The 245,421-nt window shown below is 51.8% G+C and overlaps 9 protein-coding genes and 1 pseudogene across 24 annotated transcripts; 4 read left to right on the top strand and 6 right to left on the bottom strand.

Moving 5' to 3' along the window:
- Positions 1-20,878: 20,878 nt before the first annotated feature.
- Positions 20,879-28,049, bottom strand: STX4 (syntaxin 4). Of its 2 annotated transcripts, none has more exons than XM_009250666.4 (11): positions 27,209-28,049; positions 26,930-27,031; positions 26,718-26,817; positions 26,507-26,581; positions 26,001-26,071; positions 23,015-23,123; positions 22,859-22,935; positions 22,402-22,539; positions 21,396-21,506; positions 21,229-21,324; positions 20,879-21,135 (listed from the first exon to the last, which is right to left on the bottom strand). In XM_009250666.4, the coding sequence occupies exons 1-10, from the start codon at positions 27,236-27,238 to the stop codon at positions 21,244-21,246; spliced, it is 894 nt and encodes a 297-aa protein (XP_009248941.2). In that variant the 5' UTR covers positions 27,239-28,049; the 3' UTR covers positions 20,879-21,135; positions 21,229-21,243. The 2 variants fall into 2 exon arrangements, with proteins under 2 accessions (XP_009248941.2, XP_054390874.1); XM_054534899.2 differs by having other exon boundaries at positions 26,718-26,839; positions 27,209-27,502.
- An 88-nt stretch (positions 28,050-28,137) lies between these two features.
- Positions 28,138-68,255, top strand: STX1B (syntaxin 1B). 2 transcript variants are annotated; one of them, XM_002826360.5, is made up of 10 exons: positions 49,735-50,062; positions 58,855-58,929; positions 59,352-59,451; positions 59,543-59,617; positions 62,945-63,018; positions 63,448-63,556; positions 63,751-63,824; positions 67,038-67,175; positions 67,282-67,392; positions 67,621-68,255. In XM_002826360.5, the coding sequence occupies exons 1-10, from the start codon at positions 50,033-50,035 to the stop codon at positions 67,699-67,701; spliced, it is 867 nt and encodes a 288-aa protein (XP_002826406.1). In that variant the 5' UTR covers positions 49,735-50,032; the 3' UTR covers positions 67,702-68,255. The 2 variants fall into 2 exon arrangements, with proteins under 2 accessions (XP_063573327.1, XP_002826406.1); XM_063717257.1 differs by lacking the exons at positions 59,543-59,617; positions 62,945-63,018; positions 63,448-63,556; ... (2 more) ...; positions 67,282-67,392; positions 67,621-68,255 and adding an exon at positions 28,138-28,352 and having other exon boundaries at positions 49,138-50,062; positions 59,335-59,413.
- Positions 68,256-71,357: 3,102 nt separating this feature from the next.
- On the bottom strand, positions 71,358-75,349 carry HSD3B7 (hydroxy-delta-5-steroid dehydrogenase, 3 beta- and steroid delta-isomerase 7). 5 transcript variants are annotated; one of them, XM_009250660.3, is made up of 7 exons: positions 75,209-75,345; positions 74,682-74,849; positions 74,302-74,457; positions 73,975-74,083; positions 73,802-73,901; positions 73,504-73,666; positions 71,358-72,738 (listed from the first exon to the last, which is right to left on the bottom strand). In XM_009250660.3, the coding sequence occupies exons 2-7, from the start codon at positions 74,845-74,847 to the stop codon at positions 72,323-72,325; spliced, it is 1,110 nt and encodes a 369-aa protein (XP_009248935.1). In that variant the 5' UTR covers positions 74,848-74,849; positions 75,209-75,345; the 3' UTR covers positions 71,358-72,322. The 5 variants fall into 5 exon arrangements, with proteins under 5 accessions (XP_009248935.1, XP_002826403.1, XP_054390873.1 ...); XM_002826357.5 differs by having other exon boundaries at positions 74,682-74,853; positions 75,209-75,344; XM_054534898.2 differs by lacking the exon at positions 73,504-73,666 and having other exon boundaries at positions 74,682-74,853; positions 75,209-75,349.
- Positions 75,350-75,840: 491 nt separating this feature from the next.
- Positions 75,841-103,250, bottom strand: SETD1A (SET domain containing 1A, histone lysine methyltransferase). 4 transcript variants are annotated; one of them, XM_024233348.3, is made up of 19 exons: positions 103,115-103,250; positions 102,202-102,366; positions 101,888-101,983; positions 99,571-99,841; positions 97,549-97,670; positions 96,775-97,004; positions 95,640-96,489; positions 94,715-95,500; positions 94,040-94,216; positions 93,503-93,590; positions 91,571-91,728; positions 91,344-91,431; positions 89,315-89,656; positions 80,324-81,373; positions 79,861-80,033; positions 79,646-79,756; positions 79,315-79,434; positions 76,734-76,871; positions 75,841-76,656 (listed from the first exon to the last, which is right to left on the bottom strand). In XM_024233348.3, the coding sequence occupies exons 2-19, from the start codon at positions 102,349-102,351 to the stop codon at positions 76,483-76,485; spliced, it is 5,124 nt and encodes a 1,707-aa protein (XP_024089116.2). In that variant the 5' UTR covers positions 102,352-102,366; positions 103,115-103,250; the 3' UTR covers positions 75,841-76,482. The 4 variants fall into 4 exon arrangements, with proteins under 4 accessions (XP_024089116.2, XP_054390867.1, XP_054390868.1 ...); XM_054534892.2 differs by having other exon boundaries at positions 103,154-103,241; XM_054534893.2 differs by lacking the exon at positions 103,115-103,250 and adding an exon at positions 102,955-103,068.
- Positions 103,251-104,568: 1,318 nt separating this feature from the next.
- Positions 104,569-139,969, bottom strand: FBXL19 (F-box and leucine rich repeat protein 19). Of its 4 annotated transcripts, none has more exons than XM_054534894.2 (12): positions 139,652-139,969; positions 136,869-137,069; positions 135,349-135,492; positions 135,141-135,227; positions 134,837-135,055; positions 134,172-134,333; positions 132,214-132,725; positions 120,520-120,683; positions 120,261-120,422; positions 114,191-114,409; positions 112,569-114,087; positions 104,569-104,877 (listed from the first exon to the last, which is right to left on the bottom strand). In XM_054534894.2, the coding sequence occupies exons 1-11, from the start codon at positions 139,691-139,693 to the stop codon at positions 113,909-113,911; spliced, it is 2,091 nt and encodes a 696-aa protein (XP_054390869.1). In that variant the 5' UTR covers positions 139,694-139,969; the 3' UTR covers positions 104,569-104,877; positions 112,569-113,908. The 4 variants fall into 4 exon arrangements, with proteins under 4 accessions (XP_054390869.1, XP_054390872.1, XP_054390871.1 ...); XM_054534897.2 differs by having other exon boundaries at positions 134,301-134,333; XM_054534896.2 differs by lacking the exon at positions 139,652-139,969 and adding an exon at positions 138,342-138,921.
- Positions 106,142-112,540, bottom strand: ORAI3 (ORAI calcium release-activated calcium modulator 3). Its single transcript, XM_002826358.4, has 2 exons — positions 111,622-112,540; positions 106,142-107,902 (listed from the first exon to the last, which is right to left on the bottom strand). Exons 1-2 carry the CDS (start codon positions 111,847-111,849, stop codon positions 107,243-107,245), a joined length of 888 nt encoding a protein of 295 aa, XP_002826404.1. The 5' UTR covers positions 111,850-112,540; the 3' UTR covers positions 106,142-107,242.
- Positions 139,970-155,160: 15,191 nt separating the features above from the next.
- LOC100431324 (cardiotrophin-2) lies at positions 155,161-159,055 on the top strand. Its single transcript, XM_002826363.2, has 2 exons — positions 155,161-155,503; positions 158,597-159,055. The coding sequence occupies exons 1-2, from the start codon at positions 155,312-155,314 to the stop codon at positions 159,053-159,055; spliced, it is 651 nt and encodes a 216-aa protein (XP_002826409.2). The 5' UTR covers positions 155,161-155,311.
- Positions 159,056-159,842: 787 nt separating this feature from the next.
- Positions 159,843-188,509, bottom strand: CTF1 (cardiotrophin 1). 2 transcript variants are annotated; one of them, XM_024233964.2, is made up of 4 exons: positions 187,115-188,509; positions 166,886-169,046; positions 163,889-164,007; positions 159,843-161,325 (listed from the first exon to the last, which is right to left on the bottom strand). In XM_024233964.2, the coding sequence occupies exons 2-4, from the start codon at positions 166,908-166,910 to the stop codon at positions 160,864-160,866; spliced, it is 606 nt and encodes a 201-aa protein (XP_024089732.1). In that variant the 5' UTR covers positions 166,911-169,046; positions 187,115-188,509; the 3' UTR covers positions 159,843-160,863. The 2 variants fall into 2 exon arrangements, 1 of the variants encoding a protein (XP_024089732.1); XR_002911837.2 differs by lacking the exons at positions 159,843-161,325; positions 163,889-164,007; positions 166,886-169,046 and adding an exon at positions 174,689-174,835.
- BCL7C (BAF chromatin remodeling complex subunit BCL7C) lies at positions 169,358-238,550 on the top strand. 3 transcript variants are annotated; one of them, XM_024233961.3, is made up of 6 exons: positions 169,358-169,679; positions 170,242-170,320; positions 170,584-170,692; positions 170,785-170,946; positions 174,604-174,689; positions 210,867-212,215. In XM_024233961.3, exons 1-6 carry the CDS (start codon positions 169,588-169,590, stop codon positions 211,095-211,097), a joined length of 759 nt encoding a protein of 252 aa, XP_024089729.1. In that variant the 5' UTR covers positions 169,358-169,587; the 3' UTR covers positions 211,098-212,215. The 3 variants fall into 3 exon arrangements, with proteins under 3 accessions (XP_024089729.1, XP_024089731.1, XP_024089730.1); XM_024233963.3 differs by lacking the exon at positions 210,867-212,215 and adding an exon at positions 227,922-238,550 and having other exon boundaries at positions 169,359-169,679; XM_024233962.3 differs by lacking the exon at positions 210,867-212,215 and adding an exon at positions 175,550-175,745 and having other exon boundaries at positions 169,387-169,679.
- Positions 238,551-240,974: 2,424 nt separating this feature from the next.
- On the top strand, positions 240,975-241,944 carry LOC100459831 (adipose-secreted signaling protein-like; annotated as a pseudogene).
- Positions 241,945-245,421: the final 3,477 nt, after the last annotated feature.

Genomic DNA, 245,421 nt, shown 5'->3' with positions numbered 1-245,421 from the left:
CCCTTGTTGTGAGGGCCTGGGACTTAGGAATCTGCCCGCAAAAGGGGTATTGTTCATTAAAATCTACCCATTTTCTCATAGAAAATACGTCTTCAATTGCCTGGTGGTGGCTCACACCTGTAATCCCAGCCCTTCGGGAGGCTGAGGCAGGCAGATCACCTGAGGTCAGCAGTTCTGAGACCAGCCTAGTCAACATGGCAAAACCCTGTCTCTATTAAAATTACAAAAACTAGCCAGATGTGGTGGCGCATGCCATAGTCCCAGCTACTCGGGAGGCTGAGGCAGGAGAATCACTTGAACCCGGGAGGTAGAGGTTGCGGTGAGCCAAGATCCCACCACTGCGCTCCAGCCTGGGCTACAGAGCAAAACTCTGCCTCAAAAAAAAAAAAATTATCACAAGCATTGATAAGTCCAGCAGTGAACACATCTGTTTAGCTTTGTTTAGCCCATATTTATTTGATTATGGAAACCTTTTACTGACTAGTTCTACTTTTATCCTTTCATAGATAATAAACTGCGGATAAAAATTAGTTATCTTTCCTGTATACTAAAGTAACAAATTAGAAAATATACTTGGTGGAAAAAGGATTCCCAATTCACAACAAAATCCATGGACCATGAACGAATAAACCTCACAAGAAATGTGCAAAACTGTATGAAAAGAAATGATATCTCCAACCTGAAGGATATGAAATAAGACCTAAGTAAATGGAGACATATACCATATATCTGAATGGAAAGACTGATTATTAAAAGATGTCCACCAGGCCCGATGGCTTACGGCTTTAATTCCAGCATTTTGGGAGGCTGAGGTGGGAGGATCAACCGACGTCAGGAGTTCGAGACCAACCTGGCCAACATGGTGAAGCCCTATCTCTACTGAAAAATACAAAAATTAGCCGGGTATAGTGGTGGTCACCTCTAATCTCAGCTACTCGGGAGGCTGAGGCAGGAGAATTGCTCGAACCCGGGAGGCAGAGGTTGCAGTGAGCTGAGAACGAGCTGTTGCACTCCAGCCTGGGTGATAACAGCGAAACTCCGTCTCAAAAAAATAAATAAATGGGCCAGGTGTGGCGGCTCATGCCTGTAATCCCAGCACTTTGGGAGGCCAAGGAGGGTGGATCATCTGAGGTCAGGAGTTTGAGACCAGCCTGGCCAACATGGTGAAATCCCATCTCTACTAAAAATACAAAATTAGCCGGGTGTGGTGGCACATGCCTGTAATCCCAGCTTCTTACGAGGCTGAGGTAGGAGAATCACTTGAACCTGGGAGGCGGAGGTTGCAGTGAGCCGAGATTGTGCCATTGCACTCCAGCCCAGGCAACAAGAGTGAAACTCTGTCTCAATAAATAAATAAATAGGCCGAGCGTGGTGGCTCACGCCTGTAAGCCCAGCACTTTGGGAGGCCAAGGTGGGCAGATCATCTGAGGTCAGGAGATCGAGACCATCCTGGCCAACACGGTGAAACCCCATCTCTACTAAAAATACAAAAAAATTAACCGGGCATGGTGGCGGGCGTCTGTGGAGTCCCAGCTACTTGGGAGGCTGAGGCGGGAGAATCGGTTTGAACCTGGGAGGCGGAGGTTGCAGTGAGCCGAGATTGTGCCACTGCACTCCAGCCTGGGTGACAGAGTGAGACTCCATCTCAAAAAATAAATAAATAAATAATGTCGAATGGGCTGGGTACAGTGGCTCATGCCTGTAATCCTAGCACTTTGGGAAGCCGAGGCAGGCAGATCACCTCAGGTCAGGAGTTCGAGACCAGCCTGGCCAACCATAGCCAACATGGTGAAACCCCATCTCTACTAAAAATACAAAAATTAGCCAGGCATGGTGGCAGGTGCCTGTAATCCCAGCTACTTGGGAGGCTGAGGGACAAGAATCTCTTGAACCTGGAAGGTGGAGGTTGCAGTGAGCTGAGATGGTGCCCACTGCACCCTAGCCTGGGCGACAGACCAAGACTCCGTTTAAAAAAAAAAGACGTCGATTCTCCCTAGTTTAGTCCTTAAATTCATTGCCATCCTAAAGGATTATTTATTTATTTATTTATTTATTTATTTATTTATTTAGAGACAGAGTCTTGCTCTATCGCCCAGGCTGGAATGAAGTGGTGCAATCTCAGCTCACTGCAAACTCTGCCTCCTGGGTTCAAGCTATTTATTTTTGAGACTGAGTTTCACTGTTGTTGCCCAGGCTAGAGTGCAATGGCACGATCTCAGCTTACTGCAACCTCCACCTCCCAAGTTCAAGCAATTCTCTTGCATCAGCCTCCCGAGTAGCTGGGAGGGACTACAAGTGCCTGCCACCACGTCTGGCTAATATCTTGTATTATTTTTTGTTTTTCTTTTTTTTTTTTTAGATGGAGTTTCACTCTTGTTGCCCAGACTGGAGTACAATGCCACGATCTCAGCTCACTGCAACCTCTGCCTCCCGGGTTCAAGCGATTCTCCTGCCTCAGCCTCCTGAGTAGCTGGGACTACAGGTGCATGTCACTATGCCCAGCTAAGTTTCGTATTTTTAGTAGAGACGGGGTTTCACCATGTTGGCCAGGCTTGTCTCGAACTCCTGACCTCAGGTGATCCACTCGCCTTGGCCTCCGAAAGTGCTGGGATTACAGGCGTGAGCCACCGCGCCCAGCCAGGATTTTTAAACATAACGTGAAAATTCAAACTTCAGATACAACACAATATAATTCAAAGTTCACATATAATACAATATCATTTATTTTTTCTTTTGGGATAAGGTCTCATTCTGTCACTCAGGCTAGAGTGTGGTGGTGTGATCATGGCTTACTGCAGCCCTGACTTCCCAGGCTCTACAAGCAATCCTTCGCCCTCAGCCTTGAGAGTAGCTAGGACTACAGGCACACACCAGCATAGGTGGCAAATTTTTCTATTTTTGTGTAGAGACAGGGTTTCACCATGTTGCCCAGAATGGTCTCAAACTCCTAAGCTCAATCAATCCTCCCGCTTTGGCTTCCCAAAGTGCTGGGATTACAGGCATGAGCCACCGAGTTGGGCCAATATGGTTTTTTAAAACGGGCCGGGCACGATGGCTCCACGCCTGTAATCGCAGCACTTTGGGAGGCCGAGGTGGGTGGATCATCTGAGGTCAGGAGTTTCAGAACAGCCTGGCCAAAATGGCGAAACCCTGTCCCTACTGAAAAAAAAAAATAACAAAAATTAGCCAGGCATGGTGGCATGTACCTGTAGTCCCAGCTACTCGGGAGGCTGAGGCGGGAGAATCGCTTGAACCCGGGAGGCAGAGGTTGCAGTGAGCTAAGACCGCACCACTACACTCCAGCCAGGGTGACAGAGCGAGACGTCTCAAAAAAAGAAAACAAAAACCAGATAATCTGTTTGACATTCTTCATTTTTTATTTATTTTGAGACAGGGTCTTGCTCCATTGCCTGGGCTGGAGTGCAGTGGCACGATCACAGCTCACTGCAGCCTTGAACTCCTGGGCTAAGTGATCCTCCCTCCTCAGGGATCCTCCCTCCTCCTGAGGAGCTGGACTACTGGTGCACCCAGCTAATTTTTTTAACTTTTTGTAGAGGCAGGGAGTTGCTACATTGCTACGCTGGTCTTCAGCTCCTGGGCTCAAGTGATCCTCCCACCTCAGTCTCCCAAAGTGCTGGGATTACAGGCGTGAGCCACTGAACCCAGCCTGTTTGACATAATAGATAATCAAACACCAGGCTGGGTGCAGTGGCTGACGCCTGTAATCCCAGCACTTTGGGAGGCTGAGGCGGGCAGATCACGAGGTCAGGAGATTGAGACCATCCTGGCTAACATGGTGAAACCCCGTCTCTACTAAAAATACAAAAAATTAGCCAGGCGTGGCGGCGGGCGCCTGTAGTCCCAGCTACTCGGGAGGCTGAGGCAGGAGAATGGCATGAACCCAGGAGGCAGAGCTTGCAGTGAGCCGAGATTGCACCACTGCACTCCAGCCTGGGCGACAGAGCGAGACTCCATCTCAAAAAAAAAAAAAAGAAAAAGATAATCAAACACCAAAGTACTAGGGGAAAAAACAAACATTGTTTGAGCCCAGGAGCCGGAGGTTGCAGTGAGCCGAGATTGTGCCACTGCACTCCAGCCTGGGTGACAGAGCAAGACTCTGTCTAAAAAAAAAAAATTAGCCTGGCATGGCGGCACACACTTGAGAGGCCGAGGCAGGAGAATTGGTTGAACCAGGGAGGCGGAGGTTGCAGTGCGCCGAGATCGTGAAACTGCACTCCAGCCTGGGTGAGAGAGGGAGACTCTCTCTAAAAAAAAAAAAAAAAGTTTATAGTTACCTTTACCTTTAACTGCTCTATGGATCACAACCTGGACATTACACAACATTAAGTGTTCCCTTTGAGATATTCCTTCGGACTCTGGGAGGCCAAAGCAGGTGGATCACTTGAGGTCAGAAGTTCAAGACAGCCTGACCAACATGGTGAAACCCCGTCTCTACTAAAAAAATACAAAATCAGCTGGGCGTGGTGGCGCATGCCTGTAATCCCAGCTACTTGGGAGGCTGAGGCAGGAGAATCATTTAAATCCAGGAGGTGGATGTTGCAGTGAGCCGAGATTGCACCATTGCACTCCAGCCTGACCAACATGGTAAAACCCCATCTCCACTGAAAATACAAAAATTAAGGCCGGGCACCGTGGCTCACTCTTGTGATCCCAGCACTTTGGGAGGCCGAGGGGGGGCCAATCACGAGGTCAAGTGATCGAGACCACCCTGGCCAACATGGTGAAACCCTGTCTCTACTAAAAATACAAAAATTAGCTGGGTGTGGTGGCACACACACCTGTAGTCCCAGCTACTTAGGAGGCTGAGGCAGGAGAATCGCTTGAACCTGGGAGGTGGAGGTTGCAGTGAGCCAAGATCACGCCACTGCACCTCTAGCCTGCGACCCACTGCACCTCTAGCCTGGCGACAGAGAGAGACTCCATCTCAAAAAAAAAAAAAAAAAAGAAAAAAGAGATATTCCTTCAGGTCCTCATGGAACTACTGACTCAACTGACCTGAAGGACCCCACAAGGAGATAATTCCCCCAAAAACGCAGCTTCTACATCCTTCCCTCAATCAATCAATGACCCAGTTGCCCAAAACCTTACCCTCCACAATCCCCTTAGAAACCCTCTCCCAGAATTGCTCGGGGAGATAGATTTGAGGGCCTCTTCCCATCTCTGCACTAGGTGCCCTGCACCAGTAACTCTCTCTGCTGCATCCCTATTGTCTTGGTGTAATGGAGCTGTAGCTGCACAGCAGGCAAAGGAACCTGCAGGTCCCCTAACAATGAAAAGTAAAAAAGAGTCACCAATCCAAAGCAACTGCAGATCCAGCTGGGAAATTCCTTTAGGCTTCCAGGCCCAGAAATGGTTTTCTATGGCTCTTTTTTGCCCTCTTGACTCTCAGCTCTGCCCTCTGTGTCAGCCATCTTTTCTTTTCTTTTCTTTTTTTTTGAGATGGAGTCTTGCTCTGTCGTCCAGGCTGGAGTGCAGTGGCGTGATCTCGGCTCACTGCAAGCTCTGCTTCCCGGGTTCACGCCATTCTCCTGCCTCAGCCTCCCAAGTAGCTGGGACTACAGCCGCCCGCCACCACATCTGGCTAATTTTTTCTATTTTTTAGTAGAGATGGGGTTTCACTGTGTTAGCCAGGATGGTCCTGATCTCTGACCTCGTGATCCGCCGCGTCAGCCTCCCATGTGTCAGTCATCTTTTCTAAGAAGCCATTCCTAACCATCCAACAGAAAAGCTGTCTCCAACCCCCTATCACTTTTTGTCACATCACACTGTTTAATTTCTTTTCTTTCTTTTCTTTTTTTTTTGAGACAGAGTCTTGCTCTGTTGCCCAGGCTGGAGTGCAGTGGCACAATCTCGGCTCATTGCAAGCTCCGCCTCCCAGGTTCATGCCATTCTCCTGCCTCAGCCTCCCAAGTAGCTGGGACTACAGGCACCCGCCACCACGCCTGGCTAATTTTTTGTATTTTCAGTAGAGACGGGGTTTCACCATGTTAGCCAGGATGGTCTTGATCTCCTGACCTGGTGATCCACCCGCCTCGGCCTCCCAAAGTGCTGGGATTATAGGCGTGAGCCACCGCGCCCTGCCCTTTTTTTTTTTTTTTTTTTTGAGACGGAGTTTTGCTCTTGTTGCCTAGGCTGGAGCGCAGTGGCACAATCTCGGCTCATGGCAACCTCCACCCCCTGGGTCCAAGCGATTCTCCAGCCAATTTCTTTCTTTTTTTTTTTTTTTTTCTCAGATGGATTCTCGCTCTGTCGTCAGGCTGGAGTGCAGTGGCGTGATCTCGGCTCACTGCAACCTCCATCTCCTGGGTTCAAGGAATTCTCCTGCCTTAGCTTCCCAAGTAGCTGGGATTACAGGCACGTGCCACCACACCCAGCTAATTTTCGTATTTTTAGGAGAGACAGGGTTTCACCATGTTGGCCAGGCTGGTCTCGATTTCTTGACCTCGTGATCTGCCCTCCTTGGCCTCCCAAAGTGCTGGGATTACAGGCATGAACCACCACACTCGGCCTAATTGCTTTTTTTTTTTTTAAGACAGGGTCTCACTCTGTCGCCCAGCCTGGAGTGCAGTGGCATGATCTCGGCTCACTGCAACCTCCACTTCCCCACTCAAGCGATTCTTATTCTTGTGCCTCAGCCTCCCGAGTAGCTGGGACTGCAGGCATGCACCACCACACCCGGATAATTTTTTTGTATTTTTAGTAGAGACAGGGTTTTACCATGTTGGCCAGGCTGGTCTCGAACTCCTGACCTCAAATGATCCACCCGCCTCATCCTCCCAAAGTGTTGTTATTACAGGTGTGAGCGACTGTGTCTGGCCTTAATTTTTTTGATAATACACGTTATAGCTTAGAACAGCTTAGCTATTTACTTGTCCTCTTCACTAGAATATAAACTCCATGAAAACAGAGGCCTTGTCTGTATTTTCACCTCTATTTCTCTAGCACCTAACACAATGCCTGGCACACAGGTCTTGCTCAATACATATTTTATGAATAAATGAGTGAAGGAGTTAAGCATGGAATGGCATGGTACAGTAGGCTGAATAGAGACCCCCCCTAAATATGTCCACGTCCTATTCCTGGAATCTGGGAATGTCACGTTATATGGTGAAAGGGATTTTGAAAATGTGAAGGATCCTGAGATGGAGAGATTATTCAGGATTATCCAAGTGGGCGATATGTAATCATGAACATCCTCCTAAGAGGCACACAGGAGGAATAAGGCTCAGAAGAGAAAGTGGAGTGATGATGAAGGCAGAGATGGATTCATGTGCTTTCCAATGGAGGATGGACCCACCAGCCAAGGAATACAGGTAGCCTTTCTAAACTGAAAGAGGGTGGGGTGCAATGGCTCACACCTGTAATCCCAGACCTTTGGGAGGCTGAGGCAGGAGGATCTCCTGAATCCAGGACTTTGAGACCAGTCTGGGCAACGGAGTGAGACCTCATCTCTACAAAAAAATAAACAAAATTAGCAGGGCATGGTGGCGTGAGCCTGTGGTCCCAGCTACTGAGAAGGCTAACATGGGAGGATCTCTTGAGCCTGGGAGATGGAGGCTGCAGTGAGCTATGATTGCACCACTGCACCCCAGCCTGGGTAACAGAGCGAGACCCTGTCTCAAAAAAAAAAAAAAAAAAAAATGCTGAAGAAGGCGAGGAAACATTGTCCACCAGAGCCACCAACAAAAACCAGCCCTGCTGACACCAGACATTGGTTCAATGAAACTGATTTTGAACTTCTGACTTCCAGAACTGTAAGAAAGTAAATGTGTGTGGTTTTAAACCACTGAGTGTATAATAATTGGTTAAATCCGTAATAGAAAATTGATACCGTTCGAGGCCGGGGCAGTGGCTCACGCCTATAATTCCAGCACTTTTGGAGGCTGAGGTGGGTGGATCACCTGAGGCCAGGAGTTCAAGACCAGCCTGGCCAACATGGAGAAATCCTGTCTCTACTAAAAATACAAAAATTAGCTGGGCATGGTGGAGCACGCCTGTAATCCCAGCTACTCAGGAGGCTGAGGCAGAATTGCTTGAACCTGGGAGGCAGAGGTTGCAGTGAGCCGAGATGGCAACAGTGCACTCCAGCCTAGGGGATAGAGGGAGACTCTGTCGAAAGAAAGGAAGAAAGGAAGGAAGGAAGGAGGGAGGGAGGGAGGGAGGGAGGGAGGGAAGGAAGGAAGGAAGGAAGGAAGGAAGGAAGGAAGGAAGGAAGGAAGGAAGGAAGGAAGGAAGGAAGGAAGGAAGGAAGGAAGGAAGGAAGGAAGGAAGGAAGGAAGGAGGGAAGGAAGGAAGGAAGGAAGGAAGGAAGGAAGGAAGGAAGGAAGGAAAAATTGATACAGTTGGGATGGGTTAACATTCAATGTGTGTGGTGGCAACTGCTTATGGTCCCCCCGTATCCATTCTACTCTTCTCCCAGAGTAACTGAACTTTTATCTGGGCAAAAAGCTGCTCAAGGTAGAGATTCTATTTCTGAGCGACACTTTCATCGGGATGTAGCCATATGACTACATCCTGGCTACGGGGATTAGAGCAAAAATGATCTGTACTTCTGAATCATGCTCTTTAGGGCAAAGGGCAAATCATCACCCCTCAGAAGGGCCAGACTGTGGAAGTGGTGGTGAATCATATTGGATCATGTGGGTGAGGGCAACGCCCTAGGGATGGAACAGCAACAAGATAAAAAAGACCTGGAGGGGCAGAGTGGCTCATGCCTGTCATCCCAGAGCTTTGGGAGGGTGAAGCAAGAGGATCACTTGAGGCCAGGAGTTTGAGACCAGCCTGGGCAACATAGTAACACCCCACCTCTACAAAAAAGAAAAATAAAAATTAGCCGGGCATGGTGGCATGTGCTTGTAGTCCCTGCTACTTTGTTGGGGCTAAGGCAGGAGAATCGCTGGAGCCCAGGATTTTGAGTTTACAGTGAATTATGATCGCACCACTGCACTCCAGCCTGAATGGCGCAGAAAATTGTCTCTACTACTGGTAGTAATGAATCAATGAATGAATGAATGATACAAAGAATCTGGCTCCTAATGATTTCATGGAAAGATCCATCATACTAACTTGGACTTTAATAGAAGAGAGAAATAAACTTCTATCTTATTTAAGCCACAGTTAATTTGGGTCTCTATTATATGCAGCAATACACATACACAAACTAATTCAGAATTTTCACTTACTAACCATTATGATTCTTTTTTGTTTTGTTTTTTTTTTGAGACGGAGTTTCACTCTTGTCGCCCAGACTGGAGTGCAGTGACACGATCTCAGTTCACTGCAACCTCTGCCTCCAGGGTTCAAGCAATTCTTCTGCCTCAGCCTCCCGAGTAGCTGGGATTTCAGACATGCACCACCACGCCTGGCTAATTTTTTTTTTTTTTTTTTTTTTAGTAGAAATGGGTTTCACCATGTTGATTAGGCTGGTCTTGAACTAACCTCAGGTGATCTGCCCCCTCGGCTTCCAAAGTGCTGGGATTACAGGCGTAAGCCACTATGCCTGGCCAATCATTATGTTCTTTTCTCTTTTTTTTTTTTTTCAGAGTCTCACTCTGTAGCCCAGGCTGGAGTGCAGTGGCGTGATCTGGGCTCACTGCGACCTCCGCCTCCCAGGTTCAAGCGATTCTCCTGCTCAGCCTCCCGATTAGGTGGGACTACAGGTGTGCACCACGAGGTGCAGCTAATTTTTGTATTTTTAGTAGAGATGGGGTTTCATGGTGTTGACCAGGCTGGTCTCTCAAGTGATCCACCTGCCTCAGCCACCCAAAGTGTTGGGATTACAGGCGTGAACCACCATGCCCAGCTTTTTTATTTCTTTTCTCCCTCCCCCTTTTTTTAAATAGAGCTAGGATTTTGCCATGTTTCCTAGACTGGCCTCAAACTCCTGGGCTCAAGCAATCCACCCGCCTCTGCCTCCCAAAGTGCTGGGATTACAGGCGTGAGCCACCACGCCCGGCCTGGACAGCTTCTTTTTAATGCATCTCAGGATGCATGTGAGATTGATATTTACTAGGCACCATGTTGATGCTAGGTCTGGGCCCCACCAGATGTTTTTACAATTCCTGTGAGCAGCTGCTACTAGTTGCCAAATGCCAGCAAGAATCAAGAAGACTCGGCTTGGCTGGGCACGGTGGTTCATGCCTGTAATCCCAGCACTTTAGAAGTCCAAAGCGGGCGGATGGCCTGAGGTCAGGAGTTCCAGACCTACTCAGGAGGCTGAAGCATGATATTTGCTTAAACCCAGAAGGCAGAGGTTGCATTGATCCAAGATTGCACCACTGCACTCCAGCCTGGTGACAGAGCAAGACTCCATCTCAAAAAAAAAAAAAGAAAAGGAAAAAAAGAAATAGGCTCACTGGTTAGGACCTGAGGGTGAACAGCTCTGAAGAGGAGCAAAGGCGGAGACCTCCTAATATCAGCATAGCTCATTATGGTGTGTCAGTTGTCATGGTGAAGGGAAAGGATACCTGAACAGGGGAGCATCCGCAACCCACAGGGAGGCTGCATCTATCAGCTGGGATCCAGTTACGCTGCAGTAATAGCAGCCCCCAACTCTTAGGGGCTCACACCATCATGTTGATTTCTCACTCATATCCATGTCCTCCATGGGACCGCTCTGTTCTATGCTATCTTCATTCCAGAGCCCTGTCTGAAGGAAAAGCCTCAAGCTGGAACTTAACCGTCTCCAGACACAGAAGAGAGGAAAGGTGGCAGACCCCATGACGGCTCTTAAAGCTTCCTCGTGGAAATGGCACATGTCATTTCCACTCAAAGTCCATGGTCTAAAGCAAGCCACATAGCCAAACCTGATGTCAGTGAAGTGGGGACAAAAAACCATTCTATATAGCAGGTCCCCAAAGAGAGGGCCAGTGAATACATGTGATTTTTTTTGTTGGTTGGTTTTTTAGAGTCAGTGTTTTGTTGTGTTGCCCAGGCTGGAGTGCATAGGTGCATGGTGCAATCATAACTCACTGCAGCCTCTACCTCCTGAGCTTAAGTGATCCTCCCACCTCAGCCTCCTAAGCAGCTAGGACTACAGGCAAGCACCACCACACCCAGCTAATTTTTTTTTATTGTTTTATTTTTTGTAGAGATAGGGTCTCACTATGTTCCCCATGCTGGTCTCAAACTCCTGGCCTCAAGTGATCCTCCTGCTTCACCCTCCCAAAGAACTGGGATTATAGGCGTGAGCCACCGCACCCAGCCTAGTGAATGTTTTTGAACAATTATAAAATCTTCCCCCGTCTGCCCTCTTCCTTACAAATACTGCCTTTGCATTTTCTTCCATATGCAAAATAAATGCATCCCCTTCCCAAGGGAGACCACCTAAGTGACCCATCTGACATGGAATCAGCCTCAAGCCCAGGATCTCTAATTGTCTCTTCTATATCAGGTCCAGATGTGGCTTCTCTTGATTCAGAGACCTATGAGCTACAAAATAAGAGACAGAGACAAGTTACCTGTGCCCCATTTCTACACACACACACACACACACACACACACACACACATGCACATATCCAACATATAAAGCAGAACAAGGACAGGAGAACAGCAGAGCACACTCCCGTTCGGAAGAAAGGACAGGGCCCGGCGTGGTGGCTCATGCCTGTAATCCCAGCACTTTGGGAGGCCGAGGCCGGCGGATCACCTGAGGTCAGGAGTTTGAGACCACCCTGGCCAACACGGTGAAAACCTGTCTCTACTAAAAATACAAAAATTAGCCAGGCGCAGTGGCTCACGTCTGTAATTCCAGCACTTTGGGAGGCCGAGGGGGGCAGATCACAAGGTCAGGAGTCCAAGACCAGCCAGGCCAACATAGTGAAACCCGGTCTCTACTAAAAATACAAAAAATTAGCCGGGCGTGGTGGCGGACCCCTGTAGTCCCAGCTACTCAGGAGGCTGAGACAGGAGAATCTCTTGAACCCAGGAGGCAGAGGTTGCAGTGAGCCAAGATCATGCCATTCCACTCCAGCCTGGGCGACAGTGCAAGACTCTGTCTCAAAAACAAAAACAAAAAACCCCCAAACCAAAAATTAGCCAGGCGTGGTGGCATGCACCTGTAGTCCCAGCTACTTGGGAGGCTAAGGCAAGAGAATAGCTTGAACCCAGGAGGCAGAGGTTGCAGTGAGCCGAGATAGTGCCATTGCACTCCAACGTGGGTGACAAGAGCAAAACTCTGTCTCAAAAAAAAAAAAAAAAAGGAAGGAAGGACGGGAGACACACAGCAGGCTCTGGTCCCCAGTAAGTCTAAAGTGCTGCTGGGCAGATGTTGAGAAGAACCCCCACCTTTCCCTGGTAGTGGGAAGAGTTCCCTAGTTCATTCTTCACCACATTCTTGGCTCTGCCCTTAGAGTAAACCATCCTTTTCCACTTATTCTCCTTGACCACAGTTGAGAGGACATTGGAGGTTATGTCTTTCTGAAGTAGAGTAGCTTTCTCAGTCTCCTCCATAGAAATTTGGAGACCCATGGCTGGGCACGGTGGCTCACGCCTGTAATCCCAGCACTTTGGGAGGCCAAGGCGGGCAGATCACGAGGTCAGGAGATCGAGACCATCCTGGCGAACACAGTGAAACACCGTCTCTACTAAAAATACAAAAAAAATTAGCCGGGCATGGTGGCAGGCGCCTGTAGTCCCAGCTACTCGGGAGGTTGAGGCAGCAGAACGGTGTGAACCCGGGAGGCGGAGCTTGCAGTGAGCCGAGATCATGCCACTGTACTCCAGCCTGGGCGACCGAACGAGACTCCGTCTCAAAAAAAAAAAAAAAAAAAAAAAAGAAATTTGGAGACCCAGGCCAGGCATGGTGGTTCACACCTGCAATCACAGCACTTTGAGAGGCTGAGGCAGGAGGATCACTTGAGGCAAGGATTGCTTGAGGCCAGCCTGGGCAACATACAGAGACCCCCATCTCTACTAAAAACAAAACAAAACAAAACAAAACCCGAAATACAAAAATTAGGCTGGGCATGGTGGCTCACACCTGTAATCCCATCACTTTGGGAAGCCAAGGAGGGAGAACTCCTTAAGACCAGAAGTTCAAGACCAGCTTGGGCAACAGGCTGAAACCCTGTCCAGAAAAAAACAGAAAAATTAGCCAGGTGTGGTGGTGCACGCCTGTAGTCCCAGCTACTCAGAAGGCTGAGGTGGGAGGATCACTGGAGCCCCAGAGGTAGAGGCTGCAGTGAGGCTTGATTGTGCCACTGCACTCCAGCTGGAGTGACAGAAAAATACTTCATCTCAAAACAAAACAAAGCAAAACGAAACAAAAATAGGCTGGGCATGGTGGTACACCACACACCTATAATGCCAGCACTTTGGGAGGCCAAGACAGGTGACTCGCTTGAGCTCAGGAGTTCGAGACCAGCCTGGGCAATACAGCAAGACCTGTCTCTACCAAAAAAATACAAAAATTAGCCAGGCATGGTAGCGCACACCTGTAGTCCCAGCTACTTGGGAGGCTGAGGTAAGTGGATTACTCAAGCCCAGGAAGCGGAGGTTGCAGTGAGCCAAGATCGTGCCACTGCACTTCAGCCTGGGTGACAGAGTGAGATTTTGTTTCAAAAAAATCTGAAAAACAAAAATTAGCCTGCTGGGGTGGCACGGGCCTGTAGTCCCAGCTACTTGGGAGGCTGAGGCAGGAGGATCGTGTGAGCCCAGAAGTTCGAGGTTATAGCAAGCTGTGGTTGCATCACTGCACTCCAGGCTGGGTGACAGAGTGACACCCAGTCTCCGAAAGAAAAAAAAAAGAAAGAAACTTGGGGACCTAAAAATCATACTAAGTATTGAACACTCAGGGTCAAGATTTAACCTGGTGGCTTTTTGTCAGGGTGAGGGGGTGTTAGGCAGGGGAAGCAGGGCAATTCCCTCCAAAACCAAACTTACGTTATTTTACTCCATTCAGATCCACGGGTCAACAGCATACCCATAATTCTTTTCAGACATAACCATGATGTTAGACTTAACTGTAGTTGAGCCTACTGACTCCCTTAGGCTACATTTTTTTTTTTTTTTTGAGACGGAGTTTCACTCTTGTTGCCCAGGCTGGAGTGCCATGGTGCGATCTCGGCTCACTGCAACCTCCGCCTCCCAGGTTCAAGCAATTCTCCTGCCTCAGCCTCCCAAGTAGTTGGGATTACAGGCATGCACCACCATGCCCAGCTAATTTTGTATTTTTAGTAGAGACGGGGTTTCTCCATGTTGGTTAGGCTAGTCTCAAACTCCTGACCTCAGGTGATCCACCCACCTCAGCCTCCCAAAGTGCTGGAATTACAGGCGTGAGCCACCACGCCCAGCCAAGGTGAGTTACACTCTTAACCTCTTTCCTCTGAATCATCTTGACTAGCTGAGAGGATTTATTAGGAACCACTTTGATCAGTTTGGAGATTTTTACAAAGGGCATAATAGCCACATACTTGATATGGCCCTTGCCACAAAGATGACTTTTAATCAAACCTTGTAGCTCAGCCGGTCGCAGTGGCTCACGCCTGTAATCCCAGCACTTTGGGAGGCCAAGGTGGGAGGATCACTTGAGGTCAGAAGTTCGAGACCAGCCTGGCCAACATGGTGAAACCTGTCTCTACTGAAAATACAAAAATTAGCTGAGCATGGTGGTGCATGCCTGTAATCCCAGCTACTCAGGAGGCTGAGTCAGGAGAAAGGCTTGAACCCAGAAGGTGGCCTTGGAAACAAGAGCAAGACTCTGTCTCAAAAACAAAAACAAAAACCTTGTGGCTCAAGGACTTTCTCAGTTGTATCTTTTACTGAAAATGTGGATCACTTGCCTCAAATTTCTATATTCTCTTCCATTTCTGCTTAAGAACTGACCACTTAATTTCTGAGTCATCTCTTTCTTCTAGTAACTCCTCAAATGCATGCAATAGCAGTGACAGCATGCTACCAATATTCCCTTTCCCCAGTTCTTTACCTAAAGCCTAAAGCTCATTTGGTCATAAGCTTACAGTTTAACCAAATGCTTCACCATTGCATAACACATGTCACCATCTTTCCAACTTCCAATGACAGTTCCCTTACCAGCCACTGTCCAGCTCAACGTCAATGTCATATAGTTTACATAGTTTAGGCTTTTTTTTTTTTTTTGAGACAGAGTCTTGCTCTGTCGCCCAGGCTGGAGTGCAGTGGCTCGATCTTGGCTCACTGCAACCTCCGCATCCGAGGTTCAAGCGATTCTCCAGCCTCAGCCTCCTGAGTAGCTGGGATTACAGGTGCCCACCATCATGCCTGGCTAATTTTTGTATTTTTAGTGGAGACAGGGTTTCACCATGTTTGCCAGGCTAGTATCAAACTCCTGACCTCAGCACCCGCCTCAGCCTCCCAAAGTGCTGGGATTACAGGCATGAGCCACCGTGCCTGGCTGGGGATTTTTTTTTTTTTTTTTTTTTTTTTGACCCAGGCTGAAGTGCAGTGGTGAAATCTTGGCTCACTGCAACCTCTGCTTCCTGGGCTCAAGCGATCCTCCCATCTCAGCCTCCCAAGTAGCTGGGACTACAGGCACATGCCACCACACCTGGCTAATTTTTAATAATATTTTGTTTTATTTTTATTTTTTAATTTTTTGAGATGGAGTCTCACTCCATCGCCCAGGCTGGAGTGCAGTGGCGCAATCTTGGCTCACTGCAACCTCTGCCTCCTGGGTCCAAGCGATTCTCCTGCCTCAGCCTCTAGCTGGGATTATAGACACCTACCACCATGCCTGGCTAATTTTTTTTGTATTTTTAGTAGAGACAGGGTTTTGTCATGTTGGCCAGGCTGGTTTCAAATTCCTAACCTTAGATGACCCACCTACCTTGGCCTCCCAAAATGCTGGGATTACAGGTGTGAGCCACCGTGCCCAACCTAGGCTTATTTTTTATTGTTGCAGCACACCACTTTTGGGTATTAATTCTGTAACAGTTTGTTTAAACATTTGGATGTGCTAACAAACAATCTCCATATATCAATGGCTCACAGCAAGAGAGATTTATTTCTTAAATTCTGCATCATTTTACAGGTAGGCTGTAGCCCAGCTTCACGTCATTGTTATTCTGGGTTGCAGGCTGAAAGAGAAGTCTAGATCTGGAAACTGCCAGGTTTATGAGCCTGAGCAGAGGGAGAAGAGACGGGAAGCTGCTAGAGTACTCAATGGTGCCCTAAAGCTTCTATGCGAAAGTGATACTTTACCTTTTTTTTTTTTTTTTTTGAGACAGAGTTTCACTTTTTGTCCAGGCTAGAGTGCAATGGCATGATCTGGGCTCATTGCAACCTCCTCCTTCCCAGGTTCAAGTGATTCTCCTGCCTCAGCCTTCCTAGCAGCTGGGATTACAGGCCCGTGCCACCATGCCTGGCTAATTTTGTACTTTTAGTAGAGACAGGGTTTCACCACGTTGGCCAGACTGGTCTCAAACTCTTGACCTCAGCTGATCCACCCACCTCATCCTCCCAAAGTGCTGGGATTATAGGTGTGAGCCATTGCGCCTGGCCGATATTTCGCCTTCCTACCCATATTCCACTGACCAAAGCAAGTACTATAGCCAAACCTATTGTAAGCAGGGAATGAGCATATAATGCTCCTATAGGGAGGGGCCCAGCAGGGAAGGTTAGCAAATCTCTGGAACAGAGATGTCAATCACTGCCCTAGTCCACTCCTCTTCCAGCACATACACACGCTCTGCTGCAGCATTTTGTACCATGTCACTTCCTGCATCCATCTTAGCCAAGGGTAAAGTCTTGACTCTAGGGCAAAGTCTTTTTCTTTTCTTTTCTTTTTTTTTTTTTTTGAGACAGGGTATTACTCTGTTGTCCAGGCTGGAGTACAGTGGTGCAATGTTGGCTCACTGTGGTCTCAACCCCAGGCCCAAGCAATCCTCCCACCTCAGCCTCCCAAGTAGCTGGGAGGCACGCACCACTGGCATGCACCTGGCTAATTTTTTTTTTTTTTTTTTGAGAGAGAGTTTTGCTCTTGTTGCCCAGGTTGGACTGCAATGGGACAATCTCGGCTCACTGCAACCTCTGCCTCCCGGGTTCAAGTGATTCTCCTGCCTCAGCCTCCCAAGTAGGATTACAGGCTTGTGCCACCATATCCAGCTAACTTTTTGTATTTAGTAGAGACGGGGTTTCACCATGTTGGTCAGGCTGGTCTCGAACGCCTGACATCAGGTGATCCACCTGCCAGGGCCTCCCAAAGTGCTGGGATTACAGGCATGAGCCACAGTGCCCAACCTAATTTTAATTTTTGTAGAGATACAGTCTTGTTATATTTCCCTGGCTGGTCTTGAACTCCTGGGCTCAAGCAATACTCCTGCTTTGGGAACTCCTGGGCTCAAGCAATACTCCTGCTTTGGCCTCCCAAAGCGCTGGGATTACCAATGTGAACCACAGTGCAAAGTCTTGAGTTAAGGGCAGACAATTCCTAGGCAAGTAAATGTAATCTGATCTGGAGAGCAGACCAGACCGATTCCTTTTCTTGGGAACTTGAACCACAATAGACTGAATAAGTGAGCTGCAGCTGACAAGCTGTGATACAAGATGGACTTGGAAATGTCACATCTAACCAAGACCCTGTTGCCTAAAAGTTGGGCTGACAGCAGCAAAGCTAGGATTTCAATGCAAACCCTGCCCTTAGCCCCTCACTCAGGGCAGTTTCCCAAAGGGAAGAGATGTACACAGGGGAGCCCACGGAATCTCCAGTGCACGCATCCACCTGTTCGCTTGCCTACCAGGTCTGCTCCAAACTCACCTGCTCAAAGACCTTCTATGGGTCCTGACAGCCCACAGGAAAAGGATTGAGCCTGGCATCCGAGGCCACTTGGCCATCAGGCCACCTTTTCCAGGAGGTTCTGGATGGCTTTCTGGGTGAAACAGGGGAGCTGCTTTTCAGGGGTGGCGCTGTCCAGCATGGCTAAGAAGAGGCACAGGCTGCACGTGGCCCCCGCTGCACGTGGACCCCCGCTGCATAGACAGTGGATGCGGAGAGACTCTATCAGATCCCAGTAAGCACCACAGATCTTGCAATTTTACTCTGAAGGCAGAGAGGTGAGAGAGTGGATGAAGGCAGCCAACGGGACAGGATTTTGCTGGAGATGCAAGCAGAGAATCAGGGAAGTCCAGAGACCCCAGGTCCAAATCAGCTTTGTACTGGGGCAGCATCAGCCTGGCCCGCAGCTCCCATCGGGTGGACACACCTAGATCGCATCTGCACACTCCAGAGAAGGTGGAGCTCTTTCCTATAAAGCCCACAACACACTGGATCTGCCGGGCCCTCCTCAGCCACACAGCCTTCCAGTGTCTTTGGGGGATTCGATCCAGCCCCTTGCGGTATACAATCCAACCACTTCGGGGTGTGTCTGCGCCTCGCCCTAAGGCCCCGCCCACACCCGCTTCCTAGACCTAAGCGCCATTTGATGGTGGGACGGGGATCACTCTCCCAGGACCCTCCAAACTAACGTCCATGCTCTTCAGAGACAACACTTAAGTCCCGCTGGCCAATCGTAACCAAACCACGGCCTCAGCCACGCCCCATGCACAGCTCGCCCAGTTGCGGGCGATCTCGGACGGTACAACCTGCACTCCAGGGCCACCGGGAGGCGCTGCGGGGCACCGGGAGGCGCAGTTGGGGGTCGGCCAGGCCTGGCCCTCGGGCCCAATTCCGCCCTCCTGCCCTTCCCCTAGCCCAGTCCAGAGCCCGGTCCAATGTGCATCAGCGAAGCCACATCCAGCGCTTAGGCGACGCGGTCTCCCACGCATGGCAACGCGGGACTGAGCCCACCAGACTGGGCAGCTGGGAGCGGCGGCAGCGGCAGCAACAGCAAGGGCCTGTAAGATTGAAAGTGGGATGGACTGGGCGGCTGCGACGCAGTCCCCAGACCTTGGAAGTCAGAGCTAGGCGCCGCCCTACTGCAAGCAAGCAGGAGCCAGGAGCCGGCTTACCCTTTAAAACTAGGTGTCGGGGGGCCGGGCGCGGTGGCTCACGCCTGTAATCCCAGCACTGTGGGAAGCTGAGGCGGGCGGATCACGAGGTCAGGAGATCGAGACCATCCTGGCTAACACGGTGAAACCCCGTCTCTACTAAAAATACAAAAAATTAGCCGGGCGCAGTGGCGGGTGTCTGTAGTCCCAGCTACTCAGGAGGCTGAGGCAGGAGAATGGCGTGAAACCGGGAGGCGGAGTTTGCAGTGAGCGGAGATCGCACCACTGCACTCCAGTCTGGGCGATAGAGCGAGACCCGGTCTCAAAAAAAAAAAAAAAAAAAAAAAAAAAAAAAAAAAATTAGCTGGGCGTGGTAGCGGGCGCCTGTAGTCCCAGCTACTCGGGAGGCTGAGGCAGGAGAATGGTGTGAACCCGGGAGGCGGAGCTTGCAGTGAGCCGAGATTGCGCCACTGCACCCCAGGCTGGGCGACAGAGCGAGACTCCGTCTCAAAACAAACAAACAAACAAACAAAAACTCTAGGTGTCGGGGAACAGGAGCCACGTCCACTCCAGAAATTAGGCATCAGGACTAGGAGCCCTTAGAAATTTAGTCAGGGCTGGCTGGGAGAGGTGGCTCACCCCTGTAATCCCAGCACTCTGGGAGGCCAAGGCGGGCAAATCACGAGGTCAGTAGATCGAGACCATCCTAACACGGTGAAACCCCGTCTCTACTAAAAATACAAAAAATTAGCCGGGTGTGGTGGCGGGTGCCTGCAGTCCCAGCTACTCCGGAGGCGGAGGCAGGAGAATGGCGTGAACCCGGGAGGCGGAGCTTGCAGTGAGCTGAGATAGTGCCACTGCACTCCAGCCTGGGCAAAAGAACAAGACTCTGTCTCAAAAAAAAAAAAAAAAAAAAAGAAAAGAAATTTAGTCAGGGCTTGGATCTCAGGTACCTTAGAAGAAATCAGAGGTCAGGCTTTTCTGCTGCCACCACCTGCTTCAGCCAGGCATCCCTCAGCAACCAGGTGCACTGATCCAGGATCACTGACTCTCTATGCTGCTGCTGCTGCTGCTGCTGATGATGATGATTGTTATTATTTTTGAGACAGGGTCTCACTCTGTCACCCAGGATGGAGTGCAGTGGGATGACCATGGCTCACTACAGCCTTCATCTCCCGGGATCAAGCAATCCTCCCACCTCAGCCTCTGGAGTAGCTGGGGCGACAGACACTTGCCATCACGCCTGGCTAATTTTTAAAATTATTATTCTCTAAAGAGAAGAGGTTGCCTCATCCTGCCTAGGCTGGTCTCAAGCTCCTGGGCTCAAGAGATCCTCCTGCCTGGGCCTCCCAAAGTGCTGGCATTACTGGTGCGAGCCACCGCACCCTGCCTGAACTCTTATGTAAAAGATGATGCTTTTGTTGGTCACAGGGCCCGGTCTCCTGTGCTTTCTGCCTGGCAACCTCTTCCCCAGCTTCTCGCCATAACTGGCTTCTCCCCACTTAACATTCCACTCCAATGTCATCTCTGCTGAAACCAGACCATCCCTATCCACTGCATCCAAAGTGACAGCCTCAATTAGGCATTTTTTCACGGTGCCTCTTCCTCTGGGCCACAAGAAGGCCCACTGATGCCACCCACACACCCCCATCTCACCTGCATCCCAGCCTGGCCTGGTCAGGTCAGCCTCATCGTTTCCAAGACAGATACTCACAGTGGTCCTTTCCCGGGGACAGTACTGAGCCAGGAGCCAGATGCGGGTGTTACCCCTCCCTGCCCACCCATTCCTATGGGGGTGCAGAAAGGCAGAGCCAGCCTGCTGTGGGCACAGCACCCATGGCGGTTTGACCTGAGCAGCCAGGGCTGGACCTGGCCCTGGGGACATCCAGGAGGTAGGGAGGTTGGATGCCCGGAAGCCTTGGGCCAGCCCTTCCAGGAACACACGTGCAAAGGGCTTTCTATGCTCTTTTTTTGTTTTTTAATTTTTTACAAAATCGTGTGTCCTGGCCAATCAGGACAGTGCAGGCCTCCCTCAGGCATTGAGGCCTGAAGGAGGAGGCCACCATGAATGAGCAGCTGCCAACCCCAGAAGAACTGTCTGCCCTTCTGCATAGGGGCCAGTGTGAGGAAGGGGTCCGACTGGAGGCTCTGCCCTGCCCCCCAGGCTGCTGGGACAGAAGGCCAGGCCCTGGGTCCCTGGTGCTCCTAGTGCCTGTAAGGAAAGGAGGGAGAACAGGGTCTGAGGGAGGAGGGAGGGCTGGGGCCAGGGCTGGGGCAGGCCAGGGGACAGCCCACAACATCTCACCAACAATGTGCGACATTATCCAACCACTGTGATGCCAATGATGACTGCTAGGAGGACGACGGTGATGGACACACAGATGGCAATCAAGACTTTCTTCTGTGGGAGAGGAGGGGGTCAGGGAAGACACACAGGGTGCCTGGGACAGTGGCCGGGCCTGGGAGGCTCACCTTCCTCGCCTTCTTCTGGTTCTCCAGGGCCGTCTTGACGTGCTCTTGCCCGCGTTCCACGTAGTCCGCTGAGCTCAGGATGTTCTTCTCAATCCGATTGATCATCTCCCCCTGCTCAGAGGATGGGGTGGTTCAGGGAGGTAAGGATGCCTTTGCCCACCCCACCCCAGATGACTGAAGAACATTCCTGGCAGGAAAAAAAAATTGCACTAACAAAGACAAGGGCAAGACTCGATCTGACAAAAGTTCAGACTCCTCAAGGATGGCTTCCAGATCCCTTCTATCATGTAGTCCCTTGTCCCCTGCTCGCTTATCCCATACAACCTCTATGTGTAGTGGTAGCTTGGAGCTAAGGGCCTCAAATGGCTCATACCTTTCACAGATGGTGAACTGTGCCTTCACAAATCTGTCTGAATTTACCCATTCTTCCAGGCCTATCTACAGCTGCTGCAAAGCCCTCCCTATCCCTGCCTCCTCCTGGCACCACCAGCCTCAGGTCTCAGTACTCCTACTGAATGAGATCTCTTTCCTGTAAGTCTCAGCTGCAAAAGGGCATTGGCTGTAGCATGACTAAGGCCAGCTCCTCCAGGACAGGGCTGGAAGCTCAACTCAACTCACACAACCAGGGCCAGGGGAACACCGCCCCCACCCCAGCCTTGTACAGATGTTAGGAGGCAGCCCCTCTAGGGCAACTCTGACTGGACCTCTCAGAGGTATAAGGCTGGATGCTGTTAGTGGAGGGGGAGCCAGGGCTGGGGCCAGACCTGGGCAGGCTCAAGTTCTGGAGAGGGCGCAGGGTGCTATGCAGAAGGGAGTGGGTATCTGCGTAGCAGCAGAGGGAGGCACCATTCTCGGGGTACAGCTAAGGATAGGAATAAGCACCAATCTGGGGGCATGGCCAAACCTGGAAGACACAAAAGCCTCAGGGAGAGAATCTAAGGGTGGTGGGAGGCTGGCAGTTTGGACTGAGCCTGGTCTCACATCTGGGGCTGTGTGGGGCACCCACCTGCATCTCCACTTCAGTAGCCAGAAAAGTGAAGATGTCGTGCAGCTCACGAATACTGCGTTCAAGCTGCTGGATCTCACTGTGCCGGGCCGAGATCTCATTTAAGGCCTGTCGAGTCACCTGCGTGTCCTTCAGGATCTGGGGGGTGGACAGGAGTGGAGTAACTGTTCACAGGGAGACCGACAGCAGGTCAGAAACTCCTGTTGAGCTTCTGGGGAGCCCTCAGCCTGGAATCTGATGGGTGACTCCAGGCAGGCTAATTAATTCCCTTAGGGGCCTCAGGGTGCCCTTAATCAGAAAGGGCCACAGCAAGCGGGGTGCAGTGGCTTGCACCTATAGTCCCAGCTACTCGGGAGGCTGAGGCAGGAGGATCACCTGAGCCCAGGAGGTCAAGAAAGGGACAGGACTCAGAGGGGATGGGAGGCACAGCAGAGAGGGGCTGGCTGTGGCCACTCACATTGGACACAAACACCTCGCTTTGCCCACTGTCCAGCATCTGCTCCAGCTCCTCGTCAGACACCATCCCAGCATTGGCTGTGAAGGAAAAGGCCAGGCTCAGGGCTGGGTTGGGATTACCTGCCCCTGTGGGCCAGGCTGGGCACGCACAACTCACTGATCTTCAGCTGCCTCCGGATCCGCTCCACGTTCTTCTCCCGGTATTCGGACTGCATTGAATTGCACTTGTTGATGAGCTCCACGAATTGCTGGGACAGGACCCCATGCTAAAGATGAAGAATATAGGCTGGGTGCCCCTGGGAGGATCTCTGTCCGGTCTGCGCCTCGGCAACCCCATAGTACAGTGAGAAAATAGCATGAGCTCTTATGCGGGATCTGCCACCTTAACCGCCTTGTGATGACCTTGACAGGCTCCCCCATTTCTCTTAGACTAAAAGCCAAAGCCCTTATCAGGCCTACGTGGTCCTCCATGATCTTATTTATTTATTTATTTATTATTTATTTTTTGAGACAGAGTTTCGCTCTTGTTGCCCAGGCTGGAGTGCAGTGGCGCGATCTCAGCTCACTGCAACCTTGGCCTCCCGGGTTCAAGCAATTCTCTTGCCTCAGCCTCCTGAGCAGCTGGGACTACAGGCGCATGCCACCACACACGGCTAATTTTTGTATTTTTAGTAGAGATGGGGTTTCACCATGTTGGCCAGGATGATCTTGATCTCTTGACCTTGTGATCCACCCGCCTCGGCCTCCCAAAGTGCTGGGATTACAGGCGTGAGCCACTACACCTGGCCTATTTTTATTTTTAATAGAGACAGGGTTGGCCGGGCACGGTGGCTCATGCCTGTGATCCCAGCACTTTGGGAGGCTGAGGCGGGTGGATCACCTGAGGTCAGGAGTTCGAGACCAGCCTGGCCAACATGGTGAAATCCCATCTCTACTAAAAGTACAGAAATTAGCTTGGTGCAGTGGTGGGTGCCTGTAGGCCCAGCTACTTGGGAGGCTGAAGCAAGAGAATGGCTTGAACCCAGGAGGCGAAGGGTGCAGTGAGCAGAGATGGCACCACTGCACTCCAGCCTGGGCGACAGAGTGAGACCCTGTCTCAAAGAAAAAAAAAAAAAGAGAGAGAGAGAGGGGGTCTCACTATATTGCCCAGGCTGGTCTCAAACTCCTGGGCTCAACCAGTCCTCCCACCTCAGCCTCCAAAGTGCTGGGATTACAGGCGTGAGCCACGGTGCCTGGCTAGCCCTCATGATCTCTCCTTCTCCCACGACCTCTCCGATCTTACTTCCTCTTGCTGTTCCCTTCCTCCGCCCAGCCACACTGGTCTCCTTACCCCTCCCTAGACAAAGCACACTCTCAGCTGAAGCCTTTGCATTCACTTCTCCTTCTACCTAGAATGCTCATTCCCCACACACACCTTTAAGTCTTTTGTTCAGATGTTACCTTCTGAATGAAGCTTCCTCCACCTGCTTTCAACTGCAACTCTACCTCCTCCAGCATGCTTAGTCCCTCTTCCCCTGCTCTTTTTTCCTTAATGCTTATTATGTTCTAAATAATTCACGTATTTATTATGGTGATTGTCTACACCAGAAGGGAAGTTCCATGAGGACAGGGATCATTGGTTCACTGCTGTATCCTAAACAGTTCCAAAAAGGTCTGGCACACAGTAGGCACCCAATATGTAACTGCTGAATGCTTGCTGAATGCCAACCTCGCTGCCTACACCGCAGCTCCTACGCCTAGAGATGAACATGTTGCCTGGGCGAAACAGGTGCAACAGGCCCACATGGACCCTCGTCCACTCATGCCAATCACCACCACAGACTTCCCCAGAAACACTGGCTCTGGGGCATCTGCTCTGCCTTGCCCCTTCTTCTGAGGCCTTAAATATGCTCATTCCTTGGAGTTCCTTTTCCAGAGATACATCTGCTTTCCTGGTTCCAGCTGCACCCTTCCAAGATGCCCAAGCTGCTCCATCTTCAATCTGGGGTCCTTGCTGAGCCCTGGGCCCAACTACTCCAATCCTGACCTCCTGGTATCCTCCTCACTGGGGACCCAGAGAGGACCAGTCAGATCACTGCAAATTTCCTTACTAAGATATCACCCCAGGGGCTGGGCGCGGTGGCTCATGCCTGTAATCATAGCACTTTGGGAGGCCAAAGTAGGTGGATCAGTTGAGGTCAGGAGTTCGAGACCAGCCTGGCCAACAAGGTGAAACGTCATTTCTACCAAAAATATAAAAAATTAGCCAGGTGTGGTGCACACCTGTAAACCCAGCTACTCGTGAGGCTGAGGCAGGAGAATCGCTTGAAGGAGGTGGAGGTTGCAGTGAGCCAAGATTGTGCCACTGTACTCCAGCCTGGGGGACAGAGCAAGACTCCATCTCAAAAAAATAATAATAATTTAAAAAATAAGATATCACACCAGGGGAGTTCCTCTTCAGTGTCGCCCCAAGGAAGTTCCTCTTCCTGACTTCTTGAATTCCACCTGTGGGACTAAGGCTGTCCCTGTCACATAGATAGGAAACCTGCCAGTCATTTATGACTTCTCACTTTCCTTCCCTGGGCAGCGCCATTAGCCACCAGGTCCCACGTGAGTAATGTCTTTATCCCCTACTGAACCCTAACTCCTCATCTTGAGTCCTAGAAAACATGTGTCCCAGCCGGGCACGGTGGCTCACGCCTGTAATTCCAGCACTTTGGGAGGCCGAGGCAGGAGGGTCACCTGAGGTCAGGAGTTCGAGACCAGCCTGGCCAACATGGTAAAACTCGGTCTCTACTAAAAATACAAAAATTAGTTGGGCATAGTGGTGTCCGCCTGTAATCCCAGCTATTCAGGAGGCTGAGGCAAAAAAAGAAAAGAAAACATGTGTCCCACAGCCAAGCCTAGGTCTTGTCTGGGGTCACAGTAACTTCTTATTGAATGGAAGAAAATAAAGCAGGGTGTTATAACCGGACTGAGCATCAGGAGACCCGGTTTCCTGACCTTGAGCAAGTTCTTTCTCTCTCTGAGCTCAGTTTCCCCATTTGGAAAAATCATCCAATTGGACTCCATGACCTCTGCAGGCCCTTCCTTCATACACCTGTCATCTAATACTTCATGAAACATTTGCTGAAATGTCCTCATTTCTGAGAAAAAAAACCCACCTGGGTTTTTCTCATTCTTGTGTTGATGGAGTTATAGTTCTCATCAGCTTCCTCCTTCTGGGGCTCTATGGCTGTGGGAAGACACAGGGGTATTGGGGGTACTTGTCTCCATAGGATTTTTAGGGAAATATAATTTATCATCAAATGACTAAGGCTGAGCCTCTAAGAGGAGAAAGTAAGTTTATTTTTCTTTGCATTACATCACTGAGTTCCCATAGGTATGCAGAGGCCACCTAACAAAACCCCATCTCCCTGCCCAAAGAATGCCCAGTGGGCAGCGATAACTGTGTAAGTAAATGGTTTCATTATAAATAAAAGAACCTGAGAGGCAGGCTTGTGCTGTGGAGAGTACAATGGCCTGGAGGCCAGGAGACAGAGATGCTAGACCCAGGCCTGCTGTGTGACCTGGATATATCACTGGCTTCTCTGGGCCACACACTCCCCAGATATACCAACAACAGGGCAGGATCAGAGGGAAGGATCTGTCTGAGGTCCCAGGAGCTCACCCTTCAGCTGCAGGCGGATCTCCCTCCCCAGCTGTTTGATCTCATCGCGCAGGTTCTGCAGCTCCTGCTTCATGCCTGAATAAGAGAAGGCCACGACTCCCAAACAGCAGCCCCCACCTCAACAAACCACCCTGACCACCACCTGCGTGGAACTACAACCCCCACAATCCCTGGGGCGGAGCATGCGCCCTGCAGCCGGGGTGTCACTCACCCTCCTCGGGAAGGGGCGTGGCCAGGATGGTGACCTGCTGTTTCTCCAACTCCTGGACTTTATTCCCCAGCTTGACAATAGTCTGCCGAATTGTCCGGACCTGGGGAGGGTGACCGAGAGGGCTGAAAGAGATATGGGGTACTCCAGACCACGCTGCTCCTCGGGTCCTCCTACCCCCCTCGCGAATCCAGGCGGAGACCCCAGCCCCTTACCTTCTGGAAGAACTCCTCGTCCGGGCTCCCCAGCCGTGCCGTGCCCGGGTGCAACACCAGCGCGACCCGCTCCTTGTCCTCTTCGTCCGAGCTGTCATCCCCCTGCCAGGCCCGGAATCATTGGCACCACCGTTTCGCTGCGGCTCTTACCCCGCAGGACCCACAGGCTTCCGGGACTTTCCTTCCTGGCCATCAGCCACCCCTCCCTACCCCGAAAACCAGAAGTCCTGCGTTCCAGTTCGTCCGCCCGTCCCCATCCCCGCTGCCCTGGCGTCTCACCTGCCTCAGCTCGTGGGTCCTGTCCCGCATGGCGGCCTGAGCTCTCCCTCCCCGGCGCCAGAGCCGGGAGGCCCTCAAATTTGGAATTCCCGTACCCCACTCACACTCTGACACTCCCCTCCCTCCCCCTGCGGACCCCAACACCCCCACGAGCCGCCAGAGGCTCCGTCCCTTGCACCGCCCACAGTCAATGGGAAGGCGCCGACCCCGGGGACCCCCCAAGGTTCCACAGGTTGGAATTCCCTTTTCTTCCCTCCTCCAGCTCCCGCAGCCTCAGCCCCGCCCCTCCGTGATAAATTCGGGGCATGCGCATATGGTCGCGTCTCTTCCTTGCCCAAGGCTGGGAAGGCGGAGTCGGAAGTTGTTGCGCCCCGAGCGGAAGCGGAGCTGCCTGGGCGCGAGAACTCGCTACCGTCACCGGAACCGTTGCGTCTTCCAACGGAAATCTGGTTGCCAAAAGGGGTAGGAATACGTCATTTGTACGTAATCCGAGACACCCGCATCTCACATCACCCCATGGTGCCCCCACAGCGTCACGTGACCAGCCCGGTCCCAAATTCGTGGACCGCAGAATGTGACGCTGTGACTGTCACGTGTCCCGGCTCTGTCACCGCCGTCTCTGGGACGCCGTTCTCATCACGACGTCCCGGCACCCCGACGACCGAGCGACGCCCACACGGCCCCCGCGAGGTGGGGAGGGGCGCGCCGACCACCCCCAGAGGCCTTTCGAGGCAGTGGGACCCTTGCTGACTTCGCCTTTATTGCTTTCGGGTCCAGGGGCGTGGGCGGACTGACGACTTAGCATTTGGGGCTGTCAGCATCATGGGACCTTGAAAATCGGGAAATAATAGGATCCGAGTAGTCAGCGTCAGAAAATTGCAGGGTTGTGTGGGCAGGGAATCTGGGGGTGGGAAGTGACCTCAGCCAAGGCAGAAATCTCTTCTTCCGCATCCTTCTGGCGCAGCCTCTGACAGGTGGGCGGCCAGCCGGCGCCCTCCTTGAACACTGCAGCCCGGCTGCACTCACCACCTTGTGAGCCGTCAGACCATGTCAGGGCAGCTCAGGCTAAGAAAAGTGTTTGTATTGATCACGCTGCCTCCCTGCCACTCACACCCCACAGCCCCTGCCTTGCATCTGAGGTCAGGTAATGACTTTGTTCTTAACTGAATCTGGGGAGTACCTAGCTCAGTACCAAGCACATTACGGGCCCTCTATAAATACTTGTGGACAGAATTTCAGCCTTTCATGTATCTGAGGATAAAGCCCCTGGTTCCTTGGTCTTCTTTAGGCTTCAGGCTTTCTGACTGTGACATTTCTCTAATCCTGGCTATCTAGATATTCACTCATTTTTTATTTTTAAAAGTTTTTACGAGATGGGGGTCTCACTATGTTGTCCAAGCTGGTCTCTAACTCCTGGGCTTAAGCAATCCTTCTGCCTCAGCTTCCCAAAGTGCTGGGATTACAGGCATGCACCACGGTGCACAGCAACATTCATTCATTTAATGGATATTTTTTGGGCACATAGTATGGGCCAAACACTGTTCTAGGGCTGGAGATACATCAAGGACTAATAGACAAAAATTCCTGCACTCGTGGAACTTATATTCTCTAGAAGGAGTCCCGAAGGTCACTCAGCAAGTCTCAGCATAGCCGGGAATGAATAACGGGTCTCCTGGACCCCAGGGCTCTGTCCAGGAAGCTTCTGTGAAGGTACAAGCAAGGAAAGGAATGGACCCTTTCTGCTATGCCCTGGTCAGGAAACCTAGATTCCTGGGACTGAGTTACTATGGACTTCTGGAAATCGCTTCCTGTCTCTAAGTGTGGATCTCCCTCTGCACAGTGGGTAACTGTAGGGGGATGGGGACATCATCTTTATGGATATCGGCTGCTCTAAACTTCAGTGATGATGAGGTTGGAAACTGTCAAGTGCTGTGTGGTTCTATGTGAGGAGTTTTGGCTCTTCTCCTCTTCTTGTTAAAACCCAGCTCAGGCAGGGTGTGGTGGCTCATGCCTGTAATCCCAGCACTTTGGGAGGCCGAGGCAGGCAGATCACCTGAGGCCAGGCGTTGGAGACCAGCCTGGCCAACATGGCGAAACCTTGTCTCTACAAACATACAAAAATTAGCCAGGCATGATGGCAGGTGCCTGTAATCCCAGCTACTTGGGAGGCTGAGACAGGAGGATTGCTTGAACCTGGGAGGTGGAGGTTGCAGTGAGCTGAGATCACGCCATTGCACTCCAGCCTAGGTGACGGAGTAAGACTCCGTCTCAAAAAAACAAAACAAAAAAAAACCCAGCTAGTAGGAGAGTGGTGCCCTGATCAACCCACAGAGGGAATGCAGGGTTTTTCAGGAGGCAAAGCCCTGCCCCGTGTTAAGATGATAAGAAAAGATTCTCTGCTCCTGGGTCTTTCATGTCAGCCTCTGCCTCTTCAGTCACTGCTGCTTGCCTCCTGCATCTTTTGTCCCCTGCCACCCGACCCCCTTCCCCCTCCTACTCTGTGTCTCTGAGTGGCACACGGTGGAAGGGCTCTTGGACCCCTGACTCATAGTCCTGCATGGGATCTTAAATAATGCATTACTTCTCTCTGGGACTCAATTTCCCCATTTGGCGGCTTGGTCCTATAATTTCTGCCTTGCCTAAGGTAGGACTTGGACAGTATCAAGTGAGGTTAGGAAGGATGTGGAAGGGGCTGGAAAACTGTTGAGGGTGCCCTCCCCTCTGGGCTTTTTCTTTCTTTTTTTTTTTTTTTTTTTTGAGGTCAGGTCTGGTTCTGTCACCCAGGCTGGAGTGCAGTGGTGTGCTCTCAGGTTCAGTCAGTCCTCCTGCCTCAGCCTCCCAAGTAGCTGGTACTAAGGCACGCACCACCGTGCCTGGCTAATTTTTGTATATTTTTTTGGTAGAGACTGGGTTTTGCCATGTTGCCCAGGCTGGTCTCAAACCCCTGGGCTCAAGCGATCCACCCGCCTTGGCTTCCCAAAGTGCTGGGATTACAGGTGTGAGCCACTGTGCCCAGCCTCTCTGAGCTTTTAGTACTGTGGGTTCCAGCATCTTCTGGGCCCCCTGGTCCTATCTTCCTCTTTATTTCTCAGCGTCTTGATGGCATGCCATCTTGGTCACTAAACTTCTCAGGATTATAATATTCATTATTTCACTTGTGGTCTCTGGGTGAGATTGCAGGGCTTTGGAATGGTGACTTAAGGTCACAGGAAGCTGGACTCCAAGCCTTGTGGTGGAATGTGGAGAGGAAAGAGGCCATTTAGAGAGATTGGCGCTGGGGGTGGAGCTCTCCAGAGCTGAGCCCTTTGTTCCTCTCAGGCCCTCTGAGCAGCCTGGAAGGGGATATTAACTATATTAGGCTAGGTGCAGTGGCTCATGCCTGTGATTCTAGCACTTCAGGAGGCCAAGGTGGGTGGATCACTTGAGGCCAGGAGTTCGAGACCAGCCTGGGCAACATAGCATCTGTCTCTACAAAAAAAATCTTCTTTTAATTACCCAGGTACGCTGGCGCTCTCCTGTAGTCCCAGCTACTCAGGAGGCTGAGGCAGGAGGATCACTTGAGTCCATGAGGTCAAGGGTACAGTCAGCAGTGATCTTGCCACTGCACTCCGGCCTGGGTGACAGAGTGAGATCTTGTATCAAAAAAAACAAAAAAACAAAAAAGTAGGGTGGGTGCAGTGGCTCACGCCTGTAATCCTAGCACTTTGGGAGGCTGAGGCAGGAGAATCCTTTGAGCCCAGGACTTGAGACCAGCCTGGGCAACATGCCAAGACCTCATCTCTGTTTTTTTGTTGTTGTTTTTTGTTTGTTTGTTTGTTTGTTTTGAGACCTAGTCTCGCTCTGTCTCCCAGACTGGAGTGCAGTGGCACGATCTCAGCTCACTGCAACCTCCGCCTCCTGAGTTCAAACAATTCTGCCTCAGTCTCCCAAGTAGCTGGGATTACAGGTGCACACCACCGCGCCCGGCTCATTTTTGTATTTTTAGCAGAGATAGGGTTTCACCATATTGGCCAGGCTGGTCTCGAACTCCTGACCTCGTGATCCTCCCGCCTCTTGATCTGCCTGCCTCGGCCTCCCGAAGTGTTGGGGTTACAGGCATGAGCCACTGTGCCCGGCCTAAGACCTCATCTCTAATTAGACTTTAAAAAAATAATTAAAAATAAATAAATAGAAGTAAAAATAAAGTTTAAAAAAGTGTATTGGGTCTTGGGTGTGTGGGTGGTGGGTGTGTATATTCGCTCCAGACTGTGCAGCTGTTGGGGGGTGGGGGGTGTTTCTTAACTTCTACACTATGATCCAAGGAAAATACCAGCTGGGGTGGCTTCCCGTGTTCCACCCACCCTTGGGGGCTTGCTGTCACCTATTGCTTTGGACTGTCTTGGGGGAGGAGTGAGTGGACAGCCTGCCCCACTAAGCCTTCTCCCACCCCTGTCACAGGGCCTCTCCCACACCTGCTAGATTGGAGCCGACTACTGGAGAGGTTGTTGATCCTGTCTGGCTCTACCCAGTCCTGAGGCTTGGCAGTTTGTCTTGTCCCCTCTACCTGTGGGTCCAGACCTATCTACATGGGAGCCAGATGACCTGGGTTGGAATCCCAGCCCATTCACCCACTGTAATAACTCTAGGAGACAAGTTATATAACCTTTCTATAACTCAGTTCTCATTTGGTTTTTTTTTTTTTTTTTGGTTGTTGTTTTTTGAGACAGAGTCTCTCCAGGTCACCAGGCTAGAATGCAGTGGTGTGATTTTGGCTCACCGCAGCCTCCACATCCTGGGTTCAGGTGATTCTCCTGCCTCAGCTTCCTGAGTAGCTGGGATTACAGGTGCCCACCACCAAGCCGGCTAATTTTGTATTTTTAGTAGAGATGGGGTTTCTCCATGTTGATCAGGCTGGTCTCAAACTCCCGACCTCAGGTGATCCACCTGCCTTGGCCTCCCAGAATGCTGGGATTATAGGCGTGAGCCACCGTGCACAGCCCTCACCAAGGCTGGCAGATCACCTGAGGTCCGGGATTCGAGACCAGCCTGACCAACATGGAGAAACCCCGTCTCTACTAAAAATACAAAATTAGCCGGGCATGGTGGCACATGCCTGTAATCCCAGCTACTTGAGAGGCTGAGTCAGGAGAATTGCCTGAACCCGGGAGGCAGAAGCTGCAGTGAGCCAAGACTGCGCCATTGCATGCTGGGGGCAACAAGAACGAAACTCCGTCTCAAAAAAAAGAAACAGAAAAATCTGAATAATAATAGCACCATATTCATAGGATTGCTGTAAAGATGAAGTGATATTTGTAAAGCAAACAGAACAGCACCTGGTGTGGAATGTCAGTATGTCAGTGCTTCCTGCTGTTGTATGACAGCGATGATTGTTACTCTGAATCTTTTAGCAGCTCTAATGTCTCTGCTAGAGGGTCCATGTTGCTGCCCATCTGGGGACTTCCTTCCGCTCTCTGTCTCCTGGGTCCCACTGTGCACCAGGGCCGGGGCTATCAGCCTTGCCAGCTCACACCCACCTCTTGTGTCTCTACTTGGAGCTGACATACCATATATTTTGCTAATTTATTTACATATTGGGCTAGGCGTGGTGGCTCACGCCTGTCATCTCAGCACTTTGGGAGGCCGAGGCAGGAGGATCGCTTGAGCTCAGGAGTTTGAGACCAGTCTGGACGACATAGTGAGACCCCATCTCTACAAAATAAAAAATAAGGCTGGGCGTGGTAGCTCACACCTGTAATCCCAGCACTTTGGGAGGCCGAGGTGGGCGGATCACCTGAGGTCAGGAGTTTGAGACCAGCCTGGCCAACATGGAGAAACCCTGTCTCTACTAAAAATACAAAAATTAGCCGGGTGTGGTGGTGCACGCCTGTAATCCCAGCTACTAGGGAGGCTGAGGCAAGAGAATTGCTCCAACCTGGAAGACAGAGGTTGCAGTGAGCCAAGATCACGCCATTGCACTCCAGCCTGGGAGATAGAGTGAGACTCTCTCTCAAAAAAAAAATAATAATTTAAATAAATAGAATATTAGCTGGGTATGGTGGTGCACACCTGTAGTCCTAGCTACTTGGGAAGCTGGGACAGGATTGCTTGAGGCCAGTAGTTAAAGGCTGCAGTGAGCTATGATTATGCTAGTGCACTCCATCCTGGGTGACAGAGTAGGACCCTGTCTCAAAAAAATTTTTTTAATAAAAAATAAAGGCCAGGCATGGTGACTTACTTCTGTAATCCAAGCATTTTGGGAGGCTGAGGCGGGCAGATCACCTGACATCAGGAGTTCGAGACCAGCCTGGCCAACATGGCGAAACCCCGTCTATACCAAAAATAAAAACAGGCCGGGCACGATGGCTCACACCTGTAATCTCAGCACTTTGGGAGGCCAAGGCAGGCAGATCACGAGGTCAGGAGATCGAGACCATCCTGGCTAACACGATGAAACCTCGTCTCTACTAAAAATACAAAAACATTAGCCGGGTGTGGTGGCGGGCGCCTGTAGTCCCAGCTACTCGGGAGGCTGAGGCGGGAGAATGGTGTGAACCCGGGAGGTGGAGCTTGCAGTGAGCCGAGATCACGCCACTGCACTCCAGCCTGGGCGGCAGAGCAAGACTCTGTCTCAAAAAAAAAAAAAAAAAAATACTGGCCGGGTGTGGTGGCTCACACCTATAATTTTAGCACTTTGGGAGGCCAAGGCAAGTGGACTGCCTGAGCTCAGGAGTTTGAGACCAGCCTGGGCAACACAGTGAAACCCCGTCTCTACTAAAATATAAAAAATTAGCCAGATGTGGTGGCGTGCACCTGTAATCCCAGCTATTCTGGAGTCTGAGGCAGGAGGATCGGTTGAACCCGGGAGGCAGAGGTTGCAGTGAGCCGAGATCGTGCCATTGCTCTCCTGCCTGGGCAACAGAACGAGACTCCATCTCAAAAAAAAAAAATTTTACGTATTGTCTGTTATCACTGCTCCCCCGTCAACTAGAATGTAAGCCCCACAGGACAAGGGTTTTCACCTGCCTTACCCCCAGTTATGCCCTCAGCACCTATAACAGTGCCTGGTACACAGTAGCCACTTGACAAATACTCATGAATGAATGAAATTATTTCTTATTCAATATTTATAAAGCACTTTATGTGCCGGACACTAACATAAGCACTTTATTAACTCATTTAATCTGATAAAAGTTTTATGAGGGAGGTACTATTACTGTCCTCATTTTATGAAGGAAGGAGTGGAGGCACAGAGAAATTGAGGAACTTGCCTGAGGTTACACAGCCAGTAAAGGATACAGCCGGGATTTTAACCCAGATGCTGGAGCTCCACAGTTTGTATTTTTTCGTTGTTATTGATATTGAGACAGGGTCTTGCTTTGTCACCCAGGCTGGAGTTCAGTGGTGCGATCATGCCTCACTGAAGCCTTGAATTCCTGGGCTCAAGGGATCCTCTCACCTTGGCTTACTGAGAGTAAGTGGGACCGTAGACTAGTGCTACTATGTCTGGCTAATTATTTTATTTTTATTTTTTGGTACAAACGGGGTCTCATTATGTTGTCCAGGCTGGTTTCAAACTCCTGGTCTCAAGCAGTCCTCCCACCCGGGCTTCCCAAAGTGCTGGGATTACAGGCATGAGCCACCGCTCCCGGCCCATACTGTTTGTAGTCCTAACCACTGCACTGTGATCCCAGGGAAATACCAGTTCGGGTGGCTCCCCCTGTTCCACCTACCCTTGGGGACTTGCTGCCACCTATTGATATCCTGCTTCGGACTGTCTGGGGGAAGAGGGGCAGATGACTTATACCCACTGAGCCTACTCCCGCCCCCGTCTCAGGTCTCTCCCACACCGCTGGGTTGGGGCTGACTGCTAGCGAGGTTATTGGTCCTCCCCTTCTCCCTACGAGCTGTGTCCCAAGCAGCCAAAGATATCCACACAGGACTCAAGTAAGGGCTGCAGTTAACCCTACAGACATCTCTGAGACTGTTTCTGTGCAAAGCCCTAAGGGCCATGGAGACGATACACCCCCATAGCTCTCTCCCCATGGGCATGTTTTGGGCTTAAACTTGACCACTCCCTAGAGTTTCATCTGAGACCCTCTCTTCCTCAAACTATTTACATACTCTTGTGGCTTTGAATAACCATATGCTGGCCTGCAAGTCCCTATCTCCAGCCCCAAATTTCTCCTAACTCTAGACCCTTGAATCCACTTGCCTCCTGGAGGTCCCACAGACATTTTAAGCTGAAAGTGTCCCAAACAGGAAGCATTGCCTCCCGCTGAGAACCTCCTGAGCCAGCCACTCTTCCTCCTGTTTCCCATCCACGTGGATGACACTGTCATAATTTTACAATTGGGCCACCCATGTCATAATTTTGGCCCTGAACTTTATTCCTTTTTTTTTTTTTTTGAGAGAGTTTTGCTCTTGTTGCCCAGGCTGGAGTGCAGTGGCTCGATCTCGGCTCACCACAACCTCCACCTCCCGGGTTCAAGCAATTCTCCTGCCTCAGCCTCCCAAGTAGCTGGGATTACAGGCATGCGCCACCACACCTGGCTAATTTTGTATTTTTTAGTAGAGACGGGGTTTCTCCACGTTGGTCAGGCTGGTCTCAAACTCCCGACCTCAGGTGATCCGCCCACCTCGGCCTCCCACACTGCTGGGATTACAGGCATGAGCGACCACACCCAGCCCTATTCCTTTTTGTTGTTGTTGAGACGGAGTTTCGCTCTTGTTGCCCAGGCTGGAGTGCAATGGTGCGATCTTGCCTCACTGCAACTTCTGCCTTCCAGGTTCAAGAAATTCTCCTGCCTCAGCCTCCCAAGTAGCTGGGAACACAGGCACAGGTGCACCCCACCACTCCCGGCTAATTTTTGTATTTTTAGTAGAGACAACGTTTCACTACGTTGCCAAGGCTGGTCTCAAACTCCTGGCCTCAGATGATCTGCCCACCTTGGCCTCCCAAAGTGCTGGGATTACAAGCGTCAGCCACTGCACCTGGCCTGCCCTGAACTTTATTCTAAAGGTGATGGATCATGCAATTTGTTTGGATAAACTCTATTAAAATGGTAGAAGAGGCTGGGCACGGCGGCTTATGCCTGTAATCCCAACACTTTGGGAGGCCGAGGTGGGTGGATCATTTGAGGTCAGAAGTTCGAGACCAGCTTGGCCAACATAGTGAAACCCCGCCTCTACTAAAAGGAGTAGTACTCCTCTACTAAGTGGAGTGCACTGACACAAAAATTAGCCGAGCGTGGTGGCACACGCCTGTAGTCCCAGCTACTCAGGAGACTGACACAGTAGAATCGCTTGAACCCAGGAGATGGAGGTTGCAGTGAGCCAAGATTGCACCACTGCACCCCAGCCTGGGTGACAGAGCAAGACTCTGTCTCAAAAAAAAAAAAAAAAATAAATAAATAAAATGCTAGAAGAAAATATGGTCAAAATCTTTTATAACTTTTGGAGTGAGGAAGGCCCTTCCAACTCCAACTCAGAATTCAGAAACTGTAAAAGAAAAGATTAATACCTTTGGCTACATACAACAATTCTGCATGGCAAAAAACATCATAAGTAAAATCAAAAGACAACTGTTTGGGCGCAGTGGCTCTTGCCTGTAGTCCCAGCACTTTGAGAGGTCGAGGTGGGAAGATCACTTGAGGCCAGGAGTTGGAGACCAGCCTAGGCAACATGTCGAAACTCCATCTGTACTAAAAATACAAAAACTAGCTGGGTGTGGTAGTGAATGCCTGTAACCCCAGCTACTTGGGAGGCTGAGGCACGAGAATCGCTTGAACTGGGGAGACAGAGGCTGCAGGTTGCTGAGATCATACCACTGCACTCCAGTCTGGGCGACAGAGCGAGACCCCCTGTCTCGGGAAAAAAAAAAAAAAAAAACTGGGAAAAATATTTGCAGTTATTATCACATACAACAGTCTAATCTCCCTACTATTTAAAGAGCTCTCATATATTGATAAGAAAGACCGGTAGTTCAATAAAAAATGGGCAAACAATATGACAGTTCACAAAAACAGTAAGGCCTTAGACACATATACAGATGTAAGTTTGGCAAAACACTCTTGGCAAGATTGTGGGGAGATGGGTCCTTTCACCCATTGTTGGTGGGAATGGAAAATGATACAAGCCAGACAATGTTTATCAAAATTACAAATGCATTTACATTTTGTTTTATTGTTGTTGTTTTGAGCAGGATCTCACTCTTTAACGCAGGTGGCAGTACAGTGGTACAATCGCAGCTCACTGCAACCTTGATCTCCTGGGCTTAGGTGATCCTCTTGCCTCAACCTCCTAAGTAGCTGGGACCACAAGCACACACCACCACACTCAGCTAATTTTAAAAATTATTTGTAGGGACAGGGTCTCGCTATGTTGTCCAGGCTGTTCTCAAACTCAAGCGACCCCCTTGCCTCAGCCTCCTAAAGTGCTGGGATGACAGGCATGGGCCACTTCACTCAGCTGCATTTATACTTTGTTTTTCGTTTTTTGGTTTTTTTTGTTTTTTTTGAGACAGAATTTCACTCTTGTTGCCCAGGTTGGAGTGCAATGGTGCAGTCTCGGCTCACAGCAACCTCTGCCTCCCGGGGTCAAGTGATTCTCCTGCCTCAGCTTCCTGAGTAGCTGGGATTACAGCCATGAGCCACCACGCCTGGCTAATTTTGGATTTTTAGTAGAGACGGGGTTTCTCCATGTTGGTCCGGCTGGTCTTGAACCCTTTACCTCAGGTGATCTGCCCACCTTGACCTCCCAAAGTGCTGGAATTACAGGCATGAGCCACCGCGCCTGGCAAGCATTTACACTTTGAACCAGTTATCTTACTTCTAAAAATCTATCTGAAAGAGATTTCCATTTTATCAGTTAGCTACTCTTGGGTAAAAAACCACTCCCAAACCTTGAGTTTTCTTACCGAGGTAAACAACAATGTATTGTTTCTCCAGATTCTGAGAGGAGCTGGGTGGCTTGTATTATGTAAGTGGCTGCAGTCAGCTGGCACCGCGGCTGGGGCTGGATGGCCCAAAATGGCCTCACTCACCTGTTGTCTGCTATCTTAGCTCTGATGACTAGGTTGGCGGGAACAGTTGAGCCACTCCCAGCATGTTACATTTCATCCTGGGTTTCTTCTTAGCATAATGGCCTCAGAGTTCCAGGAAAGTGAAAGTGGAAGCAGTAACGAAATCCTGAGGCCTTGCTCAGAATTTGCACATGACTTCTACCACATTCTGTTAGCCAAAGCAAGTCTCAAGTTGACACCAACTTCAAAGGTTGGGGAAATAGAATTTTAATTCAACATGTCTGCACATGTATGAAATGACCCATCCATCCAATGTAATTCACCCAGTATTTGCAAATAATCATAACTTGCCCATCAGCAGGTACACAGCTGTCAAAAATAATTAGAAACTTCATTTTGCATAGATATGAAATATTTGTTCATTGAATATCAAAGTGTAGAATAAGTATTGTGCTTACTGTTATGTAAGAAAAAAATTGTGTGTGTGTGTGTGTATTTGCTTGTATCTATGTCAGAGGCGTTTGAACCAGAGCAACTCCATCTTGAATAGGAACTGGGTGAAATGAGGCTGAGACCTACTGGGCTGCATCCCAGACAGTTAAGGTGTTCTAAGTCACAGGATGAGATAGGTAATCAGCACAAGATATAGGTCATAAAGACCTTGTTGATAAAGCAGTTTGCAGTAAAGAAGCCAGCTAAAACCCACCAAAACCGAGATGGCAATGAGAATGACCTCTGGGCGTCCTCACTGCAGCACTCCCACCAGGGTCATGACAGTTTACAAATGCCATGGCAATGTCAGGAAGTTACCCTATATGGTCTAAAAAGAGGAGGCATGAATAATCCACCCCTTGTTTAGCATATAATCAAAAAATAACCGGCCCAGCTCAGCGGCTCGTGCCTGTAATCCCAGCACTTTGGTAGGCCGAGGCGGGTGGATCACCTGAGGTCAGGAGTTCCAGACCAGCCTGGCCAACATGATGAAACCCCGTCTCTACAAAAAATACAAAAATTAGCTGGGCATGGTGGCAGGCGCCTGTAATCCCAGCTACTTGGGAGGCTGAGGCAGGAGAATCACGTGAACCCGGGAGGCGGAGGTTGCAGTGAGCCGAGATTGCGCCACTGCACTCCAGCCTGGGCGACAAGAGTGAAACTCCATCTCAAAAAATAAAAAAAAATAATAATAATAACCATAAAAATGGGCAACCAGCAACCCTTGGGGCTGCTCTGTCTATGGAGTAGCCATTCTTTAATCCTTTACTTTTCTAATAAACTTGCTTTCACTTTACTCTATCGACTCACCCTGAATTCTTTCTTGAGCAAGGTCCAAGAACCCCCTCTTGAGGTCTGGATCCAGACCCCTTTCTGGTAACATCTGCATAAAGAAATTCTGGAAGGTTTATAAGAAACTAATAAAAGTGGTTCCGTAGGTATGGTTCATGGGAACAAAGTGGCTAGTACAGCTGTTAGAGTAAGAATTTCATTGAACCCTTTTGGTAATATTTAAGATTTTTGTACTATGTGAAAGTACTACCTATTTGAAAAAATATATTAAATAAATAATGGTAAAGAAAGAATGTTGGTCGGGCGCGGTAGCTCACGCCTGTAATTCCAGCACTTTGGGAGGCTGAGGCGGGCAGATCACAAGGTCAGGAGTTCAAGACCAGCCTAACCAACATAGAGAAACCCCATCTCTACTAAAAAAATAGAAAAATTAGCTGGGTATGATGGCGGGCGCCTATAATCCCAGCTACTCAGGAGGCTGAGGCAGGAGAATTGCTTGAACCCAGGAGGCAGAGGTTGTGGTGAGCCGAGATCGCGCCACTGCACTCCAGCCTGGGCAACAGAGTGAGACTCCTTCTCAAAAAAAAAAAAAAAGAAAAGAAAAAAGAAAGAATGTTAAAAGGTAATATATCAAAGAATGGTACCTTTGAGTAATTTTAACCAATTTTAACTATGTCTTAGTTAGTTTGGGCTGCTTTAACAAAATACCATAGATGGGGTGGCTTAACCAACTGACATTTATTTCTCACAGTTCCAAAGGTTGGAAAGTCCAAGATCAAGGTGCCAGCAGATTCTGTTCACAGTGAGGGCTCACTTCCTAGTTTGCAGACAGCCACCTTCTTGTATTATTACATGGCAGAGAGAGAAAGCTCTGGTGTCTGGTGTCGCTTCCTTTTTGTTTTTTTTGTTTGTTTGTTTGTTTTTTGAGATGGGGGTGTCAAAAAAAGCCCAGGCTGGAGTGCAATGGCACAATCTCGGCTCACTGCAACCTCCAGGGTTCAAGCAATCCTCCCACCTCAGCCACCTGAGTAGCTGGTACTACAGGTGCATGCACCATGCCCAGCTAGTTTTTTTGTATTTTTGGTAGAGAAGGGTTTTGCCATGTTGCCCAGCCTGTTCTTGAACTTCTGAGCTCAAGTGATCCACCCGCCTTGGCCTCCCAAATTCCTGTGATTACAGGCATGAGCCACCATGCCTGGCCTTCTTTTTAAATAATGGCACGAATCCCATCATCCTCATGATCCTCCACCCTTGGGATCTCATCTAAACCTAGTTACCTTTCAAAGGCCTCACCTCCTACTCCCATCACATTGGAGATTAGAGATTCAACATATGAGGCCGGGCACAGTGGCTCATGCCTGTTATTCCAGCACTTTGGAAGGCTGAGGTGGGTGGATCACTTGAGGTCAGGAGTTCAAGACCAGCCTGGCCAACGTGATGAAACCCCATCTCTACTAAAAATACACAAAAAAATTTAGCTGGGCATGGTAGTGTATGCCTGCAATCCCAGCCACTCGGGAGGCACTCAGGTGATCTGCCTGCCTTGGCCTCCCAAAGTGCTGGGATTATAGTGTGAGCCACCGCACCTGGCCCCCATTTGACTAATCTCTGCCTCCCCGTGCCACCTGGCACAGGACCTATTACACCTGTTGTGCTCAGGAACAAAAGAATGAATACCCATTTGACCTATCCATCCATTAATCAGTAAATCTTTATTCAGGCCCCACTCTTTGTACCAGGACGATGCTCTGATGCTAGATAGAGACACAGTGGTGAGCAAAACAAGTGTTCATCTGGGCAGGGCGCAGTGGCTCACATCTGTAATTCTAGTGCCTTGGGAGGCCAAAGCAGGAGAATTGCTTGAGACCAGGAGTTTGAGACCAGCTTGGGCAGCATAATGTCTCTACAAAAAATTTTAAAATTACTCAGCATGGTGGCATGTTCCTGTAGTCTCAGCTACTCAGGGGGCTGAGGTGGGAGGATCGCTTGAGCCTGTGAGCGCAAGGCTGCAGAGCAGAGAGTCCTGATCGTGCCACTGAACTCCAGCCTGGGCGACAAAGTGAGATCCTGTCTCAAAAAAGGACTTCTCTAAAATCTTTCAATAAAATTTAATTCTTTTCTCTCATAAAGGACATTAACATATGTTTTAAAGATTTATTCTTAAACACTATAGTTTTTTTTTGTTTTGTTTTGTTTTGTTTTTTTTGAGATGGAGTCTTGCTCTGTCGCCCAGGCTGGAGTGCAGTGTAATGATCTCGGCTCACTGCAACCTCCAGCTCCTGGGTTCAAACAATTCTCCTGCTTCAGCCTCCCGAGTAGATGGGACTACAGGCACGTGCCACCACACCCGGGTCATTTTTTGTATTTTTAGTAGAGACAGAGTTTCACTGTGTTAGCCAGGATGGTCTCGATCTCCTGACCTGGTGATCCGCCCGCCTTGGCCTCCCAAAGTCCTGGGATTATAGGTGTGAGCCACCGTGCCCAGTGATTTTTTTAAATTAATTAAATTTTTTCCTTAGAGACAGGGTCTTGCTATGTTCCCCAGGCTTGTCTTGAAATTCTGGCCTCAAGTGATCCTCCTAGCTCAGCCTCCCAAAGTTCTGGGATTACAGGTGTGAGCCGCTGCACCCTGCCAGGTACTATAGATTTCTATAAATGGCATTTTTACATTTCCTAGTAGTTTGCTGGTAAGATTTATAAAGGCAGTGTATTTCAAGATCTTTCACTTTTTTTTTTTTGAGATGGAGTCTCACTTGTTGCCCAGGCTGGAGTGCAGTGGCATAATCTCGGCTCACTGCAACCTCTGCCTCTGGGTTCAAGCGATTCTCCTGCCTCAGCCTCCTGAGTAGCTAAGATTACAGGTTCACACCATCACGCCTGGCTAATTTTTGTGTTTTTTAGTAGAGACGGGGTTACACCATGTTGATCAGGCTGGTCTCGAACTCCTGACCTTGTGATCTGCCCGCCTTGGCCTCCCAAAGTGCTGGGATTACAGGCATGAGCCACCATGCCCAGCCAAGATCTTTCTCTTATTCCATCAAACTTACTCCACATACAGTAACAGCAAGAGACCCAGGAGTGATCTAGGACCCTCCTCCCTCCTTCATCACGTGTTCCAATCTGCAATTGTGTCTGACAAATTTCCCCCCATGACACACCTCTGTAATGGATGTTCCATCCCCACCTCTAGGCCTCGGTGCAGGCCTCATTATTTTTGGCCTGGGTGATTCCTAACTGATCTCCCCATCAACATTCACAGAGTCAGAGCTACTGCCAGCTTGACTGCACCTTGGTGGAAATTAGTTAAAGGCATTCTTTCCTCATGACACTGTACCTCCACCTGTCAGATAATTGTTATAATAAATATTCAAATACATGATGTCTGGGATGTGAGCAGTGCTCCTGGGGCGTGCTGCTTCATGTAGTGCACTCTGGCACAGCCATCTGTGGTGGTCCCACACACAGCCACCAACAGGATCTTTGTAAAATGAAAGTTTGATCATGGTATTCTGTTAGGGGTTGAATGTTTGTGCTCCACCCCAGCTGCATTCATATTTTGTGTGTGTGTTTTCTTGAGATAGTCTTGCTCTGTCACCCAGGCTGGAGTGCAGTGATGTGATCTCGGCTCACTGCAATCTCCGCCTCCGGGGCTCAAGTGATCCTCCCACCTCAGCCTCCCAGAGTTCGAGATCAGCCTGGCCAACATGGTAAAACCCTGTCTCTACTAAAAATACAAAAATTGGCTGAGCGTGGTGGCTTACACCTGTAATCTCAACAATTTGGGAGGCTGAGGCGAGCAGATCACCTGAGGTCGGGAGTTGGAGACCAGCCTGACCAACACGGAGAAACCTCGTCTCTACTAAAAATACAAAATTAGCCGGGCGTGGTGGCGCATGCCTATAATCCCAACTACTCCGGAGGCAAAGGCAGGAGAATCACTTGAACCCAGGAGGCGGAGGTTGCAGTGGGCCGAGATCGCACCATTGCACTCCAGCCTGGGCAACAAGAGCGAAACTCCGTCTCAAAAAATAAAATAAAATAAATAATAAAAATTAGCCAGGCATGGTGGTGCATGCCTGTAATACCAGCTACACAGGAGGCTGAGGCAGGAGAATCGCTTGAACCTGGGAACCAGAGGTTGCAGTGAGCCAAGATCACACCACTGCACTCCAGCCTGGGTGACAGAGCCAGACTCCATCTCAAAAAATAAAAAAAAATTTAGCACTTTGGGAGGCCAAGGTGGGTGGATCACGAGGTCAGGAGATCAAGACCACGGTGAAACCCGTCTCTACTAAAAATACAAAAAACATTAGCCGGGCGCAGTGGCGGGCGCCTGTAGTCCCAGATACTCAGGAGGCTGAGGCAGGAGAATCGCTTGAACCTGGGAGGCAGAGGTTGCAGTGAGCCAAGATCGCGCCAGTGCACTCCAGCCTGGGTGACAGAGCCAGACTCCATCTCAAAAAAAAGAAAAAAAAAATTAGCCAGGCGTGGTGGTGCGTGCCTGTAATCCTAGCTATTGGGGAGGCTGAGGCAAGAGAATCACTTGAACCCAGGAGGCGGAGGTTGCAGTGAACCAAGATGGTGCCACTGCACTCCAGCCTGGGTGATGGAGTGAGACACTGTCTCGAAAAAAAAAAATAGGCTTTTGAGACAGAAACTACCACCCCATCTTGAAAATCAGTTATTCTTTTTTGCTTTTATTTCTCCCTTCCTTTCCTTTTATGCTGGGTTTTTAATAACGCTTAACTAGTGCTTGGCATAAAGAACTCCAGGAAGTGGCCTTGAAAAACTAAGCAGGGAATCAAGGTTGCAGCATGTCCGGCCCTGGGAAGAATGCTGAGTGCCTCCTATATTCCTGTTGCACCCGAACCAGTGCCAGCCAGACCACCAGATGGTCCACTGCTCAAGACTGTCATTGAGACCAGACACACTGACCCACCTCGAGTCAACCTGTGCATAGCTTCCATATATCCCCTCTCATAACCACCCCCTCTCATAACCAACCCCCCACCGGCTGAGCACGGTGGTTCATGCCTGTAATCCAGCACTTTGAGAGGCCGAGGTCGGGGGCTGCTGGTTGTAGGGGCGTCACTTGAGCTCAGGAGTTTCAGGCCAGCCTAGGGAACATAGCGAGACCCCATCTCTACAAAAAAAATCAAAAAGTGAGCCAGGTTGGTGGCGTGTGCCTGTAGTTCAGCTTTTTCGGAGGCTGACGTGGGAGGATCGCTTGAGCCTGGGAGGTCAAGGCTGCAGTGAACTATAACTGTGCTACTGTACTCCAGCCTGGATAACAGAGTGAGAGCTTGTCTCAAATAATAAATAAATATATAAAACCCAGTCAGCCTGAAAATTTTGAGATGAGACTTTCAGACATTAGTCTGCCATCTCCTCAGTTTGCTGGCTCTCCGAATAAACCTGCTTTCCTCCTACCAACTCTTTTTTTTTTTTTTGAGACAGAGTCTCATTCTGTTGCCCAGGCTGGAGTGCAGTGGCATGATCTCGGCTCACTGCAACCTCCGCCTCCCAGGTTCAAGCGATTCTCCTGCCTCAGCCCCCCCGCCCCAGAGTAGCTGGGATTACAGATGTGAGCCACCACGCCCAGCTAATTTTTGTATTTTTAGTAGAGACAGGGTTTCACCATGTTGGCCAGGCTGGTCTTGAACTCCTGACCTCAGGTGATCCGCCCGTCCTGGCCTCCCAAAGTGCTGGGATTACAGGCATGAGCCACCGTGCTCGGCCCCCAACTCTCGTCTCGTGTTTGGCATTTGGGCAGTGAGCAGCTGAGCCTGGATTTGGCTATGCTTTCCCTCTAGTGTCAGGAGGGCCAAGAAAGACACCGTGGCTGAACTTTGATAGAAGAGCAGGAGGTGGGCTTGGGGATGTTAGAGGGAAGGGAGTTCCAGGGGAAGAGAATGACACGAGGAATGGCATGGAGATATGAAAATGCAGGGAATAACGGGATAGGAGTAGAGGGTGCGTGAGAATAGGTGGCATGCCCTAAAGTGGAAAGCCAGGTTAGGAAATTGGGGCTTTACCCCATAAGCAATGGGAAACCAGGGAAGTTTTCTGATCAGGGGCTGGCCTGGTTATATCGATGCTTTAAAAAGGCTGGCCAGGCACAGTGGCTCACACCTGTAACCCCAGCATTTTTGGGAGGCCAAGGCGGGTGGATTGCTTGAGGTCAGGAGTTCAAGACCAGCCTGGGCAACATGGTGAAACCCTGTCTCTACAAAAAATACAAAAAAATTAGATGGGTGAGATGGCACGTGCCTGTGGTCCCAGCTACTCAGGAGGCTGAAGTGGGAGGATCGCTTGAACCTGGGAGGTGGAGGCTGTAGTGAGTGGAGATTGTGCCACTGCACTCCAGCCTGGGTAACAGAGCAAGGCACCATCTCAAAAAAAAAGGGTGGGGGCACTGGGTAGGAGACTGCATAGGAAGTTCCTTCATGATTCAGATGACTCACTTTGGGTAGCCCATAAGTGATCATGAATGTAATGAGCTTGAAATCACTGATCAGTGAGAGGAATTGCCATATGTGTGTGCCTGTGTCCATCTTTAGAGCTGCAGCCAGATTTGAGTGGTGCGCCATTCACTCATTCATTCCTATAACACATAATTACTGAGCGCCTACCATGTGCCAGGTGCCGTGGAGCCACTGGAGAACCAGTGAACACACAACAGACAAAACTCCCTGCCTTCATAGTTTGCTTTGTTCTTTATGCCTGGGTAAAACGGGTGCAGGAATATGCCATTTATTCATTCTGATTTTTTTGTTTGTTTGTTTTTGAGACAGTCTTGCTCTGTCTCCCAGGCTGGAGTGCAGTGGCACGATCTTGGCTCACTCCAACCTCTGCCTCCCAGGTTCAACCATACTGGTTGCCTCAGCCCCCAGAGTAGCTGGGATTACAGGCACATGCTACCACACCCGGCTAATTTTTATATTTTTATTTTTTATTTTTATGTATTTATTTATGTATTTTTGAGATGGAGTTTCGCTCTTATTGCCCAGGCTGGAGTGTAATGGCGTGATCTTGGCTTACTGCAACCTCCGCCTCCCAGGTTCAAGCAATTCTCCTGCCTCAGTCTCCCTAGTGCCTGGGATTACAGGCATGTGCCACTACACCCGGCTAATTTTATATTTTTAGTAGAGACAGGGTTTCTCCACGTTGGCCAGGCTGGTCTCAAACTCCCGACCTCAGGTGATTTGCCTGCCTCAGTCTCCCAAAGTGCTAGGATTACAGGCATGAGCCACTGCGCCTGGCAGGTCACATTTGTTTTGGGGGCAATCACATTAAGGACTGGGGAGGAAGACATATGTAAAGGAAAGGGGCTTCGTTCAAGTGGGAAGACCAGAGAGAGAAGGCTGTGCTGACGGCCCAGGTGAAAGACAGTGAGGGCCTAGACTAACCTGAGGTGGTGGGGACAGGAGAGGGCCTGGAGACAGCTCTGGGTGTCACAGTTGAGAGAGGAGCTATAAGAGCATGCTTTTACAAGAATGGGCTGTGAGCCGGGTGCGGTGGTGTGCCCCTGTAGTCCCAGCCACTCAGGAGGGTGAGGTAGGAAGACTGTTTGAGCCCAGGAGTTTGAGTCCAGGCTGGGCAACAGAGTAAGACCCCATCTCTTAAAAAAGAAGAAGAAGAAGATGGAGAAGGAGAAGGAGAAGAAGAATGGGCTTTGCAATCAAAAGATACAAACAAGGTCAGACACAGTGGCTTATGCCTATAATACCAGCACTTGGGAAGCCGAGGTGAGAGCCCAGGAGGCTGAGACCAGCCTCGTCTCTGCAAAAAAAAAAAAAGAAAAAAAAAAGTTAAATTAGGGCCAGGCACAGTGGCTCACACCTGCAATCCCAGCACTTTGGGAAGCCAAGGCGGGTGGATCACCTGAGGTCAGGAGTTCCAGACCAGCCTGGCCAACATGGCGAAACCTTGTCTCTACTAAAAGTACAAAAATTAGCCAGGCATGGTGGCAGGCACCTGTAATCACAGCTACTTGGGAGGTTGAGGCAGGAGAATCACTTGAACCCGGGAGGCGGAGATTGCAGTGAGCCAAGATCGCGCCATTGCATTCCAGCCTGGGTTACAGAGTGAGACTCTCTCTCAAAAAGAAAGAAAGAAAGAAAGAAAATTAGCTGGACACAGTGGTGTATACCTGTAGTCCCAGCTACTCAGGAGGCTGAGATGGGAGAATCGCTTGAGCCCAGGAGGTCAAGGCTGCTGTGAGGTGTGATTGCACCACGGCACTCTAGCCTGGGGAACAGAGTGAGACCCTGTCTCTGGAAAAAAAAAAAAAAAAAAAGCAAACAAGACCCCAGCCCTGCCCTTTATTAACCTTGTGAACTTGGATATGTTATGTGACCATTCAAAGCCTCAGTGTCCTGGTCTATACACTTGGGATCTTAGCAGTGGCTGCTGTGAGGTTGGGACGTTTCTGGGAGCTACCAGCATAGTGAATGCAACACGTTGGATGCCCAGAACATGGTGGCATTATAATGGTGGGGAGGCAAGGACAGCCTTCTGTGCTTTGAGTGGCTGGGTGGATGGAGATGATGCCATCTCTGAGGGAGAACACAGGAAGGAGCACTTTGGGGAGGATACAGCCATCTCCTTGAGGTCCCCACGTCAGCGCTAGCCATGCCCACTGTAGTCATGGATCTACTCATGGCTCTGGTGGCATCTTCAATCTCTGTCTTCTTGGTGCCCAGCTCAGAGCTTAGGCATATAGTAGGGGCTGTCTTACGGGGGGAGGATCTGGCTTGCAGGTACAGATGTGGGCACTGCAGACACGGAGGTGCAGGAAGATGCAGGTAAAGAAGGAAGAGAATGCCAGGCATGGTGGCCCAGGCCTGTAATCTCAGCACTTTAGGAGGCTGAGGTAGGAGGATCGCTTGACCCTAGGAGTTCAAGACCAGCCTGGACAACATAGTGAGGCCCTGTCTCTACAAAAAATAAAATTAGCCAGGTGTGGTGGCGCGTGCCTGTAGTCCCAGCTACTCAGGAGGCTGAGGTGGGAGGATCACTTGAGCCTGGGAGGTTGAGGCTGCAGTGAGCCAAGATTGCACCACTGTACTCTAGCCTGGGCAACAGAGTGAGACCTTAACTCAAAAAAAAAAAAAAAAAAAAAGAGAGAGAGAGAAGAGAATGGACGGAGCCCAGGGAACCCTTAGGTTGAAGGGCTGTGGGAAAAGGGAAGGACCTGGAAGGAGGCTGGGAGACAACACTCACAGGTCAGGTTGGGGGGTAGGTGGGCGGAGCACCACGGACAGGAAGGTTTCAGGAAGAGGGGCTCATCAGGGTCACATGCTGCTGAGAGGTCAGGGATGGTAAGGCCCGACTGGCGGTGTGGGATGAGTGTTTATCAGACACAGATTTGGCACCAAGGAGGTCACTGGGTACCTGGCAAGAAAATGCCGGGCGTGGTGGCCCAGGCATGTAATCCCAGTACTTTGGGAGGCTGAGGCAGGAGGATCGATTAAGAGTCAAGACCTGTCCCATTGGGGACCGGCGCCCCATTGCAGGGGGTGGGAGCAGATGGTGTGGTGTAAGGATGGGGAGAGGAGAGGTGGGCTTAAGAACAGGAGGTCACTCAGACCCTCAGGGGCACCTGATTTCCCTTCCCACTAAGGACAAATTTCATGTTCAACAGTCAGAGCCATCTGCAGATGGGCCAGGAGGTCCTGGGAGGTAGTGATCACCCTGTCCCCGGAGGCAGACAAGCAGAGCTCCGAGACCCACCGCGGCGGGAGAGGCCCAGGCTGTGCAACACAAGCCCCGTGTCCTTCTCAGCAAGCACCTGGCTGGTTCCCTGCATCGTAAAAACCACACAGAGGGTCAGTCTTTCTATTTCTAGTGTCCGAAGAGCCTCCTGCAGGAACACACACGGGCTCGCACCCAGAGGTGGTCGCGCGCAGCCTCACGCAGACACCAGACACAAAACACAGCCGCGATCTGTGTCTCCTGGAAAGGGATCCACATCCCGGCTCCCAGGTTATTCCCTGAATTCATTCCCTCACCCCCTCTTTCCGCCGGGCCACCCCACCCCCCGGGCCACCCTAGCATCTCCGCTTGGCTCTCCGCATCGCTCCCTGCTCCTCGGGCTCTGCCCACCCCCACCCGCCTCCAGGCCTCTCCCGCCCCCTCCTCGGGTGTCCCCCAAGCCCGTGACTACAACCCCCAGGCGCCCCAGGCCCGGGCGCTGCGCATGCCCCCTGCTCCCTGCGCGCTCCCGCTCCCCCCGCCCTCGCTTCCTCCTCACCTCCCTCCGCCCCCCTCCCCCGCGCTCGGCTCCCGCATCCCTCCATCCTACCCTGTGCCGCAGCCGCATCGCCACCGCAGCCCGGCAGAGCCGAGCCCGGCCCAGGCCCCTGCCCCTGCCCGGCCCTCGGCCAGCAGCCCCCGGCCCCGCCCCCGCCCGCAGGCCCCCCGCAGCGGCCGCGGCGCCCCCCGGCGCCCCCAGACCCCGGCCTCCGGCACAGAGGCGGGAGACCCGGAGCAGCAGCAGAGGCAGGAGGACGAGGAGGAGGAGGAGGAGCCGTCGCAGGATGAAGGATCGGACTCAGGAGCTGCGGAGTGTGAGCTTGGGGGTGGGGAGAATGGGGGGGCGGGACCCCAATATTGGGGGAGCGCGTGGGGATGGAGTGGGGGAGGTGCTGGGACGTGGGGGCGAAGGATGAGATCGGAGGTTGGTAGCCGGGGCACCCCAGTATCTTCAGGCGCCTGATGTCTCTCCAGTGAACCTGCATTTTGGGGACAGTGGCTGGAAGGGGTTGGAGGCCATTAAGACACAAGGGGGCAGGAGAGGTCTCAGGGGCTTCGAACACCCCGCATTCCCAGGAGGGCCCCAGGGTCTGGTCTGGGGATGGCAGAGAGTGCATGTCAGGAGAGACCGGAGGGGACTGTCATCCCCCGGGCCGGTTTGCCAAAGAGAAGCATGGGGGCGGTGACTGGGCCAGGCTGAGAGTCTAGCAGGACCCAGATTCAGGGGATGCTACGGGGAAGGACACAGGTTGGGACTGAGATGCCAGCACCTGGCAATGAATGAAGTGTGTGTGTGTGTGTGTGTGCACACGCGCGTGTCACTCCCCATAGGGAGGGGGCATCTCTCTGAGACAGGGAGGGAAGAGGTGGCCTCCGGAGAGAGCCAGAGGGCCAGGGCCTGAGACGGGGTGACCCAGAGGTGGGAGATGGGGATGCAGAGGAGAGGGCCATGGAACACGGGCCACGCTCTGCTGGGGGGAACTGGGGCACCCGGGGCAGTCAAGGGCTGATGCAGGCCCCAGGTCTGCAGGCCTGAAGAGGCCCGGCTCCAGGAGTCTGGCCAGGAAGTCCCTGGTTTTGGGGGGACAGGGGAAGGACTGCAGTGGAGGCTGCTACCTGGAGGAACTGGAGAGTGGGGCTCGATGAGAATGGTTTCAGGGGCAGGGAGGACGCTGGGGCATTTGGAGAAATGACCTGAGGCCCGAGGAGGCAGCGCTGACAGTCCGCACTGTGCTGGGCTGGTGGTGTTATGTTAATAAGGGTACCAGCCCCAGCTGAGCTGCCCAATGCACTGAACCTTTACAGGGAACTGGTGGGTTGTTACCCCAGGGGTTATTACCCCACTTGACAGATGAGGAAACTGAGATTCAGGCGTGGGAAGGGACTGGCCCAAGGTCACCAAGCAAGTGGGTGGGGGGCAGACTGCAGTCTGGGTTTCCTGTCTGCCAGGTTGACACAGGTGTCTGCTTTTCTGGCCTTTGAAACAGAAGTTTCAGCACTGGGGGTGTAGAGCTGTCCCCTGGATTTGAGGGTGGGGACCCAGGTTACAGACAGACGAGGAGAAGGTGTTTGGAGGCAAGTGACCGCTGTCTCTGGGGACAGACAGGTTGCCAAATGGGAAGCAAGGAGGAGCTGGTGGCTGAGGGAGGGAATTTTGAAGGTTTCTTTATTACATTTTTACTGAATATACACTCAGGCATGAGGAAAATGACAGTAATAATAAACATTGTTTGAAGTGTTTTATGCATATTCACTCATTTTGATCCTCACAGCAATCCTATGAGACTAGTTATCTCATTTCATAGATATATAAATACCTTTTTAGATATATAGGTATATGTTATCTCATTTTATAGATAAGGACACTGAGCTCAGAGAGGTTAAGTAATTAGACCAAATTCACACAGCTGGTAAAGGCAGGATTCAAACCCAGGCAAGCCGGCTTCAGCATCGGTGCTGTCAATTCCACTCCTCAGTTTGCAGAGCAGGCTTTCCTCTGTGATGTCATTAGAGCCCCACTGACCTCCTGGCAAGTGGATGGAGAGGCTCTTTCATTTTAGATTTGGGGAAACTGAGGCCCGGAGTGGTTGAATAACTTGCCAAAGGTCACACAGCTAGCAGGTGAGGGATCCGGACTTGAACCCAGCTCCCCTGCTACCAGGACTATTCCATGACTCTAAAACCCAGGGAAATCGAAGTGGGTTGGGATCAGGTGGTGTGGAATTGGGGTATAATTCAAGAAAGAGGGAGGGAAAAGGCTAAGCGGGGTAAGGGGGAGGCAGGGGAGGGGGAGGCCTCATGAATGAGTCAGGGGCCCCTGCTCAGAGGTAAGGAATCCTGTTGGCTGTGGCTGCCGGAGGTGGTGTGGAAGGGTGAAGGGGCTGAGTGGATGTAGTGGCTTTGGTATTAGTCACAGCTCAGGGAAACTGGAGATTCAAGAGGGGGCGGGCGGGGTGGGAAAAGCTGACAGATTAGGGTAGTGTAAGGGTCTCCCTGCTACAGTTGAAAGCAAGGAGGCTGGGATGCGGGAGACACCCGGCAGGGTGTGGGGGACCTGGAAATGGGGTCTCTGAGACACTGGGAGGGATGAGGCAGGGGCGGTGGTGGGAGGGGACGTTAGCCCAGGGGACTGATTGTCTTTCCAACAGTACCTTGGCATTCCCAAGGGGTTCTCAAGTCCGTTTGTCACACAGTGGTTTCGGGAGCCAGACTGTCTGGGTTCAAATTCTAATTTTGCTACTTCCTGTGAGACCTTGGGCAAGTTGCTTAACCTCTCTGGTCCTCAATTTCTTCGTGTATGAATTGGGAGAAGTAAGAGTACCTGTTTCACAGGGTTATCCTGAGGACTGGAAGTAGTTAATATGCATCAAGTGCCTAGGAGGGGGCCTGGTGCCCAACAGTGCTGTGTGTCTGTTACCCAGCAGATGGCTTGTTTATTTCTCTTCAACACCACACAAGCCCCCTGCGATGGGCAGGACATGGCCCCTATTTTATTTTGGCCCCTATTTTATTTTACATTGAGGGCCAGAGGGGGTTAAAAAAACCTGACTTGTTCAAGGTCAGATAGCTTTTAATGGTCGAGGTGGGCTTGAACCAGGGTTTTCTGCATCCAGTTTACCAGGCAACCTTGGTTGGTGCTAGGCTGATTGTGGAGGCTGTGATGAGGAGTTAATCAGCTAAATAGGTGTCCCAGGGTCTAAGGAGTGAAGCCAGAGTGGGGCTCAAGAGGAAAGAGCAGAGCGAGTGAGGTGGAGAGGAAGGTGGGTTATGGGAGAAGACAGGAGGGGCACAGGGAGGGCTGAGGTCTGAGACGCAGCTGTGGAGTCGGGTGGGAGAAGTGCGGAGACAACCTGGGACGAAGGCGGGGCCTGCAGTGCAGGAGCCTGAATCTGAGGCTGGACAGGATGAAGGCTGCTGAGGGACCGCCCTGAGCCCCGAAGGCCCTCAGGTATGAGGCAGGCACAGTAGGTGCTTTAGCAACGCAGCCTTGAAATCACAGGGGGCGGAGACCAGCGAACCCTGGGCGATGGATCCATATCCTCCAGCTGCTCTGGGCTGCCTTTATTTATATTTAAAAAAATGTTTTTAGAGACATGGTCTTCCTCTGTTGCCTAGGCTGGAGTGCAGCGGTGCAATCACAGCTCACTGCAGCCTTGACCTCCTGGTCTCCAGGGATCCTCCTGCCTCAGCCTCTCGAGTAGCTGGGATTACAGATGCGCTCCACCAGGCCTGGCTAATTCTTTTTACTTTTGTAGAGATGGGGTCTATGTTGACCAGACTGGTCTTGAACTCCTGGCCTCAAATGATCCTCCCACCTCGCCCTCCCAAAGTGCTGGTATTCCAGGCATGAGCCACCGCGCTCGGCTGGTACTGGGCTTCTTTCTGCTATCCAAACACACAAGTTTACCTCTGTCCAAGGACCTTCGTGCATGCTGTTCCCTCTGTCCAGCATGCTGTTCCATCTGCCCTGAATTCTGTTTCCCCAGCATTGTGGCACAGTTGGCTCCTTCAGGACCTAGCTCAGATGTCATCTCCCCAGAAAAGCCCTGCTGACCGTCCTGTAGAACTCCTTCTACAATCCCCCCCAATCCCCGTGTCTCTTGATCCCATCTTTCTGCTTATCTCCCTCCTGCTATTCAGCACAATCTGAAATGGTCTTGTTCACCTCCCATTGTCTGCCTCCCCCACTGGAATGCCGGCTCCCTGGAGGCAGGCCCTTCTTGCCTGTCTTCTTCACCACCACATCGCCAGCAGCACCCAGAAGAGCACCTGGCACAAATCAGACACATCTGTTAGATGAATGAATGACTTCACGAGGCAGAGGGAGGATGAGAAAGGGGCAGGGGGTAAGGTAAGAAAGATGGAGGAGAGAGGTCAGGGTGAGAGGGCCAGGCTGCTCAGGGGGAGGGAGCAAGGAGAGGCCCCAGCCAGGGAGACAGATGGACTGAAGCAGAGGGTGGGGGAAGGGGCGCAGGGGGGAGGCTGCTGCCTCCGATCAAACGATGATGCTTGCACCCCTGAGGAGCATGAGGAGCCCGTGTGTGTCAGTGCTGGGGCACGCATGTGTTTACACACACACACGTACACACACGCACACTCTCTCTGACTTTTCTGTCACCCAATTCCAGTCTCTTGCCGCCTCTGTGTTTTTGTCACTGTCTCACCATCTGTCTCTCTGGTCACTGACTTGCTGGCTCTCACTGTCACTCTCCTCCTTCCGCTTCTGTATCTGTCCTTGCCGTCACTCCACATCGACATACACACAAGGCCCATGGTGGCTCCGGTGTGGAAGACCTGGACTTAGGGGGCCCCTGAAGAGGTCAGGCTGCAGCTGGAGGCTTGGATCTGATGTGCGCAGTACCCAGGTGCTTCTGGAAGGGGCTCGGGGCGCTGCACTCTCTCATTCAATCCCTCTCAAGTGCTCAAGGAGCTGTGCGCTGTAGAGCAGAGTGCCTGAGTTTGAGTCATCCCATCAGCTGTGTGATCTTGGGCAAGTTACCCAATCTCTGCACCTCCACCTCCTCATCTGTCCAATGAGAATAAGAATATGACCTCATGGAGTGGTTATGAGGATTAAACAAGAAATGCAGGCTGGGTGCAGTGGCTCACGCCTGTCATCCCAGCGCTTTGGGAGGCCAAGGAGGGAGGATCTCTTGAGCCCAGGAGTTCGAGACCAGCCTGGGCAATATAGTGAGATCTCATCTCTCAAAAAAAAAAAAAAAGAAGGAAAAAGAAAAAAAAAGAAATGCAAAGCACTTGTAATAGGACCCAACTCATGGTAATCAGCACATATATGTTATATGTATGTGAATTGTTATCCTCCTCGATTTGCACATGAGGAAACTGAGGCTTGACTCATTCACCTGCAACCTGAGGCCACCATAAAGTAGACTGGGGCACCTTTGATCATCTTTTCCTAGGTAGTATGGTTTGCCCACAGCCTGCTTTCTTTTTGGCTGGCCTAACTTCTTCCAGAAATGGATGCTGTGCTCATTACTAAATATGCATCACTCAGAGCACGGAGGGCCCCTCAGAGCAGGATGGGCACTTGCACCGGTCTGCTCATTTCAGTGATGAGGGAACTGGGGCCCAGGGAGGAGTCGAAGTTTGCCTGGGGTCACACAGCAAGACAGATGGAGGCTGGGAGGCCTGGCCTCCTGTCCAAGCTCTTCCTGCAGCCCTGGGCCCCTCCTACTGATTTTCCATCCTGGGTGCAGGAGTTCAGCAGTCCTGGGGACATGGCAGAGTGGGCTTTTTAGGACCACGAGGGACTGCCATCTGTCAGCAGGATAGAAGGGAGAGAGCCTGAGATTTAGTGCCAGACAGTCCTGGGTTCAGGTCCTGCCTCTGGCCTCATTTGCTGTGAAGCTTTAGGCAGGTCAGGCAACCTCTCTGAGCCTGTTTCCTTGTCTGTAACATGGGATCGGCCGGGGGTAGGCATTGTTACCACTCAGCAAATGCAGAGACTAGGCTCAGGGGTAGAGCCAAATGGTCTTCTAACAGCTGACCTGGGACAAGTTCTTTTTTTTTTTTTTTTTTTTTAAGAGGCGGGGTCTTGCTCTGTCACCCAGGCTGGAGTGCAGTGGCACAATCACAGCTCACAACCTCCTGAGCTCCAGGGATCCTCCTACCTCAGCCTCCCAAGTAGCTGGGACTACAGGTGCACACCACCATGCCCAGCTAATTTTTGTATTTTTTGTAGAGGCATGGTCTTGCTATGTTGCCCAGGCTGGTCTTGAACTCCTGGGTTCAAGTGATCCTCCCACCAGAGCCTCCCAAAGTGCTGGGATTATAGGTGTGAGCCACTACAGCTGGCCTGAGTTATTTAGCTCTATGCCTCAGTTTCCCCATTTATAAAAGGGGGCTATAATAATACCTCCAAGGGGACTTTTATAAGAATGAAATGGATAGATATATGTGGAGCACATAGAACAGTGCCCGGCACATTGTAAAACACCATCTAAATATTTGCATAATTATAATTATGTTGGCCAATGGTCCTTACAGAGTCCTAATGAAGATTAAATGAGATAACAAGAATGTAAGACTTACGCAAAAAATAGCATCAAGTGCTCTTATTTTGCTAGGTTGTCCGGACACAGAGCCTTCCCCAGATTGGGACTCAGCAGGCGCTCACTGAGAGGGAAAGTAACTGGGAACCGAAAGTCAGCGGGGGAGGTAGCCCAGTCTGGAGCCTAACAGGGGTCTTTGCAGGGCTGGATGTCCATGGTTTTCTGGCCCTATGTGGCCTGGGTGCCCTTGGGCAAGTCACTCTCCTTTCTCCCCTCTGGCTTCCTGTTCCCTCATCTGTGAAATGGGGACGATGATGTTTATGCAGCTTTTCTTACAGGGCTGGTGGTGCTGAGGATCAAAAAGGATTATGGATGTAAAAGTGTTTGTAAATGGTAGAGGATTATTAGCTCCCAGCTCTCTTTGTATTTATTATACCAAATAAACCACACTTGGGCCTTCTATCTTTCTTCCTCTCTTGAAGGCAAACAAATAGGTAGCCCAGGGTGCTCCAGAAATGAACCTAAGGGAGGTGGCTCCAAGAACAACAGGAGAGATTGAAATTAGATTTTAGGAAAGAGTTCCTAACGTTAGCATGGGAAAGTGAGAGACACAGAGAACGGGAAAGTCCTCAGGCACCCGGGCCAGGGAGAGGCCGCATGACCTGCGTGAGGCTGGTGGCTGAGTGAGTGGTTGAAGGGAGAGAAAGGGCAGAGGAAGGCTTTTGGCTCTAGGGGAAGGAGGCCTTGTAGCACAGCTGGGTTTTGAGGACAGAGAAAGTGAAGAGCATCCTGGTAGGCCGATGGGTCCTCAGAGGTGAGCCCAGCATCCCAGAGCCTCTCAGGGTCCCCAACTTATGCCACCTGTGCCGCCCCACTTTCTGGGGGCAACCGTGAGCTAAGACGGAGGAAACCCCCTTTCCAGGCGGATGGTTGGGATTGTCTGGAAACTCAACCCAAGTGCTGAACACATTTTCCGACACAGTGTGGGCCCAGCGTCTGTGTGAAGACTCCCTGGAGTTCCATTTGGGCTGGGCTTAGCAGGGAGGCTGGGGTGGCTTCAGGAGCGTGGAGCTGGAGGCCCCCCGGGCTGTGCGGGCTTTTCCTGGGGCTGTGGGGCACTGCTGATCCTGAGTTTTGGCTGTGTGGACTGCACCTAGGTCCCATCTGGCCCTGTCTAGGTTCAATCTGAGCTGTCTGGGATCTGTCTGGGATCTGTGTGAGCCTCGGCTAGTTCAGTCTGAGCCTGTCTGGTTTCTGTTAGGCCCTGTCTGCGTTCCGCTGGGACCCTGGCAAGCTCTTCTTTTTGGATTCCAACTGACTACACCCCCAGGTGGATGCTGTTTGGATCCTGTCTTGCTTTCACCCAGGCTCTAGGGTTTGGATTCTGTCTGAGCTCTGGCTGGGTTCTTTTTGGAAATCAGGATGACCTCTGTATACATTTCCACTGGGGCTGATCAGGGCTCCAGATGTCATTAAGCTTGATGGGCTCAGATTTTGCCGTCAGACCTCTGTCCCAAGCAGAGAAGGACTCAGGTGTGTGTAGCATGGGGCACCTCCCCTACAGCCTCTCCTGTCCAGCTCTGAGCGTGTGTGCAGACATGAGGCTCGGAAAAGCTGGAAGAACAAGCCCAGTGAGCCCTCCCAAATGTCCTCAGGGGTGCAGCTGAACGCCAGTGTGTCCACACATGTCAGTGCAGCTCAGCTGTGAGTCTGCGTGCGGGTGAACGCCAGCATCAGTGCATCTCCATGTGGGTGTCGGGGGGGCCTATTCCTGTGTGCCTTGGGTGTCAGCTCTTCTGTCTGTGTCTCGAGTCTGTCTGTCGGTGGCAGTGGTGCTGTGGGTGGGTAAATCTCTTTGTGTCTCTGAGCCCTGAGGGTGGAGGGTTGAGCAGCTGCAGGTTGCAACTGGGAAATCCAAGCCAGCAAGAGTAGGTGGGTGTGAAGTTGGAAGGGGCTGGATGAAAGCAAGTGAATCCACTGCGAGGGAGAGCCGGCTGGGAGGGGAGGGAGAGTGGGCGGGAAGAGGGGGGCACAGGGCGCAAGGGAGGTCGGGGTGCTGCCCGTGTCTCTTATCCAGCCCTCATTGCTTGCTCAACTTGGCGCCTGCCGCTGGCAGTGAAATGACCTTGCATAGGGAACATGTCTGGTCGGGTGGGGCAGGAGAGGAAGAGAAGGAGTAAAGTGAGATCCGGGCAGGAGGGCAGGGACAGTAGGGAGATCCAGGCTCCCGGGACTCCAGTCCAGGACCCTTCATGGAGCCCAGGGTCAGTTACTATAAGCCTGACGTTGAGCCGGTTGTTGAAATATTGAAATCATCCCTATTGGCTGGTCAAGGCTGGCTCTGCGCCCCCAAGGCCACATCCACCCTGAGAGGGGTCTTTTGCCAGTTCCTTCTAAGGAATCCTTTGGGCTGACAAACACTTTTGGTGCCTTTGCCATCTCCCCTGCATGGGACCCCTCCCAGGACCCCTTCTCTGAGCCTAGAGCTGGGAGCACCTGTGTGTGCATGGCAGGGAGAGGGTGGGAAAGCCGGAGAGCCAGCCTTGGGGACCCAGGTAGGGTCTGCTCACGGACTCAGCCTTCCTTGCCCCCAGGCGAAAGACAGTGATGATGAAGAGGAGGTGGTCCACGTGGATCGGGACCACTTCATGGATGAGTTCTTTGAACAGGTAATGGGCCTCCAAGGCCCCCAGCCCCAGCGCTCAGCTCCAGCACCCAGCCCCAGCCCCAGCCCCTAGTCCCACTGCCCAGCCCCAGCCCCAGCCCCAGCCCCAGCACCCAGCCCCAGCCCCAGCCCCCAACCCCAGCCCCAGCCCCAGCCCCCAACCCCAGCCCCAGCCCCAGCCCCTAGTCCCACCGCCCAGCCCCAGCCCCGGCACCCAGCCCTAGCCCCAGCCCCAGCCCCAGCACCCAGCCCCTAGCCACCAACAACTTCCTCTTCCCTGTCCCCCACTCCCCTGCTCCTGCACCCTCCCTGGCCTTTTATCAGCCGTTCTGGGGCTGGTCCATCCCCCTGAACCCTGGCTGGTTCCCCTGGAACCCGTTGTTTGGCCTGACAGCTTGGCTGGGTATAGCCGATTTTCTGCTCCAGGTGGAAGAGATCCGGGGCTGCATTGAGAAACTGTCGGAGGATGTGGAGCAGGTGAAAAAACAGCATAGCGCCATCCTGGCCGCCCCCAACCCAGATGAGAGTGAGTGTGGCTGCTGGGGACTGGGGGGTGGGAGGAGAAGGGGTCTGGGTTTCCCACCCAGACATCTCACTTGCCCTCGCCCTCCCTTCAGAGACCAAACAGGAGCTGGAGGACCTCACTGCAGACATCAAGAAGACGGCCAACAAGGTTCGGTCCAAATTGAAAGGTGAGGAATACAACCCCTCAACCAGGGAGGAAAAGAACTGTGGGTGGAGCGTGGTGGCTCAGGCCTTTGGGAGGCCAAGGCGGGGCCAATTGCTCGATCCCAGGAGTTCAACACCAGCCTGGGCAACATGGCAAAACTCTGTCTCTGCAAAAAATACAAAAATTAGCTGGGCCAGTTTGGGAGGCCGAGGCGGGTGAATCACGAGGTCCAGAGTTCAAGACCAGCCTGGCCAAGATGGTGAAATCCTGTCTCTACTAAAAGCACAAAAATTAGCTGGGTGTGGTGGCGGGCGCCTGTAATCCCAGCTACTCAGGAGGCTGAGGCAGAGAATTGCTTGAACCCGGGAGGTGGAGGTTACAGTGAGCTGAGATCGTGCCACTGCACTACAGTCTGGGTGACAGAGAGAGACTCCGTTTCAAAAAAAAAAAAAAATTAGCTGGGCATGGTAGTACGTGCCTCTGTTCCAACTGCTTGGGAGGCTGAGGCACAAGAATCGCTTGAGCCCAGGGGGTTGAGGCTGCAGTGAGCCGAGATCATGCCGCTGCACTCCAGCCTGGGTTACAGATAGTGACCCTGTCTCAAAAAAAAAAAAAAAAAAAAGGAACTGGGCGTGGTAGCTCACACCTATAATCCCAGCACTTTGGGAGGCCAAGGTGGGTGGATCACCTGAGGTTAGGAGTTCAAAATTCTAACCAAATCCTGGTCAAAACTGTGAAACCCCATCTACTAAAAATACAAAAATTATCCGGGCGTGGTGGCAGGCGCCTGTAATCCCAGCCACTTGGGAGGCTGAGGCAGGGGAATCACTTGAACCCAGGAGGCAGAGATTGCAGTGAGCCGAGATCGCGCCACTGCACTCCAGCCTGGGTGACAGAGCAAGACTCCTTCTCAAAAAAAAAAAAAAAAAAAAAAAAGAACTTTGCCATCCATTGAGCAAAACAGGCCTTTCTCTAAGGAATTTCTACAAAGTTCCAGGAGCCAGATTATTAAACAGTGAGAAAGCACAAAACCCCAGCTTTCCCCCTTGCTCCAATTCTTTGGAGAAAGATATATGATAGGAAATGAGGGAAAGGAGAGTGTTTGTCTAAATTGCATCTGAGCCCTGCTGGTTCCACCAGCATGAAGGTTCACCAGAAAAAGGTGATCTTCTGAGTGGCTTCGATTTCATTAAGTCCTCATCTCTCCTGAGCAGGCTCCCGGCATGGCACAGAGCACCCAGTGGGTGGGCCCAGCAAATGCCTCTGAATCGGTATCCTTGGCTCAGGACAGATTGGACTTGTGTGGCTGACATCAGGGGCTGGCAAACTTTCAAGAGGGACTTGCCAAATGTTCATTTATTCACTCTAATTTAAGGACTTGGGTGCTGGTAATAACCATCTTCCCCCAAAGCACCGTGGGTTGGGAACCTCCTTGTCTGCTATACCAGGGAAATAGCAGTGTTATCGGCATGCTGTTTTGCATGCTCCTGGTAAGTCAGTATCAGAAAACGTATGCTGAGCACCTCCAATGTCCAAGGCACATTGCTAGGCTTTGGGGAAGAGGAGCTATATCAGCTACCTGGCCCAGAGAACACTGACCTTGGCCCAGAGAGAGAAGGGTAGTAACTCCATGCCCTCTGGACTGGAGGGGAGGCCATATGTGAGCCTCTGATGTGGATTTGCAAAAACAAGCCCTTTGTACTCAGGAGAGTCTGCTGGATGGAAACTGTCTGAATCTGGGAGCACGTTAAGTGCAAATCCAGGCAGACAGAGTCCAACCTCCACCATCAGCTCACCCTGGACAAGTCCCCTACTCTCAGCTTCCTTATCAGTACAGTAAGACAAATGAAAGCAATTTCAAAATTAGTTTGTTTTGGGGGTGGGGGGTGGAGAGCATCAAAATATTTTTTTTTTCCAAAGTCATACAAAGAATCCCAATATATAAAACATGAAAGTCAGGTTGTTCTAGCTGAGCTAGAGCTGGGAGCACCTACCTGCCTGACCTCTCTTCATTCTCTGCAACAGCCCCTGAAATTCCTTCTCAGAAACAAGGTTCCTGCCGGCAGTTTAAAATCCCCTGGGCTCAATGGTTTCTCTAGGTCCATCCAGCCTTGACCTTGAACACTCTCTGTAAGACCCTGGGGAGGGCTCTGTGGGTGAGGGGTTCAGGAATAGACCGAGAAAGAAGCTGGAAAAGTGGCAGTGGTTTAGAGAAGCTGACCTTTCAGACCTCCAGGAAAGGAGAGAGGATTCTCTTCGTCCTCTTCCAGCTGGTGGCATGAGCTCAGGCTTTGGGTGTGACCTTGAGTGAGTGGTTTTGCCCATTGGAAACTGAGTTTCTAGTCTAAAACATGAGCTGATATCACTGAACTCCCAGGAATGTTGTAAAAAGTCAAAGAGACCCCTCCCTCCGGACTTGGCCCCAGCCCCAAGGCTGACAGTCAAGCCCCAATCTGGGCCAGCCGATTCCAATATCCCTGGGCCGCGTGTTGCTGAGCCAGAGCTGTCACTCAATCGGGGGAGCCTTGGGGTGCCATCCGGCCCCGTACCTCCCCCACTGCCAACAGAACGGAGCAGTGAGTCTCTCAGGAATGGCCTGGAGGCCGGAGAGGTCTGAGAGGGCCGGTGATTCATCCCTGCTGCATTTTCTGATCTCACCAAGGTAGATTTTACCACAATCTCTTTTTTAGAAAATCGGAATGATAATGTCAGGAGTGCTTGATCCAGAAGTAGGAATCTCAGTTAATCTGCACTTTTCCAGAACATCCTTCAGAAGTGGGAATTCCCGGATCGGGGATCACCTTGCAGGGCAGGGAGAGGGCTGCTTTCTCCCTTGGAATATCCACGTGTTTGCCCTTGAATTCCCCAGGGAAAGAGGGGCCACTAGAACCTGATCCACCTGGAGGTGACTGCCTTCCATCAGAAAAACGCAGGCTGCGTTCTTGCCCCCTATCCAGAGGCTGTAGGAAGTAGGGAGCACCCCACATACATGGCCCCTTCACGCGGGCTGGGCCGGCACCCCCTCATGGAGTTGGACAGGAGTTACCACTGATGCGACTTTCCAAGACCCAGTTCTGCCACTAGAACAAATAGCCCCCTTCTGTCTGGTGACCCTCTGACCCTCAGTATCCCTTCCTGCCGGCCTTCGGAACCCCTTCAAACGTCTGTTCGTCCGTTTATCTGCTGGCTCCTAACACCACCCTAGGGCACCGCTGCCCGCACTCGCCCTGGGGATGACGTTTCTCCCCGGGCCTGGCGCTGCCGCGGGGTGTTGACCATTCGTACGCCCCGGACCCCCGCCCCATGTGCCCTGGGTCTCCCGCCCATCGCTGCGTCCTCTCTCCCGCAGCGATCGAGCAAAGCATTGAACAGGAGGAGGGGCTGAACCGTTCCTCCGCGGACCTGCGCATCCGCAAGACCCAGGTAGGAGGCGGCAGCCCAGTGGGGGTCGGGCCGGGACCCGGCTCGGGAGGAGCCCAGGCTGGAGGCTGGCGGGCCTGGGCCAAGCACCGGCGGGGGCGTGGTCAGGGAGGGCTGGGGCGGGGCTCTGGGGGCGAGGCTAGAGGCGGGCGGGGCTCTCGGGGAGGGCGGGGTCGAGCCGCATCTCAGCGCAGTAGCAGTGTCTAGCTGGTGTTGGCCTAAGATGGGGGTACTGGGCGGGTAGGGAACCATGAACTTGTCAGGGTTTGGGATCACGGCCCGAGCTGAAGAAGGGACCGTAAACTAATTCAGCGCGTCCTCCTTATTCCGCCCATGCACTGCCTCCTCACCTGCCTCGGTCTCTGCTCCCTGACTCCCTCCCTGATCCCTGACTACCTCCCTGATCCGTCTGTCCTCCCACCCCCACCGTAGCACTCCACACTGTCCCGGAAGTTCGTGGAGGTAATGACCGAATATAACGCGACCCAGTCCAAGTACCGGGACCGCTGCAAGGACCGGATCCAGCGGCAACTGGAGATCAGTGCGTGTGCCCCCCACCCCAGGACCCCAAACTCCTTGAGGCTGCCCAAGCCCCCTTCCAGGCATTTCCTCTCTGGAGGGAGCCCCTGCCTTAAGGCGGCGTGGGAGGGTGGGCCCCGGGTCCCCGTCCCATCACCCCACCTCAGGTCCCCAGGCTGTCCCAGCCCCTGAGCAGGGAGTCCTTTCTTCCCGCAGCTGGAAGGACCACCACCAACGAAGAACTGGAAGACATGCTGGAGAGCGGGAAGCTGGCCATCTTCACAGATGACGTGAGCCGCGGGTGGGGCGGGCTCTGTTTTTGGAAAATTTTTGCCTCCCCTCCCTAAGTTCAGGTTGAACTAAGGTCCTAAGTCCACCCTGGAAAAATGAGCAGCGGGAAGCCTGAGCCGGGAACTGGGGAATTCCATGGGAGTGGAGCAGGAAGGCACCCCCATCAGATGACGGAGTCGTTCGTGTGCCAGGCACTGTTCTAAGCACTTTCCATCTTCACATTCACCCACCAACTCATTTAATACTCACACATCCCCTTCGAGGAAACCCCATTTCACAGATGAGGAGAACTGGCCCAGAGAGATGAAATCACTTGGCAAGATCTCAGAGCGAGGGGGAGGGCCAGGACTTGAATCCTGTCTAGTTTCAGAGTCAGAACTCTCGAGCCCTAGGATACACAACATACTCTGCTACTGAAGCAAGTCGTTTCACCAGAGAACTGATTTGCCTACATTAAAAGAAATTTTTTTAAATTAAAAAAAACTTTTTTTCTTTTTTTTTTTCTTCAAGACGGAGTTTTGCTCTTGTCACCCATGCTGGAGTACAGTGGCGAGATTTCAGCTCACTGCAACCTCCGCCTCCTGTGTTCAAGCGATTCTCCTGCCCCAGCCTTCCGAGTAGCTGGGATTACAGGGGCCCACCAACTCAGCCTAAAAAAACTTTTTTTGTAGAGATGGGGGGTCTTCCTCTGTTGCCCAGGCTGGTCTCAAACTGCTGGGCTCAAGCAATCTGCCTGCCTCAGCCTCCCAAAGTGCTGGGATTACAGACGTGAACCACCGAACCCAGCCTAATTTGCCTACATTTTGAAGATTTTTTTTTTAAACAAGTTTTAGTTTTGCTTAGGTTTTGCCGCCTGTGCTGCCCTTGTCCTTTTACATATGAAAGGATGGGCTGGCCGGGCCCAGTGGCTCATGCCTGTGATCCCAGCACTTTGGAAGGCCAAGGCAGGTAGATCACCTGAGGTCAGGAGTTCGAGACCAGCCTGGCTAACATGGCAAAACTCTGTCTCTATTAAAAGTACAAAAATTAGCCGGGCATGGTGGCATGTGCCTGTAATCCCAGCTACTAGGGGGCTGAGGCAGGAGGATCACTTGAACCTGGGAGGCGGAGGTTGCAGTGAGCCAAGATCTTGCCACTGCACTCTGGCCTGGGCAACAAGAGAAAACTCTGTCTCTTAAAAAAAAAAAAAGAAAGAAAGAAAGAAAGAAAGGATGGGCTTTCCCCGAACCTAGTTCTTGTTTCTCTCAGTGGACTTTTGCCCCAGCCTTCCCACTCCTTTCTCCATTTCTGTTTCTGGTGGCAAAATGACTCTGGTTAAGGGTTCTAGACCAGGTTTAAAGGGTGCGCTATGACTGTCTTAAAAGTTTTCAGCTCATTGTTATTTGGAGAACTGATCTTTGTTGAAAATGCATTGAGCAGCCCGGTGTGGTGGCTCACATCTGTAATCCCAGCATTTTGGGAGGCCAAGGTGGATGGATGGCTTGAGCCCAGGAGTTCATAGACCAGCCTGGGCAACAAAGTGAGACCCCCATCTCTACAAAAAAAATGTTTTTTTGATTTAAAAAACAATTTCTTTTAATGTAGGTAAATCAGTTCTATGGTGAAACCTGCTTTAATTAGCCAGGCATGGTGGCGTGTGCCTGTGGTCCCAGCTACTGGGGTGGCTGAGGTGGAAGGATTGCCTGAGTACAGGAGGTCAAGGCTGCAGTGAGCTATGATAGCACCACTGCACTCCAGCCTAGGCGACAGAGCAAGAACTTGTCTCAACAAAGAACAAAAACCAAAAAAAAAAAAAAAAAAAAGACAGGGAGACTGAACACTGTCCAAACAGCTATTGGATGATTTTGGCTTATAGAATGGTCATAGGATGAGCAGGAGATGAGGGGAGAGGGAGTCTGGGCCTTGACTGCTGAAGGGAAGGTGTGGAGCCTTGGGTAGTGGGGAGCCATGGCAGGCTGTAGAGCAGAGGAATGGCGCAATGTGGTAAGAACAGTGAGTAATTTGGGAAGTGAGTCACCTGGCTGAGGCTGAGTGTTTGTGGAGAGGAGGCATATCTGACTGTGGGTCGCAGTTTCTTCCCCACTGGCTGTTTTTTTTTTTTTTTTTTTTTTTTGGCATGGTCTCACTCTGTGGCCCATGTTGGAGTGAAGTGAAGCAATCATAGCTCACTGCAGCCTCGACCTCCTGGGGTCAGGCAATCCTCCTGCCTCAGTTTCCTGAGTAGCTGGGACTACAGGCGCCACCATGCCCAGCTAATTTCCTTTTTTTTTTTTTTTTTGATAGAAACAAAGTCTCACTATGTTGCCCAGGCGGCCTCAAACTCCCGGGCTCAAGTGATCCTCCTGCCTTGGCCTCCCAGAGTGCTGGGGTTACAGGCCTCTCCCTACTGACTCTTTTTTTTTTTTTGAGAAGGAGTCTCGCTCTGTGGCTCAGGCTGGAGTGCAGTGGCGCAATCTTGGCTCACTGCAAGCTCCGCCTCCCGGGTTCATGCCATTCTCCTGCCTCAGCCTCCCAAGTTGCTGGGACTACAGGCGCCCGCCACCATGCCCGGCTAATTTTTTGTATTGTTAGTAGAGACAGGGTTTCACCGCATTAGCCGGGATAGTCTTGGTCTGCTGACCTCATGATCCACCCTCCTCGGCCTCCCAAAGTTCTGGGATTACAGGCGTGAGCTACCTACCGTGCCCAGCCCTGACTCTTTTTTTTTTTTGAGATGGAATTTCACTCTTGTTGCCCAGGCTGGAGTGCAGTGGCGTGATCTCGGCTCACTGCAACCTCTGCCCCCCCGGGTTCAAGCAATTCTCCTGCCTCAGCCTCCCGAGTAGCAGTGATTACAGGTGCCCACCACCACACCAGGCTAATTTTTATATTTTTAGTAGAGACGAGGTTTCACCGTGTTGGCCAGGCTGGTCTCAAACTCCTGACCTCAGGTGATCTACCCACCTCCCAAAGTGCTGGGATTACAGGCGTGAGCCATCGTGCCTGACCGATGTGCACATATTAACTCACTCAGTCTTCACAACCACCCTGTGAGGTGGGCAGTGTTATGATCCACATTTTCTAGGTGGGGAAACTGAGGCCAAGAGCAGGTAAATAATGTGCCTAAGGTTTCAGCTAGTAAATGACACCGAATTTGACCCTGGCCACTCCACTGTGGTGGAGGCGCTCATGGCGGGGAAGGGTGATCGTAGCTCTCTCCCTCGTCGCCCTAGATCAAAATGGACTCACAGATGACGAAGCAGGCACTGAATGAGATTGAGACGAGGCACAATGAGATCATCAAGCTGGAGACCAGCATCCGCGAGCTGCACGATATGTTTGTGGACATGGCCATGCTTGTAGAGAGCCAGGTACTGGCTCTGCCACCCATGCCACTCTGGGAGCCTCCCTGGGCCTGAGGTCCCCTCTTACAGCCCAGCCCCCATCCCTCCCTGTGCGTGTCTCCTCTGTCTGCAGGGAGAGATGATTGACCGCATCGAGTACAACGTGGAACATTCTGTGGACTACGTGGAGCGAGCTGTGTCTGACACCAAGAAAGCAGTGAAATATCAGAGCAAGGCCCGGAGGGTGAGCGGGGCAGGCGGCCTGGGGGTAGGCGGGGGAGCCCAAGGCTGAGCCCGGGCTGAGGTGAGTGATGGCAGCGGGCGGGAGGCCTTATCTCTGGCTCTGACCTCTTCCTGTTTCTGTTTTCTCTCCCCTCTTCTCCCTGCCACCCTCTGCCCCGTCTGTCCCTGCATCTGTCCATGTGTCGGTCTCTCTCACTGTCTCCCTGTCTCACTCCTCTTTCTGCTGCAGAAGAAAATCATGATCATCATTTGCTGTGTGGTGCTGGGGGTGGTCTTGGCGTCATCCATTGGGGGGACACTGGGCTTGTAGGCCCCCCCACCCTTCTCTCTCCCAGACCCTTCCGCCACCACATCGGGAGCAATACCCCCACCACCCCTTTCACTCCATCCCCTGCTCCAGGCTCACCCCCGAAACAGACCCAGGCAGCCCCACCCCTCCTCCACCCCCATGGCAGACCCTGGTGTCCCTGGACCTCACCGGGCCATGGACCCCCCCCGCCCCCGCACGTAGATCGCAGCAGGCGTGATTACACATGCAAACCAACATGCATGCCGCCGGCACATGCTCGAGACGTGTGGACACCCCAGCGTGCGTGTGCGTGTGATGTGTGTGATGCACCAGAGCACCCCCCCACCCCCACCTTGGGTGTGTGTGCGTGGTCTGAGCTTCCCCCTTCACCGGGGCTGTTGTGTAGACTGCAGCCAAGTGTAACACAGCAGCCCATCACGCCCTCTCTGTCCTCTGTGAACAGTGTGTGTGTGTGCATGAGACCACAGATCTGTGGACACACCGTTTGTGTACATGGAATTTTGTGTTTGAGTGTTTGAACCTAATGCAACAGCAACAAAGCCACTGATACCTGAGCCCTTTGTGTCTGCTACAAACCAGGCAGGTGGTGTGTGTGGACTCACACTCACATTCTCAGAGGATCCAGGGAGGCCCAGGTACACACAGGCCATGGCAGACACCCCATGTCTTTGTTACCCCAGGGGCTGCGGCGTGTCCCAGGAGGGTGTGCATGTGTGTGTGTGTGTGTGTGTGTCCAGGATGTGCCTGAAGTGTTGATAGGTCTTCTCAGATAGAGCCCTCCACACTGTGGACTGGACACCTGTTTTGGGAGGGCACAGAAATGTGTATTTCTTGCTACCTAGAATGCAGCTGTGTGTGTGTGGCATGCGTGTGTGTGCATGTGTGTGTGTGTCAGGGGCTCTCTACATGGTGTGCTTTTTACTTTTTTTTTTTGTTTTTGAGACGGAGTCTTGCTCTGTCACCCAGGCTGGAGTGCAGTGGTGCGATCTCAGCTCACCTGCAACCTGTGCCTCCCTGACTCAAGCGATTCTCATGCCTCAGCCTCCCAAGTAGCTGGGATTACAGGCACCAGCCACCACGCCCGGCTAATTTTTGAATTTTAGTAGAGATGAGGTTTTGACACGTTGGCCAGGCTGGTCTCGAACTCCTGACCTCAGGTGATCCGCCCACCTTGGCCTCCCTAAGTGCTGGTATTACAGGCCTGGGCCACCACGCCTGGCCTACATAATGTGTTTCTGCCCTGCCTGACCTACGTGGTGTGTTTCTGCCCTGCGTATTACACACACACACACACACGTGCATGCACACACACTTCTAAGGATGTGGCCCCATCCGGGTTTGTCTCTCCAGTTGTCCTTGCCCTGCCCCTCTCCCCAGAGGTGCTGCCCAGTGCCAGTGTGGCCACTCACATGGCTACATCATTGTGCAGCCAGAGCTTCCTGCCTGCCCAGCCTCAGGGCTCTGCACACTCACACCTAGATTCTCATCTTCCTCCATGTCTCTGCCCAGCATAGCCCCGAGCCCCTGGAAGCTGGTACCCCTCAGTGTGCTCACACGTGGCAAGGCTGAGGTGGCCCCGGGCAGGGGCCATACCGGACACAAATCATGCATGCTGGCATGGGTGCGGGTATCACACGAATGCCTCCTGGAAGGAAAGGGCTACTTGTAGGAATGTTACTGATGAGGCAAGATGCCAAGGACTTCCCTGCACAGATCAAAGATCAGGACACGACCCCTTCCTCACACACCCGCCTCGGACCTGGGAGAGGACTGTGTGTCCCCCACTGCCCCATCGGATGCTCTGGGCTCTGCCTCAGGGAACTCGGGTTTGGGGAACTGTTTATTTCAGACGTACTGGAGTGGCCAGTGTGGCAGTGGCCACTCAGGGTGGGCTGGGTCCTGAGACCCACCCCCGACACCTCTCCTGCTGAACCCTCAGGCTGCTCCCCACACCAGGGTGTGACTGAGGGGTACACAGGCCTGGATTTCCAGTGTGAGGAAGGGGCTAGCGCCTCCCCTGTTGTGTAGCCAGCACAGGCACAATTTGTGGGTTTGGTGGCAGGTAGGTGGTGCGTGGGAGAAAGGACAGTGTTAGAGGTCCCCGCTCCGTGGCCCAGGATCATGAAAGGTGAACACACAAGTACACAAATGTGCCATGCCCTGGCATGGGGCTTATGTGTGCACAGGCGAGGGACTCGGTGTGTGTGTGCGGACCCCAGGGTCCCAGGTCATGTGAAGCGTACGTGTGTGTGCACTGTATGTGTGTGTGTACATTGTGTGTGTGTGTGCATTGTGTGTGCATGTGGCCAAACAGATGTGACCTCCCAGAACACAGTACCCCTCCACCTCTACCCGAGCTCAGACAGCCGAGCTCTCCCTTGTCCTGTGTGTGTGTCAGTGTGGCCACGTGCGTAACCCCAGGTGGGCTGTCCTGAGCTGGGGGCCTGCCTGTCCCTTCCCAGAACGCCCCTCTGCAGGACAGGAAGTCTGCCCCAAGTCTGGTCGCGGCCCTCCTGCTCCCATCTCGGGCTGCTTGGGAGACGTCAGAGCAGGCCCCAGCCCCCAGTCCCCTCTTCCGGCCACCTGGACAGGACCCCCATTCAGCCCAGGTGTTTCCGGAAGTCCCATGGCCTTGGGGCCACAGGAGAAGGATTGCAGCGTGGCTGGGGCACCACTCCCCCCACCTGGAGTGGCATTGGGCCCACAGCTGCCCATCTCTGGGCCTCAGGTGGACCAGGGGGTCTCTAAGGATCTGCTGTGCCCTGACTTTCTATGCGTCCCCCGCATCCTATGATGTGCCTGCTTGTTGGCTGCTGTCTGTGTGCGTCCTGGCATGTTGTCTGGGGGCTGGTGTCTTTTGCATGTTCTCGGACAAATGTGTGCCACCTGCCCAGGCGCCTGCAACCATTGAGCCCACGTGTGCCCCACGTGTGCCCTGCGGGTGGTCCCGGGCCTAGCCAGGGCTCAGTGCTCCTCTTCCCCCTCCTCCCTGTTCCCACCACTCACGAAGCACACTGCGTGTCCATCCCATACCCGTGGGTCGACGCACGCTCTTGCCACGCCCTGAGCGTGTACACATGACGTGTTCTATGCATTCACCCAGCCCCCCAGCCCGCCCCACAGAGGACAAGATGGGTGGCCCCGGCTCCCTTTCCCCTAACCGCCCCTGCCCGCTGTGCAGCCGTGTGCGTTGGCGTGTGTTTCTGTGTTGCTGGCGTGTCATGTGATGTAGCCGTGTTTGCTGACATGAGCCCTGCCCCCTTCTCTGTTTCTCCGTTGGTTTCTAGAGCTCTCCCCCTCCCCTTCCCAGAGGGGACAGGACTCCTGAGGCCTGGCTGGGGCCCAGAGCCAGGCCGCCCTCTCCTGTTAGCCCTCAGAGTCCCATTTCTCTCTATTGGTGACCAACTTGCAAATGGATAAAACACAGGAAAATCCTGCCCCCCCCCCACCTTCCGCCCTGCATGTCCTGTCCCCAGAGCCCCCCACCCCACCCTGGGCCAGGTTGGGCCCTGTGGGACGGGAGAAATAGCAACCAATCCAACAGCGGGTGTGCCGTGTGCTCACTTCCTTCTGTCCCCACGTGGGATGGGCGCCGTGGGGAGGCGGACATGGGGTGGGGGGGCGGGAGTTAGAGCTGGACAGACAGATGGACACGGTCGTGGATGAGGCTTTTAATCCGGGGTCAGCCAGGTACAGCATTGGGGACATCCCCAGACCCAGGGCTGGCGATGTGCCGGGAAGGAACTTAGGTAGAGAGGTGGGAAGTGAAAGCGCAGGGAGGCCATAGCCCTCCAGAGGGGAATTCTAAGACAGATGGTTGAAGGTGAGGCCTTTGAAAAACAATGGGAACATCACCTCCCAAAGAGGGACTGAGGTGGCTGGAGGAACCAGAGCCGCCTCTGCACTCTGCACCGAGGGTTGCATGTGGATGTCAGGAGAGCAGCGTAAGCCTGTGGAGCCTCTGCTTGCTTCCTGCTCAGAAAGCCAGAAGAGAGCTGGGGCAGGTCACCAGGACACCAGCCACTCACCAAGCGGCCATCAGGACTGGGGTGAGAGGACAGAGGAAGGACACTCTGTCCCCAAACCCTGCCCTTGTGTCCTGACGGCCCTAGAACTTGGAGGCGTCAGGACACAACACAGACTCAAGGCTCCTGGATTGAAAATGTGGAGGGCTTGGGCTGGGCGCGGTGGCTCACACTTGTAGTTCCAGCGCTTTGGGAGGCCCAGGTGGGAAGATCACTTGAGCCCAGGAGTTCAAGACCAGCCTGGGCAATATAGTGAGACCCTGTCTCTAAAAAAAAAAAAAAAACCCAGGTGTGGTGGCGTGCACCTGTGGTCCCAGCTGTTCAGGAGGCTGAGGCAGGAGGATTGCTTGAACCCAGGAGGTTGAGGGTGCAATGAGCTATGATCACGCCACTGCACTCCAGTCTGGGTGACAGAGCAAGACCCTGTCTCAAAAAAGAAAAAGAAAATGTGGAGGGCTCTAGGACAAGGACAGCCATTCTGGCCCCAGAGCCCTGCCTCCCGCTCTGGAATGCAGCTGTCCCTTCCCATCCAGGATGTGAGGGCTCGGGACCTGGGTGGATGCGCTGTAATGGGCCTCCAGGCCCCAGCCCCACCGTCACTGGGCTGAACCCGTAGCAGCCTGTACCCAGAGAATGGTGCGGGTCCGGCTATCCTCCCACGAGAACAGGGGCTCATAGCCGAAATGGCGCTGAGCCTTGTCGGTGCTGACGGTGAAGGTGGTGTTGGCCACGGCTAGCGTGTAGGGGTTCAGCAGGGGTGCGTAGAGCACCAGCGGCCGCAGCAGCCACTGCAGCAGGGCATTGAGGGCAGCCAGGAACACCAGCAGCCAGTAGGGCAGCAGTGGGCGGGTGCCCACCAGCCGCAGTCCGCAGGGGCCCAGGAACTCCATGTTGAAATCCTCGTAGCTCTTGTAGGGCGATCCATCGTAGCAGAAGTATACCTGGCCGCCCATCAGGGCTGCCCGCTGCTCCAGCTCCCGGGCTGCCAGCACGTGCATCCAGGCAACATTGCCTGCCGGTGGCGGAAGAGAGACGGACACACCCGAGTGCCCTTGCAACAACACATCGAGGCTGCTCTCCTAGGCCACCCCCTCTTTGGGCCCAGGTAGTTGCCGCCCACATCCCCACAGCAGCCTGGGAAAGGCTGCCTTCTCCCTCGCCCTGGTAGTCACTTGCTCTCCTGGGCCAGCCTGCATCTGCAAAGAACCTGGGGAGAGGATGGAGAAGCCAGGACCTGCGTGGTGGGCCCTGAGAGGCTTGGGAACTGCAGGATGGAGTGGCAGGTGACCTTATTCCCTGTGTAGATGCCACGTCCTTTAAAAAAAGTTTTAGAGACAGGGTCTCTCTCTGTCATCCAGGCTGGAGTGCAGTGGTGCGGTCATAGCTCACTGCAGCCTCCAACTCCTGGGCTCAGGCCATCCTCCCGCCTCAGCCTCCTAAAGTGCTGGGATTATAGATGCGAGCCACTGAACCCAGCCCTTTTAGTGCTGTGTAGACACTGTCCCTCTCCTCTCCTCTCCTGGGGAATGGCTGCTTCCATAGCTGCAATCTTCTCTGTAGCCTATGATACACTTTTTAATGTCCCAACTTGCATGGATCCTGTATTGTCTGCAGGCTGTGGAGACACACAATCACAGTCTACCCTGGCCCATGTATAGACCATATTTTTCTAGCCAGAGTCCACACTTCTCTCCCAGGGCCATGTGGGTCCTGCCCCCTTCTAGAGCAAGTCCTCCTGCCATATTCTCAGCCTCCCCCTGCCTAGCCCAGTCCTCACCCACATAGACCCGGCCATGCTCCACAGAGGCCGGGATGGCCCGGAAGAGCCAACCTCCCAGGCGCAGGCCCTGGCGGTAGAAGTCCCTCATGATCTGGTGGCCTTCACCGTAGATGCCCGTGGGACGAAGGGCACACGTCACCAGGGGCAGCCCCCCATGGACCTGGTGGCAAAGGCAGGCACTGCTGAGACCTGGGACCCGACAGCTTGCTCTCGGCCCCGGCCTCCTTGGGCTGGCGGGGTAAGGGGGTGTGCAGGGCAGGAGCCCCATCTCTGCGCCTCCTTTTTCTGGGCTCACCTTCCTCCCGTTGGCCTCCAGGACCAGCCACTCGGCCAGGGCCTTGCTGCAAGGATAGGGGTGGCTGTGCACTGCTTCGTATGGGGTGTCTTCGTTGCCCCTGGTGGGAGGAGAAGGAAGACTCAATGCTCAGGGAAATGGGCTCTTAGAGGACAAGAGGGCCTGCCACTCACCTGTAGAAGGGGTGACCTTTGGTGTTAGGCCCCACAACTTCCATGCTGCTGGTGTAGACCAGGAACCGTGTTCCAGTCTGCACACAAGCCTCGATCACGTTCCGTGTGCCTGGCAGAGGAGGGGGCGTATCCAGGCTGCAGCTTCCTCCCTCTCTGCATCTTCCTCCTCCCCATCCCAAGTCCAGGGAAAACCATGACAGGTCAGGGGAGGCAGGGGCAGGGCTGTCAAGAGGACAACTTGTCCCAGGGGAGTCACAGGAGGTCAAGGCCAAAGACAGAGTGGGGAACAAACAGGCAAGATGGCCAGGAGTGTCCAGGGCTCCTCACCCTGCACGTTGACCTCATGGATGGTCTCGGGACTGGCCCTGCCAAACACGTCTACCAGCCCAGCCGTGTGGATGACCACATGGGCTCCAGCCACAGCTGCTGCCACCTCATGGGCCTGGGTCACATCCCCCTGGATGGCAGTCACCCTCACAGGCCCTGGCCGGGGTTGGAGGACACAGGCCATGTCAGAGCTGGGGCCAGAGGCCAGAGGCTGGGTTCATCTTCCACCCTGGAGTCACGTTCCCAATGTGACTCACTCGACCCATCCATGTGGACAGAAACCAGCATCATCTGTTCCACTGCAGGGGTGGGGATCCCAGCTTGGGAAGGGTTGGGGAAGCGTCCACACCCTCTTCACCACAAGCTCCCCCAACAAGAACCTGTCTTCAGCTCCTCCAGCCAGGGACCCAGGTGTCGGTCAAAGACCCGCAGCTCCCCGAGCCGGGGCTCCCGCTGCAGCAGCATTCGCACCACGTGCTCTCCCAGGAAGCCGCAGCCCCCTGTGACTAGGTACACCAGCTTCTGGGCCTGTGCAGAGTCGGCCATGCCTGGCTGGGGAAGAGACCTTGGCTCACCCAGGGGCTGGCTGCCACCTGCCGCAACCACCTGTTACTGCTGGAGGTGCCCTGGAGCGGTGACGAGGCTGGCGTTTGGGGGGAGGGCAGAGCTGATCCTGGGAGCTGCAGCAACCAGGCCACCTGCCGTCTGCCCCTGCTGATGGCTGAGTTATGGAGAGAGGGATGGGCTTGGGGTGCAGGAAGGGGTCAGGGTTTAGGGAGAGAGATTTGAAGGCAGTAAAAGGCTGGGGAGGCCAGGAGTTGAGGGAGGTGGAGGGAAGGTTATAGGAAGGTGGGAGGGGCCGGATGGAGGGAAAGGCCACCTGGGCACCGGCAGCGCCTCTGCCTACCTGCAGCCGCTGTCCCAGGGTGCCCAGACTGGTCCGGAGGGGCCCTCTTCTTTCGTCCAGGGCTGGCCGGCCCGCACACCGTCCCCTTCCGCTGGCTCCTCCTTCTCACTCCTGCCCCATTCCAGGAACACAGACCCGCCCAGCCACAACCCCCACCACTCTTGCCCCAAGGCGCCCCCTGGCGGCCGCTGTGTGCTCTACTGGCATCCGTGTCCAGCGGAGAACTTGCGGGGATGAAGCTCGAACTTGCAGAGTGGGCTGAAGGGGTCTGGGGCTGTGGGTGGAGCCAGCGGTGACCTCATCCCAGAGTGTGACCTCAGGCCTTCCCTCCTGCTGGGCTTCCCAGGAGGCCGGAGGCCCAGCCGCAGCTGCGATTGTAGGAAGGGGAGGCCTGACCTTGGCACCGCCCTGGTGGACACTGGTGGGGTATTCCTGGTTCGGGTGTGGCTGCTGCAGCCTGTCAGGGGGTCCGAGACAGTCTCGGGGCCTCTGCAGGTCTGGGCTCTTGCCTGAAGGCCCCTTTACCTGCCCCACACTTCAGGTACCCACTTTTCCCTCTCTTCATCTTGCCCAACCCTCCGTGCCCTCCACCCCCAACCCCTCGTTCCTGCCCAAATACACCAACCAAACACTTTTGTACAATAAAGTTTAATCACAATTATAAAAATGTGGCGTCGGGTTTGCGCTATTAACATATGTACAGTCCAGCCCAGCAGAAGGGGCCCACCCCGCCATCCTGGCCTGGCTGAGCCGGGGTATGACACCAGGGTGGGAGGGTGACCCTCAGGGTCTGGCAGGAACAGATGAGGCAGGGTTCCAGGCACGGAGTCCCCAAGACTGGGGGTGCAGAGCCCCCCCAGGGGGAGAACATGGCCACTGCCCCCAGAGACCCCTAAACTGGGGAGGGATACACGCAGGGCATAAGGGGAAGTCCCCATTAACACAAAGCGAGAGGACTGTGCAGCCCCCCAGGACAGAATCTGTACAGGCCGGCACCCCAGGTTTCCACAGGAAACAGCTGCTGGCTGCTACAAAACATTTACAGCTTCTTCTCCTCAAAGAAAAACAATCAGGGGGTGGTGGGCAGGGGTGACAGGAGAGGCAGAAGCTGCCTCCAGGGACTGAGGCTCCCTCGCTGGGCTTGGGGCCCCCAACCCCACGCTTGGAGATGGAGGCATGTGGGCCCTGCTGAGCCCACTAAGGCTGGGGGGGTGCTGGGAGCTCAGGGCACCAGGGGGAATAAATAGGGGTGTGGGCACCCATCCTGCCCCACCTCAGTTTAGGGAGCCCCGGCAGCTCTCTGTGCCACACAGACACGGGATCTTGTTGTCTTCCAGTGGGAACTTGTAGTCGTAGGTGATCTCCTCGTCCACGCCGATGGGCTGCTTGGAGTAGATCACAATCTTCTTCTGGGACTCGATGGTGATGACCTTGGCGTAGCAGTTGGGCTGTGGATGGAAGGGCGTGTGAGCCGTGGCCACCCCCACCAACCCCCAGCTCCTGCCCCGGCTGGCCCCTGGCGCACCGTGCAGCAGTGGTTGATGAATCTGGCCAGGTTGCCGCACTTGGTGGCATCGATGATGGTGTCGTGGTCCACCCGGAACAGGTAGCTGCTGCCAATGCCCTCCTGCACGTAGCGCTTCTCCCTCATGTCGGCCACCATCTGCCAGGGTGAGATGCGATGGTCAGGGAAGAGTCCCCCACTTCCTGCCCCTGAGCACGCCTGCCAGCCAGCACCCCAGGTCCACGCCCACCAGGCCTGGAGCTGCAGCTCTGCCTCCGGCTCCCGCTAACCTGGCACTGACTCTCTCGACTCTGCTTCCAGGAGCCCTCCCTCTTTGGGGCAGCATCCTAAGCCTCTGGTGGCCATTCTAAGTCACCCGCAGGGGACTCCAGGGAAATCTGCACTGGGTAGGAGAGCCACTGGCTCCTTCGAGCATCTGCCTGGTCACAGTGGGGTCCCGGACTGCTGGGGCAAGTCTGGGGTTGGGGCAGCTCCTGAAATGAGTGGCCATGTCACCGACGGCACCCCGCTCATCTCTCCTCCCTGGACCTCTCTCCAAAACAGGCACCTGTTGGCTGCCACCAGCCAATGCAAATGGCAGGCCGCCCATGTCAGGCCCCGCACCTCCGTGTGAGGAGCAACCCTTACTTCCCAGAAGACAGTGAGAAGCCTCTGCGCGCCCTCCTCGGGTGACCTCACTCCCTTCCAGAGCCTCAGCCGCCAGCTATGTGGTGGGGACTCCTCCCAAACTTCCATTTCCAGCCAAAAGCCACCTCAATGGAGCTGCTGGGCGTCATCCCCTAGATGTCTCTGGGGCATTGCAACCCCACATGTCCAGACTGGAGCTCATCTTGACCACATATTTGTTCTTCCTCCTCGCACCCATCTCACTGGCCATCCCACCATACTCCCAGCAGCTAAGAGCAGCACCGAGAGAGGGCCTCCCGTCCCCCTCACCCTCTCACTGAGCCCAGCCAACCACCTTGCACCCAAAGCCTCCTCTCTGTCACCTCTACTGCCACTGCTTGGGTCGGGCCACCCTTGCCTTTGCCTGGATACTGGTGTCAGCCTAGACATGGAGCTCACTAGCCATGGGGCCCTCTCCTGCGGAAGGACCCTCTCCTGAGGAAGGACCCTCTCCTGCAGAAAGCTCCGGGACTTTCCTCCTCTCTCATCACAGGCCCAAGTGGATTCACAGGCTCCCAAGCCCGTGCGGTCTGCGGTCTGGGCTTCCTGTTCCCTCCAGCCGCACGTCGCTGCCACTGGCCCTGTTTTTTTTTTTTTTTTTTTTTTGAGATGGAGTCTTGCTCTGTCGCCCAGGCTGGAATGCAATGGCGCGATCTTGGCTCACTGCAACCTCCGCCTCCCAGGTCCAAGCGATTCCCCTGCCTCAGCCTCCCTAGTAGCTGGGATTACAGGCACCTGCCACCATGCCTGGCTAATTTTTGTATTTTTAGTAGAGACGGGGTGTTACCACGCTGGCCAGGCTGGTCTCGAACTCCTGACCTCAGGTGATCTACCTGCCTCGGCCTCCCAAAGTGCTGGAATTACAGGCGTGAGCCACCGCGCCTGGCCATGGCCCTGGTTTCTAATGAGCCAAGCTGACCTCCACACTCGTGAAGACGACTCTGCCTCCAGGTTCGTGCACATGGTGTCTCGCAACCAAGCGCACACACACTGCCACTTGTCTGGGCCTGCGAGCTCCTTTCAGCTTTGTTCAAGCACCATGGTCTCTGGGAGGTGTTAGGCCCCCCAGGTGTGTGTTCCCATAGTCCAACTCCCCAGATCTTGTTAATACCAAATGCCATCCTTTTGGCTTTTTTTTTTTCTAGAGACACGGTCTCACCCTGTTGCCCAGGCTGGAGTGCAGTGGTGCAATCTTGGCTCACGGCAGCCTCCACCTCGTGGTCTCAAGTGATCCTCCCACCTCAGCCTCCCAGGTAGCTGGGACCACAGGCATGTACCACCACGCCCAGCTAGCTTTTGTATTTTTTGCAGAAATGGGGTCTGGCAATATTGCTCAGGCTGGAACACCATCCTTTTGTGTGGATACTTGTTCAGTGCCTGTCCTCCCGCTTCCCAGGCCCTTTGAAAGGGAGCAGCGCTTGGCTGGATGCAATGGCTCACGTCTGTAATCCCAGCACTTTTGAGAGGCCAAGGCAGGCAGATCACAAGGTCAGGAGATCAAGACCATCCTGGCCAACATGGTGAAACCCCATTTCTACTAAAAATACAAAAATTAGCTGGGCATGGTGGCGCACGCCTGTAGTCCCAGCTACTCGGGAGGCTGAGGCAGGATAATCGCTTGAACCCAGGAGGCAGAGGTTGCAGTGCGCCAAGATCGCACCGCTGCACTCCAGCCTGGCAACAGAGAGAGACTATGTCTCAAAAAAAAAAAAAAGAAATGGAGCAGTGCCATCAGCCATGCCCCCTGCTGGACCACTGACACCTGCTGACCACACCAGAGGGAGGCTGGTCTCACTGGCTAGGTACCGGGGCTAGGGAGTGTGCAAGGCTTTAACCGGACAAACAGCATGTGTGTGAGCCCCCATACTGTCTTGTTGCATCAGAAGCCAGGGCAGGGCTGGGAGTGCAGCCTCACCTGACGGATGTTCTGACCCACGTATTCGATGACCATCTCGTCAGCAGCAATGGGTTCCATGGCAAACAGACCCCACTCGTGGATCCGGCTCCGGCCAAATCGGAGCTTCTTCTTCCGGAACTGGGGGGCAGAAGGGAGACTCAACTGCCAGACACCTCCCATACCCCAGACCCTCGCTCTTCCCACAGACTTCCTGGGCAGAGGGCGTTCTGGCCGCTTACCCTCCAACTCCACTCAAGGGAACCACAGGAGCCTGCTGGGTGGTCCCCTGGCCTCTGCCCCTTCCTGCCCCACCCCACCCCACCCAGCCCCCACTGCAGCCCAGCCTCACCTTGAGCTGGTTGAGTTTCAGCAGGTCACTGTCCATGATGGCGGAGGTACCGATGGCGCTCAGCAGCCGCCGCTGCTCGGACCGGCGCTCGGACAGCACGCGGTTCGTCCCCTGTGAGACACAGGGCAGGGAGGAGGTGAGCAGGGCAGGGAGGAGGTGAGCAGGGCAGGGAGGTGAGTGGCAGGAGGCGGACGCAGAGGCGGGGTTGGGCCCACCTGAGTGTCCACGCCCTCCAGCTGCCGGGCCGAGACTGGGCACACGTCCAGGTACTTGTCCTTCTCCTTCTTGCTGATGGGGTAGTAGCCTTCGCTGCGGGCTGAGCCTGTCTGGTGCTCCCGGGGCCCGTCCTGGGGCCGCCGCTTGCGTTTTGGGGTGGTCAGGTTGGTGAGTGCAGGGTGTTAAGGAAGAGAACGGCTCCTCTCTGGCCACCTGCGTCCCAGCCAAAGGAGAGGGCGGGGCCCACACTGCTGAGCATACCCAGGTGAGGGAGAGGGGAGAAAGCCCCAGCCCCATTGTTGCTGCCAGAAATGCTTTGGAAGGCAGAAAAGAGGCACCAGGTGATGAGAAAAGATGGCTTGGAGCCAGAGGGGAGGCAGACAGAGTGGGGGACAGATGCAGGTGCCAGGAGGGGTCGGGGGAGGACCCAAGCCCAGGGAAGGCCACCCACACTCAGGATATTTGTGTGATGGACCCAGTGGGTGTCGTTGAGCCAGTCGGCCCCGCTCGTCTGCTGCAGCAGCCGCTCGTACGTGAGCCGCAGGTAACTCATGTCCTCTGAGTCCAGGCCTGAGTTCCAAATGTCATACAGGATGGTCATCTGTTCAAACTCACTGCGTGGCTCGTAGGCGCGGGGTGGCGGTGGCGGGGGTGGAGGCGGCGGGCGGCGGCGCCGGGCGTGGGAGCGGAGGCTGCGCCTCCGGAGGGCGCCCTCCCCATCGCTGCTGCTGCTGCTGTCAGAGGACTCCTCCTCCTCTTCCTCCCCCTCTTCCTCCTCCTCCTCTTCGCCCTCCTCCCGCTGCGGCTGCAGTTGCTGCGGCTTGGGCTCCTCCGCCTCAGCCACCACCACCTCAGGGGCCTCCAGGACCTCATCAGCTGGGGAACTGAAGAGGGCGGCGGGTGCGGGCACTGGCTCCGGGGGCCGCGGGGCTGGCGCAGGGGGTGTGGGCTTGACGGCCAGGGCATAGTTGTGCTCCAGGAGGATGTGGCTGAGCAGGGGCCCAGGGCGCTCGGCCTCGTCCGATGTCTCTGTGGTCTCTGAGTCTTCAACAGCAGGCAGGGCAGGCAGCCCGCGCCGGGCAGGGGTCAGGGCCAGGTCGGCCAGGACCGCCAGGTCCACCTCTGTCCCTGGGTCAGCCTCGTCTTCCTCGGTGGTGCGGCCTCGGCCTCCAGCCCGGCTCCGGCCTCCTCGGGACACCTCCTCGGGCCAACTCTTGACCAGAGATGCGTGGTCCAGGGGCAGGTTGCGGATGGTCCGCTCCACGCCCCGGGGGGCCTTGCGGGAGGCTGGGCCGGGAGACTTGGCCTGCGGCGGTGTGGCTGGAGGGGGCTCCGGGGCTGGCACCACCTCGATGGCAGAGAAGGAGACAGTTTTCCGGCGTTTCTTGGGTGGGGGCAGGAGGGGGATGGGAGAAGAGGGACGCTCGTCGGGGCGTGGGGCAGGGGCCGGGGGCCCAGCAGGTGGTTCTGGGGCAGGCAGGGGCACACTGGGGGGTGGCTCCTCCGTGGGGCCTGGGAAGGAAGCACATAGGAAGGAAAGGAGGTCAGGGAGACCCAGGCTCAGCCGCCCTGGCTGCCCATGACCACAGGCTGTGTGCTCTCCCCCACTTCCGCCCAGGAACTTCAGGAGAACACAGATGCCCTGGCCTCAGCCCCACATCCCAGCAAGATGAACTCCCTTGATGAGAGGGGGTTTCCCACCCGTTCGTTCCCGCTGTGACACATGTGAGGGACACTCGGAGTCCACACACACACCTTCCATGTCCTCCGGGAGCCACAGTCCAGCAGGGGACACCACACAACATAAGCTGTAGCCACGCTGAGAAGGGCGGCACCACTCGCCCTGGACTCCACTTTCCTACCCAGACTGGCGGGACAGCCCTGTGCCCAGGCCCCAGCCATGTCGCATGCCAAGGACCCAGTCAGCCACATTTCAGCTAAAATATCCATTATCTCCATCATAAACAATATTCTCAGTTTAGCAAGGTGAACACGATACAACCTAAAAAGCGGCATCTTTGTATTAAAATATTTTATGAAACTTGCCTTCCTCCCCATCCCCTACAGAACTTGAACATGCCCTGTGGGGAGGGGCAGGAGACAGTGCTGCTAGAGAAGCAGGGCTGGAGCGGAGATCCCAGGATGTGGGTGGCTGGGGAGGGAACACAGTGGCTCTGAACTGGGGGTGCTGCCTCCCCAGCGCACCCCCAGGACGAGGAGTGCATCCTCCCTTGGCCGCCATCCCTGGGAAAGCCTGCATGAGGCTCTCAGAGCCAGCCCAATGGATTTTGTGCCTAACACCAATCATACCTCTTATGTAGAGTAACTGATTACTGATGTAATCCTCACAACAGCCCAAAGAGGTTCCTATCGTTTTTTTTTTTTTTTTTTTTTTGAGATGGGGTCTCGCCCTGTCACCAGGTGGGAGTGCAGTGGAGCAATCTCGGCTCACTGCAACCTCCGCCTCCCGGGTTCAAGTGATTCTCCTGCCTCAGCCTCCCGAGTAGCTGGGACTACAGGCATGCACCACCACACCCAGTTAAGTTTTGTATTTTTAGTAGAGACAGGTTTCACCACGTTGGCCAGGATGGTCTCGATCTCTTGACCTCGTGATCTGCCCGCCTCGGCCTCCCAAAGTGCTGGGGTTACAGGCGTGAGCCACCGCACCCAGCAGAGGGTCCTATCTTACAGACAGGAAAACTGAGGCACAGAGATGTGGTCAGTTACCAGATGACAGAACAAGCTCTGCTCCCAGGCCATGTGGGTTGAGCTCATGCTCTGAACTGCAGCCCACGGACTCACTGGCTTCACAGCTGGCTTCCCCACTCAGCGCCAACAGGGCCGCCGGCACCAGGCCCAGCCCTAGGAGGCAGCGATTCACCTGAGTCCACCACACTCCCAACCCTGGCGCCCTGAGCCAGGCCCTTGGCTGCACCTTAGGCTCTAGACACCCGCTGGGGTCTCAGCCTGTGGCAGCAACCCACTCCAGGAAGCCAGTGAGGACCCAGATACACGCAGGCCTCCTCTCACCTTCCTCCCCACCACGCTGGGGCAGCACCCGCTACAGACCACCTCGCGCTTCAGCCTGCATGTCCTCGCGAAGCCTCGCTCGAAGGAGAACACACTCCTCCACCAGCACAGCTGCTGCACACACACTTCCCTCTGCGACTGTCCCGAAGGAAACCTGCCCATCCCTTTCATTTAGGAGACAACTTTTGGGGGCACCTGCCCAGTCAATACGACTCCCACCACCTTCCTCTGAGAACTGCTCTACTGCCACGCTTAGGTCCATGGGGCGAGGCCCCAGAAGCCAGTTCCTACTGCATAACCTGCCCCTCCCCAGGGCCATCACTAACATCCCCAGGCGGCAATCAGTAAGACGGTGGTGACCGAAACTGGTTCCGGTTATTAGAAACTCAGTGAGCTGGCCGGGCGAGGGGGCTCACGCCTGTAATCCCAGCACTTTGGGAGGCCGAGGCGGGTGGATCACGAGGTCAAGAGATCGAGACCATCCTGACCAACATGGTGAAATCCCGTCTCTACTAAAAATACAAAAATTAGCGGGCGTGATGGCGCGTGCCTTAGTCCCAGTTACTCAGGAGGCTGAGGCAGGAGAATCACTTGAACCCGGGAGGCTGAGGATGCAGTAAGTCGAGATGGCGCCACTGCATTCCAGCCTGGTGACAGAGCGAGACTCCATCTCAAAAAAAAAAAGAGAAGAAACTCAGTGAGCCTTCACTAAGGACCCCTTGCTCTGAGCCACGGTTCCTCTGTCCTCGGTAACTCAGACTCCCTTGTCGTGCCCTCTCACTATCCAGACACCAAGGGGCTTCCGGCATCTTCCTCTCCTCTTCCGCCTCTGCCACCTCCCCAGGGGACTTGGCAATCACGCCTGTTTACCCGGATTCTTGCATCTCCAGTGATCCCCTTCAATCACCCTCAGCTCCCCTCAAGCAGCCACACACCTGGCCTTGTCAACCCCAGAACGGCTCTGCCTTGGAGACTCCCCATCCTCTCCAACATTCCCCACTGTCCATTCAGTCCGCCCCACTGCACCTTCAACTTCTCATCCTTCAGTTTCCCTCTAGCACATCACCCTCTTCCTAACTTCCTCCTCCACCCTGCCCAGACCCCAGGGCCCGTACTTTGCCCTCTCCTGTCCCAGCACAGCCCCAGGTCCTCATCATTCCACCACACCTTTACCCTGTGGAGCCAGCCAGCAGCCTCTTCTCCCCTCACTCCCAGGCCCCAGCTCCGGCAAGGCCTTCCAGCATGGGGAGGCCCAGGAGAGAGGCTTGCTTTGTCTCCAGGATACAGTGCAGCAGCACAATCACTGTTTACTGAAGCCTCCTCAACCTCCTAGGCTCAAGCAATCCTCCCGACTCAGCCTCCCCAGAAGCTGGGACCACAGGCACGTGCCACTATGCCTGGCTTTTTTTTTTTTTCGTTGTTAGCCAGACTGGTATCGAACTTCTGGGCTCAAGAGATCCTCCTGCCTCGGCCTCCTAAAGTGCTGGGACTACATATGAGAGCCACCGCGCCTGGACTGGAGCAACTTTTCTCCACTTTCCAAGGTTCTTACTCCACCCTTCCTCTCACACTCCTACAGCATAGGGTCAAAAGAGGACTCAGGCACAACACCCCCATCTCCCTGCCTCCCCACCGCAGGGTATAACTGCATCACATCTGGAAGCTACTCCTCTACCTCCCCAAAAAGGCCATGCCAGCAAGCATTCCTCTCTCCTGGCACATCTACCTGGCCCGTTCCCTTCAGTGGAACATGCCCAAGCTTCACCTACTTGGAAAAGCTAACCCCTCCCTCAACCCTGCCCTCTCTTGTTGCTCTCTCTCCAGCTCTGGCTGGTAACCTTAGTTTGTTCCTGCATCTCACTAAGCCTTGAAGCCCTCATCTATAAAATGGGAATCATAGGGAGGTTGTGGGGCAAGCGCAGTGGTTCACACCTGTAATCCCAGTACTTTGGGAGGCCAAAGTGGGCTGATAACTTGAGGTCAGGAGTTCGAGACCAGCCTGGGCAACATGGTGAGACCCTGCCTAACTAAAAATACAAAAATTAGCCAGACGTGGCAGTGTGCACCTGTAATCCCAGCTGCTTGTGAAGCTGAGGCAGGAGAATCACATGAACTCGGGAAGCGGAGGTTGCAGTGAGCCGAGATTGCACCACTGCACTCCCGGCTGGGTAACACAATGAGACTCCATCTCAAAAAAAAAAAAAAAAAAAAAAAAAAAAGGGGGGGGGAGGTTGTGGGGATTCAATGAGAAAATGAATTGTCAACATGCTATGCCTAGAGCCTGGCACACATAGGTACTTGACACATGGGAGCTGACCTGATGTCACAACCCCCAATTCTCCTTTTTTTTTTTTTTTTTTTTTTTCCTGAGATGAAGTCTCGCTCTGTCACCCAGGCTGGAGTGCAGTGGTACGATTTCGGCTCACTGCAACCTCCACCTCCCAGGTTCAGGTGATTCTCCTGCCTCAGGCTCCTGAGCAGCTGGGATTACAGGCGCCTGCCAGCATGCATGGCTAATTTTTTTTTTTTTTTTGAGACAGTCTCACTCTGTCACCAGGCTGGAGTGCAGTGGCACGATCTTGGCTCACGGCAACTTCTGCTTCCCCGGTTCAAGCGATTACTCCTGCCTCAGCCTCCCGAGTAGCTGGGATTACAGGTGTGCGCCACTACGCCCAGCTAGTTTTTGTATTTTTAGTAGAGATGGGGTTTCACCATGTTGGTGCTGGCCAGGATGGTCTTGATCTCTTGACCTCATGATCTGCCGCCTCAGCCTTCCCAAGTGCTGGGATTACAGGCGTGAGCCACTGCACCCAGCCTAATTTTTGTATTTTTAGTTGAGATGGGGTTTCACCATGTTGGCTAGACTGGTCTCGAACTCCTGACCTCAAGTGATCTGCCCACCTCAGCCTCCCAGAGTGCTGGGATTACAGGTGTAAGCCATTGCGCCCGGCCCCAACTCTCCTTTCTATCTCAGCAAGAGTGGTCCACCCTTCCAGAAAACTCCCCTCCCCTCATTCCTTAACACCCTGTAACTTGGCTCAGTCTGAACCACTCAACTGAAATTGATAAGGTCACCAATGACCTCCTAACTGTCAAATGCAACAGATACTTCCTATCTCAGCCTTGCTGGTGGCCTGGTGATACAAGGCCACTCCCTGCTTTGCAGAACCTCTCCACTACCTGCTTCCCTTCTTGCCTCTGGTCACCGCTCTCAGCCTCCTCGGGCCCTGCTTGCCCACCGCTCTCACAGGATGGGAAGGCTCTGCCCTTTCTCTCCCTCCACTCGCCTACCTGGGTCTACAAGTGAATTCACTGCTACACTTTCAAGACCTAAGCACCGACCTCATATCCAGCCTACCGTTCTTTCCAGACCACAGATCCATGGATCCAACTGCCACTGTTTCTACTGGGAAGCCCGAGGGGCATCTCAAACGCAACCCCAACTACACTCATCAGTTTTCTTCCTAATCCTGGTTTTCTTCCCAAATTTCTTTTCCTGGGGAAGTTTAACCAACTCATCCTACCTCCTAAATTTCTCTCTAATCCTCACCCCCATTTCCACTCCACTCTTCTGCCACATTAGAACCGCTCGGCTTTGGTTCATGCCATTAAATCTCACCTGCATCCTTTCAAACCTCCTCATGTCACCCACCTCCTTGCTCCTCTCTTCCAAATCTCTCCTCCTCCTGCTAGAATGGGCTTTCTGAAATGCAGATATGGTCAGGCCCCTCTCCTTCCTGCTCTGATGAGAATGGAAGAGGACTAAGATCCATGCCTTCTGACCTGCCGGTGACCCCACAGGCCCTTCTGCTAACCAATGGGCCCAGAAGAGGTTGGAGAGTCATCTGAGGTGTAATGAGAGCCTCAACTCCCCTCTCATGGGGTCTGGAGCTTAGTAGAGTGCACCAGTGTGAGGAGGTCTTCCTGTGGGCACTGCCTATCTCAGACCACGGATTCTCAACAACGTGCAACTGGGAGACCCCTGGGAGGCCATGCACATCTTCACAGCACATCTTATTTTTGAGATGGAGTCTCACTCTGTTGCCCAGGCTGGAATGCTATGGCATGATCTCTGCTCACTGCAACCCCCACCTCCCAGGTTCAAGCGATTCTCGTGCCTCCATCTCCCAAGTAGCTGGGACTACAGGTACACAACACCACATCTGGCTAATTTTTGTATTTTCTGGTAGAGACGGGGTTTCGCCATGTTGACCAGGCCGGTCTCGAACTCCTGACCTCAAGTGATCTGCCCGCCTCGGCCTCCTAAAGTTCATAGCACATCTTGAACACTGACTTATTTGATCTATCCTTGCAACACCCTAAGTCCAAGCTATCACCATAATTCGCCTTACATTCTACAACAGCCACTTAAGAGGCACCCTACATCCACTGTGGTCCCTTTCCAAACTTTCTCTGCACTGCATTTTTTCGAAACATACATCTGACCATGTCATTCCTCTGATGGGTTTCTACTTCAAAATAAAGGCCAAATTGCTGACATGACTGGCCTATTTGTCTGCTGGGCCCAACCCTCACTTACCTCTCCAGTTTCAGCCACCCCAGTGCCCTCTTGTGCTCAACCCTCTGAAGGGTTGGCTTTCTTCCAGTCTTCCAACCCGCTGCTTCCCCTGCTGGAGGGCCTTTGCACACACTAAGCCAGCCGTGCTGCCTGCTTTGCCCAGACTTCAGCCCAGCAGTACCTCAGCAGGAAGCCTTCCTCCTCCTGCATATGTGCTCCGGCTGGCTGCCCTGTGCCTCTTCCTGGTGCTTCTCATGGTTCGTAACCACAGGTTTTCCTATTCTTTTTTTTTTTTTTTTTTTTTTTTTTTGAGACAGGGTCTCGCTCTGCCACCCAGGCTGGAGTGCAGTGGTGTGATCTCGGCTCACTACAACCTCTGCCTCCTGGGCTCAAGTGATCCTCCCACCTCAGCCTCCCGAGCAGCTGGGATCACAGGTGTGTGCCACCACGCCTAGCTAATTTTTGTAATTTTTGTAGAGACAGGGTTTCACTATGTTGCCCAGGCTGGTCTTTTTTTTTTTTTTTTTTCTTTGAGATGGAGTCTCGCTCTGTTGCCCAGGCTGGAGTGCAGTGGCGTGATCTCGGCTCATTGCAAGCTCCGCCTCTCGGGTTCATGCCATTCTCCTGCCTCAGCCTCCCAAGTAGCTGGGACTACAGGCGCCCATCACGCCTGGCTAATTTTTTTGTATTTTTTAGTAGAGACAGGGTTTCACCGTTAGCCAGGATGGTCTCAATCTCCTGACCTCGTGATCTGCCCATCTCGGCCTCCCAAAGTGCTGGGATTACAGGCGTGAGCCACTGCGCCTGGCCTCCTATGTATTTTTCTTCTTTTTTTTTTTTTTTTTTTTTGAGACGGAGTCTCGCTCTGTCACCCAGGCTGGAGTGTAGTGGTGCGATCTCGGCTCACTGCAAGCCTCTGCCTCCTGGGTTCACGCCATTCTCCTGCCTCAGCCTCCCGAGTAGCTGGCACTACAGGCGCCTGTCACCACACCTGGCTAATTTTTTGTATTTGTTAGTAGAAATGGGGTTTCAACCATGTTAGCCAGGATGGTCTCGATCTCCTGACCTCGTGATCCGCCCATCTTGGCCTCCCAAAGTGCTGGGATTACAAGTGTGAGCCACTGCGCCCGGCCACCCAGGCTGGTCTTCAACTCCACTCCTGAGCTCAAGTGATCTGCCCACCTTGGCCTCTCAAAGTGCTGGGATTACAGGCTTAAGCCACCACGCCCAGCCTCCTATGTATTGCTTACTCAATGAAGATGTCTTTCCCTGTAGACTGTAAGCATGATGACAGTGAGAACACTGCCTGTGAGGCTCAGCATCCCATCCCCTGCACCTACTGTTTGGCTGTGATGAGCACTCAAAAAATATCTACTGCTTGAAAGAGCGGTTCCCTCAGCAGGCTAAGCTATGCGAATGTGCTAGAGTATAACAACTAGACGTACAAATGAACAAAGGAAAGCAGCTAGGACCAAGTTCTGTGTTAATGTTAATACTTGTTTTCTACCTATTTGCCCATTTAATCACCTGCACTTGTTCACTACTCACTAAAGAACAGGCTTAAGAAAAATTAGGAGGAAAAACTTATTCAATTGGGCACTTTCTCCTTAATTTACTTGAGAAGAGACCAACCCATTTTACTTTAGTAGGCAGCTTAGCCTGGGGTTCTGTAAACCACCATGACGGTGCAGTTTGAGGTGTGTCAGACAATCAATGTCTTTAGAAGGGAGTGACAGGAGATGGTGACATTTTCTTTGTATGTTTTTCTAATAAAGTCACACACTTATACACAATAAATGCAAATACCACTGTTTTCTCTCTCTCTCTCTCACACACACACACACACACACACACACACACACACACACACAGAGAGATCCAACCGACAGCCCTGTGGCACCTACCTGCAGGCCTTGCTGGAGACGCCTCCTGTTCGGGCAGGGGTACAACTGGGGAGCCTGCAACCCTCTCTGGCACTGGCACCTCCACAGGTGCTGGCGTGGGCACTGGGACTTCCCTGGGGGGCGAGGAGGCTGAGGGAAGGGCTGCTGGCCGCTCCTCTTCCTCTTCATCTTCAGAGGAGGACTCAGAGGATGAAGAGGACGAGGAGGATGAGGACGAGGAGGAGGAGGAGGATGAGGAGCTGGAAGAGCTGCTGCTCTCGGAGTCCGATGTGCTGTCATTTTCGCCATCTGAGTCAGCATACAGAGAACATTTGGAGGACGAATCGCTTTCCTCGTCCTCGCCTGGAAATCCAGAAGGGGCAGTCAGGAGAGGTGGGCAGACCTCACTTGGCCAGCCGTGGGCTCCTCACTCACTCCCTGCTGTGGATGCTGGGCTCTGGGCTAGGGACGGGGAAGTCCAACAGACCAAGGAGCTGCATAAGCAAACCATTTTCACTGTGGGATAAACATCAGCACGCACGGAGGATGGCAAAGGAAGCCCTAGACTCTGTCTGAAGAGGCCCGACAAGGAAAGCATCCCAGGGGACAAGCTGAACTCAAGGACAAGGAGTCCACCACACAGATATGGGGACTGCACAGGGATGTCGGAAGCAAGAGGAAGTGGAGGCTTGGAGACTGGGAAACAGGCTGCTCTGGCACTCAAACCTTCCTAAAGTGGGTCTTAGGACCCAGTCTGGACGAAGGACTGGGTGAAAAAGGATTCTGGGCTGAAAAGGTTAAAAAACATGACAGACTCTATATTCTGAGACTGCTCATGTACGGGAAGGGCTCGAAGAAACTGAAGAATTTCACAGTTTTTGAGGAACAGAATTGGATAAGTTAGACTAGAAGGTGGTGGCAGCTGGGGAGCGGACTGGAGGAGGGCGAGATGGAGCTGAACAGAACAGGGCCAGGAGATAAATGGCCCATGGTGTTGGCCTGGGGGGGACACCCTGTGGAGAACAAGTTGCCAGGAAGGACCTTATGGAGGGAAGTCACAGGGTCAGGAGTGCATTTTAGGAAAGAGATTCTATAAGCAGTTTGGAAATGGACTGGAACAGAGGGAGGACAGAAAGAAGAGACAGGGAAATCACTGCTCCAAGAGGCTGGGTGCAGTGGCTCACACCTGAAAGCCTAGCACTTTGGGAGGCCGAGGTGGGTGGATCACTTGAGGTCATGAGTTTGAGATCAGCCTGGCCAATATGGTAAAACCCCATCTCTGCTAAAAATACAAAAATTAGCCAGGTGTGGTGGCTCACACCTGTAATCCCAGCACTTTGGGAGGCTGAGGCAGGAAAATCACTGGAACCACGGAGGCTGAGGTTGCAGTGAGCCAAGATCACATCACTGCACTCCAGCCTGGGCGACAAAGTGAGACTCTGTCTCAAAAAAAAAATAAATAAATAAAATAAAATAAAATCCGGGTGTGGTGGCTCACGCCTGTAATCCCAGCACTTTGGGAGGCTGAGGTGAGTGGATCGCCTGAGGTCAGGAGTTCAAGACCAGCCTGGCCAACATAGTGAAACCTTGTCTCTACTAAAAATACAAAAAATTAGCTGGGTGTGGTGGTGGGTGCCTGTAATCCCAGCTACTACGGAGACTGAGGCAGGAGAATCACTTGAACTCAGGAGGTGGAGGTTGCAGTGAGCCAAGATTGCGCCATTGCACTCCAGCCTGGGCAACAAGAGCGAAACTGTCTCAAAAAAAACAAAACAAAACAAAACAAAACAAAAAAAACATTCTGCCAGGCTGTCCTTTTGGACAGCTATGTCTCAGCAGAAGAGGGAGCAGGAGGGAGCATTTTGAGTACTGAGCTTATTGCTGTCAAGGGGCCAAGGGTTCCTAAGAATGTGGCCCAAACAGATGCCCTTGCAGAGGGCAAAGGTGACCCACAAGCCCAGCAGGAAGGTCATATGGGCTCAGAAAACGGCTAGCCAGGCAGCCGAACCCCTCCTCCGAGCCCAAAGTCAATTCCACTGTCTGTGCTCACCATCCGACACCCCTGTCTCCTTCTTTGTGGTATCCACAGCTTCCTCTCGATCTTCATCTTCCTCATCTTCCTCGTCATCCTCCTCATCCTTAAGAAAAAAGACAAATGGGAACTAACAGGAAAGGGACAACTGGTCCTACACCAGGCACAGCTGCTGGGGCTCCAACCACAGAGATGCTGGCTATGGGGAAGTCGGCTTCGGCCAGGAGCTGGCACCGGGCCCTCACCTTCTCCGAGGAGGACTCCTGGGACGCCTCCTCCCCTTCGCTGTCCAGAGCAAAGGACTTGCGGTGCTTGCCCTGGGTCTTGCCTCGCTCTTCATCCCGCTTTGGGGGCTTGGTCCCCGGACGTCCGGGCTCTCCAGCCTCCTTCTCTCTTTCAGGGTCTAGGCCAGCAGAGTGGTAGTTGGGGAAATTTACCATCAACCACAAGATACTTGCCCTGTGCAAGGGGCTTTACATATACTATTATCAATCTTCCTGATGGTCTTCATTTTACAGATGAGAATTTGGAAGCTCACCAGAGAAACTCAAACACCTCAGTTACCTCATGTTTCATAGTTTTGTTTTTGTCTTTGAGACGGGGTCTTGCTCTGTCACTCAGGCTGGGGTGCAGTGGCATGATCACAGCTCACTACAGCCTCAACCTGCTGGGCTCAAGCAATCCTCCTGCCTCAGTCTCCTGAGTAACTGGGACTATACAGGGGCATGCTATCACACCCAGCTAATTTTTTAAAATTTTTGTAGAGACAGGGTCTACCTATGTTGCTCAGGCTGGTATTGAACTCCTGGGTTCAAGTGATCCTCCTGCCTCACCCTCCTGAAGTGCTGGGATTACAGGCGTGAGCCATCGTGCCTGGCTTACATATATATATATATATATATATATATATATATATATATTTTTTTTTTTTTTTTTTTTTTAGACGGAGTCTCGCTTTGTCGCCAGGCTGGAGTGCAGTGGCACAATCTCGGCTCACTGCAACCTCCGCCTCCCGGGTTCAAGCAATTATCCTGCCTCAGTCTCCCAAGTAGCTGGGACTATAGGCACCCACCACCACGCCTGGCTAATTTTTCTATTGTTAGTAGAGACGGGGTTTCACCATGTTGGCCAGGATGGTCTCGATCTCTTGACCTTGTGATCCGCCCGCCTCAGCCTCCCAAAGTGCTGGGATTACAGGTGAGTGCCACCCTGCCTGGCCTTAACATATATATATATACGTGTGTGTGTATACATATATATGTGTGTATGTGTGCATGTGTGCGTGTATATACATATGTGTATATATATATGTGTGCATGTGTGTGTGTATATATATATATATATATATTTTTTTTTTTTTTTTGAGACACAGTCTCATGCTATCACCCAGGCTGAAGTGCAGTGGCATAATCTTGGCTCACTGTAACCTCCACCTCCTGGGTTCAAGTGATTCTCGTGCCTCTGCCTCCCAAGTAGCTGGGATTACAGGTGAACACCACCATGCCTGGCTGTTTTGTATTTTTAGTAGAGACAGGGTTGTGCCATGTTGGCCTGGCTGGTCTTGAACTTCTGACCTCAGGTGATCCTCCTGCCTCAGCCTCTGGAAGTGCTGAGATTACAGTCAGGAGCCACTGCGCCCAGCCCACACAGTTTTAAACATGTCCTGTCCATTTGATCTTGTATCATTTTCTGGTCGGGTGGAAGAGGGAGCTGACTTGTTATGCGTGGCCGAAGAAAAGAGTATGAAGGCCAGTGGGTCTCCAGGAAAGCAGATCTGACTCAATGGGCAAGTTTCCAGGCCATGGTAGCTATCAAGCAAGGGCTCAAACTCAAGCAAACTAGGAGGAAGGTGGTAGGAAGGCATTAGCATCAGGTGGGAAACCTGGGAAGATGCCTCATTTAATTCGGAATTCTGTGATTCCAGACACTGAATTTCATGGGTGGAAAAACCCAAAATACAGAAAACGTAAATCAGCAGACCAGAGGAAGACCTGCAACTACAATCCGGGGATAACCCTACCTGGTGCATCCCACACCTCTCAGAACTGCTGCATTTCAACCCTGCACCTCCACCTGGCTGTGCCCTCAGGACGACCTGACCCCTTCATCCCCACCTCTTGCTCTCCCATCAGAACCCACGCAGCACACCCCTTCTCCTTATGCCTGACCCTGCTCACCGTCTTCATCTTCCTCAGCAGGAGTGGAGGGACGAGGCCTCTTTTCCTCACTGGCCTCAGAAATTTCCGATGGCTCTTTCCGCTTTACCTGGGGGATGGGGAAAAGATGGGGCCTGTTTAGAACTCAAACACTCAGGCAGAGCACGGTGGCTCACTCCTGTAATCCCAGCACTTTGGGAGGCCAAGGCAGGTGGATCACCTGAGGTTAGGAGTTCAAGACCAGCTTGGCCAACATAGAGAAACCCCAGTTCTACCAAAAATACAAAAATTAGCCAGGTATGGTGGCGGGTGCCTGTAACCCTAGCTACTCAGGAGGCTGAGGCAGGAGAATTGCTTGAACCTGGGAGGCGGAGGTTGCAGTGAGCTGAGATCAGGCCACTGCACTCCAGCCTGGGCAACAGAGTAAGACTCCATCTCAAAAAAAAAAAAAAAAAGAAAAAATTCAAACACTCATGGTTCCTGACCACCCCTACCCCAAGGAAGGAGGCCCCCTCTTCCTCTCCCCACCCTACCCCACAAAACGACAGTTCTGAGTACCTTGAATGAAGGCAGCCGCAGGGCCCCTCTCAGCCCTGACCCAAAGGTGAAGGCCTCGATGCCCGTAGTGCCCCCGCTCTTGGCCCAGTCCACAAGGGACAGCAAGCCAGGCTCCTTCAGCTTCGTCTTCTCTTTATCCTCCTCCTTGGCTTGCTGCTTGGCCGCGTTCTGGAATGGCTGCAGGCAGCAGTGGGGCTGAGCCCCAGCGCCCAGAACCCAGGCATTCCCTCCTGCCTGAGACCTACTCCCGGACCCCAGGAATACAGAATGCATCTACTTGCTGCTCCATATCGTGGTCACACCTGTCCCAGCCCCCACATGGCATTTTCTCAAAAGTCTGCTCATTTCACCCACCAGTCTTAAGAAATAGCCACCATTCCCACTTCACAAGTGGCAAAATGGAAGACCAAACCTTGAAGAGACCTAAGGGCCTTGTCCACCGCAAGCAAGCAAGCAATGGAGCCAGGACAAAGCTCTGCTGCCTCCCAGGCCCATCTGTGCCTGCTTCTCTGTCCCATCAACTCCCCTTCCCAGCCAGGGTGGCCCGGAGGGCCTGCGGCCTCTCTCCACTCGCCTCCATCACCTGTCTCCTCTGAGCTGTGCAGCCTGGAGGAGCCAGAGGCCCATTTCCTCCTGCAAAGCCCAGGGCTCCCCGGTCCCAGGCGCTGGCCTCACCTTGGCCTTCTCCTCCTTGCTCTCCCACCACTGGTCAAAGGCTCCGAAGGCCACGTTCTCCACCATCTTGCGGTTGAGGTCTCGCTGCATGATGCTCTTCATCTCCTGGACCAGCATGGCGAGCACACGGCCCACGGTGCCTGCTGTCGGGAGGGTCTTGCCCTCTGCCAGCTCTGCTTCTTCCCTGGGTGGCAGCCGGGCCTCCTCTCCCGAGACTGAGGAGGAGGGCAGGGGCTCGGCTGCCATGGGCATGGGCAGGTGGTAGGCCTCCCGTGAGTATGCCCCTCTGCCCTCCTGCCCCTGTGCATATAGAGCATAGGGCAAGCCGTAGGCTGCCTCCTGCGGGGGTGGAAACGGGAGGAAGGCCTCCCCAAAGGCCCCACCGGGGGGGCCAGCTGAGGTGGCAATCAATCCCTTGCCCTGCCGCAGCTGATGGAGCCGAGTTAACATCTGGGTCTGCATCTGGAAGGACATAGGCATCCCTCCCCACTGAGCCCCAAGTCGGTCCATGAGCTCCAGGGAGTTCACAAAGTCATAGATGTGCGGGGGTGGTGGAGGAGGTGGGGGGTACTCAGGGGGTGGCGGCCCATCAGGTCTGGGTGGGAGGAGGTAGGCAGGTTGGTGGGGAGGATAACCAAGAGGAAGGGACGCCAGGTAGGGAGGAGGAGGCGGCGGGGGAGGGGGAGGCGGTGGAGGCTGCTGAGGGGGCGTCGGGGCCGGAGGGGGTGAGCCACCCCGGTCGTCGTCGGAGATCTCCATGTCGTCTCCAGAAGAGCATGGAGAAGCCTGCGGGGGCAGAGGAGGGTCACAGAAGGCTTCTGCCTGTCCCAAGCCCTACTTTCTCATCTGGTTCCCTTCCCTCTCCCCTAGGCCCAACCCTGACTCCCAGAGCCCAGGTGCCTCCTCTGGCTGACCCCAACCTCACCTGGTTCTGTCCATTTGCCTTGGGAGACTCCCGGGTAGCCCCTGGCTCCCCGCTCCCTGTAGGTGCCACATCCTCAAAATTAGCTGGGGCCGGAGGGGGTGTGCAGGGCCCGTGTCCTGACCCAGAAGGCACCTCACTCCCTGTATCTCTGGCCCCAAGGACCACGCTGCTGTTCTCTTCCTCCTCCTCTGTGTCAGAGGCCAAGAAGGAAAACTTGGAGCGCTGCTCCTTCAGCAGCATCTCGATGCGGGAATCCAGGCTGCTGTGCTGGGCGAAGGGCACACTCTCATTGGTGGTCTCCGGGGCTGGGGAGCCAGAGCGGGCAGGTGAGGCTGGGTGGGGGGAAGTCCGAACTTCTTCTCTCTCAGGGCTGGGGCCTCCTCCACCCCCACCTCCACCAGGTTCTGGAGGCTCCGGGGGTGGAGCCTCTGAGGCAGGAGGCCGGTAGTCCTGGTCGGTGGGCCGGCTGGGCTCGGGGGGCAGGTAGGAGGTGTAGGAAGGTGGGAAGCGCTCAGCTGTATTTTCAGCAAAAGGGGCTCCAGGGGGTTCCTCCCGTGTGGCCCGGCGTGGTGGGTAGGAAGTATGGCGCTGGTAGCGATTCCAGCTTTCATAATACGCTGGGTAGTTTGCATCAGAACTACGAAACTGAGAAGATGAGGAGGAAGAGGACGACGAGGAGGACGAGGACAATGAGGAGGAAGACGCAGAGGATGAGGCAGTGGCTGCAGTGGTGGCGGCAATGGCCGTGGAGGCGGTTGTGGAGGCTGAAGATGCAGAGAAGTGGCGGCGGGAAAAGGCATCTTGGTAGCTGTTCTCTGACCGCCGGGGCTTGAAGGAGGTTGAAGTGGTGCTGGAGAAGAAGCAGGGGAGTTAGCTGGACTCAGCTCTCTATGACCAAACTAGAGCGTCCTGGGTCCCAGGGCCCAAAGGCCCTCTATGCTGCCCTCAAAAGAAGAGCTATATGTTGGGTTCCTAGCTAGTGTGTTCCCCGAGGACAGCAATTTGTTGACTGAATCCACAGAGAAACTAGGACAAATTATTTCCAACTCCCTCTTGGAGAGACTCTGGGCATCTTCTTCCCAGTGGCAGCTCCCAGACTTTGCGGGCGGGGCCCCAGGCGGGGTCTGCTCTGTACCTGCTGGAGTAGGCGGAGTCCTGAGAGTAGGGGGTGCTGCCCCGAGACGTGTAGGGGGTTCCTTGGGAGGACTGAGGGGTGAACTGGCCAAAGGAAGATGGGGTATCTTGTCGGCTGCTGGAGAAGCTTGTGTCCTGGGAGCAGGGGGTGCCGTTGCCAGGAGTGCCCACTGCAGTGGTGCCTGCTGGGTAGGCAGCTGTGTCAGAGGAAGAGCGGCGGCGGGATTCGGCCTGGAGTGACAGAGCAGGGCAAGGAGAGAAGAATGGGCTCAAACACCACTTGAAACCTGCCCTTCCCCAAACCAGGAATCCTAGTTCCCTTTTTTTTTTTTTTTTTTGAGACGGAGTCTCGCTCTGTCGCCCAGGCTGGAGTCCAGTGGCGTGATCTCAGCTCACTGCAAGCTCCACCTCCCGGGTTCACGCCATTCTCCTGCCTCAGCCTCCCAAGCAGGTAGGACTACAGGCGCCCGCCACCATGCCCGGCTAATTTTTTGTATTTTTAGTAGAGATGGGGTTTCACCGTGTTAGTCAGGATGGTTTCAATTGCCTGACCTTGTGATCCACCCGCCTTGGCCTCCCAAAGTGCTGGGATTACAGGCGTGAGCCACTACGCCCAGCCCCTAGTTCCCTGTCTTTTGAAAGCATCTCAGCAGCTTTGCTTGGCTCTTCTTTGTTTAACGGGAAAGCCCGGAACCTCCAGAAGACTGCTCCTGCTCCAGGCACCTGGGCACCATGCCCACATGGCTAGGGGCTGTGGCAGCCACAAACTTCTCACCGTCTCAGTGGCTGCACCCGAGCCTTGGAACTTCTCACTCAGGGCCTTGCCCCCAGTGGGCACAGTCTGAGGGGTGTAGGAGCCATTGACAATTAGTTCATAGTATTTCATTCGTTGTTGTCCTGGAGAGAGGGAAATGGGAACCAATTGTCAGACGGAGACACTAACTCCTTCCTGATCTGGTATTCCTGCTTCTTTCTCAGGCCTCAAGTTTCCTACAATTTCTTGGAATCTGGGTTTCAGGATGTCAGTTCTCCTACCATAACTCTACCTTCGGGACCTTCTACCTCATCTCTACCTCTAAACTACCACAAACAACGTATTTTATGACACTTCATGATTTATCAAAAAAACTTCTACTTATTTCACCATGCTGGATCACCAGAAGGGAAGCATCAATACCTGTTCTAGAGGCTTAAAAGTGACCTACACAAAGTCACAGAATTGGTCATTGGAAAAATTGGAATTCAAACCCAGAGGCTCGATCACCCCATGCTCTTTATCCTGTAAACTAAAGCGTGCAGAACAGCAACCTGGGGACTAACGGAGCCCGCAGGAGCTGTGGAGTGAACACCTCAGAAAAACCTTGTGAGAAAGGAAGCATGGTATTTAAAAACCACGAGATTTCACACAAAAACCCAAATTTCTGGCTTGAGTGCAGTGGCACGATGTAACCTCCACCTCCCAGGTTCAAGTGATTCTCATGCCTCAGCCTCTTGAGTAGCTGGGATTATAAGCATGAACCACCACGTCCGGATTTTTGTTATTTTTAATACAGATGGGGTTTCACCATGTTGACCAGGCTGGTCTCGAGCTCCTGTCCACAGGTGATCCGCCCACCTTGGCCTCCCAGAGTCTTGGGATTACAGGCGTGAGCCACCGCATGCCCGGCCCTGGCTTTCTTTTACAAATCAAATTCAAGAATGTTAAACCTCATTTCCACTTGCGAACTGGCCAGTGCCCACTAATGGCTGCCTCCTCCAGACAATACTGCAATCTGCAGCTCGCCACAGACCCCACTGCTCCCATCACTCAACACAGAAGCCCAGACCACCTCGCTTGTGTTCACAGCTCCTTTACTCTCTATCTCAAATTTCCAAACCAAAAAACCCAGAAAATCCAGTATTTCTGAGAATCTGGCATCAAAACCTATACGTGTTATAGAATGGCGTATAGAAAGATTAAAAAGAGGCCAGGCACGGTGGCTCATGCCTGTAATACCAGCACTTTGGGAGGCCGAGGCAGGTGGATCACTTGAGGTCAGGAGTTCAAGACCAGCCTGGCTAACAGGGTGAAACCCTATCTCTACTAAAATTACAAAAATTAGCCGGGTGTGGTGGCACGTAAATGTAATCCCAGCTACTCAAGAGGCTGAGGCAGAAGAATCACTTGAACCTGGGAGGTGGAGGTTGCAGTGAGCCAAGATCGTGCCACTGCACTCCAGCCTGGGCGACAGATTGAGATTCCATCTCCAAAAAAAAAAAAAAAAAAAAAAAATTAAAAACGGGCTGGGCAGTGTAGTGAGACTTTATCTCTGCAAATAATCAAAAAAACTTTGGCCAGGTGTGGTGGTGCATGCCTGTAATCCCAGCTACTCAGGAGGCTGGGGTGGCTGAACCCAGGAGTTGGAGGCTGCAGTGAGGAAAGATCACGCCACCGCTCTCCAGCCTGGGTGACAGAGCAGGATCCTGTCTCAAAAACCAACCAAGCAACCAACCTGACCTGGGCTGATTTACTAAAATCTATTCATCTTACCTAGTACAACCCTTCATATGATGTTTTTTTTTTTACAGACAGTTATGTGCTTGATTATGACCTATTGCCCGACCTTGCTGGAGACACCACACATACAAAAATCCATGTACCATAATTCCACTCTAAAATCTGATCTGATTTCAGAAACACAACTGGCCCCAATAGTTTCAGATCATAACCCTGGGCGCCTGCCTGACCCTGACAGGCATTTGCATGTACAACTTCCGCTGGAGGCCAAGCCTGAGTGGCAGGCAGAGGAGTCCTCACCTTTGATGTCAAGCTGGGCATGGATGATGTTGCCCATGACGGAGGTAAGGTGGAGGTTTTTGACCGTTTCCTTGGCTCCCCGAGTGCTGGTGAAGAGCACACGGGCCAGGCCCAGGTGCTTGCGCGTACGGGGGTGAAGGAGGATCTCTACCTCTTCCACCTCGCCGTACTTACGGCACATATCCTTCAGGAAGGTCTCCCGCACGTTGTCATTCAGCCTTGCAAAAGTCACTTCCTTCAGTGGAATCTGTCCAATATAGAACTCGTCCAGCTGGGGAAAGAAGAGGCATTGGTATGGGGCCTCAACACTGACCACTGTTCCTTTGTCTTTCGGGAAACTTTAGCAAGCTCCATGAAGTCAACAGAGAGGTCCGGGAAAGTGAGGGGCAAGGGAAGGGGCCCAAAATAAGGGATCCATCAGACCTGAGCCCTTTTCCCTGAATTCTTCTCACCATAGAATAACAGCAAGAATTAAGAACAGAAATGTGCAAACTAGGCCAGGTGTGGTAGCTCACACTTATAATCCCAACACTTTGGGAGGATGAGATGGATGGATCACCAGAAGTCAGGAGTTCAAGACCAGCCTGTCCAACATGATAAAACCCTGTCTCTACTAAAAATACAAAAAAAAATTTAGCTGGACATGGTGGTGGGCACCTGTAATCCCAGCTACTCAGGAGGGTGAGGCAGGAGAATCACTTGAACCTGGCAGGCAGAGGTTGCACTGAGCCGAGATCACACCACTGCACTCCAGCCTGGGCAACACAGCGAGACTCCTTGTCAAAAAAAAAAAAAAAAAAGAAAGAAAGAAAGAAAGAAATGAGGAATAAACATACGTGGAGAGAACGAGCCACAGGGCAATAATTCCCTAGCTCAGCCTTTACTAGGTAACTACCATGAACGAGGCACTGGAAATACAGAGATAGGAAGAGATTCCCGTACAGAAAAGTAACAAGACATGCACATACAAACACAACACGACCCAGCGGCAGCTGACGCGTACATGGTGTTCTGGAGCCCAGGGAAGGAAACCTTTGTACAGAGTATGATCAGGGAAGAATTCATAAAGATGGTGTCATTCTTACTGAGATTTGGGGATTAACAATTCATCAAATGACAAGGACCCCTAAGACATGGAAATATAAAACAACTTGGTGTTTTTGAAAAACCGCAAAGTGTGTGGTGTGGTGTCAAGGCGGAGGATAAGGCTTGGCCAGGTCAATAACCATACATGTCAATGTCCCAAAACATGGACTTGGCAACAAAAGGAAAACAGAAGAGCAGTGAAGCCAAAGAGACAAATGACAGCAAGGCAGAGGAGAAACTGAGGCAAGAACGAAGGCAAGGAGACCAGGTGAAATGAATACCAAGGTCTACATTAAGTGGCGATGAGAATAGAAAGATGAAGAATAAAAAGGAAAAGAGCCAGGAGGATTCAGTGACCAACTGTGAGAGAAAAGGAGAGAATCACAGGCTGCCAGGCTGTACAGCTAAGTCGATGGTACTGCCACATATGAGTAGAGGGAAAATGAAAAAGGTAGGTTAAGGGGGTAGATAATTTGTTTTAAATCCCTTAAATCTGAAACATGTGTGGCCTCCAAATGAAACTGTCCCCCTCCCAGGCATACAAGCCTGGAGATGTTGGCTGGAAACAGATATTTGGAAGTCATCAACATTTAGGTAATAGTTGAAGCTGTGGGTGTGAAAGAGATTATCCAAGTGAAGTGTACAAAGTAATAAAAAAAAGAGAAAAAGAAGAAGAATGAAGGGACCCCACAGACAATTTATTTAGAAAGGAAGAATAAACAATCAGAGAAGGAAATGATGAACCACCAGTGTTCCAGGCCCAGTTCAAGGCCTGGAGAATATCCTGCCTAGGGTGGGGAATGGGAGTCCTCGAAGTAAACAAGAGGGAAATGACATCGCCAAATGAGAGGTGGGGAACAGTGCAACCCAGGTAGGCAGCGGCCTTGTCACTCCCCTTGACTGTCAAGGAACTGGGAGATCCCACTCTTGTGTGCTATGATGCACTGTCTACGAATATACAGTGATACGTATAGCACTTAAAGAGTCTTTACCTCACCCTTCAAGAAGTCGACACCCCAGCCACCAGGGATACACTTAGGACACCTGACCTGCCCCTTTCTAGAAGATTAAGTGTACCTCCTGTCCAAAACAACTGAGTCTCACAGCCTCAGAGACTGCTAGATCTGGCTGAGACCCTTTCATTGGAAACCCTTTTATTCAGCTATAGTGCCAAGACGCATCCTCCACACCCTCTTAGGACTACCACACCAGGAGCCCAGCAGACACTTACCTTAAACTTAGGGACTGGGAGGGAGAAGTCTCTGTTTTTGGACCTGACATGGCAACGGGGGTCTTGGAGATCTTCGACTGGTATATACTTTGAGTCCTAGGAAGGAAAGCAGCAGCAGAAAGAGAGCTCAGGGTGAATCCAGGCTGGGGAGCTCTAAGCAGCCCATCTGGACACACACATGCAGAAGAGGTGGGTTCAACTGCCCACTTTCAAGAAGGCAGGCTTCAAGATTCTGTTCTAGGTGCTGAACAGAATCACAGAGGACAGGGGCACCTGGAGCTCCCCGGATGGCAAGCAAAGGCCCGGGCACTCACGTTGACACTGAAGTGGACTCCATCATAGCGGTACACCTTCTGAGAAGGCCTGCGCAAGGCAGGGTCCAAGGCAGGATCCACGATGAGCTTGTAGTTCCGCCACTGGAAGCTCGGGGCCTTCTGCCCATCTCCCCCACCTTCCTGGTCCATCTTTGCTCATTTACCCTGTTAGGGGAAGGGGGACACGCAAGAAGGGTCAGGACTTGGGCCTGACTCCCCTGCCTTTTCTCATTGGCCAGCCCCGATTCCAGATTCTCCCATCACTCCAGTTTCCACCCCTCACCCTGACCAGGGGCTCCCCCGGATTCTCCCCCAAGTACCCTCTGTTTCGCCACAACAACCCAGCCTCTCTCCACCTCCCAACTCTACTGTCAGGGCCCCAGGCCCGTCTCGAGCCCCCTTACCTTCCCGCTCTCCCTAGCGCGCGCCCCACTTGGCCTCGGCGCAAGACCCCTCCCCCGCCCCCTGCAGGCCCCGCCCCCTCCCGCCTCCTCACCGGCCAGCGGCCCGGGCCGAGCCCGGCCACGGCTCCCACACACCCGCTCTCGTCCCCGCGCCCCGATCCTCCGGCCGAAAGGCGGCACCTTTTCGGGGCGTTGGAAACACCGCGAGACCGAGCCCGAGACCCGGCTTCGACCCCGAATCCGGGCGGGGGGTGGGGGGAACGCGCGCCGCTGCCCTCTCCTCCCGCCCCGGCGCGTTCTGCACCCCCCAGCAGGTCTCCGCGCACGCGCGCCGCGCGGCCCCACTCACCCGCTCCCGGCGAGCGGCTCCCCCTCCCCCCACCTCGCGCGGCACCTCAGCGGCGCGAGGCGGCGGCAGCGGCAGCGCGAGACCCGGCCCCGCAGCGGTGGCGGCGGCGGCGCCCCCCCACCACCACCTCCCCGGCGCGCGCACCAAACACCACCGCCACCTGCGCGAGGCCCAGCGGGCACAGGGTCTGCATTCGCACTTTCGCCACAGGCGCTGCCGGGGGACCCACGGGGCCGAGGGTAGCGGCTTCGTCTCGGCCGGCGCCCTGGGAGGCTCGGGAGTTGCGGCCCAGGGAGCCTGGAGATTGGCCGCATCCCCCGGAGAGTCGGCTTCGCCACGACGATCCAGATGCTGCGGCCCAGGACCTTGACGAATCGGCGGCGACGAAAGCTGCGACTAGTCCCTGAGGAAAAGGGGCGGGGCGGAGGGGAGGAGGCCAGCCAGCGCTGGGGAACCTTCAGTGGCGCGTTCGGCAGACGCAGATTCACCGGTCGGGCGGGGCGAATCGCTGGACAGGATGCGCGCCGCTTTGCTTCTCTTCCCCGTCCTTTCTTTGCACGGCCAAAGTCTGAGAGGCTGCAGATTCGCCACTGTTCCCGGCCTCAGCCGTAGCCTCCCCTTCATCCGCCTTGGTGGAGTCAAGAAAATAACGGCCCGTTAGCCAATCCCTGCTGGCAGAGTCGACAACTTTTTCTGGATTTTTCTTACTGGCCCAAGTGAGAGAATAGCCTGCTTCTGACCCTGGGGAAAATGCCTCCAGCCCAGCGCTCCTCTCAGAGTCCGATGAGAATTTTCAGCCGAGTATCGAGGGACCCGAGGAATTCTGAAGATCCTGCCTGGCGAATCTGCGGATTCCGCTGTGGGCGGGGCCGAGTAAAGGGGCGGGGCCAGGGCGTGCGGAGCCTGGGACTAGGGGGCGCCTCCGGGAGGACCCACGAGGACTCACCCAGATGGGAGGGACGGCCGGGAGGTGGAAAAACACAACCGTGAGCGGTGACTCAGGCAGTTTGCCCCGCCTCGCACATAAATGCAGGGTGTCTTTCCTTCCCGTTATTGCCCTTGGGTGTCTGGCTGCTTAGGATGCCCATTTGCTAGATGGGGAGAGTGAGGCCTGTAGAAGGTGCCCTACTTTGCCGTACTCAAACCCACCATTAGTGGTTAAATCCAGGGACTGCCTCAAGGTTTTCTGATGAGCCTAGTGGGGCCTAAGTGCCCTTAAATGGGCCCTGTAATAATAAACGAGGTCCTACAGGAACGGGACTGGACTGGTGTGTCCTCCTGGCGTCATGGGCCCAGTGCCCGCTTCTTTGGCTATGGAGCCCTATGCTCATGGGAGGCCTCCGCACAACGGCAGCAGTGGCCCAGGCCTACCCCTGGAACTCGGGCTGAGGTCTTCTGAAGGCTGGGCACCGTTTTGATCCCGTGTGGACGCAGGCACTCCCAGGAGGTCCCTTTTCCTGAGCTGAGGATGCCGCAGGCTCCTGATATGCGTACATCAGGCCCTCGCTATATGGCCTTGGGCAAGTCATTGACCTAAGTTTCGGAGTCTTCCTTTAAACTTGGATGTCAATTTGTACACATCCGAACAGTGCAGAAAAGACCCTTAGAGCCTGGTTTATGCAAATTCACCATTTTAAGTAATAGGAAAAGGTGGAAGGGAGACTTATCCAAGGTCTCACACCACAAGATAGAAGATTAGGACTCTAAAATTTTGAGGGAAATAAGGCTGAAAAAATTAATTTACGTGGAGGCATAGGTGTTGAGATCAGATTCCTTTCTGTTCCAGTTGAAAAGCACTGGTTCCTTTTCTCAAATCAAAGAGAGATTCCCATGTGAGGGGTAGATAGTCCAAGTTCAGTTTCATGGACTAGCTGTGTGGTTTTGGGCAAGATCTTCAGCCTTCTTGGGCCTGTTTCCTTATCTCTGAAATGAAAATGATAAAGACTTAACGCTTGAGGTGTTGTGAGAGTTAAATAAGATAACCTATGAAAGTCCCCTAGTATGTGGTAGTTGCTCAAGAAAGAAACTTGAGGCCAGGTGCAGTGGCTAACACTTGTAATCTCAGCACTTTGGGAGGCCAAGGTGGGAGGATCACTTGAGCCCAGGAGTTCAAGACCAGCCTGGACAACATAGTGAGACCCTCCTCTCTACAAAAAAAAAAAAAAAAAATTTAATTAGCTGGGTTGGTGGGACGTGCCTGTGGTGCCAGCTATTTGGGAGGCCGAGGTGGGAGGCTCATGAGCCTGGGAGGTCAAAGCTGCAGTGAGCCAAGATTGCACAGCTGCACTCCAGCCTGGGCAAAAGAGTGAGACTCTGTCTTGGCTGGGCGCGATGGCTCACGCCTGTAATCCCAGCACTTTGGGAGGCCAGGGCAGGTGGATCACTAGGTCAGGAGATCAAGACCATCCTGGCTAACACGATGAAACCCCATCTCTACTAAAAATACAAAAACAAAATTAGCCGAGCGTGGTGGTGGGCACCTGTAGTCCCAGTTACTTGGGAGGCTGAGGCAGGAGAATGGCATGAACCCGGGAGGCGGCGCTTGCAGTGAGCCGAGATCATGCCACTGTACTCCAGCCTATGCAACAGTGTGAGACAGAGCGAGACTCCGTCTCAAAAAAAAAAAAAAAAAAAAGTGCTTATACTAAACACTCAGGGAGGGCCAGGTGTGGTGGCTCATGCCTGTAATCCCAGCACTTTGGGAGGCCAAGACAGGTGGATCACCTGAGGTCAGGAGTTTGAGACCAGCTTGGCCAACATGGCGAAACCCAGTCTCTAATAAAAATACAAAAATTAGCCGGGTGTGGCGGCACACGCCTGTAATCCCAGCTACTCTGGTGGCTGAGGCAGGAGAATTGCTTGAACCCGGGAGACAGAGGTTACAGTGAGCCGAGATCGCACCACTGCACTCCAGCCTGGGCAACACAAGACTCCGTCTCTAAATAAATATTCAGTGGAAGAGATAGACACTCTGAACTCAGGGACAAGAGTTCAAAGCCTGTAGCCTTGGAATAACTCTCCCTATTCAGAAGCTGTTGGCCCTTGTTAGCATCTGACAGGGTTACACCTGAAACCCACTCCCCTCCCAGGTCCTGTCCACCCAAACTTGCCACCACCCGGCTCTTGGGAACAAGTAAAGTTATCCTAAGAAGGCCTGCCCTGCATCCCTTTCACAGCAACAGGGACATCTGTGAAACACGATTTATTATATAAAACAAGGTGCATCCAAATTCAGTGTCAGAAGAGTTTTGTATTCCAAAGGCTAAGGACTGGACCTTCTCCCTTAAAACCTCCTCACCCAACCCTTGCTAAGGACTCAGGCCTGGGGCAGAGGCTGTCAGTCTCTAAAGACCCCAGCCCTGGACCAGGAGGGGGAGAACAAGTTTGGTGCATAGCGTGGGGCTAGGGCAGTGGGTCAGGCACCATCTCTTCTGCGAGTGGCCACAGGTCACCATGGTGGGGGAAGGTGGGGAGCTTGAACCTCCAAAGATAGGTTCATTGTAGGAAAAGCTAGACCAATGCCTTGGGTAGAAACACCCAAATCCCTCTACAACAACTAAAGCAAGAATGTGGAACCCATCGAAATCTTCCCCCAAAATGCCAACCATAAAATAGATTCTACAGAAATAAAGCAAGGAATCCCAGCACTTTGGGAGGCCGAGGCGGGAGGTTCACTTGAGCCCAGGAGTTTGAGACCAGCCTGGGAACATAGCGAAACCCCGTCTCTACAAAAAAATTAGTCGGGTGTGGCAGCACACACCTGTAGTACCAGCTACTCACTACCTGGGAGGCTGTGGTGGGAGAATCTTTTGAGCCTGGAAGGTCGAGGCTACAGTGAGCTGTGACTGTATCACTACACTCCAGCCTGGGAAACACAGACTGTCTCAAAAAAAAAAAAAAAATTAAACCAACAGTTGGCTGCCTTCTGACCTTCACATCCTGTATAGGAATGGAAATGATGGCTAAAGTCGGCACTGAAGGTCCCACAAGCTCTCCCTGCCTCCCCTCTATCTACTGCATGATCCTTCAACTGAGGCCAGCCCAGGTGCAGAGTAGCTTGCAAAACCCAAGGGACAGACTGATGGGGAAAATCCCTGGGAATGTGGGAGCTGCCCCAAGGCCCAGCCCAGAGGACCCTCCAGGCAGGAATCTGAACTCTGCCTGAGAGTGGCCACTGGAAGTGGCTCCAGCCAGGGGATGGGGGGGGATGAGGTCTGTAGGCCCCTGCGGCCTCTTACAGACCCGGGAGGGAGGCAGTGCTTGCAGTGAGCCATGGCTAACACCAGCCTCACACAGCCTGCAGCTCCCCCTGCAGGCGATTCAGTTCCTCTAGTTCTTGCTTGTAGCGGTCTGTCTTGTGTGCCACCAAGGAGCGGTAGAAATGCAGGGCAAAGGCCACAAACACGAGCCCCACGGGTACCATGATGGCTGTGGAGGCCATGGCTGCTTGCCAGCCTGGCCCATGGGCCCCACCACCACCACAGGCTTGCCGGGGTGGGCAGGCTGGCTCAGCCTGGGACGGTGCTGCGGACGCAGAGGATGGTGGGAGATTGGAAGCTGGACTAAGGGAGGTAGCCACTGGTGCCAGAGTCCCGGGCACCCGGGATGTGGGCACCATGGGGGTCGGTGTGTCCAAGGGAGCCCCAATGGGCACAAACTTGACCCAACCAACCAGGACAACTTCAGCAAGGAAGAGAAAGGTGCCCAGGGCAGTGGAGAAGCCCCAGGCCAGCTCCACGTAGCGGTGCAGTCTCTGGTGTGGCGACTGGTGGACAGAGTTGAGGTTGTGGATGTTGCTCACAGCTTCAATGTGGGGCAGCAGACACGTGGAGACCATGAGTGCAAAGAGGTGCACAGCCACCAGCACGGTGGTGCAGGCACTGAAGGCCACCAGCAGGCCTGGTGGGTACTCGTGGTCGCTCTCCAGCTGCACCTCCACCATGGCCACCTGCAGGGACAAGAGGGGATGTACTGATCTCCCCAAAACCTCCTCAACTGTAGAGATTTTTTCCGCCTATTGGGATACATCACTGATACATATCCCTAGGACCTAGAACCGTGCCTGGCAGAAAGCGGAGACATTCAGTCTCTGTTGAGTAAACGAATGGACAGCTTTGCAAAGTCTCTGTTCTGTTCTGGTTTCCCCACCTGCCTATCAAGAGGACTGGATGGCCAGGCGTGGTGGCTCACGCCTATAATCCCAGCACTTTGGGAGGCCAAAGTGTGTGGATCACCTGAGGTCAGGAGTTTGAGACCAACCTGGCCAACATGGCAAAACCCCATCTCTACTAAAAGTACAAAAATTAGCCGGGCATCGTGGCACATGCCTGTAATCCCAGCTACTCGGCAGGCTGAGGCAGGAAAACTGCTTGAACCCAGGAGGCAGAAGTTTGAGTGAGCCGAGATCACGCCACTGCACTCCAGCCTGGGCAACAGAGCAAGACTCTGTCTCAAAAAAAAAAAATAAAATAAAAATAAAAAAAAGGGCTGGATGACATGCTTCTAACAGGTTTACTGCACAAGGATCAAACAGCAGATTCTGGAGCTGGGCTGCCTGGGATCATTCTCTGCTCTAGCTGTGTAATCTTGAGCAAGTCAGTTCTCTGTGTGCCTCAATTTCCTATCTGGAAATGGAGATCGATAACAGCACCTCCCTGCCTTTTAGGGTTCGTATAAACATTAAATGAAATATACATGAAATGGGCTGGGAGTGGTGGCTCACGCCTTTCATCCCAACACTTTGGGAGGCCGAGTCGGGCGGATCACCTGAGGTCAGGGGTTCAAGACCAGCCTGGCCAACATGGTGAAACCCTGTGTCTACTAAAAATATAAAAATTAGCCGGGCATGATGGTGTGCGCCTCTAATCCCGGCTACTCAGGAGCTTGGGAGGCTGAGGCAGGAGAATTGCTTGAACCCAGGAGGCAGAGGTTGCAGTGAGCCGAGATCGCACCACTGCACTCCAGCCTGGGTGACAGGGTGGGACTCTGTCTCAAAAAAAAAAAAGAAAGAAAGAAAGATAAGAAAGAAAAGAAATAAAGAAAAAGAAAGAAAAAAAGAAAGAGGAACGGAAAGGAAAAGGAAAGAAAGAAAGAGGAAAGGAAAGGAAAAGGAAAAGGAAAAGGAAAAGGAAAAGGAAAAGAAAAAGAAAAAGAACAGTGCCAGGCACAGAGTAAGCACTAGGTATGTGTTTGCTGTTCTTGCTATAGTGAATGCTAAAGTCTGAGGACAGAGTTTACAAATTGGCACTCTGTGGACCACTGCCAGCTTGCAGACGTGTTTTGCTTGGCTCACACAGTGTGTTTCTTAAAAAATGGAAGATGTTGCCAACTTGTAAAACTCAAGAGACTTCTTATATCCCTATTTCCAGATCCCCTTGAAAACTTGGAAGAACTGGCCACACTTGGCCCACGTTCCTGTATGGCAACTATCAGTTCAAATCAGTCATGGCTGCTGCCCTTGGAAAGGTCATGGGGTCTCTCTCTTTTTTTTTTTTTTTTTTTTTTTTTTGGTAGATGCCAGGTCTTACTATGTTGCCCAGGCTGGCTGGACTCGAACTCCTGGGCTCCTGGGCTCAAGCGATCCTCCTGCCTTGGCCTCCCAAAGTGCTGGGATGAAAGGCGTGAGCCATCACCCCCAATGTCATGGGGTCTCTTGCTTGCTAGTCCCTACCCAGCCAACTTGGCATCCATATTACCTGCCTGGCCCTTTGCAAACATTTGAGTTGATGACCCTATTCTAGGAATTTATAAATTTGGAGTCTGGAACCAGACGGCTTAGGCTCAAATCCTGCCACTTACTTGCTGTGGGACCTTGGGCAGGTGTCTTAACATCTCTGATCCTCAGTTTCCTCATCTGTAAAATGGCCAGAGTAGCAGTACCCACTTTGTAGGCTAACAGATGATGTACATAAAGGCACTGAGGGCAGTGTCTGGTGCTTAGTGACAGCTGGATACAATTTGTGTAATGCTATTCTAACTTAGGCCACCTGAGTTTCAGAACCCCACTCTCTCCCCATCCCTGGTTCTTGTAGGGTCCGTTCAATTGCTCTGGGCCTGGGGAAAGAAGAAGGTAGGTGTAGAGGCTGGCGGGTGGAGGTAGGAAAACAGGGCTGAGTATTTTGGGAAATTGGGCCATGGCAGGTGTCAGGAGGTGTTTTCCACAGACAGGGATCTGGGCCAGGCTTAGTCCTGGTTTCTCCCAGATCCTGGCCCAGGCTCGGTCACCCCTGCTAGGACTGCGGCCAGTCCTGCCCCCAGAACCTAAACCTCCAGCCCTTTGCTTCTGCGGAGAAGGCTTGGGCCCTTAAGCTGTCACCCCAGCAACCTGCACCTGCATATTCTGCCCTGGAGGGATTGTCTCCTTGGGAATAGGCTTGACCATAGGGTTGACCTCCCTCAGCTTGGGTGGCTGCTCCCTTCCCTCTGCAGGCTGTGCAGATGAAGGGGAGCCAACACCCTGTCCCCAAGTGATGCCCCCATCATGAAAGGTAAGCTGGTCTTTGGCTTATGATGACCCTTAGGGTTAGAGAGTTTCCCTGTCATTGTTCAAATACGGAGGTTGTGGCACAGACGGGGCAGGGACTAGCCCAGATCCCCTAGTGCCATGGTCCCCACCCCAACCGCCTCTGATATCCACCCCCACAGGAGTGCGTTCCCCAAAGTACCTCCTGCAGCTTACTTTCTCCTTTTTCCTGGGGTGATGGTGGGGAAACCCCAGACTAACAGAGCAGCAACCCTGGGTCCCAGTTCATTCGCTCCTGCCCAGAGGCAAGGCTTTTACTTTCCACACCTGTCCAATTAGCAGGCTAGTCTGAGCCATCCTTGGTACGTGACCTGCTCTGACATGCCTGGCTCACCCTGGGGCGGTTACTTGGCTGGCTACAGAGGGCGCACCCTCCATGATCTTACAGTTTCCCACTGGCTTGCAAGGAGGGGTGGAGGCCTGTCCAGGGTCACACAGCTGGCCACAAGCAGGGAGGAGCCAGGACTGTCTGCTGATCCTCACCCTGGGACCTCCCTCCATCCCACTTCCTGTGAGGCCACTGCTGGGGCAGACCGTTAGCCGACACCGTCCTCCTGCACCTGGGGTTTATCAGCTTGAGACTCGCTTATCAGTTTTCTCATCAGCCTCCTTCCCCAGCGATTCCCTCCCGGGCATGATCTCTTGTCAGTTTTCCTGGTTGACACTAGCACCCCTTGGGCCCGCTGAAGAGTGGCCACCTTCCCTGGGACGAGCCCATCTTCAGCTGGGTGACCCTTCCACCCAGCTGATCCATCTCGAGCCCCCCACCTGTTGATGCAGCCCCCACCCAGCTGACGTGCCTTTGAAACTGGCACTGGGACTTAGGAACCACTTCTGCCAGGAACAGGCTCCATCTGGACCACTCTGTCTCATTGTTGCAGTCAACCCCACTGGTGATTTGTTCACCCCACTCCCACTATGACACCTTTAGGACTTTCGTGTCCGCCGGTGGCCCCGTCTCTTGGGGTCCCCTGCACACATACATCCGTAAGAAGAGACTTGCTCAGTCCCGCGGGACCTTGTTCCTTCCCCCTTGACGAAAGCCCCCTCTGCCCTGTCTCCCTTGGGACCTGTTTACTTCGCCCCCTGACCTGTGCCCCCCACGCGCTCTGCCCCACCGGGTGTGACCCCTTCCGGCCCCTCACCATGGCGAAGCCCGAGAGCAGGGCAGACGTGCGGCTGGAAGCTTTGAGTTTGGCCCGGCTGAGGTAGAGGCGGCGCCAGCTGAGCGCCCGCAGCGAGTGCTGACTGGCCCCCATGAGGTCCAGGTAGCCGCGGTGCACGAACTCCCGGTACGTGGCCGAGCCTGCAGGGCTTTCGCCCTCAGGGTTCAGCGGGGCCTGCTCGCCCGCGTCCCCCTCGCCGCCCTTCATCCTGGGGGCGGCGGCACCCGGTGGTCACTACGGGGCAGAAGCGCCTCGGGGGCCCCAGCCGGGCCGGCCCAAGCCCGGGGGCGGCCCCATTCCCAGACAGGGCGAGCAGGATGCAGGCGGCGGGCGCCCAGGAAGAGGCAGCCCCAGTGGAGCAGGAAGAGCAGCGTCTGCGGGGAGCCCCAGGGGCCGGAGCGGGACAGCGACGGCCAAAACAGGAACTGGGACAGAGGCGGAGCCGGGGCTAGCCACATGATGGGGTGGAGCCGGGGACCGAGTCCCCGCAGTCCCGGGCCCGCAGAGATTCCCCGCGAACCCTACCCACCAAGAACATTATCCAAGGGCCTGGACCCCACCGAGGTGCACGCCAGCTCCAGCCCCCTCCAAGGTACAGCTGGACACCCCAGGCGTCCCCACTTCCAAATCTCTCCCAAAATGAGCCCAGGAGTGGTGAGCCCACTCATCTGTAGGTAGGAACCCCGCAGATACACACACTAACTCCGCAGCCCCGGCTGGAAGATTTTGAGTTTTATAGCAAACCGTATTGTACAGACCCGGGGCCCAGGGGCCCAGCCCGGCTGGGTCCCCCGCTTGCCCCTCGCCGGGCTGCCTCTTCCCTCCCCCAAGCGGCCCCATTCTCAAGCCTCTCGCTATCCCCAGGCCCCACCCCTCCGGCCTTTGGTCCGCCCAGCCCTCCCCCCACCCGCGCACCTCCCTGTTACCTGAGGTATGTGGATAGATCTCCCCTCCCCTACATGGTAAGCCCCGGCCCCCCGGAGGCCTGCGCGGAGGGGCGGGACCTGGCCCGGCTCATCCCCCGGGTCCCGAAGCCCCACCCCGCGCTGGAGGAAGGGGCGGGGAAGGAGGGCCAGGAGAGTCTGTTACTAGGTTCCCATGGCAACTAAGAGGGGGCCATTTCCAGCCTTAGGACTGGCATCAGGAGGTGTCCGTTGGCTGCTATTTCCATGGCAACCAGGAGTGGCAGTTCCCTGGGCAAATGGGATACAAGTTTCCATGACGATGAAAGAGTGGGAAGAGCCAGGCTGGAGGAATCCCATGGTCCCCATCCTTGGGCTGGCGCCCCCAGCCATAAGGCGGGTCCGGCGGGTGCCGCCGCTCAATACGGTAAAACAAGAACGAGCCTGGGGGTGGCGCAGTCCCAAATGGGCGCCCACCCGCCCGGTCTCAGGTCTCAGTCCAAGCTGGTCCAGTCCCCTCACACTCCGGCTCCCCCGGGTCCGAGGTTCCCCCGGTTCAAGTAACACTTCAGTACAGATGAATGTTCAAGTATTGTGCGGAGAGGCGGGCAGGGGGTTGGGGCGCCCCTCGCCACTCCCCTGGGCCGCGAGCTGAAGAGCGGCTGCCCGCGGCCCCCACTCCTTGCAATAGCTGCCGTTTTCAGTGACGTTCAAGGAGTCAGGGTGAGGGGGAAGGAACTGAAGCCTGGGGAGGGGGGAAGCAGAGAGGTGACCCCCAAGGGGGTATTGCTGTCCCCACACCTGCTCTCATCCCCATCTCCAGCTCAGCCCCGGCTTGCCCCTGGCTCCCCTACCTCTGACACCTGGATCCCCAATTGCTCCTCCTGTTTTCCTTTTGTGGCCCCACCCCCACCCCCCACTCCAAGTAACTGGTCTTTGTTCCCTGAACCCTTGGTGGTCTGCTGTCTGCCCCGCCCCCCGCCCCTTCCACCTCCCCCAGCCCCTGGCTCCCATATCCTGTGCGTGTCCTTTCCCCATTCTCCCCCCCAAACACTTGCAACATAACCCCCCTCCCACCGTCCCTTCGGCTCAGCACCCTCCAGTACCTCTGACCCACTCCCCCCAGGGGATGGACAATGAAGCAGGTAGCAGGGGGAGGACATGGGAAGGAGAAACCCCCAGAGATATCAGTGCAGGGGGGAAAGAAGGGGGTGGCTGGCTTGAGTCCCTGGGTGGGAATCCCAAGTCACTGACACTCAGGAATCCTAGGGTGGTGAGGTGGGAACCTGGCCTCCCAGCAGGGGTGAAATGAAGCCGGAGGTCCAGGCTCCTGTCGAGTCCGGGGGAGGGTGGGGGGCGCCCAACTAGCTGTCCTTGAGAAGCAGCTTCTCCTCAGGGCAGCGGAAGGGGCCAGGGGGCCCGGCAGCTGCCAGCCGGGCACAAGCTTCGGGTGAGAGCTGGCGGCAGGAGCGCAGGTCTAGGCGGCGTAGACGAGGGCAGCGGCGGAACAGCGGGAGGCAGTGGTCCGTTAGGCGATGGCAACCTGGGGATGGGGCAGTGGAGCTGAGACCAGGCAGGTGAGCAAGGGGTTGGCACTGGCCGTGGGGACCCACAGGCTGGCAGGACGGACGGGGAACCGTGCTTACCAGCAAGATTGAGGTGCACCAGGGTCTCGCGGAGTGGGGACGTGGGGGCCGTGAGGAGGTGAACACTGGGGTCCCCGACGTGGGCGCAGTGGCTCAGGTCCAGGGCGCTCAGCTGGGGTGCGTGGCGCAACAGGAGCCGCAGGGAGGCATCTGTCAGCTCCAGACCTGCCAGGCGAAGTTCTGCCACCCCCTGCAGCCGACCACGGCTCTCTGTTTGCCCTGGGCAGCCAGATGAGAGGTCAGCACTCTCATCCCTGCGCCCAGGTATCCAGACCATCTGCCCTCCACCTACTTCCCACATAAGTGAGTGACCTGGTGCACTCTGCGACTTGCTCTTCTCAAAAACACCCTCATGGCCTGACCTCATCTGTCCACTTCTCACATCACCTCCTCGGAGGCCTTCCATGATTACTGTATTTGAGACTACAGTATTCTGCCAGGTGTGGTGGCTCACACCTGTAATCCCAGCACTTTGGGAAGCCGAGGCAGGCGGCTCACTTGAGGTCAGGAGTTCGAGACTAGCCTGGCCTAACATGGCAAAACCTTGTCTCTACTAAACATACAAAAATTACCCAGGCATGGTGGCAGGCGCCTGTAGTCCCAGCTACTCAGGATGCTGAGGCAGAAGACTCCCTTGAACCTGGGAGATGGAGGTTGCAGTGAGCCGAGATTGTGCCACTGCACTCCAGCCTGGTCAACAGAGTGAGACTCTGTCTCAAAAAAAAAAAAAAAAAAAAAAAAAGAAGAGGGCCGGGCATGATGGCTTACGCCTGTAATCCCAGCACTTTGGGAGGCCGAAGTGGGTGGATCATAAGGTCAGGAGTTCAAGGCCAGCCTGGCCAACGTGGTGAAACCCCGTCTCTACTAAAAATACAAAAATTAGCCGGGCATGGTGGCATGTGCCTGTAATCCCAGCTACTCAGGAGGCTGAGGCAGGAGAATCACTTGAACCGGAGAGGTGGAGGTTGCAGTGAGCCAAGATTGTGCCACTGCACCCCAGCCTGGGCAACAGAGCAAGACTCCATCTCAAAATAAATAAATAAATAAATAGAGTCTGTGACCTCCCCTCCTCTTTCTTGCTAGCTGTCTTGCCACATGACATGCCGACTCCTTCACGTTCCATCAAGAGTAAAAGCTACCTGAGGCCTCCCCAGAAGCTGAGCAGATGCAGGCACCATACTTCTTACAGAATCCTGAGCCAATTCAACCTCTTTTCTTTACAGATTACCCAGCTGAAGGTATTTCTTTATAGCAATGCAAAAACTAATGTAATTCTCCACACTCCTACCACTTCCTTGCATCATTTTTTCCTCTTCTCACCATTTGACATATTATATGCATTTTTCTGACATATATACGTTTTCCTTTTTTTTTTCCCCCAAGACGGAGTCTCGCTCTGTCACCCAGGCTGGAGTGCCATGGCGCAATCTCGGGTCACTGCAACTTCCGCCTCCCAGGTTCAAGCAATTCTCCTGCCTCAGCCTCCCGAGTAGCCAGGATTACAGGCACACACCACCACGCCTGGCTATTTTGTATTTTTAGTAGAGATGGGTTTTCACCATGTTGGCCAGGCTGGTCTCGAACTCCAGACCTCGTGATCCACCCACCTCAGCCTCCCAAAGTTCTGGGATTACACACATGAGCCACTGTACCCGGCCATATATACATTTTTCTTATTAATCTTTCTTTCCTGCCACAAGGCTGTCAGTACTACAAAGGCAGGAATTTTTGTCTGTGTTGTTTATTGCTATAGTCCCAGCAACAAGACAGAGTAGGTGTTCAATTTATTTTTGTTCATTCATTCATCAGACACATGACATCCCTGACGGGCCTACCATCCAGGCCCCTCTCCCACTTCCCTCCCCTCCATGGTCAGTAAGTCCCCATCAGGAGCCTCTCTTTTCTCCCTGGTCACCACTTGGGGTCAACACAACTGGTGCCTGCACTCCTGGCCCAACCTCCTCACCTGCTCCACTTCTCTGCTCTTCTTTCTGGCATCCAGAAAGCCGATCTCAAATACAAATGGGACAGCATCCCTCCTCTAAAACTCTCTGAGGGCGCCTCAAAGAGGTCCAGCCTCCTTGGTAGAACATCCCAGTTCCTATAAGGTCTCAGCTGCTAACTCCTCTCCCTCACCCCTAAACACCTAGGCCACATTCCACAAGTGGCCCTGCCTGAGAGACTCTGCCTGCCCCATGTCCCTCTGTCCCTAGTTTTCAGGTCTGAGCTCAGAGGCTCCCTCCTCCCCAGTCTGCAGGATCAAAGTGCTCACACCCCTCATCTTGGCATCCAAAGAATATGGTCTACATTTATTTTATGCCAATGGCTCTCAAACTAGAGAGGCTTCAAAGTCACCTGGAAGGGCTGGTTAAAAGGGATTGCTGGTCCCGGCTGGGCGCGGTGGCTCACGCCTGTAATCCCAGCACTTTGGGAGGCTGAGGCAGGTGGATCATCAGGTCAAGAGTTCGAGACCAGCCTGGCCAACATGGTGAAACCCCGTCTCTACCAAAAATACAAAAAAATTAGCCGGGTGTGGTGGTGCATGCCTGTAATCCCAGCTACTCAGGAGGCTGAGACAGGAGAATTGCCTGAACCAGGGAGTCAGAGGTTGTAGTGAGCCGAGATTACACCTCTGTACCCCAGACTGGGTGACAGATCAAGACTACGTCTCAAAAAAAAAAAAAAAAAAAAAGAAAAAAAGGGATTGCTGGTCCCATCCCCAGAGTTTAGACAGGTCTACAGGTTCATTTGTTTTTGAGACATGGTCTTGCTCTGTCGCCCAGGCTGGAGTGCAGTGGTACAATCACAGCTTACTGCAGCCTCGACCTCCCTGTAGCTCATTGTAGCCTTGATCCTCCCACTTTGGCCTCCCAAAGTGCTGGGATTACAGGCCTGAGCCACCGCACCTGACCAGAGTTTACTTCTTTTTTTTTTTTTTTGAGATGGAGTCTCACTCTGTAACCCAGGCTGGAGTACAGTGGTGCAATCTCGGCTCACTGCAACTTCCACCTCCCAGGTTCAAGCAATCTCCTTGCCTCAGCCTCCCAAGTAGTTGGGATTAAAAGCATGCACCACCACGCCTGGCTAATTTTTTAAATTTTTTTGGTAGAGATGGGGTTTCACCATGTTGGCCAGGTTGGTCTCGAACTCCTGACCTCAAGTGGTCTGCCCACCTCGGCCTCCCAAAGTGCTAGGATTACAGGTGTGAGCCACCACGCCTGGCCCAGAGTTTACTTTTTTAACAAGTTCTCCAGTTTTGTGGATGCTGCTGGTCCCCCGACCACACTTTAAGAACCACAGCCTTGGGAGACAACATCTCTGATCATCATTCCTGTTTACAGCCAGGAAACCCAGGCCTGGTGATGCTAAATCTGAACTCTAACCACAGTGTTGTCTGCCTCCCAGGCACCAGCCTATCCCTAAGATAAACTATTAATAGATCAGATGGCACAAACCATGAGGCTGCCCTCCAAACGTGTTTTATGGAGTCTACAGAATGCTAAAAATTTCCTTAATGACTAACACTACAAAAAGGACATTTTTATAAATAAATTTAGGTACTGAGCTTTTCCTTGAAGAATCGTAAGATGTGGCCTCACTAGGCACTCCTTCCCACCAGATGATGACTGAGGGGAGCTGGGTGGCTAGGTGCCACTCCCTAATGTCCTGCACCAATGCATCACTTCTGTTACCTCTCAGGCCAACTCTATGGGCACTTGACTTTGCAAGCCCTAAATTTTAACCCCTCCTCCTGTCTTTGAGGAGCCAGGGGCCTGGAGAGGGGATACCTTTACAGATGCCCTCAACCTTGGGCCACAGCTAAAGGCACAAGGAGGAAAGGCCCATAGAGGAAAGCAGAGGAAACAGAAGTCACTTCTGGCTTGGGCAGGGAGGAGTGGGCATCAGTGAGGATTTCACTAAGGTGGTGGCATTTAAGCTGGGCAAGAGTTTGAAGGTGTATGGCACTGTTCATGATAGTAAAAGCCATGGAATCAACCTCAATGCCCATCAATGAAAGAATGAATAAAGAAAATGTGGTACATATACACCATGGAATACTATGCAGCCATAAAAAAGAACAAGATCATGTCCTTTACAGGAACATGGATGGAGCTGGAGGCCATTATCCTTAGCAAACTAATGCAGGAACAGAAATTGCATGTTCTCACTTCGAGGTGGGAGCTAAATGATGAGAATACATGGACACATCCATGGGAACAACACACCCTGGAGCCTTTCGGAGGGAGGAGGGAGAGGATCAGGAGAAATAACTAATGGTAAATAGACTTAATACCTGGGTGATGAAATAATCGGTACAACAAACCCCCATGACACAAGTTTACCCATTTAACAAACCTGCACATATACCCATGAACTTAAAAGTTAAAAAAAAAATTTAAAAACTAAAAAAAAAAAAAAAAAAAAAAGGCCCACCTTCCTGAGCTCCTGATAAAGGGCTGAACTGAACTGAATTCCAGCAGGAGGAAATGGACCAACCAGCACTTTCTCACCTCCCAGGATGCACCATTCCCAATGCCCACCTTACCCCCCACCCATAGCTCTCCAACTCAGTCCAATTCCAGTAAGAGTGGACAATGGCTGAGTGCTCTGGCCTGACTGGGTGACCTGCAGCAGTCAATCCCTCTGGGCCTCCAGTGCCTCATCTAGAATACGGGAAGAATTTTAGTTGCTTCTCTATTCTCCCCTTCCAGGGCTGTTGTGGAGGGGGTGGGGTGGGAAGAAGGGAACTATGAAAGAGAAGGGTGAAAGAACTCCAAAAGAAAAGATTCTTTTGGCCAGGCATGGTGGCTCACGCCTATAATCCCAACACTTTGGAAGGCAGAGGTGGGCAGATCACTTGAGACAAGGAGTTCGAGATCGGCCTGGACAACATGATGAAACCCTGTTTCTATAAGAATTACAGGCCGGGTGCAGTGGCTCACGCCTGTAATCCCAGCACTTTGGGAGGCCGAGGCGGGCGGATCATGACGTCAGGAGATCGAGACCATCCTGGCTAACACAGTGAAACCCCTTCTCTACTAAAAATACAAAAAATTAGCTGGGCGTGGTGGCGGGTGCCTGTAGTCCCAGCTACTTGGGAGGCTGAGGCAAGAGAATGGCGTGAACCCGGGAGGTGGAGCTTGCAGTGATCCGAGATCGCGCCACTGCACTCCAGCCTGGGCGACAGAGCGAGACTCCGCCTCAAAAAAATAAAAAAAATTACAAAAAAATTACAAAAAAATTAGCCAGGCGTGGTGGCACACGCCTGTAGGCCCAGCTACTCAGGAGGCTGAGGTGGGGAGGATCACTTGAACTCAGGAGGCATAAGTTGCAGTAAGCCGAGATCTTGCCACTGCACTCCAGCCTGGGTGACAGAGCCAGATGGTCTCAAAAAACAAAAACAAACAAAAGGATTATCTTATTTCAGGGGACTGCAAATCTCCTTTGAAAATCTTTCCTCAAACTAGACCTCTCCCATCCTGATTGCCTGCTCATTCAAGTTATTCATTCAACAGCTATCTGCAGAGCAGCCACTGAGAACGTGCTGGGGGACCAGCCAGCGCTTGCCCTCAGGGAGCTGGAGACCCTGGCAGGAGGGCACAGATGTGCATCAAGGCACTCCACAATTGCCCAGTAGTATGCTGGCGGGCTGCTCTCAAAGCTGAGAGGGACTCTGAGCTCAGTGTGGGGTGGGATCAGGGAGAGCTTCTTGGAGGAAGTGGCATTTATACTCAGGCCTAAAGGATGATGAGATTTAAGTAGATGAAGAGAGATGGCCTCTGCTCCCAGCATCCCCCTCTGCCAATATGGGCCTCCTGCCCCACCAAACTGCTGGGTCTCACGCTCCCTGGGAAAACCCTGTTCCTTTCAAGGCTCAGTTCAAAGTACACAGCAGGTGGGTGAATGAATGAATAATGCCCAACCAGGGCCTTCCTATTCAAACTCATGTATTCTTTCCTTTCTTCAAGTACTTTACCATCCAGCATGAGTCAGAAGAGACCTGAGAGGCCTCCTACCCTACCCTACCCTTGCCCAGCCCATTCTCCAGAAAAGCAAACAGAGGCTGCACCTGGTTTGGTGTCTGGTGGAGGCAGCAGCAGCTCCCGGAGCTGGGAGTCTTTAACATCCTCGATCCAGCGGAGGTCCAGGAGCCGCAGGGCTGGCAGTGGGGCTGAGCCCAGGGCAGAGACAGAGAGCCAGGAGCAGCCAGAGAGCACCAGCTCCTGCAGGCCTGCGGAGACAGGGGGCAGTCAGGAAGCAGGTGCTGTGAGGACTCCATCCCAGGCCTGTCCCTGTCCCCACCTTGTCCTCCGCACCACACACCCTACCTTGTAGTCGGTTCAGAAGCCACATGAGCTGCTTCTTGGAGACACCTGTCCAGCTGAGGTCCAGGGCACGGGGCTGGCGGCGAACCACACCACTGAGCATGGGCGGGGTCAGTGACTTCCGCCGGCTCAGGTCCATTCGAGGCCACAGACGCTTGTCATAGCACCTGGCGGCCATAGGGGGGAGACAGAGACCTCAGCCCTCAGCTCTCAGCAGCCCACAGTTCCCAGGCTCCCCAGCTCCAAGGGTGCACCCCAGCTCTCTTCTGGCCACACAGACAACAGGGTGGCAAGAAGCACCTGGCCTCAGCCAAGAGCACTGGGCTTGGAACCCAACTCCATCACTAACTGGAAATGAGACCCTGGGCAAGTCTGTTCCTCTCCCTGAGCCTCAGAAGCCTCGTTTATGATTGAAGGCAATAGCCCTCCGACTCTGCCTGCCCACAGGGCAGCTGTCAGGTCACATGGGCTCATCCCAGCTGTGGGCCTCCCAGCATAGAAAGTGTGCTGCCCAACACATATACAAATGCCACGCATGCTGCCTGATGTCATGCCAAGGAGACTGGTGTTATCCAGTCGTCTCCAGCCACCCTTGGGCTTCTTGATTCCTGACTGAGTTCTGGTGCTCATGGGTCCTTGCCTCCTTTACTCATCTCTGCCTCTGATCCACACCTGTCCCATCTTGACAGCCAGCTGCCCGCAGCTGGACTTACAGCCCTAATATCTTCCCTATTACATTACTGTGTTCCTCCAACTACAATGTAAATTCCACAAGAGCAGATTTGCGTTTTCCACTTTTTGAAAAAAAATTTTTTTTGAGACAGGGTCTCACTCTGTAACCCAGGCTGGACCCAGGCTCACTGCAGCCTCAACCTACTGGGCTCAAGCAATCCTCCCACCTCAGCCTCCTGAGTAGCTGGGACCACAGGCACATGTCACCATGCCTGGCTAATTTTTAAACAATTTTTTTGTAGAGACAGGTTCTCACTATGCTGCCTAGGCTGGTCTTGAACTCCTGGCCTCAAGCAATCCTCCTGGCTTGGCCTCCCAAAACACTGGGATTACAGGCATGAGCTACTGCACCCAGCTGCGCATTTGTAATGAATGAATCAAGCTAGTAACTACTTAAAGCTTCCACTGACCACTCTCTCCCACCTCCTCATCTACAGCATTTCATTTATTCACTCTGATTATAGAAAGCATTATAGGTCCCAAGTATTGAAGCTACAAAGATGAACGAGTCCTGAGCAACATTAAACAGGTTTCCTATCCCGAGCACTCCACAGGCCCCAACAGACTATCTAACATGCAGTGGGCTGGGCGCAGTGGCTCATGCCTGTAATCCCAGCACTTTGGGAGGCCGAGGTGGGTGGATCCCGAAGTCAGGAATTCGAGAACAGCCTGGCCAACATAGTGAAACCCTGTCTCTACTAAAAGTACAAAAAATTAGCTGGGCGTGGTGGCGGGCGCCTGTAATCCTAGCTACTCGGGAGGCTGAGGCAGGAGAATTACTTGAACCCGGGAGGCGGAGGTTGCAGCGAGCCGAGATCACACCACTGCACACCAGCCGGGGCAACAGTGCGAGACTCCGTCTCAAAAAAAAAACAAAAAACAAACAAACAAAAAACATGCAGTGAACTGGAGAAGGGCCTCTCAAACTTACTTCCCCAGGAACCCTTCCCCACCTCTCCCAAGGTAATCTAGTAACATTTTGTAGTACACCGAAGTTCCTTTGGACTCAGTTTGAGAACTCTCTTCTCTGAGTTCAGTATTTCTCAAAGGCATGTCCGGAAATGCCTCTGAGACTCAATGGATTGTGTCAGAAGCAACAGGCCCAGGAAGCTTTTTTTTTTTTTTCTTGAGACAGTGTCTTGCTTAGTTGCCCAGGCTGGGGTGCAGTGCTGCGATCACAGCTCACTGCAACCTTAAACTCCTGGGCTCAAGCCATCCTCCTACTTCAGCCTCCTGAGTAGCTGGGACTACAGGCACATGCCACCACACCTGACTTTTTTTTTTTTTTTTTTTTTTTTTTTGAGACAGAGTTTCGCTCTTGTTGCCCAGGCTGGAGTGCAATGGTGTGATCTTGGCTCACTGAAACCACCGCCTCCCGAGTTCAAGCGATTCTCCTGCCTCAGCCTCCAGAGTAGCTGGGATAACAGGCATGCACCACCATGCCCGGCTAATTTTTTGTATTTTTAGTAGAGAGAGGGTTTCTCCATGTTGGCCAGGCTGGTCTCGAAATCCTGACCTCAGGTGATCTGCCCACTTCGGCCTCCTGTAGTGCTAGGATTACAGGCGTGAGCCACTGCGCCTGGCCTATTTTTTTATTTTTAGTAGAGACAAGGTTGTCCAGGCTGGTTTTGAACTCCTGAGCTCAAGCGATCCTTCCCTTGGCCTCCCAAGGGAAGCTGTCTCTTGCCTCCCTCCCTGCCCTCATGACTCTGAAAGGCTTTTCCTTGCAGAAGCCCTGGGGTGGGGCAGTGATTCCCAAGCTCCAGTATTTGCTGTTCACTTATCTGCGTAACATGATTTATCTTTGAATCATCTCTTTGCACTTAAAACCAGTATTGTTGCCGGGCGTGGGTGGCTCACGCCTGTAATCCCAGCACTTTGGGAGGCTGAGGCGGGTGGATCACTAGGTCAGGAGACCAAGACCATCCTGGCTAACACGGTGAAACCCCGTCTCTACTAAAAAAAAAAATACAAAAAATTAGCCGGGCGTGGTGGAGGGTGCCTGTAGTCCCAGCTACTCGGGAGGCCGAGGCAGGAGAACGGCGTGAACCCGGGAGGCGGAGCTTGCAGTGAGCCGAGATCGTGCCACTGCACTCCAGCCTGGGAGACAGAACAAGACTCCGTCTCAAAAAAAAAAAAAACCAGTATTGTTTCACATAAATATGTTAATCTTAAAAATAAACACAAAAGTCCAGGCGCAGTGTAATCTCAGCTCTTTGGGAGGCCGAGGCAGACAGATCACGAGGTCAGGAGATCAAGACCAACCTGGCTAACACGGTGAAACCCCGTCTCTACTAAAAATACAAAAAATTAGCCAGGCGTGGTGGTGGGCACCTGTAGTCCCAGCTACTTGGGAGGCTGAGGCAGGAGAATGGTGTGAACCTGGGAGGCGGAGCTTGCAGTAAGCCAAGATCGCACCACTGCACTCCAGCCTGGGCGACAGAGCAAGACTCCATCTCAAAAATAAATAAATAAATAAATAAATAAAACACACAAAAAAGACCAGAGTTATTAAATCATAGCCAGGTGTTGCTGTGGCTTTAGGCTACTACCTGAAGACTACTTTTGTTAAACAGGGAGATAAGTATCAGAGAAGTGTTAGAAAAAGCACCCAAAAGTGGCCAGGCGCAGTGGCTCACACCTGTAATCCCAGCACTTTTGGAGGCTGAGGCAGGCGGATCACGAGGTCAGGAGATCGAGACCATCCTGGCTAATACAGTGAAACCTCGTATCTGCTAAAAATACAAAAGATTAGCTGGGCGTGGTAGTGGGCTCCTGTAGTCCCAGCTACTCGGGAGGCTGAGGCAGGAGAATGGCGTGAACCCTGGAGGCGGAGCTTGCAGTGAGCCGAGATGGCACCACTGCACTTCAGCCTGGGTGACAGAGCGAGACTCCGTCTCAAAAAAAAAAAGCACCCAATGGAGAGACTTCCTTCCAATGGAGAGACTTCCTTTCCAAAACTCACAGAGGAATTAAGCCATATTTTTGTGTCACTGAAAAATGCCAGACCTACTCCAGAGGCCCAGTGTGTCGTTTCATTATTTTTTTCAGACAAAATCTCACTGTCACCCAGGCTAGAGTGCAGTGATGCAATCATAGCTCACTGCAGCCTCAAACTCCTGGGCTCAAGTAATCCCCTTGCCTCAGCCTCCCATGTGGCTGGGACCACAGGTATGCTTAGCTAATTTTTTCTTTTTTAATAGAGATGGGGATCTCACTATGTTTCCCAAGCTGGTCTTGAACCCCTGGGCTCAAGCAATTCTCCTGCCTCAGCCTCCCGAAGTGCTGGGATTACAGGCGTGAGCCACTGGGCCCAGCCCTGGTGTGATGTTTTAGAGAAGGCTGAGGGCACAGACACCAAGGATTCAGTCCGAACACCTTCACCCCTCTGCCACTTGCTCTCCTGTTCCCTCCTACCCTCATCCTGCTTTTCTGGCATTCTAGCCTCTCCCTCTCCTGATTCCTTCCTCTCAACTAATAAACATCTGCAAATCTCTCCAATTCAAAACATGAAAAGGAAAAAAACCAACTCATGCCCGACCCAGCTTCTACCCCTAGGTCCTGCCCCTTTGCTCTCTTTCAGTGAGCAAGAAAATCGGTGACATCTGCTCTATTCAAAACCTCTCTCTGCCCACTGTGACCCTGCCATGACTGCCTCCCAGCTTAACTGTCACCACTTCCTTGAAGCCACTTCCCTTCCACGGTCCACAGCTGGAAGGAAGCCCCTTTCCCTGGGGGCACCCACTGTGTTTCTGTATCATACTCCACAACAGCCAAGCCACACACCTGCCCACCTACAGACACAGTGCTGTCTGATGCCAACATATTGTGGCACATGCTGTGCCTCTGCCAGAAATGCCAACCCAGAGCCTTCGTGGCTCGGCTCCAGTGCCTCCTCTTCCAGGAAGTCTCCCACACCTTCCTTGGCTAGAGCTCATCAGTCCCCCTGCTCTTGTACAACCAGGACACTGGGGTTAAACCTCAGAGGGACAACCAACAGTTACTGAGGGCCCTACTGATCCCAAGTGTCTGGCTTCCACTGGGCACAGAGGAGGGAAAGATGACAGGTTCCTGCCATACAGTCAGGGAGACATGGACAGTCCGCAGTAACTGAGGTGACAAGGGGCATGGTAAGAGTCACCTCAAGGACTGGGTTGGGGAGCCTCCTGGGGGGACAATGCCTGACCTGAGACTCCGAGGAAAGCAGTAGTTATTTCAGCAAGGGGAGCGGGAGGAGGGTGTGTGCTCCAGATGGGCAAGAACCTGTGTCCAGGCCCACGAGAGACAAAACGGAGAGCTCTGGAAACCCCAGGCCATAGGAACTCAGCATCATAACCGGAGTCACAGTGACCACAGTGACTTCAGCACTACTAACCAGCCATTATCCAGGGTTCACTGTGCGCCAGGCACCGTCCCATGCATTAAGCACCGAACCTCACGCCAGCCCTAGGAGGTCAACATTACCATCATCATCTCCTTTCTATAGTAAACAAAATGAGGCAAGCAGGCGCGGTGGCTCACGCCTGTTAATCCCAGCACTTTGGGAGGCCAAGGAGGGCGGATCACGAGGTCAGGAGTTTGAGACCAGCCTGGCCAACATAGTGAAACCCTGTCTCTACCAAAAACACAAAAATTAGCTGGGTGTGGTGGCAACGCACCTGTAGTCCCAGCTACTCAGGAGGCTGAGGCAGGAGAATCACTTGAACCCGGGAGGCGGAGGTTGCAGTGAGCCGAGATCACAGCATTCCACTCCAGCCTGGGTAACAGAGTCAGACTCCACCTCAAAAAAAAAAAAAAAAAAAAAGGTCGGGCGCGGTGGCTCACGCCTGTAATCCCAGCACTTTGGGAAGCTGAGGCAGGTGGATCATGAGGTCAGGAGGTCGAGACCATCTTGGCTAACATGGTGAAACCCCGTCTCTACTAAAAAAAAAAAAAATACAAAAAATTAGCCGGGTGTGGTGGCGGGAACCTGTAGTCCCAGCTACTCAGGAGGCTGAGGCAGGAGAATGGCGTGAACCCGGGAGGCGGAGCTTGCAGTGAGCCGAGATTGCGCCACCGCACTCCAGCCTGGGTGACAGAGTAAGACTCCATCTCAAAAAAAAAAAAAAAAGAGGCCGAGAAAGGTTGAGAAATGTATTCAAGGCCCCACAACTACCAAGTGGTAAGTAGCAGAGGCGGGGTTCCACCTAGCCCGCCTGGGTGGAAAGCCTGAATTCTGAGGAGAGAAGAGGCAAGAGTGGAGCCGCAAAGGAGGGATGGGTGTCATGTCAAGGAGGTCTGGAATGCCAGGCCACAGACTATCATGGTCACAGAGCCCAGAGCTGAGGATGTGAGCTGTGGGGATCTAAATCTCAGCTCTGCCACCTCCAGGCTTTGGGGGGCCTCAGGCAAGTCACTCGCCCTGTGTGGGCTTCCATTTCCCAAACTGTACAGTGGGGTGAAGAACAGCGCTTCCTTCAGAGGTTGCTGTAACAAGGAAGGGACACAGCTCAGGGAAGTGGTTGGTGCAGTCAGTGGGCCCAGTCCATGTCCATATGTCCAACAGGACTGTGATGGTGGGCGTCTGTTGTGAGGGCGACAGGGAGCCACAGGTGGGTTCTTTCTAAGCTGGAGAATGACACTGAGACAAGAGGCAGGGAAAGGTCTAAGAGCCAAGGCGTGCCGTCGTCCTAGAGACATGTGGCTTGATGCCAAAGTCCCCTAACCCATTTACTTCCTCCTGGACTCCAGCCACCCCACAATGAGTCCTCTCCTACTAGGCCGACCTGCAAACCCTCAATTCCAATCCTAACCCTCCCTCTTGCAGAAGCCCCCGGGAACAGGGAGCTGGACCAGCCCTTACTGCCCTCTGAGGGCTCACAGCCCCTAGGGCTCCAAGCACTGCCAGTTCCGCCCTCTTGTAGCTCTCTGGGCCCCGATGCCACCACTGTCCTCCAATCTGTCCACCTCCAGGCCCTACCTGACCATGATCACCTTGTGTTCCAGTCCCTTCCTTGCCACCTTCTCTCTGTCCATGTCCTCAAAAGCCCCAACCCTCTTCCTTGCGACTCAACAACCCCTGCACGCCTTCCCTGCTGCCCTCTCTCCACTCTTCACTCTTAAGGGATCACTTCCCTTTCAGTTCCAAGAAAAGATGGAAGCCACCAGACAGGAAAGCCTGCAGCCTCCTGCTGTTCCCTACACACGCCTCTCCAGCGCCACCCTCTGTACATCCTTCCACACTACATCCTGCTCTCCTGTCCTTCACTCATTCAGCAAAGATGATCTCACTGCCCACTGTCCGCCAGGTGCCGTTAGACACCAGGAACACAACAGGAACAAACGAATCAAGTCCCTGCCTGGAAGCTGATGTCCTCGACTCCATTCAATCTGGCTTTGGACCCCCAACCCCCAGAGCACAGCTAAGGACACTAAGGCCTCCTGGTAGCAAAATCCAACCACCACTTCCTGGTCCTTGATCTCCCATGGCCTCTCGCCAGCATCCTCCTTGGCTTACCACATTCCCTCGTGCCTCGCTCTCTACTCGGGGGAACACCTCTGGCCATGAGCTCCTCCAATTATCTGGCTAGGCTCTTGCTCTAACTCACAAGTACTGATGTGTGATCTTTTGCCGTCTTCATCAAAGCTGCTTGGCTTGCTACCTACAGGCTGAGAACTCCCAAACATGTTTCTCCTGAGCATCATACCCACACGTCCTGAGCACACCACACATGTCAGTCATCTGAGCTCTTTACCTTCCTGGAACCTGCTCCTCCTGAGCCTGGGGAATGATGCTGTTGCCCATCCAGGCTCCTGGGTCAGAAACTAACCTGAGGGTTACCCTGTTGTCCCTACTGCCAGTTAGTCACCAAGACCAAGCCATTCCACATTTTTTTTTGAGACAGGGTCTTGCTCTGTTGGCCAGGCTGGAGTGCAGTGGCTCGATCTTGGCTTACTGCAACCTCCGCCTCCTGGGTTCAAGCGATTCTCCTGCCTCAGACTCCCGAGTAGCTGGGATTACAGGCGCCCACCACCATGCCCAGCTAATTTTTGTATTTTTAGTAGAGACAGGGTTTCACCATGTTGGCCAGGCTGGTCTCAAACTCCTGACCTCAGGTGATTTCCCTGCCTCGGCCTTTCAAAGTGCTGGGATCACAGGCATGAGCCACCGCGCCCGGCCATTTTTTTTTTTTTTTTTTTTTTTGAGATGGAGTTTCACTCTTCCTGCCTAGGCTGGAGAGCTATGGTATGATCTCGGCTCACTGCACCTCCGCCTCCCAGGTTCAAGTGATTCTCCTGTCCCAGTCTCCCGAGTAGCTGAACTACAGACGTATGCCACCATGCCTGGCTAAATTTTTTGTATTTCTAGTAGAGACAGGGTCTCACCATGTTGGCGAGGCTGGTCTCGAACCCCTGACCTCAAGTGATCCACCCATCTCGGCCTCCCGAAGTGCTGCGATTACAAGCATGAGCCATCATGCCTGGCCCAAGCCATTCCACTTCTTAAAAAGTCCTTACGCCGGGCGCGGTGGCTCACACTTGTAATCCCAGCACTTTGGGAGGCCAAGGCGGGTGGATCACCTGAGGTCAGGAGTTCGAGACCAGCCTGACCAACATGGAGAAACCCCCGTTTCTACTAAAAATACAAAATTAGCCGGGCGTAGTGGCGCATGTCTGTAATCCCAGCTACTCGGGAGGCTGAGGCAGGAGAACTGATTGAACCCAGGAGGTGGAGGTTGTGGTGAGCCAAGATCGCGCCATTGCACTCCAGCCTGGGCAACAAGAGCTAAACTCCGTCTCAAAAAAAAAAAGTTCTTGGCTGGGCACAGTGGCTCACACCTGTAATCCCAACACTTTAGGAGGCCAAGGTGGAAGGATCACCTGAGGCCAGAAGTTCAAGACCAGCCTGGGGAACAGTGAGCCACTGGTTCCTGCAAAAAAGTTTTAAAAATTGGCCAGACACAGTGGCATGTGCCTGCAATCCCAGCTACTCAGGAGGCTGAGGCAGGAGGATTGCTTGAGCCCAGGAGGTTGAAGCTGCAATGAGCTATGACTGCACCACTGTGCTCCAGCCTGGGCAACAGAGAGAGACCCTCTCTCTAAAAAAGAAAAACAAAACAAACAAAAATAAGGCCTGGCAAGGTGGCTCACACCTGTAATCCAAGCACTTTGGGAGGCCAAGGCGGGTGAATCACCTGAGGTCAGGAGTTCGAGACCAGCCTGACCAATATGGCAAAACCCTGTCTCTACTAAAAATACAAAAATTAGGCCAGGCGCGGTGGCTCACGCCTGTAATCTCAGCACTTTGGGAGGCTGAGGCAGGCGAATCACCTGAGGTCAGGAGTTGGAGACCAGCCTGACCAACATGGTGAAACGCTGCCTCTTCTAAAAAAGTACAAAAATTAGGCGGACGTGGTACCGTATGCCTGTAGTCTCAATTACTCAGGAGGCTGAGGCAGGAGAATCACTTGAACCCGGGAGGTGGAGATTGTGGTGAGCTGAGATTGCACCAAGGCACTCCAGCCTGGGTGACAGAGCAAGACTCTATCTCAAAAAAAAAAATTAGCCAGGCATGGTGGCGGGCGCTTGTAGTCCCAGCTACCTGGGAGGCTGAGACAGGAGAATCACTTTAACGTTGGAGGCGGAGGGTGCAGTGAGCCGAGATCACGCCACTGCACTTCAGCCTGGGTGACAGAGCAAGGCTCCGTCAAAAAAAAAAAAAAAAAAAAAAAGTTATCATTGCAAATCTCTCCCCGCTACCCCTGCTTCTGTGCCCAGACCTCGCAGAGCTTCCTGAGTGGTCCTGCTGTGCCCCCACAGGCCCCTGCTCTGCCTGGCTCTTGTCCTTTTCATTGGGAGGTGCCATCTGATTGAGTGTTTAGTACCCTCCAGGCACTGTGCTGCGGGCTTTGTAGGAATCACTTCACTTAATCCCCACAAGGTGAGTATTCATACAAACCCAGACTACAGATGAGAAAACCAGGGCCTCAAGAGGTATCGCTCTCCACACATGGCCACGCAGCCAGTGAAACCCAAGGATGCAGAGTCCAGGGCCCACACTGGGAGCCATTGCCTCTTGCTTTGTCTGCTTCGGACCACATGTCTCCCGTTGAAGCAGAAATCAGGGCCCTTTCAGTTCTGGCTCCCACATGCCAGGCACAGAGCTGGCCTTGAAGGGGCCTCAGCAAACATTTCCTTGATTAGTACATGAGGCAGGTGTCATCCCCTGCAACTTCTGTAACTATCTGCTTCTATGTTGCAGCTTAACTGTACGCTCTTCAAGGGCACAGATCTACATTCTGAGGCCTAACAGGCTGTGCGTTCAGCAACTATTTGCAACTAAGTAAATACTGGCTACAATGAGAGCTCTTTCAAGTAGTTCCTATTTCCCAGGTACTGTGCTCAGTTCTTCATGTGTATTAGCTCAAGAAAACACTATGCAAGAGCGTTGATTATCTGGTTTTTCAGATGAAGAAACCGAGGCACAGGAAGTTAAGTGACTGGCCCAATGGTTTATAGCTCTTCAGCTATAACCACAACCGGTAGCTCATGCCTGTAATCCCAGCACTTTGGGAGGCTGAGGCGGGCGGATTGCTTCAGGTCAGGAGTTCAAGACCAGCCTGGCCAACAGGGTGATACTCTGTCTCTACTGAAATTACAAAAAAAAAAAAAAAAAAAAATTAGCCGGGTGTGGTGGTGGGCGCCTATAATCCCAGTTACTCAGGAGGCTGAGGCAGGGGAATTGCTTGAACCCGGGAGGCAGAGGTTGCAATCAGCCAAGATCATGCCACTGTACTCTAACATGGGCCACAGTGTGAGGCTCCGTCTTTAAAAAAAAAAAAAAAAAAAAAGATTCTGTCACAGGCAATTTGCCTCCAGAGCCTGCACTCTGGTACTTTTGGCTGCACAATCTCTGCAGATACCAGAAGGCACCAGTGGCCCAGACCTGGTCCCAAAAGAAGACCAGAGTTTGAGTTCAGCCATGAACTTGTACTGTAACTTCAGGTGTCCCTTTTCTCTCCCAGGGCTGCCATTATGAAGGTCAAATCAGCTAACCTTGGTGCAGTGCCCAACAGGGAACCTGGTCCCAGCTGCAGCGAGTCCCTGGGAAAGAGCCTGATAGCCTCGTTTACTGCAACATTTCTTGGGCACTTACACCGCCCTTTGTCCCGTGCTAGGGACATGAAGATAAAACAGACACAGTTATCTGCTCCCACCCCAGCAACTGAGGGGAAAGTGAAATGAGTAAATGAATGAAGGCTTGTCAACACGCCGAAGGCCTCTGCTTGCTCTATGAGGGGAACAGAGTGCTGTGGGAGTTTGCTGGAGAGGAGGAGGGATTTTGCTGGGGGCGAGACCAGAGAGGAAGACAAGAGGCTCGGGAGGATGACCGACATTTCTAATAGAGGCTGGGGGGCTGGGGGATGGGCAGAGGGCATTAGTGGTGGCTCCAGGGCAGAAGGAAAGCAGGAACCGAGTCAGGAGGTTCAAGGCTGGCCGTCTTTCGACGGCAGGGCCAGCCCAGCACATGGCTTTCTCCTATGTGAATGGAACCAATCATCAGACTGTTTTCAGAAGTGGCAGTATGAGAAGTGACAATGCAGTACAGCGCTCAGTGCTATGGCTGACACACACTAGACAATATAGTCGCTACTATTAGGAGGAAAGGCACTGGAGCCAAAGGGCCTAGGTTCCAATGCCTGGTTCTACCACCACTTCTCTTCCACATGACCTTGGGCCTCAGCTTCATCTGAAAAAGGGGAAAATAACCTCTACCTTAAAGTTGTCTAGGGGGTTAAATGAGCCCATAAGTGGAAAGTAGCCCACACACGGGAAATACGGAAGGACGCACTGTAATCTGTGCATACTAGAGAAGTATCCCCAATATAAAAGCAAGGCCCAGAGAGGGCCAGAGACCTACCGCAGGTCACCCAGCAAGCGGGAAGCCTGCTGGCCACGGAACGCAGGCCTGTCCAGGCCACTCACCAGCGGCTCCAAGTTCGGCAGACTCGCATGCAGATACACAGCTCCCGCGGCCCGAGGTGCTGGAAGACGCGAAGCCAGGCGGCCCGGGGCAGGGGGTGGTCGGATCCAGCAGCCAAGGGGAGTGTGTCGGGCTCAGGGCTTCGAGGCGGGGGCCGCACCACATGCCGCTCCAGCTGTGGAGGCCGGGGTGGTGGGGCTGGGCCCAGGGGCCAGCTGAGCAGGGGCCCCCCGCTGCCAGGGCGCACAGCCCGCCGCCCCCCACGGTTCTCCTTCTCGCCAGAGCTGCCCCGGGTTGGCCGTCGCCCATTCCGGGCCTCGCCGGGGGCTTCGTCCTCACTCAGCGATGTGCCCGAAGAGTCGGAGTCGGAGTCTGAGTCCGAGGAGGAAGAGGAGGTGTCAGGCACCCGTTCCAGCAGCTGGCACATCCGCTTGAAACGCTCTAGCTTCTCCCTCTGCGGGGATGGGGACGGCACCGCTGGGCCCTCTGCAGAGGCCAAAGGCGGCTTTGGTTTCTGCAGGGAGACAGGGTTGATGCTGTTTTAGGGCCTGGGATACATTTTCCCACCCCCCCTACCCCGAGGAGTCACCAGGGGATGAACAGCCCGAGGGACAGTCCTGAGTTCCAGCACTGGCTCTGCTCCGGACAGTGGGAGACCTTGCTAAAGCCACCGCCAGGCCCTGGGCCTCAGTTTTCTTATCGGTAACAGGAGAGTGCTAATTAAAATAATTTCCAGCTGGGTGCAGTGGCTCCCGCCTGTAATCCCAGCACTCCGGGAGGCCAAGGCGGGAGGATCACGAGGTCAAGAGATTGAGACCATCCTGGCCAACATAGTGAAACCCTGTCTCTACTAAAAATACAAAAATAAACTGGGCATGGTGGCACAAGCCTGTAGTCCCAGCTACTTGGGAGGCTGAGGCAGAATTGCTTGAACCTGGGAGGTGGAGGTTGCAGCGGGCCAAGATCACGCCACTGCACTCCAGTATGGGCGACAGAGTGAGACTCTGTCTCAAAAATAAAATAAAATAAAATAAAATAATTTCCAGCCCTTACGGGTTTGCATGGCTTAGGCAGTTCCAAAAGCAGTAGGGAATGGAGAAATGAGAGACCCTGCTTTGAATCCTGGCTTGCCCTCAACTCTGGATGGCTGTGGGAAGCCCCTGCTTCATCATCCACTACACGGACCAGCTGGAGCAGGCGTCTATCAACTGAGGGTAACAGTGATTGGCCCCACGAGCAGCACCCCACGTCGGCTGACTCATTCCGTCCTCACAGTATTCTAACACAGTAGTGACCTGGGCCGCTCTTTTCAGACATGAGGAAACCGAGGCTTAAAGGCACAAAGTGACTTGTCCAAGGTTACAAACTGAAAAACAGCAGAGTCAGGATTTGGACCCAATCAGGCGGACTCCTGGGTTGAGTGTCCATGCCAAGTAATATCTCAATTCTGGCTTTACTGTGTGACTTGGACAAGTCTTCAAACCTCTCTGGGCCTTATGTCCCTTCAATCTGGGTAAATTTTATAGCTTACAAAGCTCACTGCCTTTCAGAACCTCATAAGACTTATACAGTTCTGCGGGATAAGGGGGCAAGGCAGGCAGCAGCATCTCCACTACATGGATAAAGAAACTAAGGCTCAGGGTGGCTGACAACCTGCTAGGATCACACAAAGAGTAAACGGTTGGACAGAAATTTGAACTCAGTTATCTCCCCTGTAAGGCTTGGAAAGATAAGGCAAGTAGGTCAGATGAGCCCTAAGGGTTTTTGGGAAGTCAGGGGCTCCTGTGGCCTGGACTCAACCCACCCTCCCACCCAACTCATCCCAGGTGTCCGGACGCCCACCGTGGCCAAGTGGGGCTGGGGCAGAACAAGGTGAGCAGGAAGGGACAGGTCTTGGGCTCCAGGGTGAAGGGTGGGGCAAGGGAAGGTGGGAAGGGGAGGGAGGAGGTCCCCGGCACACCTCCCAGTTCTCGGGAGGGAGCCCAGGGTGGCAGGATGAGAAAGCCTGGCTCGGATTCAGAACCCTGGGGGGCAGCAGGCCCGGGCCGCCTGGGTCCGATCCTCGGAGGAGGCAGGCGTCTCCACCCACCTTCTTCAGGTGCCTCTCTCGGCCTCCTTTCACCTACCAGGGTGAGAGGGAGATATGGGGGAAGGGAGAGACCCCATTAGGCACTCATGGGCCAGAAATCTAAGGTGCATGTCCTCCACTTAGACTACAAGTCCCAGAAGCCCCCGTCCCAGGGATAACTCTGAGCATGCTCACCTTGCACCCAGCGTCCTAGCCCACTGAGCATGCTCCATCTCTTCTTTCCTCCCCTCAGGCCTTCTCCAGCCCCTCCCTCCTCTTATGCAGGGATGATCTGAGCATGCTCTCTCCTGCCTCCCTAACCCACCCAGGGCTCCCAAAGCTTCCTGCAGTGCCAGCTCACCTCACCTGTCCCCCCTCCTCCACACTGAGCATGCTCTATCCTCTCCCCACCCAACTCCTGAACTACATCTCCCAACAGTCCTTGGGGGAACCCACAGAGCACGCTCCCAGGCCCACACAGCCCCCACAGAACCAGCCAGGACTACAGCTCCCAGAATTCCTCAGGACAGGCCTAGTGAGCGTGCTCCGTGGCTCACCTTTTTCCTTGGGGTGGGAGGCTCATTCCCTGCCTCCCTTTCCTTTCGTTTGGGCGGCCCAGGCACGTCCTCTGGGGGGGGCCCGGCAGGCAGGGGGCCCTTGCGCCTGGGCGGGGGCGGTGGAAGTGGTGGCTCCTCTGTCAGCTTCCATCCGCTCCCCAAGCTGGCGCCCTCCTCACCGTTGTCGGCCCTACGGCGGCCAGGCCCCTCACCTGAATCCTAGGCGGGATGGAAGCTGGGGGTGAGGACCTGCACAGCTCCCCGACCCCCACCTACCCACAGCTCAGCCCAGCCCAGCCCCTACCTTGCTGGTGCGGCCTTCCTGGGTGCAGCGAGGGCACTCCCAGCAGTTGGGGATCTCTGCATTGATGACACCCTCAGCCTTCCCCATCTGTAGGCAAGAGGGCAGCGAGTGGGGGGTTGGCCAGGAAGCCCAGAGCCAGGGTGATCCCCCACTCTCTGCTCCCTGACAATCTGCCCCACCCCAGACGCCGGGGTCCCAGGGCCATCACCTTCAGGCAGCCGGGGTGGACGATCTCGTTGCAGATTGTACACTCCATGAGACTCAAACCAAATTTCTCTTCCTCTCCCTCCACCGTGTCCTCCTTCCCAGCCTCCCCACACAAGAGGCACACAGCTGTGTGTGGGAGCACGGGCTGTTGGGGGAGAGGGGACATCAGGGGCCCCGAAAGCTAACAACAGGGGAAAGACCCTTCCTTCTAGGGACCCTGGCCAGCTGCTGGATGAGGTGCAGCACCCACGGGTCAAGCTGGGTCTGATCCTGAGTTTGCTCCTTTTAGGAGTGTGACCTCAAGCAACTGATTTAACCTCCTTAAGTCTCCGTTTCTGCATCTGCAGAATGGGGCTAAGAATCTTTCCCTCGCAGGACTCTTGGGAGAGCAAGATAATACATGAGAGACACTGATATGTAGCTGTTATCACCTGTGACTGTTATAGCTGGACCCAGGGCCAGTGTGACCCTGAAATTACAGCTGGCTTTGGAGAGGAGGACAGTAACACTCAGAGGGTGGGGAAGACAGCTTGGGGTGATACCAAGGTCGCTCCATGAGCAGCCCAAGGGTTGCTCTGAATCCCACAATGAACCCGGTTTTGGCAAGACCCCCTGGGAACACTAGGGAAGCCACTAGTCCTGGGGAAGCGGGGGCAGCCTCAGACAGTGTGACTTTGGGGAAGACAGTGGTAGGACTGAGTCATAACAAGGATGCGGCAGGATCAAGGAAGATGCAGGTAGGGGAAGAAGGAAAAGTGAGGCAAGGGGTTGGGGGATAAAGGAAAAGAAGTGAGGGGCTGAGGGGTGAAGAGACCAACCAGGAAAGAGTGGCAGGAGGAAGAGAGGGAGGTGGCAGAGTGGGGAGGGGGATGCAGGATGCAGCTGGCTCCTCGAGGCTGCTGGGGAGGGGCCGTGCTCTGGAGCCCAGGGCTGCTCAAAGGATGAGGAAGGCAGGGCGGAAACCCATGCTTCCCTGATCCCTACTGTGTGCTGGGCCTTGTGGTAGACACACTCGCATCCATGCCATTGTTTAATCTTTACAACTCAGCAAAGGAAACATTTTACAGAGAAGGAACCTAAGGTTCATTCAGCATGATTTGCTCAAGGTCACATAAAGGGTGAGCTTGGCCTCGAATCCAAGACCACCCTGGGTGAGGAAGAGGCCAGAGAAGGGCAAGACCTGTTGGAAGGGGGCCATCTCTGGGGATGGGCCCCCTCCTGCACAGAGACATCTTGGGGGGTGGTAGAGCAGGGGCTGGGCATTCTGCGGGGGTGTGACTCTGAGAGCTGGGAAGAGCCTGAAAGTGGGGACTAGGTCAGATCCTTCTGTGCACCTGGACACTGCCCCCAGCTTGGAGCTGAGGACAAAAATGTATACTGACACAAACTAGTGAATGAAGGGAAGAAATGAACGAGTGAACAAACAGCCACTCCACAGTACAGGCTGGGAGGCAGTCACCAGCCATCCCAAGGAGGTATTGGGAAGGGTGGGCAGAGCCCAAAGATGGGGGCAGAACTCACGGCAGTGCACTGCCGGAGCAGGCACGACTGCTTCATGCGCCCGGGCCCCCCGAACTTCTTCATGTCTCGGCAGAAGTGGCAATCCCCGCACTCAGTTCGCACACAGGCCCGGCAGCGGCGGCAGCGGGTTCGGCGTCGGCGCGCTCCGGCCCCCGGCCCCCGGCTGCTCGACGACATTGGGGGCGTCAGCAACGCCGAGGGCTGTGGGTGGATGGTGGCAGGGTCAGATGGGCCCACTGGGGCCCTGGCCTGGGAGACCCCTGACAGATCCCTCCACCCACAGGCAGCTAGAGCCTGCCCTCTTCCTCAGGGAGACAAAGAGGTCACCCCCTTTTGTGTATCTGGGGGCCAATCCTCTACTCAAGGCCTGTCTCCCTGCAGCAGCTCAAGAGGAGCCCAAGAACTGCTTCCTGGCCTCACTCCTCTACCGCCTCCTCAGGGTCCCTTCCCTAGCCCAGGGAGCAGGAGGGGACACCGAGGCCCTCTCCTCTGCCATCCCCACACCGGAGCTCCTTGGAAAGGCCAGGCACTCCTTGTCCGTGGTGTTAACTTGGAGAGATCCCAACTCTTCCCCTGTTATCCGAGTGTAGAATATCCCAGGCTCTCCCCAACCTCAATCTGGGGTAAACTGCCCAGATTCACCTCCCAGATACCCAGAGATTCCTAGACGGAAGCTCCGGACTTTTCTTCCCCCCCCCCCACCCACCTTTTCATCCACAGCAGCCATCCAATCTCTCTTCCCCTCAACCCAGTTATCCTCACCAGATCCAGCGACATCCTTGCCCCCAAGTCCCTAACCATCTCCTCTGCCCACTAACTCCCCAGAGCTCTGACAGACCTGGAGATGCTTCTTCAGAGACCCTTCTCAGCCCAAGATCTCAGCCCCTCTTGTTCCCCACAGGGCTCCCTCCTCCAGGACACCCTCCTCTTGGATCCCTCCGGTCCACCTGGGCAATCTCCCAAATTCCTTGGGATTCTAGAATCCAGCCTGACATCTCCCCAGAACTCAGGATGGGCTCAGTCCTAGGCCCCCCAGCTTCCCCGGCTGCTTTCATCCCTAATCATCTAGAATCCCTTGGGCTCCCCCTCCCATGGAAACCAGATCCTCCAAGATCCCATGTGGAATTAGAAGCCTGGAGGGTCTCTTCCCAGTCAGAGTCTTACCCCAGATTCCCCCTTTCCAGAGACTTTCATACCCATCCATGGGGCTAAGGGGCCCTCCAGCGCTCCAGGGGAGGGGCCTGGAGGGCGGCGACTGCAGGCGGGGGTGGGGGCTTTCAAGGGGAAGCAGGGTCTAGGAAGGAGGGCCAGTTCCCCAGGGTGGAGAGGTCATAGGAAGGAGGGCTGGAGATGAGTTTGGAGCAGAGAGAGGGTGAGGCTGGGGGCGGGGAAGGTAGAGAGAGGCCGGGCTGAGGATGAATGGGAGTGGGCGCTGCCCAGGTCTGGGGGTGAGGAGGAGCCGCATGAACCCACCTCACACGTGTCCCGGGAGCCATCTCTCCCTTCTCGGCAGCTCCCGGCGGGTCGGCGGCCATCGGCGGCGGGGGGGCCGGGCGGCGCGGGGCGCGGAACGCTCAGAACGCCGGGGTCCACGGCCCCCCGAGGGCGCTCGGCCCCTCCCTCCGGCGGAGGCCGGGACGGCGGCGAGTGGAGATGGGGGGCGCCGGGGGCGAGGCCCTCCCACGGGCTGCGGCGCGGCCCTTCCAGGGGGAGGTCCTGCTCTGGGGGGCTCAGTCCCTCAGCCCCCCCAGGCCAACGGGGGCTCCTTGGGCGCAGGGTGCTCAGCTTCTGCCCGGGGCCCACTCAGTCCCGGGTCCGAGTCCCAGCTCCCCTCCCCCCACCCCGCCCCGCCTCTCCCCAGCGCCCCTGGCCCTTTAACTGGCCCCTTCCCGGACCCCACTGCCCAGGGGTCCAGGGCCAGGCCTGAGCCCCCCCCCACCGTTTCCGGGGTTCAAGCCCCGCCCACCGCCGGTTCCCGGGGAGGGGGGGGTCGCTGTAACCTGCCCCCCTCCCCTGGGCCCGCCCCTGGACTGCGACCCCCTGCCCTACAGCTACGAGGCGAGCGGAGGGGGGGTGAAGGAAGCTGCTCCGGCCCCGCCCCCCCAGCCCGCGCGCACCCCCGACCTCTCCCCCTCCCCCCAGCGCGCGACCCTCGGGAGATAGGGATTTAAATAAAATTTGAATAAATTCCCCTTCTCAAGCGGGAGGGTGGAAGGAAAGGATAGAGGGGGAGAGGGAAAGGGGAAGGGGGCAGTTGGGGTGTCTCAGCCCCCCTGGTCCCCCAGCCCCGCGCTGCTACGGCCCGGGGCCCTGGCCGCTTCTCTCATCCCTCCTCAGCTCCTTCCTCCTTCCTCCTCTCTTCCCCCCTCCCCTCCCTCCTCCTCTCCTCCTCTCCTCCTCCTCCTCCTCCTCCCCCTCTTTACTCCCTCCTTCTCCCAGAGGAACCCCGCCCCCTTCCCCCTCCTTCCTCCACCACCTCCACTTTCCAGGACGAACGCACGCAGGGCTCGACGGGAGTTGTAGTCCTGCGGCCACTGATGCTACGGGGGAACAATAGGACGCTGGGGGCAGCGGGAACTACAAACAGGATGGCGGAGGGCGTGCCCAGCCGGGAGCCGAGGATGCCGGGAGTTAGAGTCCCGTTGCCTCGAGGCTCCCAGTTGCAGAACATCGAGAAGGAGCGGGAACGATGACTACAAACAAGATGGCCTTCTCCCCCGACCCGACCTCCTTCCCAGGCACTCACACGCCCTCCTGTCCACAACCCTCCGCGTGTGTGGTACCTGACGGGAGTCGCAGTCCATCTGCTGCCTTCCCGCTGCCATTTCTACTCGTCAGGAACAATGGAAAGGTGAAAAGGAACGAGGACTACAAGCAAGATGGCGGAAGAGGGACATACACCTGACTAGTAGTCGATCTTACGAGGTGCGATGGGATTAGTAGTTTTCTAGCCTTCTAGTGTTCCTTAAGAATGGCGGAACCAGGAGGACGAGGAGACTACCGTAAAGATGGCAGGCCACTTAGCCTCTCCCGGTCTCCGCTTTCCACCACCTTGGGCACCTCGCCCGCCTGTGGTCTCGAAATCCCCCCCACCAGTGGCGCACGGCCTGACGGGAGTTGCAGTCTCCCGGCTCCCGTCTATCATCTCCAGTCGAGACAATGGAAGGGGACGGGGCGGGGCCACCGGCAAAGATGGCGGCTGCAGGGCCGGGGCGACGGCGACATGGGATGTGTAGTCCAGGCGCCTGGCCTCTTCCCTGCGGAAGTGAGGGAGAGGACTACGATAAAGATGGCGACCTCGCCCCTCGACCTCTGCGCCGGTGCCTGCTGGGAAATGTAGTTCCTTGCCGAGCGCAACAGAGAAAGGACGTCGCTGTTGAAATGTGAATCCCGGCGGACACGCCAAATTGCGAGGCGACGGAAACGGAAAGACTCTTTTCTCCTCTCCCCGCCGCCGGCTTCTGAACAGCCTGGCGGGAAATGTAGTCCCAAGCTTTCACTCGCGAGTGGAGGGGAAGGATTTATGTCACCAGTGGGGATCAGTGCGGGTGGGGGAGAAAAACGTCGGGCGATCCGGGAATAAAGAATGTCCGCCTCCCCATGGGGCGAGGACCTCGCGTTTCAGGGGAGGGCCCTTAAAGGAAGGCAGCAGGAATCAGTCTTGTCGACCAGGGGGGCGTGGTTCTCGTCGAGAGTGCATTCACACTCTTGTTCCCTAGAAAGCCTGGGCGCCTCCCCCTCGATTCCTGCTCCTCAGACCTCCGGGAATCAGTGTCTTACAAGACGTGCGGGCTCCGGGGTAAAGGACCTGGAGTCACAGCGAATCCCCGCCCCGCCCCGGGAAGCCACCAAACCTTGCTTTTTCTCATCTGCAAAATGGGGACAATGGGGATAATGACCTCGAAGCACAGTTGGGAGTGTTAAACAAGCCAATGTTCTTGTCACCAAAGTGCCCAACTCTGGCACGGGGCACGCGGTGGTAGATCCCTTTCTAAGGTCCCTTCCTGCCCAGCCGTTCTGGGAGCCCAGGAATCCATGATGCCGGACAGAATTAGCTCCTGTGAGAAGAAAACTGACCTGCAGGCTCCTGCCAGATTGAACCGACCGCCGCCCCTCCTCATCGGGGTCCTCCAGCGTCTGTTACCTAGCACTGCTCCCAGGGGGCGCTCAATCTCCATTCGACTGAGGTACTACAAACACGATTTCCGCAACCTGGAGTTGCAGGCGTTGCAGGCTGTCCAGCCTCATCCCCTGCCTGATATCCAGTCAGCCTTGGTGGCCTCTGCCTAGATACTTCAACTGCCTATGCAAATGGAACGGCTTCTCATCTTTCTGCCGTTTTTTGTTTTTTTGTCTTTTAAGGTCTTGCTCTGTCACTTGGGTTGGAGTGCAGTTGCAGGATCATAGTTTGCTGCAGCCTCGACCTCCTGGGCTTAAGCGATCCTCCTGCCTCAGCCTTGTGAATACCTGGGACTTCAGGCACGCGCCACCACACCCAGCTAATTTTTAAACTATAATTTTTTTTTGTTCAGACGAAGTCTCGCTATGTTGTCCAGACTGGTCTCGAACTCCTGGCCACAAGTGTTCCTCCCGCCTTGGCTTCCCTAAGTGTTGGGATTATAGGTGTGAGCCAGCATCCATACCCCTCTTCTCAATCTTCCTTCTCCCCTGGAAAACCTGCTCACTTCTGACCCCAAGACAGCCCCCTCCCCTTCCCTCTGTCTTCTGTGTTTGGCAGACCAGCCCCAGCGAGGACTTGGTTGTGGTTTTTCCATCAGGGAAGTCAATGGCTGGCCAGTGTAGTGTGAAGTCCCAGCTTGGCAGAGACTTGCCCAAGGCTGGATGGGAGGCGGCTTTGCAGCTCAGGTTTTATCAGTCAGGAAATCCTTAGCCCTCCCTAGAGGATTGGCTGTCCCCTCTATCCTCACTGCTTGAATTTGGTGTTGCATGATTGATTTCTACCCTGTTCCCTCTGCTTGAGGGCTATCCTCCCTACGCCTATCTCACTTCTCCACCCAGTTCACTGTTCATCCTTTATAGGTCTCTGTTTGTGTATTTATTATTTATTTTTCTACTCTCCCACTTTTCTAAAAGGTCTCTATTTAAATGCCACTGTCAATCCCAGCACTTTGGGAGGCCTAGGCGGGTGGATCATGAGGTCAGGAGTTCGAGACCAGCAATGGCCAGTATGGTGAAACCCTGTCTCTCCTAAAAATACAAAAATTAGCCGGGCATGGTGGCATGTGCCTGTAATCCCACCTACTCGAGAGGCTGAGGCAGCAGAATTGCTTGAACCCGGGAGGTGGAGGTTGCAATGAGCTGAGATCGTGCCACTGCACTCCATCCTGGACGACAGAGCGAGACTCTGTCTCACATCAATCAATCAATCAATCAATCAATCAATCAATCAATCACTGTCCTGGCCAGTTTCAGTGGTTCACGCCTATAATCCCAACACTTCGGGAGGCCAAGGTGAGAGGATAACTTGAAACTAGGAGTTCAAGACCAGCCAAGGCAACATAGTGAGGCCCCATCTTTACAAAAATACAAAAATTAGCTGGACATGTAGTCCCAGCTACTTGGGAGGCTGAGGGGCAAGGATTGCTTGAGGTCAAGAGATTGAGCCTTCAGTGAGCTATGACGATGCCACTCGCTGCATTCAAGTCTAGGTGACAGAGCAAGACCCTGCTCCTGGACATATTACTAAGTGCTTTCAGCATCTCATGTGGTCCTCATAAAAATCTTATGAGGGCCGGGCATGGTGGCTCACGCCTGTAATCTCAGCACTTTGGGAGGCCAAGGCAGGTGGGTCACCTGGGGTCAGGAGTTCGAGACCAGCCTGACCAATATGGTGAAACCCCATCTCTACTAAAAATAGAAAAATTAGCCAGGTGTAGTGGTGTGCACCTGTAGTCCCAGCTCTTCAGGAGGCTGAGAAAAGAGAATTGTTTGAACCTGGAAGGCGGAGGTTGCAGTGAGCCAAGATCACAGCACTGCACTGCTGCCTGGGCGACAGCGAGACTCTATCAAAAAAAAAAAAAAAAAAAAAAACCCACAAAACCTTATGAGGTAGAATTCCATTTTAGAGATGAGGAAACTGGGACCCTCAACTATGCAGAATGGATGAGTGGTACTGCCAAAATTCAAACCCCAGATTCCCGAACTCATGGTCAGAACTACTACAACATGCAGAAACAACAAATCCAGTCATGTGTGCATTTAGTTTGGCATAGCAACAACAACACATTTCTCAGGCAAAATAGATTTCCAGCTTCTCTTGAAAAACCCTGAAGTCTAGTCCAGGACCGTGGATTGTATTTAAAAAAAATAAAAATAGAAGAAGAAAAGGCCGGGCATGATGGCTCACGCCTGTAATCCCAACACTTTGGGAGGCTAAGGCAGCTGGATCACTTGAGGCCAGGAGTTCAAGACCAGCCTGGCAAACATGGTGAAACCCCGTCTCTACTAAAAATACAAAAATTAGCTGGGCGTGGTGGCGTGCACCTGTAGTCCCAGCTACTCAGGAGCCTGAGGCATGAGAATTGCTTGAACCTGGGAGGCAGAGGCTGCAGTGAGCCAAGACAATGCCACTACACTCCAGCCTGGACAACAGAGCGAGACTCAGTCTCAAAAAAAGAAAAAGGGCCGGGTTTGGTGGCTCATTCCTGTAGTCCCAGCACTTTGGGAGGCCAAGGTGGGCGGATTACCTGGGGTCGGGAGTTTGAGACCAGCCTGACCAACATGGAGAAACCCCGTCTCTACTAAAAATACAAAATTAGCCAGGCACAGTGGCGCATACCTGTAATCCCAGCTATTCAGGAGGCTGAGGCAGGAGAATCGCTTGAACCTGGGGGGCAGAGGTTGCCGTGAGCCAAAATCGTGCCACTGTGCTCCAGCCTGGCAACGAGAGTGAAACTCCGTCTCAAAAAGAAGAAGAAGAAGAGGAGGAGGAGGAAAAGAAGAAAGGAAGAAGAAGAAGGAGAAGGAGAAGAAGAAGAAGGAAGAAAGAAGAAGGAAAAAGATGGAAGAAGGAGGAAGAAGAAGAAAGAAGAAGGAAGGAAGAAAGAAGAAGGAAAAAGAAGGAAGAAGAAGAAGGAAGAAAGAAGGAAGAAGAAGGAAGGAAGAAAGAAGGAAGAAGAAAGAAGAAGAAAGAAGAAGGAAGAAGAGGGAGGAGGAAGGAGAAGAGGGAGGAAGGAGGAGAAGGAGGAGAAGGAGGAGGAAGGAGGAGAAGGAGGAGGAAGGAGAAGGAGGAGGAAGGAGAAGAAGGAGGAGGAAGGAGAAGAAGGAGGAGGAAGGAGAAGAAGGAGGAGGAAGGAGAAGAAGGAGGAGGAAGGAGAAGAAGGAAGAGGAAGGAGAAGAAGGAGGAGAAGGAGAAGAAGAAGAAGAAGGCGGTTTTTATAGCGTCTGCCTAGAAGTGACATGTCAATTCAGCTCACATTTTATTGACCTGTCAAATAGCTAACCCTGGCCAGGCAAGGTGGCTCATGCATGTAATCCCAACACTTTGGGAGGCCGAGTTGGGCAGACTGCTCAAGCCCAGGAGCCCAAGGCCAGGGTGGGCAACTTGGCAAGGCTCTGTCTCTGCAAAAGAATACAAAAATTAGCTGGACTGGTGGTGTACATCTGTAGTCCTAGCTACTTGGGAGGCTGAGGTGGGCAGATCGCTTGAGCCCAGGAGGTCCAGGCTGCAGTGAGCCATGATCGAGCCACTGCACTCCAGCCTGGGCGACAGAGCGAGACCCTGTCTAAAAATATTACAGAGATAGGCCGGGCGCGGTGGCTCACTCCTGTAATCCCAGCACTTTGCCCTGTCTAAAAATATTACAGAGATAGGCCGGGCGCGGTGGCTCACTCCTGTAATCCCAGCACTTTGGGAGGCCGAGGCGGGCGGACCACGAGGTCAGGAGATCGAGACCATCCTGGCTAACACAGTGAAACCCCGTCTCTACTAAAAATACAAAAAATTAGCCAGGTGAGGTGGCGGGTGCCTGTAATCCCAGCTACGCAAGAGGCTGAGGCAGGAGAATGGCGTGAACCCCGGGGGGTGGAGCCTGCAGTGAGCCAAGATCGCGCCACTGCACTCCAGCCTGGGTGACAGCGAGACTCCGTCTCAAAAAAAAAAAAAATATTACAGAGATAGCCATAACTAATTAAAGGGGTTAGAGAAGCCGACTCTTGCCACATGATTGGAAGAAGAAGAACTAGACAACCTGTGGACAGCCCTTATGACAAGTACAGCTTCCTGCGGTTCCCAGGAGAAGTTAGTGCCACCGGATGGAGGCTTTTTCTGGGATACCACCCACTGCAAGGCACCCAATAATTGAACTCCTGTTATGTGGGATGGCAACATCGATATAGAACAGAGGAGTCTGACTGACACTGACCAAGGTGGGCGAGTGAACGGAAAATGCCTCTGTGAGAAGCTCAGGGTCAGCCTTGGGATCAGCAATCACCAAAAAGCCAAGCTCCCCAAGCTGCAATGGATCTGGTTACTGAAAATCCCAGAAGTGAAGTGCCCAGCAGTGTGTATGGCTTCAGATGGCCGAGGAACATGTTAGTAGACTTCACTGGCCAGTGATCCTGGGGGAATGGATGGCATCAATGGCTGGGTTTGGGTTTATTTTCTTTTTTTAGACAGGGTCTTGCTTCTTGCCCAGGCTGGTGTGAAGTGGTGCAGTTCAATGCATCCTCGACCTCCTGGGCTCAAGTGATCTTCAGCCTCTGGAAGTGCTGGGATTATAGGCATGAGTCACCATAGCGGGGTTTCTACTGGCAAAATTTTTAAAAAATCAACTGGGTATGGTGGTGCCTGCCTGTAGTACCAGCTACTCGGGAGGCTGGGGTAGGAGATTGAGTCTGGGAGGTCAAGGCTGCAGTGAGCCATGACTGAGCCACTGCATTCTAGCCTGGGGAACAGAATGAGACCTCATCTCTAAAAATAAAAAATATAAATAAATAAATAGATAGTTGGCTACCATTGAAAATATTTAAATATCAATCTAAGATTAAATAATTTTAAAAGTCTGAAGTACAGAATGGAATATACTATACATGTTATAAATACTAGTAAATTGAAAGTAGTAACATAATGAAGAAAATCTGGGTATAGGGGAAGAGTGAGGAAAATATTAAAAATAAATAGCGACTGGGCTGGGCATGGTGGCTCATGCCTGTAATCTCAGCACTTTGGGAGGTCAAGGCAGGCGGGTCACTTAAGCCCAGGAGTTCCAGACCAGCCTGGCCAAGATGATGAAAACTGGTCTCTACTAAAAATGTAAAAACTACCCGGGCATGGTGTTGCATGCCTGTAATTCCAGCTACTCGGGAGGCTGAGGCTTGAGAATCGCTTGAACCTGGGAGGCAGAGGTTGCGGTGAGCCGAGATCGCGCCACCGCACTCCAGCCTGAGCAACAGAGTGAGACTCTGTCTCAAAAAAAAAAAAAAAAAAAAGAACAAAGACAGGACTTGAGCCGAAGCCCACTGCCTCCTAAATTGCTGGGATTCCCAAGAATTCAGCTTCTAGTGTGACCAAAACAAAGATGGAGACAAGTCACCCTGCAAGGTAGGGCACAATGGAGGTGGGGGGGGGTGGGGGGGGGACAGAGCTGCTGACCTCTGACCTCTGCCAAGACAGACACATTGGACAACAGAGCTGGGCCTGGGGTGAGGCTAATTCCTCCAGATGTGAAGAAACACCTTAGAGGGGCCAGGCGCAGTGGCTCACGCCTGTAACCCCAACACTTTGGGAGGCTGAGGCAGCCGGATCACCTGAGGTCAGGAGTTTGTGACCAACCTGGCCAACATGGTGAAACCCTCTACTAAAAATACAAAAATCAGTTGGTGTGCTGGCAGGCGCCTGTAATCCCAGCTATTCGGGAGGCTGAGGCAGGAGAATCATTTGAACCTGGGAGGTGGAGGTTGCATTAAGCCAAGATTGTGCCACTACACTCCAGCCTGGGCAACAAAGCGAGACTCTTGTCTCACAAAAATAAAATAAAATAAATAAATAAATAAATAATGAGTTTATCCTTCATGGTTTTCAAATCTTTTTTTTTTAACTTGGAAGAATCTTACAGGAAATATTATTTATAGCGAAGAAACATTTATCTGAAGTTCCACAGTTCTTTCAGTTAAACTTCTATTTCTGTTCCTTTTGTTAAATTCAAATAAAGTTAAATGTAATTTTAAAAATAGGATATCTAGTATTAATTGATTGTCATAAAATCTTTTTCTATTTATCTGATCAGGTGTCTAGAATGATGCTCACTAAATGTTAACACAGTCATAGTTATTTCTGGGTGGTAAAATAGTGGTTTGTTGGTTTCTTCTTGGTTCATTTATGATCTGCTTCAAGTTTTCTAATGAACAGGTATTTTAACAATAATGATAAAGTTATTAATCTTTTTCTTAAGTACTATTTTTTTTCTTTTTTGAGACGGAGTCTTGCTCTGTCGCCCAGGCTGGAGTGCAGTGGTGCAATCTCAGCTCACTGCAACCTCCACCTCCTGGGTTCAAGATGGGGTTTCATCATGTTGGCCAGGCTGGTCTCAAACTCCTACCTTGTGATCTGCCCACCTCAGCCTCCCAAAGTGCTGGGATTACAGGTGTGAGCCACTGTGCCCAGCCTTTTTTTTTTTTTTTAAATACAGGATCTCACTCTGTCACCCAGGCTGGAGTGCAATGGTGTGATCACAGCTCACTGAAACCTTGACCTCCCAGGCTCAAGTAATCCTCCCATCTCAGCTTCCCGAGTAGCTAGGACTACAGGTGCACACCACCTTGCCTGGCTAATTTTTGTATTTTTTTGTAGAGACAGGAGTCTTGCTATGCTGCCCAGGCTGGTCTTGAACTCCTGGCCTCAAGCGATCCCCTCACCTTAGCCTCCCAAAGTGCTGAGATTACAGGTGTGAGACACTGTGCCCAGCACCCTTGCCTCTGTTCTGAATGGGCCCCACTGTGTGGTTTTCTGGACAACACTGAGTCATGCTTGAGCAAAGGTACCAGATCTCTTGGGAGGACACGTGTAGCCAGGGCATGGGGCTGGGCTCTAGGCACAGGCTCATGGGACATTGAGTCTTTGCCATTGGTTGGCGGCATTATGTGTTACTGGGGCAACCCTTGACAAGCCCAGGAGAGGCCTCATAGGAGGGGTCAGGGCACTTGGTGGGTGTGCCCTGTGAGTTAGAACCTGTGAGTGGGAATTATTATCCCAGTTTCCAGATAAGGGAGCAAACTGAGGCTCAGAAAGTTTAAGTTACTTGTCCAAGCTAGTGACGAACAAAGGCAGGAGCTGGGTGCAGTGGCTTATGCCTGTAATCCCAGCACTTTGGGAGGCTAAGGCGGGCAGATTGCTTGAGGCCAGGAGTTCAAGACCAGCTTGACCAACATGGCAAAATCCCGTCTCTACTAAAAATACAAAAAATTAGCTGGGCCTGGTGGCACACACCTGTAATCCCAGCTACTCAGGAAGCTGAGGCTCGAGAATTGCTTGAACCTGGGAGGCAGAGGTTGCAGTGAGCCAAGATGGTGCCACTGCACTCTAGCCTGGGTGACAGAGTGAGACTCTGTCTCAAAAAAACAAACAAACAAAAAAGATGAACAAAGGCAGGACTTGAACCGAAGCCCACTGCCTCCTAAATTGCTGGGATTCCCAAGAATTCAGCTTCTGGTGTAACCAAAGCAGAGATGGAGATGAGCTGGCCTGCGGGGTGGGGCACGATGGGGGTAGAGAGGGCAGACCTGCTGACCTCTGACCTCTGCTGAGGCAGATGCCTTGGACAACAGAGCTGGGCTTGGGATGAGGCTAATTCCTCCAGATGTGAAGAACACCTTGAGGGGGCTGGGCATGGTGGCTCACGCCGGTAATCCCAGTACTTTGGGAGGCCAAGGCAGGAGGATCACTTGAGGTCAGGAGTTTGTGACCAGCATGGCCAACATGGTGAAACCCTGTCTCTACTAAAAATACAAGAATTAGCCAGGTGTGGTGGCATGTGCCCGTAATACCAGCTACTTGGGAGGCTGAGGCAGGAGAATCACTTGAACCCAGGAGATGGAGGTTGCAGTGAGCCGAGATCACACCGCTGCACTCTAGCCTGGGTGACAGAGCAAGATCCCATCTCAAAAAAAAAAAAAAAAAAAAAAAAAAAAGGACGGGCCCGGGGCTCACGCCTGTAATCCCAGCAATTTGGGAGGTTGAGGTGGGCGGATCACGAGGTCAGAAGATCGAGACCATCCTGGCTAACACGGTGAAACCCCGTCTCTACTAAAAATACAAAAAATTAGCCGGGCGTGGTGGCGGGCACCTGTAGTACCAGCTACTCGGGAGGCTGAGGCAGGAGAATGGTGTGAACCCAGGAGGTGGAGGTTGCAGTGAGCCTAGACCACGCCACTGCACTCCAGCCTGGGCGACAGAGAGAGACTCCGTCACAAAAAACAAAAAACAAAAAACACCTGGGGTGGGGGTCAGAGAGAGAGAAAGGGAAGCCCCAGAGAGAGGCGGGTGGTGGTGGGCTCTGGTGGGGTTAGCCTGCCCTCCCAGGTGAGGCCTGCCCCATGTACGCTGTCCACCTGTGAATAGTACCAGATCGAGTATCTGCCTCACTCTCCTCCTCCTGTCCCTCCCCTTCCCCCTGCTCTACTACCATGGCACGGCCCACGCCTCGGTGCACCCACTTAATGGGCCTCCTATAATCCCCTGACATCACCACCTGCCTGGCACAGGCCCTGCCGGGCAGCCCTGGCAGCCCTCAGCCTTGGAGAGCCTGTTTAGGACCCCTCACCTCAGAATCCATCTTTTCCTTCAACCTCCTCCCTCCTTCAGCTCACAGTTCAGATCTGGAACCCCACAGCCAGCCCCAAGCTGGGGACAGGAGTCTAGCATCTGCCTTGACTCTGCTGTGTGACTCCAAGTAAGTAGCCACCCTTTTCTGGGCCTCAGGCTCCTTATCTAAGTCTTCCCAACACCCAGCTCATCACACCAACCTGTCTGGGCTTCTTCCCAGCACCATGTCACTTTAGGAAACCTTGCTGTTTGTTAATTCACATGTTTCATGCTGGTCTCCCCGACCAGACTGTGTGCCTGTGAGGCAGGGACCTTACCTGCCTTATTATTCACCCTGGTGCTGGCACACAGTAGGAGCTGTGTTAATATCTACTGGGGTCAGGTGCAGTGGCTCACATCTGTAATCCCAACATTTTGAAAGGCCAAGGTGGGAGGATCACTTGAGCCTGGGAGGTGGAGGCTACAGTGAGCTGTGATGGTGCCATTGCAGTCCAGCCTAGGGAACAGAGCAAGACCCTGTCTCTCTTTTTTTTTTTTTTTTTTGAGATGGAGTCTTGCTTTGTCACCCAGGCTGGAGTGCAGTGGCATGATCTCAGCTCACTGCAACCTCCGCCTCCCAGGTTCAAGTGATTCTCCTGCCTCAGCCTCCCTAGTAGCTGGGATTACAGGCCTGTGCCACCACACCTGGCTAATATTTTTGTATCTTTAGTAGAGACAGGGTTTCACCATGTTGGCCAAGCTGGTCTCAAACTCCTGACCTCAAGTGATCCACCCACTTCAGCCTCCCAAATTTCTGAGATTACAGGTGTGAGCCACCACGCCCAGCCGACCCTGTCTCTTTTTTTTTTTTTTGAGACGGATTCTTGCTCTGTCGCCCAGGCTGGAGTGTGGTGGCGTGATCTCAGCTCACTGCAAGCTCCACCTCCTGGGTTCACACCATTCTCCTGCCTCAGCCTCCCGAGTAGCTGAGACTACAGGCGCCCGCCACCACACCCAGCTAATTTTTTGTATTTTTAGTAGAGACGGGGTTTCACCGTTTTTTAGTCAGGATGGTCTCGATCTCCTGACCTCGTGATCCACCCGCCTCAGCCTCCCAAAGTGCTGGCATTACAGGCGTGAGACACTGCGTCCAGCATTTTTTTTTTTTTTTTTTTTTGAGACGGAGTTTCGCTCTTGTTGCCCAGGCTCGAGTGCAATGGTGCGATCTCGGCTCACTGCAACCTCCACCTCCCGGGTTCAAGCAATTCTCCTGCCTCAGCCTCCCGAGTAGCTGGGATTACAGGCATGCGCCACCACGCCCGGCTAATTTTGTATTTTTAGTAGAGACGGTGTTTCTCCTTGTTGGTCGGGCTGGTCTCAAACTCCCGACTGCCCATCTCGGCCTCCCAAAGTCCTGGGATTACAGGCGTGAGCCACTGCGTCTGGCCGGGCCAACCCTGTCTCTTAAAAAGAACACCTTTTGGTCGGGCACAGTGGCTCACGTCTGTAATCCCAGCACTTTGGGAGGCCGAGGCGGGCGGATCACGAGGTCAGGAGTTCGAGACCAGCCTGACCAACATGGCGAAACCCCGTCTGTACTAAAAATATAAAAATTAGCTGGGCGTGGTGGCACTTGTCTGTAATCCCGGCTACTCGGGAGGCTGAGGCAGAAGAATCGCTTGAACCTGGGAGGCGAGGCAGAGGTTGCAGTGAGCCGAGATCATGCCACTGCACTCAGGCCTGGGCGACGGAGTGAGACTCCATCTCAAAAATAAAAAATAAAAATAAAAATAAAAATAAAACACCTCTTGAGTGACTGTGTGGGCCCCTCTGCCTCCAGGTCACCACCTGACCAGGAAAGCTAGGGTGGAGCAGTATTCCAGCCCTCTAGGGTGGGAGTCTGACCGATCACTGCCTGACTCAGGGGGTGGGCAGGGGATGAGAACTTAACATTGGCTCCATGATGGAGAGACTGGGGAAGTACTGGAGAAAGACCAGAACCCAGCGTCTGCCTCTCCGACCCTGCCCCTCTGCTGCAAGGCTTCTCCGAGGGACAGTGTCTTAGGTGTGTGTGTGTAAGTCCAAGTGTGTTGTGCCTGGGCAGAGGGATGAGATCTCCTAGTGTATCAGAGGCTAAGACGTGGCCAGATCCCATGACCCCTGGTCCCCACCTCTGCGTGCATCTATGGACATGAGGTGTGTGTCCCATGTCTGCTCTGTGTAGGTGCCTCTGGCTGGGCCCCCAGGGATGCACTATAGGTTCCCCTGTGTGCACGCATGTGTCTGGGACTCTGTGTGTAATGTGTGTAGGCCTGGCATGATCTCACATATATGTACCCATGTCTACTAAAGTGTAGCTCCACAAGGGCAGGGATTTTTTTCTGTCTTGTTCCATACTCTGTCCCCAGCACTTAAAACAGGGACTGGTGCACAGTCAGGGCCCATAAGTCCTGAATGAATGAGCGCATGAAAGTGTGTGCTCATGCCTGTGCGTGCCCACGTGCCAATGCCTGTGTAGAGGTGTGACTGTTCCTGTGCCTAAGGGTGAACCTGGGTGTGGACGATGATGTTGCTCACACACCATCCCTCCTGTCGTTTTTCCAAACTCCTTGGGAGCCCCGGCCCAGCGCCTGGGTCCCTGTGGGGCGGAGCAGGGGGCGACCTCCTCTGGGAAACTGGATCCCAGGACGTGCAGAACAGCAGGGAGCGGGGCGGCCCCTTTGTCCCTGGATAATCCCCATCACGCCCTTGCCCCCTCCCTCCCAGCCACCAAGGTTTAGGGTCGAGTTTGGGAGCTGGAGGGGCCTGGGGGTCCCATCTGTGTCCCCTTCCCTACCCGTTTCCTGCCTCTGGGGCTTCTGCACACGAGGCCTCCCCGTGTGGAACATATGTCCCCCTTCTGGGTCCTCCCACCCGCTCCCTGTCCTGTCTCGTGGCCAGGCCTGGCTCTCATTCTTTGCCAGGGCTCTGCCCACTCCTGCCCCTCTCCCCAGGATGTGACTCCCTCCCTTCCTCTTGGGCCGCCCCAGGGCTCAGCCCCAGGTATAAAGACACCTGAGGGGCAGAAGGACAGGTGTCCTGAAAGACCCAGAGGCTGTGGAGAGGAAGAAGCCGAGGAGAGAGCATGAGCTGTCCACTGGGTGAGTGAGGGGCAGGAGGTCCAGGCCCCAGAGACACAGGAGGGGGGGACCCGCAGAGCCCCTCCTCTCTCTGACTCAGGTGTCCAGCTCTCTTTGCACCTGCTGAAAACCTCCAAATCCTCCCACATCAAGGCTTCCTTCATCATTAATTCGACAAATATTTATTGAATGCCTATCATGTGCTAGGTACTGTTGGAAGCATCTGGGGAGACAGCAGTGAACAAACAGACAAAAATCCATGGCCTCATGGAAATTTCATGCTGCAGGCACATAATATGTGTACTAATAAGAAAATTGTAAAGCCAGTGTGACAGAAAGTGGTGCAGTGATCCAACTGTGGCTTTTTTTGTTGGTTTGTTTGGTTTTTGAGACAGGGTCTTGCTCTGTGGCCCAGGCTGGAGTGCAGTGGCAGAATCTTTGCTCATTGCAGCCTTAAACTCCAGGACTCAGGTGATCTTCCTGCCTCAGCCTCCTGAATACCTGGGACCACAGGTGCACGACACCAGGTTACGCTAATTCTTTTTTTTTTTTTTTTTTTGAGACGGAGTTTTTGCTCTGTTGCCCAGGCTGGTGTGCAGTGGCACGATTTCGGCTCACTGCAACCTCTGCCTCCTGGGTTCAAGTGATTCTACTGCCTCAGACTCCCGAGTAGCTGGGATACAGGTGCCCACCACCACGGCTGGCTAATTTTTGTATTGGTAGTAGAGACAGGGTTTCACCATGTTGGCCAGGCTGGTCTCGAACCCCTGACCTCAAGTGATCTACCTGCCTCGGCCTTCCAAAGTGCTGAGATTACAGGCGTGAACCACCGTGCCTGGCATAATATTTTTTTAAACTTTTTATAGAGATGGGATCTCCTATGTTGCTCAGGCTGGTCTCGAACTCTGGGGCTCAAGCGATCTTCCCAAAATATTGGGATTGCAGGTGTGAACCACTGCAAGCCCGAAGTTTGTCAAATGAAGGAATGAAATGGTCTCCCCTCTCAGGCTTCTCTGAGTTGCTTCTGAACTCTAGAAACTCAGGAATGTGGCAAGGGGATGAAGGAGGCCGCCCTGGGTTTGCCTCTCATCTCCGTTGCTCCTGAGTGGTGACCTTAGGTCATTCTCCTCCTCTCCGAGGCCTCACACTGTTGGTGGAAACATAAACTGGACTAGATCTTCTTCTTTTTTTTTTTTTTTTTTTTTTTTTTTTTTTTTTTTTTTTGAGACGAAGTCTCACTCTATTGCTCAGGCTGGAGTGCAATGGCGAGATCTCAGCTCACTGCAACCTCCGCCTCCTGGGTTCAAGCGATTCTCTTGCCTCAGCCTCCTAAGTAGCTGGGATTACAGGTGCACACTACCATGCCCAGCTAATTTTGCATTTTTAAGCAGAGATGGGGTTTCACCATGTGGGCAAGGCTAATCTCGAACTCCTGACCTCGTGATCTGCCAGCCTCGGCCTCCCAAAGTGCTGGGATTACAGGCATAAACCACCGTGCTCGGCATTTTTTTTTTTTTTTTTTTTTGAGACAGAGTCTCGCTGTGTCACCCAGGCTGGAGTTCAGTGGCTTGATCTTGGCTCACTGCAACCTCCGCCTCCTAGGTTCAAGCAATTCTCCTGCCTCAGCCTTCTGAGTAGCTGGGATTACAGACAGCTGCCACCATGCCTGGCTAATTTTTTTGTATTTTTGGTAGAGACAGGGTTTCACCATATTGGCCAGGCTGGTCTCGAACTCCTGACCTTGTGGTCCTCCCGCCTTGGCCTCCTAAAGTGCTGGGATTATAGGCATGAGCCACTGCACCCAGCTTGGACCAGATCTTTGAGAGGACAATTTGGCAGCATCTATTTACATTTAAGATAAGCATGCAGCCAGGTGGAGTGGCTCACACCTGTAATCCCAGCACTCTGGGAGGCCGAGGCAGGAGGACTGCTTGAGGCCGGGAGTTGGAGACCAGTCTGGGCAATATAGCGAGACCCTGTCTCCACATAAAATTAAAAAAATTAACTGAGTGTGGTGGTGTGGGTCTGTAGTCCCAGCTACTTGGGAGGCTGAGGTGGGAGGATCGCCTGCTCCCAGGAATTCGAGGCTGCAGTGAGTTATGATCACACCCCTGTATTCCAGCCTGGGTGACAGAGCAAGATGCCATCTCTAAAGGAAGGAAAAAATTCACACTTGTGCTGGCTGCCTTTAAAGCATAGAGCTAGCAGGATTTCCTGTGGGATTGGGTGTGTAGAGTAAGAAAAAAATGAAGCATCAAAGAGCACATCATGACTTTGGCCTGAACAATTGGAAGAATTGAAATGCCTTTACCTGAGACAGGGGAGCCTGGGAGAGGAGGGGCTTGGGGGGAATATTCCAGAATTAAACCCTGGATATTTTGGGTTTGAGATGCTTACTAATATTCAAGTGAAAATGTCAAGTAGCTGAATCAATGAGCCAGGAGTTCAGACGGTTCTGGGCCAGGATAATCTACCTGCAGGAGGGTTTGTCACTGACTTGGACATGCAAGATCGCTGTAGCCCACAAGGGATGGGCCCTTTTCCGGAGTTGTGGAGATGAATGAATGAATCGGAGGCAGGGTCGAGGCCATGGTACTGACCTCCGGCTTCCTCTGCCAGCCCGCCTCTGCCTGCTGACCCTGCTGTCGCCACCCCTCAGCTCAGCAGCCTCCATCTCCCCGCCTGAGCCCATCAGTCAAGCCTATAGACTGGCCCTCTACATGCAGAAGAACACCTCAATGCTGCTGTGGACTTACGTGAGTGACAAGGGGCATGAGCAGGGGACGAGGGGAGAGGGATGCTGCCTCCAGGCCCTGCCATGGGTAGGGCAAGCAGAGCAAGTCCAGAAGACTCCTCCAAGGCCCGAGGGGACAGGGATGCCTGTAACACTCTAGTATTCACTAGAGCCACACTCACTCGTGCCACTCATGTCACTGGTGGCTGGGTGACCTTAGGCAAGTCATTCTCCCTCTCTTGGTCTCAGCTTTCTTATCTGCAAAATGGGATGCTGAGCGTGCCTTTGCTGACCTCCTAGGACTGTGACAGGGTTCAAAGGACACACCGAGAGAGAAGGGCTTTACACAGCCACATTTAATTCCCCACCATTCATGCTGTGTGATTACCTGGGCCCATGCCTGCTTGGCACTCTACCCCCAATGTCTGTCACCCAGGCTGGAGTGCAGTGGTGTGATCTCGGCCACTGCAACGTCCGCCTCCCGGGTTCAAGTGATTCTTGTCCCTCAGCCTCCCGAGTAGCTGGGATTACAGGTGCATGTCACCACGCCTGGCTAATGTTTGTATTTTTAGTAGAGACAGGGTTTCACCATATTGGCCAGGCTGGTCTTGAACTCCTGGCCTCAACTGATCCACCTGCCTCAGCCTCCCAATGTGCTGGGATTACAGATGTGAGCCACTGTGCCTGTCCTTTACCCCCATTATCTTACTGACTCTTCAAACAGTTCTAGGAGGTGGAATTATAATCCATTTTACAGATGAAGAAACTGAGTCTTAGAGGGGGGTGAATAATTTGCCCGAGGTCACAGAGCTAATAACTGGCAGTGCCAGGATCTGAAGCCAGGTCTGTGGAATTTCCTCCCCTTCCATAGCCTCCCACACCATCTCGAAGTTAAAGTTGGAAGCCTGCTGGCTGAGTCTGACCCACAGCTGTGTTTTTGTTTGGCCCATACAGCTCCTGTTCAAAGTCTGAATATGAATGGAATGCCTGTCGATAGCAGGCACAGGGATACTGTTGGTCAAAACTCCCACCTGGCATCGCAGTCCTGCCCTCTTCGCAGCTTACACGATCTGCGTGGCCCTGGAGCCCCTGACATCTGGAGCTCTTTCTCTGGGCTACATTTCTGGCCCCTGTGAAGTGACTGAACCTTTCGACCTAGTTTCTAGTCCCACAGCTGTCACTATTCCTTGGATGGCCTTGGGCACCCTTAGCCTCAGTTTTTCCACTTGTAAAATGGGACCAGGCAATCTGCCAGTTAGGACATCTATCAGTGTGCACTAAGGTCCCAGGGCTAGGGGCTGTGGCTCACACCTATAATCCCAGCACTTTGGAAGGCTGAGGTGGGAAGATCACCTGAGGTCAGTAGTTCGAGACCAGCCTGGCCAACATGGCAAAACCCCGTCTCTACTAAAAATACAAAAATTAGCCAGGTGTGATGGCGCACACCTTTAGTCCCAGCTACTCAAGAGGGTGAGGCAAAAGAATCTCTTGAACCCGGAAGGCGGAGGTTGCAGTGAGGCCAGATTGCACCACTGCATTCCAGCCAGGGTGACAGAGTGAGTCCCTGTCCCAGAGGAAAAAAAAAAAGATTCTGGCGATCTTACTTTGTGGAAGTAAGAACTTTGATGGGGAAGGTTTTCAATTAAATGTAATAATATTAACAAGTATTTATTAATGATTGTAATAAAATTAACAGGCCAGGTATGGTGGCTTATGCCTGTAATCCCAGCACTTTGGGAGGCTGAGGTGGGGTGGATCACTTGAGGTAAGGAGTTCGAGACCAGCCTGGCCAACATGGTGAAACTCCATCTCTACTAAAAATGCAAAAATTAGCCGGGCGTGGTGGCACATATCTGTAATCCCAGCTACTCGGGAGGCTGAGGCAGGAGAATTGCTTGAACCCGGGAGGTGGAGGTTGCAGTGAGTAGAGATCATGCCACTGCACTCCAGCCTGGGTGACAGAGCAAGACTCCATCTCGGGAAATAAATAAAATAAAATAAAGTAAACAAACATAACTAAATGCCACAAATAAAAAAGATACCAGGCTGTAACTACATTGTCAATAATATACTTGGTTTAAAATATTACAGTTGGCTGGGTGTGGTGGCTCGTGCCTGTAATCCCAGCACTTTAGGAGGCTGAGACAGGTGGATCACCTGAGGTCAGGAGTTCGAGACCAGCCTGACCAACACAGTGAAAATACAAAATTAGCCAAGTGTGGTGGCGTGTGCCTGTAATCCCAGCCACTTGGGGGGCTGAGGCGGGAGAATCGCTTGAACCTGGGAGGCAGAGGTTGCAGTAAGTCAAGATCGCACCATTGCATTCCAGCCTGGGCAACAAGAGCAAAACTCTGTCTCAAAATAAATAAATAAATAGTAAAAGAAAAGAAAACATTACAGTAAATAATGTAATCATAGTGTTCATTGATTGATATTAATATAAATATATTATTAATTAATGATGGCTTATCACACCCTTATTGTATATCAGATGCTGTATTGTATATTAGACTCTGTGCTAAGTGCTTTTTTTTTTTTTTTTTTTTTTTTTTTTACAATTTCACTCTATCGTCCAGGCTAGAATGCAGTGGTATGATCTCGGCTCACTGCAACCTCTGTCTCCTGGGTTCAAGTGATTCTCGTGCCTCAGCCTCCTGAGTAGCTGGCATAGCAGGCGTGCACTGCCACAGCTGGCTAAGTTTTGTATTTTTAGTAGAGACAGGGTTTTGGCATGTTAACCAGGCTGGTCTCAAACTCCTGACCTCAAGTGATCTGCCCATCTCGGCTTTCCAAAGTGCCGGGATTACAGCTGTGAGCCACCGTGCCCGGCCTGCTAAGGGCTTTATATATATTATTTCCTATAATCTTCGTAATAACACTGCCAGGTGGGAATTTCTGAAGCTTGTGACTCCACGTTGCACAGCTAGCATGCAGAGGATGACACACCTGAGCCTCCTAGGGCCCTTGCCCTGTGTCAGGACATCCCAGCAGCTCCCTGAGATGCAGCAAGTGATGACTCCTGGGAAGAAGCCAGTCTCAGTGGGCAGGCATGAAGTCAGAGTCCCAGGCACTGCTCTGGTCCCCTTACTCCTGTCTGTCTCTGTCCCTCCTGCAGCTCCAGTACCAGGGCAGCCCCTTTAGTGACCCTGGCTTCTCGGCCCCTGAGCTCCAGCTCAGCAGCCTGCCTCCTGCCACTGCCTTCTTTAAGACCTGGCACGCCCTGGATGATGGGGAACGGCTGAGCCTTGCCCAGAGGGCCTTCCTGGCATTGACCCAGCACCTCCAGCTCGTGGGGGATGACCAGAGCGACCTGAACCCTGGCAGTCCCATCCTGCTGGCTCAGCTCGGGGCTGCGAGACTCAGGGCCCAAGGCCTGCTGGGCAGTATGGCCACCAGCATGACGGCCCTGGGGCTGCCAATCCCCCCAGAAGAGGATACTCTAGGGCTTGTTGCCTTTGGGGCCTCGGCCTTTGAGAGGAAATGTCGAGGCTACATGGTGACCCGGGAATATGGCCACTGGACAGACCGAGCTGTGAGAGACTTGGCTCTGCTCAAGGCTAAGTACCCAGCATAGAGGGGTAGGACTTCCTGTCAGAGGCTACAGCACTTCCTCTTTCACAATGGCCTCTTTTCTGCCTTGCTTGTAGGCTACAAAAGGAGATAAACCTCGTCTAGCAGACGGGGCTTAGGTGCCATGTCTGGGAATATTTCCTGGGAGCCAGGCCTCAATCTCCTTATTTCAGGGCCTTCCGGCCCAGGTCCTGTGGCCTGCCTTCCAGGTCTGGGTCAACCTCCATGGATACCATTCCATGGGTTACCCATCCAGTGGTACTGGGTGTCCACTTCCTGGTTAGAAAGATGCACCTCTCCAAAGAGGCTTCACCTGTCACTCTACAGGGAGAGGACAGTTGGTTCCCTTCCTAGGCTGTCCCTGAGACCTTCCCCTTTTTGTAATTTTGGGACGGTTGGGGCTGCCTTCCTGTCTCTGTCTACCTCATTCCCTGTATGAAGAGCCCGCCTTTCTAAGCGGATAGGCTTCTTTCTTCCTGCTGAAGTTCATTGGCTCCCCTCGTTGGCCTGTCTGTCTGGGGCTACTGTTCCACTTCCTGTCCTCAGGGGCTCCACTTCCTGATCCATGGAAGCCCAGTTCTTGAAGAACTAAGGACTGCATCACATCTGTTTCCTGTTAGGACACATCCACTTCCTGTTCTGGGCTGGCAGAGGGCACCACTGGCCAGGGGCTGTCAGCCTTCTATTTATACTGCTGGGCTTCTTGGGCATGTCTGGGGGACTAGGCTGCATCCCAAGGGTCCTTTTCTCCCTAAAGTTGTCTCCCCATTTTCAACAACTATATATACAGGTAACTTTAGTTTCTTTTTTATTTTTAAACATTTTATTTACAAAACATTAATTTATTTTCAGAAATAAAACTCTTTTAAGGTGTTGCTTGTTTTGTCTCCACAGATCTGGTGGGAGGCAGTGGAGGCGTGCAGGGACAGGGCAGAGGGGCTGAAGGAAAGGAAGACATCAAAGGGACAGGGCTGAGGCCCAAAGGGATGGCGTGTGGAAGACTGGGGATGTGGGTGGAGTGAGCCTGAGGAAGGTGGCTGAGATGCGGAGTAGCCTTCCCCCCATAGGACCAGCAGGCACGCCCCTGGCCAGGGAAGCACAGATAGCCAGACGGGGACAAAGAGAGAAGGTGTCACCTCCTTGAGATGAGGCTGAGATGTACACATGCGCTCACACAGGGCCATGAGGAGGCAGGAAGCGGGGATGGAAAAAACAGAGACACCCCAAGAGCTGGGTAAAGGGGGAGGCCAAAGGGAACTGAGGCAGGCCCAAGGAAGGAGAGAGCAAGAAAATGGTAGACTCAGACGGAGTTACCATGCAGACGAGGAGGGTCCAAGACTTAAGAGAACGGGGCAGGCAAAGCAAAGAGAGGCTGGGACAGTGGCTCACGCCTGCAATCCCAGCACTTAGGGAGGCTGAAGCGGGAGGATCGCTTGAGCCCAGGAGTTCAAGACCAGCCTGGGCAACATGGTGAAACCTCGTCTCTACAAAAAATTAAGTAAAAAATTAGCCGGCTGTGGTGGCGCGTGCCTGTAGTCCCAGCTGCTGGGGAAGCTGAGGCGGGAGGATGGCTTGAGCCCAGGAGGTTGAGGCTGCAGTGCTGGGATCGCGCCACTGCACTCCAGCCTGGGCGACAGAGACCCTGCCCGTCCCCTCCCCTCTCCCCCACAAAAAGCAAAGAAGGCCGAGGCAATGGAGACAGCTAAGAGCAGACAGACAGACACCGACAGCGACAGCGGCAGAGAAAGACAAAGAAGCGGAAGGAGAGACGGAGCCCAGCGGGAGGAGGCGGCGCGAGCTGCCCCGTGGCGCTCAGGCCGAGCCCCCGGGCAGCAGCTGGCCCAGGTCGCCCTCGGTGCGGCTCAGCCACTCGCGGTAGAGGCCGCAAACGCGGAGCCCCAGCACCTTGGCGGGGAAGACCCCGGTGGCGGAGGCGGCAGAGGCGGCGGCGGCGGGGGGCTCGGCCCGGGGCCCGCGGTTGGCGGCGCCCAGCGCGGCCAGCAAGGCTTCCACGGCGGCGCCCAGGGCCCGGGCCTGGCGCGCCGCGTCCTCCAGGCGGCGCAGCAGGCGCGGCGCGCGCGGGTTCAGCTCGGCCTGGCGGCGGCACACTGCGTCCAGCAGCGGGGGCAGCGCGGCCAGCGCCGCCGCGTCCAGCCGCAGCCGCTCGTGCACTGGCAGCCCCGCGTGGCTCGGGGCCGGGGCGCTCAGGCCGGCCACCGGCAGCCGCGGCGGCGAGAAGCTGGGCAGCCCGAAGGGGTCTCCCTGGAGCTGCACCTGCGGAGACACGGCCGGCGGGTCAGCGGGGCCCCGGAGCACGGGCAGGGGGCTGTTAACTGGGCTCTCCAACCCGCTCTCTGGGGGCCTCAGTTTCCTCATCTTGCAGATGATAATCCCTCCTAACAGAGCTGCTCTGTTTAAGGCAAAACAAAGTGGCATGCGCTTGACACCAAATGCCTGTTTCTTCCTCCCTAAACTGGACCCAGACTGGCCAGTTTAGGTCAGCACTTTGGGAGGCCAAGGTGAGATAATCACTTGAGCCCAGGGGTTCGAGACCAGCCTAGGCAACACAGCAAGATCACAGCTCTAAAAAAAAAAAAAAAAAAAAAAAAAAAATAGCGAGTGTGGTGGCGCGTGTCTGTAGTTCCAGCTATTCCGGAGGCGGAGGCTGAGGCTGAGGTGGGAGGATTGCTTGAGCCCAGGTCAAGGCTTCAATGAGCTATGATGGCACCACTGCCCTCCAGCCTGGGTGAGAGTCAGACCCTGTCTCAATAAACAAATAAATAAATAAATAGGACCTAATAACAGCAGCAACTTCATAAAGCAGTTATGACCATGTCAAGTGTTCAAGACAGGGCCTGGCCCCAGGAAGAGTTCAGTAAAAATGTCAGCTCTTTTATTAAAGTTACCTTACAGACCGGAGTTCAAATCCTATCTTCACCACTTACTAGCTATGCAGTTTGGGGCAAAACCACTTCCCTTCTCTGAGCCTCAGCCTTCTCATCTGTACAATGAATGGGGAAGCTTCCTGTCCCGTCTTCATGGGAATCATAGAAGATAGTCCAGGGGCCAAGGGGGCTTCATTCCCTTCCTTATCCTCCCCAACCTCTGTACCTGCATTGAGTAGGGGCTCAATGAATCAACATCATATGAATGAACAAATGAAAGATAAATGTGGGGCTGGGCACAGTGACTCACGCCTATAATCCAGGCACTCTGGGAGGTCAAGGCAGGCAGATCACCTGAAGTCAGGAGTTCAAGACCCACCTGGCCAACATGGTGAAACCCTATCTCTACTAAAAATACAAAAATTAGGCAGATGTGGTGGCGGTGACTGTAATCCCAGCTACTCGGGAGGCTGAGGCAGAAGAATCCCTTGAACCTGGGAGGCAGAGGTTGCAGTGAACTGAGATCGCACCATTGCACTCCAACCTGGGCCACAAGAGCGAAACTCCATTTCAAAAAAAAAAAAAAGGTTGGGCTGGAGATACAGTGACTACAGTGACTTACCCTAGGAAGTTGCAGAGCTGGAATTTGAACCAAAGTTCATAGCAGTACAAAGCTAGTTTTGTTCGTTTGTCTTAAATAGATGGGGTCTCACACTGTCGCCAAGGGTGGAGAGCAATGGTTTGATCACACAGCCTCCAGGGCTCAAGCAATCCTCCACACTCAGCCTCCTGAGTAGATGGAACCACAGGCATGCACCACCACGCCTGGCTATTTTGTTCTTTTCCTTTTTCTTTTCTTTTCTTTTCTTTTATTCTTTTCTTTTTTAAGAGATGAGGGCTCACTGTGTTACCCAGGCTGGTCTCGAACTCCCGAGCTCAAGCGATCCTCCTGCCTCAGCCTCCTAAAGCAATGGGATTACAGGCATGAGCCAACGCACCCAGCTCAAAGCTAGTTCTATTATGCCACTATTCTCCCACTATCCGCTGCCATAATTGTTACATTATTACTTTTAATGTTATTGTTACTGCCCAAGCTCACAGTTAACAAGTTGGCAGGCCTGCAGTCTGATTCAAAGCTATACTCTCCCTTCACTACACGAGGGTAATTTGGGGAAATATTTTCTTTCCTTGGGCAGGGTCCTCTGCCCAACTAAAGATGTCAGCAGATCCCTGTCTTCTGTAAAAGTGCCCTCTTGGGATAACTGTTGCTCCAGATTGGAACCTCTTCTTGGCTTCCCTGAATATCCCAGGTGGGAGAGTTCGCAGTTAATCATATTTAGCTGCCTCCTTTTACTGTTGGGGAGAGACCAAGGCCCATGGAAGGGAGGTGTCAAGGTTATGCAGAGCCTAGAACCTTGGTTTCCTGAGATACAGATCAGAGTTCTCTTCACTGCCCCAGGCTACCTGGCTACCTCTGACTTAAAGCACCAAGGTCACTTGAGCCCAGGAGTTCAAGACCAGCCTGTGCAATACAGCAAGACCCTGCCTCTACAAAATAATGAAAAAATTACCCAGGCATGGTGGTGCGTGCCTGTGGCCCCACCTACTTGAGAGGCTAAGGCAGGAGGATTGCTTGAGCCCAGGAGGTTGAGGCTGCAATAAGCCATAATGGCACCACTGCACTCCAGCCTGGGCGACAGAGCGAGGCTTCCTCTCAAAAACAAAGCACTGAGGAGGGTGTCTCCAAGCTGGAGAGGACAGAGTGGCATCTGGGTCACAAACAGGGTCCTCTTCCAATTTGCTGTGTGGCCAGGGACAAGTTGCTGTCCCTCTCAGGAGCCCTGATTTCCACAGTTGGAAAATGAGGTTGAGAGAATGGGTGATCGAGGACCTCTGTGATGTCTGCTCCCATTCCTCAGGCCCCCGGCACCCCCACCCCCATTCCCACTCACATATTCCTGGAGCAGCTGCTCAGCGTATTTGGTGAGGAGGTGCGCAAGGCTGTGTGTCTGACGGATCTTGGCCTCCAAGTGGGGAAGAAGTGAGACTGAGGAATCAGCCTGGGGGTCTTCTGGTGGGAAAGGGGGGAGGAATGAGGATGGCCAACCTCCTGCTCATTGATCACCTCTCCCAGGCTGGCTCTTTGTTCCTGACCCCATCAGGGTCTGTCCCATTCCAACTGAAGGAAAATGAGGCACCAGAACTTTGTCAAGCAGGTGGTCTACCTGAAATGTATTGCCTGTCCCCAAATCACTGTTGAAATCCTATTAAAGTCAAATTCAAAGACAGTCATGCCTTGCTTAATAACGTGGATACATTCTGAGAAATGCATCCTTAGGCGATTTCATCGTGGTGCAAACATCGTAGAGTATATTTACACAAACCTAGGTGGTACAGCCTGCTACACGCCCAGGCTATGTGGTGTTAGTCAATTGTTCCTAGGCTGCAGACCTGGACAGCATGTTACAGTACAGCAGGCAACTGGAACACAGTGGTATTTGTGTATCTAAACATAGAAAAGGGCCGGGTGAGATTGCTGATGTCTGTAATCTTAGCATTTCGGGAGGCCAAGGCAGGTGGATCGTTTGAGCCCAGGAGTTTGGGACCAGCCTGGGTGATATGGTGAAACCCCATCTTTACAAAAAATACAAAAATAAGCCAGGCATGGTGGCACATGCCAGTAGTCCCAGCTACTCGAGAGGCTGAGATGAGAGGATCACTTGAACCCCAGGAGGTCGAGGCTGCAGTGAGCTGTGAGGGTGCCACTGCACTCCAGCCTGGGCAACAGAGTAAGATCCTATCTCTAAATAAATAAATAAATAAATAAAAACATAGAAAAGCTACAGTTAAAATACATATATATGTATGTATTTTATTATATAATACATATTGGTTGGGCATGGTGGCTCATGCCTGTAATTCCAGCACTTTGGGAGCCCGAGATGGGCAGATCACTTGAGGTCAGGAGTTTGACATCAGCCTGGTCAATATGGTGAAACCCCATTTCTACTAAAAATACAAAAATTAGCCAGGCATTGGGCTCAGTGGCTTACGCCTGTAATCCCAGCCCTTTGGGAGGATGAGGTGGGCAGATCACTTGAGGTCAGGAGTTTGAGACCAGCCTGGCCAACATGGTGAAACCCCGTTTCTACTAAAAATACAAAAATTAGCCAGGCATTGGGCTCAGTGGCTCACGCCTTTAATCCCACACTTTGGGAGGATGAGGCAGGCGGATCACTTGAAGTCAGGAGTTCGGGACCATCTGGTGAAACCCTGTCTCTACTAAAAATACAAAAATTAGTCAGGCATGATGGTGGGTGCCTGTAATCCCAGCTACCAGGGAGTCTGAGGCATAAGAATTGCTTGAACCTGAGAGGAGGAGATTGCATTGAGCTGAGATCAGGTCACTGCACTCCAGCCTGGGTGACAGACCGAGACTTCGTCTCAAAAAAAAAAAAAAAAATTGTCTGGGTGCAGTGGCTCACGCCTGTAATCCTAGCACTTTGGAAGGCTGAGGCAGGTGGATCACGAGGTCAAGAGATCAGTAGCATCCTAGCCAACATGATGAAACCCCGTCTCTACTAAAAATACAAAAAAAAATTAGCTGGCCTTGGTGGCACGCGCCTGTAGTCCCAGCTACTTGGGAGGCTGAGGCAGGAGAATTGCTTGAACCCAGGAGGCAGAGGTTGCAGTGAGCCGAGGCCACTGCACTCCATCCTGGCGACAGCAAGACTCCATCCCAAAAGAGAAAGAGAGAGAGAGAGAGAGACGGAGTCTCGCTCTTTCACCCAGGATGGGGTGCAGTGGTGCAGTCTTGGCCCACTGCAGCCTCGACGTCCTGGGCTCAAGCCATCCTCCCGCCTCAGTCTCCTGTGTAGCTGGGACTACAGGCATGCGCCACCACGCCCGGTTAATTTTTGTATTTTTTGTAGAGACAGGGTTTCGCCATGTTGCCCAGGCTAAAAATGCATAGAATCTTATGGGACCTCCATTGTCTGTGCGGTCCACCTGTTGACCAAATGTTGTTATGCAGTGCATGACTGTACTGCCTCCTCAGTGAAGCCTCCAGAATCACTCCTCCTTTATAAACGAACTCCTTCCTTTGACTTAAGGCCATTTGCATGAGTTCCAGGGTAGCTCTTTTAATGGCTTTTCTGTGTGTATCTGCCTTAGCCTGAGAGCCCTTTGAGGGCAGGGCTTACATATTTCTACCTCAGTGACTGCTAGTGGACTTCAACATCATCGAAGCACAGAACTTCATATCAAAATGTGCCTTGAAGTCCCATTTTACAGATAGGGAGACTGACGTCCATTTCCATTTCTCTCCTTGATGCCCCATCCATGCAAGGCGTTGGCCTGGCTAGTCAGCGAATCAAGGTCCGCAAGAGCCAGTGTCTGGCGCCCCGGGAGGGACTCCATTTCCCGAAACGCACAGCGCGCGCCCGATGCGTGCTGGGGAATGTAGTCCTGACCCGGTGCCCCGCCCCGCCCCCCCCCCCGAAGTTTCCCAGCACCAGTCGCGATCCTCTGCAGCCCAGACTTTCGTCTCCTGTTGCACTCACTACTTCATGTGACTCCAAGACTGCCTTCCCTTACTCTACCCCTTCCTTCAGCCCCCCAGCTCTGATTCTTTCCCGAGACTCAGTGGACGCAGGGGTCCTGCCCCAGCCCCGACCCCAGTCCTCCCCCTGGGTGTACTCGAACCGGTGATCTAAGCCCTCAGCCCAGGTCCCTGAAACCTCAGCCCCAGGCCTCCTCTAAACCCTAGCGCCTGCCGTTTCTCACAACTCACCCGTTCACTCGTTACCTGACACCGGAGCCCTGCCCTTCCCAGCCAAGGCCGCTCCCCTCCCGGACCCGGGGGTGGCGGAGACCCAGACCCCCAGCTCCCAACCCCTCTGACTCCTGCGCCCCTCAGCGACCCGGCGTCCGGTCCCTCAGCCCCTTACCCAGACTTCCCTCCCTCCGGCTCATGCTGGCCCCTGGCTGATCCCGGCTCCCTTCACGCCCCCCTTTCGAGGGGGGGAGAAAGGGGAAAGGGCTGGGGGCGTGGCCCGGGCGCAGCCAATCAGAGCCCAGACCCCAAACATTTCATCCTACCCCCCCTTTTCAGACAGGATTCCTTGGCCCTGAGCTCAGCTCCTCGCCCGTGGGGCCTAGTGGGGGAAGGGGCCCGAGAGGGGAGGCAAGTTGTCTGTCGGGTGTACAGGACCTCGGGGCTGGGGGTGTCAGGGCCTGGGAGGCAGCCCAATGTCCTGCCGCGGGCTCAGGCTTGGACCTGAGGCAGAGGCTGCTTTGGGTGTAAAGCTGAGGAGACAGGAGAGGGAACTGCTGGACTGGCAGGACAGGAATACGCAGGCCCTCTCTCTAGTCTGGGGCGCGGCTTGCGAGGGAGACTACGATGGGGGCCGTCAGGCTTGGGGCACGTTTGTCCAGACATACATCTCCTAGCCTATCTTAGATGGCTTCCAATCTCATTGTCACACCCACCAGAAGGGAGACAGATACACTGCTCTCCTCTCCTTAGCAGGCCTAGTAACAGAATCACACACACACCCCCCCCAGGAGAACAAGTTTCAGAGACCTGGACAGGAAGTCACACCCATACATCAACCCCATTAACCTGGTGTAGACTGAAAGGAAGGCACATAAGGATGATCCATACTTGGTTTCTGGCCCCCGCGAGGGGCTCGCGGTCTGTCGAGGAAGCCCATAGACAACAGCAGCTAATGGGGTTTGTGAGTGAAGACGAGGAGGCCCATGTGTGTGTGTGCGCGTGCGTGTGTCTGCGTGTGTGCGTGCATGCGGACGTGTGTGCGTGTGAGCATGCATGTGTGCGAGTGGATTTGTGTGCGTGTGAGGGTGCAGGTGTGCGTGTGTGTGCATGTGCGCATGCATGTGTGTGCGTGTGTTCGTGTGAGTGGGTGTGTGTATTGCCGTGAGCAGACAATTGCTGGAATAAAGGAAGAAAGAGTTTAACTGGAGAGGGCACAGCAGATAGAATTGAGCCAGACAATTGGTAGGGCCCACAATCACATGTGTATTAACTGTAAATATTTATTGGGCATTTACCATGTGCTGGGCACTGTTCTAAGAGCTATATGCACATTAACTAACTCCTATGTTATAGATGCGGAATAGAGAGAAGTGACTTGTCCAGGGTAACACAGTTAGGTGTGGCACAGCTGGGATTTTACCTAAGCAGCTTGGCTCAAAAAAATGCTGTCCTAACCATGCTCCTAACCCCTTATACCCTTAACCTCTCTGGACATGGTCACGCCCAAATTCACAGACACAACAGCCACACCTTGAAACACACACACACACACACACAGCAGCACAAATTTTGACATGGTCTTATCTGCTGACAAGCCAGCCTCAAATAAAGTCAACCAAGACACACTCATTTTATTTAAGTAATGTACATTTTATTTAAGTCATGTGATGGATTTTCACAGAATACATATGCCCAGGGAACCAGCACCAGATTACACAACAGAACTGGATCAGCTCCCAGAAGCTCTCCCCTCGTCCCCTCCCAACCCTAAGGGCGACCACTATCTTGACTTTGGTGCACTATAAATTAGTTTTGTCTGGTTCTGAACGTAATACACCTGGAACCATCTAGTATGTACTGTTGTATTTGGCTTCTCTCACTCAAGATTTCATCATGCGACTTGTCTATTTTGCTGTGTATAGCCGGGCATGTCAATCCCGTTGCTGTGTCTATGTGCATGGTAATGAGTAGGGCATCATTCATTTTCCATTCTGTTGATGGGTTATTTCCAGTTTGGGGCTGTTATGAAAGGGCTCTGAACGTTCCCATGCACCCTCTTGATGCTCACACCTACACATTTCTGCTGGGTGTTGACAGCCTAGGAGTGGAACTGCTGGATCACAGAGGTGGCATATGTTCGGCTTCATTAGAAAACTGACAGTTTTCCAAAATGTCTCTACCAATTTACACTCCCCCAGAAATACAACAGAGGTCCAGTCGCTCTACTTTCTCGCCTCCACATGGTGCGGTCTCTTTCACTTTAGCCATTCTGGTGGTGGAGACCCACTCGTATTCGCAGCGCCTGGCGCGTAATTGGCACTCAGTTAACAAGACTGTTGAATGAATGGATGACTAAGTTGGGCGGTGTAGACCAAGAGCCTGGCGAGGGCGGACACACGCACGCACTCCACACACAGCGTTTCGCGGACACCCACCGCGGCTCACGCAGCGCAGTACACAGACCCTCTCGCGCACCCCGCGCCCACGTGGTCTGAACACACGGCCTCGGCCCTGCCTCGCGCGTCCGGTCGCCGAGCCGTCCCCAACTCCCGCTCTCGGCGGCGGGCAGGGGGCGCTGCGCGTCCAGGCGCTCCAAGGGGGCGGGCCCGGGGCGGGGCGGGGCCGGCCGGGCTTCCAGGCCTGGGCTCTGGCCGCCCGCGCCACCCGGCCGCTCCGGGGACAGGCCGGGGCGGGGCGCGGCGGCAGGAAACGGGGCGGGGACTCGCGGAGGCGTTGGGGACTAGAGAGGGCGCGGCCAACTCCCGGGGGGACGGCAGGCCGAGAGCGCGGCGCCCGGGCCTGGCGCCGAGCCTGAGCCCGCCGGACGGGAGGCGGCCCCGCCGCGGGCTCGGCCCCGGCCCCAGCCCCGCCAGCATGGCCGGCCGGACCGTACGGGCCGAGACCCGGAGCCGGGCCAAGGATGACATCAAGAAGGTGATGGCGACCATCGAGAAGGTCCGGAGATGGTGAGCGCTGCCCGGGGGCCAGGGACGGGACACGGCGGCACCACCACCACCAAAGGCGTCTACGCTACCCTCGCCAGCTCTGGGCCCCGGGTGTTCGGTGTATCTCCACCCACTAGCTTTGCCTTGAATCCACAGGGCTCTGTCCCCGTTCCCCTGGCTACTCCTGGGGGTCTACAAAGCGTGATCCCCAGCCGTGTCCTCCCAGAGCGGGAGCCCCCGCTTGTGCCCCGCCCCCTAAAGCTTTGACACCCCTCCTGCAAGTGCGCCCCGGGATCTGCAGGGCTCTGATCCCGGGCCAGGCCCATAGCCACGCCCCCCATGTGTGCCCCAGGGGTCCGCAGAGCCAGGGCCAAAAATCATATCCTCTCTCTAGAGGCACCCACCGCCTATACCCTGGGGTCTGCAAGACTCTCTTTCTCCATGTAACTATGCCCCATTAGCAAAACTGTTGCTACCCTCCTGTGCCTCCTCAACCTCTGCAGGTACCCCCAGATGTGTCCGGCTCCTAGGGGGGTGGGTCTCCCCTCAGGCCTCTCTGACCCAGCCCCCCACCCTCCCACAGGGAGAAGCGATGGGTGACTGTGGGCGACACTTCCCTTCGTATCTTCAAGTGGGTGCCAGTGGTGGACCCCCAGGAGGAGGTGAGCAACCCCCATTCCCACAAGGCCCTGCATCTGTGCAACCTCAGGCAAGTTCCTCCCCACCCTGACCTCTACCTCCAGCTCCCCCAGACCTCAGATGCAGCAGGACAGACAGGAACCATCATTAGCAGCTCCTCCCCTTTTGCCCTCTTTTCTGCTCCACACCCCCTGAGTTCGAGCCCTTTTGCTTCTCAGTGCCTCAGTTTCCTTAGGTGTATGGTGGGGCTTTCCAAGAGCTCTGACCCTAATCCTCTAACCCCCAGGAGCGAAGGCGGGCAGGTGGCGGGGCAGAGAGATCCCGTGGCCGGGAACGTCGGGGCAGGGGCGCCAGTCCCCGAGGGGGTGGCCCTCTCATCCTGCTGGATCTTAATGGTAGGTAGGGATCCTGAAACGCGGGGGGCTGTGGGGACTGAAGGAGTGTACTAGGGATCTCAGGCCAACCATCTCTGCTCTTGCTCCCGCAGATGAGAACAGCAACCAGAGTTTCCATTCGGAAGGTTCCCTGCAAAAGGGCACAGAGCCCAGTCCTGGGGGCACCCCCCAGCCCAGCCGCCCCGTGTCACCTGCCGGACCCCCAGAAGGGGTCCCTGAGGAGGCTCAGCCCCCAAGGCTGGGCCAAGAGAGAGGTAGGACCAGGTACCTCCCAGGAGCCCTCTCCTCTAAGTCCTGTCTTCTCCAGAGTCTAACCTACCAGCTTATCCCTATACCTGCTCCCCGTCTTGTGCACCCCCTCAAGGCGCCTTCCGACTCCTGCAGAATCTCCCTGTAGCTGCTGTCTCATTCCTCTGGTCTCTTAGAATCTATACAGACATATCACTGTCTGAGATTTTCATGTAAATTAAGTTTTTACTAGTTTATCTTTCTCCTCACTCTCATGTCGGTTTCCTGAATGTTGGGCCCATATTGATCTTTTTTTTTTTTTTTTTTTTTGAGAAAGGGTCTCACTCTGTCACCCAGGCTGGAGTAGTGTAGTGGTGTGATCATAGCTCACTGCAGCCTTGAACTTCCTGGGCTCAAGCGATCCTCCCGCCTCAGCCTCCCAAGTAGCTGGGACCACAGGCATATGCCAACATACCTGGCTAATTTTTGTATTTTTTGTAGAGATAAGGTTTCACCATGTTGCCCAGGCTGGTCTCAAACTCACTTGCTCAAGCAGTCCTCCACCTTCAGCCTCCCAAAGTGCTGGGATTACAGGTGTGAGCCATCACACCCACACCCGCCCCCCCCCCCTTTTTTTTTTAGAGACAAGGTCTCTGTCACCCAAGCTGGAGTACTCTGGTGCAATCATAGCTCACTGCAGCCTCAAACTCCTGGGCTCAAGGGATCCTCTGGCCCCAGCCTCCCAAATAGCTGGGACTACAGGTGTGTGCCACCATGCCCAGCTAATTCTTAAATTTTTTGTAGAGATAGGGTCTCACTATGTTGCCAAGGTTGGTTTTGAACTTGTGGCCTGAAATGATCCTCCTGTCTCAGCCTCCCAAGGTGCTGGGATTTATAGGCGTGAGTCACTGTTCCTGGCCCTATGTGATCTTGTTCACTACTGTATCCTCAGAATAATATGGGACACATAGTAGGTGCTTAGTAAATATCTGTTGAGTGAATAAATAATAGTGATAGTCATAGGGGTGATTAATAATAATAGGAATAACAACAGCTAGTATTTATTGAGCTCTTACTGTGTGCCAAGTAAACACTTTATGTGGTTGGGTTTTTTTCTTTTCTTTTCTTTTTTTCTTTGAGAGAGTTTCGCTCTTGCCAAGGCTGGAGTGCAATGGCACAATCTTAGCTCACTGCAACCTTCACCTCCCGGGTTCAGGCAATTCTCCTGCCTCAGCCTCCTGGGTAGCTGGGAATATAGGCATGAACCACCATGCTCGGCTAGTTTTGTATTTTTAGTAGAGTTGGGGTTTCGCCATGTTGGCCAGGCTGGTCTCGAACTCCTGACCTCAGGTGATCTGCCCGCCTTGGCCTCCCAAAGTGTTAGGATTACAGGCATGAGCCACCACGCCCAGCCTTTTTTTTTTTTTTTTTTTTTTTTGAGATGAAGTCTTGCTCTGTTGCCCAGGCTGGAGTGCAGTGGTGCGATCTTGGCTCACTGCAACCTCTGCCTCCCAGGTTCAAGCGATTCTTCTGCCTCAGCCTCCCATGTAGCTGGGATTACAGGCATGCCACCACGCCCGGCTGATTTTTGTTTTTTTGTTTGTTTGTTTGTTTTTGAGACGGAGTTTCGTTCTTGTTGCCCAGGCTAGAGTGCAATGGCACAATCTCAGCTCACCGCAACCTCTGCCTCCCGGGTTCAAGCGATTCTCCCGCCTCAGCCTCCCGAGTAGCTGGGATTACAGGCATGCACCACCATGCCCCACTAATTTTGTATTTTTAGTAGAGACGAGGTTTCTCCATGTTGGCCAGGCTGGTCTCGAACTCCCAACTTCAGGTGATCCGCCTGCCTCAGCCTCCTAAAGTGCTGGGATTACAGGCGTGAGCCACCGTGCCTGGCCTAATTTTTGTATTTTTAGTAAAGATGGAGTTTCACCACGTTGGCCTGGCTAGTCTCGTACCCCTGACCTCAGGTGATCCGCCCGCCTCGGCCTCCCAAAGTGCTAGGATTACAGGTGTGAGCCACCGTGCCCAGCCAACACTTTACGTGTTTTTTCTCATTTAATTTTCACTACAACCTTACAAGGGTGATGATCTTGTTATGATCCCTATTTACAGATGAGGAAACTGAGACCCAGAGAAGTAACTCAGCCAGTGAGCCAGCACCTTGGGCCTGGGTCCTCATCAGCTCTGCTTTTTTTTTTTTTCCTTTGAGATAGAGTCTCACTCTGTCGCCTAGGCTGGAGTGCAGTGGCACGATCTCGCTCACTGCAACCTCCGCCTCCCAAGTTCAAGCAATTCTTCTGCCTCAGCCTCCTGAGTAGCTGGGATTACAGGCGCACACCACCACGCCCGGCTAATTTTTGTATTTTTAGTAGAGACAGGGTTTCACCATGTTGGTCAGGATGGTCTTGAACTCCTGACCTCATGATCCACCTGCCTCGGCCTCCCAAAGTGCTGGGATTACAGGCTTGAGCCACCGTTCCCCGCCAGCTCTGCTTTCTTCCATGCAGTCAAACCCATCTGATTGGCACCTCTTCCTCCCAGGCCCTGCCCTGTCCCTGGCCTTCCCATTTCTCACCCATTTTTGGTTCCAGCTGGTCTCTTCTAGTCACCTCCACACAGCTGCCAGAACAACTTTTTCCTTCATACTTTTTAAGCTTTGATTTTTTTTTTTTTTTTTTTTTTTTTGAGACAAGGTCTCACTCTGTCGCCCAGGCTGGAATGCAGAGGCGTAGAGGCGTGATCACGGCTCACTGTAGGCTTGGATTCCTGGGCTCAGTCAGCCTTCTGAGTAGCTGGGACTACAGGCATGCATCACCATGCTCAGCTAATTAGTGTTGTTATTTTTTATAGAGATAGGGTCTTACTATGTTGCCCAGGCTGGTTTCAAACTCCTAGGCTCAAGCGATCCTCCTGCCTCAGCCTCCCAGAATGTGAAACCCTGTCTCTACTAAAAATACAAAAAATCAGCGGGACGTGGTGGCACATGCCTGTAATCCCAGCTATTAGGGAGGCTGAGGCAGGAGAATCACTTGAACCTGGGAGGCAGAGGTTGCAGTGAGCCGAGATCGTGCCACTGCACTCCAGCCTGGGTGACACAGCGAGACTCTGTCTCAAAAACAAAAACAAACAAACACACAAAAAGAACACCCTGATGTGGGCCTGTGGGCTGGGTCTGGGTCTGGGTCTAGACAGTGCCAAGCAGTTGTATACCTTTGCTAATATAAAAATGGTAGCAAGCATTTATTGAGCACTTACTGTGTGCCAGCCACTGTGCTTTACCTGCATCCACTCATCTGACCCTCACAACAGCCACATGAGGTAATTACTATCATTATCCCCATTTTACAGATGGGGAAACTGAGGCCCATGGAAATTAAGTAGCTGGCCCAAGGTCAGGATTTGAACCCAGGCAGTCCAAGCCCAGAATCTGTGGCAACTTAGCACACATTCCCTCTGTCTCACGTGTCATACTTTCCTGTCCACCGCATCACCCTCAAGCTCCCATGTCAGTGTTCCCTCCTCTGCTTCCTGGGGCACAGCCAGGTTCCTGCTCTCTCCTCTCTGCTCCCATGGCCCTCTGCCCTCTGTGACTGGGGCCTGTGACCATCTGTTTCCCCCACTGTCTGTGCTGCTGGCACAGAGTGGCTGTTCAGGGGATGTTTGTTACCTTGACGTTTCAGATCCTGGGGGCATAACTGCTGGCAGCACCGACGAACCCCCAATGCTGACCAAGGAGGAGCCTGTTCCAGAACTGCTGGAAGCTGAGGTGAGAGAGGCCAGAAGGCTGGACTCCTGGGTCTTGGAGGGAATGGGGGATCTGGGCAGCCGAAGGCTTGGAGCCTGCATCCTGAGGGCCTGGAGGAGAGGCAGACCTGGGACGGAGCTGAAGGCTTAGGGGCTGGGTTCTTGGGACTGAAAAAGAAAGGGTGTTTCAGAGACAAAGTGCTGAGGGCTGGATCAGGGCTGATTGAGACCATTAAAAGCCTGACAAAGCTGGGCGTGGTGGCTCACGCCTGTAATCCCAGCACTGTGGGAGGCCGAGGCGGGTGGATCATGAGGTCAGGAGATCGAGACCATCCTGGCTAACACAGTGAAACCCCGTCTCTACTAAAAATACAAAAATTAGCCGGGCGTGGTGGCACGTGCCTGTAGTCCCAGCTACTCGGGAGGCTAAGGTAGGAGAATTGCTTGAACCTGGGAGGCGGAGGCTGCAGTGAGCCAGGATCGCGCCACTGTACTCCAGCCTGGGTGACAGAGCGAGACTCCTCAAAAATAAATAAATAAATAAAGCCTGACAAAATCATGGCGCTCCTCCATGCATTTTCAAAAAATATCTTAACTGTATAATTAGCGTAAGAAAATTCCTCATAAACCTCTGACATTTCTCACGAGGCTACCTCGAGGCATTTTCAGAAATATCAAATATCAGGTTCGTTCCTCCACACAGTGTCACTGTCGTTGTTGTTGTTTTTGGTGCCTGCTTCCTCTGCATCCTGGGCATCTGGCCCTGGGCTTGCCTCCCGGGCCCAGGAGGGGAGGGGAGTGGAGGCTTTGGAGAAGGCAGAGGCTCAGAGGCTGGACGCCTGGGTTCCGTGGAGCTCACGCCTGTCCACCCTTCCTCTCCAGGCCCCCGAAGCTTACCCCGTCTTTGAGCCAGTGCCACCTGTCCCTGAGGCAGCCCAGGGTGACACAGAGGACTCGGAGGGCGCCCCCCCACTCAAGCGCATCTGCCCAAATGCCCCTGACCCCTGAGAAGCTGGCCTGCCTGTCCTGTTGCCTGAGGGGCCCCTTTGGCTTTTTACAAATAAAGACCCTTTTGTAATTTTGTGTCATGTCATTTCCCCGTCAGGGCTGGGGAGGGTCTTTGGAGACAGTTTTGTCTCATGCTCCATTGCTCAGATGTGGTCACTGAAGCTCTGAGAGGACCTTCCTATAGTGACACCGCAAGGCAGAGTGGGGTGGGGGGCTTGAGCCAGGACCCTGCCTCCCAGTACTTCCCGGGTCTGCCCTATCTCCCGACCTTCACCTCCTCCTCTGGGAGGCCCAGGACCCCTCTTCCTGCTCAGCCCTCGCCTGGGCCTAACAATTATCAAAACTCTGGGTAGCTAGGCCATGATTCTTTTTTTTTTTTTTTTTTTTTCTGAGACACAGACTTGTACTGTTGCCCAGGCAGGAGTGCAGTGGTGCGATCATGGCTCACTGCAGCCTTGACGCCCCACCTCAGCCTCCCAAGTAGCCAGGACCACAGGTGTGTGCCACCATACTCAGCTAATTTTATTTATTTATTTATTTATCACTATTTTTTTTTTGGAGAGTTTTGTTCTTGTTGCCCAGGCTAGAGTGCAATGGCGCAATCTCGGCTCACTGCAAACTCTGCCTCCTGTGTTCAAGCAAGTCTCCTGCCTCACTCTCCTGAGTAGCTGGGATTGGAGGCGTCTGCCACCACGCCCGGCTAATTTTTGTATTTTTAGTAGAGACTGGGTTTTCCCACGTTGGCCAGGCTGGTCTCAAACTCCTGACCACAGGTGATTTGCCCACCTCGGCCTCCCAAAGTGCTGGGATTACAGGCATGAGCCACCATGCCCAGCCTGCTAATTTTATTTTTTGTAGACATGGGGTCTCGCTACATTGCCCAGGCTGGTCTTGAACTCCAGGGCTCAAGTGTTCCTCCTGCCTTGGCCTCCTAAAGTGTTGGGATTACAGGCGTGAGCCACTGCGCCCGGCCTATTCACATTTCATACATAATAACACAGAGGCCCAGAGGGACTTGGGGGCCTGGGATGACCAACCCATTCCCTGCCCTGAGGAAGCCACTCCTCCATCCGGGATGCCTGGCCACACTTCTGGTTGGGTCTAACTTATCCCCATCTCAATCACCATCTCCTCCGAGAAGCCTTCCCTGACTCTAGGCTCAGTGAGTTTTTGAGCTCCAGCAACCCCTTGGGCTTCATTCTCCTTGTTTCATCATTTATCAGGCTGTTCTGGGATCCGTGGGTTTTGTGTCTGTCTTGTCTACGAGGCTGTGGGCTCCTAAGGGGTCTCCACACAACACTGGGAACAGGGTAGTCCCAGCAGCTGCTTCATGAATGAGTGAATACATGAATGGGCTGGGGTTTTCTAGGCAGGCTTCTCTGAGGAGGTGGCATGTGAGCTGGGCTCTGAGACATGAACCTCTGTGCTAAAACTCAAGTCAGAAGCCCTGGTTCAAGTCCTGGCTCTGTTACTCCCTGAGTGGCTCTAGGCAGGCTGTTTCTACTCTCAGTCTTAGTTTGTTCATCTGAGCAATGGGAACAATAACTAGGCCTCATCTGCCCCAGGGGTTTGTGGGAAGCTTCAAGTAATATAAGGCCCTCTCACTCTGTGCCTATAGGGTCATGTATATTGGCCCTATTTTTATTTTTAATAAAGAAAGATACTGAGGTTCAGAGAGGACCAAATTGGAACTTTAAAGAAGCATTAAAAACTGTAGGCTAGCTGTGGTGGCTCACACCTGTAATCCCAGGCCTTTGGGAGGCACAGGTGGGAGGACTGCTTGAGGCCAGGAGTTTGAGACCAGCTTGAGCAACAAAGCAAGACAAAAAATGAAAAAATTAGCCAGGCCTACTGGTGTGCGCCTGTAGTCCAAGCTTCTTGGGAGGCTGAGGTGGGAAGATTGCTTGAGCCCGGGAAGTCAAGGCTGCAGTGAGTGATGATTGCACCACTGTGCTCAACTCTGAGCAACAAAGCAAGACCCTGTGTCTAAACAAACAAAGGAAATGTAAGGATGCTTCCCACAGCAGCTGCAGTGGTGATGGTGGAGCCAGTGCTGTCCAGGGAAGCCAGGCTTGCTGCAATGTAGTGTAACTGTTTCTTATCGCTGCTGTAACAAATTGCCACACATATAGGGGTTTAAAGCCACAGACATTAGCCAGGCATGGTGGCTCATGCCTATAATCCCAGCACCTTGGGAGGCCAAGGTGGGTGGATCACCTGAGGTCAGGAGTTTGAGACCAGGCTGACCAACAAGGTGAAACTCCATCTCTACTAAAAATACAAAAGTTGGCTGGGCATGGTGGCGGTCGCCTGTAATCCCTGCTACTCAGGAAGCTGAGATAGGAGAATTGCTTGAATCCGGGAGGTTGCAGTAAGCTGAGATCGCACCACTATACTCCAGCCTGGGTGACGGAGCGAGACTCCATCTCAAAAAAAAAAAAAAAAAAAAGCCACAGACATTGATTCTCTTACAGTTATGGAGAAGTCCAAAGTTAGTCTCACTGGGTTAAAGTCAAGGTCTCAGCAGTAGTTCCCTCCAGAGGAGGATCTCTTTCTTTGCCTTTTCCGGCTTCTAGAGGCCACCCACATTCCTTGGCTTGTGGCCCTTCCCTCACCTCAAATCAGTGTAGCATCTTCCAATCTCTCTCCATCATCACATCTTCTCTAACTCTCCTGCCTCCTTCCTCCAAGGACCCTGTGATGACACTTGGCCCATTTGAATAATCTAGGACACTCTTCCTATCTCACGACCCTTAGTTTCATCACACCTGCAAAAGCCCATGTGCCATATAAAGCAACACATGCACAGATTCTGGGGATTCAGATGTGGACTTCTTTGGAGGGCCATCTTCATGGTAAGGTCGGCTGTTTGCTGGGTGTGTGGCCACCTCATGACTCCCCTCAACCACTCCCGAGGGAGGAGAGTGTTCTGTAGATGGGAAAGTCCCTTGTGTGGGTTAGTGGTGCAGTGTTAAAGCTCAGAATTCAGGTTCCGGGTTTGAATCTCAGCATCTGCATTCATTTGTTGTATGACCTTTAGCAAGTGACTGAACCTTTCTGTGCATCTGTTTTCTCATCTATAAAATGGAGATAATAGGCCGGGCATGGTGGCTCACACCTGTAATCCTAGCACTTTGGGAGGCTGAGGCGGTTGGATTACTGAGGTCAGGAGTTCAAAACCGGCCTAACCAACATGGTGAAACCCTGTCTCTACTAAAAATAGCAAAATTACTTGGGCGTGGTTGCAGGGCACCTGTAATCTCAGCTACTCAGGAGACTGAGGCAGGAGAATCTCTTGAACCCAGGAGGAGGTTGCAGTGAGCTAAGATCCCGCCATTGCACTCCAGCCTTGGCAAAAGAAGGAGAATCCGTCTCAAAAAAAAAAAGGAGATAGGAAATAATAGTGATATCAGCCTGGTGAGAGTATTCTGAGAGTTAAATTAGGCCACACATGGAGAGACAGCCCTTGGCCTGGGACGTAATAAGTGCTCAATAAATGGCAGGTTTTGTCCTACTGCCCCATGTTATAAATGAGGTTACCAGAGACTCTCCTGTCCCTGAGGCTGGGGACAGAAGCCTGGCCCCAGACGGGGTGTCCATTTCTGAGCAGCCTTGAGAAGCTAAAGTTTGAGTCTCCCCTATTCTTGTCCCTCTCTTGGTCATGGGGCCTAGGAAACTGTCTTGATTCCCCCCAGGCATGCCCCCACCCTCTCATGCCCCATTCTTTGACCTGGTTTTTTTTTTTTTTTTTTGAGACGGAGTTTCGCTCTGTCGCCCAGGCTGGAGTGCCGTGACGCGATCTTGGCTCACTGCAAGCTCCGCCTCCCAGGTTCACGCCATTCTCCTGCCTCAGTCTCCCGAGTAGCTGGGACTACAGGCGCCCACCACCTCGCCCGGCTAATTTTTTGTATTTTTAGTAGAGACGGGGTTTCACCATGTTAGCCAGGATGGTCTCGATCTCCTGACCTCATGATCCGCCCACCTTGGCCTCCCAAAGTGCTGGGATTACAGGCATGAGCCACTGCGCCTGGCACTTTGACCTGGTTTAAAAGCCAGTTTGGGCCTGGCGTGGTGGCTCACGTCTGTAATCCCAGCACTTTGGGAAGGCCAAGGCAGGTGGATCACTTGAGGTCTGGAGTTCCAGACCAGCCTGGTTAACACGGTGAAACTCTGTCTCTACTAAAAATACAAAAATTAGCCAGCCATGGTGGTGCATGCCTGTAGTCCCAGCTACTCAGGAGATTGAGGCAGGAGAATCACTTGAACGTGGGAGGCGGAGGTTGCCTGGGCAACAGAGTGAGATTCCATCTCAAAAAAAAAAAAAAGCCAGTTTGGCTGGATATGGTGGCTCACACCTGGAATCCCAGCACTTTGGGAGGCTGAGGCAGGAGGCTCGCTTGAGCCCAGGAGGTTGAGGCTGCAGTAAGATGTGATTGTGCCACTGCACTCCAGCTTGCATGACAGGGCAAGACCCTGTATCTTTAAAAAAATAGTGAACATGGCAAATTTAAAAAGCTATCTCTTCCAGAGCCACCGCCCTTATTTACCACCTTGCTGTCTCCCCTTTCCACCTCCTCCCCAAGTTCCACACTCGCTTTGTGGAAATCCTACCCCTGGCTCTCGGGCCCCACCTCTGGGGCTCACTGACTCCTCCCCTCTGAGCCCTCATCCGTCCTTGGCCACTCCCCTCTTCCTGGTCTGGGAACTGTCTCTTGCCCTGGCCTTGCTTCTCTTTGTGCACACTCGCCCTGCTGGGTCCCGCCTGCCCTTTGAATCAACAGTTCCTCATTCTCTGACTCTAAGTTCCGCCCCCACCTCCAGACTCCAGGAGCCAAATGGCTGCATCACATCTCCATTGGGATATCCCAGGGACCCCAGCCTCATCCTCCCCACAACCTGTTCCTACCATCCCAGGAGCCAGCCAAGATGGTGACACCAGGAGTCAGAGTCACCTTCCAGGAACCACCACGTCCTGTTAGGTCTCTGTCTTAAGTAATTTTCCAGTTAGCCCCTTTCTTCAGGGCAACGCTGCTTTACTGGGTGCCAGCAAAACTAACAGCCTCCTGGTGCCCACCTCCAATCCATGCTCCACCCAGTAGCTGGGCAATCTTTCAGAAACCCGTATCTGTCCCTGCCACTGCCCCCAGTTAGAACCTTCCTGTCCTCATTACCTGCAGGATGGAGCCCACAGCCTGCTGCATACCCACACCTGCAGCCACTCTCTGAACTGCTCACAGCCCCCAGATGCCTGCTGCCATCTCTCACCCCTTGGGTTTTGCTCACTGGCTGCTCCACCATGAAAGCCCCTCCCATCCCCTCTTCACCTGGCAGATGCCAAAGCAGTTTTCAAGTCTCAGCTTCTGGGGTGTCTCTTCTGCCTTCCCTCAGCCCCTTACCCCTCCTCTGCTGTGTCGTGGAGTGGTGGCTATTGCTTTGTAGTGGTCTGTGTCTGCTTGGTTTTTCAGCACCAGTCTGGAAGCCCCAGGAGGGCAGAGGATTCCCTTTATTCATAGCAATAGGTACTTATTGTGTGCTTACTGTTTGCTGGGCACTGTTCTAGGACCTGAGGATGCAGCTTAAAGAACACAGAATAAATGGCCAGGCGTGGTGGCTAGCACTTTGGGAGGCTGAGGCGGGCAAATCACCTGAGGTCAGGAGTTCAAAACTAGCCTGGCCAACATGGTGAAACCCCATGTCTGCTAAAAATACAATAAAATTAGCCAGGCCTGGTAGTTGGTGCCTATAATCCCAGCTACTCGGGAGGCTGAGATGGGAGATTCACTTGAACCTGGGAGGCGGAGGTTGCAGTGAGCCGAGATCGCACCACTGCACTCCAGCCTGGGTGAGTGAAATTCTGTCTCAAAAAAAAAAAAAAGAACACAGGAAAAAAAAAAAAAAAAGCCCTGCCCTCATGGCACCTGCCTTCAGGCAGTTATATCCTAAGCAGGAAGTTAGAGTGCTCTGGAAAAAGCAAGCACAGAACGGGAGATGGGGAGAGAGCAGGGTGTGATTTTAAGCAGGGGCAAGGCAGGGGCCTCACTGAGGCAAAGGCTGAAGAAAAGCTGGAAGGAGGTGAGGGAGAGAGCCTTGCAAGTTTCTGGGAAAGAGCATTCCAGGCAGAGGGAATGGCCAGGGCAAAGGAGAGCCAGTGTGACTGGAGCGGAGGGAGGGAGGGACTGGGGAGTGAGTTCAGGTCAGCTGGGCCTCGCAGGCAGGGCAAGCACTTAATTTATCCTTCACACTGGGAGAATGAAAACAAGGGCAGTACTAATCATGCCGGGAAGACAGGCAGAAGCTGGGCCAGCAGAACTTATGGTCGCCCTGCCCAGAGGCCAGTGTCAGGACTTGGCTTTTCCTCTGGGTATCGTGGAGTGTTCTGAGCAGAAAAGCATAATCAGACTTAGGTTTTGTTCCTAATTTGTGTGTGTGTGTGTGTGTGTGTGTGTGACAGAGTCTCACTCTGTCACCCAGGCTGGAATGCAGAGGTGCAATCTCGGCTCACTGCAACCACTGCCTCCTGGGTTCAAGCGATTTTCCTGCCTCAGCCTCCCAAATAGCTGGGATTATAGGCACCCGCCACCACATACAGCTAATTTTGTATTTTTAGTAGAGACAGTGTTTCACCATGTTGGTCAGGCTGGTCTCGAACTCCTGACCTCAGGTGATCCACCCACCTGGGCCTTGCAAAGTGCTGGGATTACAGGCATAAGCCACTGCACCCGGCCTGCAGGCACATTGTTAACTAGAGCCCAGTATTCATTCACAGGTTTTTCCCCCCTCTTTGATGTAAAATATCCATATAGTAAAATGCATAGATGTTAATTGCTTGATTCAGTGAATTTTAACAAAAGCATAGTGCCAGGTGCGGTGGCTCACTGGGAGGCCAAGGCAGGAAGGTCATTTAAGTCCAGAAGTTTAAGACCATCCTGGGCAACATAGTGAGACCTCATCTCTACAAAAACTTAAAAAAAAATTAGCCGGGCATGATGGTGCACACCTTTAGTTCTAGCTACTTGGGAGGCTGAGGTGAGAGGATCACTTGAGTCCAGAAGTTCAACATTGCAGTGAGTTATGATTGTACCACCGCACTCTAGCCTGGGCAACAGAGCAAGACCCTGTCTAAAAAAATAAAAATTAAAAATAAACAGAACAAAACAAATGCATACATCTGCATAAGGAAACTGTTCTCAAATACAAAACATCACTATCACTTGCCAGAAAGTTCCCATTGCCCCCTTCTCATCTCCAACTCCCCAGAGTCAACCGCTGTTCTTTTTTTTTTTTTTTTTTTTTTTTTTTTTTTTTGTATTTTTAGTAGAGACGGGGTTTCACCATGTTAGCCAGGATGGTCTCAATCTCCCGACCTCGTGATCCCCTCACCTCAGCCTCCCAAAGTGCTGGGATTACAGGCATGAGCCACCGCACCTGGCCTGTTCTGACTTTTTTAATAAGACAGGGCCTTGATCTGCTGTCCAGTATGGAGTGCAGTGGCATGTTCACAGCTCACTAATTTTTTTTTGTATTTTTTGCAGAGACGGGGTCTCACCATATTGCCCAGGCTGGTCTTGAACTCCTGGGCTCAAGCGATCCACCTACCTCTGCCTCCCAAAGTGCTGGGATTACAGGTGTGAGCCACTGCACACAGCCTTTTTGTTGTTGTTCAAACGACTTTAATGATGCCACAATGTCTGTCCTCCCCCAAGTAACTGGGTAAAGTGTTTTTGTTTGTTTGTTTGTTTTAGATCATAGCTCACTGCAGCCTTGAAGTCCTGGGCCTAAGTGATCCTCCCACCTAAGCTTCCCGAGTAGCTGGGACCACAGGCATGTGCTACTGCACCCAACTACTTAACATTTTTTTTTGTTTGAGACAGAATCACATTCTGTCACCCAGGCTGGAGTGCAGTGGCATGATCTTGGCTCACTGCAAGCTCTGCCTCCCGGGTTCACGCCATTCTCCTGCCTCAGCCTCCCAAGTAGCCGAGACTACAGGTGCCCGCCACTATGCCCGGCTAATTTTTTTGTATTTTTAGTAGAGATGGGGTTTCACCGTTTTAGCCAGGATGGTCTCAATCTCCTGACCTCGTGATCTGCCCGCCTCAGCCTCCCAAAGTGCTGGGATTACAGGCATGAGCCACCGCGCCGTTTTTTTTGTTTTGTTTTTTTGTTTTTTGTTTTTGTAGAGAAAGGGGGCGGGTGTCTCTGTTGCCTAGGCTGGTCTGGAACTCCTGGCCTCAAGGGATCCTCCTGGCCTCACAAAGTGCTGGGATTACAGGCGTGAGCCACCACACCTGGCCTGATTGTTTTAAAGTAACGGATTGGGTGAACCTGTTCTGGAATTCCATGTAAACAGAATTAAGCGGTATGTAACTCTTTTGCACCTGCTTTCTTTTACTCAGGCTAATATTCTTGAGGGTCATCCGGATTATTGTGTGGATCAGTAGTTTGCTCCTTTTTACTGCTAAATTATATTCCATAGGCCAGGATCACTCTGCTGGGTGGAGAAGAGATGGGCCCTGCCAGGGCTCAGAGACTCGGGTGAATGCACCCCAGGGAGATGGACAGCCTTTTCTTAGGAATTTCTAGAATGCGGAGTCTGTGGCATCAGTCTCCCCAGAAATCTAGGAAAACAGAACTACATCAGGAGAATCTAGCATGACCAAGCATCCCTGTTTGCCCAGGACTTTCTTGGTTTTAGCACTGCAGGTTCCGTGTCCCAGGAGACACCCCAGTCTTGAGTAAACTGGGATGGCGGATCACCATCACCTTAGCAGGATCCTGCCACTGCCCTTGGGGCTTCCGGACCCTTTTCACACAAGATTACATTCTGTTCCTCCTATGGATTCATTTTCCTTAAACTCTAAACTGGGCTCCTCTTCTGTTCTAAAACTTCCCATGGCTCCCCATGACTGTGCCTGGCAACTAAAAGCACATAGTCTCTGGTAGTGTGCATATTGGAATCACCTGGGGAATCATTTAAATATTCTGATGGCTGCCTTCTACCCTTGACCTTTTTTTTTTTTTTTTGAGATGGAGTCTCGCTCTGTCACCCAGGCTGGGGTGCAGTGGCACGATCTCGGCTCACTGCAATCTCCGCCTCCCGGGTTCAGGCGATTCTCCTGCCTCAGCCTCCTGAGTAGCTGGGATTACAGGTGCGTACCACCACGCCTGGCTAATTTTTGTATTTTTAGTAGAGACGGGGTTTCACCATGTTGGTCAGGCTGGACTCAAGCTCCTGACCTTTTGATCCACCCACCTCAGCCTCCCAGAGTGCCAGGATTACAGGCGTGAGCCACCACGCCCAGCCACCCCAGACGTTGTTTTTTTTTGAAATGGAGTCTCGCTCTGTCGCCCAGGCTGGAGTGCAGTGGCACGATCTCAGCTCATTGCAACCTCTGCCTCCCGGGTTCAAGTGATTCTCCTGCCTCAGCCTCCCGAGTAGCTGGGACTACAGGTGCGTGCCACCACGCCCAGCTAAATTTTTATTTATTTTTTATTTTTAGCAGAGACAGGGTTTCACCGTGTTAGCCAGGATGGTCTCGATCTCCTGACCTTGTGATCCGTCTGCCTCGGCCTCCCAAAGTGCTGGGATTATAGGCATGAGCCACCACACCCGGCCCCACCCCAGACATTTTTAATTGGTATCATGTGCAACCTGGGCCCTGGGATTTTTTGTTTTGTTTTGTTTTTCTGAGTCTTGAGTTTAGCTCTATCACCCAAGCTGGAGTGCAGTGGCATGATCTTGGGTCACTGCAACCTCTGCCTCCCAGGTTCAAGCCATTCTCGTGCCTCAGCCTCCCAAGTAGCTGGGATTACAGGTGCCTGCCACCACACTCGGCTAATTTTTGTATTTTTAGTAGAGACAGGGTTTCACCGTGTTGTCCAGGCTGGTCTAGAACTCCTGACCTCAGGTGATCCACCCGCCTTGGCCTCCCAAAGTGCTGAGATTACAGGCATGAGCCACTGCGCCTGGCTAAGGGCCCTGGGATTTTTAAAAGCTCCTCAGGTGATGCTAACATGCTGCAAAGCTTGGAGCTGCGAGCCTGTGAATGTGATTTGTTTGGCTTACATGGTGTTGAACATGTTGGCAACATTAAAATCAAGTGATTTCATATAAAAATCTGGACTCAGGCCGGGTGACGTGGCTCACACTGTAACCCCAGCACTTTGGGAGGCTGAGGCAGGAGGACTGCTTGAGCCCAGGAGTTGAGGCTACAGTGAGCTATGTGTTGCTACCCTTCAACCTGCACGACAGAGCAAGATCCTGTCTCTACCAAAAATAAAAAAAGAAATCTGGACTCCAGCTACCCTTGAAAGCAGATATTCTGAGATACTGAGTTTGCCTCCTGGGGTGGTCATGGGGCAGAGGTTGGTGGGGTAGGGGGGTGAGGGGTGCAGAACACTGACTGCCCTGGGGGCGGAGCCTCTGCCCTCCAGTCCCCGCAATCCCTACCGCTCCCTGGTGTTCCACTCTCCTCCTTGCTGTTCACTTGCATGGCCTCCAGGCTAATGGCTGAGTTTTGCAGCCAGACATTCCAGGCCTCCCAGCCTTGGTCTCTGCTCACCTTTTCCACCTCCTCACTCCCTGCTTTAGTCATCTTCATCTCATGTCCCGCCCTCCAGCCACATGGGCTGCTTGGTCCCTTCCACACCTGTTTTTGCCCATGGAGTTCTCCCACCAAGTTCCTTATGGTAGACAAGCCCCTGCTGGATTTGGCCCCTGCCCACCTCTCCTGCCCCTTTCCCCAAGCTTTCTTCCAACTCATGCATAGAACTTCTACCACAAGGAAGCTGGCCAGGCTGTTAGCACTCCCGTTCCCTCTGTCTATGAAGCCCTTTCCTTCCCTCCACCCTCCCCTTCTCTCTCTTATCTCAGGCTTTGGGTTTGGTTTCACCTCCTCCAAGGTTCCCTGACCTTCAAACTAGGTCAGGTCCCTGGTTAGTCACTATACTTCCTCTTTCTCACCTCCTTCATCTCACTTCCCCTGCTAGAATAAGGCCACATCTGTCTCATAATCTGTCTTCCTAGGGCCTTGTTTGGTGCCTGGCATACAGTAGGTGCTCATTAATGATAAATGAATGAAAGCAAGCACATCTCCCTTTCTCTACTAGCAAAATCCTAATCCTTTTCTGGTTACATTTCTCCTGTAGCATCCAATTCTGTTCTCGAGACCCAAAAGATCCCTGAGGTCCTGTGATCAATGGAGTTTTAGCTCAGGTCCATTTCACAGTGGGCCCAGTGGATCCCCAGATTCATCCTGTGGTTATTTCCCCAGGCCCAGAGTGAGTGCACTGGTGGCACAGGCATACCCAGCAAGTGGCAGAATCCCCCCATTAGTTAACTGGGTGTCGCTGTGCATGGCTGTGAAGGCAGGGATGCACCTGGCTGGTGACCCCAGAACCCCTCCGGGTACAGCACAAGGGCAGAGCCCAAGAACTTACTTTCCGTCCTCTTGCATTTGCCTGTGGATTTGCAGTTGGTAATGGCGTTCTTGCCCGGCCCTCCTTTGTTCCTCCAGGCAGCCAGGCAGCTGTGGCGTAGTGAAAGGGCAGGATGCGGGATAGGAATGGAGTTATTCCTGATTCAGACTGATTTGCTCCAACTGTGATTTGGGGCAAGTCCCTTCCCCTGTCTAGACCTTAGCTGGCTGCCGCATCTAAAAAATGGAGCCAATAATCTTTTCCTCGTCTTTGGGGTCATCCATCTTTCAACCACATCAGGAGCAGCGGGAACCAAGTGCAGAGGATGGCCTTAAAAGCAGTATGGGAACCAAATTTTTGTCAAGTAAATATTTTCAACCTTTATATTTTGGAATCACCAGCGGTATTTATTACGTGCACTCTAGGAAATGGAGGCAATGCAATGCCAAAAACAGAAAGTAAAACTCTGCTGTCCTGTGCCGCGGCCCGGTGGAGGTTTTAATGTCTGTATCTTAAGATCTGGTGAGGGCACGGGTAGGTGCGGCTGGACCGAGTGAAACCAGCCCCGCTGGGCGCCTGGGCCCTGTCTCAGGGCTGTGCTCGCAGTGGAGGCCTCTGCAGCTCGGCACCCACAGGCCCCGCGACCCTTCCAACCTTTGTGGCGCTCCGCGAAGACAAAGGCGGGCGGCGCAGCCTTGGGAAGGGTTAAGGCCACCGACGCAACCCTGACGCGTGCTAGAGCGGCCGGTGGCGGACTTCCGGTTGGGGCGCGGGCGCGCGCCGCGTGTTCCCGACCCGCTGCGGCCGAGACCTCGGGCAACCCAGCAGCGCGCTGGGCTGCACTGTCTCCGTCTGCGGCCTGCAGTACGGGGGTAGGGGATATGTCGCGCGGCCTCGCATGCGCCGCGGCGGGAGACTCGCATCTAGGCCGACCCTCCCGCAGGGTCCGCACTCGCGATATGGGCTGTGGGCAGCATCGTGGCCCCTCGGGGCCTTACAGGGGCGTGAGGATCCCGGGCGAGCTGGGGGCGGGCGGCTTCTTCAGCTCCCTTGCGCCATGGAACCCACTGTATGCCCGTTATGCAGTCAGGAAAGCTGAGGCCGGGAAGGAGGGCGTTACGCTGCAACCGCGGAGACCAGCTGTCCCTCGCGTTGCCGCAGTCGGCAGAGGCGTGGCCAGAGCCATTCCCGGTCTCCAGCGCGGCTGCAAGGGCAGGCGCCCGAGGGCGTTCTGCTCCGGGCCTCCACCCACGAGCTGACCGTGTCAGGCGTGCCACACATGGCGCTTCTCATTCTCACTGCACCTCGCGAGGCAGGAGCTGCCGTTCCCGTATCACAAACAAAACAGTCTGGGGTGATTTATCCGGAGTCAAGACTCAGGTCTGTGGCTCAGTCGGGAAGGATAGAAACCCAAGCTTCCTCCGAATGGTTCAGAGACCCGACCAAGTTAAATAATAATGGCCCTGGCTCAGGGGTCTTTAAGTCTTCCCCCCGCCCTCCCCTTTTGTTTTTGTTTTGTTTTGAGACTGCCTAACTGTCCCCCAGGCTGGAGTGCAGCGGTGCGATCTCTGCTCACTGCAGCTTCGACCTCCCGAGGGCTCAGGTGATCCTCCCTGAGGATCCTCAGGAGTGTCTGGGACTACAGACACGCGCCACCACGCCCGGCTAATTTTTCTGTTTTTTGTAGAGTCAGGATCTCGCTATGTTGTCCAGGCTGGTTTGGAACTCCTGGGCTCGAGCGATCCTCCTGCCTCGGCCTCTGAAAGTGCTGGGATTACAGGCATGAGCCACCGCACCCGGCTACCCTTTAATTAACTCAAGGGGTTTAATAATTGAATTTAGGCTGGGCTCAGTGGCTCACGCCTGTAATCCTAGCACTTTAAGAGGCCACAGCAGGCAGATCACTTGAGGTCAGGAGTTCAAGACCAGTCTGGCCAACATGGTGAAACCCTGTCTCTACTAAAAATACAAAAATTAGACGGATGTGGTGCCACACACCTGTAATCCCAGCTACTCGGGAGGCTGAGGCAGGAGAATCCCTTGAACCCGGGAGGCAGCGGTTGCAGTGAGCCAAGATCGCACCACTGCACTCTAGCCTGGGCCACAGAGTAAGGATCTGTCTCGAAAAAAAAAAAGATTTGACACCTATACCTTCCTCTGTGTGTGTATATACATGTATATATATATATGTATATATAGAAAGGAGGAAAAATTATATAATTTTTCCATATGTGTGTGTGTGTATATATATATATATACAATTTTTTTTTTGAGACAGTGGCTTTGTGGCCCAGGATGGAGTGCAGGGACTCGATCTCGGCTCACTGCAACCTCCGCCTCCCAGGTTCAAGCGATTCTCCTGCCTCAGCCTCCCGAGTAGCTGGGATTACAGGCGCCTGCTACCATGCCTGGGTAATTTTTGTATTTTTAGTAGAGACAGGGTTTTGCTATGTTGCCCAAGCTGGTCTGGAACTCCTGAGCTCAAAAGTGATCTGCCCGCCCCAGCCTCCGCAAATGCTGGGATTACAGTTCTGAGCCATCACACCAGGCCCATATATACATGTTTTAAAATAACACCTTTACTGAGAGAGATGACTCACACACCATACAACTCACCCATTTAAAGTGTACAGTTCAATGATTCTTAGTATCTTCACAGTTTCGCAAATATCACCACAGTCAATTTTAGAACATTTTCATTACCCCTAAAAGAAACCATACTCATTAACAGTAACTCCCAAGCCTTCCTCCCACTACAGCTCTAGACTACTGCAAATCTACTTTCTGTCTCTACAGAGTTGCTTATTTTGGACATTTCATATTAGGGCTTTATGTGGCCTTTTTTTTGACTGAGATAACCTTTTTGTTGTTGTTTTAAACAAAATCAACTCCTCGAGCTCAGAGCCCTGGCCTGTAATCATAGCCAGCTAGAACTGAACAGCATTGTTTTGGTTTTGTTGTATCTATTTTTACCACTCTCGGGTAAATGATAATTTCTCATTTATGGCAGTGGTTAAGGTTTCCTTTTTGAATACACCTATTTCCATCAAAATGTGAGTTGATAATTTTTAAAGAACAAGATTAAGTAAACAGAAGTAGAGGTGGTCCACAAATTTGTCAAGAGGTTGGGAAGATGGGATGTGAATGAAGTTTGGCAAACATTGGATTGTCTGATTTAAGGTTCTCCAGGTCATCATTTGAAAACCACCCTCACCTTATTCTTTCATTGCATTTTGCTGACAACTCCTGTAAAGAAGTGCATGATTTTACCGATGAAGAAACAGGTTCAGAGAAGTCAGGTACAATTACTTACTTATCCAGTGTCACACAGCTAGTGACAGAAACTAGGCTTAACCAAGTCTGTCTGATTGCCAAAACTACCTACTTACCAAGTCTGGAAGTAGGATAGGGGGTGGGGAATGGACTAGTAGGCTTGAGAGGGGACTCTGGCCACTACCCAAAATATGCGGGCACCAGGCTGGCTGAGTTGTTTTGGGTACCTCTTCTAACAAATATTCAAATATTTCTATAAAACAATTTATGACTCTAAACAGAAATCCCATCTCATTTGCCACTGGGGCTTTCACCCTCTCTCAAGGGCACACCGCAGTTCAGGAAGTGCTGCCTGCCTGGAGAATGAGGGTGTGTGTGCACGTGCGTGCTGGTGGTGAGGAGAGTCTGATCTCTAGTTCATCTTGGTTGCTACTGGTATCACTTTCCAAGCCCACAGGGGTCCCTTACACTCCATGACTTCTGCCCTGTTCCACCTGTGGGCACCAGAGTCTCTAGGCTGGCTGGGATTACCTGCATATAGGGTCCCATGTTTCTGGAATGTCAGGCTGCCACCTGCTCTCAGGACTGACCACTTTGTCCTGGAGCACAGCCATAGGGCATTCACCAGGACTCCCTCTCTCCCCTTCCTGGCCAAGGACTTTCCCATCTCTTGCCATCATCTTCATCAGAACTCTGCCTCCTCCCTCAGACCCTATTCCTCATCTTATTCTTTCCCTGTGGGCTTTAACAGACCATTAAATTCAGAGCCCATTCCAATAACACGAATATCCTTTTCCAGAGACAGCTTAATTTTACACCTTAATTTTCGAAATTATAGCATATAGAAGATAAGCAAAACAACCAGGTCCTGCCATGCTCTTGTTCAACACTGATTTAACTCAGTCCACCTCTCTCACAGCTGTGCAATTCAACTTGACCCAAACTTGAAGCTAAGCACCTCCAGACAGGGTGATTAGGGTCCATTTGATCTCACTCAACTTAGGTGAGAATCTTAACCCTAAATCCAAGCGATTATCTGAGTAATTCTGGACCCTATAAAACAAAATAGTGGCCAGGTGCGATGGCTTACACCTGTAATCCCAGCACTTTGGGAGGCCAAGGTAGGCAGATCACCTGAGGTCAGGAATTCAAGACCAGCCTGGCCAACATGGTGAAACCCTGTCTCTACTAAAAATGCAAAAATAAGCCAGGCGTGGTGGTGCCTGCCTGTAGTCCCAGCTACTCAGGAGGCTGAGGCAGGAGAATCACTTGAACCCGGGAGGTGATGGTTGCAGTGAGCCGAGATAGTACCACTGCACTCCAGCCTGGGCGACAGAGTGAGACTCAGTCTCAAAAAAAAGCTAACATTGAGCTAGGTGAATATTCTCAGAGCACTACATGCATAATCTTACAAAATCATTTCAACAACTTAGTGAGGTAAGTACTCTTATTATTTCCACTTGACAGATGAGAAAAGCAAGGCACAGAGAAGTGAAGTCACTTGTCCCATAGTATATAATAGAGGCAGATTTGAATCCATATCATCTGACTTCAGAGTGTGTACCCTCAAACACAGAGTTCAGATGAGGCTAACTCCAGCCATCGTTTACAGCAGCATTTCAGTGTTCCCTATACGCTGTCCACCTCCTAAGTCAGTTTCTAGCTACTTGGGAAGCAGAGTTGGGGATTCCTCTTCCCAGAGATCCAGAGTCTGAGCACCCCAAGACCTGGATCTCCCACTCAGGACACCTTTCCCCCGCCCAGTTCTGGCCCCTCTGGCAATGAGTTAACGACTGTTCCCCTGGCCTGCAACTGCCACTGAGTTACTATGTGTCAGCACTGGGCTGGGTACATTTACAATTTATCTGGTCCTCGCTACTTCCCAGCAAGGCGCTATTCTTCCAGTTTTATAGATAAGTAAACTGAGTTCTAGGACAGTGAAGTGACTTGCCCAGGGGCACACAGCTAGTGAATGGAGCAACAAGGATTAGAACCCAGGTGCCCATCCCTGAGTCTACTGCTCTGGCCACTCCTTAGGGACAAATGGAGTTGAGAGTCATGTAAGGGAGGGAGGTGATGCTTGGCTGTGGTACCCCAGCAAGTCTCTTACCCTCTCTGGCTCTACTTCCTTATCTATAAAATCTCTTTCCCCAGTTTATTTATTTATTTATTTATTTTATTTTATTTTTTGGTAGAGGGACAAGATCTTGCTCTGTCACTCAGGCTGGAGCGCAGCTGACTGCAGCCTCCAACTCCTGGGCTCAAGCGATCCTCCTGCTTGATCTTCCTGAGTAGCTGGGATTACAGGCGTGAGCCACTGCACCCGGCCCACCCGGCTAATTTTTTATTTATTTTTTGTAAAGACGGGGTCTCACTATGTTGGCCACACTGGTCTCAAACTCCTGGGCTCAAGTGATCCTCCCACCTTGGCCGAGAAGACAGGTGTGCTGGGATTACAGGTGTGAGCCGCTGCACCTGGCCTCTTTTCCCTATTTTTCTAATGAAAGCAAGCTTCTTTTTTTTTTTTTTTTAGCAACTTCAAAATAAAACTTAAAAGACCACTATGAAAAGGGTGTTCTTATAAAAAAGAAGTCTCACTCCTTTGGCAGGCCAGGAGTCGTAAGGCCTGGTCTAAGGAACCATTTTCTGCTTAGGCTTCTAGAGCAGCAGCTGGGCTGAGGGGCTTGGAGTTTGGGGAAAAGGAGATGAGAATCCTTGAGCCTCCCTGGGGAACAGGAATGTGATGGTAACAATGGCTCCCATTTACTGGATCTTCCTGAGGTGGCAGGCCCTGGGCTAAGAGATTGAGATACAGGTGAGATATATAGATATATGAGATAGATGGATAGATGCATGTATTCATACACATGGATTCTAGGCTTCTAGCCACTGCTCTACTCTATTTTTCTAGAATTTTAGAGAAGAGTTTTCTTAGATATCACCTCAGTCTATCTTCTAATTTAAGGGCAAGGAATAATTTGTTTACTCATTCAACAATCTTGGAGGTGCCCTTCTATGCTAGGTCCATGCTGAACTCAGAAAAGACAGAAAAAGGCCAGGCACCATGGCTCATGCCTATAACCCCAGCACTTTGGGAGGCCAGTGTGAGAGGATTGCTTGAGGCTAAGAGTTGGAGACCAGGTTGGGCACCATAGCGAGACCCCATCTCTACAAAAAATAAAAAAAATTAGTCAGGCATGATTGTCCTCACCTGTAGTCCCAGCTACACTGCAGGCGAAGGCAGGAGGATGCCTTGAACCCAGGAGTTTCAAGGCTACAGTAGCTTTGATCATGACACTGCACTCCAGCCTGGGCAACAGAGCGAGACCCTGTCTCTTTAAAAAAAAAAAGAAAGAGCCAGGTGTGGTGGCTCACGCCTGTAATCCCAGCACTTTGGGAGGCAGAGGCAGGAGATCCACTAGAGCTTAGGAGTTCGAGGCCAGCATCATAGTGAGATCTCATCTCTACAAAAAGTAAAAAAAATGAGCTGGGCACGGTAGCAGGCGCCTGTAGTCCCAGCTACTCAGGAGGCTGAGGCGGGAGGATTGCTGGAACCTGGGAGGTCGAGGCTGCAGTGAGCCATGATCTTGCCACTGAACTCCAGCCTGGGTGACAGAGTGAGACCCTGTCACAAAAAACAAAATAAAATAATGAAGGCTATAGGCTCAGAGAGGGAAAGCGATAGGCCCCGAGTGACACAGCAAAGCTGGAACTATGACTCTGGCCCCAATCTTCAAGCTCAGCACTCTTTCTACTTTGTCTTTCCCATAACTGTCGACTCACAAAGCCATGGCCATGAAAAAATTAGATTCATGGCTGGGTGCAGTGGCTCACGCCTGTAATCCCAACATTTTGGGAGGCCGAGGCAGGTGGATCATTTGAGGTCAGGAGTTCAAAAAAAAAGAAAAAATTACAGATTCATTTTAAAAGTGTAATGTGGAAGCTGAGAAGGGAGGTAAAGCAGAGGCATAACAGTAAGGCCAATTTTTTAAAAATCTTTTTTTTTACTGTTGTATTATTTTTCTTTTCCGTTCTGTTCTTTTTCTTTTCTTTTTTTTGTTGTTGTTTTTTGTTTTGTTTTCAGATGGAGTTTCGCTCTTGTTGCCCAGGCTGGAGTGCAACGGCGCGATCTCCGCTCACCACAACCTTCACCTCCCAGGATCAAGAGATTCTCCTGCCTCAGCCTCCCAAGTAGCTGGGATTACAGGCGTGTGCCACCACACCTGGCTAATTTTGTATTTTTAGTAGAGACCGGGTTTCTCCATGTTGGTCAGGCTGGTCTCGAACTCCCGACCTCAGGTGATCTGCCCGCCTTGGCCTCCCAAAGTGCTGGGATTACAGGCATGAGCCACCACGCCTGGCCTATTGTATTGTTTTCTATGGCTGTAACAAATTACAGCAAATGTAGTGGCTTAAAACAACACAGATTTGGCTGGGTGCAGTGACTCACGCCTGTAATCCCAGCACTTTGGGAGGCCGAGGTGGGCGGATCATGAGGTCAGGAGATGGAGACCATCCTGGCTAACATGGTGAAACCCTGTCTCTACTAAAAATGCAAAAAAAAAAAAAAAAAAAAAAAAATTAGCTGAGTCGGGTGGTACACACCTGTAGTCCCAGCTATTCAGGAGGCTGAGGCAGGAGAATCGCTTGAACCCGGGAGGCGGAGGTTGCAGTGAGCTGAGATCACACCACTGCACTCCAGCCTGGGTGACAGAGCAAGACTCTGTCTCAAAAAAAAAAAAAAACCCACAGATTTATCATATTACAGTTCCATAGGTCTGAAGTCTGACATGAGTCTCATTGGGCTAAAATCAAGGTATTTCTGTTGGACAAGAGATTGTTGTAAAACAACAACAAAAAATAATAAATAAATGAAATCAAATCACGGTGTCCTCTGGGCTGTGTTCCCTCCTGGAGGCTCTAGGGGACAGTCTGTTTCACTCTGTCTTCCAGCTTCCAGAGGCCCCTCCCTCCGTCTTCAGAGTCAGTCACACTGCATTTCTGACCATTCTTCCACAATCACATCTCCCTCTGATCAAAATCAGAAATAAGTCTCTGATTTAATTTTATTTTTTTCTTTTTGTGATGGAGTCTTGCTCTGTTGCCCAGGCCGGAGTGCAGTGGTGCGATCTTGGCTCACTGCAACCTCTGCCTCCTGGGTTCAAGCGATTCTCCTGTCTCAGCCTCCTGAGTAGCTGGGATTACAGGCATGCGCCACCACGCCTGGCTAATTTGTGTATATTTAATAGAGATGGGGTTTCACCATGTTGGCCAGGCTGGTCTCGAACTCCTCACCTCAGGTGATCCGCCTGCCTCGGCCTTCCAAAGTGCTGGGATGGCCGAGTCTCTGATTTTAAAGACCAACATGATTACATTGTGCCCCCCTGGATAATCCAAGACAACCCCCATCTCAAGGTCCTTAATCACACCTGCAAAATCCCTTCACCATGTAAAGTAAGACATTCATGTGTTCCATGGATTAGGGTGTGGGAATTTTAGGACATCAGAATAATGGCCATTATTCTGCCTACCAGTTATGAAACATCCATATACCTAAATATTCATAGAAAAATAGTCTAAGATAGTATTACAAAACAAAATATGCTTATGACCACCACCCAAACCAAGAAATAAACATGGTCAGAATCTCAATGATACCCACCCCCCCCAATCGTGTTTTTTTGGCCTGGAATTTTTTTGTCCATCTATTAATTTTCAACATTTTTGTCACTTTGTTTTATGTGCATTTCCTATACATTGCATATGGCTAGATTTTAAAAGTCATTTGGTTTGACAAGCTCTGACTTTTGTTTGTTTTTGAGACAGGGTATCTCCCTGTCACCCAGGACGGAGTGCAGTAGCACAATTGTAGCTCACTGTAGCCTCAAACTCCTGGGCTCAACTGATCCTCCAGCCTCAGCCTTCTGAATAGTTGGGACTACAGGTGTGCACCACCATGCTCAGCTGATTTTTAAACTTTTTGTAGAGAAGATATCTCACTATGTTGCCCAGACTGGTCGTGAACTCTTGGCCTTATATAATCCTCCCACCTCAGCTTCCCAAAGTGCTGGCATTATAGGCATGAGACGGCACGCCCAGCCAACCTCTGACTTATAATAGGTTAATTCAGCCTGTTCACATTTATTTCAATAAGCAATATGCTTTCTTTCTGCCTTATTTTACATTTACTATTTACATTTCATTAATGTTTTCCTCTGTGCCTTTTTTTTTTTTCTTTAACTTTGGTGGGTTTCATCAAGTTCCTGTTAATTCCCTCCCCGACCTTTTTTTTTTTTTTTCAGACAGAGTCTTGCTCTTTTGGCCAGGCTGGAGTGCAGTGGCACGACCTTGGCTCACTGCAACCTCTGCCACCCAGGTTCAGGCGATTCTCATGCCTCAGCCCCCTGAGTAGCTGGGACTATAGGTGTGTGCCACCATGCCTGGCTGATTTTTGTATTTTTAGTAGAGACAGGGTTTTACCATGTTGGCCAGGCTGGTCTCAAACTCCTGACCTCAAGTGATCCACCCACCTCAGCCTACCAAAGTGCTGCAATTACAGGCGTGAACCACTGCACCCAGCCTTCCCTTTGCTAACCTGCTAGTGTTTATCTTCTTTCCTAACAATCATATCCTTAAATTGCTCTATGGATACGTGGTAAATAATCCTCCTCCATCAAAATGTTATGCTTGCCAACTCCTCCATCACTCCCTGAAAGACGCTGCCTTTAGCATGCTTCTAACTCTGCCACTCTCCCTAGTCCTTGACTTTTATTACTGAGATAGTTTACAATTTTTTGTTCTAGTCTATTATGAGGATTTGTTGTTGTTGTTGTTATAAAACCCATATGGCTGGGTGCAGTGGCTCACGCCTGTAATACCACCACTTTGGGAGGCTGAGGTGGATGGATCTCCTGAGGTCAGGAGTTCGAGACCAGCTTAGCCAACATAGTGAAACCCTGTCTCTACTAAAAATACAAAAAAAAAAAAAAAAATTAGGGCATGGTGGCGGGTGCCTGTAATCCCAGCTACCAGGGAGGCTGAGGCAGGAGAATCGCTTGAACCTGGGAGGCAGAGGTTGCAGTGAGCCAAGATCGCGCCACTGCACTCTAGCCTGGGTGACAGAACAAGACTCTGTCTCAAAAAAAAAAAAAGAGAAAAGAAAAGCCATATGTATGTGCATGGTAAAATGTCAGGAAATACAGATGAGGAAAAATGAGAGTAACACTATTCCTGCCACCTAGAGTCCTACTGCCAGTACCTTGAATTGGTGTTTTATTTTATTTTTATTCATTTATTTTTTAAAGATACAAGATCTCATTCTGTCACCTGGGCTGGAGTGCAGTGGCATAATCATAGTTCACTGCAACCTCAAACTCCTGCCTCAGCCACCCAAGTAGCTGGGAATACAAAGGCACACCACTAGGCCAGGCTAATTTTCAATTTTTTTTTTTTTTTTTTTTTTTTTTTTTTTGCTAGAGACTGTCACACGCGTCCGGGTGAAGATACCACCAAACAGGCTTTGTGTGAGCAAAAAGGCTGTTTATTTCACCTGTGTGCAGGTGGGCTGAGTCCGAAAGAGGAGCAGCAAAGGGTGGTAGGATTATCATTAGTTCTTATGGGTTTGGAATAGGCATACAAAGTACATTCTCAAGGGTGGGGAGAGTATTACAAAGTACTTTTTTTTTTTTTTTTTTTTTTGAGATGGAGTCTTGCTCCGTCACCCAGGCTGGATAGAGTGCAGTGGCATGATCTCGGCTCACTGCAAGCTCTGCCTCCCAGGTTCAAGTGATTCTCCTGCCTCAGCCTCCCAAGTAGCTGGGACTACAGTTGCCCACCACCACTAATTTTTTGTATTTTTAGTAGAGATGGGGTTTCACTGTGTTAGCCAGGATGATCTCGATCTCCTGACCTTGTGATCTGCCTGCCTTGGCCTCCCAAAGTGCTGGGATTATAGACAAAGTACCTTCTTAAAGGCGGGAGAGAATATTACAAAGTACCTTCTTAAGGGCGGGGGTGGGGGGGGAGAATATATCGTATCAGTTACGGTGGGGCAGGAACAAATCACAATGGTGGAATGTCATCAGTTAAGGCTATTTTGACTTCCTTTGTGGATCTTCAGTTGCTTCAGGCCATCTGAATGTATACATGCAGGTCACAGGGCATATGATGGCTTAGCTTGGGCTCAGAGGTCTGACATTCCTGTCTTATATTAATAAGAAAAACAAAACAAAATAATGGTGAAGTGTTGGGGCGGCGAAAATTTTGGGGGGTGGTATGGAGAGATAATGGGCGATGTTTCTCAGGGCTGCTTCGAGTAGGATTGGGGCAGCATGGGAACCTACAGTGGGAGAGATTGAAGAAAGATTTTGGGGTAAGGGGTGATATTGTGGGGTTGTTAGAAGGAGCATTTGTCGTATAGAATTATTGGTGATGGCCTGGATGCAGTTTTGTATTAATTGAGAAACTAAACAGAAGACACAAGATCTGAATAAAAGAAGGAGAAAAATAGGTATTAAAGGACTAAGAATTGGGAGTACTCAGGACATCCAATTAGAGAGTGTCCAAGGGGGTTCAGCATAATTATTTGCTTGGTTGGTGAGTTTTTGGGCTCTATCCTTGAGTTTTTTTATGTTGTTTTATACCAGGCCAGATTGATTTAGGAAAAAACAACACTCTTCATTTAAAAATATACAGAGTCCTCCTTTTTCAGCAGTGAGTAAATCAGGGCCTCGGTGATTTTGGAGGAAAGAGAAATGCAAAACCAGCAATTATTTGTTAAAGAAGAATTAGAAATGGCTAGGAGAGAGTGAGTGAGATTGATAGTGTGATGGAGATAGCTGGGGAGAGGTAGAGGGTGGCAAAAGAATGGGAACGAGAATAAGAGTGAGTATAAAAGTAAAGAATAGGACTTCACCAGGGTGAAAGTATTGGAGTGTGCCCTGTCATCAAAGATCATCTATCCACTCCAAGAGGGAGTCAAGAGTGGCGGATTGGGGATAGATTTTCACGATGGAAAGGAAATGAGAGGTTTTAAGAGGCGGGCTAGTGGCTTGTAACCTACATGGAAGAGGTTATGAAATGACAACAGAATAGAATAGGCCTGTGAGGCTGGAAGGAGATATTTTCCTTGGTCCAAGAACCGGTTGCCGTGTGTGGGAAGAGACTCATAGGTGGAAGTTTCAGTGGGAGAGTAGGTGGGAGTGACGGATGAGAAGGAGAAAAACTAGCCGTGAGGGACAGAAGTTGGAACGCTAGCTGCTTCTTTAGCTACCTTATCAGTGTAAGCGTTGCCCTGAGCAATGGAATCTGACGCCTTTTGATGGCCCTTGCAGTGATTGACTCCAGCTTCCTTTGGAAGTAAAAGGGCCTTGAGAAGAGTTTTTATTAAAGACGCAATAATGATGGAGGACCCTTGCGTAGTGAGGAAACCTCTTTCAGCCCATATAACAGCATGGTGGTGCAGGATATGGAAGGCATATTTAGAGTCAGTATAAATTTTGATGCGTAGTCCCCTTGCAAGAGTGAGGGCCTGAGTTAAGGCAATGAGTTCGGCTTGCTGAGAAGTAGTGGAGGGGGGCAGAGCAGTGGCCTCAGTTATAGATGTGGAAGATACTATAGCATAGCCTGCCTTTGCTGGTGAGTGGCGATTAGGCCTGGTGGAACTGCCATCAATAAACCAAGTGTGATCAGGGTGAAGAACAGGAAAGAAGGAAATATGGGGAAATGGAGTGAATGCCAGGTGGATCAGAGACATACAGTCATGGGGGTCAGGTGTGTTATCAGGAATAATGTGGGGGCCAGCCTAAAACAGTAAGGTCAAGTTGTTTGGACAGAAAGGCTACAGGGCACGGTCCCAGCTCTTGTATAAGAATTCCAACTGCATAGCCCTGCACTTCAGCTGTGTGTAATCAAAAGGGGTTGGGATGAGTTAGGGAGAGCTAGTGTGGGAGCAGCTTTTAGGGCTGTTTTTAAGGAATGGAAAGAGGAGTGGGGAAAGGATTTAGGATTTATGGGGTCAGCTAGGTTTCCTTTTGTGAGTTTATATAATGATTTAGTTAGGATGGCAAAACCAGGTATCCAAAGGTGAAAGTACCTAACCATGCATAGGAAGGAAAGGAATTGTTGCTTTGTAGAAGGGGTTGGGGTTTGGGAGATTATCTGGACACGATCAGCTGGGAGAGCACATGTGTTTTTATGAAGAATTATGCCGAGATAGGTAATGAATGAGGAAGAAATTTGGGCTTTGGAGGGGGATATGAGATATCCCTTTGAGAATAGATGTTGGAGGAGCAGGAGGGTGTCCTGTTGGGAGGATTTGTAGGGGGAACTACAAAGTAGAAGGTCGTTACAATATTGAATAAGGTGAGAAGCAGATGGACGGAAAGAAAGTAAATAATGAGAAAGGGCTTGACTGTAGTAATGAGGGCTGTCCCTGCAGCCTTGCGGCAGTATAGCCCAGGTAAGTTGCTGAGACTGATGGGTGTCAGGGTCAATCCAAGTGAAAGCGAAGAGAGGCTGGGATGAAGGGTGCAAAGGAATAGTAAAGGAAGTATGTTTGAGATCCATAACAGAATAATGGGTTGTGGAGGGAGGTATTGAGGTGTGGCTGTAGCCCAGGAAGGTCAGGGAAGCAAATAATTTGGTTAAAATGTCTTGACCTAATAAGGGAGCTGGGCAGGTGGGGATAACTAAAAAGGAGTGCATAAAAGAATGTTGTCCAGGCTGGGCGCAGTGGCTCATGCCTGTAATCCCAGCACTTTGGGAGGCCGAGGCGGTGGATCACGAGGTTAGGAGATTGGGACCACAGTTAAACCCTGTCTCTACTAAAAATACAAAAAATTAGCTGGTGCCTGTAGTCCCAGCTACTTGGGAGGCTGAGGCAGGAGAATGGCGTGAACCCAGGAGGCGGAGCTTGCAGTGAGCTGAGATCACGCCACTGCACTCCAGCCTGGGTGACAGAGCGAAACTCCGTCTCAAAAAAAAAAAAAAAAAATGTTGTCCAAGTTGGCACCAGAGTTGGAGAGTTTTAAGAGGTTTAGAAGCCTGGCCGTGAATACCCACAACAGTTATGGAGGCAAGGGAAACAGGCCCTTGAAAAGAAGGTAATGTGGAGTGGGTAGCCTCCATATTGATTAAGAAGGGGACGGAGTTACCCTCCACAGTAAGAGTTACCCAAAGCATCTGTGATGGTCCAGGAGGCTTCCGAGGTGATCAGGCAGCATCAGTCTTCAGCCACTAAGCCGAGAAGATCTGAGAAGGAGTCAGTCAGAGAGCCTTGAGCCAGAGTTCCAGGGTCTCTGGCAGTGGCTGCTGGGCGAGTTGGACAGTCCAATTTCCAGTGGGATCCCACACAGATGGGACACGGCTTAGGAGGAATCCCGGGCTGTGGGCATTCCTTGGCCCAGTGGCCAGATTTCTGGCACTTGAAGCAAGATCCTGGGGAAGGAGGTCCTGGAGGAATGTCTGGCTGCAGCGGTTCAGGCATTTGGGAGTTCTTGTGTGCTGGAGATGTGGCTGGGGTTTCTCTCACAGTGGAGGCAAGGAGTTGCAACTCAGAAATATGTTGCTACTTGGCTGCCTCTACTCTATTATTATACACCTTGAAGGCAAGGTTAATTAAGTCCTGTTGTAGGGTTTGAGGGCCAGAATCTAATTTTTGGAGCTTTTTCTAATATCGAGTAAAGGGCGGTAAAGCATCTAAGGGTTATTGCCAAATGGGCCATGGACTGGGCTGGGTTTTTATATTTAATGAAAAAGAGCCTAAACGCTAACTGATTTGGGAGAGGTCGGAAAAAGAAGAAGGAGCATTAACCTTGACTATACCTTCAGCTCCAGCTACCTCTTTAAGAGGAAATTGTTGGGCAGAATGGGGAGGGCTAGTCGTGGAAAAAAACTGTAAGCTGGACCAAGTGTGAGGAGGGGAGGTGATAGAAGGATTATAGGGTCAGGGAGCGGAGGCTGAGGGAGAATTGGGACTTGGCATGGCCTGACAAGGAGCAGCCTGGGAAGGAGGGGTGAGGTCAGATGGGTTCGTAGAAAAGGAGGATTCAGAGGACTCAGAGCTTGGGGTGGAGACTGAAGGAACAGACAGGAGAGAAAGAAGAAAGATTTGGGATGAGTCACATTGGGAGCAGAGACTAGGGAGGGACTGATGTGTAAAAGAATGCCTGGACATCAGGCACCTCAGACCATTTGCCCATTTTACAACAAGCATTATCTAGATCTTGTAAGATGGAGAAATTGAAAGTGCCATTTTCTGGCTATTTGGAACCATTGTCAAATTTGTATTTGGGTCAAGCTGTATTGCAGAAGAAAATAAGTGTTTAGGTTTTAGCTCAGGTGTGAGTTGAAGAGGTTTTAAGTTTTTGAGAACACAGGCTAAAGGAGAAGAAGGGGGAATGGAGGGTGGAAGCTTGCCCATAGCGAAGGAGGTAAGTTTAAAGAGAAAGGTAGAGAGACGGAGTGGTGAGCAGCCCTGGGCTGCAATGTGGGTGAGCAGCCAAAGCAGGCGTCCCCACAATTGGCTTGCCACCAAGGGAATGTGGGTGAATGACCACCGCAGGCATCCCCGCAGTGATCAGACATCAATAAAATGTGGGGTGAATAATCAGGCAGGTGTCCCCGCAATGATTAAACACCAAGGGAAGATTGTCTTCCCAAGTCCGTGACCGGCACCAGAGTTTTGGGTCCACGGATAAAATGTGTCTCCTTTGTCTCTACTAGAGAGGAAAAAGACCTGGAATTGGAAGGACAGGGAGATTGAAGGGTAGTGAGAGAGGGAGATTGAAGGGTAGCAAGAGAGGCTGGAGAAGAGAGTGAAAAGACCGCTTACCCGATTTGAAATTGGTGAGATGTACCTTGGGCTGGTTGGTCTGAGGACCCAAGGTCGTAGGTGGATCTCCTCATGGAGTGAGGGCAAGGACAGGGGACTGGTCTCCCGAAGGAGTCCTCCTGTCCTGGGTTTTGGCACCAAATGTCACGCACGTCTGTGTGAAGAGACCACCAAACAGGCTTTGTGTGAGCAGCAAGGCTGTTTATTTCACCTGGGTGCAGGTGGGCAGAGTCTGAAAAGAGAATCAGCAAAGGGTGGTGGGATTATCATTAGTTCTTATGGGTTTGGGATAGGCATACAAAGTACATTCTCAAGGGTGGGGAGAATATTACAAAGTACCTTCTTAAGGGCGGGGAGGGGGGAGAATATATCCTATCATTTAGAGTAGGGCAGGAACAAATCACAATTGTGGAACGTCATCAGTTAAGGCTATTTTCACTTCTTTTGTGGATCTTCAGTTGCTTCAGGCCATCTGGATGTATATGTGCAGGTCACAGGGGATGTGATGGCTTAGCTTGGGCTCAGAGGCCTGACAGAGACAGGGTCTCGCTATGTTGCCCAGGCTGGTCTTGAACTGCTGGCCTCAAATGATCCTCCTAGCTCAGCATCCCAAAGCACTGGGATTTCAGCTGTAAACCACCGTGGTGGGACTGTTATTAGGATTTTCATTAATCACTTCTGCAAAACAGTCTCTAAACACTTGATGCACAAATTCCCAGTCTATCCTCCACCGTCTAAGCTGAACTCTCTCTGTATTACATAATTCATTGCTAACTCTGCTACCTTACCTCTTCATCTGTCATTATCGTGAATTTGTAACCACTACTGAGAGAGTTTTCTTAAGGAAATCCCTCAGAGGGCATGTAGGTGATATATGCACTGAATCTTGTAAGCCAGAAAATGTCTTTCTTTTGCCTTGGTTAGGCAATTACACTGGTTGGTTTTGATTCTTTGGTCACATTCCTTTTCTCCTAGCAATCTGTATTCTACTATCTCCTGGCTTGTAGTATTGTAGATGGGTACCCTTAGAGGATTCTCGTTCCTTTATAAGGAACCTAATCTTTTTGTCTGGAAGCTTATATGGTGTTTTTTCTATTTCTGGAACTCAGGGATTTTATCAGGCTGTGTTTAGATGCTTATCTTTATTCATGTGAGTCATTTTACTCTTCAGACTCAAATTTCCCACTCCACTGTTCCCGTTCTCTTCTTTTGGGACTCCTGTTGTTTGGGTGTTGGTCTTCTGGATCAGCCCTTCAGTTTCACATGTAACTGCAGGGCTCCTTCTCTTGAATTTCTGACGTGATAGGATTTCTTCCAGTATCTCCGAGTGTCTCATTAATGACTATGCCAACTACCAAATATGTCTATTCTAGGTTTTTCCTGGCATTGAGGAAGTAACCACAGGATGGGTCTGTGAACCACTGGGGCCCACTGAGGAGGCCTGGAATTAAGATTCCATCTATCCCCTGACCCCCTTAAGCCCTTATTTTGACTGGTGGAGCACACTGGCGTTTTGGGTCCCCAGGAATAAGCATAAACTTAGAGCCCATGTCTAGTAATCCCTAAGGAGCCTGGATATTCCCTCTCCCCAGGGCACAGACACCCTGGTGAGTGGCCATAGGTCACTTTGGAAAGGCTTGAAGGAAGATTTATGCTGCAAGGACCTTCCTCCAGGGGACTGGTTATCTCCTTCAATCAAGGAGCTCTGGGTCTGCTAATGACTTAGATCTGGAAAGGAATGAGAGGCTGGGACTCTTCACTGTGGCAATGGAGTCAGGATCTTGGCTACCAGACCTAGGGTTTCTCCTAGTGTATAAAGGAAGCAGGAGGGAAATACTCTGCAATGGCAGAGTAAAGACTTCCAAAAATCCATTCCCCCATAAAAGCAATGAGAACACTGGCAAAAATTGCCCAAATCAGCTTTTTCAGAACTCTATAAATTAACCAAAGGCTAGCTATTACAATCCAAGGCATGGTTTTTCTTTCTTTCTTTCTTTTTTTTTTTTTTGGAGATGGAGTTTCACTCTTGTCACCCAGGCTGGAATGCAATGGCGCAGTCTCGGCTCACTGCAACCTCCACTTCTTAGGTCCAAGTGATTCTCCTGCCTCAGCCTCCCGAGTAGCTGGGATTACAGGCGTGTACAACCACAGCCAACTAATTTTTGTATTATTTGTAGAGACGGGGTTTCATCATGTCGGCCAGGCTGGTCTCTAACTCCTGACCTCAGGTGATCCACCCGCCTTGGCCTCCCAAAGTGCTGGGATTACAGGCGTGAGCCACCACGCCCGGCCTCCAAGGCATGGTTTTTCAAGAAAAAACAGCTGAATCCTAGTAAGGAGAGTGAGCTTTGTGGTGTTTTAACTTGCTCTGCTCCCATTCTTCTCTCCCTTGGTCCACAGCAATCTTGATAACTAAGAGCCTCACAACTAAGAGACCTGTGAGAACCAATAGTCTAGCAGCTACTGGAGGGGCAGAACAGGTTTGAACCTCAACAAAAGCTCCGTTTCCAGAGAAGTGTCATTATTTGACCTATCCGCTGACTCCTTGAAAAGCTCTATTCTCAGGGTTTACCTTTTTTTTTTTTTTTTTGAGATGGAGTCTCACTCTGTCACCCAGACTGGAGTACAGTGGCACAATCTCGGCTCACTGCAACCTCTGCCTCCTGGGTTCTAGTAATTCTCCTGCCTCAGCCTCCTGGGTAGCTGGGACTACAGGCGTGCACCACCATGCCTAGCTAATTTTGTATTTTTAATACAGATGGGGTTTCACCATGTTGGCCAGGCTGGTCTCAAACTCCTGACCTCATGTGATCCGCCCACCTCGGCCTCCCAAAGTGCTGGGATTACAGGCATGAGCCACCGTGCCCAGCCCTCAGGGTTTATCTTTATTTGACCTGACTCAGGACTTTTCCTTTACTAACAGCCATATCCCTAGGGCATTTGTTGAAAACAAACAAAAACAGGCAGTGACAACTGTTTAACATCACAAGTGCCTGGGGTGGTAATACCAGTTGGAGATATAAGAGGCTGACAAAAAAACTTGAAAGAAAACCATGCCATATCCAATAGAGAGCAAAGCTCTGACATATTCTTAGGAATTCCTAGGTCACCAGTATGCCTAGGGCTGTGAACATACGGAGAAAAGACCTGAGAAGACCCTATGCTCTCATCTCTAGCTGACCTTGTGGCTCTGTGCCGGCAGCAAGGGAAGGTTAGAGCAGTGCTGTAAACTGCCTTTGGAACACTGAGACACACACATAGAGCCCCGTGGAAAAGCTGGGAGAGTCATTTGTGAAAGGCATTTAAGAAAATCTCTGTCCAATCATTAGCTGACAACTAAGCTAACTGGGCTAACTGCTCTAACAGAGCAGACTTCAGTGGCCGCACAACATAGAATACAGATGCGACTGAATTAGTCTAGGGATTCACATAACAAACAGCAGCAACAACGTACAGTGACAATAACAAAGCCTGGGGAGGGGCGGAATCTAATTTTCAGAGCTGCCACACTTTTTTTTTTTTTTTTTTTAGACGGAGTCTCACTGTGTCGCCCAGGCTGGAGTAGAGTGGCGTGATCTCAACTCACTGCAACTTCTGCCTCCTGGGTTCAAGTGATTCTCCTGCCTCAGCCTCCTGAGTAGCTGGGACTACAGACGCCCACCACCATGCCCAGCTCATTTTTTGTATTTTTAGTAGAGGCGGGGTTTCACTGTGTTAGCCAAGATGGTCTCAATCTCCTGACCTCGTGATCCGCCTGCCTTGGCCTCCCAAAGTGCTGGGATTACAGGCGTGAACCACTGCACTCGACTTTGGTTTTTAAAATGTCACCTTCAACCAAAAATGATGAGACATGCAAAAAAATAGAAAGTTTTATTTATAAGTTTCTTCTTTTTTTTTTTTTTTTTTTTTTTTTTTAGGTGGAGTCTTGCTTTGTCGCCCAAGCTGGAGTGCAATGGTGCAATCTTGGCTCACTGCAACCTCCGCCTCCTGGGTTCAAGCGATTTTCCTGCGTCAGACTCCTGAGTAGCTGGGATTACAGGTGCCTGCACCACCACATCCAGCTAATTTTGTATTTTTAGTAGAGACAGGGTTTCTCCATGTTGGTCAGGCTGGTCTTGAACTCCTGACCTCAGGTGATCCACCTGCCTCAGCCTCCCAAAGTGCTGGGATTACAGGCATGAGCCACCGCGCCCAGCCCTTTCTTTTCTTTTTAAATAGAGACAGGGGCTCGGTATGTTGCCCAGGCTGGTCTCAAACTTCTGGGCTCAAGCGATCCTCCTGCCTCAGCCTCCTAAACTGTTGGGATTACAGGCATGAGCCACCATGCCCCGTCCATAGCAATGATCTTAAAGAACAAGAACAAAGTGACAGAAGCTATTAAAGGATCTGCTTCATTGAAGGCAATGAGACGCATAAAAATTTGAGAAGGGCAGGGCCAGGTGCAGTGGCTCATGCCTATAATCCCAGCACTTTGGGAGGCTGAGGTGGACAGATCACTGGAGGTCAGGAGTTCAAGACCAGCCTGGCCAACGTGGTGAAATCCCATCTCTATGAAAAATACAAAAATTAGCTGGGTGTGGTGGTGGGCACACGCCTGTAATCCCAGCTACTCAGGAGGCTGAGGCAAACGAATCATTTGAACCCAGGAGGTAGAGCTTGCAGTGAGCCGAGATCATGTCACTGCACTCCAGCCTGGGCAACAGAGGGAGACTCCATCTCAAAATAAATAAATAAATAAATAAATAAATAAATAAATTTGAGAAGGGTGGCCTATATCAGATGTGGAGAAACTTCTGATGACCTGGATTGAAGACTAGACACAGAAGCATAGCTCTCTCAGCACCATGAGGATCTCAGCCAAAAAAAAAGTCTGTGTGCGACATTGAAAGAAACAGCTGGACTCAACTATTATGCTGAATTATTGCTAGCTCTGAGTGGTTTAAAGGATTAATTATGTTATTAATTACATAACGTAAAAGTGAGTGGTGAGGTTGGGCATGGTGGCTCACGCCTGTAATCCCGGCACTTTGAAAGGCCAAGGCGGGCGGATCACTTGAGGTCAGGAATTTGTGACCAGCCTAACCAACATGGCAAAACCCCGTCTCTACTAAAAATACATTAGCCAGGCATGTTGGCACGTGCCTGTAATCCCAGGCACTCAGGAGGTTGAGGCAGGAGAATCGCTCTGGGAGACGAAGGTTGCAGTAAGCTGAGACCATGCCATTGCACTCCAGCCTGGGTGACAGAGCGAGACTGTGTCTCAAGAAAAAAAAAAAAAAAAGAGTAGTGAGTCTGTGAGTGCTGATGTGAAGGCAGCTGAAGAATTTTTGGAAACTATAGATAAGTTGATTGTGCAGGAAAATCACTTGCCAGAGAAAATCTTCAGTATGGATGAAACTTCCCTATTTTGAAAATGGATGCCTAAGAGAACTTTCATCCATAAGGAGGCCAAGTCAATGCCAGGTTTCAACGCTTTGAAGAACAGGATAACAGTCTTCCTTGGGGGACAATGTTGTAGGCTACAAATTGAAACCCTTTGTGATCTGGCACAGTGAGAACCACAGGGCCTCGAAGCACATCAGTAAGCACACATGGCCAGTGTACTACAGGAGCAATAGGAAGTCATGGATGACCTAGCTCCTCTTCCAAGATGCAATCCTGAATTGTTTTGCCAGAGAAATGCAGAAATACTGTTTGGAGAATAATATATTTTTCAAGATTTTGCTTATTGTTGATAAGGCTCCCTTACATCCTCCTTTTACTGGGGATATTCATCCCAATATCTAAGTGGTGTTTTCCCCTCCAAACACCACCTCTTTGTTTCAACCAATGGATCATGGAGGTATAGCAGCTTTTAAGGCCTATTACCTGAGGAGACCTTTGCCCAGGTGATTGCTGCAGTGGAGGAAGACACTAAGACAATTCTGGAAGGACTGCAACGCATCTGTGACTTCATCAAGAGCCCTGCTTAGACTTGGGGTGATGTCACCATGCGGTATGAATGCCATCTGAGGAAGACACTCAAAAGATTGGTCCATGACTTAAAAGTATTTGTCAAGGATGAGGTTTCAAAAATCAATAAAGCTGTGGTTGAGGTGGCAAATAATTTTAACCTGGGTGTGGATGAGGATGACACGGTAGAGCACCTAGAGGTAATTCCTGAGGAATTGACTAATGAAGAGCTGTTGGAACTGGAACCGGAATAGATAACTGAAGAAGAGGCAAGAGAAAAAAGAAACTGCAGGAGAAGAAAATCCCAGAAGAAAATTCACAGTGAAGGGTTTAGCAGAAGCTGCTGCAGACCTCAACAAACTCCTTAAAACGTTGAAAACATGGACCCCCATACTGAACGGTTTTCATTAATAGAGAGATATGTTCATGGTGTATTATCTGTTTACAAGCAAATGTATGATTAAAATAAAAGAAAGAAAGAAGCCAAGCAAACCTCCATGGACATTTTTTGAAACAGTGATAGTCCCTCAAGAAGAGCCTCAGGCAGATCCTACAAGAGGGATTCCAGAAGAATGTGTTATCATAGGAGATGACAGCTCCATGCGTGTTATTGCCTCTGAAGACCTTCCAGTGGGGCACGATGTGGAGGTGGAAGACAGTGATCTCGATAATCTTGACTAGTGTAGGCCTAGGCTGATGTGTGTGTGTGTGTATGTGTGTCTTAGTTTTTAACAAAAAAGTTTAAAATATTGAAAAATATACTTTTTAAAATAGAAAAAGTTGGCCAGGCTCGGTGGCTAATACCTGTAATCCCAGCACTTTGGGAGGCCGAGATGGGCGGATCACTTAAGGTCAGGAGTTCAAGACCAGCCTGACCAACATGAAGAAACCCCATCTCTACTGAAAAAAATACAAAATTAGCTGGGCGTGGTGGCGCATGTCTGTAATTCCAACTACTCAGGAGGCAGAGACAGGAGAATTGCTTGAACATGGGAAGGGGAGGTTGCAGTGAGCCGAGATCATGCCATTTGCACTCCAGCCTGGGCAACAAGAGCAAAACTCCGTCTCAAAAAATAAATAAATAGAATAAAATAGAAAAAGCTTCTGGAATAAGGATATAAAGAAAGGAAATATTTTTGTACAGCTGTACAATGTGTACTTTAAGCTAAGTGTAATAACATTTATTAATGAACTTATTGACAAAAGAGTAAGTTTAAAAAATTAAAAATTTTGGCAGGGTGAGATGGTTCACGCGTGTAATTTCAGCACTTTGGGAGGCCAAGGCGGGTGGATCACCTGAGGTCAGGAGTTCGACACCAGCCTGACCAATATGGTGAAACCTCGTCTCTACTAAAAATACAAAAATTAGCCAGGCATGGCGGCATGTGCCTGTAATCCCAGCTACTCGGGAGGCTGAGGCAGAAGAATCACTTGAACCCGGGAGGCGGAGGTTGCCATGAGCCGAGATCAGAATACTGCACTCCAGCCTGGGCGCCAAAGCAGGACTCCATCTCAAAAAAAAAAAAAAAAAAAAAATATATATATATATATATATAAAGTTACTAAGTGAGTGCAAAAGTAATTGTTGGAATTTGCCATTTGATTTTGGAATACATTCTTAAATAAATGTGGTTATGTTATACATCATTTTAATGGTCATTTCTCACTTTTTTTTTTAATGACTCATTACTGCTGTTTATTTTACGTTTATTTTAGACTATGGAAATGATGTTAGACAAAAAGCAAATTCAAGCGATTTTCTTATTCGAGTTAAAAATGGGTCATAAAGCAGTGGAGACACTTCGCAACATCAACAACACATTTGGCCCAGGAACTGATAATGAACATACAATACAGTGGTGGTTCAAAAGTTTTGCAAAGAAGACGAGAGCCTTGAAGATGAGGATCATAATGTCCGGCCATCGGAAGTTGACAATGACCAACTGAAAGCTCTCATTGAAGCTGATCCTCTTAAAACTACACGAGAAGTTGCCCAAGAACTCAACCGTCGACCGTTCTATGGCCATTTGGCATTTGAAGCAAATTGGAAAGGTGAAAAAGCTCAATAAGTGGGTGCCTCATGACCTTACCAAAAATTTAAAAAACGTCATTTTGAAGTGTCATCTTCTCCTATGCAACAACGAACCATTTCTTGATCAGATTGTGACGTGTGACAAAAAGTCAATTTTATGTGACAACCGGCAACAACCAGCTCTGTGGCTGTACTGAGAAGCAGCTGTAAAGCACTTCCCAAAGCCAACCTTGCACCAAAAAAAGGTCACGGTCACTGTTTGGTGGTCTGCTGCTGGTCTGATCCACTGCAACTTTCTGAATCCCAGTGAAACCATTACATCTGAGAAGTATGCTCAGCAAATCGATGAGATGCACCGAAAACTGCAAGGCCTGCTGTGGCATTGCTCAACAGAAAGGGCCCAGTTATTCTCCATGACAACAACCACACATTGCATAACCAACGCTTCAAATGTTGAGGCCAGGTGCAGTGGCTCACACCTGTAATCCCAACATTTTGGGAGGCCAAGGTGGATGGATCACTTGAGGTCAGGAGTTCGAGAACAGCCTGGCCAACATGGTGAAACCTGTCTCTACTAAAAATACAAAAATTAGCTGCGTATGGTAGCTGGCGCCTGTAATCCCAGCTACTCGAGAGGCTGAGGCAAGAGAACTGCTTGAACCCGGAAGGTGGAGGTTGCGGTGAGCCAAGATTGTGTCACTGCACTCCAGCCTAGGAGACAGAGTGAGACTCCATCTCAAAAAAAAAAAAAAAAAAAAAAAGTTGAACGAATTGGGCTATGAAATTTTGCCTCATCCACCATATTCACCTGACCTCTTGCCAACTGACTACCACTTCTTCAAGCATCCCAACAGTTTTGCAGGGAAAACGCATCCACAACCGGCAGGATGCAGAAAATGCTTTCCAAGAGTTCGCTGAATCCCGAAGCACAGATTTTTATGCTACAGGAATAAACAAACTTATTTCTCATTGGAAAAAAATGTGTTGATTGTACTGGTTCCTATTTTGATTAATAAAGATGTGTTTGAGCCTAGTTATAATGATTTAAAATTCATGGTGCGAAACTGCAATTACATTTGCACCAAAAGTTGCAGTTAGCTAAAATTAATTTATTACAGCAGAAAAAATCTTTTTTGTAAATTTAGTGTAGCCTATATATACAGTGTTCATAAAGCCTACAGTGGTGTACCATAATGTCCTAGCCCTTCACATTCACTCACTACTGACTCACTAACTCATCTAGGGCAACTTCCAGTCCTGTAGGCTCCATTCTGGTAGGTGCCCTAGGTACTTACCATGGCATACCATGGTATACCAGTGTGGCATATCATTTTATCTTTTATGCTGTATTTTTACTGTACCTTTTCTGTGTGTTTAAATACACAAATACTTACCATCGTGTTACAGTATTATATATATATCACCTACAGTATTCAGGACAGTAACATGCTGTACAGATCTGTAGCCTAGGAGCAATAGTCTATATGATATAGTCTAGATTTGTAGTAGCAGATTATACCATCTAGGTTTGTGTAACTACATTCCATGATGTCTGCACAATGACAAAATCGCCCATGACACATTTCTCAGAATGTATCCCCATTGTTAAGCAACACATGACTGTATATAGTGCCTTTATACTCAAAGATAAATAGTTTGTAAGTAAAAGGATGTAACAAGATATGCCATGCAAAAGTAACTATAAGAGATGTGTTTGCTGGGTGTGGTGGCTCATGCCTGTAATCCCAGTAATTTGGAAGGCATATTTCTTTTTTTCTTTTTTCTTTTTTTTTTTTTTTGAGATGGAGTCTCGCTCAGTCACCCAAGCTGGAGTGCAGTGGCATGATCTTGGCTCACTGCAAGCTCTGCCTCCTGGGTTCATGCCATTCTGCTGCCTCAGCCTCCTGAGTAGCTGGGACTACAGGCGCCTGCCACCATGCCCGGCTAATTTTTTTGTATTTTTAGTAGAGATGGGGTTTCACCGTATTAGCCAGGATGGTCTTGATCTCCTGACCTTGTGATCTGCCTGCCTCGGCCTCCCAAAGGTGTGAGCCACCACGCCCAGCCTGGAAGGCATATTTCTTCAGCCCAGAAGTTTGAGACCAGCCTGGGCAACATGGCAAAACCCATCTCTACAATAAAAAATACAAAAGTTAGCTAGGCATGGTCGAGGCTGCAGTGAGCGTGATCGTACCATTCATTCCAGCCTAAGTGACAGAAAGACCCTGTCTCCAAAAAAAAGGAGAAAAAAGGAGGCCAGTCACAGGGGTTCATGCCTATAATCCCAACACTTTGGGAGGCCGAGGCAGGCAGATCGCCCAAGGTCAGGAGTTCAAGACCAGCCTGGCCAACATGGTGAAACCTCGTCTCTACTAAAAACATAAAAATTAGCCGGGCGGGTGGCGGGAGCCTGTAATCCCAGCTACTTGAGAGGCTGAGGCACAAGAATTGCTTGAACCCAGGATGCGGGGGTTGCAGTGAGCTGAGATCGTGCTACTGCACTCCAGCCTGGGCAATAGAACTAAACTCAGTCTCAAAAAAACAAAAAACAAAAAAAGGGGATGTGGAATGGCTATGCTAATATATATATATCAGACAAGCCAGAATTTAAGACAAAAATTGTTACTAGATACAAAAGACATTTTATAATGATAAAGGGGTCAATCCATCAGGAAGCCATAATAATTGAAAACATACATGCATCTAACAACAGAGCCCCAAAATACATGAAGCAAAAACTGATAGAACTGAAGGGAGAAATAAGCAATTCAATATTAGCCAGAGATTTCAATACTCTACTTTTTCTTTTTCTTTTTCTTTTTTTTTTTTTTTTTTGAGACGGAGTCTCGCTCTGTCCCCCAGGCTGGAGTGCAGTGGCTCAATCTCGGCTTACTGAAAGCTCCGCCTCCCGGGTTCACACCATTCTTCTGTCTCAGCCTCCTGAGTAGCTGAGACTACAGGCGCCCACCACCACGCCCTGTTAATTTTTTGTATTTTTAGTAGAGATGGGGTTTTACCATGTTAGCCAGGATGGTCTCGATCTCCTGACCTCATGATCCACCCGCCTCGGCCTCCCAAAGTGCTGGGATTACAGGCGTGAGCCACTGTGCCCAGCCTTTTTTTTTTTTTTTTTTTTTTTGTGACGGAGTCTCACTTTGTTGCCCAGGCTGGAATGCAATGGCACAATCTTGGCTCACTGCAACCTCTGCCTTGGGTTCAAGTGATTCTCCTGCCTCAGCCTCCTGAGTAGCTGGGATTGCAGGCATGTGCCACCACACTCAGCTAGAATTTTTTTGTATTTTTAGTAGAGATGGAGTTTCACCATGTTGGCCGGGCTGGTCTTGAATTCCTGACCTCAGGTGATCTGCTGGCCTCGGCCTCCCAAAGTGCTGGGATTACAGGTGTGAGTCACCGCACCTGGCCTCAATACCCTACTTTCAATAATGGATAGAACAGATGATCAACAAGGAAACAGACCAAGCAATATTGGAGTACACTGCCCGTCTACTTTGTTCCTAGGGACACTATAATCCATTAGCTACTGCCAAGACCTCTGCAAGCCAAGAAATTAGATTGCCTGGTGGTCTCTGCTGCCCTTTACAGTTGATGTATCTAACTTGTCAGGGTCCCTTCATATCCCGAGATCAGAGGGCCCACCTCAATGGTGCATTTCCTACAGCCTTACTTGGCCTACAAAGGACAGCAACCAGATAACTTCTCAAAGATACAGCTGCTCCCTTCAATGCCCTAGCAAAAGGAGTGACTTCTGGGTCCTCTCATAAAATAGAGTTGATAGAGTGCACATGATAAATGCAGTCTATCACGCTAAGCCTTTGGATTCTCTCTTCCTTGTGATTGCCAGGAAAGATCTAGCATCTCATTTCACTAACCACTTAATAGTGGTAGGCCACCATGAAGTCCAAATTCCAGTCAACCAGCCAAGTAGTCTCTTACAGCCAAATTCAGGTACACAAGCTAACACATTACATCTGGAGTCTCTAGCACATGCACCCGTATCAATGAATTTGGCCTTATCTAGTATCACATTCTCCCCTCACTGGTCTAACATCCTTAGCACCCATCTTCCCATACACCCTAGTTTTCTGCTAACGTATCAACAATATCCTGCAATTATTTTAGTGTGTAAGCTGGGTCATTTCCTCCTGGGTCTCAGTGTGTATCTGTCCCCCTGAAACATAGTGAGTTTTTTTTTTTTTTTTTGCGAGAGAGTCTCATTCTGTTGCCCAGGCTGGAGTGCAGTGGAACAATCTCGGCTCTTGGCAACCTCTGCCTCCCGGGTTCAAGTGATTTTCCTGCCTCAGCCTCCTGAGTAGCTGGGATTACAAGTGTGCACCATCATGCCCGGCTAATTTTTGTGTTTTTAGTAGCAACAGGGTTTCACCATGTTGGACAGGCTGGTCTTGAACTCCTGACCTTAGGTGATCCGCCCGCTTTGGTCTCCCACAGTGCTGAGATTACAGGTGTGAGCCACTGTGCCCAGCCCATTATGAGATTTGACCCTATTAAAGACCTACTGGCAACAGATTGGTTGTGGTGGATTTTGAGGGTATGAGCATCCACTTTCAAGGCATTTGCCCAGGTGAGGTTATCACAGGCTTTTCAGACAGAGGAAAGTGAGTCTCTTCAGACTGTGGACATCAGGCTACTTCCACTCACAAGGGAGACTCTGAATGACACAGGAGTTCAATATTGTTGGCTTTATCTGGGTCCAACCAGATTCACCATTCCAAGTTTCTGGATCCTATTCTTTCCCAATTAGTGCCCTAGTTTTTGCATGACAAATTTGATGAGACTGCAAATTCAACTCATTACTTTTCAGCAAACCACACAATTAAATTATGTGTTTGACTTTCAGCAATATCAGCCCTGGGTCTACACAAGTCAGAGACTGTTCTAGGCTTGTCATGGAAGCATTCTGATTCTCAGACTGTGACTTGAGCTGAGAGTGAATAGACCTGAGCTTGCCATTTTCTCTTTGTAATAACTCAACTGTACTAAAAAGAATCCATCGCACACCACAGTCCTTGCTCCTTGGTCATTACTGCTGTCACTGTAGTCAAGAATAGCAGCCATTTGGGTTCCCAAGGCATGTGCTTCAGTCAGCACTTCACCACCATCACGTGACAGCATCACTAGCTGGAATGCTACTGCAGGCCATGGGTTGCTGGCATCCCACTTCCCAACGCAAGGAGCTCAGCAGGGAGCTCAAGCCCAGGGTGTGATTAAATAAATCCCCAAATCCATCTCTGCAGGTCTGTCTCCTGGGATCACTCCCAGTGCCACTTATTATATCAGTTAAGGTTCAATCAAAAGGCAGAAGCCACAATGAGAGTTTAACATAAGGAATTATTGATAGGGGATTGGAATGATAGGGAATTGGTTAATGAGAGCTAAAGACAATTCTAAAGAATACAGAGAGCCTGGGCAATATAGTGAGACCTCATCTCTACAAAAAATAAAGATAAATTTTAAGCCAGGTGCAGTGGCTCACACCTGTAATCCCAGAACTTTGGGAGGCCGAGGCGGGCGGATCACGAGGTCAGGAGATCGAGACCATCCTGGCTAACACAGTGAAACCCCGTCTGTACTAAAAATACAAAAAAAAAATTAGTCAGGCGTGGTGGTGGGCGCCTGTAGTCCCAGCTACTCGGGTGGCTGAGGCAGAAGAATGGCGTGAACCCGGGAGGCAGAGCTTGCAGTGAGCCGAGATCGCGCCACTGCACTCCAGCCTAGGCCACAGAGCGAGACTCCATCTCCAAAAAATAAATAAATAAATAAATAAATAATAAATTTTAAAATTAGCCAGGCATGGTGGTGCAAACCTGTGGTCCCAGCTACTGAGGAGGCTGAGGCTGAAGGATCTTTTTTTTCTTTTTTTTTTTTTTTTGAGATGGAGCCTTGCTCTGTTGCCCAGACAACAGTGCAGTGGCACGATCTCAGCTCACTGTAACCTCCGCCTCCCGGGTTCAAGCAATTCTCCTGCCTCAGCCTCCGGAGTAGCTGGGACTACAGGTACCTGCCACCATGCACAGCTAATTTTTGTATTGTTAGTAGAGACAGGGTTTCGCCACGTTGGCCAGGCTGGTCTCGATCTCCTGATCTTGTGATCCGCCTGCCTCGGCCTCCCAAAGTGCTGGGATTACAGGCATGAGCCACCGCACCCGGCTGAAGGATCTCTTGAGCCCAGGAGTTTGAGGCTGCAGTGAGCTGTGATTGCACCACTGTACTCCAGCCTGGGCAACAGAGTGCTGTCTCAATTAAAAAAAAAAAATGCAGAAATACAGAGGTGGCAGATATAAAGATCAGCTACTATCCCCAGGGCTGAGATACAGTATCCAAGGAAGAATCTCCTCCCACCAGGGCTGAGATCCAGACGTGATTTGAAAGGCATGGCAGAGAAGCCACTGACATGCCTCACCAAATGAGACCTAGAAATCTGCCCTCTGGGGTATCAGGTGAAGCTGCTATTCCACCAAGCACTGCTGGAACCAGGAACTGTAGGAAACTCACTCTGCAGGAGCCCATTGCTGGAAAGAGCTTTGCCAGTGCAAGGATCAAGCACTGTAGAGAGTCAGGCCGTTAGAGGAGTCAAGCACGAGAGCATGCAGACTCAGTGAGAGCCCAGTGCCTGAGGAAGCTGTACCCATACAGGAACCAAGTGCCAGAGAAAGCCATGCTTTCTACCTGTTAGAAAAAGTGCGCTTGGTGAGAGCATAGTGCTGGAGAAAGCTAGACTGCTACAGAAGTCAAGTACTGGAGAAGCGTGCTCTGACAGAGTTCAGTGCTAGAGAAAGCCACATGAGGGTCAGGACCAGTGGTGGGTGTGCAAAAACTGCCCAAGTGCCAAGAGCCACTCACAGCAAAGGCAGCATGTGGTGTGGGATTTGTGGTGTCCATATTGGGGGACGGAACGTGGTAAAGTGTTGCAAACTGGGGTCTTTGAGCCTCCCAAGGACTTTTCACTCTGGACATGCATCTAGGGCAGAGAACCACTGGGATCTGCCCCTGAAAAATTGCAGCAAGAGCAAGAAAAATGAAACCTCAACAGGACCAGAACCAGGAAGAGCTTCCCCTTCTTCTTGCAATGTCCCACCAGCGCCCTCTACTGACAAAGCATAACATCACGTTCCTTGCAAGGAAAAATGTATTAGAAGTCCAGTCCGTTATCTTAGAGCAGGTACTGGAGGGTGACATTTAGAGCTGAGACAACTGATTGAAAACTGACATAGTGCCAGAATCCCCACATAGGCTGTCTGACTCATAGACTGAAGGTCAGTATGACAGGAAGGCCTAAGTGAAAGCCCCTGGAACTTCCCCTCCCTACAAAGAAAAGAAGCCAGTAGAAATACCACATTCCTGAGGGAAGCACAGGGATTAATGCTGCCATCAAAAAATTAAAAGAAGCAAGGGTGATGACACCTATCACATACTCATTTAACCCACCAGTGTGGCCTGTGCAGAAGTCAGATGGGTCTTGGAGAATGACTGTGGACTCTCATAAACTTTATCAGATGGTGACTCCAATTGTAGCTGCTGTTCCCAGATACAGTATCTTTCTTGGAGCAAATTAGTATTTGTAAGGCTGCTAGTTTGTTTGTTTTTTTCCTTTTTTTTTTTTTTGAGACGGAGTCTCACTCTGTCACCAGGCTGGAGTGCAGTGGTGCCGTCTGGGCTCACTGCAACCCCTGCCCCCTGGGTTCAAGCAATTCTCCTGCCTCAGCCTCCTGAGTAGCTGGGACTACAGGTGCACACCACCATGCCCAGCTAATTTTGGTATTTTTAGTAGAGACGGAGTTTCACTATGTTGGCCAGGATGGTCTTGATCTCTTGACCTTGTGATCCGCCTGCCTCGGCCTCCCAAAGTGCTGGGATTATAGGCATGAGCCACCACACCCAGCTTTTTTTTTTTTTTTTTTTTTCGAGACAGAGTCTCGCTTTGTCGCCAAAGCTGGAGTGCAATGGCGCGATCTCAGCTCACTGCAACCTCTGCCTCCTGGGTTTAAGAGATTCTCCTGCCAAGTAGCATCCCAAGTAGCTGGGATTACAGGCATGTGCCACAATGCCTGGCTATTCTTTGTATTTTTAGTAGAGATGGGGTTTCACCATATTGGCCGGGCTGGTCTCCAACTCCTGACCTCAAGTGATCCGCCCACCTCAGCCTCCCAAAATCCTGGGATTACAGGCATGACCCACGGTGCCCGGTCTATGCTGCTAGTTTTGAGCAGGGACCGGAGCGAGAGAAGGCTCTGCAGCAAGTCCAGGCTGCATTACATCACATGCTGCTCTACTGTGTGGTGCTTGAGATCCAGCAGATCCGGTAACGCTCAGTGTCCATGGCAAACATGGCAAACACCAACAGAAGAATCGACTCCTTCACACCAACTTTTTTTTTTTTTTTTTGAGTCAGGGTCTCACTCTGTCACTGAAACTGGAGTGCAGTGGCATGATCACAGCTCACTGCAGCCTCAACTTCCCAGGCCCAAGTGACCCTCCTACCTCAGCCTCCCAAGTAGCTGGGACTACAGGCATGTGCCACCACGCCTAGCTAACTTTTTCATTTTTAGTAGAGACAAGGTCTCACTATGTTGCTCAGGCTGGTCTCAAACTCCTGGTCTCAAGTGATCCTCCTGCCTCAGCCTCCCAAAGTGCTGGGATTACTGGCATGAGTCACAGCACCCAGCCCAACAGCACCAACTCTTGCTACATTGTCTTCCTCTTCCTCCATTAGTGTCTGTTACCTCCTGGAGTATCTCTCATTTTACAGAAGAGTCTGCAAAATCTGCTGTCATGGCCTCGCAGTGGCCGGAATTTTGACTAGTATGTTTGATTGTTTGCTATGTCTGGAATGAGAAATTGCCAGAAGTAGAGACCTATACTAATGCATGAGCAGTTGCTCATGATTTGGCTGGATGGCCAGGGATTTGGAAGGAACAGGATTGGTGACAAGGAAGTTTGAGCTCTTGTAACTTTTTTTAAAAAACAGACCTCAAACAATTTTACTTCAGTTAAAACCATTTTGGCCAAGCACAGTGGTTCACGCCTGTAATCCCAGCACTTTGGGACGCTGAGACGGGCGGATCACAAGGTCAGGAGATTGAGACCATCCTGGCTAACACGGTGAAACCCTGTCTCTCCTAAAAATACAAAAAATTAGCCAAGTGTGGTGGCACGCACCTGTAATCCCAGCTACTCGGGAGGTTGAGGCAGAATCTCCTGAACCCGGGAGGCGGAGGTTGCAGTGAGCTGAGATCGCACCACTGCACTCCAGCCTGGGTGACAGAGCAAGACGGTTTTAAAAAATAAATAAATAACATTTCATCCAGAGACTGGCTTGATCTTCTCTCCTCTGGTTTCTGAGTCCCTTAGATGGGCTGTAACTTTTCTTTAATTATTCCTTATTTTATTTACAATTAGCAGTCAGAACAGTATATTAGGTTCTATCAAACAGAGACAAGTGGTGTAAGGCAAGTTTCCTCTTGAGTGGCTGGTGTTCTTTAGCTAGGTATACCATAACAAGGTACCACAGATTGGGTGGCTTAAACAACAGAAATTTATTTTCTCATAGTTCTGGAGACTGGAAATCCAAGACCAAGGTGTCGGCAGAGTTGGTTTCCTCTAAGGCCTCTTATTGTCTTGTAGATGGCCTTGTTCTCCTTGTGTCTCTACATGGTCTTCACTTTGTATATGTCTGTGTCTAAATTTCCTCTTAAGTGCACCAGTCGTATTGAATTAGAGCCCACCCTAACAACTTCACTCTAATTCAATTACTGTAACCTGCACGGACCTTGGGAGACTGAACAAAGGGGGGCGAACGCGGGAATAAAAGACAAAGACAAAAGAGTATATTTGGAAGAAGGGGTCAGGGGGCACCTTGTCTCTAGTGGACAAGGGCCCTGAGGTTTTTTTTTGAGATGGAGTCTCGCTGTCGCCCAGGCTGGAGTGCAGTGGCGTGATCTCGGCTCACTGCAAGCTCCGCCTCCCAGGTTCATGCCATTCTCCTGCCTCAGCCTCCCAAGTAGCTGGGACTACAGGCGCCCGCCACCGCGCCCAGCTAATTTTTTGTATTTTTAGTAGAGATGGGGTTTCACCGTGTTAGCCAGGATGGTCTTGATCTCCTGACCTCGTGATCTGCCCGCCTCAGCCTCTCAAAGTGCTGGGATTACAGGTGTGAGCCACCACGCCTGGCCAAGGTCCCTGAGCTTACACAGCCCTCCGTATTTATTGGTAAAAGAGATAATGAGAAAGGGGGGCTGGTTGTTGGGTAATTGTCAGTCAGCTGTTTGGTTCACAGCAGGCTTGCCAGACTGTATCCTTCGAACAATAGGCGCTAGATTTCCCAGTAAATAACTTCAAGGAGCCCGGTGCCCGGGAGTGATGGCCCTCAGCAAACCTTTTGGTGGCAGGTGCAGTGTGAGTTTGCTTACTTCCTGCATTCATAATAAACAATTTGCTGTTTGATCATATAGCCTCCAGTGGAATGCTGAGTTGGTCATGATCCCTATGGCCTTTTCGGCTCCCAACAAATTACCTTTTTAAAACCCTCTCCAAATACAGTCACATTCTGAGGTATCAGGACTTCTTCACATGAATTGGGGTGAGGGGGCAGGATATACATTCAGTCCACAACACCCAGTATTGAACAAATTTGCAGACCACTATCTGACTATTAAGGCATGAATAGGAAGCCTTACCTACAGGGCTTTTCAAGTGCAGGCAGGCATCTTTCCTCAAGTCAGTCTACCTGTGCAGCTCCCTTCTAAGTGCTCAAAGGTGAGCAGATTAGGTCAGTTCTTCCAGGGCTGCATGTTTATATGTGGTTTCTGGCAGGGGTGGGAGAGATGAGGGAGACCATTAATTAAGGTCTCTGATATGGTTTGGCTGTGTCCCCCACCCAAATCTCATCTTGAATTGTAGTCCCCATTGTAATCTCCACGTGTCATGGGAGGAACCCAGTGAGAGGTAATTGAATCATAGGGGGCAGTTACCTCCATGCTGTTCTTGTGACAGTGAGTGAGTTGTCATGAGATCTGGTAGTTTTATAAGGGGCTTTTCCAACTTTGCTCAGCACTTCTTATTATTCCCGCCATGTGAAGAAGGACATGTTTGCTTCCCCTTCTGCCACGACTGTAGGTTTCTTGAGACCTCTCCAGCCACACTGAACTGTGAGTCCATTAAACCTCTTTCCTTTCTAAATTATCCAGTCTCGGGTATGTCTTTAGCAGCATGAGAACAGACTAATACATCTTTCTTCTTCCTCAGTTCTGGACCATGTTTACCCATCCATAGTCACAGGTAGTACTAGACCTTGAGAGGCTTCCCCTTGTAAAACTTGGAATTTGATAGCTGGGTGCAGTGGCTCATGCCTGTAATCCCAGCACTTTGGGGGGCTGTGGCAGGTGGATCACTTGAGGTCAGGAGTTTGAGACCAGCTGGGCCAACATGGTGAAATCCTGTCTCTACTAAAAATAAAAAAATTAGCCATGCATGGTGGCATGTGCCTGTAATCCCAGCTACTCGAGAGGCTGAGGCAGGAGAATCACTTGTACCTGGGAGGCAGAGGTTGCAATGAGCCGAGATGATGTCACTGCACTCCAGCCTGAGCGACAGAGCAAGACTCTGTCTCAAAAAAAAAAAACAAAAAAACAACTTGGAATTTGATGGTGTAGAACAGAACCTAAGTTCTTAGGCAACAGGTTCACTCTCAAGGGGAAAAACAGAGGAAGGAACAGATATATAGACATACCATTTCTCCTTCCTAATAACTCCATTCCTTCCTAAGTAAGTCAGGAGGTGGGGGAAGGTCAGTAATGTTACACCTGTAGATCTCTACCTGCATAAAAGTAAACATCAGGAGTGGGGAAAATGTGTTCTCCCCACCAGCATAATGCAAGACAGCTGACAGAATCCTCTCCTGGAGGGATTCCCAAGTTATCTCCAGCTGAGCTCTTTCATGAAACAAATAATATTTGTTTCCTATTGCTGCATAACAAATTACTATGCATTTAGCAGCTTAAAGCCACAACCAATCATTATCTCATAGTTCCCTAAGTCCCACTGTATGGGCATGACTGGGTTCTTAGCTCAGTCTCGCAAGGGCAAAGTCTAGGTGTTGGCTGAGCTGGGCTCTTATGCAGATGCTTTGAAGAAGAATCCACTTTCGGGCTCATTTAGGTTGTTAGCCAAATTCAGCTCCTTGCTGGATGTCGGGTAGTGGCAGCTCTCTGGAGGCCTCCGCATTCCTCAGCACATGGCTGCCTCCTTCTTCAAGTCAGCAATGGCTCAAATGCCCCTCATAATTTCCTGTTCTGCTACCAGCTAGAGAAAAGCTTGCTTTTAAATGGCAACCTGAATGGGTGACAATCTCAGTATCCTAATATCAACTGACTTGGAATTTTAATTACATCTGCCAAATCCTTTCACAGCAGCACCTAAATTAGTGCTTGACTGAATAACCAGGGGACAGGAACCTTGAGGGGAGCATCTTTAGAATCCTGTCTGTCACACCAGGGAATCCCACTCTTTGCCCCAGACCCTGAGAGAAGACAGTTCCTCTCTGCCACAGGTTTGTTAGATCCTAATCTAGCCGAATAGACAAGTGTGGTACACATTCTGTCCTCTAGAGAGGCCACAGTCAGCTCTTCGTCTCATTCATAAATTCTTAGCAACTTTGTATGAACTAGAAAAAAGGTGCCCTTTCCTTAAAACAATGTACTGTTATCTGTTGGAAATCTGTTGCACTAACTATACAAACCTCTTGTTTACCTGGTAGTGAATGGCACCCACCTCCAGGAGTTGTGAGTGGCCTTGATCTCAGTAGATCCTGTGGGCTCAAATACACCCTGTGCTTTGCAACCACTTGCCCACCCTGGCTATTGTCATAGAGACATTTTTTCCCAGAATCTTTCTGACATTCTTCATTGATTTATCTGTTAACAATTTGGGGAAAATTTGAAATAAAATGGTTATAACTTCCTGAAAATGCTATAATGCATTATTAATACCCAGAAAAAAATATTTTGCCACTGGTCTGATCTAATCTGTTTGGGGTTTTGTTTGTTTGTTTGTTTGAGACGGAGTCTCGCTCTGTCACCCAGGCTGGAGTGCAGTGGCGTGATCTTGGCTCACTGCAACCTCCGCCTCCTCCTGGGTTCAAGCAATTCTTGCCTCAGCCTCCTGAGTAGCTAGGACTACAGGTGACTGCCACCAATCCCTGCTAATTTTTTGTATTTTTTTAGTAGAGACAGGGTTTCGCCATGTTGGCCAGGGTGGTCTCAAACTTCTGACCTCAAGTGACCCACCCACCTTGGCCTCCCAAAGTGCTGGGATTACAGGCATGGGCCACTGTGCCTGGCCTAATCTATTTGTTTATATTCATAAGCAAATATCCAAAATCCTCCAAGGAGCAAACCCTGAAGTAACTGGAATATTAAGGCAATAATGGCAGCCACTAATGTTACTCAGTGCCTCTATCTATCTATCTACCTACCTACCTAGCTACCTACCATCTATCTCTGATCTATATGTGTATACTATATACACATACACTCACATAATCTCATTTAATCATCACATTCCTTTTGGGTAGGGATTATTATGCCTACTTACAAATAAGAAAACTGAGGCTTTGTAATGTTATATTATTTGCCCAAGGTCACAGATAAGAAGAAGCTGAGTCAGGATTCAAACCTCTGTCATCCATTTCAAAGCCCATGCTCCTAACCACTTTGGTGGAGATTAGCCGAGTGCCTGTGCCCTGAATTGAGACCTCAGACTGTTCTGTGGTGAAGCCAGTGACCCAACCTGGGACAGGAAAGAAGCCAAGCCTGGAATGTCCTGGTTCTATTCATGAAAATAGCCTGAAGGGAAAAGTGTGGTAGGGAATTGTTTGTAGCTAAGATAGCCAGTGGGACTTGGAGAGAAGTCCATAGAGGAGGAAAAATTGTAGCGCCCTGCATTGTTTACCATCATGTCTCCAGTGGCTGGCACCTTGTTGGGACTCAGTTAGCATGTGCCAGTCAACTGACTGGCCACCTGATCAGCCAGACAGCATGCCTGGGAAAGTTCCTCTCTGCACTCTGCCTCTCTGATGTCTGTTCCTGCTACCACCCCCTGCCCTCTTCAATAAACTAACTCATTTGAATCATATCCTATGCTGCAGGCCCAATGCCAAGTGCTTTATCTGCATCTTCTTATTTAAAGTCCTCACGGCCAGGCGCAGTGGCTCACGCCTGTAATCCCAGCACTTGGGGAGGCTGAGGTGACTGGATCACCTGAGGTCAGGAGTTTGAGACCAGCCTGGCCAACATGGTGAAACCCCATCTCTACTAAAGATACAAAAATTAGCTGGACGTGGTGGTGGGCGCCTGTAATCCCAGCTACTCGGGAGGCTGAGGCAGGAGAATCACTTGAACCTAGAGATTGCAGTGAGGCAAGAGGCTCTATTGCACTACAGCCTGGGCAACAAGAGCAAAACTCCGCCTCAAAAAAAAAATTATTATCACCTTTGTCTTTGTACCACTACCCCTGATATCCTTGAAAATATCCTTACTTTCTGGAATGAACAGGATGCTATAGACCCATCCTGATTTTTCTTGTCTCAAGAAATGTAATCAGCTACCCCCTAAGAACTCCTGGTTATTTTAATGGTAAACACTATTAGGCACCAACAACTGGGCATTAAGGATATACATAAGTGTTAGTAGGGTGGCAAAGTTTCACTCAGTGATGAGAGTTGAAAAAAAATTTTTAAAGAGATGGAGTCAGCTGGGCAAGGTGGCTCGTGCCTGTAATCCCAGCACTTTGGGAGGCTGAGGCAGGCGGATCACGAGGTTAGGAGTTCGAGACCAGCCTGGCCAACATAGTGAAACCCTGTCTCTACCAAAAAAATATAAAAATTAGCCAGGTGTGGTGGCACGCACCTGTAGTCCCAGCTACTCAGGAAGCTGAGGCAGGAGAATCGCTTGAACCCGGTAGGCAGGGGTTGCAGTGAGTCAAGACAGCACCATTGCACTCCAGCCTGGGTGACAGAGCAAGACTCTGTCTCAAAAAACAAAAAACAATTACAAAGAGATGGAATCTTGGCCAGGCGAGTGGCTCACACCTGTAATCCCAGCACTTTGGGAGGCTGAAGTGGGTGAATTGCTTGAGCCCAGAAATTCGAGACCAGCCTGAGCAACATGGCAAAACCCCATCTCTACAAAAAATACAAAAATTAGCCAGGCATGGTGATATGCACCTATAAGTCCCAGCTACTTGAGAGGCTGAGGTGGGAGGATCGCTTGAGATGCAGAGTTTGAGGCTTCAGTGAGCCATGATTGTACTACTGAACTCCAGCCTGAGCAACAAAGGGAGACCTTGTCTCAAAAAAAAAAAAAAAAAAAAAAAAGACAGGGTCTCAACTCTGTTGCCCAGGCTGGAGTGCAGCAGCGTGATCATAAGTTCTCTGCAGCTCAGACCTCTCAGGCTAAAGTGATCCTCTCACTTTGCCACCCCACCCCAGTAGCTGGGACTACAGGCACATGCCATCATGCTGGGCTAATTTTTTAATATTTTGTAAAGATGGAATCTCGCTATGTTGCCCAGGCTGGGCTTTTTGGTTTTGTTTTTTTTGTTTTGTTTTGTTTTTGAGACGGACTCTTGCTCTGTCACCAAAGCTGGAGGGCAGTGATGCAATCTTGGTTCACTACAACCTCTGCCTCCCAGGCTCAAGCGATTCTCGTGCCGCAGCATCCCAAGTAGCTGGGATTACAGGTGCCACACCACCATGCCCAGCTAATTTTTGTGTTTTTAGTAGAGACAAGGTTTCACCATGTTGGCCAGGCTGGTCTCGAACCCCTGACCTCAAGTGATCCGCCCACCTCGGCCTCCCAAAGTGCTGGGTGTGAGCCACCATGCCTGGCCCCAGGCTGGTCTTGAACCCCTGGCTTCAAGAGATCATCCTGCTTTGTTTGGCCTCCCTCCCAAAGTGCTGGGATAACAGGCTAAACCATCGTGCTCTGCTAAAAAATTTTTTCTTTTTTTTCTTCAGACGGAGTCTCGCTCTGTCGCCCAGGCTGGAGTGCAGTGATGCGATCTCGGCTCACTGCAACCTCTGCCTACCGGGGTCAAGAGATTCTCCTGTATCAGCCCCCCGAGTAGCTGGGATTACAGGCGCCCGCCACCGCACCCCGCTAATTTTTATATTTTTAGTAGAGACGGGGTTTCACCTTATTGGTCAGGCTGGTCTCCAACTCCTGACCTCAGGTGATCCACCCGCCTCGGCCTCCCAAAGTGCTGGGATTACAGGCGTGAACCACCAAGCCCGGCCAAAAATTTTCTTAAAGGTAAAGGTTTATACTGATCTTTCCAATTTAACATATCCCTGATGGCCTGTGGATGCACCAACCACACTGACAGAATCATTTGAGGCTTCCTTTAAGTTATCTCCGTCTTAGAGCTTAACAAGAAGTTATGTAGCTTGCCCAAGATTACACTACAAGTAATGGCTGGAATTGGGATTCAAACCCAGCACTGTCTAATTTCAGAAACTGAGGTCCTACAGGTTTCCTACAAGGCCCGGCCTCACCCTCTGCCTGCTCTCAAAAATACACAACTTAATCGCTTGCAAAAGACTTTCCACCAACTTGCCCCATTTGGAAGTCATAAATGGGGCAAGTTGGTGGAAAGTCAGTGAGGTGAGAAGAGGAAACGCTACCCAGATTCTTCTTTTCTCCTTACAGGATTCAGGAGTGAGAATGACGAGGAGAGCCCTCCACGAGAAGGGGCTGAAGACAGAGCCCCTCAGGAGGCTCCTGCCCAGGAGGGGCCTCCGGACAAATGCCCGGCCCAGTTCCACGGCGGTGCCGGACACCAGAGCTCCCGGGGGAGGCAGCAAGGCCCCGAGGGCACCCAGAACAATCCCCCAGGGTAAGGGGAGGTGAGTGGGCTCCCCAAGCAAGCCAAGGCCCCTAAAGCCTCCCTTGGCTGCCCCAAGATCCAGCCACTACCTGTGCCCCGAGGGCGGAAAGAGCTTCCCAGCTCACCCACCGCGGTAACATCGGGGGCGAGCGGCCCTACACCTGCCCGAACCTAAGGCCACAGCACCCATCTGGCTCGCCACTGGCGCCCGAATGCATGGGAAGGGTTTAGGGCAGAACTTGGACCACATCCAGCGCCTGAGGCCGCCTTGCTAGAGGCCCAGGGGAGGGGTGCACTAGGCTGCCTCACCCACCTCCTCACGCACCCACGCGGCCACCCTCCCAGTGGTCTGAGTGTGCCATGCGAGGCACCTGCCACCCCGGGAGAGGCACCGAGTCTCGAGTCCTGCCGGCCCTGAGCCTCCGGGTCCACAGTGGGCAAGGGCCGTGGCAGCGACAGGCGCACGGGACCCGCCGGCCTCGCACCTTCTGCAGCACCACGTGACACCCACATGGCGCCCGGACGTCCACGCTTGTGTTGAGGCCCGCGCACGCGCAGAGACCCCAGCGCGGAAGCCGCCCCACACGCCAGGGCTTACGTACGCCAGCGCTGGGAGACCTCCAGCGCCCGAGGACATACGGCAAGTGCTTCCACCAGGGTGTCAGCCTAGCAGGCCAACCTGGGAACCCACGTGGACAAGCTGCCTTTCAGCCCAGGCGCCTGCCTCGTGTGGAGGCGTGGAGACTTCTGGCGCAGCCCTGAGCTGGTGGCCTAACCTACCTGGAAAATCCTAGCCTGAGAAGCAGCGCGAGTGAGCCTTTTGGGTGGTTCCAAGGCCGTTCACCAAGCTCTCACTTCCTGACTTCACCGTTGGGTCTGTTGTACTAGGAAATAGTAACGCCTCCCATTTATCGAGGGTTTACTGTGTACCAGGCATTGTGACTGATGTAATTTAGTTCTCACTGCATCCCTGTGGCATGGATATTGTCATTATCTGCATTTTGCAGATGGAGAAATTGAGTCTCTGAGAAGTTAAGGAACCTGCCCAAAGTCAGCAATGCAGTACCACTTCTCGTGCTGGGACACAGCGGGGTTAAGGCCGTGGGTTAACAGGGCCTCCATTTATGGAGAGCATTCATTTTTCTCTGGTGAATTATAGAAAACGCTTTTTACACTGAAGTGAGTAGATACTCCCTGGGATGAAAGTTAACATTCGTACCAATGATTGAGATGACAGAAATTTCACGCTTCAAGCCAATGCTTTAGATTCAGCCCATGGAATTCTGGGATGACCTTTTCTCAGTCGTCACCAGGGTGATGTTGGTGAAGGAAGCTCCACTCCAGGACCAGCTCCTGTGTAGAGCCTTCCTGGAGGCCAACAAGGATGACCTCTCTCCATTTGCCATCCCACTGGGTTGTCTGGGAAGTTCATCCAGTTCCTCTGGGCTAAGATTTCCAAGTTCCCAAAAGGGAAACTAATCTTCAGGAGTTGGGAATGAAAAAATGGAATTTGGGGGAATTCCTGAAAGCATGTTATTCTGTATTTTTCATAACTTTCTGTATTTTTTTTTTTTTTTGAGACGGAGTTTTGCTCTTGTCACTCAGGCTGGAGTGTAGTGGTGTGATCTCGGCTTACTGCAACCTCCACCTCCCAGGTCCAAGTGATTCTCCTGCCTCAGCCTCCCTAGCAGCTGGGATTACAGGCACGTGCCACCATGCCTGGCTAATTTTTTGTATTTTTAGTACAGAGAGGGTTTCATCATGTTGGCCAGGCTGGTCTCAAACTCCTGACCTTAGGTGATCCACCCACCTCAGCCTCCCAAAGTGCGGGGATTACACCATGCCCGGCCACTTTCTGCATTTTTTAATAAATAAGAAATACACACTTAGTAGTAGTTACAAAGAACTGTAGGCCTTAGCAAATATTCAATAACTGGAAGATGCCAACAAACATTGTTGGGTAGTATTTAAATAACAAAATATTCAAATATTTGACAAGATTAACAACACTACACAGAATCACAAGTTGAAATTGCCAGTTTAGGCTGAATGTGGTGGCACACGCCTGTGATTCCAGCACTTTGGGAGGCCAAGGCAGGAGGATCACTTGAGCCCAGAGTTTGAGGCTATAGTGAGCTATGATTGCACCACTGCACTCCAGCCTGGGCAACAGAGCAAGACCCTGTCTCTTAAAAAAAGAGAAAGGGAGAGAAATTGCCAATTTAAGGACTTATTTGTTTCCAAAACTTGTTATTTATTAGAACATCATTTGTAGGATTTGTATAAAATACAGTGCACGTAAACATTAATATTTGTGAGAGTGACTCGCTCTTAACAACAGGTAGAGCCACAAATATACTTTTAGTGTGTCAACAGCTACAAAAAGTATTTTGATTACTTATCTCCTAGGTACTCTTATCCCATATTCTGGAAATGTGTACCTTAACTTTATTTATTTATTTTTTGAGACAGTCTTGCTGCAGCTCCCAGGCTCAAGTGCAGTGGTGCAATCTCGACTCCACCTCCAGGGCTCAAGCAGTTCTTGTGCCTCAGCCGCCTGAGTAGCTGGGATTAGAGGCATGTGCCACCATGCCTGGCTAAGTTTTGTATTTTTTGTAGAGACAGGATTTTGCCATGTTGGCCAGGCTGGTCTCGAACTCCTGACCTCAAATGATCCAACCGCCTCAGCCTCCCAGAGTACCGGGATTACAGTACCTTAACTTTAGACTGTGTGTGTCAACGTTGCCTTCTCTTGCTTTCAATTTGGCATCAGTGGATTTCTTTAAGCCAGGAATGCCTCTATGTTGATTGTTAAGCATTAATTCTCACAGGAGAATTATAATGCTTTTCCCCATTTTCCCAATTTCTTGACTGATCGATTTTGGGATTCAGAAGAACATACAGATTTCCTGATAAATTCCAGGAGGAATTTCCTGCATAGAAACACTACTTTGGGGCTGGGCGCAGTGGGGCTCATGCCTATAATCCCAGCACTTTGGGAGGCCAAGGTGGTCGGATCATTTAAGGTCAGGAGTTCAAGACCTGTCTTGCCAACATGGTGAAACCTCATCTCTACTAAAAATACAAAAAAAAAAAAAAAAAATTAGCCGGGCGTGGTGCTGTACACCTGTAGTCCAAGCTACTTGGGAGGCTGAGATAGGAGAATCGCTTAAACCCGGGAGGCAGAAGTTTCAGTGAGCAGAGATTGTGCCACTGCACTCCAGCCTGGGTGACAGAGTGAGATTCTGTCTCAAAAAAGAAAAAGAAAGGCCGGGCACGGTGGCTCATGCCTGTAATCCCAGCACTTTGGGAGGCCGAGACGGGCGGATCACGAGGTCAGGAGTTCGAGACCAGCCTGAACAACATGGTGAAACCCATCTCTCCTAAAAATACAAAAATTAGCCAGGCATGGTGGTGCGTGCCTGAAGTCCTGCCTACTCAGGAGGCTGAGGCAGGAGAATTGCTTGAACCCAGGAGGCAGAGGTTGCAGCGAACTGAGATCCCACCACTGCACTTCAGCCTGTGTGACAGAGGGAGATTTGTCTCCAAAAAAAAAGGAAAAAGAAAAAAAAAGAAACACTACTCTGGGCTGAGCAGCATCGGCAAGTCAAGTCTGCTGCTGGAATTTTACCTAGAACATTGAATCTTGCCTTTTTGGTTTCAGGGGCCTCAGAGCCAGAGAATCCAAGTATGGATCCTAGCTCTACCAGTTCCTGGTGGCAAGGTCTTGGGCAAGTCACTTTACCTCTCTGAGCTTCAATTTAGTGGAAGGATAGATAGAATAATGTGTGGGGAGTCAATGCTTGATTTTTGAGGCAATATTGTAGGAGGGTTAAGAGTGTGGCTCTGGAGTCAGTCTGAGGTTTGAATCCTGGCTCCATTACTTACTACCTCTTTGATTTGAGGCAAGTTACGAACCACTCCATTTTTCTCTTCTGTAAAGTGGTGGCACTGATTGATGATTGTGGCAAACATCATCTTCATAGAGTTTTCATGAGTTTAAATAGGATCACATATGAAAATGCTTAACACAGAACATTGTACATTGTAAGTGTTTGATAAATGCAAACCCTGTAGCTGTTACCTGCTGTATCTACCTCACTGGGCAGTCGTGAGGATGAAAGGGAGGCTGTGTTGGGGAAGTGCTTTCTAAGCTGTGGAATGGTAGCCACACACTTCTCTTGCCTTCAGAGATGGGGTGGTCGGAAGCTATGGGCAGACATTAATGGTATCCCCAAGTAAGAGGCCTGAGAATACTTGCCTGTGTCCACAGAAGGTAGCTGTGTTGAGGCAAGTGTCACCATGGGTAGCTGGAAAACAGTGCAAAATGCTCTCAGCTAAGGGTTAATTGCAGTCATGAGGGCAAACTCTGGCATGGTATGACTTTGGGGCACCCTTGGGGACAGGGAGAAAACTGATTTTTTCAGAAAAAGGCTTTAGAGGAAGGATCATGTTAAATGGAACCTGCCCACTATATGTTTTTGTTTTTGTTTTTAATTAGGGGCCGCATCAGAGGAAGGGGACATGTAATAGAAGGTGGTTGGAGGGCTCTGACTTTTGTCTGAAACTGCTATTGGTGAAAGGCTGAACTTAGGACACATTCCTGTGAGCTGGAACCAGTGCACCCTCTTGCACTGTGCATGCACCACGATGTCGTTCATTGCCTAGACCATAGACCAAACATGGCTCAAAGGGCCTTCCAGAGAGGATCGCATGTCATTCTGACAGCAGCCCCTCAACAATGTACAGATGAGGGCTTGAAGTCTCGGAAAGTTAAGTCCATTGCCCAAGGTCACACAAGTGATATTAATATATTATGAAGTCAGGATTCAGGCACAGTCCAAGCTCTTTTTTTTTTTTTTTTTTTTTGAGCCGGAGTCTCGCTCTATCACCCAGGCTGGAGTGCAGTGGCACAATCTTGGCTCACTGCATCCTCCACCTCCCAGGTTCAAGTGATTCTCGTGCCTCAGCCTCCTGAGTAGCTGGGACTACAGACGTGTGCCACCGCGCCTGGCCAGTTTACAGTCCAAGCTCTTAACCCCACCAGCCTGCCTCAACCACCAGGGGCCAGACTGCTGATCTTGAACAAGGAAGAAGAAAATCCAAATGGTTTCAGTGCCTAAATTTCCTCCTTTCTTGCCTTTGGTAACAACTTTTTCTGTCTCTGAATATCATTGCTACTTCTCTGGACACTGCTTCTTTGCTTCCAGGGCTGTTTTTCTTGCTTAGCCCTAAGTCAGCCTCGTTTGGGACCTGTCCTTAGACTCTTTCTTCTGCACAGGTCTGTGAAAGATCTCTTTTATGTGCGCAGCTCCAGCTGTTGGTCCTCTCTCAATCTAACCCAGACTGCCCCTCTGAGCACCAGCCTAAGCAGCCAGCTGCCTCCTTGACATCCCCTCTCTGGCTCTCATTCGTGATGTCTCCCCTAACACGACTTGCCTCCAAAGTGCCACCTCCTCCCTGCCATGGTCTCAGTTCCAAATTGTGGCGTAGTGGTGGGGAATTTAGAAAGCCTTCAAAGACGAAGCCTCTTGAATGAGTTCTCAGGGCTAGAGATAGACCACAGAGTGTGTTCTCTGAGAGCTACCAACAGTCTGGGGGTGAACTTGGAGAGTGGAATTCACCATTTAATCAGTCAGCTGGCTACGGAATGCCCAGCTGCATGCCAGGTCCAGCCGCTGGGGTGGAAAGATGCATTCACGAGTAGAACAAACAGGATTCCTGGCTTCAGGGAGCATCCAGGCTGTTGGAGAAGACAGAAGTCATGCAATCCCCCAAAATACACTCTTATAAACTGTGATAAGTGTCATGAAGGAAAAGTTCTTGGTGCCATGAAAGCATATTGTAGATCTAAATTAGATTAAGATGGTCAAAGAAGGTCATTGTGAGAAAGTGACAATTACTGTCTCCCTGAGATCTGAGTTGGGGAGGAGAATTCCATAGACAAGCAAGAGTAGGCACAAAAGACCCAAGGGTGGGAAAGAGCTTGGTATGGTGGGGAAACTGAAAGGCAATCCTTATAGTGGGAGCTGAGCATAAGGCTAGGTGGCCTGGGCAGGGGTGATGGCAGAGCCTTGTGGGCCACAGTAAGGAGCCTGGAGGTTTTGGGTTAACTTTTTCTTTTTCCTTAAATTTGAGACACAGACTCACTCTGTCTCCAGGCTGGAGCACAGTGGCGTGATCTTGGCGCATTGCAACCTCTACCTCCGAGGTTCAAGCAATTCTCCCACCTCAGGCTCTCAAGTAGCTGGGATTACAGGCACCTGCCACTACACCTGGCTAATTTTTGTATTTTTAGTAGAGAGAGAGTTTCACCATATTGGCCAGGCTGGTCTTGAACTCTTGACCTCAAGTGATCCACCCTCCTCGGCTTCCCAAAGTGCTTACAAATCCCCAAAGGGATTACAGGCATAAGCCACCATGCCCTTCCTGGTTTAACTTTTTATTTGGAAATAATTTCAAAGTTACAGAAAAGTCTCAAGAATAGTACAATGGACATCTGCATAGCCTTTGTCCCAGATTCACCTGGTGTTCACATTTTACCCCATTTCTCTGTCACTGGCCATCTCTCTATTTAAGGTATATACAGATGACTTTGATTCCGATCTAGTTGAGAATAAGTTGCAGACCTCATGTTCCTCTACCCCTAAATAGTGTGTGTTTCCTCCCACAGTACAATTATCCACTGCATTAAATTTCACACAGATCCAATGTGGTATCTAATTTACCTCCCATCTTGTCACTTGTCTCAGTAACACCCTTTAGATGGCATTTCTCCTCTAGCACAGGATCCAGTCTAAGAATGATGTATTGCATTTAGTTGTTGTTTCTCTCTAGTATCCCTTAATCGGGAATGGTTAGCCTTTCTTTGTCTGCATGGTGTTGATATTATTGAAGAATTCAATCCTCCCCTTTATCTTAATAGAACATTCTTCATTTGGGGTTTGTCTGCTTGTTTCTTCATTATAATATATGGGTTATGCATTCCTGGCTGGAAGACTGTGTAAGTGATACTGTGTCCTTCTCAGTGTAACAGCTAAAGCCACACATGTCTGTCTGTTCCTCCGTGGTGATTTTTTTTTTTAAACAGAGTCTTGCTCTGTTGCCCAGGCTGGAGTGCAGTGGTGTGTTCTCAGCTCACTGCAACCTCCGCCTCCTGGGTTCAAGCAATTCTCCCTGCTTCAGCCTCCTGAGTAGCTGGGATTACAGGTACCCACCACCACGCCCAGCTAATTTTTGTATTTTTTAGTAGAGACTGGGTTTCGCCATGTTGGCCAGGCTGGTCTTGAACTCCTGCCCTCAGGTGATCCACCTGCCTCAGCCTCCCAAAGTGCTGCGATTACAGGCGTGAGCCACCACGCCCAGCCCCTCCTTGGTGATTTTAATTTTGATCACCAAGTCAAGGTTATTTGATTTCTCCAATCTGGAGTTAGTATTTTTCCCTTGTAACAAGTAATCTATGAGGAGGTATTTTATAACCATGACTATATCCTATTCCACATCAAAAGTTAAATAGATGAGATTTAACACCTATTGATGATTCTTGCCTGACTAAGAATCATGATGGTTACAGAATAGTAACTCAACCCCAGGACTCCCTCCACATTTATTAGTCAACACTTGGCATTCTTCTTTCCATTTATTTTAGATTCACTATTCGTAGGAACTCTTGGATTTCTATTATTTTCCAATAAATTTTATAATTAGTTATTAATCTTAATTATTTTGGTGCTCAGATTGTCCCAGATTTGGCCACTGGAAGCTCCTTAAAACTAGAAGCCTGGATTTCATCCCAGCTTCCGTGTAGTGGCATGATTCAGTTTACAGATAAGATCACCCTGACTGCTGTATGAGAATGCACTTATAGGGGCATAGTCCAGGTGGGAGATGTGGCTTAGATTAGGGTTGTGACATACATGGGGAGGGAATGGATGGAGGTAAGAGAAACATTGGAAGCCAGGTGCTGTGGCTCACGTCTGTAATCCTAACACTTTGGGAGGCCAAGGCAGGAGGATCGCTTGAGGCCAGGAGTTTGAGACCTGCCTGGGCAACATAGCAACACCCTGTCTCTTAAAAAAAAAAAGGTAAGAATCGGCTGGGTGCGGTGGCTCACGCTTGTAATCCCAGCACTTTGGGAGGCCGAGGCAGGCGGATCATGAGGTCAGGAGTTCGAGACCACGGTGAAACCCCATCTCTACTAAAAATACAAAAAATTAGCCGGGCGTGGTGGCAGGCGCCTGTAGTCCCAGCTACTCAGAGAGGCTGAGGCAGGAGAATGGAGTGAACCTGGGAGGCGGAGCTTGCAGTGAGCCGAGATCGAGCCACTGCACTCCAGCCTGGGTGACAGAGCGAGACTCTGTCTCAAAAAAAAAAAGTAAGAATTAGCCAGGCATGGTGCTGTGCACCTATAGTCCTAGCTATTCGGAAGGTTGAGGTGGGAGGATCACTTGAGCCCAGGAGTTTGAGGCTCCAGTGAGCCATGACTGTGCCACTGCACTCCAGCCTCAGTAACAGAGTGAGACCCTGTCTCTAAAAGAAAATAAAAACATTGGAGGTAGAATCAGCAGGACTTAATGGTGGATTGAATGCACAGTCAGAGAGGGCAGAGTTGAGAGCCACCGGAGCAGCCGGGGGAATGGTGATGTTGACTAATACAGGGAAGACAAGCAGAGTAAGGGGTTGGGTGGTGGGGGAGGTGTTAGATGCGTTGAGTTTGAGGGGTCTGGAATATCCAGTGTTCTCTGGCACCCAAGTGAAGGGGTCAGCGAGACAACTAGACTCTGGAGCTGGCACAGAAGTCCAGACCAGAAGTAAACTTAAGGCCATGAACCCATGGTCTTGGATGAAATGTTGTAAGGGGAGAATGTGGACTGAGATGGGAGTGCACTGTTTGGGGGTGCAGGGGTGTATGGCCAGAATTTGCAGTGGAGAGGTAGGTGGGGACCAGGGCACATGGCGCCTGGAGTGTCATGCTGGGCACTGGGGAGCCCACTGAAGAGTCCTGGGCAGAGCAGTGAATGACAGGTGTGATTGGCGTTTCAGCAGGACTGTTCTGACAGCCAAGTACAGATGATCTGGGGGGCTATGGAAGTGGCTGATGCTGTCGTCCTTTCTAAAGTAAATCTGATCATCTCTTGCCCCTGGAGGTGGCTCAGGTGGGTTGCCATGCCTGAATGCCCTCTCCTTGTTCATCTGGGTGCAAAAACGATGATTAAAACACCTGTCTCAACTGCACTCACCAGCCCCCGGTGATGTGATAGCAAACCCATGTCTCCCTGCCTCACTGTGGCTAGAGCCACACAACCTGCTCCTTTACCAGCCCCTGCTGATGTGACAGCAAACCCACGTCTCCCTGCCTTATTGTAGCTAGAGCTATACAACCTGCTCCCGGGACCTTTTCTCAGCCAGGTGTAACACAGCAGGTGTGAGTGTGCACAGGCTGGTCCCCAAGGCTTGCTGGAGTCTGTTTGGGGACCATGATCTTCTGCCCTGGCATGCTTTGAGTACACTGTGGTCTCTGTCATTCAGGCCACTGCTCATTCAAACCTATATATTGTCCCCTCCCACCCCGCACGGCCCATAGAGGGTGGGTTCAAGTCGGAATGAACATCCTGGGGTGCAGGCGTCCAAGAAATATGCAGTCCTGCCTATGGGGTGCTGACAGCCCCTTGGCAGGACACAGATAACCAAAGGCAGAAATTGTAAGAGACCAGAGGGAGGGGCAGGTGCTCTGGGAGCCCAGGAAAGGCCAGAGTGTTTCTGGTTGGAGAAATCAGGGTCGGTCCTCAGAGAAGATGGCGTTTGAACTGGGACTTGAGGAGAAGACTATTTTCCATTTCACACAAGAAATCTTTGATTATTCAGTAAAAAGAGGAAATAAGAAAAAAAATCAGACTAGTCTGGCCAACATGGTGAAACCCCATCTCTACTAAAAATACAAAATTAGCCAGGCATGGTGGCGGGTACCTGTAATCCCAGCTACTTGGGAGGCCCAAGCAGGAGAATCGCTTAAACTCGGGAGGTGGAGGTTGCAGTGAGCCTAGATCATGCCACTGCACTCCAGCCTGGCGGACAGAGCAAGACTCCATCTCAAAAAAAATTAAAAAAAAAAAAAAAAGAAAAAAAGGCCGGGCGCAGTGGCTCATGCCTATAATCCCAGAACTTTGGGAGGCCAAGGCGGGTGGATCATGAGGTCAGGAATTCGAGACCAGCCTGGCCAATATGGTGAAACCCTGTTTCTACTAAAACTACAAAAATTAGCTGGGCGTGGTGGCAGGTGCCTGTAATCCCAGCTACTCCGGAGGCTGAGGCAGGAGAATCACTTGAACTCGGGAGGCGGAGTTTGCAGTGAGCTGAGATCGCGCCAGTGCACTCCAGCCTGGCCGACAGAGCAAGACTTCATCTCAAAAAAAAAAAAAAAAAAAAAAGGAAAAAGAAAAACCATCAAAGCCCCACTTCCTCATATTTTATTGACGTTGTCAACACAGCCATTATAGGTTGCATAACAATCCATTAGGTGGATCCTGCATAGTTAGTCCTCTTATTGTTGGACTAATTCATTCCAGGCCTCAGGACATGGGCTTCCGGCCTGTGGCTGGGCAATGGGGCCAGATGCAACTCAGGAATCGGTGCTTGAGCCCATCCGCTCATTCTTCCACTCATAATGTCTATTAAGAACTCAGTGCCTACCAGGGCCTGTGGATCCAATGAGTATCAGGACATGGTTCCTGTCCTGTCAAGTCTACTAGTAAGTGAGTCATAAGTGAAAAGAATTAGTTGTAGAGAAACCTGTAGAGTGCCACAGTCAAGGAACAGGATGTTCAAGATGCGTTGATGACAGACACAGGAGCTTCAGCCCGGGGAACAGGAGAGGACACCAGGCGGAGCTCGAGGAGTGAGAGGGGAGAGGCCTGATGACACATGCCAGGGGACCAAGCCTGCGGGGATGCCCCCAAGCGTGTCTCTGTCCACAGGCAGAAAGCTCATCCCACCACCTCTCAGGCCTCTGAGTGTTGTTTTTTCTGTTTTCTATTTCAAATATTCCCTTTCTCCCATTTTTGGGGGAACTGTTTTTATACTACTTTCCAAAATCTCAACTTGAAAGCATGCTTAATTTGTTTCATTTTTTTTCTATTTTTGACGCTAAAAGCATTTAATGCTGTTTTTACCTCTGCATATAGCTTTGGCTGTTAATCCTACTTTTTAAATTATTTTTCTAAATAGTCTGTTTTTTAATTTTTTTAATTCTTGATTTACATCTTGTCCTAAGGATAATTTGAGATGCTACTTACGTTTCAAAATTTCTAAGTGGTGTGTTTTACATTATTGTTAGTTGTATTGTATTTTGATCTGAAAATGGTTTCTAGAATTTCTACTTTTCAAAATTTACCAAAATATTCTTTGTAGCTTAATAATTATTTAATTTTGTCCACTGTCCATGAAACTTGAAAAGAAGGTGTACTGTTTGTTTTCAGGGTAAGAAATTTATATGTTCATATTTTCTATGTCCTTATTTATTTTTTGATTATTTGTTCAGAAAATGTGTTAGAATATTTCCAATAAAACTGTTTCTCATGTTTTTCCTTGTATTGCTGTCTATTTTATTTCACAGTTCTTTGTTGTTTATTTAACATAAGAAAAAAAAAAAGGCCGGGCACGGTGGCTCATGCCTGTAATCCCAGCACTTTGGGAGGCGGAGGTGGGCGGATCACGAGGTCAAGAGCTCAAGACTATCCTGGCCAACATGGTGAAACCCCATCTCTACTAAAAATACAAAAATTAGCCGGGTGTGGTGGCGCATGTCTGTAATCCCAGCTACTCAGGAGGCTGAGGCAGGAGAATCGCTTGAACCCGGGAGGCAGAGGTTGCAGTGAGCTGAGATCTTGCCATTGCACTCCTGGCTGGGCAACAGAGCAAGACTCCATCTCAAAAAAAAAAAAAAAATTAAACCCATTCGAGGCTGGGCCCGGTGGCTCGCACCTGTGATCCCAGCACTTTGGGAGGCCGAAGTGGGCAGATCTCTCGAGCTCAGAAGTTTGAGACCAGCCTGGGCAACATGGCGAAACCCCTTCTCTAACAAAAAATACAAAAATTAGCTGGACAGGGTGGCGTGTGCCTATAGTCGCAGCTACTTGGGAAGCTGAGTGGGAGGATCACTGGAGACCGGGAGGTAGAGGTTGCAGTGAGCTGAGATCACACCGCAGTGCTCCAGCCTGAGCGACAAGAGCGAGACTCCATCTAAAAAAAAAAAAAAAAATTAGGGCTAGGCGCAGTGGCTCACGCCCGTAATCCCAACACTTTAGGAGGCCGAGGTGGGCAGATCACGAGGTCAGGAGATTTAGACCATCCCGGCTAATACAGTGAAACCCCATCTCTACTAAAAATACAAAAAATGGCCAGGCACGGTGGCTCACACCTGTAATCCCAGCACTTTGGGAGGCTGAGGTGGGCGGATCACAAGGTCAGTAGATCGAGACCATCCTGGCTAACACGGTGAAACCCCATCTCTACTAAAAATACAAAAAAATTAGCTGGGCGTGGTGGCTGGTGCCTGTAGTCCCAGCTACTCGGGAGGCTGAGGCAGGAGAATGGTGTGAACCCAGGAGGCGGAGCTTGTAGTGAGCCAAGCTCGCGCCGCTGCACTCCAGCCTGGGCAACAGTGCGAGACTCCATCTCAAAAAAAATAAAAATTAAAAATATAGGCCAGTTCTTCCTCATGCTTGGCATTGAGCTCCTGCAGCCGAGCCTGGGTCATGCCTGCCCTGCCCGGCACCGGGTGCACACTGCAAGGCTCCTGCTGGTGTCCCTGGAACATGGGAGGCTGCTGAGCATGAGTGGTGGTGTCCGGCAGGAGCTGTGTGGCAGGGAGGGCATCCATGGCTGCAGCCAACAGGGGTAACAAGCCCAGAGTCCGGAGGAGTATCTGCTTTGCGGCAGGCCACGATACAGAGGGCTCCCATGTCGCTGTCGGCTGCTACAGGTGTGAATGAAGGGGGATGAATGCAGAAATGAAGACAAAGACAAAAAGATCTGTTTTGAAAGAAGGGGTCAGGGGGCTCCTTGCTTCTAGTGAACAAGGGCAGCCCTGAGCTTCCACAGCCCTTCGTATTTATTAGGTAGAAAGAGCAGGGAGGGAGAGGTAACGGTTGGTCAGTTGCTTGATTTATCACAGGTACACATAATTGCTTTCTTTGTACAACAGGCTTCAGATGTTCCCATAGGTAATCACAAGGAACACTGCCCTTGGGGCGTGACTGCTCTCAGCACTCCCTCTGTGGGCAGATGCAGCCATCAGTTTTCCAACATCCTGCTTTCATGAGAACAGTTTTCCGTTTACTCATATAGCCTCCAGTGGTATACTGAGTTGGTCACGACCCCCATTTTCTTGGCCTGTAATACTCCCAGAGCCACGTCTGCTTTGATGAGAAGCTTCATGACTCGGTGGTCATGGCCACGCAGGACAGCGACAGCAGCTTTCTGGTCAAGGTTGGCTTCCTGAAGATCCTGCTCAGGTATGAGATTACCTTCACTCTGCCCCCCGCCCAGTGAGCAAGGACGTCCGTGAGGCACCTGTCCCCAGCCTCTGCATGTCAAGCTCCTCAGCGTTGTACCTGTCCCTGAAGGTTACAGTGTCAAGTGCGAGTACTCGGCGCACAAAGAGGGCGTCCTCAAAGCGGAGATGCTGCCAGCCTGCGAAGGTGGCGCCGACGCCTGTGTGAGCGTGGCAGTGCAGGCCAGCGCCAGGGGCCGACACCATGGCGTGCCCACCTGAGGGACGGTGTCAAGGGCTCGGGCGCCGCACTGGAATACGACTCGCAGCACAGCCACTGGCACAGCTTTGACTGAGGCCCGAGGCCCTGCCCGCCCCGGGCCCTCAGCCTTAAACCCCGCCTGGTCCCCATGACACGCTGCGTGATGGTGGTTTCCTCGCCCCTCTCCAGGGTGGGTGTAGGGTGGAGTGGCCCCTGCCTTCATTCCTGCCACCACCCTGCCTCTCCCGTCTTCCTCTTCCACTTCGTCCTCTCCGTGTGCCTCAGGCTCCTGCCAGAAGACATTGGTTGAGCCCACAAGGAGACTGTCTGGGGAAGGGATGGGGAAGGCCTGGGGTGGGTTCTCCCCACTGCCCACCCCAAGCCACAGGAGCTCCAGCCAGGGTCTGGAGGAGGATGGAGCTTGCTCTGTGACATTGTGGCCCCATCACTGCTGCTGCTGCCTGGCGTCAGCCACCTCTCCTGCTCCTCTCTCTTCTCCACTGCTGTCCACAATGAGTAGGAGGGAGGTGCAGTCCCCACCTCTCACCACTCAGGGTCTGTGTTACTTGGTTTTTAAGTGACTGATTAGGATACAACCCTAAAGAAATAAAACTTCCAGTGGATACAAAATTATATATATATATATATGCCCATATATATATACCCATATATATGCCCATATATATATACCCATATATATATATGCCCATATATATACCCATATATATATATGCCCATATATATACCCATATATATATATGCCCATATATATACCCATATATATATGCCCATATATATATATACCCATATATATATATGCCCATATATATATACCCGTATATATATGCCCATATATATATACCCGTATATATATGCCCATATATATATACCCATATATATATATGCCCATATATATATACCCATATATATATGCCCATATATATATACCCATATATATATGCCCATATATATATACCCATATATATATGCCCATATATATATACCCATATATATGCCCATATATATATACCCATATATATATGCCCATATATATATACCCATATATATATGCCCATATATATACCCATATATATATGCCCATATATATACCCATATATATATGCCCATATATATATACCCATATATATATGCCCATATATATATACCCATATATATATGCCCATATATATATACCCATATATATATGCCCATATATATATACCCATATATATATGCCCATATATATATACCCATATATATATGCCCATATATATATACCCATATATATATGCCCATATATATATACCCATATATATATGCCCATATATATATACCCATATATATATGCCCATATATATGCCCATATATATACCCATATATATGCCCATATATATGCCCATATATATGCCCATATATATGCCCATATATATATGCCCATATATATATGCCCATATATATATGCCCATATATATATGCCCATATATATATGCCCATATATGCCCATATATATATGCCCATATATATATGCCCATATATATATGCCCATATATATATGCCCATATATATATGCCCATATATATATGCCCATATATATATATGCCCATATATATATGCCCATATATATATGCCCATATGTGTATATATATATATATGCCCATATATATATATGCCCATATGTATATATATGGGCATGGTGGCTCATGCCTGTAATTCCAGCACTTTGGAAAGCCAAGACAGGAGGATCACTTGAGACCAAGAGTTCGAGACCAGCCTGGTCAACAGAGCAAGACCCCATAAGACCCCATCTCTATCTACAAAAATAAAAAATAAAAAGAAATTAAAAATATATTAACTGAGCTCTCCCTCTCCCTCTCCCTCTCCCTCTCCTCCCTCTCCCTCTCCCTCTCCTCCCTCTCCCTCTCCCTCTCCTCCCTCTCCCTCTCCCTCTCCTCCCTCTCCCTCTCCCTCTCCCTCTCCCTCTCCCTCTCCCTCTCCCTCTCCCTCTCCTCCCTCTCCCTCTCCCTCTCCTCCCTCTCCCTCTCCCCTTTCTTCGGTCTCCCTCCCTTCTTTTTTCGGTCTCCCTCTGTTGCTGAAGCTGGACTGTACTGCTGTGATCTCGGCTCGCTGCAACCTCCCTGCCTCGGGCTCCTGTGACTCTCCTGCCTCGGCCTGCCGAGTGCCTGGGATTGCAGGCGCGCGCCGCCACGCCTGAATGGTTTTTGTATTTTTGGTGGAGACAGGGTTTTGCCATGTTGACCGGGCTGGTCTCCAGCTCCTGGCCTCGAGTGATCTGCCTGCCTCGGCCTCCCGAGGTGCTGGGATTGCAGACTGAGTCTCGCTCACTCAATGCTCAATGGTGCTCAGGCTGGAGTGCAGTGGCGTGATCTCGGCTCGCTACAACCTCCACCTACCAGCCTCCTGCCTTGGCCTCTTAAAGTGCTAAGATTACAGCCTCTGCCCCACCACCACCTCGTCTAGGAAGTGAGGAGCGTCTCTGCCTGGCCGCCCATCGTCTGGGATGTGAGGAGCCCCTCTGCCTGGCCGCCCCATTTGGGAAGTGAGGAGCGCCTCTGCCCGGCCGCCATCCTGTATAGGAAGTGAAGAACGTCTCTGCCCGGCTGCCCATCGTCTGGAATGTGAGGAGCGCCTCTGCCCAGCTGACCCGTCTGGGAAGTGAGGAGCGCCTCTGCCCAATCGCCCAACGTCTGGGAATTGAGGAGCGCCTCTGCCCGGCCGCCCCATCTGGGAGGTGAGGAGAGCCTCTGCCCAGCCGCCCCGTCTGGGAAGTGAGGAGCACCTCTGCCCGGCCGCCCCGTCTGGGAGGTGAGGAGTGCCTCTGCCCAGCTGCCACCCCGTCTGGGAGGAAGTGAGGAGCGCCTCTGCCCGGCCGCCCCATCTAGGAGGTGAGGAGCGCCTCTGCCCGGCTGCCACCCCGTCTGGGAGGAAGTGAGGAGCACCTCTGCCCGGCTGCCCCGTCTGGGAGATGAGGAGCACCTCTGCCCGGCCGCCCCGTCTGGGAGGTGAGGAGCGCCTCTGCCTGGCCGCCACCCCGTCTGGGAGGAAGTGAGGAGCACCTCTGCCCGGCCGCCCCATCTGGGAAGTGAGGAGCGCCTCTGCCCGGCCGCCACCCCATATGGGAAGTGAGGAGCGCCTCTACCCGGCCGCCCCGTCTGGGAAGTGAGGAGCACCTCTGCCTGGCCACCCCATCTGGGAAGTGAGGAGCGCCTCTGCCCGGCCGCCCCGTCTGGGAGGTGAGGAGCGCCTCTGCCCGGCTGCCACCCCATCTGGGAGGAAGTGAGGAGCACCTCTGCCTGGCTGCCCCGTCTGGGAGATGAGGAGCACCTCTGCCCGGCCGCCCCGTCCAGGAGGTGAGGAGCGCCTCTGCCTGGCCGCCACCCCGTCTGGGAGGAAGTGAGGAGCGCCTCTGCCCGGCCGCCCCATCTGGGAAGTGAGGAGCGCCTCTGCCCGGCCACCGCGTCTGGGAGGTGAGGAGCGCCTCTGCCCGGCCGCCCCGTCTGGGAAGTGAGGAGCACCTCTGCCCGGCCACCCCGTCTGGGAAGTGAGGAGCGCC

The sequence above is a fragment of the Pongo abelii genome, chromosome 18, assembly GCF_028885655.2.
Source record: "Pongo abelii isolate AG06213 chromosome 18, NHGRI_mPonAbe1-v2.0_pri, whole genome shotgun sequence".
In the NCBI taxonomy this organism is placed as follows: Eukaryota; Metazoa; Chordata; class Mammalia; order Primates; family Hominidae; genus Pongo; species Pongo abelii.
The sequence above is the reverse complement of the archived record's forward strand: the minus strand, read 5'-3'. Positions and strand labels throughout refer to the sequence as shown.

What these genes read in the sequence shown, in the direction of transcription:
- CTF1 (XM_024233964.2), bottom strand. Translation starts at nt 166,910, where the DNA reads ATGAGCCGGAGGGAGGGAAGTCTGG. An exon ending in CCGGAGGGAGGGAAGTCTGG is followed by an intron (nt 164,008 to 166,885) that starts GTAAGGGGCTGA and finishes CTTTCCCACCAG; the next exon opens with AAGACCCCCAGGCTGATTCC. An exon ending in AGCAGCTGCTCCAGGAATAT is followed by an intron (nt 161,326 to 163,888) that starts GTGAGTGGGAAT and finishes GTGTCTCCGCAG; the next exon opens with GTGCAGCTCCAGGGAGACCC.
- SETD1A (XM_024233348.3), bottom strand. Translation starts at nt 102,351, where the DNA reads ATGGACCAGGAAGGTGGGGGAGATGGGCAGAAGGCCCCGAGCTTCCAG. An exon ending in TGCTGAGGAAGATGAAGACG is followed by an intron (nt 91,729 to 93,502) that starts GTGAGCAGGGTC and finishes CTGCTGGCCTAG; the next exon opens with ACCCTGAAAGAGAGAAGGAG. An exon ending in CCACTGGGTCCATCACACAA is followed by an intron (nt 80,034 to 80,323) that starts ATATCCTGAGTG and finishes AACACCCTGCAC; the next exon opens with TCACCAACCTGACCACCCCA.
- LOC100431324 (XM_002826363.2), top strand. Translation starts at nt 155,312, where the DNA reads ATGAATCGGAGGCAGGGTCGAGGCCATGGTACTGACCTCCGGCTTCCT. An exon ending in CAATGCTGCTGTGGACTTAC is followed by an intron (nt 155,504 to 158,596) that starts GTGAGTGACAAG and finishes TCCCTCCTGCAG; the next exon opens with CTCCAGTACCAGGGCAGCCC.
- STX1B (XM_063717257.1), top strand. Translation starts at nt 49,154, where the DNA reads ATGGGCCAGGAGGTCCTGGGAGGTAGTGATCACCCTGTCCCCGGAGGC. An exon ending in GGACTCAGGAGCTGCGGAGT is followed by an intron (nt 50,063 to 58,854) that starts GTGAGCTTGGGG and finishes CCTTGCCCCCAG; the next exon opens with GCGAAAGACAGTGATGATGA. An exon ending in TGGATGAGTTCTTTGAACAG is followed by an intron (nt 58,930 to 59,334) that starts GTAATGGGCCTC and finishes GGCTGGGTATAG; the next exon opens with CCGATTTTCTGCTCCAGGTG.
- BCL7C (XM_024233961.3), top strand. Translation starts at nt 169,588, where the DNA reads ATGGCCGGCCGGACCGTACGGGCCGAGACCCGGAGCCGGGCCAAGGAT. An exon ending in ATCGAGAAGGTCCGGAGATG is followed by an intron (nt 169,680 to 170,241) that starts GTGAGCGCTGCC and finishes ACCCTCCCACAG; the next exon opens with GGAGAAGCGATGGGTGACTG. An exon ending in CATCCTGCTGGATCTTAATG is followed by an intron (nt 170,693 to 170,784) that starts GTAGGTAGGGAT and finishes TTGCTCCCGCAG; the next exon opens with ATGAGAACAGCAACCAGAGT.
- HSD3B7 (XM_009250660.3), bottom strand. Translation starts at nt 74,847, where the DNA reads ATGGCCGACTCTGCACAGGCCCAGAAGCTGGTGTACCTAGTCACAGGG. An exon ending in TGGAGGCCAACGGGAGGAAG is followed by an intron (nt 73,667 to 73,801) that starts GTGAGCCCAGAA and finishes CTTTGCCACCAG; the next exon opens with GTCCATGGGGGGCTGCCCCT. An exon ending in GCATGGCCGGGTCTATGTGG is followed by an intron (nt 72,739 to 73,503) that starts GTGAGGACTGGG and finishes CGCCACCGGCAG; the next exon opens with GCAATGTTGCCTGGATGCAC.
- ORAI3 (XM_002826358.4), bottom strand. Translation starts at nt 111,849, where the DNA reads ATGAAGGGCGGCGAGGGGGACGCGGGCGAGCAGGCCCCGCTGAACCCT. An exon ending in TGCTCTCGGGCTTCGCCATG is followed by an intron (nt 107,903 to 111,621) that starts GTGAGGGGCCGG and finishes TTGTCCCTGCAG; the next exon opens with GTGGCCATGGTGGAGGTGCA.
- STX4 (XM_009250666.4), bottom strand. Translation starts at nt 27,238, where the DNA reads ATGCGGGACAGGACCCACGAGCTGAGGCAG. An exon ending in GATCCGCCTGCAGCTGAAGG is followed by an intron (nt 26,072 to 26,506) that starts GTGAGCTCCTGG and finishes GTCTTCCCACAG; the next exon opens with CCATAGAGCCCCAGAAGGAG. An exon ending in ACCAGAAGAAGGCGAGGAAG is followed by an intron (nt 21,325 to 21,395) that starts GTGAGCCTCCCA and finishes CCTCTCCCACAG; the next exon opens with AAGAAAGTCTTGATTGCCAT.
- FBXL19 (XM_054534894.2), bottom strand. Translation starts at nt 139,693, where the DNA reads ATGGCAGCGGGAAGGCAGCAGATGGACTGCGACTCCCGTCAG. An exon ending in TGCCGAACTTGGAGCCGCTG is followed by an intron (nt 120,684 to 132,213) that starts GTGAGTGGCCTG and finishes TATGGCCGCCAG; the next exon opens with GTGCTATGACAAGCGTCTGT. An exon ending in GCTTCTGAACCGACTACAAG is followed by an intron (nt 120,423 to 120,519) that starts GTAGGGTGTGTG and finishes CTGTCTCCGCAG; the next exon opens with GCCTGCAGGAGCTGGTGCTC.